Consider the following 288,358-nt stretch of genomic DNA (forward strand, 5'->3'; position numbering starts at 1 on the left):
TAGAGAGTAGCCCCCACTCACTGTAACTAGAGAAAGCCCGAATGCAGCAAGAACCCAGCGCAGCCAAAAATAATTTTTTTTAAAAGCTACTTAACAATGAAATACAGCTATCAAGAAACTCATCAAATTAGAGGATTAGTAATATGAAAGTTTGATTAAAGAGACTAGCAGTAACACTGAATCCAGAGAACTAAACCTCTGAAGAAATAAATAAATGCAAATCAGAAGGTAGGTATTATAAATCCAAACAAATTTAAAATAATAGAAGTATCAAAAATTGGGAGACAGGAAGAAATACGACAGCACCAAAACATCTAGTCACCTTATAGGAAGTCAATCAAAACTGCCCACCCAAACTTATTTTCATCATCGCTTTTTCTTACCCTTGTTGTTGTTCAGTCATTAAGTCATGTCTGACTCTCTGGACTCCATGGACAGCAGCAGGCCAGGCTTCCCTGTCCTTCACTCCCTCCTGAAGTTCACCCAAGGTCATGTCCCTCATGTCATTTCTTAACCTGGGAGTGATCTTTTAGGAATTAACATATCTTATCATTCAGGAACAGATACTTGAAGTTCATCCATTTCAACTAAGTGCTTTTCTTCTGTTAAGTTTGTAAAACCAAACCTAATGTTTTAAATTACTTTTAAAAGCATGCATAATATGATCCTATTACTACAAAATTATTGCTGCCCTCTCCCCTTATTCTTTCTCTCTCTTTAGAATATACTTACTATATGTTGTATATTCATTATTTTTGAATAGTAATAGTAGCAATAGGTAATTCTTATTATCTGTTTTCTTTGTTGTGTTGTTGTTGTGCCCGCCTCTTGGCAACCCTATGGACTGCAGCATGCCAGGCTCCTCTGTCCTCCACTATCTCCTGGAGTTCGCTCAGATTCATGTCCTTTGAGTCATCCAGTGATCTCATCCTCTGTTCCCCCTTCTCCTTTTACCACTTTCACGGTCTTTTCCAGTGAGTTGTCTCTTCACATCAGGTAGCCAAAGTATTGGAGCTTCAGCTTCAGCATCAGTCCTTCCAGTGAATATTTAGGGTTGATTTCCTTTAGGATTGACTGGTTTGATCTCCTTGCTGTCTAAGGGACTCTTAGGAGTCTTCTCTGGCAACACAATTCGAAAGCATCAATTCTTTGGCGCTCAGCCTTCTTTTTGGTCCAACTCTCACATCCATATATGACCGCTGGAAAAACCATAGCTTTGACTATATGTACCTTTGTTAGCAAAGTGATATCTCTGCTTTTTAATACACTATCTAGGTTTGTGATAGCTTTTCTTCCAAGGAGCAAGTGTCTTTTAATTTCATGGTTTCAGTCACCATCAGAAGTGATTTTGAAACCCAAGAGAAGAAAATCTGTCACTGCTTCCTCTGAGGCATTTTATTTGCATGTATGTATTACATCCCTAGAAAAAGAATCCAAGGATTTCCCTCCTGTGTGTTTTCACAGTCCATGATGACAGCTGAGGTTGTCAGTACAGTGAAACCAAACTGATGGGATGGGTACAGGTTATTCTGCCATTATTCTAGATCTTTGAGTTACACATCAAATCTGGGGCTGATCACTCCAGTTACTTAGCCTGCCTGTGAGGTTCACAGCAATTTTCCCAGCCCTGTGATCACTGATGATTTCAAATTCTCCAATGTAACCATGCTTCATCATCTCAGTTAGAAACCTGATAATGACTTTGGAGCATGGCCTAATAATCACCTGGCATTTGCTTCTCTTTTCAGCCTTGATGATACCCTTGAGAGCATCAGCCAGGACATTCATGCACACCATTATGGCAGCATGGAAAGATATCGGAAAGAGCATATTACCTTTACTACACTGTGTCAAGCACTATGTTAAGTGCTTTGTATGCATCTAGATACTTGATACTTATAAGATTATTAAAGGGTAGATACTATCATCACCCCCATTTTACAGATGAGGAAATAAACATAGAGATGCTTCCTATCATGGCACAGGTAGTAACTGGAGGAGCTAAGAGTCAGACTCAAGACTTCAGGCTCAAAAGTCCACGCTCTTAGCCATCACCCTATATTGCTTGTCCACAAGTAGGTAGGTAGGTCATTCTTTGTTGTCCCTGTACATTAAATTTTTAATTGATGATTATGTGTCATTTTTTTTTAATGTCATTACCTAACTATAAAAGAGCTCATACTTGGAAGACAGGATGAATACTCCAGGTATCATATAGGCCCACTGAGCAGAGCCTAAAATAGGCCCCCATACATCCTCCTCCTGACTACTCATCTAGGTGACTTCTGTGGGGGTGGGGAGCAGTGTTCAGAGGATCAACTCCTTCACAAACTAGCACAGGCTTTGAACAATAGGTGGTCTGAGACTTTAAAAATAATCATTGCACAAGAGTTGAATTGAAATTCAAAATAGTGTACCTGTGTTTTACTGGCTTTGGACAGATTAGCTGGAGGAAATATGCACCCTTAAGAGATTGCCTCAGTGAGAGAAGAAAATGTGTAATCAACAAAAGGTTGAAGAAGTCCCAGGTGTAGGCAGTCACGGGTCCGGGTTGCTGTATCTCTAAACCATTTGCTGGACTGACACAGAACCGTTTCAAATGATGTGACTTAACCAGTGCGATGCCGTTCAAGCACTATATGATAAGGGTGGTAAGGGGGGTGCTCCTAGGAGGGTGGAGGAACAGCTGTTTCTGTCACCTGGGAAGGGCACCCACATGCAAACCCCATCTCTTTGACAACGATGCTAAAGTCCACTGCCACTGTCACTCGCCTGCAAAACTCATGACTAAAGGGGAGAAGGAGAGGAAACGCCTAGCCCCTGCAACAGAAAAACTGGGAGAGGGACAGAGCAAGTTAATAAATAAAACAAGAGCCCGAAGGGAAGAGCTGCTTTGTCAGAATATAAATATTTCCCTTCCCCTTTTATCTTTAATGTAGTGTGAGAAGCTTATTAAAGGGAAACGCATCTCTGTCCCTGGAGCCCTCACACAAGCCTTGCGGGGAGCTGCCTGCCAAACGGGCTCGCCTAGCCCCACGCTTATAAACTCTTCCCTGCTGGAAGTGAGCATGCCGTGCAGAGCAATAAAGAAGGGCTGAGGGAAGAAAGGGAAGCCATTGTGGCCATTACGATCTTTATCTCGATGGGCCTGGTGTCATGTTATGTTAATCGCTGGGTGATGCTGAGAGACTGAGAATGCCTATCTGCTCAAAGGCTTGGCTTCAGATTCCAAGGAACGCTGGCACTGCTAGCCTTACTCCACTCCATTAAAGAGGTCAATATCCAAAATTTAGACAAAGGGGAATTTGTCTCCAAGAGTAAGACAGACATAAAAGCTGACAGGGGGAAGGGGCCAGGAGGTCCTGTAAGTACGCCTCCTCCAAGGAGCCCATCAGACCTCACACCTCCAAGAAGACAGCCAGCCTGGGCAGTCTCCATGTCCAACCTTCCTGCTTCCAGAAACATCATTATCCCAATAGCACAGAATTCCACTCTCCATGTCTTTTTCCCAAAAGCTCTAAAAAGAGGATGGAACCTTCACAGCCTGCAAAGCAACTCAGGCTAGTCCAGAGCCTTGCTCACAGCAGGTACCCAAGAAGCTTAAATGGCGTGACTCAGGGTCTGTGCTGGCCCTGTTTATCACTGTATGTGTAGATACATACAGTGTACGTATGCATACAAACACAAGCACCTAGCACAGCACCTAGTGCGCACGGTTTGGGATGGAAGAAGTGAACACACGCATCTGGGGGCAGTGAAGATGTCTTTTTGGTTGGCTATCTTCGTTGCCTCTTCAAAGGATCTCAGTTCTGATCAAGACTGGGGTTCCACAGCACTCTGGGACTATCACATCTTTGCTGACCATTTAGAGGTACTCAGCCATGTGATTACACAAGAAAAAGCCATCCATTCATCAGGCACAATAGGCTAGCCAAAGGCGGATGGGGGCATGGGTTGGAGACAGCTAGAAACAGCTGCCCAGAGGTGCTGGAGACTTCATTCCTCTGGATTGAGCTTGCCCAGGGGAGCTGGTCCCCACTGCTGTATACTATATACTACAAACACGCCTAGTATACACATGCGTTTTTATTTCTACAATGTAATTAATGGAGGGGACAGAATATTTTTTAATCAGCATTTCTGGCTCTCTCGCCAGGGTATTTGTATATCCTTTGCACTTAGCAAGGGTTTTCTGCCATTTCCAACCCACCAGGAATCACGTAATCATCCCTCCTGAGCAACCTTCTCTGTATCCCCGTTCAGGCCCCTCCCCAGTACAGTCTTTTTTGGTCTCGTCCTCACTAATTTTGTGTGTCTGGTTCCCTTTCCCACTGAACCCCATCTAGGCTGAAATAAAGACTCAACTACAAATCAGAGGGCTCAGTCATTGCTATTCCACTGAGCTCACCACTTTCGGTCCCAATTACATCTTATGGCAATGTCTGTGTTACAGGGAAGTGTATAATTCAAGGATGATGAGCCATCCTTAGCTGGTTCCTAGGGAATTCCCTGCCCACTTTTCTAAACATTGCCTAAGAGCTATTTACAATACCTGATTTCATATTCCGCCTCCTGCATAAGCCCTGTCCGGCCTCCCCTTGGCCTCAGCCACTCTGGGGGCCTGGAATCTTGAGAGGGTCTGCTTCCAATGTTCCCACCAACAGGCCAGAGGAGGAGGTGAGGGGGAAGGGCTGCATGCACATATCCAAGGGGCGGCTGTGTGGGAGAGGGATTAAATTTATACTGTGAAGATCAATGGAAGCCTTGGAGAGGCAGATTTTAGTTCAATATAATGAAGGACTTTCTAACAATTAAAGCTGTCAGAAAAATGGAAGGGAACCCTTTTAGAGACCCCTCTCTCCCTGGAGTTCAAGGAGGAGTGAGCTCTCTCCAGCCAGAACTGCCTGATGGCCAGCAACACACACACCTCCCATTTGTCAGTGTGATTAAGCAATGCCTCCATTTCTAGAGCCAGACTGCCCAGGTGCAAATCCTACCCTAAAACTCACTAGCTCTATGATCTTGGGCAAGTTATTTAGCCGCTCCAAACAATGCAGATAAAAACACATTAGACTTTCTGGCAATTGTGAGGGTTTGTGTGTGTGTGTGTATGTGTGTGTGTGTGTGTGTGTGTGTTAAGGCTTATCAAAAAAGTCTTTAAACAGTAAGATAGTGTTCTAAGCCTTTGAGTTCTCAAGGCTCTTACTGGTTTATAGAAGTCGTAAAAGAGAGGTCACCATTTTTCACTAGCTACAACATAAAACAGTATTTTGTAATTAATTGTTATTTTACATACCTACATATGTAACACAAACCTTAGTGTTTAAACTTTCGGAAATTGTGATGAGGAAAATTTTTTAAACCAACAAATTGAACTGCAGAGGGGAAAGAAAGGTAGAAAACAAAACTTATTTATTCAACCAATATTTATTAAGCACTCACCTCATGCAAAGCCTCTTGGGAAACACAAGTATGGCTGGGACGCAAATCTGCCTGCCTGGGGCTTGCCGTGTTAGCAAATAACTGCCTCTGACCCTTCCATTTGCAAAAACGGGCTGTGTTCCACAGGCTCTGTAAAATTAAATGCTCTGTAGGGCATTTTAGATTGGTTTATACTCTAAAATAAATGGGCAGGACAAGAATATAAAGTAGGGCAAAAAATGTACCACTTAAATTGTTTCTGCATTTTCCATTAAATTTAGCTTCTCTAAAGATTGTGATCATGTTGATAAACTATGTACATATTGCCTAGGAATGAAAAATAACTTTTTTTCCCTTTCACTTGTACTTAGCACAGTTCTTGGTTCTGAAAGCCCTCTGCCTAAAAAGGACATGGGTAGAAATAAACATGGGATGCCCAAAATATCTTTTTTCTATGGGTTGTAGGCATCCAGATTTGGAAAAGAAAACCTTCTCTTCGGTAGCGGCTGTGGTCTGCAGCACAACTTTCAAATATCCTTCTCGGCAGCTTATTAATTCACTGGAAATACTCAAAATACTCAATGGGAAACATGACTTTTCCTTGACCCTGTTGTTTCTACAGTATTCTCATTCTCAGTTGAGCATAGAGGATGCTGGTGGCCTTCTGAGAAACCAGAAACTTTAACCCCCATCTGCCTAGACCAGACCATCTCTTTAAAACCATTCAGTTCAGTTCAGTTCAGTTCAGTCGCTCAGTCATGTCCGACTCTTGGCGACCCCATGAATCGCAGCACACCAGGCCTCCCTGTCCATCACCAACTCCCAGAGTTCACTCAGACTCACGTCCATCGAGTCAGTGATGCCATCCAGCCATCTCATCCTCTGTCGTCCCCTTTTCCTCCTGCCCCCAATCCCTCCCAGCATCAGAGTCTTTTCCAGTGAGTCAACTCTTCACATGAGGTGGTCAAAGTACTGGAGTTTCAGCTTCAGCATCATTCCTTCCAAAGAAATCCCAGGGGCTGATCTCCTTCAGAATGGACTGGTTGGATCTCCTTGCAGTCCAAGGGACTCTCAAGAGTCTTCTCCAACACCACAGTTCAAAAGCATCAATTCTTTGGCACTCAGCCTTCTTCATTAAAGAACCATAATAATTACCCTTTATTGAACATTTACAACATGCCAGACACTAAAGTCACTGCATCATCTTATTTGATCTTCATAATCCTGTGAAGCAGGTGTTAGTATTATCACCATTTTACAGATGAGGAAACTGAAACCCACAGCAGTGAGCAGATTGTCCAAAGCCACAAAATAACAAACTGCTGAACATGCATTTTTAAAAATATTTATTTTATGTAGTTATTTGGCTGTGCCGGGTATTTGCTGCAGCACCTGGGATCTTCGATCTTTGTTGCCTCATGCAGAATCCTTGGTTGCAGCACGTGGGACCTAGTTCCCTGACCAGGGATCGAACCTTGGCCCCCTCCATAGGAAGCACAGAGTCTTAGCCAATGGACCACTAGGGATGTCCCTGAACAAGGATTTAAATCTACAAAACCCCTGCTCTCAACCGTTACTCTCAAACTGCATCTCCAAAGAAAGACAAGTCCCCACTACAACAAATATAAGAACTTCCAGAATAATTAATGGGAAAACTACTTCATCACTCCTCCTAGCAGAGTAAACAATGTGATATGGTCCCTGGGGGAGGCCCAGCATCCTACAGACCTTACAGTGACCCAGTATCCCAAGAATGTCCTGTTCTTGTGATGTCCTCTTGGACAGCTGGCTGCAAAGCGGGTATTTAGATAGAAACACATTCTCAAGGAAGCTTCCATAAAAAACATGTGCTCACCCTATCTGTTTGCTTTCTGGGGCTTTCTCCAGGCCAGACATACTTAGGTGCTTAGGCAGCTCACAGTCTCAGAAGCAGACTCAACTTCTTCCCTTTACTAGTTTCCTTCCCTTCCCACTAGTTTTTGTTTTTTTTCCCTTCCAAGTGAGAACTAGGTTCAAAGTCCTGTTCTTTTATCCACCAACTGTGTGATTTTGGACTTCTCTTTACGTTGGTTTCCCCATCTATAAAATGGGCCCAATAAATAGTTGCCATCTCAAAGGGCTGTTGTGAGGACAAAGATTCAAGGAGATGGTGCCAGTTAAGGGTTTATTGCAATGCCTGGCATGGTAAGCCCTTGATAAACATTAGCTGTTAATAAACATAGTAACGATACGACTAATACCAGACACTGGAGTCTGTCAGTTGGCTTTGTCTTAACCGTTCGGCTGGAATTTAAGCCAGGGTATCATCAACACTGGGTGCTAAGACACAGCAGGAGCAATATGGTCTTCAGAACTAAGGCTTTAAAACAATGAGTCATCTCTGGGAGCAGTGGACTAGCTTGATAAATTTTAGGCCAGGGGAAGAGGAGGAGTGAAGTTTCACAGGTAAGCCAAAGCCCCTTTTGCTAGAGTGAGAAGTCTGTCGCCTCTTTTGTTTATTTCTTCTCTAAATGTTTCCTCTCCCACCTCCTGGGCGGTTTTCAAAACTCCTCCATTTTGGTAGCAGCTCTTCACAAGTCTGCTGGAGGCCACAGGAATGGGCCAACACCCCTCTCCCCAGCTCAAAGAGCCAGCGGGAGCTGCCCCAAGCCCTTCCCCTGATTCTGGGGTCCAGCTGGCTCCACAGTGGTTTCTGCAGCCCCCTTTCCAACACCTTCCTGACACAGCACAGCTGTGGGGCTCCGCTCAGACTGTGGCCCATGAGCAGAGCAGGCGCGTCACCAGTACTCTGTGCATCTCTCAAGCCAGCCTGAGGCCCCTCGCTTCGCCAGTCACCTGTCACCTTTCACTCTGGAGCGCCCACACGTCATTTCCAATGTGAGGTGAGCATAAAGCAGAGATAAATAAATAAGTAGTTGATAAATAGATAGGTAAAGTCAGGTCATCATATGCAAAGTTCTTAGGTTAAATCACAGGGCCCAAGAGTCCAAACATGTGAATTCTACTTTTGTCATTCTCTGAACCCTTAGACAATTCAATCCACCATCTTGGGCTGCAGTTTTCTCATCTGTAAAATGAAAGAGAAAAATTACTGAACTCTGATGTCCTTTCTGAAAAATAAATCCCTCAAACCATTCTCTGGTTCAGTCTCTCCTTTTTAATCACAGGATGGGCTGGCTCCTAGTTCAGTGCCAGACTCCCTTATAATTTTGATACAAACTCAATGTCATCACAAAAAAACAATTCATTTGTTCATCAAGATTATTAATTCCAAAGAACTAAAAGACATTTATCTAAAGAAGGCATAGAGATGGCCAACAGGCACATGAAAAGATGTTCAATAATGCTAATTATTAGAGAAATGCAAGTCAAAACTAGAATGAGGTGCCACCTCACACCAGTCAGAACAACCATCATCAAAGAAGTCTACAAACAAGAAATGCTAGAGAAGGTGTGGAGAAAAGGGAATCCTCCTACATTATTGGTGGGAACATAAATTGGTGCAGCTATTAGGAAGAACAGTATAGAGGTTCCTTAAAAAATTAAAAATAGAGCTACCATATGATCCAGCAATACCACTCCTGGGCATATATCCAGACAAAACTATAGTTCAAAAGGATGCATGCCACCCCTATGTTCATTGTACACTATTCACAGTAGCCAAGACATGGAAACAATCTAAAGGTTCATCAACAAATGAATGGATAAAGATGTGGTATATATATATACAATGGAATACTATTCATCCACAAAAAAGAATGCAGCAATATGGGTGGAACTAGAGAGTATCATACTAAGTGAAGTAAGTCAGAAAGACAAAGATAAATACATTATAATATTTGGAATCTAAAATACAACAAAAATGAACTTATCTGAGAAAAAGAAATGGACTCACGGATATAGAGAACAGACTTGTTTCTGTAGGGGAGGGATGAAATGGGAGCTTGGAGTATATACAGAACAGATAACAAGGTCCTTGGGCATAGCAGAAGGAAATACAGTCAATATCCTATGATAAACCACAATGGAAAATAATATTTTAAAAAAGATTCTCTATATTATGGAATTAATAATCTTTTTAAAAATTGAAGTATAGCTGATTTACAATATTGTGTTAATTTCTGCTGTATAGCAAAGGAGGGTGGGGGAAGTTATATATAAATATGTATATACATAAAGACATATATATAGATAAACTGAGTCACATATATATATATATATACTATCATATATGTAACAACTATACTTCAGTTTTTAAAAAGATTATTAATTCCATGATGGCAGGGATACATTACCTTACCAGCAGTGCCTAGCACACTGTAATCTGTAAATATACATAAACACATATTTTTTAAAATAAATGAAGGCCATGGGATTTTATTTCATCTTTTAAGAGGTGCCTTACTTCCCTGGTGGCTCAGCTGGTAAAGAATCCACCTGCAATGCAGGAGACCTGGGTTCAATCCCTGGGTTGGGAAGATCCCCTGGAGAAGGGAAAGGCTAACCACTCCAGTATTCTATCCTGGAGAATTCCATGGACTATATAGTTTATGAGCTTGCAAACAGCCAGACACGACTGAGCAACTTTCTTTTTTTTTTTTCATTCATTCAATCATGTACTGAGCATCCGCCATGCGCCCAGCACCACATCCGACTGCAGTGTAACTACCCAGAACTTGAATAAACGTCTGTGACCACTTAGAAACAAAGTAACTGCTGACTGAGAAGGAGAATTAAAAGCAGGGAGAGATTCCTCAACACGTGAATGAGAGAGTTAGTTAAGAAATAAAGGGCTTCTCTGTTCCCCTCCCCCAAGATTTCTGATAGCCAGCATTCTAATAAAAGTTGCTTTTACCAGCTTCACACTTTCAAAGCCAAAATTAACACCATTTAACGGAAGGCCCCCAAAAAACTCAGAAGGTAAGACCCAAGCCAGCGAGGGACTTCGATTTACACACGGAAAGGAAACCTCAAAGCCTTTTCAAGCTCTTTCCAACCTCTCCTAACCACCTCTTCAACCTGCCACCCTCCCTTAGGGACCCTGCCAGGTTGCTCGGACCCAGCCACGCCTCGGCTCCTCCCTCAGGTGAAGCTGTTCTCAAATTAAATCACAAAGAGGGGCAGCCAGTCTGCAATGATCTGTGTTTATTTAGTAAATGGGTTGATTGCCCTCATTTGTGGCGATTAAGAGAATTTCTCAACGCAAAGAGGACCATTTCTCGAAGGGCTGCCCCAGATAATTAAGACAGGGGAAGAAACAAAATTCAAATACCTTCCCCCACCCCCCGGGCCCCTGACCAACGGGTTTTGGCCTTTCGTTGGCCCCTCCTGCAAGGGGGCACAGGCCCCGGCTGCAGTGAGTTTCTGACCCAGTAGAGAGAGGATTTGGTAAACAAAGGCTTAGGAATTCTTTAGGTGCCTTTAAACTGACATCTGGCAAATTCGAGATCCCGTCACAGTTTCTCCCCCGCGCCGCGGCCCGCCCCCACCCCCTGCCCCCCAGCTTTGAAAGGCAAATGTTTCGAGGTCTGTGTTCTCTTCCATTCACAGCGTTTTTAATCAAGTGGAGTCAAACCACTTTGTCTACACCTTAATTGAAGGGCCTGGCTCGAGAGCTTAAAGTACTATTTTACAATAGGAAGGAGGGGCAGGGAGAGGCGAAAGGGAGTAAGTGGAAATGTGAACTAGAGGAAAAGCGGTGGGTAAGTGGCCCTCAAGGGCTCTCTCAGACCGCGCGCTCGCCTTCAGGGCACACGTCGGGCACAGCGAAGGGGCTGCTCTGTGCCACTCTTCGTCAGGAGCTGAAAAGAGGCTGGCTTGGCTTCGAGGGTCACTTCCACAGGATATACGACAAAGCCCCTATTGTGAGAAGTCGTGGCCCAGGGGAAGAACCCCCGAAGAAGCCAAAGGCTCTCCTTGGGCCAGATCACAGAGCCCAGCTTCCTGGCCTTATCAAGGAAGACACGGGCCCACAGAGGTTAACCAATTCGCTCAAGGCCAAGGGGGTTAGTGGCTGCATCAAGACCCGGGGAACTCCTCTCATTTCCTTAGTTGTAACTGAAGGCTTTCTCCTCTGTTTGATCCTCTGGAAAGAGAAATCCTAAAACGAATGTCCCTAGACTCGGGAAGACAGTTAAATGACTTCCTGTATTTTTCCAAGTGAAACAACCAAACATTCTCACCTAGTCTTCTCCTCAACTATTTGGGATCCCAGCTGTACATTCCAGGGCACATGGGAGATTTTAAACAGATTCTCTGGGGGTAGGACTCAGGAGCTAGTTTTGTGGGGGTTTTTTAAGTAGATTTTTTAAATTATTAAATTTCTCCACCACTAACTACCCCCACCCCCCACGGGGACCTCCCCTTGGAGGATCTCCCTTTCAACTTGTTCTAATTACTACTGTTTCTGCTGCTGCCTTCATGTCACTTAATTTGGTTCATGTATCCCAAAGCACGTTCAATTTAAAACATTTCACTGTCGACCCATGTTTAGCTTGCGGTCTCTCATGATCCCCAGATCTGTCCTTAGCTAGTCTTTCACAATCCTATATTTCTGCAACTTAGAGGTTTAAAACTCTTTTTTTCACTTAACTTCATCTGACTCAATCCCACTCAATTTGATTCAATAAATGGAACCTTATGAAAGGCAAAGGAGAAAAATAAGACATCGTTTCTCTTCTCAAGGAACTTTGAGATGAATACGGGGCATAACATAGATAGGCCTTAAAAGAGAAGAGAGAATAAAAGCACCATCAAAAGAGCTATAGAACCTTCAGAGAAAGACGGTGAAGGAAACTGACATTTGATGAGTACCTACTATGTGCCAGGTCCCATGAGATATATTAGAATTAGGCTTGGCTGAGAGGCATAGTTCAGTTCAGTTCAGTCGCTCAGTTGTGTCTGACTCTTTGCGACCCCATGAATCACAGCACGCCAGGCCTCCCTGTTCATTACCATCTCCCGGAGTTCACTCAGACTCACGTCCATCAAGTCCATGATGCCATCCAGCCATCTTATCCTGGGTCGTCCGCTTCTCCTCCTGCACCCAATCCCTCCCAGCATCAGAGTCTTTTCCAATGAGTCAACTCTTCTCATGAGGTGGCCAAAGTACTGGAGTTTCAGCTTTAGCACCATTCCTTCCAAAGAAATCCCAGGGTTGATCTCCTTCACAATGGACTGGGTGGATCTCCTTGCAGTCCAAGGGACTCTCAAGAATCTCCTCCAACACCACAGTTCAGAAGCATCAATTCTTCAGTGCTCAGCTTTCTTCACAGTCCAACTCTCACATCCATGCATGACCACAGGAAAAACCATAGCCTTGACTAGCCAGACCTTAGTCGGCAAAGTAACGTCTCTGCTTTTGAATATACTGTCTAGGTTGATCATAACTTTTCGTCCAAGGAGTAAGCGTCTTTTAATTTCATGGCTGCAGTCACCATCTGCAGTGATTTTGGAGCCCAGAAAAATAAAGTCTGACACTGTTTCCCCTGTTTCCCCATCTATTTCCCAGGAAGTGATGGGACCGAATGCCATGATCTTCATTTTCTGAATGTTGAGCTTTAAACAGAATGCCTGATGAACTATGGACAAGGTTCGTGACATTGTACAGGTACAGGGATCAAGACCATCCCCATGGAAAAGAAATGCAAAAAAGCAAAATGTCTGTCTGGGGAGGCCTTACAAATAGCTGTGAAAAGAAGAGAGGCAAAAAGCAAAGGAGAAAAGGAAAGATATAAGCATCTGAATGCAGAGTTCCAAAGAATAGCAAGAAGAGATAAGAAAGACTTCTTCAGCGATCAATGCAAAGAAATAGAGGAAAACAACAGAATGGGAAAGACTAGAGATCTCTTCAAGAAAATGAGAGACACCAAGGGAACATTTCATGCAAAAATAGGCTCAATAAAGGACAAAAATGGTCTGGACCTAACAGAAGCAGAAGATATTAAGAAGAGGTGGCAAGAATACACAGAAGAACTGTACAAAAAGATCTTCACGACCCAGATAATCATGATGATGTGATCACGAATCTACAGCCAGACATCTTGGAATGTGAAGTCAAGTGGGCCTTAGAAAGCATCACTACGAAGAAAGCTAGTGGAGGTGATGGAATTCCAGTTGAGCTGTTTCAAATCCTGAAAGATGATGCTGTGAAAGTGCTACAATCAATATGCCAGCCAATTTGGAAAACTCAGCAGTGGCCACAGGACCGGAAAAGGTCAGTTTTCATCCCAATCCCAAAGAAAGGCAATGCCAAAGAATGCTCAAACTACCGCACAATTGCACTCATCTCACACGCTAGTAAAGTAATGCTCAAAATTCTCCAAGCCAGGCTTCAGCAATATGTGAACCGTGAACTCCCTGATGTTCATGCTGGATTTAGAAAAGGCAGAGGAACCTGAGATCAAATTGCCAACATCCGCTGGATCGTGGAAAAGCAAGAGAGTTCCAGAAAACATCTATTTCTGCTTTATTGACTATGCCAAAGCCTTTGACTGTGTGGATCACAAGAAACTGTGGAAAATTCTGAAAGAGATGGGAATACCAGACCATCTGACCTGCCTCTTGAGAAATCTGTATGCAGGTCAGGAAGCAACAGTTAGAACTGGACATGGAACAACAGACTGGTTCCAAATAAGAAAAGGAGTACATCAAGGCTGTATATTGTCACCCTGCTTATTTAACTTCTATGCAGAGTACATCATGAGAAACGCTGGACTGGAAGAAGCACAAGCTGGAATCAAGATTGCCAGGAGAAATATCAATAACCTCAAATATGCAGATGACACCACCATTATGGCAGAAAGTGAAGAGGAGCTAAAAAGCCTCTTGATGAAAGTGAAAGAGGAGAGTGAGAAAGTTGGCTTAAAGCTCAACATTCAGGAAACGAAGATCATGGCATCCGGTCCCATCACTTCATGACAAATAGATGGGGAAACAGTGGAAACAGTGTCAGACTTTATGTTGGGGGGCTCCAAAATCACTGCAGATGGTGACTGCAGCCATGAAATTAAAAGACACTTACTCCTTGGAAGAAAAGTTATGACCAACCTAGACAGTATATTCAAAAGCAGAGACATTACTTTGCCGACTAAGGTCTGGCTAGTCAAGGCTATGGTTTTTCCTGTGGTCATGTATGGATGTGAGAGTTGGACTGTGAAGAAGGCTGAGCGCCAAAGAATTGATGCGTTTGAACTGTGGTGTTGGAGAAGACTCTTGAGAGTCCCTTGGACTGCAAGGAGATCCAACCAGTCCATTCTGAAGGAGATCAACCCTGGGATTTCTTTGCAAGGAATGATGCTAAAGCTGAAATTCCTATACTTTGGCCACCTCGTGCGAAGAGTTGACTCATTGGAAAAGACTCTGATGCTGGGAGGGATTGGGGGCAGGAGGAGAAGGGGACGACCCAGGATGAGATGGCTGGATGGCATCATGGACTCAATGGATGTGAGTCTGAGTGAACTCCGGGAGTTGGTGATGGACAGGGAGGCCTGGCGTGCTGCGATTCATGGGGTAGCAAAGAGTTGGACACGACTGAGCGACTGAACTGAACTGAAGCCAGCTTTTTCGCTCTCCTCTTTCACTTCCATCAAGAGGCGTTTTAGCTCCTCTTCACTTTCTGCCATAAGGGTGGTGTCATCTGCATATCTGAGGTTATTGATATTTCTCCTGGCAATCTTGATTCCAGCTTATGTTTCTTCCAGTCCAGCATTTCTCATGATGTACTCTGCATAGAAGTTAAATAAGCAGGGTGACAATATACAGCCTTGATGTACTCCTTTTCTTATTTGGAACCAGTCTGTTGTTCCATGTCCAGTTCTAACTGTTGCTTCCTGACCTGCATACAGATTTCTCAAGAGGCAGGTCAGATGGTCTGGTATTCCCATCTCTTTCAGAATTTTCCACAGTTTCTTGTGATCCACACAGTCAAAGGCTTTGGCATAGTCAATAAAGCAGAAATAGATGTTTTTCTGGAACTCTCTTGCTTTTCCATGATCCAGCGGATGTTGACAATTTGATCTCAGGTTCCTCTGCCTTTTCTAAAACCAGCATGAACATCAGGGAGTTCACGGTTCACATATTGCTGAAACCTGGCTTGGAGAATTTTGAGCATTACTTTACTAGCGTGTGAGATGAGTGCAATTGTGCGGTAGTTTGAGCATTCTTTGGCATTGCCTTTCTTTGGGATTGGGATGAAAACTGACCTTTTCCGGTCCTGTGGCCACTGCTGAGTTTTCCAAATTGGCTGGCATATTGATTGTAGCACTTTCACAGCATCATCTTTCAGGATTTGAAACAGCTCAACTGGAATTCCATCACCTCCACTAGCTTTCTTCGTAGTGATGCTTTCTAAGGCCCACTTGACTTCACATTCCAGGATGTCTGGCTCTAGGTGAGTGATCACACCATCATGATTATCTGGGTTGTGAATATCTTTTTTGTACAGTTCTTCTGTGTATTCTTGCCACCTCTTCTTAATATCTTCTGCTTCTGTTAGGTCCAGACCATTTTTGTCCTTTATTGAGCCCATCTTTGCATGAAATGTTCCCTTGGTATCTCTCATTTTCTTGAAGAGATCTCTAGTCTTTCCCATTCTGTTGTTTTCCTCTATTTCTTTGCATTGGTCGCTGAAGAAGGCTTTCTTATCTCTTCTTGCTATTCTTTGGAACTCTGCATTCAGATGCTTATATCTTTCCTTTTCTCCTTTGCTTTTTGCCTCTCTTCTTTTCACAGCTATTTGTAAGGCCTCCCCAGACAGCCATTTTGCTTTTTTGCATATCTTTTCCACTGGGATGTTCTTTATCCCTGTCTCCTGTACAATGTCATAAGAAATCCTAAAATAACACTGGCTTAAACAAGACATAAGTTTATTTTGATCTCATATTGGAGAATCCAGAGGGAATTCATCATAGGCTGGTATAGTGCACCACAATGCTAGAGACCAGGGTCCTTCTATCTTTTTCTCCTTTCAAGGTCACTTCATGGTCTACAATAGCCTCCAGAGTTCCAGCCTTTGAGGGGAGGGGACACAGTTCCAGGTGTGTTGTTGCACACATGCAGCTGATATTCCACTGGCCAGAACTTAATGGAAGGACCCAAGGGAGGTTTTTTATGGAGTCTTTATTCCAAGTGGTCATATGTCTGGCTAAAGACTGGGGTCTCCACTATTGTGAAAGAAAGGAAAAGCATATATTGAGGAGCAACTAGCAGCCTCTGCACCATGCTAAGGACTTTATATTTTTTTCAGTTCAGTTCATTCAGTCACTCAGTCGTATCCAACTCTTTGTGACCCCATGGACTGCAGCACACCAGGCCTCCCTATCCATCACCAACTCCCAGAGTTTGCTCAAACTCATGTCTATAGAGTTGGTGATGCTATCCAACCATCTCATCCTCTGTCATCCCCTTCTCCTCCTGCCTTCAATCTTTCCCAGCATCAGGGTCTTTTCCAAAGAGTGAGTTCTTTGCATCACATGGCCAAAAGATTGGAGCTTCAGCGTCATCATCAGTCCTTCCAATGAATACTCAGGACTGATCTCCTTTAGGGTTGACTGGTTTGATCTCTTGCAGTACAAGGGACTCTGGAGAGTCTTTTCCAACACCAAAGTTCAAAACCATCAATTCTTTGGTGGTAACCTTTCTTTATGGTCCAACTCTCACATCCATACATGACTACTGGAAAAACCATAGCTTTGACTAGCCAGACTTTTGTTGGCAAAGTAATGTCTCTGCTTTTCAATATGCTGTCTAGGTTGGTCATAACTTTTCTTCCAAAGAGCAAGCGTCTTTTAATTTCACAGCTGCAGTCAGCATCTGCAATGATTTTGGAGCCCAAGAAAATAAAGTCTGTCACTGTTTCCATTGTTTCTCCATCTATTTGCCATGAAGTGATGGGACCAGATGCTACGATCTTTTTGAATGTTGAATTTTAAGCCAACTTTTTCACTCTCCTCTTTCACCTTCATCAACAGGCTTTTCAGTTCCTCTTCACTTTCTGCCATAAGGGTGGTGTCATCTGCATATCTGAGGTTATTGATATTTCTCCCGGCAACTTCGATTCCAGCATGTGCTTCATCTAACCCAGCATTTTGCATGAGGTACTCTGCATAGAAGTTAAATAAGCAGAGTGATAATACTACAGCCTTGACATACTCCTTTCCCAATTTTGAACCAGTCCATTGTTCTATTCTGGTTCTAACGGTTGCTTCTTGACCTGTATACAGATTTCTCAGGAGGCAGGTAAGGTGGTCTGGTATTCCCATCTCTTTCAGAATTTTCCACAGTTTATTGTGATCCACAGAGTCAAAGGCTTTGGCATAGTCAATAAAGCAGAAATAGATGTTTTTCTGGAATGCTCTTGCTTTTTCTATGATCCAACAGATGTCGGCAATTTGATCTGATTTTAGAGCATTTATTTCTCTTTCTTATAATAACTCAGAAGAAAGAGGTTTCCTGTGCCTTTACAGATAATTCCTATCTTAAAACTTTTGCAAGCATTCAGTTGAGTCTCAAATGCTTTACTCAGGCCATTGAGCAAGATGAAGGTGACTACAAGACTGAGCCTTGTTAGTCAAGCCTGAATGGATGCCTCTCCTGGGTTGGTGCTGATACTTGGAGGTCAGCCTTCCAAAAGCTATGGGCCCATGCCCCAGGAAAAAGCCAGAAGAGACCTGTGTTTTCACCCTTTTGCAGACCCTAGCACTATGGTTAGAAAGGGTCTCTCTAGTTGCTAGAGCAGACAGACAGGCAGGTGACTTCATTAATGGGGATAGTGGAAGTCCAAGGTAAGGAGCTAGGAACCAACTCTGTTTCCTGGTTTCTGCTTATTCCTTTCTCACTGAATGTTTCTCAGCTCTTTGCCTATATGTTTTACACTCAGATTCCCCAAATGAAAGGATCTGATTGGGTGGCCAGTGGGCATATTTGTTGGACAGAGGTCTCATGCCAGACAACCTCATGGCTAGGTCAGATGCTTGCTTATTCCTGGCTCAGTCATCTGAATTGAGGGTTCATGTGATATAAGGTACAAGGATGGCAACATCATCTGAGGAAATGCTATGAGTTAGCTGTTGGGAACCGAAGCTGTTACCTTTTAGAATAGCCACTGGGAACTCACTGAGCTTCATAAATGAAGTCTCAGACCCAACATCACACCCTGCAACCAATCAACCAGCAACACACACACCCCACCCCTGCCCCCGCGTTTTCTCTCTCTGTGCACAAACACACACACACACACACACACACACACACACACACACACCCCACATATCTCATCCTCATTATTTCATCCTTCAGTTCAAAACATCATCATGTAGAGGGAGGAGGACTCTATGCAATGCCAAAGACCTTCTATGAGCCATCAGCAACACAATACATTGCTTTGCAATATGAGTCTGGGTCAGAGGTTCTCACATCTGACTGATTCAAAAGATTCACTTGATGAGCTTTTAAAAATTAAACCCCAAGTCCAACGCCAGAGATTCTGACTCAACATGTTGGAGGTGGAGCCCAAACTTTTGAAAAAGACTCTTTAGGTGGTGCTGATGACCAGCCAGTTTTGAGATCTACTGCCCTAGCTCTCATCTTCACTTTTCTAGAAGGTACTGGGGCTTTTATTACTACTGTGAGCAATTGTTCTTGCAGCTTTTCCTAGCTCTCTGCTGACTGTCCTGGCCTGCCAAAATGGGAAGGCCTGGTACCCTGTCAAATTTTCCATCTGCCCTAGTGGGCTAGGGCAGAACACCAACATCTCCTAATCTAGAAACCCACTGGTGCAGTTTCAGTGATGGGAATTAAATTGCTCCTTGGAAAATTAGAAAAAATTAGTGGTCATTACCAAGCGGGTTTGAAACCTGTATAGGTATAATATTCAGGGGGTCATCACCAATCTGGGCTTGATAACCTAGAAACCTTGATAAGCCTAGAAATTCTGGCTAGCATCTCTAAATTTTGGGATGGCTTTTGATTAGATATACAAAAGGACCAATATTAGTGAAATTTGCCATGAAGACATCAAGTAGCAGTGCAATGTGAAGTGAAAAATGTTTTATAGATCAGGTTTTAGTCCAGGCTTTGATTCTATAAAAAGGAGCTTATACCTGGAACCATGAAGGATTGTTATAAAATTTGAGTTAGTGTACCTAAAGCAACTGGTACCTTATAAATGGTTGTCATTCTATTAAAAATATAACTATTTTTGATGCTTAAAATCATCTGAACAGAATAAGTCCTACAAATCCAGTGGTGTGACAGGATCAGCACTCAGGGACTTGTGAGAGCTGATTATGTATATCTTTTCCAAACTCCAAGTTCAGTGATATTATGTGACATGAAATCAGCCATGGTATCAGTATTTACACCATGGAAATTGGCAAATGTACATAGGTCAGGGCTTTTTTTCCCTAGAGGGCTAGTTGGTAGACACTTCCCAGCATACTACTGTAAAAAATCACAACCTCAACAAAGAGCCAGCACCAGAAAATATGCACCTGACTTGCTCTTTTATTTTATATCTATGATTTGCATCCATATAACTAAACCAGGATTCTGCCCTCATGATTTTTTGCCCATAGATTACAAGCATTTTGTAAATATTATCTCATTATTTCTCACAACACCCTGGAGAGCTAGGGATGTTAAGTGACGCCTGAGGCAGCACAGGAAATCAATGGTGAAAAGCAGAACTAACCTAGTCTGTACTAACCACCTCTGCCACCCTTCCCACACATCATTATTGTCCAAACTGACCTAAAGACATGGGTAAATTCTTGCCTGGAAAATCCCATGGAGAGAGGAACGTGGTGGGCTATATAGTCCATGGGGTTGCAAAGAGTCAGACACAATTTAGAGACTAATTCCCTGGTGGCCCAGAGGGTAAAGTGCCTGCCCGCAATGTGGGAGACCTGGGTTCGATCCCTGGGTCGGGAAGTTCCCCTGGAGAAGGATATGGCAACCCACTCCATTATCCTTGCCTGGAGAATCCCATGGATGGAAGAGCCTGGTGGGCTACAGTCCATGGGGTCGCAAAGAGTCGGACACGACTGAGCGAACTCACTTCACTTCACTTCAACAACAAAACAATTACCAGTGGTACTTTAACCTCACAACCCAGATAGCCAAAGTCTCTCTACAGATTTGGTCCAAGTCCTTGATATGTGTGTTGTGCTGCGCTTAGTCACTCAATGGTATGCAACTCTTTGCGACCCTGTGGACTGTAGCCCGCCAAGCTCCTCTGTCCTTGGGATTCTCCCGCAAGAGTACTGGAGTGGGTTGCCATGCCCTCCTCCAGGGGATCTTCTCAACCCAGGGCTCAACGCCAGGTCTCCCACATTGCAGGCAGATTCTTTACCATCTGGGCCACCAGGGAAGCCTTTGGTCCTTGAGTACCAATCTGACTTCCCAGAATGGCTACCTTCTGCACTTGGAGGTTTTTCCTCAGGGCTGCTGATAGCCTTGTATTAATCAACTGTCCCACATTCTTTCTCCTTCTAGTCCAAAGACATGTGTTTGAAAAAACAGTTGACCAGAATTAGGATTCTGTTCTGACTTCAGCAGATGCAAGTGGCATTATAATCAACCAACTCATGTTATCTGTGACCCTTTCTCTGAACATTCCAAAGGCAGAGACCCAAGAGTTGTTTTTCTCTGAGGCATTATCTCCATAATACTTTGGGAAGGAATAAATAACCCTAGTGGTGAACCATCTCTACAATGGCTCACCCTCTAATGGGTTTTCACATTCTAGAGTAATTTCCACTACCCTTTGATTGTGGATAGGCCTAGTTTCCTGCTTCCAATGCACAGAGTAAGGCAAAATTGAGAGGATGTCACTTCCAAGATTAGATTACAAAAAGACCATGACTTCCATCTCGGGCCAGGGAGGGAAGGCAGGAGTCAAAGTGGGCCACATGAGAGGCGAACACTGTAAGGGACCCACGTCTCAGGCTGACAACTAGAAAGAAGATGTGGTACACATGCATGATGGAATATTACTCAACCATTAAAAAGAATGAAATAATGCCACTTGCAGCAACATGGATGGACCTAGAGACTATCATACTAAGTTAAGTAAATCAGAGAAGAAGAAGCACTGTATGACATCCCTTATATGTGGAATCTTAAAAAAAAAATGATACAAATGAACATACAAAACAAAAAGAGACTCACAGGCTTAGAGAACAAAATTATGGTGCTGGGGGGAAGAAAGGGAGGAAGAGATATTTAGGGAGTTTGGGATGGACCTGTACATACTGCTATATTTAAAATGGGTAACCGACAAGGACTTACTGTATAGCATATGGAACTCCTCTCAGTGTTATGTGGCAGCCTGGATTGGAGGGGAGTTTGGAGGAGAATGGATGGATACATGCATAGGTATGGCTGAGTCCCTTTGCTGTTCATCTGAAACTATCACAACAGTGTTTGTTAATCAACTATACCCATACAAAATAAAAAGTTGTTTGTTTTTTTTTAAATAAAAAGAAGCTGAGGCCTGCCAGAAGCCTTGTTATGAGCTTAGAAATGGATCTCCCTCCAATCGAGCCTTGAAATAACTGCAGCCATGACCAACACCCTGATTGCAGTTTTGTGAGAGACCTCAAGCTAGAGAATCAAGCTCAGCATATCCAGATTCCTAACACACAGAAACTGTGAGATATTGAATATTTGCTGTTTTAACCTGTTGTGTTAGGGGGTGATGTGTTATACAACTACAGATAACTAATACAGTCCTCAGCCAACAAGGAAAATGGTGGAATAGACACAATCACTGAATCTGCCACACAAACCACCTCCACATGTAGGGTCTAGCATACCTGAGAGAATTTCAGCATGGCCCCCCTCTAATTCCCCTAATTCAATCTAGACATCTCTAACTTTCATTAATACTTGAAAGTCTGCCTTAGGGATCAAAATGTTCCCGTTTTTTGAATGATCCAACACTCCCAACTAAAGTGAAAAGAAGCCAAAGGCAACCTGGCCATTGGTAATCCCAAATCCTCAATGTTATAAAGTCACAAATTGTCTGGTAAAAGAGAGGCCAAAAAGTATATGCTTAAAGTTGCCCTTTCTGGTCTTGCGTGAGTAATTCCTGCAGCTGGAGCTTCACTACAACCACAGGATTGTGGCACTACGAAGGTGGCCATTTTCAAATCTGGCCTGACATCAGAATGAAATTCAACTAGATAAACCTGGGACTTGGCCAAGATAAGTAACATTTAAATAACTGGAGCCAATGAATAGCCATCACTTTTCTATGGAACCATATGACTATGATGTGAAGAAATAAAAGCCTTTGTTGTTTTAAAGGGCAGAGACAATTGGAAGTTTTGCAGCAGACGATTACAAAATTTTCCACCCTTAGCTTTCCAAGGAAGATACCAGTTAGTGGCTTTGGGAGTTGGGTGTGGAAGGTGTTACTTGGAAAAGATAATTAAATTGATTCTGAACAGATGTGAACAAATGTTACTCCATCCATCACAGAGCCTAAAACAGAATATTTAGCCCCCTACACGATGAGCTTACTTTTCTGAACTACTCCATGTTATTACTTAGCTCCTTGAAATCAGCATTCTATGTCAGATAAGGCACAGAAAGCTACCACACCTCTCTCATAAACAGTGAATTTTTATTTTCCAGATAATTTTGGAGTGGTTTTTTTTTTTTAATCCTCCTAAAAAACACAAAACACTCCCCCCAAAATTGGCCTTTGCTTCTGTTTTTTGCGCTTGTCTACCTGAGTCAGAGCAAGACTCTCATCTGTGATACAGTTCATCAAGATAAATGGGGATGGGTTTTCTGCATCTAATACACAGATTGTTTTAAAAAATATTTCATTTGTCCCTTGAATTTTTAAAAGGCTATTTTCCCCCCTCTTTAAAAAAAAATTATCCCTATTACCTCATCAGGCAGCTGTCTGAGGCTATGAGGAGAAGCTCATAACTAAATTGGTTTTAGCTGTATTTAAGACAGTATTTTATCCTGTCGGTTTTCATTTTATTACATGACAGTGCTTGCAATTTCTCCCTCAATAAGCAAAGATGACTTAGATCAGTGGCCTGATGAATAAGCATGAAAATTTGATTTAGAAAAGGAGAATATCCTGGAGCTCACAGAGAGAAAAAAGGATTTCCAACCCCCCACCACACACACATTTTAAATGACAAAGCAAAGAAGCTGCATTGTCTTTAAACAGCATCTTTCAATGCAATCAATATCAAGGCTCCCCAATGTTAAGTGATAAGAATAATAATTTAGAAAGAAAAAGAGGAGCCCTTGAAAAATACAAAGAGAGAAGAAAACATGTTTAAAGAAAATATTATTAATCTTTCATATTACCTTGAGGCAGACTGCCCAAAAGAAAAAAAAAAAAAAAAAGCCCTGGGTGTGAAGGGAAAACTGATCCTTTGGAAGAAAAAAGACGAGGATTCCTGTTGAGGACCAGATGGAGAATGTGAGCAGTCTGACACCCTACCTTGGCCTAAATGATTCAACCTTCCAGGCCCATTAACAAGAGTGGAGGACAAAGAACTGTGAAGTGGAAGAACAGATTCCCCATAAAGCAGTAATAGAAAAAAAGAAAAACAGAGGAGGCCAAAGTCTCCTATGGAAGGGAACCCAATTAATTGTCTTCGGTTTCAGGATCTGTCTTTTCTTGCTGGAGAAGAGGCTCACTCCGGGCAGCAGAGACAGCAACTTCTAACTTCTGCAAACTTGCATCCTGATCAGAATCCCTCAGGGCTCTAGCGCCTGGAACTGAGCTGGCAGGAGGAAGGGCTAGGCCAGGAGTAACGTTTTTTAAGGCAGAGGACTGGGGGGAGGGCGGAGAGGGAGTGTCACAGAGAAGATTTTTCCTTGCTTAGCATGTCACTTTGCTGCATGGGAATTCATGCTATTCCTCGCGGTCCGGTGAGAAGGTAGGAACATCCCCCACCTCCACCCGCTGTAACTTCTGATTTCGCTGTGAGTAACCAGAGAGCGCGCGCCAGGGCCCAGTGCCTTCAGCGGGGCGAAGATTTGATCGAGAACAAAAGAACGCTTGCCAATCAGAAAACGCTACCCGAGAACAAGGATAACTTCTCTTTGTGTTTTGGAAACTCTTTAATTAGCAAATGCCTTTGGTTTCTAATATGCATTAAAACTTTTCTACGCAGATTCCAAGAATCAAATCATTGCTTCCGCGACGAAGGTGGGACTCCCAAGGGCCACACGCCACGGAACTAAAGAAAATAGGCAATTAAATACTCGCTGTAAACCTGTACAGTGTTCTGGGCACTCGGCCGCAGGTTTTTTTTACAATAATTTCCCGCACTAGTTTTCTTACGATTTCACTAAAGCTATACCAAATCCCTAGACTCTGGGCCGTGCGTGCGGGCAGGGTGGCCTGAAGCCTGAGTCCCCCGCGCCCGCCGCTCGTCGGCCCTGTCCCCTTGGAGGGGTCGACACTTCCTCCTGCCTTAAGCCGGCCCCCTCTGCCCGACTCCTATTTCTCTTCAGCCTGGGCCCCTCCTCCTTTTTACAACCCGGAGAGGGGGTGAGCGGGGATTGTGGCCTCACGTGGTCTAAGTCTGCCGAGAGAAAAGCAATCCGCGAGGCGCACCCATTTCTTGCCCCATTCCGAACCCCGCATTTAGGATCCTGTCACCTAAAAGCCCCCCTCCAAATCCAGCATTTTCAGCCCAAGGAGTGCTAAACACAACTCCGGGTCGCGTTTCTCTCCGGGGAGGTGCTATTCTTATTCTCAACCTCTCCATGCAAAAGCCTTGCCCGGTGCGCCCTTCTGTTCAGGAATCTGTATTTTAGTGTACCCGGAACACTAAGGAACAAATATTTCAAGCAAATTCCCTTTCTGGTGCGCTTCTCTACCCCCTCCCCCCAGTGAATTCAGGGTAAAAGTTTTTCTTAACTTTTCCCTCCCAGCCCCCTGCCCCTCCCCTCAGGAATCCGCCCAGAGCTCCGCAGACCTAGCCTCTCTCGTTCCCTTGCCCGCCCCTTCCGACTTCCACCCAATCCGAAGACAGTCACACAGAAAACAAAGGCTGCTATTGGGCCTCCCTGGAGCTCGAGGGCCCGCCCCCGGAGTGGTTTGTGAATGGGGGGAGGGGAGGGGGCGGGGCGGTCCGGAACCCTGAGAGCCCGACGCTTCTTCTGTAGAGTTGCGCGGCTCCGAGGCGTTACTCTGCGCTCCCTCCCGGCGGGCAGCGCTCCCTCACCGCTCAGAGTTGCGCGGGGCTGGAGAGGCCAGGCCCAGGCCGCGGGCACCAGGACCTCGCAGCCTCGGACGCAGTGTGACTGGATTTCTTAAAAGAACTCGCCGAGCTCTTGGCTCCAAGACGCCGATCGGACTCAGAGCGAGAATTAGCCGTTTGGCTGAAAGTTGGAGCCAAGCTTCTGGGGCTGAAGAAGGAGCAAGGAGCGGAGAAGGAGGCGAAGGAGGAGGCGGCGGCGAGCGGAGCCTCGAGGAGAGGAGGCGGAGCAGCACCGTTGAGGCGGCGGCTTTGGCTAGCAAGCGGGGGCGCCGGGGTCTCGCCTGCCGGGGCCAGACTTAGTGTGGGGGTGCGGCGCGCGCCCTATTGAGCTCAGTGAGTCGGGAGACTTGGGCAAACTTTGAAGGGTAACCGGAGACGCTTGTTGCTCCTCGCCGCAGAAAAAGCCGCACCGTTACGTCGCATCAAGAGGAGAAGGCGGCCCCCCATCTGCGCCCCCAGCCCAGCGAGACGAGTTTGGACCCCCGGCGGCTGCGCCAGTGCTGGGCGGAGGCGGCGGCGCCCCCGTGGCGGGAGCACCCCAGCTGCAGCGCCCTCTGTTCCGCGCCGCCCACGGCCCAGCCCCGGCGCCGGGAGGACTCTCATGCGCCCGGCGCAGCGGCGCCTCCCCCGATCCCAGCCTCTCCCGGCTGCCTGGTCGCGTTTCTCGGGCTGAGAGTGCCGCTGCACCCGCGGCCGGCGATGCGGGGCTCCTGCGCGGCGGTGTCGCGCTTGCCTCTGGACCTTTGCACCCTGGCGCTGGCGCTGCTGGGCGCACTGCCCGCGGGCGCCGGGGCGCAGCCGTACCACGGAGAGAAGGGCATCTCAGTGCCAGACCACGGCTTCTGCCAGCCCATCTCCATCCCTCTGTGCACGGACATCGCCTACAACCAGACCATCTTGCCCAACCTGCTGGGTCACACGAACCAAGAGGAGGCGGGCCTCGAGGTGCACCAGTTCTACCCGCTGGTGAAGGTGCAGTGTTCTCCCGAGCTGCGGTTCTTCCTCTGCTCCATGTACGCACCCGTGTGTACGGTGCTCGACAAGGCCATCCCTCCGTGCCGCTCTCTCTGCGAGCGTGCCCGCCAGGGCTGTGAAGCACTCATGAACAAGTTCGGCTTCCAATGGCCTGAACGGCTGCGTTGCGAGAACTTCCCCGTGCACGGCGCTGGCGAGATCTGCGTGGGCCAAAACACGTCGGACGGCTCCGGGGGCGCGGGCGGCGGCCCCACCGCCTACCCTACCGCACCCTACCTGCCCGACCTGCCCTTCACCGCGCTGCCTCCGGGGGCCGCCGACGGCCGGGGCCGCTCCGCTTTCCCCTTCTCGTGCCCCCGCCAGCTCAAGGTGCCCCCCTACCTGGGCTACCGCTTCCTTGGCGAGCGCGACTGCGGCGCCCCTTGCGAGCCGGGCCGCGCTAATGGCCTTATGTACTTTAAGGAGGAGGAGAGGCGCTTCGCCCGCCTCTGGGTGGGCGTGTGGTCTGTGCTGTGCTGCGCCTCGACTCTCTTCACCGTGCTCACCTACCTAGTGGACATGCGGCGGTTCAGCTACCCGGAGCGGCCCATCATCTTCCTGTCAGGCTGCTACTTCATGGTGGCCGTGGCGCACGTGGCCGGCTTCCTGCTGGAGGACCGCGCGGTGTGCGTGGAGCGCTTCTCCGACGACGGCTACCGCACGGTGGCGCAGGGCACCAAGAAGGAGGGCTGCACCATCCTCTTCATGGTGCTCTACTTCTTCGGCATGGCCAGTTCCATCTGGTGGGTCATCTTGTCGCTCACTTGGTTCCTGGCGGCCGGCATGAAGTGGGGCCACGAGGCCATCGAGGCCAACTCGCAGTACTTCCACCTGGCCGCCTGGGCGGTGCCCGCTGTCAAGACCATCACCATCCTGGCTATGGGCCAGGTGGACGGGGACCTGCTCAGCGGGGTGTGCTACGTGGGCCTGTCCAGCGTGGACGCGCTGCGGGGCTTCGTGCTGGCGCCCCTGTTCGTCTACCTCTTCATCGGCACGTCCTTCCTGCTGGCGGGCTTCGTGTCTCTCTTCCGCATCCGCACCATCATGAAGCACGACGGCACCAAGACTGAGAAGCTGGAGAAGCTGATGGTGCGCATCGGCGTCTTCAGCGTGCTCTACACGGTGCCGGCCACCATCGTTCTGGCCTGCTACTTCTATGAGCAGGCCTTCCGCGAACACTGGGAACGCACCTGGCTCCTGCAGACTTGCAAGAGCTACGCGGTGCCCTGCCCGCCAGGCCACTTCCCGCCCATGAGCCCCGACTTTACCGTCTTCATGATCAAGTACCTGATGACCATGATCGTCGGCATCACCACTGGCTTCTGGATCTGGTCGGGCAAGACCCTGCAGTCGTGGCGCCGCTTCTACCACAGACTCAGCCACAGCAGCAAGGGGGAGACTGCGGTATGAACCCCGGCCCCTCCCCCACCCTTCCTTCCCGCCGCCGGGGGTGGGAAAGGGGCGGTAGGGAAAGAACTGCGGGGTGGGGGGACTTGTTTCTGGAACCTCCTTCCGCTCCAGTGAGAAGTCACCTGGAAATGAGAAGATATATGTAGATATATGTGGGTTGGGAAAAGAGGCCTGGGTGGAAATACGGTTTGGATGAAAAGACTTCTGGCAAAGACTTGCAGGATGATGCTGGTGATGGTAACAGTGATGTTAATCATGTGCGGTACGGGCCGCCTTGGGCCTGTCGGAAAAGATTGAGATCAGAAGGTTGCTGTGAGTTCTTCCCGGCTCTGGGCCGAACTGGGACTGTGAGCGATTTCCCTGCTGCAAGACAAGTGGCCTGTCCTCACTCCTGTGAGGCCCGGGTGAAAGGTACAGCTGTCTGAGGCCGCTGCTTTGTTAGGAAAAGGGAGGACACCCTGCAGTGTCCTTGTCAAGCGGTGGTCAAACCATAATCTCTTTTCACTGGGGCCAAACTGGAGTCCAGATGGGTTAATTTCCAGGGTCAGACATTACAGTCTCCACCTCTGCCTCCTCCCCGCCTGTTTTTCTTCCTCTACTCCTTTCAAGTCTTGTAAAATAACCATTTTGAAGTCTTGGGAGGCCAGCCTCCTAGAATCCTGATGTGAGGATGCAAAAGAAATGACAACATTTTGCAACAAGGAAAAGGAGGCAAGTAGTAGGTATTTCTACTACTTTTTTATTTTCTGGGGAAGCAGAAGGAAGAAAGAAGCCTGTTTTATTTGGTTTAATATCCTGAAAAGAAGTGATGACTTGTTGCTTTTCAAAATAGGAATGCATTTTTTTCCCTTGTCTTTGTTGTAAGAGACAAAAGAGGAAACAAGTGTCTCCCTGTGGAAAGGCACAACTGTGAAGACAGCAACTTTTATAGGCAAAGCAGCGCAAATCTGAGGTTTCCCTTTGGATGTTAATTTGGTTGTAATAAACATTCCTTTTTAAGGAAAAGTGAAGGGCGGTGTGCTTCCATACCCCTTTCTGTCAGAGGTACTGACTTGGCTAAAGGAAATGCAAGGGGTTTTGCTGTGTATAAGTAAATTTAATTCAGAACACATGATCCAACAGGCTCTGTTAAAACATTCAGGGAAATCTCTCCCTTCATTTTCTTTTTCTTCCCTTAAACCTGCATTTAGGTTTTGTTTCAATTTTTTTTTCCCTCCAATTTGAATCCTTCAAGATAAAAGGAGAAGCATAATGCCTTTAGCCTCATAATAAAGGAATGTTAAATTTTTTAAAAAGTCAAAGGAGCATTTTGTCCTGTTTTCTTTGTTCCATAAATCCGTTTATAAAATATCATGTGTATGCTGACCCTGTCTTTGTGTGGCTGGGTGGGGAGGTGACCTGCAGAAATGACAGTGAGTGAAGAGGACAGTTCAAACCATGGGCCCCATTTTTAAGGAAAGTCATTAAAAGAAGGTAAACTTCAAAGTAAGTCTGGAGTTCTTTGAAATGTGCTGGATGACTTAAATTTATTAATCTTAAATCATGTACCTTTTTTTCCTCTATAATAGGACTCCAATTCCTTTGCATAATGGTCTAAAGCTGAACAGAGAATCATGGGAGCTAACCTTTACTCCACCTTTGACATCACCCTCCAATCCAGCAACACTATCCTGTTTCTCAAAACGGTCTTTAAATGCTGTTTGAAACCGTTTTTAAATCATAGAGGGTACTACAAGAGTACAAGTTGCTTTCTACATGTAACGTTCAGTTGAGTGAAGCTGCTTTTTATATTAAAGTTTAACATTGACCTTATGTTTCTTAAACCTCCAAAACTGTCTCATTTGTCAGATTTTTAAAACTCCCACTACACAGTTTTTGGCATCTTTTGTGTTATATCTCTTGCATGTGAAATTTGTAAAATAGAGATGAGTGCAGTATGTATATTTTGTAAATCTCCCATTTTTGTAAGAAAATATATATTGTATTTATACATTTTTACTTTGAATTTTTGTTTTGTTTTGCCTTTTAAAGTCTACAAGGAAGCCCCACTTTATCACATGTACAGATCACAAATAAATTTTTTTTAAATACAAAGTGAACGTTTATTTAGTTTATAGTTCCTATATAAGCCAAAGAACAGAATTTTGTATTATGGAAAGATGGTATGGAGGGACATCCACTGAATATGTCCCTCATAAAAGAAGATGTTATATATATGAAGGTCTTTTTTCCTTGCCTTTTAAAATACAGAGTTTAATGAATGCCTTAACTGTCCTTTAATTTTTTTTTTCTGTTGTTGTTGCTTCCTGCCTCTCTTCCCACCACCCCAGTGCACACACACCCCTAAGCATTTTCACATCCTGCCCTGAATCATCTACTGAAGGTACAGAATAAGCATCTCTTTTAGAGAGGTGCTATCTGATCCATGTTTTTACTACACTTCAGGCATGGAGTCCATATCTGAAAGAGGACTAGACATTTTTGGTCCACTTTTCTGGAGATATTTTCCTTGGAGAGAATTCTGTGAATGTTTTTTTCACTGGTCAGTGTCTTTATATTCTAAGGCCCCTTACTTGAATTGTTAGGGCTTAAATCCTTTGGGTTCAGGTGACTGGACGGTCTGTAGTTGATTCCAGAGATTATAATGGGAGCATTGCTCTGGGAGCCTCCCCGGCTGTAGGCTTCACTCTCCCTTCTAGGTCAACTGAGCTGGAGGTCAAGTGATTCCCCGAGGTGGCAGTGACTCAGCAGCTCCAGCTGTAATAGACTCCACGCCTGACCCCTGCATGGCCTCAGAAGCCACTGAAACTATTCTTTCCTCTTGCCGGGGAGGCTAACTTTGGAATCAGATTAGACGAAGAAGCCTTCACTATCCAAGCACTTTGATATTCAACAGTCCCTCAGGGAAATGATAAAGGCATTCTAAATACTTCCATTTTCAAGCCTCACCAGATTCTTTTTTCCCCACTTTAATTCAGGTGTCTGTCTAGAGTCCACTCATTCTCCGCAGCCATCACAGCAATGGACAGGACGCTGCTGTTTCTCCTGCCCTCCCTCAGCTCTACATTTCTGCACTTCTAAAGCTCAACAGAAACAGTTCTGTTTTTGTTTTAATTAACAGGCTCACACACACATGGCTGGTGTGTTTTACAAACACAGGGAATAAAAACCAGTGACAGACAGTCCTCACCAGGAGGAGGAAGGCGTGCGGCTACACAGTGTGTGCTAAGCGGCTTTAAGATCCTCCTGGGTTTTGAACATCACAATGGGTGTGAGGTCATCTTAAACTGTGAAGATTTTGGCGTCTAGGGAAGAAAAAAAAAAGAAAAAAAAGACTTCAAGTCTCTTAAGGTTTATCTAGTTTTTGCTCATAAAATGACACCTTTTAGGTTAAAGCATGCCTCTTTTAACACCACACTAATACTGCCTGTTAAGAATGTTTGCTTTTAGAGTCGATGGAAGGCTCCCAATGGGGTTTTTGCTCTCAAATTAACTGCTAAAGGCACTTAGACCCTTCTGTGGGGAGAGCGAGGTGGTTGTTCCTGTAAATGTGTCCCCTTCCTCTAGTCAGCACGGCCTCGTCCTTCAGAGCTCTCGCAGATTGAAGAGCCCTGGTCTTTAGTGAGGGAACAAAGACTGCGTATGAATAAATTACTACCTGCTTTTTTGAAAGCAAAGATGAAAGTGTTCCGTTTCGTTCCTTTCACACTGTGGTGCGTCCTGAGGTAGCAGATTCTTACCTAAGAATTTTAGAGGCTCAAGGATCTTTCAGGAGGTGCATCTTCGCAGAAAATAGGTGAAAGAGAGAGTGTGTATGGAAGGGCATGTGTGGAGTTGAGGAGAGACACTGGTGGGAGTTTGGTGTTAATCCCTACGTGAGGAGCAGAAAGACTTGTGAAAATTGACTTCAGTTTATCAAACAAAATTAGTCTATACAATATGCAACACCTAATCTTTTAAAGTAGGTTTGTGAGAAATCTTGGTGAGAAACAAATAAAAGCCCTATTGACAACATCTTACCCATGAAAGGTAGGTTGTTTTTTTTTTTTAATGTGCTTGATAGAAAATAGTGATATTAGCAATAGTGATATTAGTTCTCTGGACAGAACTACAGGAGTCTAACAGCTGTAGGTTTGAACCCTGTAATTATACTGGGAAATTCTCTCCTAACTCTCCCATCTTTAATTTCACTGAAAAGGCAGGTGGCTATTTATAGATGGTATATTTTTATGTATGCATATGTGGACGGTGAATAACAGTCTACAGGGCTTCAGGAAACCCTACATGTGGGTCTGTTCTATTTTTCTCTTATTTCACTCTCAGTGACATTAATGTAAATTGATAAAACTTGGTTCTTCAACTCTTACTTTTCAACCTGTAACATTTCTTACCTCTGAATCTATATTCCTCACATTTCATACAAAAGTAAACTAGTTAAAAGGGTACCATTAAAATGTCAAGTCTTTGGTAAACACACATTGTGCCTCTTACTCTCTGGTTGAAAAAAAATGTTCTAATTGGAATTTTCTCAATTAGCACCACAGTGGTGGAAAAAAGGAATTTTGACCAAGACAATTGTTTATTATAAGTGATCCAGCCCAAGAAGTACTAACCAAGCAGCCACTATAGAAAAGGTGCTATACCAGGGGCTGGAGGGATTCAGGATTAAAAAAAAGACACTCCACCTGAAGTAACCTGGAGCCTAATTCAGGGTGAATGAGCACAGCCTCCCCAGTGGAGGAATAAGTAAATAATTATCTTTCTAGACAGAACGTGGTAAATCATCACAGAGGCTCAAATGTTATTTGGAGTAATATTACTTGACATTTGGTGGCATTTACTGTTTTAAAAGCTGCTTTCACACTCATTATTTGACTTTATCCTCAAAATTATTGTAACAATCTTATGACATGGAATAAATCCTATTATAAAAATGAAGAAGCTGAGGAGCTTAGTGTGTTGAAGTGACACGGGAAGAGAAAGGGATCACATCCCATCCTTAGATTCTGAGCTCAGCCCACTTTCTGTAACATGTCACATAACCCCTCTCTAAAGGTACTATGAGGGTGAGTCATGGGAAGGACGCTTCTAATGGCAGAGGGTGGGTATCCAGAAAGACTGCCTTTCCCAAGAACTCAGATTATGTGATTCTCCATAATTTTCATCCTCTTAGATCAGTTCCTTCATCTCTGGAGGCCTTTCTTTCATTAGCTGATGAAGATGACATCTGAGATGAAGACCTTCCTCCAGGGGCCTGTGATTCCATGCAGCCATTATGAAGGCCGAACTGACTCATCCATTTGTGGACTGTCCACAGCTATTTTGAAATCCCAGACTAGTTGTTTTACCCTCCTGTAGACCAGTGTGTCCCACCTCTCAGCCAGCCAAGCCAGTGTGTGCTCAGTGAAGGAAAATGAACTTCCCATTGGCCTTTTTAAGCCCAATTCAAAAAGTAAGATCATCACTGTATTACTGTACACTGAAGTAAAAATACAAGTTTGCTGCTGCTGCTGCTGCTGCTGCTGCGTCACTTCAGTCGTGTCCAACTCTGTGGGACCCCATAGGGGGTCAGCCCACCAGGCTCCCCTGTCCCTGAGATTCTCCAGGCAAGAACACTGGAGTGGGTTGCCATTTCCTTCTCCAGTGCATGAAAGTGAAAAGTGAAGGTGAAGTTGTTCAGTCGTGTCCGACTCTTAGCTGCCCCATGGACTGCAGCCCATCAGGCTCCTCCGTCTATGGGATTTTCCAGGCAAGAGTACTGGAGTGGGGTGCCAAGTTAGGGGGCTATCTAATCTCTTGAGCTAGCTACCGTGCCTTTCCTCATGCCTGTTTGTAGCAATTGCTTTCTGCCACTGGAAGCATGCCTTCCTCAACACCAAAGGGCTATGTTGAATCATATCTTCCTGGTTTCTTTCAAAGACCACATCCATATTTCCTGGTTGGCTGCAATCTTCTATCTTGGAATTCCCATTACTGGATATTTCACAGCCAAGTCAACATTCTATGTGGCTGAAATAATATGACAAAGTTTTTGATTCTGAACAGTTATACCAGCCAAAACCTTAAATGCTTCTCTAGGTCATTGTCCCTAAAGCCTCTTTCAGAAGTCTTCAAACTAACAAAATAAAACTGAAGCTACTGTGAGGGATTCTGTCGTGCCTTGGCTGGGGGTCTACCTCACTTTGGAATGGTCCTTTTGGGGAGCTCAAGTCCACCTCTTTTGCTATTGGCCTTCCTTTAAACTGCTTCCCACCTACAAATCTGTTTCTGTGGTATAACCCGGGCATCAGTTCAGCTTTGAGTTCAAGAAGTGGGTCTCCAAGAGATGGGCATATCAGAAGCAAGAGAGGGCATTTAGGAGGCAGAAACAAAGGGAGGAAGAGTAAGGAGATAAAGCGCCCTATACTCCATGAATGGAAACAAACTGCTCAACTAGTTTCAGCAAGACAACCTAATATTACTCACTCTTAGAAAAAGTGATCCTTCAACTTCAGCGTGGTCCTGCAGACTCTGGAGGACAATTCACTGAACGAGAAAAGCATCTTGGGGAGGGTATGGTGGGATAGCAAATAGGAAGTGTAGTAACCAATAATGAAACATGTGTGGCATAACCTAGCACCAGTTATATATTTTCATTTCCAAAGGAAAACAAATGGCATGTAGCATTTAGTTCCAGATTCCAAATCTGGGATAACTGGAAGGAGAGATGAGTGGCAGCTGGTCCCTGGGTTGCTTTTTGCAGCAGAAGTACAGAATAAACCCTCAAGTTAAAATCATGGATTATCTTCAATGTCAACAAATCATTTCTTGAGGACCTAGGACATGCCAGATGCTATGCCAGGCCCTGGGTATAGCAGACTGACTTCTGGAAATTGTTATCCTGAGTCTTAGCCAGAACTAAGCACACACTTCTTACCTCACATATTTCCCACCCCAGCCTCTAGAATAGGGAATAGGCCAGAAAAACCATTCTTAGTGTTTACAAATTCTTTCTCCTCACTGTACCAAAGTACAATAAGTCGTTAATGGTATCTTGATCTTGCTCTGAAGATGGAGAAACTGATGAGGCTAAAAGCAGCTTGAGTGTCACAAGTAAACAAAAGCCAGGCCATAGTGAAGGACACACTCATGATTCCCAAAGACCCTGAATGTGGCCATCTTTTCCACCAGAGCAGTGTGCTTCAAGATATGATGAGGCCAGAGGAAAGGGACCATAGGAGGTCAGGGGAGTGATGGGTGACTTCCCAGCTTTGGGAAAAGGAGCATGATTACCCAAACACATTGCTAAGGGCAGTGAAGGCTGGCTTTTTGTACTTTGTTGGTATCATCATTGTCTTTATCATTGCTAACATGTATTAAATATTGGCCATGTGCTAAGCTCTATGTACAATACAGCACAGTATAGCAGTTAAGATAATCCACACACAGCCCAGAACCACAGTACTTGACACCTAAGAAGTGATAGATAAATGTCAGCATTCCTATTATTAATATATAATTATTTCATTTATTCTTCACAATAACTCTGAGAGGTAGGTATCATCCCCACCACCACCACCACCCCCCCACCCCGCCCTCACTTTACAGGCTCTGAAAGGTAAGCCTCAAAGCAGAAAATTTATATAGCCGTGCCCCCAGTCACCCAGCTACAGATATTTACTGAGGTCTCAAAATCTTCTAAGCATCATTCTTTTTAATTTAAACCAGGATTGAAGTGAGGGTAAGCAATGAGAATAAGTTACATCAGGACAGAATGGAATCAAGCAGGACTTTTGCAGTGCTAGTCCCAGAAAGTGTTTGTTTGTTTTGGTTTTTTAGTGAGAGGCAGAAGACTCATAAGTGCTATTTAAATTCTGAGGGCTGGATGCCCCCTTGTTCTTGCCTGAGTTTCTAATTTGGGGTTCAAGGGCCTGGCAGCAAGAAGGAACCTGTGAAAGTGCTTCCCAAACCACTCCCCACCCCAGATGCAGCCCCTCAAAAGGCTGGTTTGAGTCCCTCCAGAGGCTTCCTCAACCTTCCGTGCCAGTTCCAGCCTGAGAGTTGGGACAAGGGCTTAGAGGGAAGACTCCTGCTCCTTGCTAACCAGGGGTCAGTGAGTGGGAGCATAAGGACAACAGCCCTCGTGTGGCAGAGACCCTCTAAAGCCCTATTGCAAGAATCACAGGAGCCTCCACAGTACTGTTATCATGGATATTATATCAGTGTTATCATATCAAAATGATAATATGGTAGCTTACTCTGTACAGGTTCTTTGTGAAGCACCTGCATTAACTCGATCTATACAACAACAGTATGAGTTGGAAACTATTCTTTTTCTCATTTTATAGACTCTCAGTATGGGATTCTGGAATCTCACTGAGCATCAGAATTGAATAAGAGAGCACGTGTGGAAGCATCCTACCCTAAATACCCTTGTACTGTCTCCAGGTTACAGAAGGGGCAACTGAGGCACAGAGAATTGATCTGGGCCTTAAGGATGTAGTGCATGTGTGCGTGTTAAGTCACTTTAGTCATGTCCAACTCTTTGAGACCCCATGGACTAGCCCTTCAGGCTCCTCTGTCCATGGGATTCTCCAGGCAAGAATACTGTTGTGGGTTGCCATGCCTTCCTCCAGAGGATTTTCCCAAACCAGGGCTCAAATCTGCATCTCTTATTATGTCTCCTGCATTGGCAGGTGGGTTCTTACCACTAGCACCACCTGGGAAGCCCTTAAGATGTTCAGTTCAGTTCAGTTCAGTCTCTCAGTCGTGTCCGACTCTTTGCGACCCCATGAATCGCAGCACGCCAGGCCTCCCTGTCCATCACCAACTCCCGGATTCACCCAAACACACGTGCATTGAGTCAGTGATGCCATCCAGCCGTCTCATCCTCTGTCGTCCCCTTCTCCTCCTGCCCCCAATCCCTGCCAGCATCAGGGTCTTTTCCAATGAGTCAACTCTTCATATGAGGCGGCCAAAGTACTGGAGTTTCAGCTTTAGCATAAGTCCCTCCAATGAACACCCAGGACTGATCTCCTTTAGAATGGACTGGCTGAATCTCCTTGCAGTCCAAGGGACTCTCAAGAGTCTTCTCCAACACCACAGTTCAAAAGCATCAATTATTCGGCGCTCAGCCTTCTTCACAGTCCAACTCTCACATCCATACACGACCACTGGAAAACCATAGCCTTGACTAGATGGACCTTTGTTGGCAAAGTAATGTCTCTGCTTTTGAATATGCTGTGTAGGCTGGTCATAATTTTTCTTCCAAGGAGTAAGCGTCTTTTAATTTCATGGCTGCAGTCACCATCTGCAGTGATTTTGGAGCCCCCAAAAATTGAGGCATATTTTAGGTCGTTTCCCCCTTGGAGTGCTCTTTAACAAAACGAGATTGAGTGGAAAGAATGAAAACAGTTCCAGGGACTGTAGTTCAATTCTTCTTCCTCCCACACCTTGCTCTGAAAAGTGTGAATTCTCAGGGAACACTCTGTTTGTTGTTGCTGTTCTGTAATAAAAAAATAAAACAGCAAAAATAAATCCAGTGCATTTGCAGAGAAAGAAGAGAGCAGTGCCTCTGCCCTACGGTGAACACCAGGAGCTCTGAGCCCACTGCACCTCCCCTGCCACATTTCTGCAGGCTTACGACATGCGCCTGTGAGATAACTGGATTTCCGACCGGGAGAAGAGTGTAGTCATAGGGGACTTCATAGCAGAAACTGGTAAATAAGAAACACAAACAGTTTTGCCCAGTGCAATTATCTGCCAATCTTCTCATCAAACCCTGATAGTTAGATATAAGGAGAATCCAGACCCTCTTCATTAGTTTATGGGACTAGATGAGCTTTAGATTGCTTAGAAATTAAAGAGTCTCACAGAAAATCAAGTCATGCATAAAAGAAATGAAAGGTAGGTGGTGGTGGTGGTGGTGGTGGTTGTGTGTGTGTGTGTGTGTGCACACGCAGACTATTGTAAATAAAAGGAAGCTTGCATGTGAGAGATAGTTCAAACTGAAATTTGATGCTCTAATGGGAGGCTGACTTGAGGGGAAAATCTAAATGTTAAGGTAAGATCTTTTTAAATGTAATATGTTATTTAAAATGTATCTTAAATGTATTCTACCCCCCACCTCCTCTTTTTTCCTTTCTCAGTCCTTCTTGATTAACACTGAATACTGTGGTAATAGCTGCATTTCTCATTGTTAACTTCTGGGTCTCATTCAGTGAGGGCTGACATGGATGTCAAGTGGCATCCATTTGACACCCTCGCACAAAGACACATACCAGCCTAGAAGGAAACTAATTTTTAGCAGAAAGGATTGTTGCCATTTTCATCACCATCTGCACTTAGCATTTCCAAGGAATAAAACTACTAAATAACATATTTTCTTTAGGAAAAAGTCAATGCCATATTAATTTGCCACCAGTACTTCCAGCTTCCAGCAGAGCACGCATTTGCCAGTGCTTCTAGCAGCTTTCTTAAAAAAGCCAAAAGGCTTGATAAAGTCAGAAGAGCCCCAGAAAATGAGAACAAATGTTCAAACCAAATCATCCTCTCAAGTCACAACGACGTTTCATTTTACTGCTAGAACCAGTGGCTGACAAAAAGGAAGGCTAAAAATTAAGCTTTCAAGTTCTCCGTTCGGGGTTTGGGGTTCACTTAGGGGAAATCCCTCCACAAAGGCAGATTCACAGTTCATCTAAGGTGGGAATCTATTTCACTCTAAGAGGTAAGTGAAACAGCAAGGAAATTCAGTTAATTCATCTCTGATGAGAGGAAGGCGACACACAGTTCCTCCGTTCACCAAGTGGTTTTTGGTCTACAGATTATACCAGTGTTTACTCCATATAACCAAGTTCCCTTTCAGTGCACACCACCGCTATTATGTATTTATAACTGCTCTCTGCTCGTCTCTCAGCATCGCCCAAATCTGTCTGATCCGTTGCAGTGGTGGCTGAAAAAAATCTAAATCGATCTCTGCTGTCCAATCAGAATCTACCTGAAATGCCTTTCTTATTTTGAAACCATAAAACACAATTTTTTTGCTAGTCAGACCACCAGCTTGGGAATCTGTTTATGAACAGAAATACTCAATGGGTTCCACTTCCAAGATAGATACAGCATGGGTAGGATAAACATTACGGTGTCTCTTAATCCTGGCTATTTGATTTTTAAAAATGAAAGAACTTAACCCAGGGTTAGCCTTCTGCATAGGACCAGGCTTTAAGAAAAAGGAGAATGGAGTTAGCCTCATTTTCCTCAGGGACACTTCTTTTAACCTAGAGATCCTTCTTACCTGTCACTCTGAACCAAGAAAAAGGAAACACAAAGATGGAATGAGTTTGAGGAAAAAAAAAAAAAAAAAAGATCAAAGGGAAAACCCAGAAAGGAGAGAGAGCGAGATAGTAAGAGAAAATTCTGAACACAGCCCTGCTTCTGAGCCACTGACACCTCAATTCAATCATTCCTTTGACAACTACAGTTGACTTCCCATCTGTAGTCTCATCCCCTGTGCCCCCAGAATTATGATAAGCAGTAACATTGAGGGTTTTGATGTACCAAGCACAAACTCAGAGTATACTAAGCACATCTTATCTCATTTGATTCTCTCAACAACTCTCTGAGATGGATACTATTATCCCAGTTTAAAGATAGGGAAAGCTGAGTCACCAAGAGGTTAAGTTACTTGCTCAAGACCTCTTGATTCCTGTGCAGTACTGCATTCCTCTTCCTGCTTTTTTTTTTTCCTACCCTGATACTGAATTATTGGTGTACATAGAATAGGCTCTGTTTCTTTGAAATATCTCTAAAACTGTGATTAGCTTTTCTCAGGATTGTGAAATATATTTATTCCAAGTCATGTGTTCCTAGTTAGCAGGGTATTAGACCCTGTTTTTTCCATGATCTATGTTTAATGACTTCACCCCACATGGCAGGGTATCACAGGAGAATCGTGGCCACCAGTGGGGGAGCTGATGACTGGTGGGGCCAGAGTGGATTTGGACTGAGTTCATCTCACTGTGTTCTTACTTTAAAGGGGTTGCAGTGGAGCCCAATAAGAGCCCCCCTTGGGCACAGTGATTCCAGAAGATCAAGATCCAAGTCCACATGACAACTGTGTGTGCTCCCCAAGTGTTCACTCTGAGTCCAGTCTCCAAACCCCTCCATGGAAATGAGTGATTTGAGAAATAATGACAGGTTCCCTAAGGAGTTTGGGGGTTGTTTGGGAAAATGAGTTAATGGCTCCCTCACAACATTAAAAAAAAAGAAGTCAGTGCTATTATTCCAGTCTGGGGGAGTAACTTGGGCTCAGCTGTTTAGGGCATGATGCTGAGATGGTCAAAGGACAAAAGGATGTCTCCAAGCCAACGAGGCTCTGCCATCTTCTACCCTGACATATCCTCTTTCTCTACCAGAAGCATCCTGAGTAAGAGAGCACTGCCGGAAGAATAAAGTCGAGCAGGCACCTCTCTAGAGAGATATAACTAGTCATCGTAACTCCTCTATGGGACTCTCCTCAGGGGAGAAGAGGTAGTTATAAGGGAAATTGTGCTCCCCTGTTGTTGTCAGGGCTGGCTGGCTCCACTGTCTTCCCCTGCCGTCCTGCAGGCTCTTAACATTTAAGAAGCACTGTGGCCTCCACAACACAGTCGGTATTTCGCTCTGCCAGCAGCTGCAACTTATCTTTGGCTCTATCCTCTCCCTTAACCTCGAGTCAGCCAACCAACCTGGATTCCAGTTCCCCTATGACCACCATCTCTTTCTTAGATACTGTAATGTCCCCCTAACTGGGCTCCCAGCCTTCACTGTGATCCCTCCTCCAAGTCATCTCACTCCATGCCAGAGGGAAACATGGTAAACGCAACTATGTCTCTTCCTTACTGAAAACCCTAAACTCAGCATACAAGTCCTCCGTGGTTTCTGTCTAACTCTCCCGCCTCAGCTCTCAGCATTTCAGCTCTGCGAAGAGTACACTGGTAGTGCTGATCTACCTACACCTGTCCCACACACTCATGATTCACACAATTCTATTTTTTTTTCACACAATTATTTTTTTACTATCACTATTAGAGTATGATTGATATACAATATTATGTTAGTTTCAAGTGTACAGCAAAGTGATTCAGTTATATTTTTTCAGGTTATATTCCATTATGGGTTATTATAAGATATTGAATATAATTCCCTCTGTGTGTGTGCGTGTGTGTGTGTGTGTGTGTGTGTGTATACTCAGTCCCTCAGTCATGTCTGACACTTTTGCAACCCATGGACCGTAAGTTGCCAGGCTCCTGTGTCCATGGGATTTTCCAGGCAAGAATACTGGAGTGGGTTGCCATTTCCTGTTCCAAAAGATCTTCCCAACCCAGGGGTCAAACCCGCATTTCTTGCATCTCCTGCATTGCAGGCAGATTCTTCACCATTGTGCCATGCATTCCCTGTGCCATAGGGAATCCTGTACAAGTAAACTTGTTAGGGAATTCTAACAAGTAAATCCTTGTTGATTTTCTATTACAAAATTATTTGTTGATGAAAGGGAGAATTAGTAGCTATTTCGACTGCTGAAAGTTTCATGCCCCTTATTGGATGCATTCCAGCTCTCTTCAAAAATAGACAGGAATATAGATTCAGAAGGAAATCAGAGTAGAGACCAAAATACCTCCACCATCACCCTGGGACTCCTACATCACTCCAGGACAACTAAAGGAATTCCAAGAAGAAATACTGGTGGACTTTAAGCAAGGTCATTATATATTATTAGTACCTAGGCAGTGATTTGCCTTATATTTAGTTTCTGGTGCCCAGTGTAATATCCAATATAGAGAGATGCTCAGTGTACTGGGTTGGATAGTGTCCCCCACCCAATCCATATCCTTTCCAGAACATCAGAATGTGACCTTATTTGGAAATAGGGTCACTGCAGATGCAGTTAATTGAGTTAAGATGAGATCATACTGGAGTAGGGTGAAACCTTAATCTGGTTTGAATATTGTCCTTGTAAGAAGAAGACAGACACACAAAGAGAACATCTTGTGATAACAAAAGCCAAAACTGGAGCGATGTATCTGCAAGACAGGAATGCCCAGGATTGCTGGCAACCACCAGCAGCCAGAAGAGGCAAGGACAGCTGTTCCTCTGGAACCTACAGAGAAAGCACGGTCTTGTTGACATCTTCTTTCAGACTCCTAACCTGCAGAACTGTTAGAGAATACATTTCTGTTGTCTTCACCCACCTAATTTATGTAACTTATTATGGCAGACCTAGGAAATTGGTATACTCAGTGAATGTCTGTTTTGATGAAACAATGAATGAATCACAGGTGGAAAATTATTTGGAGCCAAATGAAGTGCTAGTACCCTTAGAAATATGACTTACAGGTTATCAGGCAAAATCAATTTCTCCTGCTCCATGGCCCATGATCAGAGCTGAACACATAGCTGGAACTCTACTAGTTTTGCTGTAGACTGGCTACAATACCTCACTCCAGTAAGAGAACAAAACTAAGAACTTAGAGGTCCTTTGCAAGGAAGCATAGATCATTTTGAAAATCTGATGTAACTATGGGCTCAGTCTCCAAAAAGATGCATAATATGGTCATATATGCCCAAGATTGCAGATAATCTCCGCCTACCCAAAACCCATTGAATCAAGATTAAGAACCCCTGAATTAGAAGATACAGGTAGACTATTTAGGCTTTTTCACCAGTTCTTTGGACACACTGAAAACAGAGAAAAGCAAGAGTTGTTTTTCCATTTTCAAAGGCCTTGCCAAATCTGAAGGCCTCCATCATTTGCTTGGACTTCAGGGCCTCAACAAAGAGTGAAGACAGGCTATGGGCCAGCAACCCAGTCTGGAAATATAGAGACCTGAATTCTAAAGCTTTGCCATTTAATTATTTTGTTCTTTCTCTCTTCTGTTCACACTCAGCTTTAGTAAAATGTGGATGATTTTGGGGGTCAGAGGACAGGTTAATGAGATAATGCTGGTAAAGTACTTTGCCCCAGGGAAAGGTTCCTATGTAAACATGAGATATTATTAGACATTATCAAACTTCAGCCATGCCAGCATTGACCTAGCCAGTGGTGAGTCCTTTTTCTTATCTACTGTTTGGCCAAATTGGGCTCTTTCTCTAAGGCAGAAAGTATGGGAGGTCTCCTGCAGCTAGTGTTGGGGATTCTGATAAGTGGGCCCTATCACCTCCCCTTGAGCAGTGCAAACAGCTCATTTGACTACATTTGATTAAAGGCTCCATCCTTTACTAACAGTTAGCCCTAAATCTCTTTGTGCATATGAATTAAAGCAATAACCTTTAGGGAGTTCTTCCTTTGCTGTATTAACTTCGATGCAAATTATTCAAATACATCAACAGGAAAATAAATGTTATTTCATGTTTGGTGGTTGCAATTTTTTATCACCTAAAAGGAATGATTACATAGAATTTCCCCCCTTTATTTCTGGTGGTCTTGGGCAATTTGAAAAAACAGAGAAATGTGATGACCATTGGTTTCGGGGACATTGGTTTTAGAACTAATAAGCATAACAAAAAAAGAAGAGGAATTTCTACAATTAGTAAATTGTTGTTATACTCAAATGTTTCAAGCTAACATTTTTTTACGCTCCAAAAAAAGGTAAAAGAAAAAAAGGGCAATCGCTTGAGTTCTATGGGAATTTGTTTTAAAAAAAAAAAAACCTCAAGGGAGCTTTTTTCATCATCAGAATCGACAAGGACATGGTGAACTAAGAAACCTAAAATGACAGCAGTAATTTTCATCAATATGAAGATGACATGGAATTTTAACTCAGACCCTTAAGAAATCCCACTACAAAGGGAAAAGTGTTCACCCACAATTACCCACTCCTCATGCCACATACTAAGTGTATCTGACATATGATATTAGTCAGTGCTCTGCATTTGGTCAAAATACATATTACCAAAATTCACCAGTCATGCATTTCAACCAGAAGAATGGTCTTTCAAAGAGATTATTGAACCCTAACAACGCAGAGTTTGAGCAATCTTCTCTCCTTCCTTCCTCCCTCTCTCCCTGCCTCCTTTCCTCCATCTTTCCCTACTTCCCATTATGTATCAGGCACTGTGCTAAGCAAAGGGGATTGACATACTTCCTACTCCTGTAAGATTAGGAAGTTTTGGCAGTTATCTGAAATTTGGATAGACAAAGATGCACTTTGGGATGAGGAAACTGTCTTTGATGTGTGTGGGGGGGCGGGCAGGAAGTTGGAGGAGCAGAAGAAAGATAATTGCTAAGAATGATTGCCCTTGGGAGGTCCTATTTCAAGGTCCTATTTTAAGACAATTTTGAAAGGCATAGTCATGATCTACTGCTCATATTCCCACCGTGTTACTTCCTCACTTTCCCTCCAGTGGATCAAACATTTAACTCAGAACCTAAATGACTCCCCTCAAAAACCTATGATACATGTTTGTATCCAGGATACATGTGTTGATATCATAGGTTAAATTATGAAGGTATGGTGTTCTCTTTTCCTCTCTGAATAGTGTCATAGGAACATTCATGCCTCATCAAAAAGGAAAAAGGATGAATGAAAAGGACCCCAAAAAGGTTTTAGAAGAGGTATACATTGAAGTTGTTCAAATACATTTTTAGCATTTACTAAAAATAGCTCTGTTTGCAGGAGAAAATAAAGTAGATGAAAAGCTTCTAATCAGATTTATGCTATCTGATCATGTAATTACACTCGGCTTTTAGGCCATTCTAACAAGTTTATTTGAAAAGGAAGAGAGATCATTGTTTATTGGAATGGCAATAATTTGGGTTTCTTTAATTGACTCCTGGTGTGAATACGTTGATGCCTGCTGTTCTCTAAGAGGCAACATGGAAAGTTTCCAGGAAAAGTTCACATTCCAGGGACAGCTTTGGAATCTACTTTCCATTGCAACCCAAGTCTGCCACTGGGGCTTAAGTTCTTCCCGAGGAAACACCAGCTTTCAAAGGCAATCTCACCAGGTGGCAGTCACTGTGGCTGAACCAGGGGTTGGACAAGGAGCCCAGCATTAAGCAGGGCCATCAAGGCAATGGAGGGCATCTCTGAAACCTCACCTTCCCGGTGTCCAAAGCACGGAGGGTGCCAGAGGCTGTGACTTCAGGAGCCAACAGTGAGCATTTGGAGACCACATTAACAATTTGACACTGAGTCAGTCCAGAGGGGCTACAATGAAGTGGGGGAGGAGAGTGCAAAATCTTTCTCCTCCCAGGGCTCTCAAATGCCCAAAAGCAGTCTTGCCAGGTGCCTGCTAAAAATGAGTACATTCCAGAGGAATTTAATAAAGTACAAAATAAAACTAATCCATACCTACTTGAAAGCAGAGGCACGTTTTGAAGTCCCTCACTGCTCTAAGCTCTAGTAAACTGACATTTTCTTTATGGGAGTTTCAGGTAAGAAGGAAGGTAGCCAGCCACTGGGGACCTGAAAGAGGAAGTGGGGGGTTCAAAGCCTGGTTTGATCCTTAAGGCCTAAAAGGTGACCGGCTCTGGACACAGTTCTAACAGCTGCCATGTGCTTGGCACACCTGTGGTGAGTTCTGCCTCAGTTCAGTCTTACAATGACCTTGCAAGGTTCACGGTATTATTGCAATTCAGCAGATACGGAAAAAGAGGTTGAAGAAGGTTAAGTAACTGGTCCTGAATCTTCTGACCAGTATTTGAGTCTAATATCCCAGTTTCCTTTTTTTTTTTTTTTTTCTATTTGCTTTTACCTTTCCATTAAATGAAGAGTCATCAGCCAAAGGAGAAAAGAAAGCTTCCCCCATTTCTCCATCTGGCTCACATGGTTCTCTTGAAGGATGTGCTGAACCAGGATAGGACCAGAGCAACTTCTCTTTTCCTCCTCTATTTCTCTCAGCACCTGCCAAACAACTTTCAAAACACACACTCCTACCCACTTCCGTCAGACAGAAGATGGAACACTCCTAATAGTCAGAACCGTCTTTTAAAGCACAAATTGCAAGTCGTGCTGCTGCTTCAAAGCTTTCAATGACTTCCCATCCCAAACCCCTTAACACTAACTCACAAGACCCCACTTGACCTGGGTTTTACCTCCCCCACCCTCATCCTTTACTATCCTCCCTTCGCCAACTGCTCCCCCCACCGCACACCACACTGGCCTCCTCCCCTTTGTCAGACCCATCAAACACTCTTACACAAGGCTTTCAGCGAGGGAACGCCGTGCCCCTATGGCTTCCGCTTAGCCCAGCAGTCTCCTTTTCTCTAAGGGGCTCAGCTGAAACGTCCCCTTCAAGACGATCTCACCAACTCTACTATCTAATCAGGTGCCTCCCTACCCCCTCATTCTCCATCCACATTCCCTGTTTAATTCCTTTTTGAAACTTATTATAACCTATAATTATGTATTTTTTGTTTTCTGTGTACTGATGGTCTGTCACCCCATCTGGGATCCTAACACAGTGCCTGGCACATATTAGATATTCAAAAAATATTTGTTAAATGAACAAATGTGCTAGCTCCAAAAACTGTTTTATTATTCTTGACAGAATGGCAGTAAAAACCAGTCTCCTCCTGAGAGGTTATCGAGCTCTCCAGAGAAGAGCAAGGTCTGGGTGTTTATACATGGCTGAGCACTGGTGCAGGAACACACACTGCAAACATATTCTACAGTATAGAAACGATTTTATCCTCTCAGCAACCCTCCTTCCTTCTGAGAACTTCCACCTACATGGAGTGACCGTGAACCCCCCATGTTGGTATAACGTGGACCATCACAGTCTCTTCCCTGACCCAGTCTCCATGAACATGGCTGTTCGTGGTGAGGGTGCCCATCTGACCCAAGCTGGGCATGGCACCCCACTCCAGTAGTCTTGCCTGGAAAATCCCACGGACAGAGGAGCCTGGTGGGCTGCAGTCCATGGGGTCGCTAAGAGTCGGACACGACTGAGCGACTTCACTTTCACTTTTCACTTTCATGCATTGGAGAAGGAAATGGCAACCCACTCCAGTATTCTTGCCTGGAGAATCCCAGGGACGGGGGAGCCTGGTGGGCTGCCGTCTATGGGGTCGCACAGAGTTGGACACAGCTGAAGCGACTTAGCAGCAGTAGCAGCAGCAGGGCCAAGCTGAGCTTTCCCTTGGGACTCAGAATGGGAACTGAAAAAGGAAATCAGTCTCTTTTGGGGTCTCTGGGTTGCAGGATGTAAAAGGCCAGAAGCCATTAGTGGCCATCTGATGGTCCTCAGAAATGAGAGGCAGCAATAGCATCCGACTGCCATTCAGATTCTGCTTGTCCCTGAGATGCAGGAACTCAATATCATCAGCATCACGTGTGCTTAGTCTCTCAATCGTGTCTGACTCTTTGTGACCCTATAGACTGCAGCTCCTCTGTGCATGGGGATTTCCCAGGCAAGCATACTGGAGTGGGTAATCATTCCCTTCTCCAGGGGATCTTCCCAACCCAGGGATCAAATCTGGGTCCCTTACACTGCAGGAGGATTCTTTACCAGCTAAGCCACCAGGGAAGCTCCATCAGCATCATAGTTCACCCTTTTTTGTTTAATCTAGTTTGCCTTAGGTTTCTGTCATTTGTAACAAAAAGAGTCCCAACTAACAAAACAAACCTTTCTTTAAAAAAAAAAAAACTCTATTTAAATAAATAATTGGCACAATAAGAAAAAATTAGGATGCCTTTCTAATCATCCTCTAGGTCTGCTTCCTTTCCTCTGAGAGACTTTCCTATATGCACTTCTTACTGCCAAAAGTATCGCTCACTCTGGCAAATACCCAATGGCGCCAACTTCTAAAACACAGTGGTAATTGGAAAAGGGGTGAGAAATATAGAAGCAAATGCAGCAACAGATTTGGAACGCATTGAAGACACTCACCTGGCACCTCCACAAAGACTGGGTGTCTGTCCAGGTCCTCCAAGGAGCAGACACCACGAGGGCATTAGATGTGCAAGGGATTTATTATGAAAAACGCCTGTGAGGGAAAATGGGAAGGGAGCCAGGAGAACTACCAGGGACAGGCCTGACCACATGAAGAGGGGAGAAGAAAGTTTGCATTGGAAGCATCTTAGACTCGATGCAGTTCTGAAGAAGCAAGGCTGCCAGAAGTCCTGGAGCCAAAGTCACCCCCACCAGCAGAGCCTCCCAAGAGCTAGCCTGCCTGCCACACCAACTCTGCCATTCTCAGTCCTCCACAAGGAACGGTCTGTGGGAAGCTTGGCCTCGATGCCAACGTGATGATGGAGCTCAGAGTGCACAGGCCGGGTCCTCGATCAGTTATGCTCCGCACAGTCGGTGCTTCTTCATGGCCACACCAATTGGCCTGTTTTCTTCACAAGACCCCACCCAGTACCTATTTCTCCAACCTATTTCAAGAGCACTTGAATATCCTCTGCTTCTCTGCCCTGATCCATAGTAGCTGAGGTACCCTGTCCCTCTGAATTCACATAGCATCTCTCCACTCCTCTCTTATACAACTGAATACTTTCTATATTGTCTTACTTTCTTGTAATATTTTCCATTTTGTGTTGTGTGTGTTATATGCAGCACACCCAGATACAACTAATTCCTGGAAAACATGATTCTGTAAGGGGGAGGAGGCTACTTGTCCCTTTGCTAACCCTGAGCACCAGAATCCTAAAACGCATATTGCGAATTTGCTTCCCTCAGATATCCGCCGTATTCCCTTTATTCTCAGACTCTATTTGTTCACATCTTCACCTTTCTAAAATTGGGATGCTGCTTATATCACGGCAAAGAAATTTGCCACCTGCTGGCGGGAGAGTGAGTTGAGACAGAGTTGTCATTGTCTACCCATGGGAGAGCTTAGCGAGGCATATTTACAATAAGTGAAGCAAATGTTTATTGCTGAAGGCATGACTACACTTTCATGTTTTCTAGCAAAACAACAGCCAAGCATTTCAGAGGACACAGAAAGGGGATTTGCCAGTCTACACAATGGGCACTGTAATTACATACAATAAAAACCGACACATCTCTCAGGAGAAACAGAATTTTAAAAGTTAAAGGAGGTTGGAACGATCAATTCATTCATTGCAAAGTCACCCACAGGTGCCAAATATCTTTCTGAACCTTCTGGATGACTTTCAAGACAAGCTGTTTACCTTCCAGAAAGGAGTAATTTAATTAAGAGTAGGACAAAACTATGAGTTTAATTGAACAAGAAATACAAATGAATCCCTAGTAGTCATTTGTTGTTGTTGTTATTGTTGCTTATCTCTAAGACATGTCTGACTCTTTGGGGACCCCCATGGACTGTAACCTGCCAGGCCCCTGGTAGTCTGCAATATGACTAACAGTGAAAATGCCTCGCCTGCACTTGCTAAGGAAGTCAAGATCACTAGGCAAGGTGATAAAAAGCAGAGAATCCCCATAATGCTATGTACAACTGCCAGTGGTCAAAAATAATTCAGGAAGAATCATCAGGCTGAATTTAAAAAATGTTTATCCTCATAAGTTGAATGGAGTACTGAAAAAAAATGTTGAGATAAATGTTATTTTTAGTGTTTAGACTTACAGTAGTTTTTTTATCCTTAAAACCTGTTATTAAATCAGGAATATATCTTAAAATATATGACATGTTGGAATTGAGGAATTAGGTTTAACATACTAGTAAATGGAATGGTTAATTTTTGATTCTGTGTTAACACCCAAAGAATTTATTAAGAATAATGAAATCTACACCCTGTAATGAGAATCTGTACAGCTTACGATATTGAATTGGCAAAGCTCAGTATATGTATCACAATTTACTCTTTCTCCCTCACCTATGGAAGACATAAGTAAAATCAGCTATGGAACTCTTTTTTGCTAGGCTGGGGTCCTGTGGAATTATTTTCAATCAAGTGTTCTAGGGAGCCACTACCAACTGCTTCTGCTTAACATAACAGTTAACCTATATGCCATGCCTGTGATATACTCTTTTGTAGACTTAACTCCAAAGAATATGTAAGGAGTTTTAATCCCAGTCTCCTCTTTCTCCATCCTAAGGATTAATGAAAACTCACAACAGTGTGGCCAAAAGGACCATGTGGGGATCAGCGTGGAATCTTCTTGCAAGTTCTAGAATCTCTAGACCTCATGCCCTCGTGTTGCTGTGGCCACCCCACCTTGTTAGTAACCACAAAAAATTTGTTTACATATTTACTCCTATACAGCTTTTAAGTACCAAGCACCTTTCAATTGTGGAGTAGGAAATGGTAACCCACTCCAGTATTCTTGATTGAGAAATCCCACAGACAGACGAGCCTGGCAGGCTACAGTCCACGTGGTCACAAAAGAGTCAGACGTGACTGAGCGGCTAAACAACAACAAATCTTTCACTTGATGCCTATGAAAGATTTTCTTCCTTAAAATATGCCATACTAATGCTTGTTTACTACCTGGTCTGCTAACTAATGAAAATGGCGGTACAGTATGTCATAAAGCTGACTGCACTAACCAAGGGTTCTATGTCTTTATTCTCTTGGTCTTTAACCAGTGTGCACTATCCTTTGTTAGAAAGGATAAGAATTACTTCCTGCTTATAATCCAAGCAGAAAATGTGTTCCCACTTCAGAGTGTCTTGAAACTTCCTGTGTCACACCATTAAGATTCCCCCAGGCAAGAGCAGCTTGGAGTCTTAATACTTAATCATGCCCAGCCCAGTAATGTGTAGACTCACTGAAGCATGTCTTCTTTTCCATTGCTAGGATGTACGCTTCCTGAGCCCAGGAACTATATATTTGTCTATTTACCCATATCACACTATCTTTTATCAAAGCCTTCATGAAGATGCTCCATAATTTTTTCCTTGTTTTGAATGTAAAAACTATTTGGAAAAGGCTCAAAGACAGAGAACATTTCCACTGCACCAGACTACACCTCCATTCCAATCTGTTGTAAGTCCTGGATCTGAAGAAAGAGCTAAGGAATTTTGTTTCTCTTATTACATCCTCTTCATCTCCATCCCCAGTAATTCCTCAGTCTAAAAAATAAATAGCCATGGAGTCTCCTACCTGCTGCACGTGGTTCTCAATGCTGGCTGAACATTAGAATCACCTGAGGAGCTCCTGTGAATAAAAATGATCAGTGTCAGGACCCTACTTCAGAATGATTTAATCAGGATCAGTGGGGGTGGCACATCAATTCTCCTAGTCCTTGCACAGCCCCACGTGACAGATGCTGTCTCCCCATTTTCCAGATGAGGAAACTGAGGCTCAGAGATGGGAGGAATTTTTCCATTACACATCTAACAAGAGTTGGCACAAGCCTAGTCCCCAAATGACTCTCAAATATATGTTGTTCTTGTTAAGTGTCCTCAATAGCATCTTTTAACAACTTGTGAGGTAGCACCACCCAGAGCCCTCACTCGGCTAAGCTGCAGGCAGGCTGGTATCAAACACAGAGACCCATTCATCTGCACACACAGCTGCAGAGGAGGACTTTGACTTGCCAAGCAGAGCAGCCACAAACCCTAACTGTCTCTGAACTGTCAACTGTCCCATTACATCTTGGCACCATGACCAGGATGACAGTTTTCTCTTGAGAACCAGAAGGTTAGGGCAGCACAAATATTAGGATGGATGGCCAAGCCAAAAGTCAACATCTTTTCTAAAGATTACTGTGCATTTTGAACACTTTAATTCCTGAATGATGCTATGTGTTTAGATCAATAATTAATAATTATTTATATTTATAATTATTTAATAATATTGATAATTATTAATTATAATTAATTGATAATCATTAATGGTTAGTGTTTATTATTAATAATTAATAATAATTAATGTTATAATCTAAATAATTAATAATCCTTAATAAATCAATAAATAATAATTTAGATTAATAATAAATTAATAAAATAAACAATAATTTAGATTAATAATAATAAGAGTATAATAAGGACATGGGATGACATTTGATTAAAAAAATGAAAATGAATTAAATGGATTGGTATAGGTGAGCCAAAAGTGAGAACAGCTTGCCTTCTTCCTCATCTCTATTGATTTCATCTATCCATTCACTAGACAAAACAAGAAAACTCAAAAACGATTCTCTGTAAGATTAAAGGATTCCCCTATAAATGCCCATCTTTATCAGTTAGAGAATCTTGTCAACTTTCTTCCCCCTATATGCTGCATGAAGAGCTACTTTACCCTGTTCTTAGCAAATCTGAAGCTGCTAAGACATTTTGGGGTGGGTGAAGGAGACGCCAGGCTCCCTGGGTTCTATTGGAGGCAAACTTCTTTCCCCAGCTTGTGGCAGACTGGGGACAAGCCTTCTACAATATGGATTTCGTTGTCTGAACTCCCTCAATTCAACAACGCCCCTTGTCAAAGCACAGAGCCTGCAGTTATATCACAGATCAGCCCAGGAAACAGCGAGTCATGAATCACAGAGGCACATGGATTTCTGCCGAACAAAGAAAGCCAGCTCTGGGAAACTTTCTGGCCCTGGCTTTCCCTCTGTTCCAGTGGAAAAGCAGGTAATTTCCAACTGGTCCTGTAGAAAACCAGTGCAAGATCATGCAAGGCAGGTGTATCCAACCCAGTCCACTGCTTTATCTTCTCACATACACAAATACTATTTTTCATACCAGCTGCATCCTAAACCCCGAGTTAAGATGGTGATTAGTGGTGGTGGTGGGCGTCTCAGTAGGAGCTTTCTTAAGAAGAAAGGGCTTTGATTGAGCCAATGAAAGCTGTTGCCAGGGAACCAGATGCCATGAACAGGCCACTCCAGCAGCATAAGAATACAAGCCTGGAGTGCTGGACTGAGCATTAAGTGTACTTGGCAGCCGAGTCCTACGAGGCCAGTTAACCCTTTGTGCACCTAACCATGTCTAGACAGTGAATCAAGACGAGGATTTTGGTAAAATCTGAAAAGTTGCCCCTCCTCTCAGCCAATCCCGTTGGAATGTACTCTTTCAAAGAGGTTCTTCCTACCTAACAACTGCCCTGTGAAACCTGCTTTAAAAGGGGTTGGCATCAGAGGTGAGTGTGCGCAAGGACTGATTAAGGCCCAAGGTTCTGCAGAGGACATGCTCACATCTAACCACACTTTTTGTAACGCTAGTGGGTCCTCTCGACTCGCAGTAGGCCTGCATCCGGGCTTTGGACTCTGAGAAGGGACTTTGCTGCTCTAGGTGGGTCTGCTCTGTGAGATCAGAAGGAAATGTATCTTCCCTCCTTAAACACCTACTTACAGAGCTTCCTAGGGCCAGTCAGAGGTTGGTAACCTCTGCCCCACTTTAAGACTGTTGCATGAAGGAGTGTAGGAACAGGCTGGCTTTCTGGGAAAATGGGGAAACAGGCAAAGCCACTGAGGATGGGCCTCGTGAACCCACTTCCCAAGGGAGACTTACCCACCGTCTTGCCCCAACTCTTCCTCTCCCTCATTTCTCCCCCACCAGTCCCAAACCCAGGCATGTGCTCTGGGTCCCCTTCCTACACAGTATGGTTAATTCATCTCTGCAGAAGGACTTGCATCTGAACTCAGCTCTCCAGAAGATATGAATGCTTTTCCAAAGGAAACTATAAAGGTTGAGTCACAGGCAGTGGGCTTACCTGTGGTCCAGGGGCTCCTGGGTTTACAAAGTGAACACTAGCAGCAAGGGCCTTGAGGGGAAGTTCTCCCAGAACCCAGGCTCCCTGATGCCCCTTCCTCTTTCTCAGACTGTCATCTCCAGCTCCCTGGCAGCTCCCCTCCTGGACTAAGAGTGAGGACACTGATTGGTACATCAAAACCTCACTAATGTAGGCAAATAGGGGGGAGGTATTTGTGTACCTTGGGTTATACAATACATATGTCCCTGGAAAGATACAAATACTTTGTACATCAAATTAACATTTTGCTAAAATGATTAGCAGACAGCTCACAATTTTCACTCCATAGTTGTTAGAAAGTGTAAAAACCATTCCCATCACAGAGTTTGAAGAGTGAACTGGGAGCCAGGTGACAGAGAAGTATCTGGTTGTGCAGCCCAGTAACTTACTGTGAACAACACATGAGATTCCCTAGTGTGAGAAAATGGCTTTCAGGGCATCCTTTTGTAAAACAAAGCTTCACCACTGTGTGCTAACGGTGGGGAGAGAATTTCTGTGTATTCTCAATTGTGTGATGCCATTCAGTTCAGTTCAGTTCAGTCACTCAGTTGTGTCCAACTCTTTGTGACCCCATGAACTGGAACACGCCAGGCTACCTGTCCATCACAAACTCCTGGAGTCCACCCAAACCCATGTCCATTGAGTTGGTGATGCCATCCAACCATCTCATCCTCTGTCATCCCCTTCTCCTGCCCTCAATCTTTCCCAGCATCAGGGTCTTTTCCAATGAGTCAGCTCTTCACATCAGGTGGCCAAAGTATTGGAGTTTCATCTTCAACATCAGTCCTTCCAATGAACACCCAGGACTGATCTCTTCTAGGATGGACTGGTTGGATCTCCTTGCAGTCCAAGGGACTCTCAAGAGTCTTCTCCAACACCACAGTTCAAAAGCATCAATTCTTCGGTTCTTAGTATGGACCTAACAGAAGCAGAAGATATTAAGAAGAGGAGGAAAGAATACACAGAAGAACTGTACAAAAAAGATCTTCATGACCCAGATAATCATGATGATGTGATCACTAATCTAGAGCCAGACATCTTGGAATGTGAAGTCAAGTGGGCCTTAGAAAGCATCACTACAAACAATGCTAGTGGAGGTGATGGAATTCCAGTTGAGCTATTTCAAATCCTGAAAGATGATGCTGTGAAAGTGCTGCACTCAATATGCCAGCAAATTTGGAAAACTCAGCAGTGGCCACAGGACCGGAAAATGTCGGTTTTCATCCCAATTCCAAAGAAAGGCAATGCCAAAGAATGCTCAAACTACCGCACAATTGCACTCATCTCACATGCTAGTAAAGTAATGCTCAAAATTCTCCAAGCCAGGCTTCAGCAATACGTGAACTGTGAACTCCCTGATGTTCAAGCTGGTTTTAGAAAAGACAGAGGAACCAGAGATCAAATTGCCAACATCCGCTGGATCATGGAAAAAGCAAGAGAGTTCCAGAAAAACATCTATTTCTGCTTTATTGACTATGCCAAAGCCTTTGACTGTGTGGATCACAAGAAACTGTGGAAAATTCTGAAAGAGATGGGAAAAGCAGACCACCTGACCTGCCTCTTGAGAAATCTGTATGCAGGTCAGGAAGCAACAGTTAGAACTGGACATGGAACAACAGACTGGTTCCAAATAGGAAAAGGCTGTATATTGTCACCCTGCTTATTTAACTTCTATGCAGAGTACATCATGAGAAATGCTGGACTGGAAGAAACACAAGCTGGAATCAAGATTGCTGGGAGAAATATCAATCACCTCAGATATGCAGATGACACCACCCTTATGGCAGAAAGTGAAGAGGAACTAAAAGCCTCTTGATGAAAGTGAAAGAGGAGAGTGAAAAAGTTGGCTTAAAGCTCAACATTCAGAAAATGAAGATCATGGCATCCAGTCCCATCACTTCATGGGAAATAGATGGGGAAACAGTAGAAACAGTGTCAGACTTTATTTGGGGGGGCTCCAAAATCACTGCAGATGGTGACTGCAGCCATGAAATTAAAAGATGCTTACTCCTTGGAAGAAAAGTTATGACTAATCTAGATAGCATATTCAAAAGCAGAGACATTACTTTGTCGACTAAGGTCCATCTAGTCAAGGCTATGGTTTTTCCTGTGGTCATGTATGGATGTGAGAGTTGGACTGTGAAGAAGGCTGAGCACCGAAGAATTGATGCTTTTGAACTGTGGTATTGAAGACTCTTGAGAGTCCCTTGGACTGCAAGGAGACCCAACCAGTCCAATCTGAAGGAGATCAACCCTGGGATTTCTTTGGAAGGAATGATGCTAAAGCTGAAGCTCCAGTACTTTGGCCACCTCATGTGAAGAGTTGACTCATTGGAAAAGACCCTGATGCTGGGAGGGATTGGGGGCAGGAGGAGAAGGGGACAACCAAGGATTAGATGGCTGGATGGCATCAGGACTCGATGGACGTGAGTCTGAGTGAACTCCGGGAGAAGGTGATGGACAGGGAGGCCTGGCGTGCTGCAATTCATGGGGTTGCAAAGAGTCAGACACGACTGAGTGACTGAACTGAACTAGGTTGGTCATAACTTTCCTTTCAAGGAGTAAGCATCTTTTAATTTCATGGCTGCAATCACCATCTGCAGTGATTTTGGAGCCCCCCAAAATAAAGTCAGCCACTGTTTCCACTGTTTCCCCATCTATTTGCCATGAAGTGATGGGACTGGATGCCATGACCTTAGTTTTCTGAATGCTGAGCTTTAAGCCAACCTTTTCACTCTCCTCTTTCACTTTCATCAAGAGGCTCTTTAGTTCTTCTGCGCTTTCTGCCATATGGGTGGTGTCATCTGCATATCTGAGGTTATTGATATTTCTCTCAGAAATCTTGATTCCAGCTTGTCCTTCCTCCAGCCCAGTGTTTCTCATGATGTACTCTGCATATAAGTTAAATAAGCAGAGTGACAATATACAGCCTTGATGTAGTCCTTTTCCTATTTGAAACCAGTCTGTTGTTCCATGTCCATTATCTATTGAAAAAAAATTTTTTTCTATTTACTGAGCTGGTACTGCGTGCCAGGCACTACATCCAGTGTCTTGCATAAGTCATCTTATTTGTTAATTAAAGAAACATCACTGTGCCAATAATTAATGAAAATCAAAGGAAAAAATTTTTAAATTTTACCCACCACCATATAATGACATAAAGTATTTTACCTTCTTACTCTAATATTCAATGTTTCTAAATTATCAGAATCTGTGTACTTTTGATGAACAACATTTGCTCTGAGATTCTCCACTTAGAATTAAAATCACTGTTCTCATCACCCCTCATTGCCCCTGGTGACTGAGCCACTAGCCAGAATGATTGATTTTCCACATGCTATGAAAGAATCAAGAATGTGTGATTTTTATTTCTTCTCCAACCTTACTATCTCTCCATCGTAAATTTAAATGCTTGAAATTACTGTGACCACTCCTACTAATAAAATGAAGCCTTAAGCAAAAACAAAGCTAAATATTTTAGACTCTCAAAACAAACTGTTCAGAAAGACCTGAAGTAAATAGATCTCCAGCCCCCTAGCTCCTCAACTAGATGGACCGTGTGGTCATAATTTATCCATAAGAAAAGGAAGGGAGCAGGGAGTCATGGCTGATACTTTCTCCCTTGCTGTGATTCTAGAGTAGTCTTTATTGCCTTTTGCATTTAATTCTTTCAAACCTGATCTGGACCACATGAGAAATTAACCCTAGCCTCTGAACAAGCCAAGGAAGACATCTTCAGCAAGTCTGTGCTTCTTCCAACAAATTGAGAGCTCTGTATCTCCCGCATTAATTCTCTTGGTGCCCTGTCAGCCTCTAAATATCAAGGTTTTTGTTGGTCAGTGACTTTCACCTATGACCCTAAACTTTGTTTTTGTTGTTGTTCAGTCATTAAATCATGTCCGATTCTTTGCAACTCCATGGACTGCAGCACACCAAGCCTCCCTGTCCCTCACAGTCTCCAGGGATTTGCCCAAGTTCATGTTCATTGAACCAGTGATGTCATCGAACCATCTCATCCTCTGCCTCTCTCTTCTTTTGCCTTCAATGTTTCCCAGCACCTTCAATGTTTCCTAAGCTTTATAGTACAGGTGTATTACTAACTACTGAAACAGGCTTTAACCTAATTCTCTCCATATATCAGTCCTACTGGCTCAAAGATCATCACATATCTCTCTGTACATGTTAAAAAGCAAGTCACAAATGTTTATTCAACTGTTACTATATGTAAGGGGTGCTAGGGCAAGTACTGGTGGCCCAGACAGTAAAGAATCTACCTGCAATGCAGGATTCCTGGGTTCATTCCCCAGGTTAGGAAGATCTCTTGGAAAAGGGAATGGCAACCTACTCCAGTGTTCTTGCCTAGAGAATCCCAAGGACAGAGGAGCCTGACAGGCTACAGTCCATGGGGTCACAAAGAGTCAGACACGACTGAGCAACTTTCACCTTCAGAAACTATAAGACATGGTCTCTACCTTCCAAAGATTTCCAGTCTAGTCGGGAGTATAAAACACAAGCAAACAGAGCTTTTCATAATGCAAAGCCATGCTGATTGTGACATACACAGCCCACATTTTTAATATTCTTTGTTTGGACTTTCTTGGACAATTTATCTTTGGTGCTTGTGGCAGATGACCACGGATGGCTTTACCAACCTTCATTCCATGTCCCTTCAGTGCAGGATGCTGAAAAGCTAAAAATGTGATTGCTTGGACTCCACTGCAACTAGATTTGAAAGGTCAAGTGAAGAGAAGAAAGGCTGAAGAGATATGACTATTTTGAGGTTATCACAGCTGCTGGACACAAATCCAGTGTCCAGTCACCAGTTTGATGGTAGAATGGGGCCGTGTGATGGCCTCAGTTAGCAGCTTCCAGACTGGGGGATATTAGCCAGGATGTAATGTAGCTTCTTATGAATCATTGCTGCTACTCTGTTGCAGAAGCAGGATGACCAATAGGCTGGGATTAGGGCTTCCCAGGTGGTGCTAGTGGTAAAGAACCTGCCTGCCAATGCAGGAGACAGAAAAGCCAGAGTTCTATCCCTGGGTTGGGAAGATCCCCTGGAGGAGGGCATGGCAACCCACTCCAGTGTTCTTGTTTGGAGAATCCTATGGACAGAGGAGCCTGGAGGGCTACAGTCCATGGGGTCTCAAAGAGTCAGAGCCGGCTGACCGACTTAGCACTCAGGCAGGAAGGACCAAATTGGGACTAGGTCTTATGTCACCTCTGGTTTGTCTGTGGCTTCGTGCAAATCATTTATTTTATTTTTTTTTTTTTACATGTACACACTGCTTTTTTTTTTTTTTTTTTTAGCTGCACTGGGTCTTGGTTACTGTGCAGGCTTTTCTCGAATTGTGGCAAGTGAGGGCTACTTGGCCACAGTATGGCAAGCCTGGGATGCTCAGGCTTCTCACTGCAGTGGCTTCCCTTGTCGTGGAGCACAGGCTCGAGGCACATGGGCTTCGGTAGTTGCTGCACAGGGGCTCATCAGTTATGGCTCATGGGCCCTAGAGCATGCAGGCTTCAGTAGATGTGGCATATGGGCTCAGTTGCTCCACCGAATGTGGGATCTTCCCGGACCAGGGATCAAACCCCTGTCCCTGGCATAGGCAGATGGATTCTTATTCCTGCACCACCAGGGAAGTCTTGTGCAAACCATTTCATTTCTCTGTGCCCTAGTCTTGCCTTATGGAGTAACTAAGACAGCAGTGATGACTGCAGTCTTGTAGGCTGCCTGAGCAGGTAGCTAGAATTCTTGGAGCACATCCTTATACTGCCCTTTAAAGGGGGATGAGGACCTGCACCATCCCATAGGCTGCTTCACCCATGTGGCATCCATTTACTGCAAAACACTCTGGAGCAAGGGACAAATTCCTGGACTTGCTGGGGACATGGCCACTGAATAACATCTCTTTTCTTTGTTTCATGTGGTTTCTATTTATTTACAGAGCGCCATGGTTATTCGTGATGCTTTACAAACCATAAAAACAAGATCTCCACCCTATAGAATTTACAGTGTAATTTAAACAGACATGCTGCATGGGCTGACAGGTCAGGCATGCCAGGAGATGGTGTTGGTGTTATATAACATGGGTGTGGAGGGTTTCTTCTTGAGTTATAAATACTTTCCAGTTACAAGGGCCTTTCATCTGGGATCCCCTAGCACTTTAGAATAGCAATAACCTCGATTGCTTTCTAAATGCACTTTCCATAAACTGCTGTGGGGACTGAGTAAATGCTTTTAAATGTCTATTAATTGATCTGTACATCTGTTCATTGTCTGTATTAAACAGCATGGATGTAAACACGACAGTTCAAGAGAGGCCCTCTTTGGGCTATGGTTTGGCTGCTCCCAGACTACCATCCCAGCCTTGCTGCACAGCACTGGGAGAGCCAGATGGGCTCCCGGCTATTTTTCCAGGTGAGATGTTCACTCAACCTAGGCTCAGAAAGACCACTTCCTGGGGACTGGCTTCACCACCTATGCATGAGTTAACATTTCCAAGTCAGGTGAGCTCAGAGAAAGAATTGCCAATGGAAACCTTGAAGTTATTCCGTAGCCAACAACAATGGATCTCATCCAAGTTCCAGTCACTCCATCACTTTCCTCTTATGCTCCTTACTGTCTCCCTTGAGCAGCAGCATTTTCAAAATGCTGTTGTTCTTCTTCAGTCACTAAGTCATGCCCGACTTTTTGTGACCCCATGGACTGCAGCATACCAGTCTTCCCTGTCCATCACTATCTCCCAGAGCTTGCTCTAATTCATGTTCATTGAGTCAGGGATGCCATCTAACCATCTCATCCTCTGCTGTCCTCTTCTCCTTTTGCCCTCAGTCTTTCCCAGCATCAGGGTCTTTTCCAATGGGTTGGCTCTTCGCATGAGGTGGCCAAAGTATTGGAGCTTCAGCTTCAGCATCAGTCCTTCCAATAAATATTCAGGGTTGATTTCCTTTAAGATTGATTGGTTTGATCTCCTTGCTATCTGAGGGACTCTCAAGAATCTTCTTCAGCACCACAATTTGAGAGCATCAATTCTTTGACGCTCAGCTTTCTTTTTTGTTTAATTAATCTATTTTTAAATTGAAGGATAATTGCTTTACAGAATTTTGTTAGTTTCTGCCAAACATCAACATGAATCAGCCACAGCTACACATATGTCCCCTCCCTCTTGAACCTCCCTCCCATCTTCCTCCCCATCCCACTCCTCTAGGTTGTTACAGAGCCCCTGTTTGAGTTCCCTGAGTCATACAGCAAAGTTCCGTTGACTATCTATTTTATATGTGGTAATGTAAGTTTCCATGTTACTCTCTCCATACATCTCATCCTCTCCTTCCTCCCCACCCCCACGCCACGTCCATAAGTCTGTTTTCTATGTCTGCGTCTCCATTGCTGCCCTGCAAATAACTTCATCAGTACCATCTTTCTAGATTCCATATATGTGAGTTAGTATACAGTATTTTTCTTTCTCTTTCTGACTTACTTCCCTCTGTTTAATAGGCTCTAGGTTCATCCATCTTTGCATTCCTTTTTATGGCTAAGTAACATTCTCTTGTATATATGTACCACAGCTTCACTATTCAGTCATCTGTTGATGGACCGCTAGCTTCCATGTTCTAGCTATTATACATAGTTCTGCAATGAACATTGGGGCACATGTCTTTTTCAATTTTGGTTTCCTCAGAGTATATTCCTAGTAGTGGGATTGCTGGGTCATATGGTGGTTTTATTTCCAGTTTTTAAAGGAATCTCCATACTGTCTCTTCCATAGTGACTGTATAAATTTATATTTCCACCAACAATGCGAGTTCCCTTTCTCCACACCCTTTCCAGCATTTATTGTTTGTAAACATTTTGATGATGGCCATTCTGACAACTGTGAGGTGATAACTCATTGTAGTTTGATTTGCATTTCTCTAATAATGGGTGTTCAGCTTTCTTTATGGTCCATCTCTCATATCCATACATGACTACTGGAAAAACCATAACTTTGACTATATGGACTTTTGTCGGCAAAGTGATGTCTCTGCTTTTTGCTGTGTTGTCTAGGTTTGTCATAGCTTTCCTTCCAAGGAGCAAGTATCTTTTAATTTCATGGCTGCAGTCACTGTCCGCATTGATTTTTAAAATAAAATCTGGCACCATTTCCATTTTTTCCCCATCTATTTACCATGAAGTGATAGGACGAGGTGCATGATCTTAGTTTTATGAATGTTGAGTTTTAAGCCAGCTTATTCACTCTCCTCTTTCACTCTGATCAAGAGCCTTTTTAGTTCCTTTCACTTTCTGCCATTAGAGTGGTATCATCTGCATATCTGAGGTTGTTGATTTTTGGCAATCTTGATTCCAGCTTGTGATTCATCCAGCCTGGCATTTCACATGATATATTCTGCATGTAAGTTAAATAAGCAGGATGACAATATATAGCATTGATGCATACCTTTACCAATTTTGAACCAGTCCATTGTTCCATGTCTAGTTCTAACTTTTCCTTCTTGACTCGTATACAGGTTTCTCGGGAGGCAAGTGAGGTGGTCTGGTACTCCCATCTCATTAAGAATTTTCCTGTTTGTTGTGATCCACATGGTCAAAGGCTTTAGCGTAGTCAATGGAGAAGAAGTAGATGGTTTTCCAGAATTCCCTTGCTTTCTCCATGATCCAATGAATGTTGGCAATTTGATCTCTAGTTCCTCTGCCTTTTCTAAATCCAGCTTGTACATCTGAAAGCTCTTGGTTCACATATTGCTGAAGGCTAGGTTGAAGGATTCTGAGCATAACCTTGCTAGCATGTGAAATGGCAACATTATATTTCATTACACTTGGTATGGAATTTTCCCTTCTATGTCTCACTCAAAGGCTATTTAGCAAGTGACTATTCCTGGCCTATTTAACAAATTCATTCAAATCCAGGGGAAGTTTAGCATGGGATGCAAGGTCCTAAAAGTTCACCCAGAAGTTTATGATAAGCTAATATCCCTCATTCTATCCATCCTTTATACTGTTCTTAGAGTTATCATTCTAAGATCCAGGTAGAATCACAACAACCCCCTGTTTTCAAAATCCTACTTGAAGATTGAAGTCCAAGGTGCCTTCACAGGGACATGTTGCCTTCCTGGTCTTGGCTAGCTGGCCTGTCTTTCCAGCTTCATCTCTGTCCATGGGAGCCAAAGCTGTGGCTACAGCAAAGAAGCTAGCCCTCCTCTAGAGATCTCAGACTTTCCTGTCCACGGCTCCTGCCCCTCTCACCCTCCCTGCTCACCATCCGTGAATGTCCGTTAAAGCCCGTCTCTAGTACCCCTCCTCGTGGCCTTCTATAAGGCCCACCACCATGTATCACCCAGCCATCACCATGCATCACCCAGCCATCACCATGCATCACCCAGCCATCACCACCACGCATCACCCAGCTACCACCACGCATCACCCAGCCATCACCACGCATCACCCAGCTACCACCACGCATCACCCAGCCATCACCACGCATCACCCAGCTACCACCATGCATCACCCAGCCATCACCATGCATCACCCAGCTACCACCACGCATCACCCAGCCATCACCATGCATCACCCAGCCATCACCATGCATCACCCAGCTACCACCACGCATCACCCAGCCATCACCACGCATCACCCAGCCATCACCACGCATCACCCAGCCATCACCACGCATCACGCCACCACCACCCTTGCTTCTTTTCCTAGAGCACCTGCTCATTTCCACCTCCAAATCACTGTTGTCACATCATCTTTCAGATGCTGGTCCCCACACACCTGTCTTCTCACCCTGATGGGAGCTTCTTGAGGGCAGAGACCACATCTCACATGTAGAATCTTCTAGTTGAGTTTTGTTGAAAGGTCCTTTTGACCTTTCAGGGATGGAGAAGATGATGGGAGAGAACGTGCATGCACTTCAGTTGTGTCTGACTCTTTGTGACCCCATGGACTGTAGCCCACCTGGCTCCTCTGTCCATGGGATTCTACAGGCAAGAATTCTGGAGTGGGTTACCATGCCTTCCTTCAAGGGATCTTCCCAAACCAGGGATCCAACTCATGTCTCGGCAGGTGGGCTCTTTACTGCTAGCACCAACTGGGAAGCCCATGGGAAAGAACATCAGTAGCTTAAAAGCACTGGAAACTATTTGGAATCTTCACTTCGTAGAATTTTGCCTCATCTGTTGTAAGGAGTTCACTCTATAATAATGCTGACCAATGGCTTTCAGATTACAAAGTGCTAAATTCAGTCTTTTATTTTCTTTGCTCTACATTTTTTTAGATTTTAGCTCAAAATCTAAAGTGTGCATAACATAAACAGTATCATTTTAATAATTTTTAAATGTCCATTCATTGACATTAAGTACTTTCACATTATTGTACAGTTATCACCAACGAACCATTGCCAGAACTTTTTCATCTTCCAAAATTGAAACTCTGTACCCATTAAACACTAACTTTCCATTCCTTTTCACATATCCCCTGGGAAACATCATTCTAGTTTCTGTCCCTATGAATTCAACTATTCAAAGTATTTACTTCATACAGTTGGAGTCATGCAATGTCAATATTTGTTCCTTTGTGACTGTCTCATTTCATTCAGCATAATGTCTTCAAGGAAATCCAACCAGTCAGTCCTAAAGGAAATTAACCCTGAATATTCAGGACTGAATGCCTGAATATGGAAGGACTGATGCTGAAGCTCCAATACTTTGACCACCTGATGTAAAGAGCTGACTCTCTGGAAAAGATCCTGTGCTGGGTAAGGCTGAAGACAAAAGGCGAAAGGGGTAGCAGAAGATAAAGTGGTTAGATAGCATCATTGACTCAATGGACATGAATTTGAGCAAACTCTGGGAGATAGTGATAGACAGGGAAGACTGGTGTGCTGAAGTCCATGGGGTCACAAAGAGTCGGACACAGCTTAGCAACTGAACAACAACGTCTTCAAGGTTCATCTATATTGTAGCATATATCCAAGTTTATTTCCTTTTCAAGGCTGAATAATATTCTGTTTTATATATTTGTCACACTTTGGTTTTCCATTCATCTATCATCTGTCAAGTGAACAGCTGAATTTTTCCCACATTTCAACTATTGTGAATAACATTGCTATAAACATGGATGTTCAAATATCTAAGTCCTTGCTTTCACTTCTTTTGGGTCATATATCCAAAAGTAAAATTGTTGGATCATATGGTAATTTATGTTTAATTTTCTGAGTAACTGTCATACAGTTTTTTGTTTATGTATTACGCCAAATGGCTTGTAGATGTTAGCTCCAATACCAGGGATTGAATCCGATCTTTGGCAGTGAAAGCTCAGAGTCTCAGCTACTGAACCACCAAAGAATCCCTGACATACTGTTTTCCACACCTGTTGCACCATTTGATATTCCCACTAGTAATACATAGGGATCCCAATTTCTCCACATCTTCAGAACACTTGTTATTTTCTGGACTTTTTCTGTTTGATTTTATTTTTTTAATAGTCATTCTAAGATGGTGCTAGTGGTAAAGATCCTACCTGCCACTGCCAGTGCAGAAGACGTAACAGACCTGGGTTTGATCCCTGGGTCAGGAAGATCCCCTGGAAGAAGAAATGGCAACCCATTCCAGTACTCTTGCCTGGGGAATCCCGTGGACAGAGGAACCTGGTAGGCTATAGTCCACGGAGTCGCAAAGAATCAAACATGACTGAAGAGACTTAGCACATAGCACGCAAGGACTGTAGAAGTGGTATCCACGGTGGTTTTGACTAAATTCAGTTTTGAGCCTCTACATTCACTGCCTTGATTCCCCATGATAAATCCAATCTCATTATACACCATGACCTCTATTTCTTCCTTATGAGACTTGAGACTGCCTCCCAGAAAAGTGACAGCCACAGAGGGAGATGGAACAGTGCGTGGGCCTGGGTCCAGCTGTGCTTCTTCCTCCAGGTCAGCAGGGAGCACTCCCACAGGACTGCCCTGAAGACTCTGATGACAGATGACAGGACCAGTCACTCTTCCAGACTAAAGTAGAGTCCCAGATCACCTGCAAAAGGGTCTCTTTTTTCCCTGGCCACCTCCCCTCAGTCCTGTCCTCCTCATGGTGTCAGCATCAAGGAGAACAAGCATCCCAGGCCACAACAGTGTTTCTCAAAGCTTTGGCACTCAGAGTGAGACATTTCTTCATTAGGCAGGACAGCAGACAGTCGTTGTGACAACCAAAATGCCCACTACCCACATCTCCCAAGTACCCCCTCCCTCTAGAGATGAAAGGGAAAGTGTTAGCCACTCAGTCATGTCCAACTCTTTGTGACCCCACGGACCATAGCCCGCCTGGCTCCTCTCCTCTGTCCATGGGATTTCCAAGGCAAGAATACTGGAGTGGTTTGCCATTTCCTCCTGCAGGGGATCTTCCTGACCCAGGGATCAAACCCAGGTCTCCTGCATTGCAGGCAGATTCTTTACCACCTGAGCCACTACGGAAACCCCTGTAGAGATGGGAGTTGCCCAAGTGAGACCCAGGTGTGCAGAGGAATCGCAAGAGTCCAGGTGACTTGCACTCATTCCTGCAAAGCAGCAACTACCAGAAAAGGGGGCCTCATGTCCAGCTGAGAAGACGCTGGAGCTCAGCCAAGGAAAACGTCACAGGTCACTTTAGGTGACCTAAACGACTCCTCTGAGTCTGTTAATGCTTGGTTGACAGTGAAAGGCTCTATATCCGAAGAAGGGGGAGACACTCTCTACCAGCAGGACAAGTCCTGTAACAGAAAGAATATCCCAACATGCCCCCCATCCCTGAAATCTGAGCCTGGTCTCTTCAATGTCCATTTGACCCTCCGTCCCCACAGGGTGTGAACCCTGCCCTCAACAGTCCCTGCCTTGCCTACTCCGGCTTAAGCGACTTCACGTCCCTGTGCTACCATAGCAACCAGGAAACAACCTCCGGTCACAGTGAGAAGGAGGGTGCCTGTGGCCCAGATCTGCCATTGCACACGGGCGGTACCCGAGCAACAGGACCAGGCACAACAAGGGTGCAGGCGAAGAGGAGAGAGAGGGCTGCCCAGAGAGCAGACAATCCAGGGCTTGAGGAGTCTGGGTGTGTGGTTTATTTTTTCTCCCGACAAAGACACACACTGTCTAAACTGTGTGGCTAGTTGTTATTAAGAAGCTGCTGTATGAGTGAAAAAAAATGTATTTCATAAAAGGCCCAGTGTTTGTGGTCTTCTTGGGCTCACTGCTGAGCTCAGGAAACCCTGAGGTGTGACCAGTTTTCAGCCTTCAAAACCAAGATGAACTGCCCTTGAGAAGGGTGCTCAGAGGAAAACCATGTTCACCCTCTCCCTCCTGAGCCGGGGACATGGAAAGCTGGTCCAGGACAAACAGAAGCTAGAAGTCTATTTTGAACCGGAGGTGAGTCTTACCAACGAATAAAAGCATATCTGGGGGATGGGAGGGGAACGTTCTGTTTTTCCACTTGGGGCTGAGCCCTGTGTGTTTTGGTTGGTTTTGTTTCTGAGGTGGTGGGGGTCACCGAGAGATCATCCCTCCTCCTTGGTGAAACTCAAGAAAATAAGGTAGTTTGCTTGACCCACGGAAGTTGCCACCTGGGCCCTTGTCCTCCCCCTCCTTCACTGATTTATGGCCTCATTTGCTTTAGACTGGAAGAGATTCCACGTGGTCTAGAATTGGGGCAGTTTGGTACAAGACCAAAATTTCCACCTGGGTTCTAGGCAAGCTGATGGCTATTTGGGTTTTTAGACATCATGTTCTGTGGTTGAAATGCTGAGTGTGTTCGTGCCAATTCAATGGCTTCCTTGAACCTTCTGGAATTCAACCCACAAGGACTCATATTTAATATAAGAAAAAAAAATTTTTTTTTCATTTTAGAAGATTTTTAAAGAGGTGGCAAAATTCCTTTGTTGTACTGGAATTTTATTTCATTGAATCCTGCCAGGAATAAGAAATCCACTGGGGGTGCTTTGAAAATTTTTGGATCACACAGAGATTTCCATTGTCATGGTAGTTTGTCATGATATTCGACCTTCGCTGTATTAAAAGACATATAAAGTTTCAAAGGACCTCTGTGGCCAATGGCATTCACTTACTTACAAGATATGTAACTGGTTTATAGGCTCCTAAACAGCCAAATTAGGTAACATTACATAGCATCTGGAACGTATAGAAATTCTCCCTGCATACAGCTGAAGCGATGAGTTGGAATGGTTTTCTCCCATTTAAACTGCCAGCTACTCCAGGTCTAATTTCAAAGTTATCTACTGCCCTTGGTAATTCTTCCTACTTCCTTGCATACCAGGAAATTTTAACTGGCCTAGAAGCCACATTCTACCCTATGCAAGCCTCTAGGCATAAAAAGGCTCTCTTGAAAGTTATATGGGGTAAAAGAGAACTATGCCCGGGTTCTACTAACTCTGAGAGGTGGAGAAAAAAATCAGTTGCTAAGAGGAGTGTGGGGGTGTGGAAAAGAATGGATACATGTATATATATGGCTGAGTCCCTTCACTGTTCACCTGAAACTATCATAATATTGTTAACTGGCTATACCCCAATACAAAATGTTTTTGGTGTTAAAAAATAAATAAATGAAAAAATGAAAAAAAAAATACTGTGTTTGTGACACCATGTGAGCAATTCAGAGAAAACCAGTCACAGACAACATGTTAAACACTTGCCCAGACAGTATTTGCCTTGAAGGGGCCTTCCACAGTGGACCAATTTAAGGAGTTTTGTTTCCACTGCAGGATTACTTGAACTGGAAGTCCCCGGAAGATTACATCCTGGTCAGAAAACCACAGGATGAGGGCAACGCTGACCAGCACACATGGAGCCTCTTTCTTCCTAAAACATTCAGCACTAGAAAAGGCGCCCTGATCCTCTACTCGGAAGGTGTGGCTATTTCAGCATGGACCCCCGAAGAGAAGAGAAAAGGCCCCTACCGCCCCAAAGGCTGCAGGAAGAGGCCAGATCTTGAACTGCACACACTGCAGGACCTCAAAGAAGCCATCCTGGCATACGGAAGGAGACAGGTAAGCAGAGCAGGGTCCAAGGCTCAGAGAAGGCCCTGTTCTGTGTGTCTAGAAGTCCAGCTACAGACTTGGGTATAACTTCTGCACAGATCCTAGGAAGCTCTGAAACCCTCAGATTTCCATTTCTTCCTCTCCAGAATGGGATTGTACTCATGGCACGCCACTGTCATGAGGCTTACATGAAGTAATCAACATGAAAGGGCTCTGGAACACATGTGAATTGAAGTGAAAGTTGCTTAGTCATGTCTGACTCTTTTTGATCCCATGGGTGGTAGCCTATCAGGCTCCTCTGTCCATGGAATGGACCAGGCAAGATTTCTGGAGTGGGTTGCCATTTCCCCCTCCAGGGGATTTTTCTCACCCAGGGATGGAACCCCGGTAGCCTGCATTGCAGGCAGATTCTTTACTGTTTGACCCACCCGGACTATTTTATTATCGTTTTGTGTTTTCCTTTCCATTATATAACACAAGGTCCTTTTCAGAATTCAGACAGGTCCTGCCAGCAGACATTTCATCAGCATCCTTGAAATCCTGTCTCATAGCCGCAAGCATCATCTTCACACCTCTGATATTCTTGGCTTTGTGGAAAGGAGAATATTTTAAATATTTACCTTGAGCCCTTCAGCATCTGCAGGATAAGTAATGACTTTTTCCACCCTGAATTTAATATCAAGGGGAAACCCTTGTGCTCATTCTTCTGATTCATGCTTTCTAATCCCTTGTGAGATGTATATATATCCCCTGCTTTATACATCAGCATTGCATCAGCCCTTTGGTTGAGGCCATGAGAGAGACTGGGATGACGTGCCACTTCATGAAATTTTAGGTCATAGACGGTGGGAGACTCCCTAGTTTAAAAGTCTCTGCTGGCTTTTCTTTCTCCGTAGGATAAAGTCGTTAACTTCTATGCCAGGCCCTTCATGCACTGGCTTTCTCTTTCCTTTCTAGCCATATCTGCCCCTTGTTCTAACCACCACCATGACCATGGACCCCTCAAGGCCCCATCCATGTGAAGAGCTCACCATTCCACTAATATCTTGTGCCCTTTTGTAACTCTACATTTTCGCACATGCCTCTACATCTGGAAAACTCCCCTTCATCCTTCAAAACACAACTCCACTATCATCACCCACTGAAGCTTCTCCCACTTCCCTAGACAGAGCTATCCCATTGCTCCCTCCTCTGTGAGCATTCCCATACCATCGTATATCACAAGTCATCTCTGGTCCATCAGTTGCCATCTCCTTGAGGGCAGAAACCACATCTAAATCTTAGTTTCCAGAAAAAAAAATAGCGAGTACTCATAAATGTTTGTGAAATGAATGAATCAATCATGCATGATACCCTCAATGTGTTTTAAATCATCCCTCAGTATCATTATAGAGCAATTTATCATATCCTCCAATACAGAGCTTCCAAAAGGAAAATTTCTCTGCCCTTCTTTCAAAATATTTCAAAGAAGCTTAATGACCTTGACCAAATGCCCAGTTGACCTTGATATTAAAAATCATAAATTCTTGGATGAAAGAAAACCAATTGTTGTTGAATGCTTATTATTATATTACAACTATTATTGCATTAAATCTTCACAATGACCTGTGAGATGTGGTTTCTCTTGCCCTCGTTTGTAGATGAGGAAACTGAGGCTTGGAAGAGTTAACTGACTTGGCCAAATTCTCAGAGCTAGTAAATGACAGAGCCCAGATTCACACCAAGACTGCCTACCTCTCCATGCTTTGCACTTCACCCTGTTGTCTGTGGACTGGAGTGGGGGGGTGGGGGGCTTCCAGGAATCTGTGTCAGACCTTGGCCTGTTTGCACTCACATCCTCTCCTCACTCTTACCTTACTCCACTCTGTATCACAGTGGGATTGGCCACAGGCTGCATGTAATTCCACAGACATCTGTGTCAACTGGCTTCTAATTGAATTTGCCATTGGGTGACATTGGAAGGAGGTTGGAGAGGGAGAAGAGAAAAACCTGGGTATTTCTCTCCTCCCAGTCCACCCATGGTGGTGAGAAGTACCTCCATCACCTCTGTGATCCAGCTCCAGGAAGGCCCATTGTGGCTCCAGGTTCTTCCAGGTGACCTTGCCAGCTACTCCTTCTGTCCTTTAGCATAGGGGTCAGACTGGCTTCCTGGTGTTAGTAATCTCAGTGTTGCCTTAACATCTTTTTGGCTTCTGAGCTTTCTAGTCACTGGTGTAATCAACTCCCTGAATTAAATTCCTTCTTCGTTTAAATATTTAGAGTGGTTTCTGTTTTACTGGGTGGACACTGATATGTAGGCTGACTTACTGCCCAGAGCAAGAATACCTTCTACAGTTTTCAGATGCTCGTCCATATGGCTGAAATATTCCAGGCAACAGGAATCTTATTTCTTTATAAAGTAGATGAATCTCTGGGGGATGGATTCCTTTTTAGTTAGACCTGGGCTCAATGGAAAAAAGAAGTTCCCATCTTCCTGAGGTATCCATCTACCATATTAACCACATTCAGTTCAGTCCCTCAGTCGTGTCCGACCCTTTGCGACCCCATGGACCACAGCATGTCAGGCTTCCCTGTCCATCACAAACTCCCGGAGTTTACCCAGACTCATGTCCACTGAGTCAGTGATGCCATCCAGCCATCTCATCCTCTGCTGTCTCCTTTTCCTGCCTTCAATCTTTCCCAGCATCAGGGTCTTTTCCAAGGAGTCAGCTCTTTGCATCAGGTGGCCAAAGTATTGGAGTTACAGGTTCAACATCAGTCCTTCCAATGAACACTCAGGACTGATCTCCTTTAGGATGGACTGGTTGGATCTCCTTGCAGTTCAAGGGACTCTCAAGAGTCTTCTCCAATACCCCAGTTCAAAAGCATCAATTCTTTGGCACTCAGCTTTCTTTATAGTCCAGCTCTCACATCCATACATGACTACTGGAAAAACCATAGCCTTGATGAGACAGACCTTGCTGGCAAAGTAATGTCTCTGCTTTTTAATGTCTGCTTTTTAAATGTCTCTGCTGTCTAGGTTGGTCATAGCTTTTCTTCCAAGGAGTAAATGTCTTTTAATTTCATGACTGCAGTCATAAGCTGCAGTGATTTTGAAGCCCCAAAAATAAAGTCAGCCACTGTTTCCACTGTTTCCCCATCTATTTGCATGAGGTGATGGGACTGGATGCCATGATCTCAGTTCTCTGAATGTTGAGCTTTAAGCCAACTTTTTCACTCTCCTCTTTCACTTTCAAGAGGCTCTTTCTTCTTCTTTGCTTTGTGTTATAAGGGTGGTATCATCTGCATATCTGAGGTTATTGATATTTCTCCCAGCAATCTTGATTCCAGCTTGTGCTTCTTTCAGCCCAGCGTTTCTCATGATGTACTCTGCATAGATGTTAAATAAGCAGGGTGATAATATACAACCTTGACGTACTCCTTTTCCTATTTGGAACCAGTCTGTTGTTCCATGTCCAGTTCTAACTGTTGCTTCCTGACCTGCATACAGGTTTCTTAAGAGGCAGGTCAGGTGGTCTGGTATTCCCATCTCTTTCAGAATTTTCCACAGTTTCTTGTGATCCACACAGTCAAAGGCTTTGGCATAGTCAATAAAGCAGAAATAGATGTTTTTCTGGAACTCTTTTGCTTTTTCCATGATCCAGCGGATGTTGGCAATTTGATCTCTGGTTCCTCTGCCTTTTCTAAAACCAGCTTGAACATCTGGAAGTTCACGGTTCACGTATTGCTGAAGCCTGGCTTGGAGAATTTTGAGCATTACTTTACTAGCATGTGAGATGAGTGCAATCGTGCGGTAGTTTGAGCATTCTTTGGCATTGCCTTTCTTTGGGATTGGAATGAAATTGACCTTTTCCAGTCCTGTGGCCACTGCTGAGTTTTCCAAATTTGCTGGCATATTGAGTGCCACACGTTCACAACATTGTCTTTCAGGATTTGAAATAGCTCAACTGGAATTCCATCACCTCCATTAGCTTTGTTCATAGTGATGCTTCCTAAGGCCCACTTGACTTCTCATTCCAGGATGTCTGACTCTAGGTGAGTGATCACACCATTGTGATTATCTTGGTCATAAAGATCTTTTTTATACAGTTCTTCTGTGTACTTTTGCCACCTCTTCTCAACATCTTCTGCTTCTGTTAGGTCCATAACACTTCTGTCCTATATAGAGTCCATCTTCACATGAGATGTTCCCTTGGTATCACTAATTTTCTTGAAGAGATCTCTAGCCTTTCCCATTCTATGGTTTTCCTCTATTTTTCTTTGCACTGATCACTGAGGAAGGCTTTCTTATTTCTCCTTGCTATTCTTTGGAATTCTTCATTCAAATGAGTATATCTTTCCTTTTCTCCTTTGCTTTCACTTCCTTCTTTTCACAGCTATTTGTAAGGCCTCCTCAGATAGCCATTTTGCTTTTTTGCATTTCTTTTTCTTGGGGATGGTCTTGATCACTGTCTCCTGTACAATGTCATGAACCTCTGTTCACAGTTCATCAGGCACTCTGTCTATCAGATATAGTCCCTTAAATCTCTTTCTCACTTCCACTGTATAATCATAAGGGATATGATTTAGGTCATACCTGAATGGTCTAGTGGTTTTTCCCTACTTACAAATGTACAAACAGAACACTGTTGTCTAACTCCAGTGAACAGAAGGAAAATAGTGTGAGGAAATCAGAAAGGAAAGAAAATGTTTGGAATAGTAATAAGGCAGGAATTTAAGATTAGAGGACATGGTAGATTAAAATAGAAGAAAAATAACTCAAGAGTGAGTTGGTATTAAAAACAATGAACACAGTCAGAAGAGGAGAGCTCTGGAAACTACAGAGCATCATCTGATTACAAAAGCTACAGCCTGGCAAAAAACTTTTAAAATCATAATATCCACTACTGAGAAGGCCATGGGGAAATGAGCTGTCTCATACAGCAGAAGTACAAATTCACGTGACATTTCTAGAGGGCATTTTGGCAAAAACCTGAAAAGGGCTAATCACTCTTTGATTCAGCATTCTATTTTTATGACGTTGCCTTAGAGATGTGGCCAAAGATTCATGCACAAGAATGTTTGCTACAGGGTTATTTATCATGCAAAACACTGAAAATAATACATAGCCAACAATGAGACATTGATTAAACACAGTCATACAGTGATTTTGGGGTCAGGCAATAAAGTCATGTATTACTCATGAATAACACGTCATGAGTAAATAATAAAGTCACGAATAACATGAGAAAATAGTGTATTTTTTTAAAGCAGGTTAAAAAATAGTACTCAGTTAATAAAAATACCAATATGCATTAACATTTTTTAGTATTTAAAATGTTCCAGCCACTGTTCTAAGTACTTTCTATTATATAACTCAATATACCTTCTATCAATTGTAGGGGTAGGTACTATTACTATCTCATTTTAAAAGTAAGGAAATTAAACCATAGAGAATTCATGTAATTCACTCAAAGTTATACAGCCATGTAGATAATTACACCAGACTTCAAGACTAGACAGTATAGAAAACATCACCTCTCGACTATAATCCCAATTTTTTAAAATTAGTTATATAAACAGGAAGATACACATCAAAATTTAACCATGGTGGTGAGATTATGTCATACTTTTATTTTTACATATCCTTTCCAAAAAAAAATTTTTAAGTCATGGGATTTAAAAAATAAGAGCCTATGGCCTTGAAATGGTACTGACAAGTAGTCTCCAGGTTGACCGTAGAGAGCCAGGTAGGATTGGGCAGGGAACCGGAATAGAAACAGTGCTGTAAATTGAGCCCTGCGATCATCACACCATCTGTTCCCCGGGGCCAGCATTTCATCATCCAAATAATAGAGTACAAGAGTTAAAAACACCACACTCAAAGCAAAAGAGCCACAATGCGGAGGGGGTAAAAGTGAGGGTGGGCAATCTATAGAGCAGTGCTGCTCACAGAGAGAATTCTCCTGGCTGAGCTGTGAATCAGGAGAGCCACACAACACAGGCTCCACTCAGACCCGTGAGAATCAAGGCTGTCGCAGGAAGGTGAAATCAAATTTTAAAGCATCTCACACCATCTCCAGTGCTGTATATGTATCTAAAGACAAGCATGCAGCAATCCGTCTGAATTTTATAGCCCAACACACCTACTCTTTAACTTTCTTGACAGCCCAACTTCCTAATGAGCAAAGATAAATGCTAAGTCAAGACATTAGATGTCAGAGTTCTTACTCTTCTAGATACACACAGATACGTTGCTTTGGTTAAAAAAAAAAAGAAGAAGGAAATACTGTTCAAATATTCTCAAAGTTAAAACCATGAGGCTTCTAATTCATCCAGCTTCCCATCATGTATTTAAAAATCAAATAACTATGAAATCTAAATAACCATAATTTGAAGTAGTATCTAGATAACAATCAACATGATGCTTTTGAAGCCTAGCAGAAACCTCAAGTACCTCTCAAATCATCAGAAAATGTAACTAATTTTCATTGGTTTAGCATTTATTCTTCTTATATTTTTAGAATTTTATAAGTCCAGTAATATTTTAAATGTCTAACATGGTATTTGACTAAATAATGTATTAAAAATAATTTGTTAAAAAGTTCATTTCACAGAACATCTCATTTCTTTATCCCATTGAAGGATGAACAGGATTCAGTTTACTATAACTGGTTTCAACCAAGGTTGTATTGGGTCTGTCATCTCCCTTATAAATGTGGTTACACTCCCTGGAGGAGGGCACAGCAACCCACTCCAGTATTCTTGCCTGGAGAATCCACTGGACAGAGGAGCCTGGCAGGCTATAGTCCACAGGGTTGCAAAGAGTTGGACACGACTGAAATGACTTAGCACACACGCACACTTAAAAGCATTGTCAACCTTGCTCTGCTGATTCCACACTGCCTAATCTCTGTACTCAAGGCGCTTAACTATCCAAAGGGTATTTACAGTCAGTATGCCGCCCACAAAGGTAACTTCAGGCTTCTATTTTATCAAGTAATATTATGATAATGTTTTGTGAATGAAGTTTATTTTCCCATCCTAATCACAATGTTAGCTCGTTATATAAAATAGAAAGATACAGAAAAGTAGGAAGAATAATACATTATCCTTTCAGCCAGTGATCAGGAAAACAAAGTCCGTTTGCAAGTCCTGAATAATTACCTGCTGCTGGTTTGATGGTGTCCCTAAGAAATGCTCTGATGGCTGTTAACAAGGTGTCAAAGTGTAGTCACTTAACTCATGTCTGACTCTTTGCAACCCATGAACTAGCTTGCCGTGGAATTCTCCAGGCAAGAATACTGGAGTGGGTTGCTGCTCCCTTCTCCAGGGGATCTTCTGGACCTAGGGATCAAACCTGAGTCTCCCGCATTGCAGGCAGATTCTTCACCATCTGAGCCACTGGGGAAGCTAACAAGGTGTCAAGAGAGGCACCAAAGCAGCGAGGGGAGTATGACCTGACTTCACTTCTTCTTCTAAGTGTGCTCCATTTAGGCAGCTCCTGAGCAGCTGTACTTAGAGCTTTTAACAAACTAGAAGTAGGAAACATCAGAAGAGATGCACGGGTCATCCGTGATGAGGTCAAAGGTTTTATCAATAATAGCTAACATTTACCGAATGCTTGCTGTAGGTCAGCCATTTAATCTCTATAACTACACTCAATCTGCACAAGTTTATGAGTGGTGTGCCACCATTACCTCCATAGTGTAGCAGGAGAAATGGGGGCTTGAGCTTGACTAACTCTCCCAAAGTTATATTTCTAAGTGGTGGAGCTAGAATTAGAGCTTAGACAGCTGATCCAAAGCTCCACTCTTAATACCTAGAGGGCCTGATTTTGAAGATTCTACATGCTCCAAGGGAAAAAAACATCTCTCCTGCCTTAAACAGCATTTTTTTAAAAGGTCTCTGGTTCTTCCAATGCATCTTACAAAACCCTTTACTATCCTTCTAGGAACACGAATCAGATTTTTAATAAAACCAACCTGGGTTGCAGGTAACATGTTCAAGTAAGCCATACATATGACCCAGTAGGCTTGGCTGTATGTATTTCATCCATTGGCTCCCTAGTATAACCATCTGATGGACAGTATGTATAATAACAGCTAATACCTAAGTAATAGGCAAACACTTAAGTAACAGTATTGTACCCATCAGCATTCTAAGCACTTAATACTAATTATCTCATTTAATCCTCACAACAACTTTATGTGTACTTTTTATTGTTGTAAAGTATACATAAACATAACATTTACCATTTTAATCAATTTAAGTGTACAGCTGAGTGGCAGTAAGTACATTCACCTTGCTATATAACCATTACCACTATCCATTTCCAAAACTTTTTTATCTTGAAAAACTGACACTCTGTACACATTAAACAGTAATTCCCTATTTTCCATTGTTCTAATCTTTGTGTCTATGAATTTGACCATTGTATATACCTCATAAGAGTAAAATCATATGGTAGTTATCCTTTCAGTATTTTGTGATTGGTTTATTTCATTTAACATAATGTCTTCAAGGTTCGTTCATACTGTAGCAGGTATCAGAATTTCCTTTCTTTTGAAAGCTGAATAGCACTTCACTATGTGTTCAGTTCAGTTCAGTTCAGTCGCTCAGTCGTGTCTGACTCTTTGCGACCCCATGAATTACAGCACACCAGGCCTCCCTGTCCATCACCAACTCCCAGAGTTTACTCATGCCCATCGAGTCTGTGATGCCATCCAGCCATCTCATCCTCTGTCGTCCCCTTCTCCTCCTACCCTCAATCCCTCCCAGCATCAGAGTCTTTTCCAATGAGTCAACTCTTCGCATGAGGTGGCCAAAGTACTGGAGTTTCAGCTTTAGCATCATTGCTTCCAAAGAACACCCAGGACGGATCTCCTTTAGAATGGACTGGTTGGATCTCCTTGCAGTCCAAGGGACTCTCAAGTGTCTTCTCCAACACCACAGTTCAAAAGCATCAATTCTTCGGCGCTCAGCTTTCTTCACAGTCCAACTCTCACATCCATACATGACCACTGGAAAAACCATAGCCTTGACTAGACAGACGTTTGTTGGCAAAGTAATGTCTCTGCTTTTCAATATGCTATCTAGGTTGGCCATAACTTTCCTTCCAAGGAGTAAGCGTCTTTTAATTTCATGGCTGCAATTACCATCTGCAGTGATTTTGGAGCCCAAAAAAATAAAGTCTGACACTATTTCCACTGTTTCCCCATCTATTTCCCATGAAGTGATGGGACCAGATACCATGATCTTCGTTTTCTGAATGTTGAGCTTTAAGCCAACTTTTTCACTCTCCTCTTTCACTTTCATCAAGACGCTTTTTGGTTCCTCTTCACTTTCTGCCATAAGGGTGGTGTCATCTGCATATCTGAGGTTATTGATATTTCTCCTGGCAATCTTGATTCCAGCTTGTGCTTCTTCCAGCCCAGCATTTCTCATGATGTACTCTGCATAGAAGTTAAATAAGCAGGGTGACAACATACAGCCTTGATTGTACGCCTTTTCCTATTTGGAACCAGTCTGTTGTTCCATGTCCAGTTCTAACTGTTGCTTCCTGACCTGCATATAGGTTTCTCAAGAGTGTATATACCACAATTTGTTTATTCATTCATCAGTTGATGGACACTTAGCTTGCTTTCACATTTTGGCCATTATGAATAATGCTGCTATAAATATGGGTGTACAAATATCTGTCAATTTCCCTGCTTTTAATTCTTTTGAGCATATACCCAGAAGTAGAATTGCTGGATCATACATAATTCTATTTTTTCGTTTTTGGGGGAACCACAATACTGGTTTCCATAGCAGCCACTACATCATTTGACATTCCTATTAGCCTTGCCCAAGGGTTTCAATTTCTCCAAACCTTCAATAACCCTTGTTATTTTCTGTGTGTGGTTTTTTTTTTTTTAATAATAGCTCTTAATGAGTGTGAAGTGGTATCTCATTGTGGTTTTGACTTGCATTTCTTAGTAACAAGTAATATTGAACATCTTTTCATATGCTTATTGGTCATCTATATGTCTTCTTTGGGAAAATGTCTGTTCAAGTCTTTTGCCCACTTTAAAATCAGATTGATTTTTATTTTTGAGTTGTAAGTGTTCTTCATACATTCTGCATATTAATCCCTTATCAAATATATAATCTGAAAATAATTTCTCCCATTCTGTGGGTTGGCCTTTTCACTCCTGATAGTGTTCTTTGATGCAGAAGAGTCTTTCATTTTCTTTTCTTTTTTTGGCCACATGGCATGTGGGATCTTAGTTCCCTGTCCAGGGATCAAACTCGTGCCCCCTGCAAGAGAACCATGGAGACTTAACCACTGAACCACCAGGGAATTTCCAGATTTTACATTTTCATGAAGTCCAACTTATCTACTTTTTCTTCTGTTGCCTGTTCTTTTGGTGTCATATACAAGAAATCATCACCAAATCCAATGTCATGAAGCTTTTCCCCTAAGTTTTATCCTAAGAGTTTTATAGTTTTAGCTCTTATATTAACTATGAGTGAGTGAGTGAATTCACTCAGCCATATCCGACTCTTTGTGACCCCACGGACTGTAGCCTACCAGGCTCCTCCATCCACGGGATTTTCCAGGCAAGAATACTGGAGTGGGGTGCCATTTCCTTCTCCAGAAGATCTTCCCAACCCAGGGACTAAACCCAGGTCTCCTGCATTGTAGGCAGACGCTTTACCGTCTGAGCCACCGGGGAAGCCCTGTATATTACCTATATTTTGAGTTAATTTTTATATATGGTGCACGGTAAGGATTCAACTTCATTTTTTTTGCATGCAGAGCATGTACTTTCATCATCCTTATTTGACAGAAAGACTGAGGCACAGATGGGTCAAGTAATTTCCCCAAAGCCAGACAGCTAGTAAATGAACCAGACAGCTACAGGAACTGAAGCTTCATATTTTCTGATTTCAATTCCAGCTGTTTTGTCTTTGCTTTTGTGGCATATGACTAGTCAAATCTTTGATACTAAATGGTTTGGTCAGGAATCAAACCCTGTTACAACATTGCAGCTATGGGAAAATTCAAACCACTTTATGATTCTCTTCTTAACGGCCTGATATTCAGTAACACATGACCACCAAAGATATTTGGGAGAGATAGTATCATTTGCACAGACTCTCAGAAATTAAACCTGCAGAGAAAGAGCTGGCTGAAAGTGGCACTGTTTACACAAGACTGATGAAAGTCAGGCTGGGGTTGAGAAGTCTTTTCAGGCACAGCTTTAAGTGGACACACACCTCTCCCCTCCCCACCTTACCCTCACCTTGACTCTGGTTGCCCTCCCCTGGCAGCCCCAAGTCTGGCTACTACACATGTGCAACAACAATGATGGTCACTCTCTGTCCTAGGCCTTGGTCTTTGCCAGAGCACACAAACTCTACGTCTCAGAGCAGGAGACGACCGGCTTTGCTCCTCTGGATGGAAGGACTTCTGACTGGAGTGGGCAGCTTGAGGAGACAAGTTGTCAGCAGAAAAGTACAGGGATATTTGGGGGATTTCCATTCCTCTGAGTTAACATCTTGAATAGTTATTAAATAATGCCTCGAACATTGCCTGACACATGGCAAATTCTCAGCAAATAGTTGTTAGATGAATATAGTAGTTGCCAGGGTGTGGCGGGGGGAGGCCATGAACCCCTGCTGGCCCCACCCAGCAGGGGTTGGGGTACAATGTGATCAGGGAGGCAGATTTGTGCCCCCGTGACACTTGATACAAGGCAGCCTAGGAGAGGATCTAGACTACAATTTATTAATATGCACTTAACGTATAAAGATGGTAGAGACTGTGATTGCTTCTTGCTAGGAAAATCTAGAGTGACATCTTGGAGGAGGCAGAATTTGAGCTGAGTCTTGTGGTAAAAATAATTGGAGAGAGTCTCTCTGGGCATACGTCAGTGAAGGCCCAGAGAGGAGAGTGGCAGAGGAAAGTCAAGAGTAATTAGACAGGTGTGGCTCTTACCTGGAGACATGGGTAGGGTCAAGTTACAGTTGGTTTTGCCTGCCAGCCCTGGGATATCTGAACTTCCCTCTTCATCTCTCTGTGGACTCCTGCACACAAAGGCTGGCCACCCTCTGTGGTACGATGGCAGCTGGCAATCCGGGTGTTTCTTGTCTTCCTGGGGACACTGGCACCCTGCCACCCCATATCTGCAAGGCGGGAGCATTGCACATATGGGCTCCTTCCATCTTCTGAAAACCCTCGCCTGCCAGGAGTGGAATAATGTGGCCAGGACAGCCAGGGGGGTGCTGGGGCCAGATGCAAGGGAACCCCCTCACCCCTCTGCACAGGGGGGCCGGAGGACACCGAGGAGACGGCGGGCGGGAATAAGTTCCTCATTAGAGGATGCACTCCTAGTGGCGTGTGGATAAGAGAGCCCTCTGGGCTTCCCTGGTGGCTCAGTGGTAAAGAAGCCACCTGCCAGTGCAGGAGATGTGGGTTCCATCCCTGGTCTGGGAAGATCCCACGTGCCGCAGAGCATCTGAGCCCCTGCGCCACAACTACTGAGTCTGTGCTCTAGCGCCCTGCTCCACAAGAGAAGCATCACAGTAAGACGCCTGAGCACTGCAACGGAGAGCAGCCCCCACTTTCCACAACTAGAGGAAGCCCGCACAGTAAGGAAGACCCAGGACAGTAAGAAATGAGTGAGTGGATGAATTTTAAAAGAGCAAGAGAGCCCTCTGTACACACTAATCACTCATTTCAGGAGAAACTGAAAGCTGGGGTTGATCAGCAAAGCCAAGGCAAGCCTGAGAAGTCTGGAGCCATCGGCAGACACCCTCCTGCTGCTGTGTATTTTCCCGTTCCAGGAACTCCCTTCCTGGATCCCTTCTGCCTCCTTTCATGTTTTAGAGTCGTCTTTGGTAGTTAGAGGTCCAGGATCATGTTGGAGAAGGAAGAGAGAAGTATGCAGAAACTATATAAGGGCGGTGGGTGCAATAAAATATCAATACATCAATTTTTAACATGTTTTCCATTTATAATCTATTTTATGGAAATTTTGATTCTATAAAAATGAGAGAAGAAAAAGCTATCTGCAATCTTATGCCCAACACTCTAATACCACTGTTATTAAAATTCTAATGTATTTTCTTCCAGTGTTTCCACCATGATTATACATTTATAAAATAAACTTTTATGAGATTGCCAATATAGTAGACATTTACTCCACTTTTTGCCACTTTTTGCACATGTTGGAAATGAATGAACAGGTTTAACCCTGAGTGAGCTTTTCAGTAACCTAAGCAGGTCTTAGGCCTCTGGCAGTGCTTCAATTTATGCAATGAGATGTGAACTTTATCAACCAACTTCACAGGCATAATTTGAGAAATTACCAACCGGAACCAGAAAACTAGGGATAAAAAACTTAAAGGAGCTGTGGTAGGCAGAATAATGCCCCCCCCAAAGATGTCCACATCCTAATCCCTGGAATTTATGAATAAAGTAGGTTAGATGACAAAGAGAAGTTAAGGTCACTAACCAGATGAGCTTGAAACAGTGAGGTTATCCTGGATTATCTGGACAAATCCAGTATATTCACAGGGATCCTTAAACATGGAAGAAGGAATCAAAAGAAAGAACCAGAGGGATGCAGCATGAGAAAGACTCAGCCCACTGTTGCTGGCTTGGAAGATGCAGGAAAGGGTCACAAGCCAACGAATGCAGGCGGCCTCTAGAAACTGGGAAAAGCAAAGGAACAGCTTCCTCTCTACAGCCTCCGGAAAGCCCTGTAACACTTGATTTTATCCCAATGGGACCCATTTCAAACTTCTAATCTCCAGAACTGTAAAATAACAAATTTGTATTGCTTAAAGCCACTATAAGGGGAATTCCTTGGTGTCCAGTGGTTAGGACCCAGTGCTTTCACTCCACTACTCTAGGTTCAACCCCTGGTCAGGAAACTAAGTTGAGTGGCATGGCCAAAAAATAACAATAATTTAAAAATAAAGCCACTGAATGTGTGGTAATCTGTTACAGCAGCAACAGGAAATGAACACAGAGGCCAAGATCAGCATTCAAACTTGAAGCAAAAATGTACCAAGATGTGCCAAATTCCAGGATAAGGAATTTCCTAAATCTCTGCCCCATTGAGCAAGCAGCCCAGTAAAGCTCCAGAACCAAGCAGGAGCTTCAGAAATGCATACTGCTGAGAAACAAGGAGCTCTTGTCCACTTCAGACAGTGCATCGTGCAATCTGCTCAGGGCCACAGCATCTCAGAGGAGCTTTGGTCTTATCACATTTGGAGGAGAATCATTGAAAGCAAAGGTTTATGGGAGGAAATGAAGTTCCGGTTCATCCAGAAAAGGCCTTATTATGATGGCTCTATATTACAGGGTTTAACACAGTGCCTGGCACATAGAAGGTGCTCAACAAATTCTTGCTACATGACGAATGAAAAAAATGGAGTGAGTGAAAGAACTTAAGTCATTTTGTGTTCACTGACCTCCCTACAACTCACCCTCTCATGCTCTTCGGAAAAAGCCTCAAATGGGGCTGAATTTTTCAGGCTCTGCACTTGAAGTAAACTCTTTTTTTGCCATATAAACTGTCTAGACATCAAGGACCACTTGATGTTCTGTGCTTGGATTCCAAGCATTCATTTAATTAACAAATTCCAAGAAAATAGAGTTAATTGAATAATAAGCCATGTTTTCTTTTACCTTTAACTGCATTTATTTATTAGTTATCGATCTGCTTTTTTTGTTGCTTTTTCTCCAGTGCTTGGCATTAGAATTGCTTGATAAGTGAATGAATGAAAGAATGAAGGCCTTAGATACCTGTTTACCTCTTCCCAGCAGAGGAATTCCTTCATTTTATGGACTTTGGCATTCTAGCCCTCTCTTAAGCTAAAGAGAAGTCCCTGGTGGTCTTGAATCCTCAGCGATGGCTGTGGGCGTCCACTCTGTGGCATTTCCATTTCCTGAATTAATCAGAATGTGAGCAGATCACAGCTTTGTGTAGCAGGGCAAGCACCCAAACCCTAAAAACTTCCTCTTACCCATCAATCAGGTTTTAAATTGCCATATTTTTCTTGTTTCCTTTCTCTTTTTTTGTTAAACTATAAACCTTCACTGGTAAATTTGCCAGGATATAGCCAAGAAACTCAGGCCAGTATCTGACTAACCACACCTAAGAATGGTGATTACCTGGTACGTATGGAGACACTGACTAGAAAGTGGCATGAGGGAATTTTCTGGGCTGATGAAAGTGTTCTATATTTTATTTTGTGTGGTGGCTACAAAGGTGTATAATTGAATAGTCAGGTTGTATTAAATTGAATATTTAAGCTCTATGCATATTATTAAATATAAATCATGCCTTAGTTTTTAAAAGAGAAGGATGCTGAGATCAAAATCAATCACTTCATCAGTCAAGAGTGCTGATTGATTGGTGATGTCTGCCAGGCACCAGGGGGATGAAAAGAGCTATCAACACAAGTACCACATGTTTGCTATTCTTGTGCTTGAAGGAGTTCTGCCTCATCTTAGTGGTTATGATATTAACTCATCTACCATAAAGGATTATAACGAAGTAAAAGTTATTTGTATTTATATAAAGCCCTACCTAGCCAAATGTAAGATGTTATTATTCACAGTTATCTGCCATGACTTACAGTGGCTTTGGCAGGTAGGTGCCCAGAAACTTCTCCCTGGCTGAAATGAAATGCTGCAGAGCCAGATATTTTCAAAATGCAGTGCTCCCCTTGAACAAGGACAGAGCTTATCCGTCCCATTACTCATATGGCAAACATAGAATGCTAACACTGACTTGTCAAGCTCTTTCCCACCGCTGTACAGAGCTACTTTTAAGGTACTGATTTCCACAGGCTAAACTAAATACTCTGTTTTCCTTTGAGGCTCTTTATTCTTTTCTGATGCTCTGTCTCAAGATGGGGTCTGGTAGTTCTCATTTCTCCCTCTCCTTCCAACTGCAAATCCTCAGGGGACTTTCAGAGCTTTGCTCCTTGGGCTCTTGGTTTATGTCTGTTGGCCGTGGCGTCCGTTTCTGGTGTCTTGCAGCATCTATAAGGAGTCCTCGGATTACTGATGTGGATGGTTGTGCTAGCAAGCCTGTATCACTGGGGGGCTCCGGGCTCAGCAGCCCTGCTGTTTCCTGACTGGTGTCCCCACAGAGAGAGCAGGACAGAGCCTGGCAGCCGTACCTTCACTTCCGAAGCCAACCAGAGAGCCAGGGCCTGAGGCAGATCCAACCTGGGTACTCAGCCAAGAGATACCTCCGCGGCCTCTTGCGGACGTGGCCCCCTGGCACCATATACAAGCTCCAGTGTGCAGGTCAGTGGGGACGTGGGAGGAAGTGTGCCCTGAACTGCCCCGCCCCGCATTCTGGTGCAAGCGTGTGTTTTCCATGAGTGTCTGAAACATCAGAATTTCACACCCAATTCTGTGTTAAAAGTGCTCGATCTTGTTAGCTTGCAAGCAACCATCACACCTTTCGCCTCTCCTACATTTGCGGAGGGACGGCAGCCTGAAGTCTTGCCTTCCCTCTAGCGCCCCTCAGCAGCCTCAGGCTCCTCATCCGGAGCAAAACGCGCTTCCCAGGCCTGCCCACTCAGAGACTCCATGGCCTCCAGTTCAATCTCGATCTTTTACACGAGAAGGAAAAAGAGCCTCAGGGGGTAAAGTAATATGTCCAAGGTCATTCAGCCAAAAGCAGTGCTGAGACCGGAAGCCAGGTCCTGCCCACTCCTCCGACACCACAGTCTTCCCAACACCACTGCTTCCCCTTCGGGGAGGACCTCAGATCCGCTAGGACGGAGAAATGTTAGATTTTCTCCTCGAAGATGGTGGCTCTCCAGCACTACCCACCAGACAGGCACCCTGCTGCTGAACAGACACCCCAAATGCACTCTGTGAAGGCCTGAAAATAAAAGCAGGCAGTGGCTGGGAATTAGAATGGCCAGTTTAGCACCTACATATGTGCACATACACACCCACACAGGCACTAACCAAAAAAAGAAGAAAAGTTAAGCTTACAATATTTGTACATATTCCTACTTTTTAAAAATTGGTATTCGTTGTTTATCTGAAATCCAACTTAAACTGTACATCCCATATTGTATTTGGCAAACCTATTGGAGAAGACAAGGGTGAGCAGTAGGATCTGCCAAAGCCTGCCTGGCTAGTTGCCATCTCTTCAGCACCAACAAACAGAGAGGACCAGGGGAAGACTGACTCTCTTGCTTTATAGGTTTACTTTGGGAGAGAAGAGAAAACAACTCTCTCCCCAGTTAAGTGATGACTTGAAGGAAAATGGGAGTTGTGGGCTTGCCCAGTAATTGGTTTACCCTTCATGGCCGGCCCGCGGTTCCAGGCAGTTCCATTTATCTAAGGCTTGTGAGAAAGAGCCTTTTAACCAGAGATATGTTTATTGTTAGGTGCTGCAGAGGGCAAGACAGGCCACTGCCCCATAGCCCAGGCCCAAAATCTTCAAGGAGGAAAGCCCTTCTTGATATCAAAAGATATCTCAGACCCTTCTGTGAAAGTCATGTGGCTACAAGGTGTGGTTTAAGGAAAGGTCTGTGTGTCTGTGCATTCTTGGGCCTCTTGCCATAGGTCCTACCTAGCAGAAGGTGGGACCATTGGTAATCCATTCTATAAATACTTATAGAATGGATTGAGAATCACAGGGGTACAGAAGCAAGCCAGGTACATCCAGGAGAAACCTTGAGACTTCATCTAAGGCAGGAGGAGCCTTTTACCCAATCCCAAAGAAACAGCCATGTTCCTTCCACCAGGGGAACCCAATTCCTGGGAATGGTGAGGTGGAAGAAGCATATATATGGTACAGAACCTGAGGCACTGAAGACATTGGCTAGAGAACCCTTTATGGGTTCTATCTGATTTTTTAATCTCTTCCATCTTCTAATTGTCTTTCTTAATGGGCAATGTCCAAAGCTAAGACTAATGCAAGTGGGGAAACCTGTAGTTACCATCAAGACCTCTAGACTGACAACCATTGTTTCTACCAATAACTCCTGACCTACTCTTCAGGATACATCAAGGATTCTGTGCTGCTTCAGGACAGTCAACATAATGTACCAAAGAATCTCAGGCCACAACAGGACCTTTCAGGTGTACCGCCCAAATACCATCTCCTGCCTGTCTTCCCTCCATTTTGGATTCAACAGGGAAAATCTTTTGGACAAGGTACATGTTGATTTTATCAAACCAGATCTCAAATATTGGGATTTTTAACAGCATAAAATGAAGTTTTTCAAAATAAGATCTAGAGAGTCTTGGTTTCCTTGTCCTCATCTATAAACTGAGGGAGTTAGTCTAGACCAGCACCATCCAATAGTACTTTCTGCAATGATGGGATGTTCTGCATATATATATATATACATATGTGTGTTCAGTTCAGTTCAGTTGCTCAATCATGTCCGACTGTTTGCGACCCCATGAATCACAGCATGCCAGGCCTTCCTGTCCATCACCAACTCCCAGAGTTCACTCAGACTCACGTCCATTGAGTCAGTGATGCCATCCAGCCACCTAATCCTCTGTCGTCCCCTTCTCCTCCTGCCCCCAATCCCTGCCAGCATCAGAGTCTTTTCCAATGAGTCAACTCTTCCCATGAGGTATATATATATATATATATATATATATATATATATACATATATATATAGTGTCCAGTTCCAATATAGTAGTCACCTGCCACCTCTGGCTACTGAGCACTTGAAAAGTAGGTAGTATGACTATGAAAATGAGTTTTAAATTTTTATTTACTTTTAATTAATTTACATCTAAATAGCTACATGTAGTTAGTGGCTACTGTATTGGACAGTGCATGTCTAGAGTTTGGATTTTAGATTATTTCTTATGCCTTTTTCACTCTCAGAAGAAATATCAATAGCCTCAGATGCAGATTACACCACCCTTATGGCAGAAAGCAAAGAGGAACTAAAGAGCTTCTTGATGAAAGTGAAAGAGGAGAGTTAAAAAGAAGGCTTAAAATTCAACATTCTAAAAGCGAAGATCATGACATCAATCCCATCACTTCATGGCAAATAGATGGGAAAACAACGGAAACAGTGACAGACTTTATTTTCTTGGGTTCCAGAATCAGTGCAGATGGTGACTGCAGCCATGAAATTAAAAGACTCTTGATCTTTGGAAGAAAAGCTATGTATTCTTGCCTTAAGAACCCCGTGAACAATATGGGCCTCAATTTCTTCATTTATAAAATGAAGATGACCATACCCACCTTGGGACTCAAATGGGATATGCAGTATCTGGCATACAGCAAGTGCTCAATAAATGTTAGTTATAGACATCCCTACCTTGTGTTTTTTAAACATAATTGTAACACCCAATTGCCTATGATCACAAGGACCAAAAACCAACTTGTAAAGAAGGAAAAATAGCTCAGACTGTATCTCGAACCCTGACTGATGGTTTTATAGGTTTTAATTTTATCTCCCCTTGGCCTCATTCTCCTTGCCAGACACTGTACTGGAGAAAGTAGCAAAAGCCCTGGCCACAAATCTCAAATCCCCCAACAGTGTGATGTTGACTAAGTTACTTACGCTTCATGCAGCCTTAATTTGCTTATCTATAAAATGGGAGTAAGGCTATCTGCATTCCACCCTCTCTGGGTTGTTGTAAAAAAAATCATAGGAGAAGACATAGGTGCAAAGCTGTCTAAGAGCTCTAAATTATTACTCCCATTCACACTGTTTGAGTAAGCTGAACCCATATTTGAGATAGAGGACATGGCGTGGTCTCCTTTCAAAACTGAAACTTCCCATACCTTGCTTGCTAACCTGTTTCTTTTAAGCGTAAACAAATGAGCCAGAGCTGACATTTGCTGAGAAAAATCTTGGTTTCCCTCACATAGATTGAGTCATATATTCAATATCACCTGGGATACAGCCAAAAGGAAGAATCCCCCTCTGTATCCTCCTACACAAAACACCCTGCCCCAGGTTAAGCAGTCTGCCATGTAAGACCATTCAGCAGGTCGGCAGCCATTTGCCCAGAGTTTCACTTTCTAAGGGTATACCCTTAGAAATGCTGGTAGAGGCTACCAAGTGCATCTGACCATAAAGGATGGCCCTGAAGCCTGGATTGACCTCAAAGGATCATTCTAAACACATAAAAAGGTCTTTAGTGCTGCATCCTATATGCAGCTTGGTCTTCTTGGGGACAGGCAGATCGAGGGGCTCCCTGAGTCACTAAGCTGAGCAGAGCCCCCAAACCTAAGCGTGAGTCTGCATCTGCTCCACCAACACTCTCAGCATCAGCTCTGAGCCAAGGTCGCCTTCAGAAGCCAGTGGGCAGAGGAAGGGGAGCTGCAAGGAGGGAGTGCTCCATAGGTGGGCACTTGGCTGTTGACCCAGTGACACCAAGGATGAGGATGATGTAGGGAATGACAAAGGTTGGGGAATACAGGGGGACGGTGAGGCTGGCCGAGAGCCTCCAGAAGTCCAGTGCTCCAACATACACAGAGCCCCTGAGGGCTTCCAGAGCCCCTGGTTGAAATACAACCTTGCATCATGCCTCAGAGCCACAAGCAGAGATTTGAGGTGTTGCTACAGCAGCTCCAAACAAGGAAGGTTTGCCAGACTATTTCAGCAATAAATCTACCTTGAGTAAGTGATGAAAATAGCTGCAGGACCCTTTAAACCATTGATGAAAGATTTGTTCACTATGCTGGAGTCATCTGTTGACTCAGATCCTTCCTGGGGGTTGCACAGACAGGGTAAGTGCAGCTTGCTAAGCAGCCGTCGCACCACAGAGGATCGTCTGAGTTTCTCCACAAGGAAACGACCAGTAGACAGCCCCAGAAATCAAGTGCTTCAGACTGAGCATCTCAGTAACAACAGAGCAGAGCTTCAGGTCATCCCACCATCGTCACACCTTGGTTATCCCCTAGCCCCTCACAGTTGGCAAAGGGCTGTCACATGCATGATCTTATTTGAGCTCCAGACAACTCTGCAGGGAAGCAAGGGCAAGAAATCAGTATCCACAACTTACCGATGAGGAAACTGAGTCCAAGAAATGACTCAACCTTGAGCTCCTGACTCCCAGAACAGTCTGTTCCACTGAGCTGGCTGCCACTTCCATAGAGACACTAGCAGAAATACAGAAATCAGGAGGGCAGAGGAACAAGGGCCTTGATCAACACTGTTGCTCTGAAAAGCAGGAAGGGAGGTAGTTTGGAAGCAGCTAAGAGCGTCATACTCGTATTTGGGCTTGCAAAGTTGACCCACTGTTCACCTTTGCAGGTCAGCAGGACCTGGATGAAGGGGAAGCTGGGGCTGGTGGACAAGTGGACACAGGCTCTGTAGCCAAGGACAGTGGCAGCCAGGGGACTTGCTTGCCACCACTCAGGAAGCAGCCCTGGCAGGAAGATGAAACACAGACAGAGGTACCGTTTCTAATGGGGGGTCCCCTTTCCCTGATGGCTCAGAGGGTAAAGAGTCTGCCTGCAATGCGGGAGACCCAGGTTCATTCCCTGGGTCAGAAAGATCCCTTAAAGGAAGAAATGGCAACCCACTGCAGTACTCTTGTCTGGAGAATCCCCATGGACAGAGGAGCTTGGCAGGCTACAGTCCATGGGGTCACAAAGAGCCAGACATGACTGAGCGACTTCACTTTCACTTTCTGTTATTGTTCTTCTTGACTTTGGAGATGATACTCTCTCCTGTCACCATTTCTTGGGGTCCTCCAGAGAAGAGAAAAGTATTAATACTTTGAGCCTATTGATCCCTGTTTTTCAAGGTGCAACTGGTAGAACCCTAGCACTGCCAGATGCTCCATAGGAAAAAATAAATAAATTGGGAAATGCTGTGCACCACATTCTCCTCCCAGAGAGGCACAGTGCTCATTTAGCCATGGACCATTTGAGAAGTTCTATAGTAGAAGAGCTGATTTAACTTTAACTTGTGGTTTTCCAATCTCACTCAACCACAGATCCTCCCTACACTCTTCACTCCATCTAGGCATCTCTAGCCATCTCTAGAAAAAAAAGAGCTTTTGGTCTTAGAGTTGGAAAAGCCTTGTTTTGAGTCCTGTATCTTGCTAGCTGTGATGAGCACGTCCAAGAAACTTAACTTTGAGCCTGAATTACCTCTTATGTAAAATAGAGCTGTTATCACACACACCTCTCAAGTTTGCTGTGAGGATTAAGTCAGTAAAAATGTAAAAATGCTTTTTAGGGACTTCCTTAGTGCTCCAGTGGCTAAGAAACTGTGCTCCCAATGCAGGGGGCCCAGGTTCAACCACTGGTCAGGGAACTAAATCTCACATGCTGCAATTAAGAGTCCACACGGCACAGCTAAAACTCGGTGCAGCCAAAGGGAAAAAAAATAAACTTTTGAAACTCTAAGGCCTGTGTGTGTGTGTGTGTCTGTACAACAGAGAAACATAGATAACGTGTGCTCCTATCTTGAATAAACACACATGACTTACAAGAAGGTCATGTGCCAATGAGACAGGAAAGGGGGAGAAGAGAAGTACCACCTAGTGAGAGGGAAGAGACATTTTATGATGGATAAAAACAGTGATGCTAGCATGAATATACTTGATGCCACAGAACTATACACTTAAAAATGGTTAAAATGATACATTTATGTTATGTATATTTTACTGTGATAAAAGAAAGAAGTCTGCCAAAAAGAAAAGACAATGATACTAGAGCTCCATTTTGATTTTTAATTTTTTTCAAGAAAGCACTATACATCAGGCATAGCTAAATGTCATTCTTTCTATCACCAGCAATAAAACATTTTATGAATGTAATAAACAGCATTAGAGATCTGGCCACGATAACCATGTTTTTCTTCCCAGGCTGCTAAGAAGATTTCATCCTTGGAATCACAAGTCTAGCCACAAAGTCTGACTGTTAGAGGAACCGGCTCTGTTCCTTTGCAAAACCTGTTTTCAGGAATGCATATCTGTTGTTCCCTAGGACACGTCAAAAGACAATCACCGTTGTATCCACGCTTCAAAAGAAAGCCACCATGAAAAAGCACAGCAAACCTCCAGGAGGACCCTCGGGCATGCCCTCTTCGATCACTCTTGGCTCCTGCATGACAAATCCCACACGGCATTCTACTACGGAGGCATCTTCCCCAACAGGAAGGCAGACCTCAGCGGTAAGAAGCCGAATGCCTTGCTTGTTGATCTGGGTAAACGTGATCCTGCAGAGAACATTGAGCATGCTGGGTGTCTCTTCCTCATGCCACTCACCTTAGAAAATAACCACTGAAGTCCAGCCAGAGGTGGGAATGAGACTAGCCCTCAACCACACACGTTCCACAGTCAGACTGCCTGCGCTCAAATGACCCCCACTTACTAACTATGACCTTGGGCAAGTTATTTAATCTCACTGAGGCTCCATTTTCTCATATGTGGAATGGGAATAATAATACCTTCATAAGGCTATTATGGACTTCCCTGCGTAATAGCCTGCAAGGATCTGCCTGCAATGCAGGAAACCTGAGTTTTCCAGGAAAATCCCCTGGAGAAGGGAATGGAAACCACTCCAGTATTCTTGCCTGGAGAATTCCATGGACAGAGGAGCCTGGGAGGCTGCAGACCATGAGGTTGCAGAGAGTCGGACATGACTGAGTGACTAACATATTACTATTAACACTAAGGCTATTATGGGGATTCAGTTAATACATGTAAAATACTTTGCACAATTCTCATCCCACAGTCAGCACTTAACACGTGGTAACTATTAAGATCATTATTAGTCTCTCCATCACCTGACTCAGCCATCAAGAACCCAACCCAGATCATGAGATTAGGGCTCCCTGAAGCTGCCTCAGCCACTGTGGCTCTCCAGGTGTCTCAGCATCTCCTTGCCTCTCTTCCCATTAACCCAAAGGTGATTAAAGTTGAAAGTCAACTGTTCATCCCCATGCCTACAACTAATAAGCTCTTGTTGCCATCCTATCTCTACAGACAAACAAAGGACTATGAAGCTGCACCAGGGCAGAAGCAGCCACTTGTTCAAGGAGCCTCCTGCTGAAAGATGTCTTTTCCCTCCTGTAGCATCTGCTGCTGGCTCAGAAAAAAACATGCCTGGGGACATGAAGAAGAAAAAGGTGTGTGTGTGTGTGTGTGTGTGTGTGTGTGTGTGTGTGTGTGTGTGTGTGTGTGTGTGTGTGTGTGTACACGTGCATGCGCACACACATGCTTAAAAGATTCTAGGAACGAGTTGACGCAAAGAGACGTCTCCAAGAACTAGCCTTACTTGCTTCTGAGCTCACTGTGTGGAGTTGGGCTAAAGGGGTAGTAATTCACTAAATGTTGAAAACAGTGAATAAGAGGAATTTCAGCCACCCCCCATTAAAGCAGATGGTGTTACCACACTGATGGCAACAGAACCCTTTGCTCTGTTAAGGGGCTGAGGGTTATCTGTAAGCATGTAAGGACAGAATTTGAGTTTGTAAGCAGCTGACCCACTTCAAACTTAAAATGCTTGGAACCTGGCAATGGTTTTGCTTAACTGAGGGTCTGTCACCTCCGAAAATGTAGGATAAATTTTGCAGGTTTATCAACCCCTTCAGAAGTTTCAGGTGAGAGTGAAGGGGCTTTCCCCTTCAGAAGTTTCAGGTACATCTTCCTGAACTTGTGGTGAGTGAGACTGATCAGGGGCTCTGGAATGTCCAGCCATCGTGGCAGCTGTATGACTTGAGCGAGTGGTTCACCGCAGAGCTGCTCCTCCTCTGTGCACAGGGATAATAATACCAGCCTCACAGGGCTGATGGAAGGATGAAAGGAAATGAAGCACTTATGTGAAAGTACCTTGTGTCCGATAGGAACCAACAACGTTAGTGGGGATTCATGCCATCTGCAGTGGCCCTGAGTAGCCGTGGGCACGCCAGGTGGTCCCAGTGCCAGTGAAGAGGTTGTTTTCCATCTGTTCAGGATTTTCTCAGATTCTCTGTGTCTAAGGTGATCTAAATCTTTCCATTCACACCAGAAGGACCTCTGGCTTTTCAGGTTCCTTTGGGCCAGAAGTAAACAGCAGGCCTGACCTGCCAAGGTCACCCAGGCCCAAGGAAAGTCCTCAATCTCACACACAGATCATCCCAGAACTGAGCCAGGCTCAGAGGATAGGAATCCCTCCCATCAACCCATGTATACGATTTAGCAGAGGAAAGCAATATTTTCTACTATATTAAAACTCTGTAAATTTTTAATTACAATGGAGAAATTTAAGGCGTGGCTTGTCAGCCATATCTCACACAAACCATTTGAGTTTCCACATAGATTTCCCAATGCAAACCTTGTCAAACAAAATACAAAGGTCGGTATTCAGAAAAGGGCAGTTGGTGGGCAGCTGGCACCTGGAGAGTGGAGATCTCTAGGAACAGAAAGATCCTATGTGCATGCATTGGGTTAATCATTTTCTTAACGTCTCAAAACTATACATATTACCCTGAATGTTGCTGGGTGAATTTCCTCCTCATTCAACTCTAAACACGTAGGATGCTTGTGTGTGTGTCTGATCTTTTTTTCTTTTTGAACACTAAAAAGTGAGAAACGTTTTTATTTTTCCTCCTGTGAAATTGAACTCCCTGAAACCCAGCACACATATACATTTCATAGAGCCGAGTTCATATGTTAAAAGCTGCAAACTAAAAGGAAAAATTTTTAGCAACTTCTGAATAATTGGAAACAGGAAGCTCTAAGTACTACCCCTAGTGCCTCTCTCTCCCCCCACCCCCACCCCCACCGTGCATACACACACCTATGTTTTGGAGCTTTTTGGACATAAAGGAAACTGGGTTAAAGCTGTGGTTGATCCTGACACACAGTGATTTTCTTTTTCTAGATATCTTCATATTTCAGATGTGTGGAGACACCTAGGTATTCTGCTAGTGGCAAGATTCAGTATTAAACCCTAATGACAGAAGAGTCTTCTCTCAAAGAAATATTATAGAAATAAGCCTAGTTCCAAACACTATTGTAACTATGTATAATTAACTCATTTAATCCTCATGGCAATTTATGAGGTGGGCAGTATGATTACCCCCATTTTACAGAAGGAGAAATTGAGGCTTAGAGAGATTACACAAGGCCAGCAAGTATACAAATGTGTATTCCTATTTCTGCCCTTTCTTACCTGAAAGAAAAGTCTGAGCCTTGCCTTTTTCCCCATAATGACACAAGTTAAGATTTTTCCCTCTCCAGACATGGAAATCTCAGCTCCAACATGTCAGTCCGGCTGTTGCTGGGCTACAAGAGAAAGAAAGAGAAAGAAAGAGCCTTCCTCACAAAGGCTCTTGAATTTACCACATTTATACTTCTCAGAGCAGTTGGAGACTGGGTTAATGGGGACATAACCGAGTCCCCACCAAGCAAAGCAGCCCCACTCTAATGAGTTGACCGGCTTCCAGGTTGGTCAGTTTTCCTTTTCAGCCCTGGATACAGAAGCAATATCACACCCAGCAGCTTCTGATACTGGAGAGTCAATAAGATACCATATCATTTGTCCCTTGCAGGCAGCAGGATTTAGATACCTGCCATATTGGGGTCTGTTTGTTTTTACATTTTCTCCAGGCACCTAAAGCTTTGAAATTACCTCTTATCTCAGAAGAACCACCCAGAGTTCTGGACCCCCTGAGGAGTCAACTTAAAGCCAGTGAGCCCCCAGCAGAGCTCTTCATCTTCCCTGTGGAGATTCATTATCATAGCCAACACCCGCCAAAAGGCAAGGCACAAAGAAGAGGTGGGTCCCTGTGGATGGGTCTCCTGAGGGAATGAGACAGGCCAGGAAGGACTGGGGTGTGGGACCCGCCCATGCGGGTCCTAAATCACGGCTGACCCTCTCCAGGGTCACCCCCTTATGAGAACTCTTTTAAAAAGAAACAAAAAGGATAAATCTGCAAGTAGATCTCTACTGGTCATACTCAACTCAGTTTTTAAAATATGCATTGAGTCCTTCATTAAGCAGAGCATTTTGCTAAACTGTGGAAGAAAATGGCAGTCAGCCATACGCATAAATAAGTCCAGGGCACCATAGATGTTATAAAGGTGCAAGAATTTTCAGGCAGTTTACAATAATTAAGTGCCATATATAACTGAAATTGAAAAAATAAAAATCTGGTTAAAAAGAGTAGAGAAATAAATTTTATCAGACATCTGCAATGAATTCATTGCCTTTGATGAGCACTGGATTTAGATGAGCTACCTGGCAGCCAGGATATTTGGATCTTTGGATTTGGTTCTATGAAAGATCAAAGTTTGTCTGAAGAGCCACTTTCCTGATTTTTTGTAGTTTATTTTATTGAAGTATAGTTGATTTACAATGTTGTGTTAATTTCTACTGTACAGCAAAGTGATTCAGTTATACGTATATATATATATAGAGAGAGAGAGAGACATTCTTTTTCACATTCTTCTCCATTATGGTTTATCACAGGATATGGACTGCAGTTCCCTGTGCCTTACAGTAGGATCTTGTTATATATTCATTCTATATATTGCGGTTTGCATCTGCTAACTCCAGACTCCCACCCCATCCTTACCCAACCCCTTCTCCCCCTTGGCAACCATCAGTCTGTTCTGTATGTCTCTGAGCCTGTTCCATTTTCCTGATTGTGAATTAGGTAACATTATTATGTAACATTAGATGATTTCTACAATCCTTGTCAGGAAAGAGATTTTGAGCTTCTAAGCGAAGTGCTGAAAGAGTGCGGGTAAGGCAAGTCAATTCCAACCTACGACTTAGAAAGAGGCTTCTGAGTGACCACTCAGTTCACCCTGCACACAAGCAGAAATTCTTTCGGATCTTCCCAAGGCATTCCACAACACCCTGGCCAAAGACACATTATTGCCCCTGGGAATTTTCTGGGCAGCCTGAGGCAAAAGGCAACTCTCTAAACAGCTGACTTCAATTTTGAAAAGTCCTAGTTCTGAGCTTTCTAGAAACTTCAAGAAAAACTGCCACTGATTTCTCAGTTTTCACTCTCCAGCTGTTTGGAATTCTCACTATGAAGAATGTCATAACTGTTAAGCTTAAAAGACTGGTCAATGGGAGGATGCATAAAGAAACTTTCTGAGATGATGAAAATGTTCTAAATCTTAGTTGGTTGCCTGGATATATACATTTATCAAAACTCATTGAACTGTTTACTTAGAATCTGCTTGCTTTCACTGTATGTAGATTTTACCTTTCAAGAAAAAAAACTATGTAGCTCCTTAAAACACACACACACAGTATTACAGTATTTTTAAGTGCAGAGTTTATTAAATTATTATTCAGGTCTAATGAGGCCAATAGATCAGGAGACACTTGCCAGTGAAAAGATAGTCTGTTATTCACAGTTCCCAAGAGCAGAGGGCATGCCATGTCCCACAGGGCCACATGGAAAGAACCAGGGTCAGTTAGGAGGCAGAAGTGCTGGCGGGGGGTGCACAGTGTGTGTGTGTGTTGGCAGGGGGCAGGGGGCAGTACAGGGAATGAGCAAGAGTTTTTATTCCATTTTTGGCAGGAAGAAATGGGCGAGGCAGGGCAAGCAGGCTAAGCAAGTTTGGCATTGGCTAGTTGGAATAATTTGGGCAGTGCATCAGGGCTGTCCCTGGTTGTTGGATACCTGGCCCTGGGGTCATAAAGGCAGGGTGATAGTGGCCTGGCAGGGACAGGGAGGCCTGGCGTGCTGCAGTCCATGGGGCTGCAAAGAGTCAGACATGACTTGGCGACTAAACAAGGACAACATAGTGTCCTGGAAGTGTAAGAGCTGTTTAAAGGGGGTCATGCCTGGGGAGAGGGGGGAGGGGCTCTAGACGGGTTGGTTGCCATAGGAGATTTGCACTTGCCTTTACTGTCTCAAGGGCCTGGCTAGCCCTGGGAAAGACAGTCTCCCCAGGGTCAGTAAAGTCCCAGAAGTCAAAACACTAGAATAAAAAGACATGCTCACTGATTCACTCTGCTGTACACCTGAAACTAACACAGCACTGTAAACCAACTATACTCTAATTTTTAAGAGCACATGCTTAATGCACGTAAAGACAGGACTATCAGCAGGATTCAGCTGAACCCTGGTTATCTTCCATGATGACCCTGGAAGGAAGGTCACCAGGACATCATGCACCAGATTCTTAAAGCTATTAGATCCACTGAGCTTGCCAACACACTGCCAAATGAAAACCAGGAATAAAATACACAGAAAGTGAATCCATTGAGTTCTTCCTTCTTGTGTACGTCTGAGAGGGCTCTTTCAGTAACAAGTGTTAGAAGCCTAACTCAAACTCTCTTAAGCAAAAAAAAAGAAATGTATTCGCTCATGTAATTGGATAGTACAAGGATCAGCCAACTCCAGGCTGAACTGGATCCAGGTTTCAGAAAATGTCCTCTGGACACTATTTGTCTGAGTCTCTCAGCTCTGTTAGTCTTTCCTCTCAAGTAGGTTGTCCCCATGTAAAGATGGCCTCTTGCAAATCCATGATAGCTTGTTAATCCCAGTAGGATGGATATACCTCTTAAAAGCTCTTGAAAAAAGTACCAAAATTGCCTCTGATTGGCCAGGCTTGGGCTCTGTGTCCTCCCTGGACTCAATCACTGTGGCTAAGACAATGAGATGCTCTCATAGCCAGGCTTCAGTCACATGCCCATCCCTAGAGTCAGAGAACAGACCACCCAAAACCACATGGAGTGAGTGACAAAGAGATGGGTCCCCAAAAGAGAAGAGACAGGGACTTCCCTGGCAGACCAGTGGTTAAGACTCTATGCTTCCAGTGTAAGAGGTGTAGGCTTGATCCCTGGTCAGGGAACTAAGATCCCTCATGCTGTGGCCAAAAAAAAAATTTTTTTAAAGGCTGAATGTTTAAGAATTTCCTGGTGGGCCAGTGGTTAGGACTCTGTGCTTCCACTGCTGGGAGCATGGGTTCAATCCCTTCTTGGTGGATTAAGAAAAATAAAATAAAAAGCATTAAAAAAAAACAAAACAGATTTTTTTTAAAAAAGGAGAGACAGCTGGCAAAACCCACGGATGTCTGCACAACTTGGCCTTCTGTCTGTCTCCTAGGTGCTCCACACCCTGAGTCAGCACCAGAAGCAGAGGAAGAGTGCGGGCCGTTGTGGAGACCTCCCCTGAAGCAGGTGTCCCTAAGGAGGTCAAGGGCGTTAAGAGTGCATCTCCCAGTGGACACAGACAGGGACACACTCTCGCCTCAAGGTAGCTACTCCTTCCCTCCAGCGTCCCACAGGATCCTGCTCCAGAGGAGAACAAGGCAAGACATGTCAGGGTCCCCAGCCACGAAAAACGAAACTAGAAGGGACAAAGCTTCTCCCCAGCTACTCAAAGGTTCTTCTGCTCAGACAGCAGCTGCCGTAATCAAAGTGCCATAGTGAAAACAACGTCGTATCTAGCTCACTAGTAACTAATGAAGCCCCGCTAAGAATATATTCTATGGGCTCCCCAGGTGTCACTGGTGGTAAAGAACCTGCCTGCCAGTGCACGAGACATAAGAGACGTGAGTTTGACCCTCTGTCAGGAAGATCCCCTGGAGAAGGAAACAGTAACCCACTCCAGTATTCTTGCCTGGAGAATCCCATGGACAGAGGAGCCTGGAAGGCTACAGTCCATGGGGCTGCGAAGAGTCAGACACGACTGAAGAGACTTAGCACACAAGAATATAATCTGATCGCAGATGTAAAACAGCACCAAATTACTAAACATTCACTGCATGCTCTATAGCTTCTCCTATCTTTTTAACCTAATCTACTTAGGAATATGTGTTTATTCATTAAAAGTTCATAATATCAATAAATGTCTTCATTTTTTTCAAAACATCATATGAACCTGTGAACTTATGTATATATCAAAGTGTATATTTTTAGGTGTGGATAGGTTGGAAATAATGGGCCATATTTAGAAAGCTCTTCACTTTTAGAAAACAACCTCCTTCCCCAAGGGCAAGATGACTGGATCACAGATGCTAGGTGATCTCTGACTGGTGGTAATCAGAATAGAAGGAGGCACATTAATATTTAAGTTGCTCCTCAGTACCAGGCACACTCCTCAATTTTTAACACCTCTCATCTCATTTGCTCCTCACAATAGTCCTACCCTCGCTTCACAGATCAGAAATCTGAAGCCCTGGGAGATGAGGAACTTGTCTGAGGTCACGCAATTACAAGTGGCCTCGCTGGGCTCGGAGCTGCCTTCCAGGCTCAGCACCTGTGCTCTTGCTCATCACACTGCACTGCCTCTCGGAACAAACAAAGCAGTGAACCCAGGTCACAACATTCTTGACACACTTCAGTTTTGAGAATGGTCCTTCGGTTTTTCTAACTGTGTATTATTATATATATTATTTTATTTTGTCATTTTAAATATTAAGACAGTAATAGTATATAGGCAGTTTCTTTATTTTTAATGTTCAACTTCATTTTTTTAATGAAGTATAATTGCTTTACAATATTGTGTTAGTTTCTGCTGTACAAATGAAGTAAATCAACTGTATGCATACATACATCCCCTCCCTCTCGGACCTCCTTCCCATCCCCTCATCCTGCCCCTCTAGGTCATCACGGAGCACGGAGCTGAGCTTCCTGTACGTTAGCAGGTTCCCACTAGCTATTTCAGTTCATGGAACTCAAAATCAAAAAGGCAAACAACCCAATCAAAAACTGGACAGAAGGCTTAAATAGATATCTCCCCAAAGAAGATACACAGATGGTTAAGAGGCACATGAAAAGATGCTCAACATCACTAATTATTAGGGAAATGCAAATCCTTTGATTTTTGAGGCAGGGGCTTGTTTACCATATTTCTTAAATGAGAGTTAATCATCCTAAAGAATTTGAAATTTTTTGTAAAAAATCCCAACACGGCAAGCGTCACTCTGTGAGCAGACAGGTAAGAAAGCAGCTTCCCCTGTGCACCACAATGTTCAAGGCACAGCCTGAGCCACCAGGATGGATGGCAACACCAGGGAATTTTGTCTTCTGTGCTGCTCACCTCACCAGCCCTCCACTTGTTTTGAGCTGCTGTGTCCACTGGGGACAGAGGATCTAGAACTTGTCCATCCTCTAGATCTACGAGGATCTGCTACCCTGCCAGAAGGAAGTTGGCTAAGAAGTCCCTGATCTCTTGATTAGTTAATATGTTAGTTCAGTGTGTAACTCAACTGGGTAGCAGATGCATTTAAAAAAAAAAAGGATGCGGGGGTTCAAACAGGCAAGATTTCCATGGAAATCTTTCTCATCCAAGGGTCCCTGAGGCAAAGGTGTTTAAAGCTAGTAAGTGAGACTATTCCACTGTCCAGAGGTTGCACAGACCCGTTTACTTGCCTAGCCCTGGATTGTTTCACTTCTCATATCAAAAATGAAGCCAGATTTTATATATGCTCATACACACATACATATTTTATTTTATTGCTGAGCCATCTGAGACTTAACTGCAGACTTTGTACAATTCATTCCTTATCAGCATATGTCTCCCAAGAGCAAGGATTTCTCCTTCATAACCACAGTGCAATTATCACATTCAAGAAAATTAACATCGATGTCATACTATTTTCTAATATATAGTCCACATTCCAATTTCTCTAATTATACCAGTAACATTTCTTATAGCTGTTTTCTTCCCAATCAATCCAGGATTCAACTCAGAATCATGCGTTGTATTTAACTGTCACATCTCTTGAGCATCTTTTTCTTTAGAACACTTCCCCAGTCTCATTTTTCATGACACTGACATCTTTGAAAAGGATAGGCTAAGCTGCTTTACAGAATTATCCTCAATTTAGGTTTGTCTGTTTCCTCATAATTAGATTCAGATCAAACATTTTGGACAAGTATACTAAGTTGGTTATGTGTTCTTCCCAGTGCATTACATCAAGGGACATAAATATCCCTTTATATTTATCCCATTTGTTATAATTTGCTCCGTTATAGGTGATGTTAAACTTCTTTATTTGGTTAAAGATGTGTCTGCTAGATTTCTCCATTGTAAAGACACCTTGTAAAAAAGTGGCTTATGGTACTTTGAGACTGTGTGTGAAGCCAGCTTTTCAATATAAACAGCAAGAGTGCGTTGAGCATGAAATAAAGACCACTCTCTCTGAGATTAAGACAAGGTCTCAATCCCTTTTAGATTCCTGGGTTTCACCCTCCCTAGAGTAGTCCCTGCTGACTTTAAGAAAGAATAAAAGAGAGAGATGGAGGCCAGGATGTGCTTTGTGGAGTGTTATCGTCCCTGCTGTTACCCTCTACCATCTGGAAGGGGCTGCTGTGTGCTTTATGACCCAGAGGAGCCATGTGATCACTGGTCTGCTTAGGAAAATTGCTTTGTGGTTGAAACTCTGTAGCCAATAGTCCCATGAGCTTGGAGGCTGGGTCTCCCCAGTTAGGGAAGGACCTTGCAGCCTCCTTCGCCTTTCTTCTATCTCAGGAGTCCATCAGCAGAACAAGAATAAGAACCACTGTCCGGCTCCTCCCAGTTCTTAGAGGTTCCCCCCAAGGAAGGGACAAAAGTAATCCCCCCTTGGCTATGGGAGATACCTGGCCTCTGCTCCTTAGCAGGGCTGGAAAAAAGAGAGACCAATGTGAGAATGTGGGGAATAAGCAATTCTAGACACCAGGAGCCTTCACTCGGAGATTAGCAAAGAGGTTCCCTCTGCTTCTTGCTGATCCTGATTCTCACTCATGCTTCTTCTCCTTTTGCTTTTGAAGAGGATGTTGCTCCACCCCAGAAGGGGACCTCATCACCATCCCTGAGGAAAGGAAAGAAAAGTCCAAAGAGCCAGAGAGGCCCAGACAGCCCCAGGACATCAGGCCGCAGCAGCCCCACAGGCCCCCAACGTGAGAAACCAGCTGGGGGGCCACTTCCAGCAGCAGGACAAGGTACTCACTCCTGGGGTATACGGATGCGCCCCTTTGGCTTGTCTGTGACTCTGGGCTCGTTTTAATCACCTTCCAGGGCCACACATAAGCTGTCTGAAAGCCACCCCACTGAAGAAGGGAAATCAGCAGTTTCCGACCATGTCAGTGGGATTAACTCTCACCATGCTTATTCCTCAAGAGTCAGTACACATTTTTAAAAAGGGTTTTCTGCACCAGCTCGCACTGCCAAGCTGTTTTGTGTTCCCTCCCTCCTGGCAGCACCCGTGATGACGCGGTTCCCTGCACTCATCACAGAGACTCCCTACTGGGTTTACAGGGCATTCTCCACACTGAGCCATCACCCTGCCTGCCGGGGGACCTGGCTAAGAGGAAGAGTCCCCGGGAAGGAATCACCCTCCCCAACCCAGGGCAGGGCCTGAGGCCTGTGAACAGAGAGAGGACTCCAGATCTCTTCTGAAGGGTGAGGCAGGCAAGACCACACCCTCTGTGCTTTAGACTGACTTCTCATCCTTAAGAGCCGACAGCTCAGGAGGAGATAGTGCAGTGACAGCTTCTGTGGGGGCGGCGCACAGAGCAAAAACTGCTTAGAGTCCAAATCACCCCTGAAAATCCCTTAGGGAGGGTCCAGGCTCAAGACCTATGAACCGACAAACTTCTAGAAAGTGCAGCCCAACCAGCTGTTCCTCCCTCATCGGAGGATGGGCAACTTTCTCAGGTTGAGCAGCAGATGAAGGAGATGGAGTGTGTTTGGTGAAGAAAATGCCTCTGTTAACAGTAGAGCCTCACTCAGGGCTTCTAGAAGCTCACACTCAGAGAGGAACATGGCAACTGAGAGCCACCAAGAAACAACAGGCACCTCCACTTTCGTCCCATCCCACACTCACTCAGGGACAGACACCTCGCTGTTCAAACCCTGCTCGCTCTCGCTCTCCCTGCCTCAAACCCAGCATGTATATTTGAAGCCTTGTAAGCATAAATTCAATACATGGATCAATAACCCCATTATGTGCTTGCATCTTCTCTGTTTAAGGCTGAAATGGTCAAAATCAAATCCTGTCTCCCCCCCACCCCCCGACCTCTTTTCTTTCACCAAAGAGACTTCCAAACTGTTTCAAGGTGGAACATTTTCTTACAATTCCCTCCCTTTTATATTTGCAGGGCAATGATGCTGTCTTAATTTGGAGCTAATTACCTAAACTTTAGGTACCATAATGTCACCACCAAGGGTATTCCTAGGAGGTTTCGTTGCCCAGGACAAATCACACCAAACACACAGACAGACAGACACACACACACACCCCTAATCGGACACCCTTACAAAAGGAGAATCTGATTAGAATAAACAACAGGGCCGTGACTATGAGAGAGGTGTAGCCGGAAGCCTCAAGGGCATAGGTTGAGTGTGTGTAAATGAATGTGCGGACAAGGGCACATGTGTGTCTGAGGGCATGTGTGTGCTTATATAGTTATGTGAGTGTATGTATGTACTCGTGTGCTCACGTGTGTATGTGTGATTAAGCAGGCATGCATGTTTGCCTGTGCTTGTGTTGCTGTGCGTCCCTGTCCGTGCATACACACCTGCATGTGTGTGCTACGTGTATGTGTACACGTGCATGCAGACCTCGGTGTAAGTATGTGTGAGTGTGTGTTCCCATGTGTATCAGGCCTCAGTGTATGTGTATAAAAACACACTTGTAAGTGTCCACTGTGATTGATTGCCAGCTCTTCTCCTGACCTCTTTGCCTTAGAAATGGGGAAAGTCAAGTCATAGAAATATCTTCAATCTTTCTAAGCAACAGGGAGAAATACAGTTGTCTTCTCCTCCTTGGCCGGAGCCCCTGGAGTCACTAAGAGTGGCAGCATTTGACCGTCAGGGCACAGTTATGCTGCCGAGTAGGACACAAAGGCACATGGCAGAGCAGGAAGCAGAGGCTGGAATCTCTGATACCTGCACCGAGGGTCTGGGCTGCACAGATGCTTGAAGGATGGGGCTCCATTTCCTTCACAGAAGATGCCCCCACCAGCCTCACCTTGTCCCTGCAGTGATGCCTGAAACCAGAGGACCCCCTCTTTTCTAGACCTTCACGGTCTAGAAGTGAAGTGGCAGCCCCACCCCATTCATCCCACACTGACTTTAGACAATGGGGCCCAAACATGGCGCAGCTCTGGAGAACCCCAGGAGAGAGAGGGCGGCTCTGCACCCTGGCAAGCTCCTGAGCATACCCACCAGCAGCTCCCCGCTTGGGAGAGCAGGCCACATTCGACCTCCCTCCCCTGCTCTAGTGCTAACACTCACTGCCGGTGCCTGTGCTTATTTTCAAGAAAAATCCGGAGACCCTACGCCGGGACACTTCTTGCAAGGTCCAGGTGGAGAAAATATCTGTCTGTCCCTCCCAGGGCCCACCCACACCCAGGAGCTTCCTTCAGGGGAAGGTAAGATGAGACAGCCCAGGTCAGCCCTGTTTCCTTGGGGGAAGAGTCTACCTGCAGCTTCCAAAACTTCCCAGCAGCAGAGACATCATTAAAAACAGACGCAAGTCAGCCAGTTTCTCTCCTCTCGCTGACACAGAGGTGCTTCTGTAGTTCAGACACAATAACCCAATGTTTGCACAACAAGTTCTCTCTTGCATCAGGAGAGAGACGTTCCTGTGGAATGGCTCGGAGGAGGCCTAATGTGCTGTGCTGATGCCTGGATGAGGATGATAAAGCCCTCTTGGTATTTGCCCAAACTAAACACCATCTTTCCTCTTCTTTCCAACCACCCTCCAGAGGTGGAGGTGGCTAATTGGTAATCCAATCAGGTCTCCTTGTTATGAGCATTGGTTCACTGCTGCAAATCATCTGGCTCCTGACAGATACCAAGGCAGTTTCCAAAAACCCTTCTGGCAATGTTCACTTTTTGGAAAAGGGATGTTGGCTCTGAGCAATAACCATCTTGCAAAGGGAAAAAAAAAAAAAAATTGAAGTCAGAGGGTGATGAGTGTCAACCACCCAGGATCCCTGATGATGTGTATGCATGAGTCGTACAGCCATCAGGCCTCTTAATGAGGAAGATTAAAATCTGCACTTGTTTCCTGGGTGATGTCATGACTGCCTCAATAAAAAGAGCACGGGCTCAGAGGCAGGAGATTTGAGTAACCCTGGCTGGTCCTCTGTATTTTCAGACGACTTTGGGTCCAGTCCTTCCTTGTGTCCAAGGCCCCTCATCCCATTGAAATAAAGGGATGGACTCTGCCACCTGCAGCTCTTGATTATTACTTCATGTTATGTGTTGTGTCTGTTGCTGTGGAAGTAGCCACTTAGTATTAATACATGGATTTCTAGAAACAGGAATGCATTCGTTCCAAATTCAGCATTGAAGAACTTCCATCACGACTTAGTCTGTCCCATGATATAAGCATAAAAATAACTTGGTTCTGAACTAAAGGAAGCAGGAGTTAGACAGGTGGAGGCCAGCGTCAGTGCCACCCAGCTGGTACAACAGCTGGAACGCAAACGCGATTCTGTTCATCTGCTGCACATTTGTCCACTCTCTTCCAAGAGAAGTAGCCCTCCTTCGGGCAAAGCAAAAGCCAGAAGCAAAAGGGGACATCTTCAAGTTACATATTGAAGTGTGTTATCACATTGTCAATATCCTGTTTCAGTCATTTTGGTGTTCCTGGCACTTAGCGCAGTCCCTGACACCAGTGTCACAGGGTCACAGCAAATGTTTACTGAAAAAATCTTTCAATGATTACCACACAAAAGAAAGAAAGAACGAGAGAGAGAAATGAAATCTATGCTGAATAAATCGAGACTTGCTCTGAGCAATAACCGTCTCGCATAAGGAAAAAAAAAAAATCTACTAACTCGTCCTACTCCCATGAACAGTGTTATTTAATCCTACTTGCCTCTCAAACCTAGAGACATCCACTGTGAGCTAGCTAGCTAATGAACAAACGAACCTTCAGTCCGTCAGTCAGTCGCTGGCCTCTCTCTATCCCATCCTCCATATACTGCAGGCTGGTGGGCCTGCAGTCTTGATGGTGACTGGCTGGGGCCCAGGGTGGTGGACGAAACCCTTAAACCCACGTTTCCCACAAGCGCCCGTAGAACAGGTCCAGCTCTCTAAGAGTCTCTGCTAATGGGAAAGCCTTGTTGTTTTATTTTGAAAAGCAGTATACTGGAAAAAAAATTTCAATTCCTGCAAAGGATTTGCTCCAACCACACCAAATTCTTTGCAGCTGTTTATTCAAATTCATCTTGATCACCATCCCCATCCCGCTCTTCCAATCTCACCTCCCACTGCATTCAGGCCCACCCTTTTCTCATCTGTCCAATGACTCAAACATTCAGTCTCCCTTCTCTTATCTCCCAGCCTTGCCTAAACTGCCCTCAAATATTTAGAATTATTTTAAGTTCCAGAGGAAGGCTCATCATTTCTGGGATATTGTCCTAAATAAATCCTCCTCAACTCACTGAACTGCCCCAGTGTAGCCTCAGTCCATTTCTCTCTCTCAACCCCACTTTTTTGATTACTGCATTTATCTACATCTGTTTTTCCTTTGAGCTCCCAAATACATTAGAAGAGTCCTAGAGAACTTATCTTTATCATATGTCCAAGAAATGCATGTTGATTGACGCAATACCCCAGGTGCCACAAAGTTTTTGGAGATCGTAGTTGTTGTTTTTTAATTTAAAAAAAAAAAAAAAACCTTGGGTAAAAGTGGGAATATGATCTGTCTGATCTTTCTAAAACTTTCAGACTCTGTCAACATCTATTTGGAAATAAATTCTTAAGCAATTAGATCATGATATCTTGCTTTCAGATAGCATAGGGAAATGAGTATAAACCTTCAGAAGAAGGAAAAAAAAGATGTGAAGACTTGAGCTGGAATTTGACCCTCTTGGTCATGTTGAGATATTGCTACACTGAGAAAATTCAAAGGCTTAAGAAAGGAAATTTTAACTTGGAAGGATACAAGTCAAAACATTGGATATTCACTTCAAGTTGCTTATCCTTGATTCAAGTCCTTCATTTATTCCCGTAGTCACAATGGCAGCAATAGAAGTTTTCTTTCAGAAGATCTTTAATTGAGTTCTTTATTGCAAGAAGTTCAATGATCTCTGTGCCCATGATTCAGTATGGGACTCCAAGCCCCATGCAAATGTAAAATTCTTCATCTCTTTCAGAGTTTTCAGTTAACGCTTTCTTTTGTCCTAAATGGATTTTCACCCCCAAATCATGTCTTGGTTTTTGGCCATTTCATTAGCATCGTTCTCTCTTGCAGCTCTTTCTTGGTGTTGTGGTTTGAAAATATGTCTCCAAATTCTTTGACACTTGTTTCTTCAAAAAGGGGAGTCCAATTTTCCTCCCTTTGAGTGTGGGCTGGACATAGAGTCTCATTTCTGATAAACTGAAGTGATGGTGTGTGACTTCTGAGATATGAGCTACACATGAGAGGAGATGGTCATGCCCCAGTGAAACTTCCAGATGACTGTACCCCTGGTTGATACTATACTGAAGCCTCACAAGAGACTGTACCAGAATCACAGCCTAAGAGTTTCCTAGATTCTCATAGCAACTGTGTGAGATATAATAAAGGCTTACTATATCACTAAATATAGTAAGTCACTAGATTTGGGGATAATTTGTTTTCATAATAGATTATATACTGGTGCCATGTCCTGATGGTCTGCAATTTGGTAAACAGAAAGAAGAGTCCAAGAATATCCCAGTTTCTCTCAAAACACTGATTATTTGAGGCAAACATATGCAAAGTGGTTGACTTTCTCTGTGTTCTCCCCATTTGTCCTTTGTTATAAGGTTGGTTGTAGGGACTCATGGATAAAAGGATCCTTCCACATTGGTGGGATATTTGACAAAATGTTCTTTTCCCTGAGTAGCCTATCTCTTAGCAGCTATTGCTTTAGCAAAAATGCCTGGAGATTTGAAAGTGGAGAAGTCCATTAGATGAGACAGCATGAAGAAGAAGAAAGAACTCTGGACTAAATGTCCACAGTCTTGGGTTTTATCCACAGCTCTATCACCCTGATTTCTGTGATCATTGCAAATGAATTCACTGCTTTGGCACTCAGCTTCTCTGTATGGAAAAAGAGGAACTGGAATTCAATCCAGTTCTCCCAGTGTATGTCCCATAGAAATTCAAGTCCTCAGAAGGTTAGCAGGCATTCTGTTTTTTAAAAAAAATTCTGAGACTAAATAAGTTGGAAACCAGTGGGTCAAAGTGAAGCAGATTCCTCCCTGCAGGAGCCTCTACTATGTTAACATGGGTTATGGCTCCTCAAGATGAGAATATGCAGTGTTTCCCAAATTTATTTGACCATTGAATTCTTTCTTGTTTGAGTAAAGCGTCATGCACATCTAACTAGTTTTTGGAACACACTTTGGAAAATGCTAAACTGATGATTTCTAAGGTTCTTTCCAGGTATAATGCTATATGTTAGTAAATAACCCCATTTCCCAAGGAGACTCCCTCCATAAAGGAGTTCTGTTGTCTAAATCCTAAAGCAGGATATCAGCTATTCAGTAATTCATGATTGTTCTTGTTTTCATTTCCCAAACCTCAGTTCTGAATCCACAATCCTTCCATCTCCATGTAAAAAGGAAGGTGGAGGAAACCTGGGTGGTGATAAGGCCCTTTTGCCCAGTCAGTGTTTGTTAATAAGCAATCATGTTGGTGGATTTAGCAGATCTCAGATGTTGAAATAAAGGAAAACATGGTTGGATATGGTCATTTGGCACCCAACAGTTCCTTCCAGGGCACCTTCCTGTACTCCGGAGGCTAGCAGACTGAAAACCACGTTTCCCAGATAACCTTTGCAGTGAGGGAGGCTGAATGCAAATTGTGTGTGTGTGTGTTAGTCGCTCAGTCATGTCTGAATCTTTGCAGCTCCATGGAATGTAGCTCACCAGGTTCCTCTGTCCCTGGAATTCTCCAGGCAAGAATACTGGAGTGGGTTGCCATTCTCTTCTGCAGGGAATCTTCCTGACCCAGGGGTCACACAGGTCTCCCACATTTCAGGCTGATTCTTTACCATCTGAGCCACCAGGGAAGCCCTGAATGCAAATTGCTGCTGCTGCTGCTAAGTCGCTTCAGTCGTGTCCAACTCCGTGCAACCCCATAGATGGCAGCCCACCAGGCTCCCCCAGTCCCTGGGATTTTCCAGGCAAATTAGGTTCTGCCAGATAGATGCACTTGCATGAGGCTTGAAGGGCAGAAATGAGGCAGAGGCACTTTGGCTACTTACTGCCGGCAAGCCAGCTGGTGAAGACTTGGTATCAAGAGGCAGCTGCTGCAGCAACTTTGGAAACACCAAGTTTTCTGTAGCAGCTTCGTTTCCTCTTAAAATACCTGGTGGTTTCTGTTCTCTACTGAGTCCTGACCCATATACTCTCCTCCCCTTGCAGAAATCATGGGCAGTTCCCGGGAGGCCGGGTGTGAGGCTAATTTGGGTCTGTCCCATGGACCACAGGGCAGTGATCACTGGGTTTGTTAGGACTTCAGAGAGAAGCGGAGTTCCTTGCCTCACCGCAGTGAACCCAGTGCAGCCTCAGCAGCCCACGCTGGACGGTGCTCTGCTGGCCACCTGCAGAGAGCCACTGAAAACCGCTGGGCGGTCTCCTCTCCTTTGACAGAAACCTCTCATGCTTTCTCTAAGTACAAAGACTCCCCTCCCTTGTATTTGGCTGAAAATGTGATATTATCACCACTTTATGCCTTCCAGAGAAGAAAAATATTAAAAATAACAGTTCTTTCTGAATCTGCTGGAAATTCTCTTTTCTTAAGAAGAAATTCAATATGAAGTGTTGAAGAATACTTAATTCCTCTTTATTTTTTGCATATGTACTTATATGTTTCTTTCAGGGCCTGCGAGGCTGTAAATTCTACTCCCCTCCCAGTTTTTCATAGAACCTTAGGGTTGAGAGGGAATGTAGGCATTACGTTCATCAGCGTGTAAGTAGAGGATGCATTTTATCAAACAGATTTTTCTGGGGATACCTATAGAGAAAACAGGTAGAAGCAGGGCTGCCTGGTTAAAGTGAGGATGGCCTGACTGTGCGCCCACCCCCACAACTTCTCCAGAGCCCAGCTAATTCTTTCCCTCCTAAATGATTCCTGGCTGTGGGGTCTGTGCAGAGTCACTAGAACTATGAGACCACAGTTGAAAACTCATTTTATGGAAGGGAAACGGAGGCCCAGAGAGCTATGGCGACTCGCTCAAAGTCGCACAGATTCTATGTGACAAATCTAAGGTTCAAGCCAAGATCTTCCTGCAACAACTTAGGCCAAAGGTCTTCTCCTTAAAACTTATTGCCTCTAGTTTCTAGGCTTTAAGGACTAGCTGAAGTCCCGTCTTCATTACACCACCTCACCTGACCATCAAAGCCCACACCGACTGCTACTATCTTAGGTTCTGCTGATTCTCACTACCTGGGTCTCTCGCCAGGCATTCCCTCACTTTTTTATCTTTTTCACTCTTTTTCTTCATTCTCCTCTGAGATTTAAAATTCCTGTAGATATCTCCCCCACATCTACTTCTGAATACACCAGAGAAAACCGTAGGTACTCCCAGAACACTATCCATAAATATTGATTAAAACCATGAGTAGCAAAGATTTTACCTGTTCCCCAATATATATTTTTCCATTATTCCTATTATTTTTAGAATCTCCTACCATGAAGTTGGCTTCCCTGGTGGCTCAGATAGTAAAACATCTGCCTGCAATGTGGGAGACCCAGGTTCGATCCCTGGGTTGGGAAGATTCCCTGGAGAAGGAAATGGCAACCCACTCCAACACCCTTGCCTGGAAAATTCCATGGACAGAGGAGCCTGGTAGAGTTGGACACGACTGAGTGAATTCACTTCACTTTCACCATGAAGTTTAATTGAACACATGGCTGCCTAGTTAGAAATTACATTTCCCAGCCTCCTTTGCAGCCAGGTATGACAGGTGTGGCGATGAAATGTGAACAGAAGTAATGCGTACAATTCTGGGTCATCTCCTTAAAAAGAAACCACTGCCCTCCTCCTTCTCTCCCTCCTCTTCTTCCTCTTCTTTCCCCTTGGACTTGGTTGTAGTGGTGAAGGAACTTCAAACATGTGGAAAAGGGCAGTGCTCTAGGGGACGATGAAGCCAAAAGATATAAGGAACCACAATGCCCAGATAACTTCGTGGAACAGTGCCACCCCAGTCTACCCACCTGCCTCAGGACTCTTATCTGAAACAAAAAAAATGTTTATCTTGTTGAACCTCTTTGTTATAGCAGCTTGCGTGTGTGCTCAGTCATGTCCTAGTCTTTGCAACCCCATGGACTGTAGCCCGCCAGGCTCATCCATCCATGGAATTTCCCAGGCAAGCGTACTGGAGTGGGTTGCCATTTGCTCCTCCCAGGGATCTTCCCAACCAGGGATCGAACAAACATCTCTTGCATCTCCTGCATTGGCAGGCAGATTCTTTACCACTGTGCCACCTGGGGAGCCTACAGCAATTCACTACATTCCCTAATATAATGCAACTATGACAATACCCACCATCCTAGTTTGCTTTGCTTTGTGATAACCAAACCAGATCATACATACAGTACATCTTGTAAAATATTAAGTAAAATTTCAATATAAAATGTCATTGGACCTAAAACAGAAAAGACACATTACATTGTGCCTGACTCCTCTATCAATGGACAGGATGCCTACCATGTTCAAGGGATGGAAAAGGATGTTAATACCAAGAGCAGACATCCTCAGGCATCTATGTCATCTCATTCCATCATCCCAATAATCCGATGAAGGGAGTATTTTCATTCACATCACAGGTGAGGAAACTGAAAGACAAGGTTAACCCCCTTGTGCACATTAATCACCCCTGGGGAACAGCTCAGCATAATTGTTCCTAGGCCCATCTGCTCCAGAAACGGTGCTCTTCTCTTCCCACTGCCCAGGGCTCAGCACCAGGCCCTGTGGCTGCTGCCTTCAAAGACCTCACAGCCCACATGAAAACAGATTCACACGCAACTGACTCTCCCATAAGGCAGAATGAGGTGAGCATTGTAACAGAGGCCTAAACAACAGAATGCAGGGGCCTTGGTGGAAGGTGTGATGGATTCTAACCTGGGGAATGAGAAAGGATTTTTGCAGAGGAATTCCCATTTGCACTGACCTTTAAGAAACTGGTAGAAGTAGATAAACAAAGAAGAAAGACATGACCCAGCGAGGGACCAGCATGAACCAAAGAGATAGGAAAGCAGAGTCCATGCAGGAAATGATGAGTGGCCTGTAAGAAGGCTCTGTGGGGCAGGGGTAGGGGGTTCACACAGGGATATGAGGCTGAAAGGTAGGCCGAGACCAGGCCAGGGAAGGCCTTGTGCACCAGAAAAGAGCTGAAATGCTGCTTTTTAGGCAACAAAAAACTACAGATGCCTGAGGAGGGATGTCAGGAACAGGGGTGCCAGCAGCAGGCAGGAGAAAAAGCCAAGTGCTCAGACGACTACAGAGCCATCCAGACAGCAGCTGCCAGGGGCGTGGATGGCAGGCAATGGGCAGACATAGCAGACGTGGCAAGGCGACGGCCCTCAGGGCCACCAGCCGCATATGGGGAGGGTCACTGGCACATTGAATCTGAGCAGCCAGTGACAAGCCTGTGTGTAGAGTCTCTTCACAAAATTGGCTACAATTCTCATCTCCCAGGTGGCACTAGTGGTAAAATACCTGCCTGCTAATTCAGGAGACTTCAAAGACTTGGATTTGATCCCCAGGTTGGGAAGAGCCCCTGGAGGCGGGCATGGCAACCCACTCCAGTACTCTTGCCTGGAGAATCCCCTTGGACAGAGACACCTAGTGAGAGACAAGTCCATGGGGTTATAAAGAGTCAGACACGACCGAAGCGACTTAGCACATCCTCATCTCCAATTATCTACTCAAACTACCATGTTCTGTTTTCACTTTCAGTTAAAAGGATTACTTTGGGCTTGGGGGGGATGCACATGCATCTTGTGTGCTATAATTAAGGTAAAACAAAAATCAAGACCTTGGAGCCCGAGTCTCCCCACGGGGGCACACACAGGACCACAGTCCTTTCCCGTGTGGCCCTCAGTTCCCACAGCTTCCTTGATTTAAAGTCAAACTCCCACCAACACACATAAAAAATAAATTCCACAGTAAAAATAAACTGCCTCTCCACTTGTCATGCACCGTGGCTGTTTTGAGGCATGTGTGCTCTTGGGGAACTGGTTGAGCATCCCTACAGAAGACTGTGGTAAATAACAAGAGTTCTAAGGAAAGCCCTGATCGCAGATTCCCTGGAGCTGTGAGTGAGGAAGGGGCAAGCCGTGATGGAGAGTGTTTGTATAACCCTCCTGCACCCTCTCACCCTGACACACATTGAGCTTTCTCTTTCATGATTGTTTTAGCCTCTTTTTCCCTTCCAACCACCGACCACTCAATTCTTTGAGGGAAAATTAACATTCATTATGCAATTTATCTCTCTCCTTTTAATCCAGCGTGCCTGTCTCCAAGGTCCCTACTCAATAATTAATGTTTGTTCTCATTTCCCATTCTCCAGAGCATCTATTCTTGAACTGTAGGGTCAACAATTAACACTAATTATGGCTTTTTCTCTCTCCAGTGTTGCCTCTCAGAATCCCAAGTTGCCCTGCTCAGCCTAGGATATGTGCATGCTTGTGGCTGCATGCGTGCAATGACGGGGTGGGAAAGCGCCAAGGAGCAGGCTTTTCCAAGCCCCACCATGGTTTAGCAAATCAGCAAAACCAAACATTCTCTTCTGGCAGTGTCTCTGGTATATGTATTATCAGTAATGAGATGATGAAGCATATAAATACAAATATGTATAGGGAAATGAGTGGGGGCGGGGGAGTTAGATAGGTCTCAAAATCTCTTTCAGATGTGTTTGATTCTCTATGACCTTCTTCCTCCCTGTTTCTATCTTTCTGTTATCTCACACCTTTGTCTCTCTGACAAAGAGACACACACACACACTTCTCATTAAAAGACCCGTTTCCGATCCACTCAGCTGATCTCCTTGCTATCCGTTACCTCTGCCCTAACTGCCTTTCTCTGGCCAGTTATCCTAACCCTCTTCAGCCATTGTTTTAACTAGCTTTCATTTTGACTGACAAGGGCAGCTAGGAGAATATTTCTCATCCAGAGTGACTCTGAAGAGATTGCAAAAAAAAATTCATCAGGGCTGTACAAAAGCCTGTCTTGTCTTTCTGGCTGGGATCAGATGGGCTAGAAGCCCTCCTGTCTCCCTGGTCCAACCCTTGAATTTGGCTACAGCTGGAGGCGGGGGCTCCTCACGCCTGTCTGTCATGCCCCCATCGCTGTCTGCACTGGGGCCCCCACGGCACATCTGCTGTTCAGATCTGGGCATCTCCTCACAGCGTGTGTCAGGAGTTAACTGTTTCATGTTCTTGTTCTGTCGCAGGTTCGCCTCTCCGAATTTACACGTCACAGTACCTACAGCGTTTCACCCCCAACACCTCAAATAAAAATATTATTATTTCTTCCATGCTTTTTAAATCCTAGATCAGCCTTCCCTCAGTGATGGCATCTAAGGGTTTTCAAAACTATTTAATTCATTAGGAGACCTAGACATCAAGCCATCCCACTGTATTTTCCCCTGTCTTGGGGTAAGGAAAATAGCTTTTTTGCAAGATTTTTTTCATAGACTTAGGTAAAACCCTTATTGTTTTTCAGCCTATGAATCTGTCAGTTCAAATGCCGGCCACAGAGAGGAGGAATCTAGTATTCAACATCTACTAAAAGGTAAGATTTTCCCCTAAAGAGTCACTTCTACTCCTCTGTGTTATTGCACTCATATACATTTTATTTCATACCCAGGCCTCCAGAAGCACACAGTTTCTCCTCAAATATAGCAGTAAGTAGGAAATAATATTCCTTTCATAGAAAGTCTGAGAAATACAGCATCCTCTAGAGTTACTCATGGGCAGTCTTGGTGCTGTGGTCTGAGTGTAAATATTAGGGGAGAAGAAAAGTCAGACCAAATGCCTGTGCTGAGCTGGCTCCCAAAGGAGAATTTGCACACATGTCCTGTAGGTTTCGCAGACCAAACGCTGCATAGTTCACGTTATAACAAGGTGAGTATAGCCTCCCAGGGTTGAGCACGGTTCAAATTTCACATCCACAAACTAAAAAACTATCCGGAAAAGGTTCTCCGGCTTGTGTTCTAAATGCAGGAGTGAGGTCAGTTCTGCCTCTTCCATGCTTCCTTTTCGATTTCGTTTCCCCCATGGAGAAATAAGCAAAAACTGGGGGTGTAGGTCTGACTTTGAAGCTCATCTTCCAGCTGCTGCGACTGCTGCTTCTGCTTCAAACCAGGGGAAAGGATGATTATGTAAAGATTTTTCTCTCACTCCTAAAAATAGTCTTTGATTAATAGAGAAATGTGTGTGGTCTTCCTAACTGCTTATTTTGGGACAGGCAGGGATGAATCCTGCATGAGAGACCTGCTATAGCAACAGGAAGCGAGGCCACAGACAGAGGGCTGGAGCCAGATGGGTGGAGGGCACTGGTTTTGCTAGAGACGGCAAAATTTGAAGGAGAAAAGCACTGTCACATGCTTGCCAATGTCAAAATAAGTAAGCAGAGGAACACCAGAGAGCCCGGCATTAGTCCTCTCGCCATTCTCCTTGGGGGGACATCCTGATCATGGTGGGAAGAGTGCCAGGGCCAGTTCTGTTCATTCTCACTTGCTGGGCTGGAATTGGGCCAAAGCAGCTCTTCAGGAGCCCTCCAGGGCAAGATGAGGACGATGAAGATGATAACTACCATGGCTGTCTATCTTCCACACGCCGAACACTGTGATGAATGTTTCACATTCATTAGACCACTTCATCCTCAGAGCAATGATAAGAGGTAAATTCTAACATTGTCCTCACTTTTCATCTAAGACAAGGTGGCTCAGAGAGGTGAAGTGACTAGCCCAAGGTCATACACCTAACTGGTGAAGCTGGAATCTGAACCATAGGAACCTGTATTTTTAAGACTATGCATGGTTAGTGGTGACGTCAATCTAAACAGGCATGTTTCCCAGACTTACAGGTACAGAAAACAGACTTGTGCTTGCCAAGGGGGAGCAGGGGTGGGGAAGAAGGATTGGGAGTTTGGGATCAGCAGAGGGAAGCTATTGTATAGAGAGTGAATAAACAACAAGGTCCTACTGTATAGCACAGGGAGAAACCCTGTATAATCTATGAGAAACCGCAATACAAAAGAATATTGTGTATGTATATATATATAAACACACATATACAATCACTTTATTGTAAGGTGGAAATTAACACAACATTGTAAATCAACTATACTTAAATAAAATGTAAAATAGAATAGACAGGTATGTTTCCACCTAACATACAAGAGTTTAGGAAGTTCCCGACTTAATAATGACTCACACTAATAAATGATTTCTGTTGCACATCCTTTTCACCTTTCATTGACCGTTACTCAGCATCAGACACTTTTTTGTGGATAACACCAAAAATGATTTACAACTTTTAGAGATATGGAAAGAAGTTGAAACAAAGTCAGAACAGTTTGGAAGAACCAAACTCCCAAGATAGATTATCAAGCCAGATAAGCCTGTTTACAGGGTAGCTCTCCAGATCAAAAATATTCTTCCTAAAAAGGCTGAAAATGGTACAGTTTCACTTCATACTACTGTTAAAATCTCACTAATAATAGATTCACTTCGAATTCTGAAGTAGTCTCTTGAAAGGTTGATACTTCTGAGAAGCTAACAGTCATTCACACTTTAGTAAAAATGTGTTTAATCAGGTAACTGTCCTCTCACAACCTGGTAAGAACAGCTGCCCTGAGGGACTAAAAATTCTGATGAGATGGAAACAAGGTTGGAGAATTTGGGAATAAGTGGAGCTTTAAGAGTTGAAACATTCCTGGTAGTTGTGGTACATTGGAGGGCTTGGATGAATAGGAAAATATTAGCTAAATGGAAGAAGAGATTCAAAAAGAAAAGTATAGGAAGGGAAATGGTAAAGTGCCAAAGACAAACCTGAGCTATTTCAGAACAGCCCCATGGCAAGCTTTGTATCCAGGGGAAGGAAAGAAAACTTTTAATTCCTTCTCTTCTCTATTGCTAGTAACTGAAAGACCTTAGGCTAATGCAAATCTCTTTCTCATTTCCAAGCTTTTGAACACACCGTTCCCTTTGCCTGGAGCATAATTCCTCATCTCCTTCTGTCCCCTGACATTTGTTTAACTGTGGCAAAATACACATGAAATAAAATTTGCCATCTTAACAATTTTTAAGTGTACAGTTCAGTAGTGTTCAGTAGATTCACATTGCTGTGTAACCAGTCTCCAGAACGCTTTTTATCTTGCAAAACTGAAAGTCTATCCCTATTAAATGACAACTCCCATTCCGATGGGCCTACCCATAGAAGCACAGAGTACCTGCTTTGGGGCTTAGAATAGAGGCAACTTATTTGTTCCCTCGATTTGCTCAAAGACCTTAACAAAAAATTCTTACATCTCTTTAAGCCTAACACTGCCCATTTGTTTTTAAGGAAATGGATGTAACGCTACTCTGAATATACCAGATACCCGCTGGGATTGAGTTTAAAGAGCAATTTAAAACATCTATTTATTGGAATCTATAGAGCTTTAACAACTTTTTGTTTTCTTGGCCATTTGGTTTTAAGGAATAGTTTTTATGATAATTGTTCCACATATAGATGTAGTTTTGATGTGTTTGTGGGAGAAGGTAAGCTCCATGTCCTTCTTTTCTGCCATCTAGATCTCCGCCCCAAGGAATATTTTCAGATAAAAATGATAAGATTTTTAAAAATTATATAGATGACAGACTTCAGGTATTTGTGTACTTGAAGGACAGTTTTGACTATTTGCAAATGACTTCAGAAGTCAAGGACACATACAATCTATCATTTTACAGAGGTAAGAAGTCTAATTATAGATATGGCCAGGCTAGGAGACAGAAGCTAGTGAGTACTCTAAAGCAATCTCAGCCTTGTGGTCTATATTCATTGTAACATCTGCAGGAGCTCTTGGAAAGTTAATTTTTTTTTTTTAAAGAAGAACATTGTTTGCTTGTATGGGGCTGTATTGGGTCTTCGTTGCTGCCCACAGGCTTTCTCTAGTTGCGATGAGCTGGGGTTACTCTTCACGGTGGTACACAGGCTTCTCACTGAGTGGCTTCTTTTGTTGCCAAGCACATATTCTAGGCTTCAGTAGTTGTAGCACGTAGGCTTTAGTTGGGGTTCTCAGGCTCTAGAGCACAGGCTCAGTAATTGTGGCACATGGGCTTAGTTGCTCCAGGGCATATGAAATCTTCTGAGACAAAGAATCGAACCTGTGTGCCCTACATTGGCAGGTGAATTCTTTTATCCACTATACCACCAGGAAGTAAGTTCTTGATTTTTTTTAACGGCCCTAAAAAGTATACCAGCTGCTGTGACTGGTAATGGGATTAAGAGAAAGTGAAGTGGTCTAACAATTTGATGATTCTCTGCCAAATAATAGTTTTGTAAATCATTCAAATCCTATATATCTATCAACTCATTAAGAGTCTGAAGAGCTCCCCCTCTTTCTTCATTTTTAGTTTAGTTTTACTGGGGATGTGATATACACTAGGAGCATTCACAAATCTAAGGATTCTTGGAATACTCAGGAAGTGTCCTTTCTATAGGAGCAGGATCCACTGTCCATTAAGTGTATGACATGCATGAGGGATCAGGGGCTTGCTCAAGCAGTGAAGTCATGCTTAGCACAATGCACTTTAAGGCTGGTATGGATTTCAAGATGTCTGTGTGTATGTGTGTGTGTGTGTGTGTGTGTGTGTGTGTGTGTGTGTGTGTGTATCGGCTATAATAAAGTTAAGAATATTAAGTTTTGTCCTGTCAGAGTGATAAAAAAAGATAACTTTTATTAACTAGTAATCCATAAATACTGTTTTCTATTTCATCACTCTCCAGACATTTGTGTTACCTTCTCATTAAAAAGATGATAAAGAAGCATGAGGTTTTCTTAAGGATTTTTTTCCTCCTGGTTTCTCTCTTGCTTCTTTCACACATCTCCCTATGGCCTGAGGATTTACATTTGCGGTCATCTTCATTCCTAGAAATCCCTCATTTGAAAATTAATGAAGACACCAGCATCAGAATATGTCCAATGGAAAGAATTAGTGCATCTATTTTACAGGACACATAAAGATTGCTCATTCATTCATCCAACAAACACTAATAGACCCTCTACTAATGCCAAATAATGTGCTGGGCATAAGAGTTGAGAGATAAAGTCCATGCCTTAAAGTCATCCAGACTAGTGGAGTGTGCTGAGAGCACATGAGGGAGTACATGCTAGCTCCGCCTGGGGGTTAAGAAGGCTGAGTTTCTAAGGATATAGATAGGAACTAGCCATATCAAAGATGAAAGAATGCTCCAGGAAAAGGGACCACAAGAAGGTGAGAAAGCATGGTGGCATGGGAGAAACGTAAGTAGCTTGTAGTGCCTGGACCTCAGGGTACATTTAAGAGAGGAAGTGGTGAGAAATGCAGCTGGTGGGATAGACAGGAGCAGATCAGGAAGGCTCATAGGTAGCAACTGAGAAATTTATCCTAAAGGCTGTGAGATCCTGTTTACACACAAAGTGACATAACCAGGTTTTTATTTTAGAGAAATGGCTCTCCCAACTATGCAGACAATGGATTGAGCAGGGTAAGACCAGACATCTACACTTGCTTGACAGCAAGTGTCCAAGGACAGTATTTTCTGCAGAATATTGAACAGAACTGATTGGCCGCTCTGTGTGTAGCTCCACCTTCAGCCTCTTCTCTGAATTCCCTTCTTGCATGCCATCTTCTACCACAAGTATCCTTATTAGTCATATGATGTATGTCAATTGGAGGATTTCTAGTGCAGTTGATATTTTATTGCTACACAACTTGAATTTCAATTTGCCTTCCATCTGGGGCTTGGTAAACTGCCACGCACCTTTGGACCTCTCCATAAAAAGTAATTTATGAACTTTTGAGAGAAGTTAGTATTCCCAAAGCTAGACTCTTGAGACTGAGTTAGCCTTGGTCTAAGAAGATATAAGTAAGTAAAAGAAGTTATTTCAAATTGGAAGAAAAATAATGTCCTTGCATTTAACTAGACATTTCCATATTTAAACCCAGACTGACTCATATCTTCTAGATCTGTCTACTTGGCTCCTTTAATAGAGCTCCCTGGGGTATGTCTTTAGGCTGGAGACTTTAACAGGTCTTAAACAACTGTTTGATATGCCCATCTCATCCTCCTCCTCATCCAGGAAGATTTAAAGTGAAAATGTGTAGCGTAAACAAGACCTTAAATCTTGTTCCAAGAATTTGATAATGACAATACCAAAAGGCCATCTTGGGTCTTGATCTCCTGCATTAAACAAACAGGTTCAAGATTTATTATAACACAACAAAAGCTCTACAGGTCATAGGCATCTTGAGTCATATCATATAAAATAAAGTATTTTTAGATACTATTCTTAAGGAAAGGTCAGCAGGGCTATGTAAAGGGGCCAGTATTATCCTTCCTTTTATGGTTTCGTTTCTACTGGAAAGAATGTTTTTTAACAATCTGGAATTTGCCTTTGCATTTTCCATTTTTGACCAAAAACACAAAACCATGAAGGTACGAAGGCTGACTTTTAAGCCTCCTCCCACTGGTTTCTGCTGCAAGTCCACATGCAAAGCTGTGGGAAGGCAAAAGTACTTTCTGAGATCTGTTTGGCATTGGATACATCCCCTCAACGACGAACCACTGCAAGTTATAGGGGCAGTTCCATGAGTGAACATTAGCGGTCAAAGGGTACTCACGCCTCAGGAACAGCATGGTGGAAAAAGACGCTATGCATAATTTAAAAGGCTCCCGCCAGCACTTTTGATAGCTCCTGCCCTTGTACCCACCAAGCGTTTGACCCCTTTGGAGCCTGCAGGTCTGACATTCTCTCACAAGAACTGACACACAACTGGGAAGGAATCAGGTGGCCCACTCTGCCTGATAAGGTGACTTTCAGTCTCTTGATATCAGATGAGCATCCTATACCAAGAGAAATAAGTATTCTGAAACAATCAGAATAAATATAGCCATGTTTCATTTTTATTTAAAACAATAAACAACAACTTGGGAATTAAACATGGCCAACATAGGTTGAGAAGGCAGTGGCAACTCACTCCAGTGTTCTTGCCTGGAAAATCCCAGGGACGGAGGAGCCTGGTGGGCTGCCGTCTATGGGGTCACACAGAGTCGGACACAACTGAAGCAACTTAGCAGCAGCAACATAGATTGAACAGCAACAACAATAACATAGGTTGAAATTGAAGGAAATTTTTAATATATTTTTATTTGTAATTGAAGGATACTTGCTTTACAATATGATGTTGGTTTCTGCCATACATCAACATGAATCAGGCATAGGTATGCACATGTCCAGGGCTTCCCAGTAAAGAACCCACCTTCCAATACAGTAAACATAAGAGACGTGAGTTGGATCCCTGGGTTGGGAGGATCCCCTGGAGGAGGGCACGGCAACCCACTCCAGTATGCTTTCATAGACCATCCCCACAGAGAAGCCTGGCAGGCTATCGTTGATAAGGTTGCAAAGAGTCGGACATAACTGAGCAACTAAAACTTTCACTCACTTTCATCTGTTTTACCTATGGTAGCGTACAGTATATATTTCCATTCTACTCTCGAAATTGAGGGAAATTTTAAGCCACCTATACTGCATGCTAGTATCAGATGCTCTTTGCTGCTTTTCAAGTTTTGAGTGCTTGCTGAAGGATCCCATGATTTGAAGAAAGCAGAAGAGGTTTAGCATGAGACCCCACCTAGTAAGGGTCATCTCTGAAATTGCCTGATTATCTGGCAGGAATGCTATCTCCTTGCTAAAAGCCTGCCGCTAGATTAATGCTAGCATTTGAAAATCTACTTGGGCCCAATGGTGGGCAGCAGGCGAAGGAATGTGTTTTTTGTTTCTCTCTTTAGTGGCAGGAATGGTCACCACAAAAAGACTCTGGGCTCCCAGTTTCAGGCAGGTCTGGAAGTTGTGTAGTCTGTGGTCTGTGAATGTACACACCAGCTCAGGAATAATGGGATAGAACTGTGCCTGTATTCACAGCCAGTTGCCTGCGATGGTTGATGGGTTAGTCAGTTTCTTCAGGTTGATAAGATCCCGCAGATCCCACAGGTCCCGCCACATGGTTCAGAGAGGAAGTGTTACCACCCCCATTGCTCTATCTCCCAGGAATGCAATTTGAGTTGTGTCTCCTCGACAGCTTGGACCTCAGTAAATTACCAGGGTCTTGACCCAAGAGATGGAGAAGTCTTAAGCAATTTTTCAGTCTCCTATCTAAAAACGTGTTTACATTTCTTGAACTCTGGCTGACTGATTCATTCTCCTGGTGTTGCAAGAACTTTCCTTATGCATTAGTATTTATAAGTTTCTTTTCTAAGAGACTCATGGTTCCTTCCAAGCCACGGTCAAGTGAACCTCATCGCAACGCAATTTTGTTGGGCTGGATTTGTCCAGAGGATGGATCAGGGCCAAACAGCTGTGATGTGGCAAGATCAAGTGAGGCTAACAGGAGGAGGCATGAGGTGGAGGGGAAAAGTAGGAGATACTAAGTCAGGAGGTCTGGGTTCAAGTTCTGGTCCCGCGCTCTTTCAAGGTATGGCCTTGAGCCAATCACATGAAATCACTCCCTGGGCCTCAGTTTCCCTAGTTATCTCAAATAACAAATGTTTTCAGTCTGTGCAGAAGCCATTTTCCAGCAAGATAGAACAGCTGAGAAACAACAGAAAAGGGAAACGGAGTCAGCCCACAAAGAAAGAGTAGAGGCTTCAGGTCAAAGAAGCAAAGATGCAGAATTGCATGTGGCCAGACTCGTCACAGAACTACTTAGGACTAGCAAGTATGTAAAGAAGCTTGTGCTGGACGCTAGTCCAGTACCAGAGACTAAAATCCTTTTCAGAGGAGCCATGCACTTAGCTGAATCTGTTCCTCAAATAAACATTCCTTTACAGACATGAAATTTACTTTCTTAGGGGAAAAAAGGAAAAACAAAATAAATCCTATCCTCTAGCAGCATGAAGTTTGAGTCTGGCAGTCTTGGACTCAAATCCTTACTCAAAACCTCACTAGTTGCACACCCTTGGGTGGATTACTTTATCTTTTGAGCCTCAGCGTCCACACCTACAGAGAGTATGACAGCACAACCATGGAGGAGAGTCGTGGTTGTCCGTATGTGCCTGCTTCTGGGTGAGCGGCAAGATTTCTGTTAGTCCCTTCCCACCAGCCCCGTTTTGACCTTTGCCTTTGTTTGCTTGTGTTTCCACCTCTCCTATTGCCCCTCCACATAATGAGGAAAAGGGAAGGCTCTGATCTCTCTATCTGGAAGGTTGCAGAAGCATTTTCCTACTTCAGTGAAGTAGGATCATACAAAATTTATATTCAACAGTATCAGCAGATTTTTTCCATCAATATTTCCTTTTTAATTTCAGCTTTATCTGAATTTTAGTAGCACAAAGAATTTACTTTTGTTCTTTTAAAGAGCAACCAAAACAAGAAAAATAGAAATTTGAATATAAGGTCTATAACACTTTATTAAATGGAGCGTTTAGACTGTGCCTATAGAGGTTACATGTGTTATTTGGTAAGTAAATACGAATGCCATAAGCATGTGTGTGTTTATAGTCTTACACATATGAACTAGGTGTGTAGGTGTATGTTATATATAAAATTTCATGAGACCTATATCTGACAACCTTGACCCTTTTCCCTCTGATTTTCATCATAGTAAACACTGAGTCCAGAACAGATCTTCATATGAATCTTAATGAGACCTCACCTTTGACTCAAAAGCCCGAGAATCAGGTACAGTATTGATTCTTCATGAGCAAGTGAGTGGGAGTCGGGACTTTGAGCTTCTTGTCCCTGCTTGCTGTGTGACCCTGGGTGAGATTCTTCACCTCTCTGGGCCTCATTTGCTTCATCAGTTAAATGAGACAAGTAGACTATAAAATCACAGAGGTTCCTTAACTCATAGACTTGGAATGTCTTAACTCAACTTGGACTGTTTTGTCTGGCTCTTCATAAGCGCGAATAGCTGAATAGGCCTTTCCCTGACTTCTGCAAAGTCAAAAGGGAACAGGAAAACACAGAAAGGCATCCTCCATGGAGGCAGTGGGGACTAAGACTTGGTGCCAATGGGCCCGTTTTTTTCCTACTCTAATTCTCATTCCTGAGAATGAGAAAAAAATAGCAACCAAGAAAAAAATGCAAGGAGACTGTGAAGAAAGGAGAAAAATGCTTTATCTGGGTGGATTAAGAATACTTATTAGTGATTCGAGGACATATGTTCACAAATATTTATAAATTGGTTCCTTAAAATTAAAGATTTGAAGCTGGCACTGCCTTGAGATTCACTCTAGAGAGACAACTCAGGGTATTTCCTAGAGCTCTGTGGGTCTCAGCAGATGCAGCACAGCCCAGGGCTCTCCCTGCTGAGTGACAGCAGCTGGGGAGGAGGGGGCGGTGGGGGAGAGGCGGTGGGGGGGAGGGGCGGGGGAGGGGCGGGGGGAGGGGACGGTTGGGGGGGGCGGTGCTGGTGGTTGAGAGATGAACCAACATGGCCTCTATTTCTCCCTTATCTCCAACTTCCTGGCTTTCTCCTCCCTCACACTCATTAAAAAACAGTAAAAATAAAAGTAGCTTTGTTTCCCTGTGTGTGCCTAGTTGGTTCTGAGGAAGGACCTGAACTCTCACTGTTAGGACCCCAGGCCTGGGTCAGGCCTCCCCTGAGCTGAAACACAACCGAGTCAACCCTTCCTGCTACTGAGGAGCCACACAACCAACATTTGCATTTTTTTTAATATGCCTGTTTTGAAGCTACCCTTTATATGGAATGTGAAAGGTTTTCTTCTTCAAGAGAGGCTGTGACTGAGGAAAATATGCTGTATTTCAATAATTCCACAACTCCAGAGGCCTTGCAAACACCTCATGTACTCCAAATTCACACAGCCCCATCGTTATATTCCAGGAGACCTCATATCACCTGCAATAAGAGTGGCTCAGCTATGTCAAATTAAATCCTAGACTGAATTATTAACCTTGCATCCAGAAAGAGGAACACCAGACCCAGGGTCTTCAACTCTAATCCTGGGTTTCCCCTGTGAGGCTCTGGCAAACCCACTCACTCTGAGACCTGCCCGCATCCCTGCTTTGTGAAAGGATGGGAATTGTTCCCACCAGAACCTGTTGGATTGTTCAAGTTGCAGTAGTCTTGCTTCCTTGAGAAGTAATACCAGAAAGGAAAGCCATCAAGGAAATGTCTAGGCAGTCTCAGTTCAGTTCAGTTCAGTCGCTCAGTCGTGTCCGGCTCTTTGTGACCCCATGAACTGCAGCACGCCAGGCCTCCCTGTCCATCACCATCTCCCGGAGTTCACTCAAACTCACGTCCATCAAGTTGATGATGCCATCCAGCCATCTCATCCTCTGTCATCCCCTTCTCCTCCTGCCCCCAATCCCTCCCAGCATCAGAGGCTTTTCCAATGAGTCAACTCCTCTCATGAGGTGGCCAAAGTACTGGAGTTTCAGCTTCAGCATCATTCCTTCCAAAGAAATCCCAGGGCTGATCTCCTTCAGTGTGTACTGGTTGGATCTCCTTGCGGTTCAAGGGACTCCCAAGAGTCTTCTCCAACACCACAGTTCAAAAGCATCAATTCTTCGGTGCTCAGCCTAGGTAGTCTCACCAGCCTCCAAATCCGGAGAAAATGGGGGTAAGGTCTGAGAGGGGGAGGTGCCTTCCATGCCTTCCTCACCCCCTTACTTCTTGAGGCTAATGGCTCTTTATTAGATTAATCACTGACTTCAACTTTAACTACTTCCTCAACCTACTCCATGTAAATGGCTAATTTCATGTTTACTATAAAGCATCTGGAAAGGATTTAGAAACAAATTTCTGCCCAGCGGATTTCAGTTATGAACCTTGATGGGCCACTGACAAACATGGTAGATTCCTTCCACTGTCGCCTTCCCTCTCTGAAGCAGGCTAGGATATCACACAAAATTGATCTTTATCAGCGCCAGCCGTTTGTGCTCTTCTTTCCTCTCCATGAATCCCCACTCCCACCCCCGACTCCCGCCCCCTACCCCGCCCCCTCCCACCACTGGGATCTGACCATATTAGGAGTTCAGTCACATAAGATACTTTTACTTTTTTATCAGTGTGCTGAGAGGAGGAGGGAAAAACCCAAAGGTGGAATCTTTTGGCATCACCGTGCTTTAAATGAGAAGTCACACACCTCGATTTGGAAAAAAATTTCTGACGGGTGGGTGAGAAAGACAGACAGACAGCGCTTTGCAGGACATGCCTGGGTTCCTGGATTTACCCAGTTCTGGATGCTGCCTCTGGTACCCCCTAGTGGTTGGATTTTAAAACCTCCGCTGTGCGTTTCCGAAGAGGCGGTGGACGCTATGAGGATAAGAAAGAGGCAGAGAGCTCTTGCCTCTAGCACACAGGATGGCAGACCGTGGGCTCGCTCCTGAGGCACCTCTTTCGCACCTGGCCTAGGCGGTAAATCCATAAATAGAGAAGAGTAGCAACCGACATCAACAACTTCCTAGGAGCTGAACGAGGGGGTTTAGTGGGGAAGAAACAAACCTACAAGAGGAAATTGGGAGATGAGAAATGAAGAAAAGAAAAAGGAGACAAGCAGGCCTGTTTCAACTCCAAGCTCCTATTTCCTCTTTCAAATGAGCTGCTTCCCCACTGTGAACAGAATCAAGTATTTATGAAGGCATTTTTTGCATATTAATAGCTGCATGTGGAACATTTCCAGTTCTGAAGTCCTAAAGGTATGGTGCCCTTTTTTTTAATGCAGGTCCTTCAAACTCCTCACAGAATTTGGTATTCGTCTTCCCATGTATTTTCCTTTCTGCCTTGTGGCTCCTCCTAAGGCATTTCATTTGATTAAGGGAAATTAGTTCCTGGGATACCATCAGAAACGAAGCACTGCTCTTACCTCGGTGGCTCACCTCAATCACTAGAGATTTTCCTCTTCCCCAGGGCCTCTCTATGTAAGAGGCCAAAGGTTGAGTGAGGTGAGCAGAACCTAAAAAGATTATTAAACGTGTAACTTGAAACTCTATAAGGAAGGGTTAACATATCTATCTTGAGAGGGGAGAAAGTAAAACTTTCTTTAAAAAGTAAGAAAAATACTTAAAATTGCAGTAACTACAACAGTATTACTATCTATGCTTGGTAAAGATCACATTCAATTTTAAAAGAAAAACATTGGGCTTCTCTGGGAGTCTGTTGGTTAAGAATCTGCCTGCCAATGCAGGGGACACAGTTTCAATCCCTGGTCCCAGAAGATCCCGCATGCCACAGAGCATATAAGCCTGTGAGCCCCGGCTACTGAAGCCTGAATGTCCTAGGGCCTGCGCTCCGGACAAGAGACGCTGCCGCAATAAGAGAAGCCCGAGAGAGAACCGCAACTAGAGAGTAGCTCCGGAAAGTCTGTGTGCAGCAACAGAGACTCAAAGCAGCCAAAAAAAAATAAGTAAGGCTTTTTTAAAAATAAGAAAACAAAACCAATTAGAAAAATAAGCAAAAGACATAAATAATTCATATCAAAAATGATAGTAATAGAAAACATATATGGAAACAATATTCATTTCTGAGTAGCAATTTAAATTCGAATTGAGGCAAACTGGAGGTGCAATTTTATATCGGAGATATGTGCCTCCTCTCACCTTTTTTTAATGATAACATTCGGTACTGTTGAGTTTTTGGCAAAATTGGTACACTTATACACTTCTGGTGGGTTGTAATTTGATTCAAACCATTTGTAAAGAAAAATGGCAGTATAACTTGTATAACATGAAAAATATTCATACCCATTGATTCAGTATTTCTGGCTTTTGGGGATTTATCCTAAGGAAATAATTCAGCGGGGTTGGTGGGGGGGGGGGGGAGGGAATCGAGTGAGGATGTCCTAGAGAAAAACTGGAAACAATCAGAGAAACGATTCAATTAATTGTAAGGGGTTTAATTCGACATTAAAAAAAATGATGCTTGTTCATCCTAGAAATGTGATTTAGTACAAAAGGTTTAACACAGGGTTTCTCAACTTCAGCACTTTGAGCCGGATAGTCTTTGTTGTGGGGCACTTTCCTGAGCATCGTAGGACGTTGAGCAACACCACTAGCCTCCACCCACTAGGTGTCAGTAGGACAACCCATCATCAGTGACAGTATCTCCAGTCTTTGCCAAATGGCCCCATGTAAGGTGAAAATTACACCACAGCCCCGACTCCACGTTGAGAACTACCAATTTCATTTTAAAAGTGGAAATCAAAGTGATGTCAACTATGACTGCAACTATATTTTAAAAATTACCATATCTATAAAGACTTGCAAATAACACATGCAAAAGAGCACAGTCATACTTGTTTGAAATTAGGAATATGTTGGGTTTTTTAATTTTTATTTTATCTTCTTGGTTTTTTTTTTCTCTTTCTTTTCTATTTTTTCAAAATTCTTGCTATAAGGAGGAAAGGTGCGACTATGAGCAGAGCTGGTTTTTTTCAAGCCTAGCTTAAAATGATCAGGAGTCACAGTAAACAGCAAATATACAGCAAGTGAAACAAGGGTCAACACTGTAGTGCCATTATTAACTACTGTTAGTTGTAGTTATTTAACATTAATTAGGTTTTCATTAGATTATTAGATAGGACCATCAAAATTCTCCTCTTAAGAATCTCAAGCTCTTGTCAGCATTTTATCCCTCTGATCCTAGACTTTGGGGAGGCAACGAAATTCACCTGTTTTTCTGAAAGGTCTGGATCTCAAAGTATCAAACTCTAATCATCCAGATCCATCTTTTTAAGCTGGGATCTAGACAGGCCCTGAGCCCACTGATTTATGGAGTTGTCAGGGCAGAAAGGTTGTCAGTAAAAGAGTATCAGAGTACAAGCTCAAACTTTATTAGATTCTCCAAGAATCACTGTGTCTCTGTTTAAAATAAGAAAGAAACCATCCCACCAGTTTTGACATTGTCTGTTCTCTCCCTTTGTTAGGGAGAGCAAACATCCTTTCTCACTTGCTTTATCTTGGGTTTTGTTGTGTTGCTTTGTGGGGATTAGAACTTTGGTAGTATCCTAAAAATCCTGTTAAACAAGAATTATGTCTCTTTTTCCCATTTCACAAAGCCACTTCTATTTCCACCTATACTGTATTCTTGAGTTCGGATTTCACGAACGTACGACAGTATAAATTCATATTTGATCTTGTGTGTCCTAAATTTACCTCTTTCTGATTTCAAAGAGCAGCCTGTAATTCTAGTGCACTAAAGGATTTAGGTTGAATAAACCTATGTTTACCCCATCTGCTTCCTTGGTGGTTTCACAGATGGTGTTCATATCCCCTTTCAGCCTTCCTCTTTCAGGAGAAAAAAAGAACACCTGTAGACACACTAAGTTTTTGTGCAAGGGTACAAAGGTAACCTTTTGTTTCAGTGTCCTTCTGAACCATAGCCTGCCTTTTGTTGAGCTTTTTAGCTGTCGTCTTAGAGAACAAGCTACTACTCTTTAAAGACAGACTTTTATTTTTGTATTCTGCTCTACTCACCATAGCATCTCACATGTTTAGGACAGTTCTTGGCATATGCTACCACCTCAAAAAAAGAAAAATTGACAAATAAATCTCTTACTGACATTAAGGTCCATGTCCTAGATGGGAAAAGCCTCTAAATAGGATTCAGAGATTGCAGGGTTTTTAATACTTATTGATGTATTTTATTTGGCTTTGGCTGTACCAGGTCTTAGTTGCAGCATTCAGGATCTTCCATCTTTCATTGTGGCATGCAGGATCTTTAGTGACAGCATGCAAATTCTTTTAGTTGTAGTGTGTGGGATCTAGTTCCCCAACCAGGGATCAAACCCAGGCCCCTACCACTGGAGGCACTGAGTCTTAGCCACTGGACCACCAGGGAAGTCCCAGGTTGCACTTGTTTTATTTCCAAGGAAATGATATGGAAGTTCAGCTCCCATTTCTCTAATAACTCACACCATCTCAGAATACTTCCTGCTGTTGGTTGCCATGATTTGGCATTTCATGCTCTGAAAACTTTTGGTCCTGTGCACATTGGAGATGTCACTAGGCATACTTCTTAGAGTCTTTTTGAGGCTGAGAAGTGAGATTGGACCTAGCAGGAATGCCTGGGAGAATTAACCATCTGTATCTCCCCATCCAGAAAAGCACACTTTACTGCTCACCTTCTGTTTCTCATTTCTGATGGCATGGCACAGCATTTCCGGAGCTCCGTGCTCTTCCTCCCCACCCCAGCCAGCCCCTCTCTTTTTCTTCCTGCTTTCGTTCTCCCTGGCTTTGTAAATGGCTTTGGTTAGGAAACTTGATTCAAAGGGTTTTGTGTTTTTTGTTTTTTTAAATCTAAGCGAACTTCATCTTCTAGTTCAGTCTTACTCACAGGATTACTTTGTCAGCCCAAAAACTCTGTTGACAATGTAAGGATAATTTACTGAGAGGGATTTGTTTTTAATTACCAAACTGAGGCTTTTGTTTGTTGAATTATCACTGCAGCTATTATTTATTCCAGTAATTCTGTATTTATTGATATGTTGGCTACTAGCCTGACCAGACTCAATATGCGTCTGATTTTCTTTTTTATTTTTATTATGGAAAATTTCAAATGCAGGGAAAAGTAGAGAACAGTATAACAAACCTCCATTTACCTATCATGCCTGCATTCATTCATGCTTAGTCATATCCAGCTCTTTGCAACCCCATGGACTGTAGCCCACCCAGCTCTGCTGTGCATGGAGTTTTCCAGACAAGAATACTAGAGTGGGTTGCCATTTCCCAGTGGTCATGTATGGATGTGAGAGTTGGACTGTGAAGAAAGCTGAGTGCCAAAGAATTGATGCTTTTGAACTGTAGAGTTGGAGAAGACTCTTGAGAGTCCCTTGGACTGCAAGGAGATCCAACCAGTCCATTCTGAAGGAGATCAGCCCTGGGATTTCTTTGGAAGGAATGATGCTAAAGCTGAAACTCCAGTACTTTGGCCACCTCATGCGAAGAGCTGACTCATTGGAAAAGACTCTGATGCTGGGAGGGATTGGAGACAGGAGGAGAAGGGGATGACAGAGGATGAGATGGCTGGATGGCATAACTGACTCGATGGACGTGAGTCTGAGTGAACTCCGGGAGTTGGGGAGGGAGGCCTGGTGTGCTGTGATTCATGGGGTCGCAAAGAGTCAGACATGACTGAGCGACTGAACTGAACTGAACTGAACTACAACTGTACCTGTCATAACCTTCAACAATTATCTCTCCGTTATCAAGAGGGTCTTTTGAAATGGTCATAGCAGCCAGCGTTTTTGAGGTTTACTATGTGCAGGATTTAGGATTATCTCCCTTAATCCTTACAACAGCCCTATGAGATAGGTGCAGTTATTGTCCCCATTTTACAGATGAGGAAACAGATGTCATGCCAGACACGGCCCCATTTAACACGCAACCTGCAGTTGCCAAAAGGCCTACTGGTTTGGGAATCCCTAAAAGCTGCTTTTGATGCTTGGACAGCAAGGAGATCCAACCAGTCAATCTTAAAGGAAATCAAGCCTGAATACTCATTGGAGGGACTAATACTGAAGCTGAAGCTCCAATACTCTGGCCACCTGTTTCGAAGATTGGAAAAGACCCTGATGCTGGGAAAGATTGAAGGTGGGAGGAGAAGGGGACGACAGAAGATGAGATGGTTGGATGGCATCACCGACTCAATGGACATGAGTTTGAGCAAACTCTGGGAGATGGGGAAGGACAGGGAAGCCTGGCATGCTGAAGTCCGTGGAGTCACAAAGAGTTGGACACAATTTATTGACTCAACAACAACAAAGCTGATTTTAGATCCCAGCTTCTTCTATACTGTCTGTGACTTCAGGGGGGTTATTTAACCTCTCTGAGGCTCGATTTCCTCATCTATAAAGGAAAATGACAGATCTTCCTGATGACCGGGTGGTTAAGACTGTGTTTCCAATGCAGGGGGCACGGGTTTGCTCCCTGATTCCATATTCTGCACAGTGTGGCAAAAAAAAAAAAAATTAAAGGACAGTGGTAGTTCCCTCATGGGGTCATGGCAAGGATTAGATGAAACAACATATGGAAAAGGATTAGCACAATGTTGTCACTAGGCAATCCTGATAAATTACAATAGTAATTATTACTCTAGGCCCTTGTTCTCTGCTTGAAAACTGCTATACAGCTGAATTTGGAGCTTGTAAGCAATCTAAGTGTTCACGTGTGGAAAAAGAGAAGTTTGAATGGCAGAAATAACCTAAAGGACTATGAGTCAATCTAACTATGGCTTACCCACTCCACGCACCTTCAACCCCCAAGGCCAGACACCCCCAACCCTGCAAGTATCCTCCATGCTGTCTGGAATTTTTTGTTTCATTCCTTTATGTAATCCCAGCTGTTGCACATCCCTTTGGGTGTCTCCTATCCCACTGTGGATTACTATTTATTTGTTCTCCCCCCTGCACCTAAGGGAGCACAGCAGAATGCCAGGGGGAAGGGGAAGCAGAGATTTTGTAGGGGGGGTGAGGGATCCTGTATCCAGCAGGGCCCCAGATCCCTCAGAAGGTGGCTGCCCAGAAACATTGAGAGGTCAGAGGTCAGGAGGGCAGTGGAGGGGAAGGGGGCAGGAAAGAAAAGGAAGGATGCCTTTCTCTTCTCCCAGCCCCGGGCTGTACCAGCATTACTAGACTAGTTCAGCTCCTCAGCCCAGCTAAATTATGGGTTAAATAAGTTTTTATTGGATCCACGTGGGAATCAAAGCACCACAGGTAACATTTCTTTTTTAGTGAAAGTTTCAGTTTTTACAATGAAATCAGTTTGCAAGGTGAGATCCCCTGTCTCCCAGCTGCCAGGTTGGAAAAGACACACCACAGTCAACATAAGACAGAAGGCACACAGTCGGGGGTTAAAGTTTGGGGTTAGAAGGAGCTCGGAACTTCTTCAGATTGCCTGCCCCACAACCCACCACCTCCCATCTTCCCATCTAAGTCTAAAATAGAATGTGTCATGTCTCAAATACAGGCAGAGTTCCAGCCTGAATGTGGCCAGACATCCCCTCACAGAAAAAGCTAGTTTCCATCTCCCTTGGGGCAGAAGAGATCACTATTTTGGCTTAAATTTTTTCTCCTCCAACCCCTGCTAAGCCAGATAAACAATGATTCTGTTGTGTCAACAAAGCACTTAATTAAACTGAGGACAATATCAATTAGAACTCCCGGATAAGATTTTCTTCCAGATAGTTGAAGCCTTGGAATTCAAGGGTCCTGTGTTTCATTATTCCAAAGCTCCTTGAGAACTGAGGTAGGGAATCTGAGGCACAGAAAGCTTAACGAGTTGACCAAAGTCACCACCAGTCTCTCCCAGAAACTGAACTAGACATTGCTGTATTCTCTTCCTGGTCTGCTGTTTACCAGCTCTCAGGCTAATTTGTAAATGCGTGTGCTCAGTTGTGTCCAATTCTTCGAGACCCCATGGACCCTGCCAGGCTCCTCTGTCCATGAAATTTTCCAGGCAAAAATACTGGAGCAGGTTGCCATTTCCTACTCTAGGGGATCTTCCCAACCCAAGGATCGAACCGCAGTCTCATGTGTTTCCTGCATGGGCAGGTGGATTTTTTTTTTTACCACTGTACCACCTGGGAAGCCCTATAAATGCTTCAGTTCAGTTCAGTCGCTCAGTCATGTCCAACTCTTTGCAACCGCATGAATTGCAGCCTCCCTGTCCATCACCAACTCCAGAGTTCATCCAGACTCAAACCCATCGAGTCAGTGATGCCATCCAGCCATCTCATCCTCTGTCATCCCCTTCTCCTCCTGCCCCCAATCCCTCCGAGCATCAGAGGCTTTTCCAATGAGTCAATTTTTCAGATGAGGTGGCCAAAGTACTAGTGTTTCAGCTTTAGCATCATTTCTTCCAAAGAAATCCCAGGGCTGATCTCCTTCAGAATGGACTGGTTGGATCTCCTTGCAGTCCAAGGGACTCTCAAGAGTCTTCTCCAACACTACAGTTCAAAAGCATTCTTTGGCACTCAGCTTTCTTCACAGTCCAACTCTCACATCCATACATGACCACAGGAAAAACTATAGCCTTGACTAGGCGGACCTTGTTGGCAAAGTAATGTTTCTGCTTTTCAATATGCTATATTGATCATGCTATATATGACCATGCTATGCTATGGTCATAACTTTTCTTCCAAGGAGTAAGCGTCTTTTAATTTCATGGCTGCAGTCACAATTTGCAGTGATTTTGGAGCCCCCAAAAATAAAGTCTGACACTGTTTCCACTGTTTTCCCATCTATCTCCCATGAAGTGATGGGACCAGATGCCATGATCTTCGTTTTCTGAATGTTGAGCTTTAAGCCAACTTTTTCACTCTCCTCTTTCACTTTCATCAAGAGGCTTTTTAGTTCCTCTTCACTTTCTGCCATAAGGGTGGTGTCATCTGCATATCTGAGGTGATTGATATTTCTCCCGGAAATCTTGATTCATCTTCTGCTTCTTCCAGCCCAGCATTTCTCATGATGTACTCTGCATAGAAGTTAAATAAGCAGGGTGACAATATACAGCCCTGACGTACTCCTTTTCCTATTTGGAACCAATCTGTTGTTCCATGTCCAGTTCTAACTGTTGTCTCCTGGCCTGCATACAGGTTTCTCAAGAGGCAGGTCAGCTGGTCTGTTATTCCCATCTCTTTCAGAATTTTCCACAGTTTATTGTGATCCACACAGTCAAAGGCTTTGGCCTAGTCAATACAGCAGAAATAGATGTTTTTCTGGAACTCTCTTGCTTTTACCATAATCTAGCGGATGTTGCCAATTTGATCTCTGGTTCCTCTGTCTTTTCTAAAACCAGCTTGAACGTATTGCTGAAGCCTGGCTTGGAGAATTTTGAGCATTACTTTACTAGCATGTGAGATGAGTGCAATCGTACGGTAGTTTGAGCATTCTTTGGCATTGCCTTTGTTTGGGATTGGAATGAAAACTGACCTTTTCCATTCCTGTGGCCACTGCTGAGTTTTTCATATTTGCTGGCATAATGAGTGCCACACTTTCACAGCATTCTCTTTTAGGATTTGAAATAGCTCAACTGGAATTCCATCACCTCCACTAGCTTTGTTTGTAGTGATGCTTTCTAAGGCCCACTTGACTTCACATTCCAGGATGTCTGGCTCTAGGTGAGTGATCACACCATCGTGATTATCTGGGTCCTGAAGATCTTTTTTGTACAGTTCTTCTGTGTATTCTTGCCACCTCTTGTTAATATCTTCTGCTTCTGTTAGGTCCATACCATTTCTGTCCTTTATCGAGCCCATCTTTGCATGAAATGTTCCCTTGGTATCTCTAATTTTCTTGAAGAGATCTCTAGTCTTTCCCATTCTGTTGTTTTCCTCTATTTCTTTGCATTGATCACTGAGGAAGGCTTTCTTATCTCTTCTTGCTATTCTTTGGAACTCTGCATTCAGATGCTTATATCTTTCCTTTTCTCCTTTGCTTTTACATACTGTACTAACAGTATGAACAGTATGTAAATGCTTAGGAAGATGTAAAATCTCCTTCCACAGGAGTGAGGATAAAATGAATGAAGACAGGCAGGGAACAAGAAAGCTCTTCTCTGGCCTCCAACAAAACTGTACCTCCACCATGCCTCCTTGTGGAGAACTAGTAAAATACCATCCACTTGGCCCGTTTCCCCAGCACAAATTGCCTTGAGAATGTAAAAAGAGGGCCAGGATGTCAAGTGGCCCAGCTGGGCAGGATGACCACAGGTCACGGGCACGCGGACCACTGAGCAGACTTGTGGTGGGTGGAACCACGCTGCCATTTGGGGCCCCATGTGTTCCTCAGAAAGAGGCTGTGCAGGCAGACAGGGTTGTTCAGGGGCTTTGGGGGCAGGGGTCTGGCCACACACCATGTGGGCTCTTTGTTCCCCAACCAGGAATCAAACCCTCACCTCCTGCAGTGGAAATGCAGAGTCTTAACCACTGGACCACTACCAGGGATGTCTCACAGCCCGGGTTGTTGAATTGAGATCCTGGTGTTTCCTCTGGCCTCCTGAAGATCGAAGGTCTCCCCATCCTCCAGGCCAGGGAAACCTAGACAGACAAGGTCTCAGAGTGGGACTTGGGGAGGCCGAGTGGCTGGCCTTACACGGCTGGGTCCCTCTGCGTCACCCTGAGTTGACAGTGTATACAGGGCTCAGATCCCTCCCCAGGCAGTCCAGCCATGGGGGGCCCCATTCAGCCCCACCTGTGTCCCCATTCCTACTGCCTGCTTTTATAATAGCTCCACAGGCTGCCAAGGGCAAGAAAGAGCCTGAGAAGGCCAAATGCAGGGGAACTCGCCAGGCCCTTCAGCTCATAACTCCAGGCAGGAGTGACCTTTTCCAGGATTTGGTCCCCATCCCCAGTGACTTACCCATCCCCACTGGGATTCAGAGCCACCCCCCACCCCCACCTTCCAGGGAAGCGGAGGGACAGATTCTCGGCCAAGGAGGGGGCCTGGTGGTCCAAAGGAGCCTCTGACTCTTTTCCTTTTGTTTGCTCACAGGAGGGGGACAAACGCCCAGTGTGCAGAGAGGTTTGATGTGACAACTTGATAGACCACATGAGGGTTTCAGCAAAGGCCTCCCGACCCCGCTCTCCATGCACTAAGATAATGCTGGGGTGTGTAGCATATTTCAGATCTTGCCTACAAAGGCCCTCCTTCCTTCTGTTTTCCTTCTCCAGCCCAGCTGGCCCACAGGTTCCCAGAGACTCTTGGCAGCTTGCTCTCAGGCAGAACTGAAGTTGTGAACTGCGTGGGAGGCGGTGAGACAGCCAGAGTGTTGCAGCCTCCTTAATGAGGGACAATAGCTCCTCTTGGAGCCACGAAGCTGCAGCTACAGAGATGGGGGACCCCAGTTAGGTAGGAGTGGGAGAAGTGAAGAGACGCCCCCAACAGACCCGAATCTGTGTGGCTCTGTGGGACCTATAGAGGGCGGGACAGTCTAGCTGGCTGTGTTAGAATCTCCTTCCCTTCTTAACATAAGACGTTCCTGTGGCTGCAGCCCATGGTAGTGAACCCTCGAAAAACAACTTGAAAGGAGGAAGGAAATTATCTAAGAGAGGGTTTCACCTTGAGTTTGTGGCTCAGATATTATAATCCCAGAGTAAGAAAGGAAATGATATTTGTTTTATTTGATGGACGTCCTTTGTTGGTTTTCCTACTTTATATGTGTGTGCAAATGGATATTTGTACACAGCCAATAGCTGTCTTTTGTTCTGGCTTTCCAGTGACTCCCATTATGTTTACAGCATGATAATAATCCTGGATTTTCTATGGCTCAGTCTGTCAGAGCATAAGATTAGCTCTTGAATTCATTAACAGTCATCTCCTTTTAAATGTCAGATAAATTCTTAAATGCCAAGCACTTCACACAATGGCTTCTGTGCAATTCAAATCAGCTTTACCAAATTAGCTCATTAATCTTTATTATTTCATTTCCTGAAGAGAAAGGCTTCCTGGGGTTTTCAGCAGAACATAATAATATTAAGTATTTACAGTACAATACAGGTGAAGGAATGGGTTTTGATTTTCTGCTAAACATTTCACCCTTGCCTCAGTTTTGTAATCATTCTCACTGAAGCAGACACATTAAAAAAAAAAAAAAAAGCTTCAGGCACCTCTGCTTTCTTCTGCTTACCCTGTTTTCCTTCTCTCAATTTGTGTTTTCTCCTCCCCTCTACTCCCTGAGACCTTGATTCCCTGTGACTATTTATTCTGTGATCTTTAAGAGCCTAGCGTGTGACTCTACCACCCAGAAAACAGAGCGGTGCCTCACAGGGTCCGGATGGAGTCAGAAGGCTGGGCCAAACAGGCCTGGATATCAGGAACTCTCCTTTCCAAAGAACCCTTCTGAATAATCAGATACAGGCTATGCTGACTGCCAAAGATAGATCCTTCCAGGACTGGCTTCTTCCTGTCACCCAGCTCTCTGCTCAAATGTCATTTCCCCAGAAAGGTCATCCCTGCTCACCCAGAGGAAAACCCCACTCCTCCCCCACCAACCTCCATCCTATCACCATTTCATTGTCTTCATAGATTTATCACCATCTAAAATCACTCTGCTTGTTTATGTGTTTTTCTGGCACACACAGTATCACTCAATAAATAACAGTTAAATGAATAAAGCTTTCAAACTGTGGTACTAGAGAAGACTCTCTAGAGTCCCTTGGACAGCAAGGAGATCAAACCAATCAATCCTAAAGGAAATCAACCCTGAATATTTATTGGAAGGACTGATGCTGAAGCTGAAGTTCCAATACATTGGCCATCTGATGCAAAGAGCCAACCCATTGGAAAAGACCCTGATGCTGGGAAAGATTGAGGGCAGGAAGAGGAGAAGTTGGCAACAGAGGATGAAATGGTTGGATGGCATCACTGACTCACTTGATATGAGTTTGAGCAAGCTCTGGGAGACGGTGAAGGACAGGGAAGCAAAGCCTGTTGTGCTGCAGTCCATGGGGTCACAAAGCATCAGACATGATTTAGCAACTGAAAAATAGCAAATGAATAAAGTGAAATGAAAAACCACCCCAATGTATAGCTTTCCTTTTCCTCTTATCACTACTTTCCAGAATCCTATTTATGTATTTAATCTTCTTTCCTCTCATCTCCCAAACGCCCTTTCTCTATCATGTATTTGTTAGAATACCTGAACGTAATAAGCAAAAACAGTACTGCGTGGACTTCCCTGGTGGCACAGTGGATAAGAGTCATCTTCCAAAGTAAAGAACACAGGTTTGATCTCTGGTCCAGGAAGATTCCACATGCCGTGAAGCAACTAAGCCCGTGTGCCACAATTCCTGAGGCCCACGCACCTAGAGCCTGTGCTCCACAGCAAGAGAAGCCCTCACACCCCAGCTGGAGAGGAGCCCCCGCTCTCCGAAACTAGAGAAGGCCTGCGTGCAGCAGCTGAGGCCCCGTGCAGCCAAAAAACAAATAAATTTTAAAAACCAGTACTGCACATTCCAGTGACTGCAGAGTCTCACTGGAAACATTCCATCAAGCTAGAATTGATGGCCCCTGAACCTTAGGGAGATGAGCCATACAGTCAAGAAACTTGTTTTATCAAATGATTTATAAGCTAAGTGATTTGGAGACACTTCTCAAAGTCTCTCAGCTCCCTGCTCTTTAATCTGAGCACCGCATAAGGAGTTAAAATAGTTCCAGCCATTGGATCGAGTCTTGGCTGTGTCTTTTGTCCTCCAACCTAACACAAAATCTCTTGAAGATCATGAAGAAACTTCCCTCAAAATCAGTGTTGTCTGATTTCTGTTATTCCACCCAGTGACTCATGTATGGTTTTGGAAGCTAGAAAGCTTCAAATGCTTTGTTTGATTCTTGTTTGTACCAAATGCTTTCATTTGATCTAGAAACGGGGAGGGGAGGTCTCACTTGGAGAAGCTAATCAGATATATAACTGAAATGACACGCACACACACACGAAGCGTATATATTTGTCCAAAAAAATCTTTATCTCTAGCCCCATTTCAAAACAAAGGAAAAGGGTGTGGATGTTCATCGGAATGATGGCTGCTTATGGGGGTTCACTGACTGTTAATTCATCATTAACACTTAAAAGTAATACAAATGTGATGGGAGGGAGAGCTATGCCCAGAGACAGCCTTCCGAGAGTTAGTCTCTTAGAAAATATGGAAATGATCAAATCCACGCCCAGGGTGATCTCATAGCACACTAATGTATGTGACCCCAGGAAATCAGCCCTGAAAAATAACACGTCACTTTCCTCTGGGAATGAGGAAGCCAGTGCTACACAGAGGACAGTCCTCGAGGTCAGCACATGCTTCCTGGATGTCTCTCTTGCCCTCCCCAAGCAAGTTGGGCCATAACATGTAGCTTGTGCACAATGTTATCCTTACTTTTTTTTTTTCCCATGCTTTTTTATGGTGGTAAAAGTCATATAATATAAAATATACTTATTTTAACTGTATTTAATTGTACAGTTCAGTGGCACTAAGAACTTTCACATTGTTGTGGAGGTCTCACCATCATCCATCTCCCAAATTTTTCACCTCTCCCAAACTGAAACTCTGAGCCATTAAACACTAACTCCCTATCCCCCACCCCACGCCTCTACTCCCCAGCCCCTGGCATCTACCAATGTACTTTCTGACTCAATGAATTTGTCTATTCTAGGTACCTCGTATGAGTGGAATCAAACCATATTTGTGTGCACCTAATGTTTATTGGAATGCATTTTAAGGTTAATTTATGTCCTACAGATTGTACCTTCTTTTTCTGTGGTAGGTTCTCATTAGTTACCTATTTTATACATGAAGTAAAGTGAAAGTCGCTCAGTCATGTCCGACTCTTTGCAACCCCATGTACACAGTCCATGGAATTCTCCAGGCCAGAATACTGGAGTGGGTAGCTTTTCCCTTCTCCAGGGGATCTTCCCAATCCAGGGATCAAACCCAGGTCTCCCACATTGCAGGCGGATTCTTTACCAGCTGAGCCACAAGAGAAGCCCTATGTATGTATTTTATATATAGTGTATATGTGAATATATATATATAAATCTTAATATCCCAATTTATCTCACCACTCTCTCTCCTCCCTTGGTGTCTATACGGTCGTTCTCTTTGTCTGTGTCTCTCTTTCTGCTTTGCAAAAATGTTCTTCTGTACTATTTTTCTAGATTCCACATATACGTGCTAATATATTTGTTTTGTTTGGCCAGTATGTAGCAAGTGTGTATTCATTTCCTGACCCTGTGCAGGGCACAGCAGACACCTGGGAACAGGACAGCCATGGTTTCCGGCCCTCGTGGAGCTTACAGTCAGTCTGGCGGGGAGGAAAAGGTGGCTGCACATGCATGAGCATCTCTCTGGGCAGTGGTGGGAAGAGCTGTGTTCTTTAAGATGTCACGGGAGGCACAGATGAGCCAGACCCAAAGGATGGGGAGGAGTTAAAAGGGAGGGGTGTGTTCCCCAGAGATGGGGGGCATGTGGGCAGCCTTGCTCCCAGAACTGAAAGGTCAGAGCTAATGGCAGCCCTCTGAACTTGCTTTTCCCACAGTGAGGTCAAAGCTTCCTATAGAGAGCCCCACCAAAATTCCCCTCACCTCCTTCAGAGTTTTGCTCAAACACTGCTTTCTTTAGGGGTTATGGGGGTTGGTGGGGGGGGGCAGTCCTTGACTACTTAAAATTGCAACCTCCGTCACCTTGCCCAGCTGCGCCTCACTCCCCTCTCTGCTTTATTTTTCTCCATATCACAAGTAACCTTCAGATGTAACTGATGTTCCACCTATTTTCTTGTTATCTCATTTCTCTCAGTGGAATGTATGTGCAGTTTTCCTGAGAGTGAAGCCTCTGTCTGCTTCTTACACTGCCCTATGCTTTCTCCTGGGCATAGAACAAGCACACAATAAGTATTTGTTGAATGACTGAATGAGATAGGAAAGATAGTCCAGGGCCAGGCAAGAAGAGTCATGTAAACCTTTTAAGTGGGTTGGCCTGCATCCTGAAGGGAAGGCCTTTGAAGGTCTTAAGCAGAAGAATGATATGGTCCAGTTTGCACCCGGGAAAAGCACCTAGGTTGCAGCACAGAGCATGGGCTGGCAAGCAAGTTCAGGCTATACTTTGTCATGCTCTGTGGGGTGACAGCATTTGCATGTTGTAGCCACAGGAGATCAGAAAAGCCCCCGGACACCTCCACCAGCCCATTCTTCCTTCCCTCTCTGCTAGATTTGTTCAAATCACTCTTTCTAACACATCAAATACATTTTAAATTTGGAGATAAACTGAAGTTTTTATATAACTGTGTTTGCTGAAAGGCAGATTTAATAATTGTTTATGGAAGCTGTAGAAGTAGCAAAAAAAATCTCATCAAAAAAACGAGTTTGAAAAAAAAAGGAATTCAGGGCAGTCCATGATTTCGGCTCTGTATTTACCTGCTGTGTGACTTTGGGCAAGTTACTTAACCTCCAAGAGCCTCCAGTTCCTCATCTGCAAAATGGAACTAGCAATACATGCCTTACAGAGCCGTTGGGAGGATTATATAAAGTGACTCCTACCCAGCAATACAGTAGGGTGCCTTTTCCCAATTTCCCATCATGCCGACTCCAGGTGTGAATTCATAACCAGCCTCAAGTTAGCCTCCACACATATGAGCCCCCTGTCTCTTCCATGGTAAAAATAGGTGTTACTATTAGTGTTCCAACGATGAAGAATTGCTTTCTATAAATATTTGGGAATTCGGACGAGCTCTTGTCGCACTGTATATCATTCCTATGAACGCTGGGCTTTCTGCTTCTCTTCACAGGGAGCCCAGCAGTCCTTGGAGGCAGCAGCTCAGAAGACAGGAGAGCCTCAAAGTTGTATAAATAAAGGGCTGATATGTTCAAACAGAAAAGAATTTTACACGCGCAAGCTGCACCTCGACATGACGCCGTTCCTGAAGGTGATCTCACACTGAGAAGACGAGGGGTTTTATAGACACATACACAGGAATTCCAGTTAATACACTTCTGCATGGTACAAAAAAACAGCTTCAGAAGTCCCTCAGAGTTCCTGCTTTATCAGAAAGGACAGAAAATAGGCAGCTTGTAGCAGAGGAAGATAGAACAAATTAGGACAGTAATCACAGGCAGCCATCGGGGACAAATCAGTTGGGTGTCTGGTTTGGTTGGTGGAGGACAGGGAAGAGAGAGGAGAAAGGATAACCTTGAACCACTCATAAAACAGGTAAATATAACTCATTTTATCTTGATAGTCGTTACAATAGTTGTTACTGTTTTACCACTGCAAGTGGGTAGAGCTGATAATCCTACCATAGAGAAGGCTAACTCTTGAGTTAACTATTTAGAAGGCAGCAGCCAATCCTCTTCTGGATGTCTGACCCTGTTTTCCGCTCACTAGGAGTTCATTACTTTCCCAAGCTCAGCTTCAATTCAGCTAAGGGTACTGAGAGTTCCTGTGGTGGGGATGGCACTTGTCCATCTTTGCAATACACCCTCCTGCCCTGGGATCTAACAGCAACTGGCTTATGGAAGATGCTTCCTAAATGCTCCATAAGTGGATCCCTTTTTAATCCCACAATCCTCTGGCTTAAGAGCCTCTTTCTCCCCATTATTTGCCCCCCTCAGAGGTGAATGAACAAGAAATAAATGACCTAGGAGTGAAAGAAACTGATCAGGAACAAAGCAAGTCTTGGCCTGGAAGGATTTCAGATCCTTCATACTGCCCTCAAAAAATAAGATCCCGGGTCCTTGATAAGAAGTGGTGACTAAGAAAGACAGAAACAAAGGTGAAGATGTCAAACATCATGGGGCTCGTGATGGGAGCACTTCCCCGTGCTGTAGACTGGCAGGGACTTCCAGGTTCACGTGGGTCACCCTCCTAACCTCACTGGTCCAGAGTTCTTAGGTTCCAACTGCTTTGAGTGGTCCCAGTCCCAGCTCTGCCAGGTGGGGCTTTGATTCAGAGTCAGGCATTTGCCCCAAATCTGTCTCTCTCCATGGCTGGGCTCTTCTTTCCTATTTCCTCTTAGATAGGCTCTTTCCCCATGGTTTCAAGATAGCCATGAGCTTCTGTTTTCTAAATCGCTGGCCCAGCTTGAGTCACATGGCCATGCACAGACGAATCACTGTGGCCAGAGGAACGGAAGACACTGACTTTCCCAGCCTGGAGCCACAGGAACGCAGAGTGGGGAGGAGAGGAGTGTTTCCAAAAGGAAAACTTGAAAGTAGAAGAAGAGAATGGTTCTGGGAAGCAAAACTAAAGATTTTCCTAGAAGTATTCAAAATGATTACTTTCACTCATTACTCATCGTATGCCACCAAAACAATGTACCACAGTCTGGGTGGTTTAAACAACAGAAATTTATTTTCTCACAATTCTGGAAGCCAAAAGTCCAAACTCAAGGTGTCAGCAGAGGTGATTTATTCTGAGGTCTTCTCATTGCTCCAGAGAGCCATCTTCTCTATGTGTCTTTACGTGATCTTTCCTCTACACATGTCAGTGTCCTAATCTCTTGTTTAAAGACACCAGTCATATTGGCTTATAGACCATCCACACAACTTCATTTTACCTCTTTAAATATCCTATCTCCAAACACAGTCACATTCTAGGGTACTGAGGGTGGACTTCAACATACGAATTTCAGAGAAACACAATTCATCCCCAAACACTTATATTAATGAAACTATGTTTTTCTTTTCCTTAGCAATGCTTTAGTTTCCCTTAGGGCTTGATGAATTATGGTTGATGCTTCCTGGGAGGTGATATTGTCATTAGCACTATTCATTCATTCAACTCATAATGAGCATCCACTACCTACTATGTGTCTGGCATTTTCTGGGCCTTTGAGATATATCTACAAACAAAACAGATAAAGCCTTGTCCAGGCAACATATACAGTACATTAATAACTGCTATGTAAATAAGAGAAGAACACATTTATGGAGCCTCCAGAAGCTGCAAGTGAGGGATTTTACAATATTTTTGTATTTAGTGTCCACAGTGCTTTCCTGTTACATGTTTTCATTCAGCAATTTTGGCACCATGTAATAGAAGGAAAGGCATTGTCATCCCCAAGGCCCACTTTCTAGTCTATCCTTTTCAGGACTCACAGAAATTATAACTCAGTCTGCTTCTGCATGAGACTGATGGGGACACTCTAGACTTTCTGACTCCCAGACCAGTCCTTGCCCCTCATACGACATCTTTCCTTGCAAATGTTCAGTGTTACCAGCTCTCCCTAGATAGACCTTCTGCTTGCTGGTGTGGCAGCTGCCAGACTCTTAGGGGCTGCCTCATGGAAAGACTCAAATCTCAGGATGGTACATCAAAGGATGGAAAGCTCAAATCAAGAAAGGCACACAGGCTGTTCAACTCAGTCTATACTTTTCATCTCTGCACTTCCTGCCTAGTCACAAGGCATTTCATTCATTTTTGGCTGGTGCATGTAGGAAGCAGTATACATTTCAGGGGATGAGGGTAAGAAATAAAAATATTGGAGCAGAAAAAGGAAATGGAAAGGGATATAAATAATCACAATCGCTAACATGAATGAACAATTATTCTGTGCTAGGCTCTGTTATAAGTTTTACATGCAAGAACTCATTTAACTCACAAAGCGAATCTAAGAATGAGGTAGCATTCTCCCATTTTACAGATGAGAAAAGTAAGGTCTTGAGAGGTGAAGTGAGTTCTCAAATGTCATACAGTTGGTCAGGCAGCCCTGCTCCAGAGTCCATGTTTTGTTTGTTTGTTTGTTTCTTGGGCACACACATGGCCTGAGTAAACTAGCACCCTCTGTAGTGAAAGTGTGGTCTTAACCACTGGGCCACCAGGGAAATCCTGGGACCCATGTTTTCAACCACTTCGCCATGAAACTTCCCTGCACACCTCAGCTGAGTCCTATCCAATCAAAATCAGTGCCTACCAAAGTAGATAAGCATCCAACACAGCTCCTTCTAGAAAATTCCATCCCTAAGCACTCATCCAGTCTTTTGCAGGAAGATTTTCTGATTCTGCGGGACTCGGCCATTCCCCTCCGTTTCACCTGCATTCCGTGGAGTCAGCGTAAAGCTTTCTCTCCCCCATGATCGCTCATTTCCCTTCAGACAGGATACACTGAGCGTCCACTGTGTATCAGACACTGTTAGGCACTAAATGTACAGAGATGAATCATCGCCATCCCTGGCCTTCCAAGGAGTCTGTAATCTAAGAGGCAGATAAACAACTAAGTGGAGAGTATCCGCACAGTTTTGTGCAGAGGTCGGCCCAGGTTGCTACAGGAGAGACTCCTTCATTTATGACATGTGGAATCCTTTAACACTGAAGGCAATGCTGTCAGCCCATTTTATAGGATAATCTGTATCAGGCTTAGATTTGGGGAAACATGATCAATCTAGAGTACATCTGGGTTCACATAAAAATTGACCCATGTTTTTTCTTTTTAAATCTATTTTTTGTAAAAGAAATGGTAATTGATGAATAAATTGAGATAGAGATTTTTTTCCCCTGGGAATTTTAATAAATTACAGGGTTAGGTCATGGTTGTGGGGAAGAAAATAGCAATAATGGCAATTAATGATAGAGACAGAATTGAATATGCTTAAACTTGACACTGACATCAAAGGGTATGTACGTTATGCCCAGAAGATATGAAGAATGAGAAATAAGCCTTCGCCTCACAGCCATCACACAGGCAGTCATTGCTTGGTGCCTTTGAATCCCGACAGAGGGACCTGCCTGAAATGGGGTACCCTGAGTTGTCGCCTGTCCTCGGTTGGGAGTCAGGTGCCACCTGGATGTGACTTACGCAGGCAGGTGTGGGTCCATCCCACCAAGATGCATCTGGCTGTCACTACCCTGCACCCTGTGGCCACGTGGGGAAGAGACAACGTGGATTTCAGTGAGGAGAAGTAACGGCAAAACAATCCTGGGCTCGGGACGCTGTCCAGAGGTGGAGTGGGCCCCTGAGGAGGGAAGTGCCGGTGCCCAGAGTCATTGAAACCTGCTTTGTTGACCACCAGCAGGCAAGCTGCAGATGAATCCCAAGCTGGTTTCCAGATGCGATGACCCCAGGACACTTGAAAATGATTTTGCCAGCAAGAATATTCAGGGCATTGAGTCTGTGACAGTTCCCCCAAAAAAACAAGCCCGAATTAAGTGGACTCTTATCAACATTAAAGTATCTGACCAGCAGTTGGGAAGCCCTGGGTGTTCTTGGACTCTGAGCAACCTTGCCACGCCTGTGGGACTCCTCTTCAGCTGCCTCTTCAGTAAGATGGAAATAATAATACTGGAACCTCCCTACCTACCTCTCAATGGTGAGGTGAGAATTAGATAAAATAATAATTTTCAAAGAGTGTTCACATCTATAAAGGATTCAATTCACAAAGAAGAAAGAACTATTCACTGATCCCTGCTAAGAGCAGGCCTCCCACATATTAAACCTTATTTAATTTCCCCCACCCCCTTCCTGGGGGTGGTAGAGTTCACCACTGTGCAGATGAGGAAACTGAGGATTGGTGAGGTGAGCAAACCAAAGGGTGATGTAACTGGCGGGAGAGGGAGCTAGTTTTCAAAGCCACCAAACGCACAATTCCTCTTATTGATGAGGTTTACCTGTGCTGTTCCTGAGAAGAATTTAATTGTAAATCTTTGTGCAGGCTTTCAGTACCTGGAAGAGGAACAGAGATTTAACACTTTCATCTTAATAATGCAAGATACCTTATGATTTTCATAAATCCATTCAGGTTATTGAAGAATGAATATGAGATCTTTTTAATACATGAGAAAAGTTGAACAACCTTGCAGTTGAAACTCACAAATGAGACCTTGATTTCCTTCCAGCATCAATAAGACATTGAAATTGGGTCATGTAGATGCATGTGTTAAATGATATGTTACAAAGAATTTCCAAATACGTTTTCCTAATTTAGCTTTTCAAGAACTCTCTACAAAATGTATCATTACTCCCACTTCACAGATGGAGAGGCTGTGACCGTTCATTCAGCGCGAGGCCAGCTGGAGCCCCACCTCTGGCTCCTGCTCCCCAATTCGCCCTGTAGTTCTTTCCTGGAGCCTGCCATGGGCCTAGAAGTAACATGCTCAGATAGTGGGCTGGGTGTGAGGGGAGAGGGCAGGGCCCGTAGAAGTTTCTCCAAGAATAGCTGAGACCTTCAGGACACCTGGCCCAGCCCCTGTCTGCTGCAGAAACTGAGGCTCAGGAAGTAAGTACCTCCATGATCTGTAAGGCCTGAGATGTAGGATCCGAGCTTCAGCGCACAAGGTCTGAGTGCAGGGCCTGCATCCCAACCCCTCAGGCAACTGTCTCTCTTGTCTGGTTTTAGCGCTGCAGTTGTGCTTACCAGGTGTCTGTTACCATCCTCTCACCCACACCCCTCCTCAACCCTAGAATGCCACGCTGTTGCCAGCACTCTTTCTAAATACAGCTCAGTCATGCCACTGGTTTGCTTGAAATTTCCTACCATGTCCCCATTGACCTTCCAGTTAAATCCTGGCATCAAAAAATGTATTTCTTTTATAAATAGAAAAATAGAGCAAACGAAAAATTTTTTTTAAAACTCCATACTGCAATATGCAAGATCTGGCTGGCCAGAGTCTGATCCCCACTGTCTGGGCACTGAAGCCATGCCGACCATCCCTGGCGCCAGCACAGCCTCCTTGCTCCGCGGGAACTGCCTGCCTCCCCTTCCCCGCAGGACTTAGCACCACGTCCACTGGTAAACAAACCTCCCCAGCCTAATTTAGCTTCACCTCCCCTGAGGTCCTGCAGAAATCTGTCATATCACTACATTTATCATACTGCATGGCAACGGTGAGATTTCTTGTTTCTCTACTGAGAAACAAGCTACTGAGCTTCTCACAGATTTTTTCAGCTCGGTGCCCCCAGTGCCCAGCACAGTCCCTTGCACACAACAGACACTCAATATATAGTCGTAAGCTGAATGAACAGATGAAGAGTGAATGACTTGGCCAGAATAACTGAGCTGGGATCTGAATTTTCTTTCGGTTTGTTTGCTCACTTAACGAGTACTATTGCCTGTGTTTCAATCATTGCCTTTGTAACTCATTAAAAGCAACGGCATTTTATTTAGTTTTAGTTTTTTCAGTTCAAATCTTGAATTCAAAATATATTCAGGAGGTTTAAAATATTTAACTATTAAAGGGCATGTCTCCCAGCTGGGCTCCCTCCCCATCAGACACCACTATGGCCTAGTTTCCTGTGTACCCTTCCTGGGGTAAAGACATATTTTATATATGTTTTCACATATTGTACTGGAGGAGGAAATGGCAACCCACTCCAGTATTCTTGTCAGGAGAATCCCATGGACAAAAGGAGCCTGATCCATAGGATCAAAAAGAGTCGGTCAATACTGAAGTGACTTGGCAGGTTACGTATTATACACATTGCTTAGGGTCTTACTTTTTTGTTTTACTTAATATATCTTAGAGTTCTACTTAAATTCATTAAGAGATCCTCTTTAATGGTTGCATTGTATCCCATCATGTAAATTACCATGATTTACTTAATACCTCCCCAATTGATGAGGCATGTAAGTTGTTTCCAATAGGCTGCAATGAATGATCTCAGATGTCTTTTCACATGTGTGTTCATATATGTAAAAAATGATAGGTTTTTGACACCTTTCTAAGCAACAGGCAGAATTTTTTTTCTTAAGGCCATACCACATGGCTTGTGGGGTCTTAGTTCCCAGACCAAGGATTGAGCCCACACTCTTGGCAGTGGAAGCAGGAAGTCCTAACCACTGGACCACCAGGGGACCACCACCCCGCCCCCCCCCCCAACAGAATTTCAAATTAAAACTATTTTTCTAACAGGGACTCATCAGAAAATTCTTTCCAAATCCCCAATTCTGTCTCCATCTCTCCATCTGTGAAAGGAGAAGAGTATTTCTCGCCCCTGAAAGCTCATAGCTGCTTGCTATTAAGACTGAAGGTTTATTCTTCTGGGTTTTGAAATTCTTCCAAAAGAGGAAGCTTGTTTTTCCCTTTTAATCCAATTTCCTGTTAGACTAAAAGGATTTATAAACAGGATTTTTTAAAAATTTATCTCTTTTCTAGTCTTCTAACTTAGCAGTTTACTAGACTGAGGCAGGTTTTTCCTGCAATCTTTTTTTAAAAAAACCTTTCCATTTACTCAGGGATGAATTTTTCTTTTTGTCTTTTTTTTTTTTTTTTCACTGCATCAGGCCAAATCTGCTTTGTCTCCAAAAGGACACATACAAAAGAAGGAAAGTTACTTACCTTCTGTAGGTTTTCTTAGTCAGAATAGCTTAGCAGCCACAAACACTAAGGTAACAGGTGAGAAGCACACAGGGTGAAAAGCCACCAAACAAGCAGAGAATGTCCAAACAAATTAGCAGATAACTGCCTCTTCTCAAAGCAGCTTAGGTATTTGATAATAAAGTGGAAAACTGACTGTCAGCTAAAGGGTGAGGAACTTGAGTCCCAGGGGAGGCTTCTAGGCCCTTCAGATTCCTTCTCCATGGCTGAAGTGAAGCTGTGTATTAAGCAGATTCAGGTGACAAAGGCCAAGAGCTGGCCTTATAGGACACTGGAGGCTTTATTTGAGTCATTGACTCTACCAGCCACACTTCCTTGGCAACTCAAGGACTGCTCTTCCTGCCCTCTAGAGAAGACCCATGGTTCTCAATCCTGGCTGCATATTGGAATCAGCCAAGAAGCCTTAAAAATGCTCTAGCTCCAGAAAGTCTGATTTTAATGTTTGAGGTTAGGGCCTAGGAATCTTCAATCCTAAAGGAAATGAGTCCTGAATATTCATTGGAAGGACTGATGCTGAAGCTGAAACTCCAATACTTTGGCCACCTGCTGGGAAGAGCCAACTCATTGAAAAAGACCTTGATGCCGGGACAGATTAAAGGCAACAGAGAAGAGGGTGGCAGAGGATGAGATGGTTAGATGGCATCACCAATTCAATAGACATGAATTTGGGCAAACTCCGGGAGATGGTAAGGGACAGGGAAGCCTGGCATGTTGCAGTCCATGGGGTTGCAGAGTCAGACATGACTTGGAGACTGAACAACAACAACTGCCTAAGAATTTTTTTGTATAAGTTCCACAGATAATTCTCAGATGCAGCCAGTGTTGCTGCTGCTGCTGCTACTGCTAAGTCGCTTCAGTCATGTCCGACTCAGTGTGACCCCACAGACGGCAGCCCACCAGGCTCCTCTGTCTCTGGGATTCTCCAGGCAAGAACACAGGAGTGGGTTGCCATTTCCTTTTCCAGTGCATGAAAGTGAAAAGTGAAAGTGAAGTCGCTCAGTCGTGCCCGACTCTTTGCGACCCCATGGACTGCAGCCTACCAGGCTCCTCCGTCCATGGGATTCTCCAGGCAAGAGAATTGGAGCGGGGTGCCATTGCCTTCTCCGCAGCCAGTGTTGAGGACCATCATTATAGAGATTTCTGGGTTGTGGGACTGCAAGCAGCTTGTATCAGTCAGAGAAAGAAGAAAGGGTTTCATGTGATAAGAAATTCAATCCATAGTTATCCTGGAAACCCTACAAGCCTGACCCTTTCACTCCCTCACTTCAATCCCTCAGTACCTTCCATCTGTTTTCAAGGTAAGGACTAAGGTACTGAGAGTCGGACTTGTCCCCAGCCTTTCCACTTTGCCCCATCTCTGCAGTGGTCACACTGGAACCCCCTGGAGTCTCTGCGGGTACCTCGCTGCCTTCTGTCAGTCAATCTTTGCCAGCAACATTCTTTTCCCCAGGTATGCCAGGCATGGAGCACAGCTTGGACACATAGACAAGCCTTCCCCAGAGAATGACAGATGAAGACAGTGCTCAAGGTCACTGCTAAGCCCACCTGGCTCTTCAGGGCCATTCACCCTGGCAGCAGACTTCTTGGACACTTAAGTTAAAATAAACTGGCAAAGGAGGAGAAGAGACCACTAAGAAAGCTGGATTTGTTGTAGCAAAGGGCATGGACCCTAGGGACACTTGCATTTATTGGATCTTATGTGTCTTTTGTTGTTGTTACCTAACAGGCAAGTAGAGAAGAGATGGACGATCATGAGGAAGGCGGAGAACTCAGAGAAAATCATCCAGACGCTCCAGGTAGAGACAGTTGGGTTGGGTTTTATCATAACTGATTACGATAATTGTGGGATGAACTGTGCATCTGTGCATTGTTCAAAGATGTCAATGAGGAATGACCGTTCCATTTCCTGTCAGGCCATGGGCTGGAAGTCAGAGTATAGACTCTGATGCACTCTTAATGCATCCCAAGCCAACTGATAATGACATGCTTTTATGTCCTTGGACTTGAGAGATTTATTGCCTGCCAGCGGCTGCAGATTGATGGAAGGCAGTGGAGACTTTGGGGCCTTACAAAAAGACCCCACATGCACGTCTGTCTCTGGCTTCCCCTGCTTTCCCCAGCACCTGGGTATACAGGTGAGGGACCTGAGATTCCCTGTCTGGAGGGATGACCTTACAACAAAGGTAGACCAGCATCTTTGGAAACCCAGCCCCTGACACCCACGGCTCTGGGTGACCAGAGCTGTTTGAATGTGGCTTCCTCCAAAAACGATGCTGCATTTGATAATGATGATGACTCTGGGAAAGACTGGGCCCAGAACTAGGCTTTGGGGCATAGCTCATATTCTGATACCCTGAACTGGAAGCTCTTCCCTGCGGGGGAGCACCTGGGCTTGCTACAGGATGCTTCAGTTAGCTAGGCCCAGGTCCACAGAGGTGGTATTTATCTTGCAGGAGTGGAAACAGTTGTGTGAGAAACACTTGTATTCTCAAGGAGTGGATGCAGGGTCCGCCAGAATTGCTTTCGTGGATTGCTGTATAAAAGCGTCCAGCAGAGGGAGCGAGAAGGTGAAAGTGAAGTCGCTCAGTCGGGTCCGACTCTTTGCGACCCCACGGACTGTAGCCCACCAGTCTCCTCCATCCGTGGAATTTTCTAGGCAAGAGTACTGGAGTGGGTTGCCATTTCCTTCTCCAGGGGATCTTCCCAACTCAGGGATCGAACCCAGGTCTCCCGCATTGCAGGCAGACACTTTACTGTCTAAGCCACCAGGGAATCCCTAGGGGGAGCCAGGGGGGGCTGAAATCCCGCCTCTGCTCTGTTCCCAGGCGCTCCACCCCTGGGTGCATCCACCCAGGGGAGGCTCCTTTCCCTACTTGGTCCTTCTACTGGGACACCTTTCTGTAAGTCACATAAGGTTCTCTGGATAGCCGGTCAGCAGCAGATCTGAGCAGATGAGTGGAGAGCCTGGACTCTGGAGATGGACTACCTATTTCTTAACCTCCGCACCTCAGTATCCTCAGTATCCTGTTTTCAGAGATGAATAAGGGACTGCCCTTGGACTTCCCTGGTGGTGCAGTGGGTAAGACTCCTAGCTCCCGCTGCAGGGGCTGCGGGTTTGATCTCTGGTCGGGGAACTAAGATCCCACATGCTGCATGGCTTGCCCAGAAAATTGTCAGAAAAAAAAAAAAAAAGAAATAAAGTACTGCCCTGCCCTCATAAGTGTGTATGAGGGATAAATGAAGTAATTCATGTACCATAGCCCTTTAAGGAATATGAATCTCAACTTGGATATCTCAGTGAGTAACGATGTACGTTCTCACAGCCACATTTTCAGTTCAGTTCAGTCGCTCAGTCGTGTCTGACTCTTTGCGACCCCATGAGTTGCAGCACGCCAGGCCTCCCTGTCTATCACCATCTCCCAGAGTTCACTCAGACTCACGTCCATCGAGTCGGTGATGCCTTCCAGCCATCTCATCCTCTGTCGTCCCCTTCTCCTCCTGCCCCCAATCCCTCCCAGCATCAGAGTCTTTTCCAATGAGTCATCTCTTCACATGAGGTGGCCAAAGTACTGGAGTTTCAGCTTTAGCATCATTCCTTCCAAAGAAATCCCAGGGCTGATCTCCTTCAGAATGGACTGGTTGGATCTCCTTGCAGTACAAGGGACTCTCAAGAGTCTTCTCCAACACCACAGTTCAAAAGCATCAACTCTTCGGCGCTCAGCCTTCTTCACAGTCCAACTCTCACATCCATACATGACCACTGGAAAAACCACAGCCTTGACTAGATGGACCTTAGTCGGCACAGTAATGTCTCTGCTTTTGAATATGCTATCTAGGTTGGTCATAACTTTCCTTCCAAGGAGTAAGCATCTTTTAATTTCATGGCTGCAGTCACCATCTGCAGTGATATTGGAGCCCCAGAAAACAAAGTCTGACACTGTTTCCACTGTTTCCCCATCTATTTCCCATGAAGTGATGGGACCAGATGCCATGATCTTTGTTTTCTGAATGTTGAGCTTTAAGCCAACTTTTTCACTCTGCTCTTTCACTTTCATCAAGAGGCTTTTTAGTTCCTCTTCACTTTCTGCCATAAGGGTGGTGTCATCTGCATATCTGAGGTGATTGATATTTCTCCCGGCAATCTTGATTCCAGCTTGTGTTTCTTCCAGTCTAGCATTTCTCATGATGTACTCTGCATAGAAGTTAAATAAGCAAGGTGACAATATACAGCCTTGATGCACTCCTTTTCCTATTTGGAACCAGTCTGTTGTTCCATGTCCAGTTCTAACTGTTGCTTCCTGACCTGCATACAGATTTCTCAAGAGGCAGGTCAGGTGGTCTGTATTCCCATCTCTTTCAGAATTTTCCACAGTTGATTGTGATCCACACAGTCAAAGGCTTTGGCATAGTCAATAAAGCAGAAATGGATGTTTTTTCTGGAACTCTCTTGCTTTTTCCATGATCCAGCAGATGCTGGCAATTTGATCTCTGGTTCCTCTGCCTTTTCTAAAACCAGCTTGAACATCTGGAAGTTCACGGTTCATGTATTGTTGAAGCCTGGCTTGGAGAATGAAATAACGGCACAATTCTTTCTATCCTGTCTGGACCCTCCTAGGGTGAGAGACACCATAGAGCTCACTGGAGATAAAAGTGCAAGTCATGGATTTGGGGGTTGCACCCTAACTTGATCTTTTTCTAGTTTACATCTTTTGCTATTTTTTTCAAATGACACTCCACTCCTCAAATTAATTTTAATATTCATTATAATTTTATACTCATTTTAAAAATTTTCATTGCTTCTGAATATCAGACAATAAAATATTACAGTAGCCTGATCCCTGTGTTCAGTCAAACTTTTAAGCAAGGTTTCTGCTGACCTACATCTCCTGCCACCTCCATTTTAAAAGCTGAGTAACAATAGCCAGGGAAATGTATTCCGGTCTTCAGATCTTCCATATCGTAAATCGCATGTCCAGATTGTGAACACTGATGAGGCTCCAAGGTCTTGGCCAAGTGCAGTGGAGGTTTTACGCAGTGCAGAACATGGCCAAATCTAAGCAATGACCAAGTCAGTCAAAACAGATTTCCTGGGAGGGACAGGCCCCGGCTCAGTTCCATAAAGATTACTCAGACAGTCTTTAACCCAATGAAATATCACCACAGAAAATTAAAGAAAGCATTTGCCTGTCCCAAATGATAAATGCTGATGTTCAAAAAGGATTTCAAATCTTTGAAGGGAAATAAAGGAGGGAATGCCAAGGAATTTTTTTAAACTATTTAAGGATCAGTTTTCCCCTCATAGGTCTTATAACTAATTGTCAGGACTTTTTTCCTCCTCTAAATTAAGTAGTGAGCTGCAAGATTAACTATAAGCAATGAGCCAGGGCCATATCCAGTGAGAATACCCTGAGTCTTGGACTTGCTGAGAACACAGCATGCAAGTTTTCACAAGACAGGTCAAATCAGCAACCCCCAAATCAGAGAGGGCTTGGGAAACAGCTCTTATTTTAAATACGAAACTTTTCTTTCTGCCTCTCTTTCTCACCCCCAAAGTCCAAGGAAGGAATGAAATTTCCATTCTTTTGTTTTCTTTGTGGCTGCACTGGGTCTTCTCCCCTGTGCACAGGCTTCTCATTGTGATGGCTTTTCTTATAGCAAAGCAAGACCTTCAGTAGCTGTAGCCCAGGGTCTCAATAGTTGTGACTCTCGGGCCCTAGAGCATGCAGGCTTCAGTGATTGCGGCAGGTGGGCTCAGAGGTTGCGGCACTTGAGCTTAGTCGCTCTTCTGCATGTGGAATCTTCCCAGACCAGGGATCAAACCTGTGTCCCCTGCATAGGCAGGAAGATCCTTATCCACTGGACCACCAGCGAAGTCCAAAATTTCCATTCTTCTTTCAATTCTTGTTTATTTCCTAGGCCAACTGCTCTCAAACTTCAGTGTGCCTCAGAACCATGTGGAAGACTTGTAAAAATAAAGATGTCTGGGCCTCCAGAGTTTCTGACTCACTAGATCTGGGCTGAGGTCATAGCATTTACAATTTTATTAAGTTCCTCAGTGACTCTGAGGCTAGTGGTCCAGGGACCACACTTTGAGAACCACAATCTTGGGCCTTGCTTCGAGGATTTATCTCTCTGAATTTTGACAGTGATTCCGTTTAATCTGTTCTTTTGGACATGATAGGAGTATAAACATTGGAGGGCTCTGTTTAGGAAGCATCACAATGATCAAGAGCATCTATTATTGGGAATTCCATGGTGGTCTAGCAGTTGGGACCGTGGGCCGTGGGCCGTGGGCCTGGGTTTAATTCCTGGCCAGGGAACTAGGATCCTGCAAGTCTCACAGTACGCCCAAAAGAAAAAAGAGCACCAATTATCAAATCTGAGTCCCAGCGTTCAAATCCTGGCTCCACCATTTACTAACTGTGCAGCTTTGAGTAAGTTACTAAACTTCTCTGGGTATCTTTTCTCTTCATCTGTAAAACGGGGATACTATAGTACTTCTCTTGTGGGGTGGTTGTGACATACAGGAGTTAATACATATAGTGTGCTTGCAAGAATGCTCAGCCCACAGTGAGTACTCACTGAAGGTTAGATACCAGGCTACTTCTTAAATACCTTATTTTAGTAGCCCTATCAGGAAAGACTTGTTCTCGGTTTAATGTGATGTAACACAATGATTTACTTACTTTCCAAATCCATCTCATTTGCAGGGAGGCAGGGTGGGGTTGCTGGCTCTCAGGGGCTGACTGAGTCCTCTTTGAGAGTCCTTCTTCTGCTGAGGTCCAGGGCTAGGTAGCAGACCCAGTCTGAATGAGGTCATGTTGCAGTCGTGACAGAACCCCTCGGAATGTGGCAGACCTTAAAATAGTCTCAGGAGCTTTGAAAGATCTGGGGAGCCCCTGCATGAGTGCAGGGGCTCCCCAGTGACTAGCCTGAAACAATATAGGGTGGAAGACAAAAGGCAGATCTGGCAGAAAGCCTTAGAGACCAACCATTTCTATTCTACCAGGAAAAAAGGCCCAGAGCATCATTGTTCTGTCATGCAAGAGATAGACGCGCAGTAGTTAGGATGTTGGTTCTAACAAAGACCAAACAAGAGGGAAGGTTTATTTCTCTCTCAGGGAAGAATCCGAGCTGGCAGGCAGGGGGTGGGACAGCTCCGCTCCACAGGGCTGTCCAGGGACCCAGGCTCTTTCTTATCATCTCTCTGGCACTCCATTTGCTGTCACCCCTGTCTGCCTGGTCAGAGCTGGCTCAGCTTCCCCCTCACCCTGCAAGACACGGGAGGGAAAGGCTCAGCTGCCTTGTAAGAGCCTAATTCAGGAATTGCACCTCTTCCACCTCTGCTCATATCCCGCTGGCTTACCTGGCTACAAGTGAGGTTGGGGAATGAAATGTCTTGCTGTGTGTTCATGTGTCGAGCTAAAATGTGAGGGGGTCTGCCACCCAAACACAGGGCAGAATCGACATTAGGTGGGACTTAGCATCTCTGCCAAGGTGGGTAGATGGCTCTGTCTGGCAGATGCTACCACTTCCCCTACCTCACAGACTCAGAGTCACCATGGTGGGCCATTTCTCTCTTCCTTTTTTTTTTTTTTGGCTGTGCCACACGGCATGCGAAATCCTAGTTCCCTGACCAGGGATTGAACCCATGCCCCCTGCTTTAGAATCTCAGAGTCCCAGTCCCTGGACCGCCAGGGAAGTTCCATTTCTCTCTCTGCTGCAGACACCATACATGTTTTAGCCACCTCCTCTGTGACTGGCCTGAGAAGAGGAGCTTGTGTATCCCTGTTTCCCATTGGTCTTTACAGCGTCAAAGGGAAAACTAAAAATTACGATGCATTTGAGAATTTGCCTGATAACTTTCAAGTGCAGAGACTTCAGTAAGGCTTCAGTGCTCTCATTTCCAGCAACCCCAGTAGGAACTGCCAAAGGAGCCAGACCTCCTTCTTTGAAAATAAGCCCCTTATTAGGGAGCGGCCAACACCAGCTGCTCTCCTTCGCCCTCTCTATCATTTGATGACGCTGCCACTTCCCCCAGAGCACTGAAGTCTAATCCAGTTTCACACATACTTATTGCTGCTGCTGCTGCTGCTAAGTCGCTCCAGTCGTGTCCAACTCTGTGCAACTCCATAGACGGCAGCCCACCAGGCTCCTCTGTCCCTGGGATTCTCCAGGCAAGAATACTGGAGTGGGTTGCCATTTCCTTCTCCAACATACTTATTGAGCAACCTCTAAGTACCACATTATAGCCCACATGTTAGGTATATTTCTTGAAGGCAAGGATGTGCATTATTTAGCCAGGCCTGAAGCGACTTAGCAGCAGCAGCAGCAGCAGCAGCAGCAGTTCCATAGATGCATCAGTCCAGTAAATGGAGGAATGAGTGCCTGAGCATTCAGGAGATTCAAAGAAGACAAACCAAGCTCCTACCCTTAAGAGCTTACAAGGAAGACTCAACTTTGGGCTTGGCATACTTGCTGTGAAGAAACAGTGCCTGCAGGGGCTAGTAAGGTCCAAGTCCTCCAGAAGGACTGCACTTACATACCCACAGCCACCAGTCAGGACCTGCATCTGCACAGAAGACACAGAAGCAGCCAATAGGGGTGACCAATAAGGACGAGCCAGTGAGGAGGACCTGGCCCCACTGGCTTCTGTGTGAAGGGCCCTATAGCTGGCATGCTTTCATTAACCCAACAGTCTGGTCTAACTAATGGCTAATGCACTGAGTAGTTATATCATAGTAGAGCTGGCCTTTCTAGCCCTGGTTTTTGTGAGAATCACTGGCCTAGACCCTTTCTAGCTAGAACCTGGGACTTGTTTGAAATCTGGGCAGAATTTGGGGTCTCCTCCCAGACCTTGCTGTTGTTCAGTTGCTCAGTCCTGTCCAACTCTTTGCGACCCCATGGACGGCCAGGCTTCCCTGTCCTTCACCATCTCCCAGAGCTTGCTCAAATTCATGTCCATTGAGTCGGTGATGCCATCCAACCATCTCATCTTCTGTTGTCCCCTTCTCCTCCTGCCTTCAATCTTTCCCAGCATCAGGGTCTTTTCCAAGGAGTTAGCTCTTCACATCATGTGGCCAAAGTATTGGAGCTTCAGCTTCAGCATCAGTCCTTCCAATGAATATTCAGGGTTGATTTCCTTTAGGATTAAAATCCACCTGGGACTTATTAGAAATCTGGGCAGAATCTGGGGTCTCCTCCCAGGCCTACCTGTGCCTTAACAAGATCTTCAAGTGCTTCGTGTGTCCATTATTATTTCAAAAACCCTGGAATAGCCTCATTGAGGAGACTGAGTTTCAGATTAGAAAGATATGGATTCAGTTACCAGTTCTGCCTTTGATGAGGCCCCAGAGCCTAGAGAACATCAATTCTCTGGGCGGTAGATTCCTTTCCCTTAAACCAAGGAGGAGGGCTGGATAATCTCTGAGTCCATGTCCCACCGTCACTCTCTCTGCATCTGTGAGTCACCAGGCTTGGTGATAAGTGATAAGGAGCTCTTCTTGGGAAGAGCTCCTTCCCAAGCTCTTTCCACCACACCCACTCCCAGGGAAAGCCAACCACCATTCAACACATAAAGCTCTGCCGCCCAGTCAACCTTGGGTGGGCCCTGACCCAGAGAGTCTGGGAGGAGACCAGCAGCTCCCGTGCTGCACAAGGAGCCCAGGCTCAGCCACAGCAGCTGGTGAGTGAGAGCCCAGCAGGTCAAGAATGAGAGTACTGGCTTCACCATGGTCCTCCTGTACCAGCATGAGGCAGCCAGGAACCTGCTGGCTTCTAGGCTTTGACTTCCTCCCTCATCAGGAAATACCAGGGCTCACCTTTCAATCTCTACTGCTCATTTCCTGTGATTCAGTGATCTTGGGATTGTTTCTATTAAAGTGAAGAGCGGAAGTCTCAGTGTTACCACCAAGAAGCTCCAGGGTTCAGACCCCAGATTTGGGCCTTCTTGAGTCTTCAAGCACTCACTACACAAATGGGGATTTCCTTCATTTACTTAGCAACTATTTGCTGATTAGCAGGGTGCTAACTGCCAGGCCCTCCATGACTGGATAAGACACACTCTTTATGGAACACCTACTCTGATAGAGGACCCAGACAGGTGCAGGCATGGTTTAAACCATCTGTGTCTTCAATGTATTTAGCACTCCAAGAGAGCTGGTGCAGACCAACATGGCAGAGATGGGGAAAAGTCAGGGAGGGCTGCCTGGAGGAGGTGATGCCAGATGCTGGAAGGAGTTTACTGAACCCAGAGTGCATTCACCCATTTGCAATGAAGCCAGTGAGACAGGGGCAGCAGTTTACTCTCACTGTGTGCCAGGCATCAGACTAAGCATTTTCTGCAAATTGCTTCATTTAATTGTTATAACAATCTTGTAAAGAAGGAGCTCTTATTATTTTCATTTTGCCAAATGGGAAAACTGAGGCACAGCGAAATTAGGGAATATGTCCTTGCTCGCAGGTCATGGTGGAGAGATCTGACAGAATGTGGTCCACTGGAGAAGGGAATGGCAAACCGCTTCAGTATTCTTGCCTTGAGAACCCCATGAACAGTATGAAAAGGCAAAATGATAGGATACTGAAAGAGGAACTCCCCAGGTCAGTAGGTGCCCAACACGCTACTGGAGATCAGTAGAGAAATAACTCCAGAAAGAATGAAGGAATGGAGCCAAGCAAAAACAATACCCAGCTTTGGATGTGACTGGTGATAGAAGCAAGTTCTGATGCTGTAAAGAGCAATATTGCATAGGAACCTGGAATGTCAGGTCCATGAATCAGGGCAAATGGGAAGTGGTCAGACAAGAGATGGCAAGAGTGAATGTTGACATTCTAGGAATCAGTGAACTAAAATGGACTGGAATGGGTGAATTTAACTCAGATGACCATTATATCTACTACTGCGGGCAGGAATCCCTCAGAAGAAATGGAGTAGCCATCATGGTCAACAAAAGACTACAAAATGCAGTACTTGGATGCAATCTCAAAACGACAGAATGATCTCTGTTTGTTTCCAAGGCAAACCATTCAATATAACAGTAATCCAAGTCTATGCCCCAACCAGTAATGCTGAAGAAGCTGAAGTTGAACGGTTCTATGAAGACCTACAAGGCCTTTTAGAACTAACACCCAAAAAAGATGTCCTTTTCAATATAGGGGACTGGAATGCAAAAGTAGGAAGTCAAGAAACACCTGGAGTAACAGGCAAATTTGGCCTTGGAATGCAGAATGAAGCAGGGCAAAGACTAACAGTTTTGCCAAGAAACTGCACTGGTCATAGCAAACACGCTCTTCTAACAACACAAGAGAAGACTCTACACATGGACATCACCAGATGGTCAACACTGAAATCAGATTGATTATATTCTTTGCAGCCAAAGATGGAGAAGCTCTATACAGTCAGCAAAAACAAGACCGGGAGCTGACTTTGGCTCAGATCATGAACTACTTATTACTAAATTCAGACTTAAATTGAAGAAAGTAACCACTAGACCATTCAGGTATGACCTAAATCAAATCCCTTATGATTATACAGTGGAAGTGAGAAATAGATTTAAGGGACTAGATCTGATAGACAGAGTGCCTGATGAACTATGGAATGAGGTTCGTGACATTGTACAGGAGACAGGGATCAAGATGATCCCTATGGAAAAGAAATGCAAAAAAGCAAAATGGTGGTCTGGGGAGGCCTTACAAATAGCTGTGAAAAGAAGAGAGGCAAAAAGCAAAGGAGAAAAGGAAAGATATCAGCATCTGAATGCAGAGCTCCAAAGAATAGCAAGAAGAGATAAGAAAGCCTTCTTCAGCGATCAGTGCAAAGAAATAGATTAAAAGAACAGAATGGGAAAGGCTAGAGATCTCTTCAAGAAAATTAGAGATACCAAGGGAACATTTCATGCAAAGATGGGCTTGATAAAGGACAGAAATGGTATGGACCTAACAGAAGCAGAAGATATTAAGAAGAGGTGGCAAGAATACACAGAAGAACTGTACAAAAAAGATCTTCACAACCCAGATAATCACGATAGTGTGATCACTCACCTAGAGCCAGACATCCTGGAATGTGAAGTCAAGTGGGCCTTAGAAAGCATCACTACGAAGAAAGCTAGTGGAGGTGATGGAATTCCAGTGGAGCTGTTTCAAATCCTGAAAGATGATTCTGTGAAAGTGCTGCACTCAATATGCCAGCCGATTTGGAAAACTCAGCAGCGGCCACAGGACTGGAAAAGGTCAGTTTTCATTCAAATCCCAAAGAAAGGCAATGCCAAAGAATGCTCAAACTACCGCACAAGTGCACTCATCTCACACGCTAGTAAAGTAATGCTCAAAATCCTCCAAGCCAGGCTTCAGCAATACGTGAACCATGAACTTCCAGATGTTCAAGCTGGTTTTAGAAAAGGCAGAGGAACCAGAGATCAAATTGCCAACATCCGCTGGATCATGGAAAAAGCAAGAGAGTTCCAGAAAAACATCTATTTCTGCTTTATTGACTATGCCAAAGCCTTTGACTGTGTGGATCACAATCAACTGTGGAAAATTCTGAAAGAGATGGGAATACCAGACCACCTGACCTGCCTCTTGAGAAATCTGTATGCAGGTCAGGAAGCAACAGTTAGAACTGGACATGGAACAACAGACTGGTTCCAAATAGGAAAAGGAGTACATCAAGGCTGTATATTGTCACCCTGCTTATTTAACTTCTATGCAGAGTACATCATGAGAAATGCTAGACTGGAAGAAACACAAGCTGGAATCAAGATTGTCGGGAGAAATATCAATCACCTCAGATATGCAGATGACACCACCCTTATGGCAGAAAGTGAAGAGGAACTAAAAAGCCTCTTGATGAAAGTGAAGGAAGAGAGCAAAAAAGTTGGCTTAAAGCTCAACATTCAGAAAACGAAGATCATGGCATCTGGTCCCATCACTTCATGGGAAATAGATGGGGAAACAGTGGAAACAGTGTCAGACTTTATTTTTGGGGGCTCCAAAATCACTGCAGATGGTGACTGCAGCCATGAAATTAAAAGACGCTTACTCCTTGGAAGGAAAGTTATGACCAACCTAGATAGCATATTCAAAAGCAGAGACATTACTTTGCCAACTAAGGTTCGCCTAGTCAAGGCTATGGTTTTTCCTGTGGTCACGTATGGATGTGAGAGTTGGACTGTGAAGAAGGCTGAGCACCGAAGAATTGATGCTTTTGAACTGTGGTGTTAGAGAAGATTCTTGAGAGTCCCTTGGACTGCAAGGAGATCCAACCAGTCCATTGTGAAGGAGATCAGCCCCAGGATCACTTTGGAAGGAATGATGCTAAAGCTGAAACTCCAGTACTTTGGCCACCTCAGGTGAACAGTTGACTCATTGGAAAAGCCTCTGATGTTGGGAGGGATTGGGGGCAGGAGGAGAAGGGGATGACAGAGGATGAGATGGCTAGATGGCATCACTGACTCGATGGACGTGAGTATGAGTGAACTCCGGGAGCTGGTGATGGACAGGGAGGCCTGGCATGCTGCGTGCGATTCTTGGGGTCGCAAAGAGTTGGACACGACTGAGCTACTGAACTGAACCGAACTGTCCTTTCTCACAGAACTGGGCAGAGGCAAGGCTGCAGACTCCATCTGTAGAGATCAATTCTCCTGGTTGTTAACAGTTACCAAAAGGAACGTTTGCAGACCCTGGAGTGCTGGCAGGTAGAAGGGGAGAAAGCAGAAAGGTCAAGGGGAAACGGAGAAGAAATGCTTCACACACAAACCCAGGAGAAATTGGAATGAAGAGAGTCTTCAGGCCGGGGAGAGGGAGGAGAGGCCAGAAGGACCCAGCAGCAGCTGTCTCTGCCTCCCAGGGTGTGGCGGCTTCTCTGGTTCCCGCCCCGTGCGCCCACCAGAGGCTCCCGGACCTGCAGTGCCGCCAGCATCAGGCCTTCCCCACCTGTCCTTCCTGACCTCCTTGCAGCGAGGCCGGGACTGCAGGCTTGGTTGGCCCCTGAGGGTCTGTGCTCCAGGCCTCCTGTGTCGGTTCTGTCCTCTCCCAGCTGTGGTGTGTGATGTCTCTCCCTGCCAAGACCTCCTGCAGATCCCAGGCCTGGGTGAACACCCTCAGAGCCAGACGGTCTCAAAATCTGCCCAACAGGCCGACTCAGACTCTAGGAAGAAGGTGGAAGGCAGGCAAATGGGCAACACTCTGAAGTGCCAGCCACAGTAAAAACTTTGCCATTTATAAAGTTTATCTTTTGGCTAGCTTTCGGGACATCGTCACTTGGGTAGAGAAAAGGGAAGGAATGTTTGACACTTACTCTGAAGCCGATCACTTTACAAGGTGCTTTTTTTTTTTCTTTTGGTACTTTTATCTCATTTTATCCTCACCATAACCGTATAAGATAAGGTGCTTTATCCCTGTTTCACAGAGGAGGCAAATGAGGCTGAGAGGTTAGGTAACTAACCCATGGTCACACAGCCCTAAGTGAAGGAGCTGAGCCATGAACCCAGGTTTCTATACTCCAAGCCCCTGGCTCTTTAAAAGTGGTAAAAGCCGTCCATGTGTTTCTGATTAGGAAATAATTACAAGGTCGGAGAAACACCACAAAATTATGGAAGCATTTTTTCTTTTTTAAGCCAGCATGAAACTTGGAGATTATTTAGAATCTCTATTGAAGGTAAAGGAACTTGAGGTCTAAAAGCCAAGAGAATCATGCAAAACCGTGGCTAATAATGAAAACCCAGGTAACCCAAGTCTGTCTCAACTCAGTGTCCCTAGGTGTTTCATTTAGTTTAGATCAATTTAGTTTGGTTTTGAAGGCGTTTCCTCAGGAGCAGTTCCCAACTCCAGGAATAAACAGCTCCGAAAGGAACAAGAATAACGACTACCTAATCTGTGCCAAGAAGTGAAGCAGCCATTGATGAAAAGTTTCTCTTACAGCTGGGGATAAAATAGGGAGACCAGAAGGATGTACCCAGGAGAGGAGGCACTGCTCCTGCACCAGCATCCATAGCCTGGAAGGTGCTTCCCACTGCAAAAGGGCCGCCTCGCAAGGTGGGTCTCGGCTCCTCACTTCCAGAACTGCTCTGCCTTGGTCTGCACAGTCTCCCTACACTGCCAGGCTCTGCTGCCTGGAGCCCTGGCACCAGGTTCAGCGTAGTCTGCTAGCTCTTAGCAGCCTAGATGACCTGCACACTCTATCACTCCTTTATTTTTCCTTCTGGAAAGGATTTCAAAGTTCTCTTCTATAGTGAGAAGTGGCTCACTATAAAAGACCGTTTCTGGCTCACTCCACTCAGCCCAGGATGGAAACCCTCCAGAATCCCAGAATATAGCTGTTGCCCCTTGATCCTGAAAATCCTCTTCACCTCCCAGGAAGTAAAGCTTATTTCTAACTTGACACTCAAATTCATCAAAACCAAAAAGAAGTTGAAACTAGAGACAAGAACAGCATAAGAAAGAAAATTTATAGACCAGTCTCACTCATATACGTGTATCCAAACCTACCACAACTGAATTCAGTTTACCCCACAAACTGAAAATGGTCTAACACTCAAAAATCTGTATCTGTACTTAGGATCATCTCAATAGATGCAAAAGGAAAAATCAATTTATAAAATTCACCCATTTGACTGAAAATGATCAAACTAGGAATGAAAGAGGAATACCTGACTTTGTTAAAGAGTAGTTTACATCACACTTGAATGCCTCATTAGAGGCAAGACTAGGATAAGGACGCCCTCTATCACTGCTTCTCTTTCACCATCATTCCAGTACAGTAGAGAAAGCAAAAGAAGGGAAACAGAAGAGAATACAAAGGAGGAAATGACACTGTCATTATTCTCAGACAATAGTACTACTTAGGTAAAAAGTCTGAAGGCCTCTAAAGACAAGCTATTAAAAGACAAACAAAATTCAGCAAGATTACTAAACGTAGTTGTTCAGTCTTGTGTCTGACTCCTTGCAGCCCCATGGCCTGCAGCACACCAAGCTTCCCTGCCCTTCAATATCTCTCTGAGTTTGCTCAAACTTATGTCCAGTGAGTCGATGATGCCATCCAATCATCTCATCCTCTGTCACCCCCTTCTCCTCCTGCCCTCAATCTTTCCCTAACTATAGATCAATATACAAAAATCAATTGTGGAAAACATTAGTGTTTGCAAAATAAAGTACAATTTATAATGCAATTTTAAAATAATTCTTATTATAAAAAACGTCAAACATGCACAAAGATGGACAGGACAGTGAGTCTCATGTACCCATCTCCTGGCCAATACTGTTCACCCATATTCCCAATCCCTTCTTCTCTTCCATAGTATTTGAAACCAGTTCCAGGCTCATACCCTTTTACTCATATACATGTGAGTACATATCTCTAAAAGACAAGAAAAGACTCTTTTGACATAACCATAATACCACTGTTGTTCTAAAAATTAGAACTATTCTTTAATATAATTGGATATCCAATCAGTTTTTTCAACATCCTAATTATCTCAAAATTATTATAATTGTTTTTTATTTTGTTTGTGGTTGGTTAATATGACTTTTTTTGGTTGACATATGGCTTTATCAGTTTTCCTCATTTATTTTTCTCCCTCATTTAGTTTATTTTTAGGAAATTGGGTCACTTGCCCTATAGAGTTTCCCACAATCTAGACTTTGCTGATTGTGTTCTCATGGCACAGTTTTCCATGCTTCTCTGTCTTCTGTATTTTCCGTAAATTAGTACTTAGCTCTAGAGACTTGATCAGAGTCAAGTTTGGTTTTTCCATCTGACAAGACGACTTTACGGAGGAGGGCACTGTGTTCTTGTTCTTCCCTGGGGAGGCATGGTGTTTACTGGTCTCTTCATGATGCTAGCAGCTGCAGATCCCTTAATTCATTAGAGGTTATGAAATAGTAATATTGAAATCCTATCATACTTTCTTCTTTTATTACTTGGGAAACTCCTGCCAAAATTTTTTTTCCTTCTACTGTTTAGTTATCTAGTGGTATCAATTATAAGGGAAGGCAGAATAAATGTAATTTTAAGACATATATAGTATGTATGTATTTTATATTAATATACATATATAATAATTATTATAATATAAAATATTGTATATATCCTATGTATATAAAATACACACATATATATATCCTAGTAATAAATCAATAAATCTAAAAAAGTATTAGACTTTCATGAAGAAATTATAAATTTTATTAAATTAACTAAAAATAGGCCTGAATAAATATAATATTCTGTATAATGCTACATATAATATTCATAGATTTGAAGGTGACAGTTCTCCCTAAATGTATCTATTAATTAAGTGAAACTCCATTTAAAAAAATCCCCAATAGGGTTTTTGGTGGAAGCTGATCCCAAAATTCATAAAGAAGGGCCAAAAATAGCCAATACAATTTTGAAGAAAAGCAAAGAGGAAGAGTTTTCCTAGTCAAATATCAAAAATTACTTTAAGGTTGTATGATGTTGACTTAGGGACAGACAGAATAAAAAATCTAGAAATAAATGCACCCCTATATATTGGAGAAGGAAATGGCAGCCCACTCCACTGTTCTTGCCTGGAGAATCCCAGGGACGGGGGAGACTGGTGGGCTGCCGTGTCTGGGGTTGCACAGAGTCAGACACGACTGAAGCAACTTAGCAGCAGCAGCAGCAGCATATAGAAATGATATGTGGAAAAGTATTATAAAACAGTGGGGAAAGCAAAAACTATTATTCACTATATAATTTTGAGATAACTGGTTATCCAATTTTTAATCCTTACTTCACAAAGTATCAGACATATTCAGGATCTAAGTGTGAAAAGCAAAATTCTTAAGCTTTTAGAAGAAAATATACAAGAATATATTTATGAATTCAAGAAGGGAAAATTTTCTTACACGTGATTCAAAATACAAACCAGAAAGAAAATTATTGACAAGCCCAATTATATTAGAATTAAAGTTTTTGACATGTTACAGTTGAAAAAAGAAATACAGAAGACAATTTCTGTAGTGCATTTAACCAACAAAGTATTAGCACCCCAAATGCACCAAAAACTGCTACTAATAAAGAATGATAAAGACAATGAACTCAAATGAAAAATGGGTTGTTGTGGGGTTTTTTTGTTTTTGTTTTCTTTAGGGGGGAAACTAAATAAATAACCATTTATTTATTAGTCAAGCTTGCTAATCAGGAAAATTCAAATTAAAACAAAAAGATATCATTTCATAAAGATCAGATTAGCAAAAAAATTTTAAGTCTCTAAACACTCATTATTTATAAAGGTATGGAGTTTTAGAAACTCAGAGCAATTTGGAAATACCCAATAATACCCAATAAATTGAATGGATGGACAGAGGATGAGATGGTTGGATGGCATCACCAACTCGATGGACATGAGTTTGAGCAAGCTCCAGGAGTTGGTGATGGACAGGGAAGCCTGGTGTGCTTCAGTCCATGGGATCACAAAGAGTCAGACACAACTGAGCAACTGAACTGAACTGAACTGAATAAATTGAAGATGCATGTACTCTGCAACCCAGCAAGTCCATTCCTAGATATACCTTAGAGAAACTCACATGTAAACAGTTACTCACTCAAGAAGGTACCTTGCAGCATTGTTTGTAATCACCAAAAAAAAAAAAAAAAAAACCGAAATAAAACAGCCATCAACACCAAAATGGATAAATAAATTGTGGTAGGTTTATACAACGGAATGGGCTTCTGTGTGGCTCAGACAGTAAAGAATCTGCCTGCAATGCAGGAGACCGATCTTCTATCCCTGGGTCAGAAAGATCCCCTGGAAAAGGGAATGGCAACCCACACCAGTATTCTTCCCTGGAAAATTCCATGGACAGAGGAGCCTGGGTCACAAAGAGTTGGACACAACTGAGCAAGTAACACCATACAATGAAATATGGCTTCCAAAGTGACACTAATGATAAAGAACCCACCTACCAATGCAGGAGACATAAGAGACATGGGTTTAATCCCTGGGTTGGGAAAATCCCCTGGAGAAGAACATGGCAACCACTCCAGTAATCTTTCCCTGGAGAATCCCATGGGCAGAGGAGCCTGGTGGGCTACAGTCCACAAGGTCACACAGAATCAGACGCAACTGAAGTGACTTAGCACGCACATATACAATGGAATAAGGTACAGCAGCTTAAAATAAATGAATGGAAACTACGTGTATTAACAGGGATTAATCTCAAAAACATGGACTTCTCAGGTAGCTCAGAAGTACAGAATCCACCTGCCAAGCAGAAGACACGGCTTCAATCCCTGGGTTGGGAAGATCTCCTGGAGGAGGGCATGGCAACCCACTCCAGTATTCTTGCCTGGGAAATTCCATGGACAGTGGAGCCTGGCAGCTACAGCCCATGGGGTCACAAAACAGCAGAACATGACTGAGTGACTAAACAACAATAACAATCTCAAAGACAAAATGATAAGCAAAATAAAGCAGGTTTCATAAGTAATATAACACTATTGATACAAAGTTTTAATATGCAAAATAACATCATCTGTTGTTTATAGGTGCATTTATATGTGGTAAAGATATAAAAATAAACATAAGGCCTGTGTCAATCAGTCCCCTGGTCTCACTTGCAGTCAATACAACAGTACTATCCAGTGTAGCTCTGCTGCTGCTGCTGCTAAGTCGCTTCAATCATGTCCGACTCTGTGCAACCCCATAGACGGCAGCCCACCAGACTCCCCCATCCCTGGGATTCTCCAGGCAAAAACACTGGAGTGGGTTCAGTGTAGCTCTCAGTTCAGTTCAGTTCAGTTCAGTCGCTCAGTCGTATCCAACTCTTTGCGACACCATGAATCGCAGCACGCCAGGCCTCCCTGTCCACACCAACTCTCAGAGTTTACCCAAACTCATCAAGACAGTCTGTCCCCTTTTCCTCCTGCCCCCAACCCCTCCCAGCATCAAAGTCTTTTCCAATGAGTCAACTCTTCGCATGAGGTGGCCAAAGTATTGGAGTTTCAGCTTCAGCATCAGTCCTTCCAATGAACATCCAGGACTGACCTCCTATAGGATGGACTAGTTGGATCTCCTTGCAGTACAAGGGACTCTCAAGAGTCTTCTCCAACACCACAGTTCAAAAGCATCAATTCTTCGTCACTCAGCTTTCTTCATAGTCCAACTCTCACATCCACACATGACCACTGGAAAAACCATAGCCTTGACTAGACAAACCTTTGTTGGCAAAGTAATATCTCTGCTTTTTAATATACTATCTAGGTTGGTCATAACTTTCCTTCCAAGGAGTAAGCGTCTTTTAATTTCATGGCTGCAGTCACCATCTGCAGTGATATTGGAGCCCCCCAAAATAAAGTCTGACACTGTTTCCACTGTTTCCCCATCTATTTCCCATGAAGTAATGGGACCAGATGCCATGATCTTCATTTTCTGAATGTTGAGCTTTACGCCAACTTTTTCACTCTCCTCTTTCACTTTCATCAAGAGGCCTTTTAGTTCCTCTTCACTTTCTGCCTTAAGAGTGGTATTATCTGCATATCTGAGGTTATTGATATTTCTCCCGGCAATCTTGATTCCAGCTTGTGTTTCTTCCAGTCCAGCGTTTCTCATGATGTACTCTGCATATAAGTGAAATAAGCAGGGTGACAATATACAGCCTTGACATACTCCTTTTCATATTTGGAACCAGTCTGTTGTTCCATGTCCAGTTCTAACTGTTGCTTCCTGACCTGCATATAGGTTTCTCAAGAGGAAGGTCAGGTGGTCTGGTATTCCCATCTCTTTCAGAATTTTCCACAGTTTATTGTGATCCACACAGTCAAAGGCTTTGGCATAGTCAATAAAGCAGAAATAGATGTTTTTTCTGGAACTCTCTTGCTTTTTCCATGATCCAGCGGATGTTGGCAATTTGATCTCTGGTTCCTCTGCCTTTTCTAAAACGAGCTTGAACATCTGGAAGTTCACGGTTCACATATTGTCGAAGCCTGGCGTGGAGAATTTTGAGCATTACTTTACTAGCATGTGAGATGAGTGCAATTGTGTGGTAGTTTGAGCATTCTTTGGCATTGCCTTTCTTTGGGATTGGAATGAAAACTGACCTTTTCCATTCCTGTGGCCATTGCTGAGTTTTCCAAATTTGCTGGCATATTGAGTGCAGCACTTTCACAGAATCATCTTTCAGGATTTGAAACAGCTCTACTGGAATTCCATCACCTCCACTAGCTTTGTTCATAGTGATGCTTTCTAAGGCCCACTTGACTTCACATTCCAGGAAGTCTGGCTCTAGGTGAGTGATCACACCATCGTGATTATCTGGGTTGTGAACATCTTTTTTGTACAGTTCTTCTGTGTATTCTTGCCATCTCTTCTTAATATCTTCTGCTTCTGTTAGGTCCATACCATTTCTGTCCTTTATCGAGCCCATCTTTGCATGAAATGTTCCCTTGGTATCTCTAATTTTCTTGAAGAGATCTCTAGCCTTTCCCATTCTGTTCTTTCCTCTATTTCTTTGCATTGATCACTGAGGAAGTCTTTCTTATCTCTCCTTGCTATTCTTTGGAACTCTGCATTCAGATGCTGATATCTTTCCTTTCCTCCATTGCCTTTTGCTTCCCTTCTTTTCACAGCTATTTGTAAGTCCTCATCAGACAGCCATTTTGCTTTTTTGCATTTCTTTTCCATGGGGATGGTATTGATCCCTGTCTCCTGTACAATGTCATGAACCACCATCCATAGTTCATCAGGCACTCTGTCTATCAGATCTAGTCCCTTAAATCTATTTCTCACTTCCACTGTGTAGCCATGAGGGATTTGGTTTAGGTCATACCTGAATGGTCTAGTGGTTTCCCCTACTTTCTTCAATTTAAGTCTGAATTTGGTAATAAGGAGTTCATGATCTGGGCCACAGTCAGCTCCCGGTCTTGTTTTTTGCTGACTGTATAGAGCTTCTCCATCTTTGGCTGCATAGAATATAATCAATCTGATTTCGGTGTTGACCATCTGGTGATGTCCATGTGTAGAGTCTTCTCTTGTGTTGTTGGAAGAGGGTGTTTGCTATGACCAATGCGTTCTCCTGGCAGAACTCTATTAGCCTTTGCCCTGCTTCATTCTGCATTCCAAGGCCCAATTTGCCTGTTACTCCGGGTGTTTCTTGACTTCCTACTTTTGCATTCCAGTCCCCTATGTTGAAAAGGACATCTCTTTTGGGTGTTAGTTCTAAAAGGCCTTGCAGGTCTTCATAGAACCGTTCAACTTCAGCTTCTTCAGCATTACTGGTTGGGGCATAGACTTGGATTACTGTGATATTGACTGGTTTCCTTGGAAATGAACAGAGATCATTCTGTCATTTTTGAGATTGCATCCAAGTACTGCATTTCGGGCTCTTTTGTTGACCATGATGGCTACTCCATTTCTTCTGAGGGATTTCTGCCCACAGTAGTAGATATAATGGTCGTCTGAGTTAAATTCACCCATTCCAGTCCATTTTAGTTTGCTGATTCCTAGAATGTTGATGTTCTCTCTTGCCATCTCCTGTTTGACCACTTCCAGCTTGCCTTGATTCATGGACCTGACATTCCAGGTTCCTATGCAATATTGCTCTTTACAGCATCAGAACTTGCTTCTATCACCAGTCACATCCACAACTGGGTATTGTTTTTGCTTTGGCTCCATCCCTTCATTCTTTCTGGACTTATTTCTCCAGTGATCTCCAGTAGTGTGTTGGGCAGCTAATGACCTGGGGAGTTCCTCTTTCAGTATCCTATCATTTTGCCTTTTCATACTGTTCATGGGGTTCTCAAGGCAAGAATACTGAAGCGGTTTGCCATTCCCTTCTCCAGTGGACCACATTCTGTCAGACCTCTCCACCATGACCCGTCCGTCTTGGGTGGCCCCACATGGCATGGCTTAGTTTCATTGAGTTAGACAAGGCTGTGGTCCCTGTGATCAGATTGACTAGTTTTCTGTGATTATGGTTTCAGTGTGTCTGCCCTCTGATGCCGTCTCGCAACACATACCATCTTACTTGGGTTTCTCTTACCTTGGACGTGGGGTATCTCTTCATGGCTGCTCCAGCAAAGTGCAGCTGCTGTTGCTTACCTTGGACGAGTGCCCCTCCTGACCTTGAACGTGGAGTAGCTCCTCTCGGCCCTCCTGCGCCCACACCGCCGCCGCTCCTTGGACGTGGGTTAGCTCCTCTCGGCCGCCGCCCCGACCTCGGATTTGGGGTAGCGCCTCTCCACCGTCCTGCGCCATCGCAGCCTGGTAGCTCTACTGGTTGTTAGAATCTGGAAGTTCTGTTAGTGTGTGCAATCAGTGTGTCCAACTCTTTGCCACCCCATGGACTGGGGCCCGCCAGGCTCCGCTGTCCATGGGATTCTCTAGGCAGGAATACTGGAGTGGGTTGCCATTTCGTCCTCCAGGGGATCTTCCCAACCCGGGGATCGAACCCACGTCTCCTATGTCTCCTGCATTGGCAGGCAGACTGTTTACCACTGAGCCACCTGGGAGAGACCTGTGTAGGAGAGGAAAAACTTTTCTTCTACTCTCTTTGAGGCCCTCGCTGGGCCTGAAAAATTAAAATGACAAAGACAGACTAATAAGAGAAAAGCACACAAATTTATTTGATACAAGCTTTATGTCACAAGGGAGGTTTTATTAAGAAATAAGGACCCGAAGAAGTGGTTAAGCCTAAGCATTTTTTTAAGTAGGTTTGATGAAGAGTGGAAAGTTGTGGGAAAATGTGATAGGAGAAAGGGGTAAGTACAAAGGGTAACCAAGTGGAGGAAAGAGAGCAAGGCTTGTTTGTCTGCTTTCCTCTCAGAGTCCCTCTGTCTTCAGAGATAAGGGTGCTCCCTTCCTCCAGATATTGAGTTGGCCAAAAAGTTTGTTTGAGTTTTTCCATAACATCTTACAGAAAAACCCAAACAAATTTTTCAGCCAACCAATAGAACCTACCTCTTACATGAGTAGCAGGTCTGATAATTTGCACTCCCCTTTCTCAGATTCCTTCAGCTTAAAGTAGTCAATATGCCAAGGTGCAGTGTTTAGGGGGTAGCATATTCTGAACTCAGTTGATAAATCCCAAATTTAAGGGCTTCCATGGTGGTTTAGTGGTAAAGAATCTGCCTATATTGCAGGAGATGGGGGTTCAATCCCCGGGTCGGGAAGACCCCCTGGAGAAGGAAATGGCAACCGACTACAGTATTCCTGCCAGGATAATCCCACGGACAGAGAAGCCTGGCGGACTATAGTCTATGGGGTCACAAAGAGTTGGACATGACTTAGTGACTCCCCTCTGGGGAGAGAGTGAGAGAAATAGGATTTTATGTGATACAATAAAGTCTTAGGTGATATCTGAATTGTTTTATCTCTTCAGAAAAAATGTGCATCGAATACGGCAAAACGTTAAGATTTCACAAAGGTAGGTGGTAAGTACATGGGTAATCATTATACAGCAGTTTTTCTATGCTCTGCTGTTCTAGATTTTTTTTTTTTAAAAAAAAACAGTTAAAATTGTACGTTATTAGTCAAAGTGCTGACTTGGTTTATTCCAATACTTCCTAAAGATAAGGTTGTTTTACTAGAGAAGCAAAACAAAACACCCTTCTATGGTCCACACCCCAGTGACAGGATATCAATTCTAATCAAAACCGTGAAATCACACCAGTTGTAAACCCTCAGCTTTTGGTCAATACAAAAGCGCCCTCTGCTGGTCATATAGTGCTTTGTCCCAAATTTCAAAACAGTGGTGAAGAGCAGTGAAATACGTTCCATGAGACAGATTTTACTGAGCCAGCAAGTTAGGGAAATAAACCCTCACAGACTTCCTCTTAATCACAAAAATACTTAAATCAGTTCCCACTCTCTATTAATATTTACATGTTATCCAAGACCAAATAAATTCTGGGTACCAAGCCAATCAACCTTTCCAGCTTCCTCAACAACCTCATACATTGACAATTTTGTCCCCACTCCAAAGTCTGGAGGTTGATGTATGAGACAGTAGATGCCATCCTTAACATTTGGCAATAGCAGAAAGGAACCCAAGTGCCTCTGCATGGCAGTGCGGACACCACTGAACACTGAAAAATGAGTAAACTATTACTAGTATTAAGGGAATAATGCTGGTGGGATAACAGGTACATTTTTTCTTTTCAAATCCTTTTTTGAAGTTACCAGTTCAGTTGCTCAGTTGTGTCCGACTCTTTGCAGCCCCATGGACTGCAGCACACCAAGCTTCCCTGTCCATCACCAGCTCTTGGAGCTTACTCAAACTCATATCCATTGAGTCAGTGATGCCATCCAACCATCTTATCCTCTGCCGTCCCCTTTTCCTCCTGCCTTCAATCTTTCCCAGCATCAGCGTCTTTTCCAATAAGTCAGCTCTTCTTATCAAGTAGCCAAACTATTGGAGTTTCAGCTTCAGCATCAGTCCTTCCAATGAGTATTCAGGACTGATTTCCTTTAGGATGGACTGATTGGATCTCCTTGCAGTCCGAGGGACTCTCAAGAGTCTTCTCCAACACCACAATTCAAAAGCATCAATTCTTCGGCGCTCAGCTTTCTTTATGGTCCAACTCTCACATTCATACATGACTACTGAAAAAAACCATAGCTTTGACTACATGGACCTTTGTTGGCAAAGTAATAATGTCTCTGCTTTTTAATATGCTGTCTATGTTGATATAGCTTTTCTTCCAAGGAGCAAGGAACTTCTAATCTAATGGCTGCAGTCACCATCTGCAGTGATTTTGGAGCCCAAAACAATAAAGTCTCTCACTGTTTCCATTGTTTCCCCACCTATTTGCCATGAAGTGATGGGACCAGATACCATGATCTTAGTTTTCTGAATGTTGAGTTTTAAACCAACTTTTTCACTCTCCGCTTTCACTTTCATCAAGAGGTTCTTTGAAGTTATGATATCTTTAAATAAACAAAGTTGAGGAAAAATCAATTAATTCATGCAAGAATCTACTGCTCAAAGAGAGAGGGGATTGAATAGTAGAGTCTTCCTTTCAAAAAGTTTTTTTTTTAACTTTTTAAATTATTTCATTTTTCTTTGCTTTACTTTGTGCTGGTATCCATCTTCCCCACTAAAATTTAAGCTTCCTGAGACCAGGGTGTGTATCCATCCTACTCACCACTATATTCCCAGCACCTAATATAATGACCATCATGTAGCAGGTATTTAATAAACATGGGATAAATGAAGGGGTGAATGACCATTTCTTTGGCATGTAAATTGGTACAAATTTTCTGGGAAGAAATTCAGCAACAGACATTTTACCCTTAAGCCTGTACACTCTTCAATAGTAATAGATGTGGACAAAGAATTAAGTCCTCTGGTAAGCAGAAACATTCCTGATAAGTATATGCTATATAAAGTACATTTTAGTTATAAAAATTCAAAACAACTTGAATTTTAAAAGCTACATGTTTGGTTAAGTCAATTAAGGTATCCATAGGATGAAATGCCATACTGGTATTAAAATCATTTTTAGAATATTTAATGATATGGGAGATTCTAATAACATAAAAGTTGATTTGAATTATATGTATTATTTCATTAACTTATTAAAATATGAGTGTATATTTACTATATATGCATGAAAGTATATACACCAAAATATTTGCTGCAGTTGTATGTAAGTAGAGGGATCATGAGTCAAGGTTTTGTGGGGTTTTGGGGGTCTTGTTGTTGTAGTGGTTGGGTCTTTTTTTTTTTGATTCTTGTTTTTAGCAGGTGCCAGCACTGTTTTAAACACTTTATTTGTATTAATATGTCTTCAGTTCAGTTCAGTCGCTCAGTCGTGTCCAACTCTTTGCGACCCCATAAATTGCAGCACGCCAGGCCTCCCTGTCCATCACCACCTCCCAGAGTTCACCCAAACTCATGTCCATCGAGTCGGTGATGCCATCCAGCCATCTCCTCCTCTGTCTTCCCCTTCTCCTCCTGCCCCCAATCCCTCCCAGCATCAGAGTCTTTTCCAATGAGTCAACTCTTCGCATGAGGTGGCCATAAAACTTCACTTTGTTAAGCTTTTTAAACAGCCTTATAATAAATTACACCTATTTAAATTGTACAATTAGATAAATTATCTTTAAGTGTTAAATATTGCTATTTTTCTATAAAGATTTTAATGCAATCAACTTCACTTTTCCTTAGATTTTAATTATATATAATTATTTAGCAGAATATAAAATTATTCAACCATCAGTTTTCTTCTATAGAAACATTAAATACTGCTATGATTTGAAGGGGCAGCTTCTAGTTTTCTGGAGATATAATTGACATATAACATTGCAATTAGTTTAAGAGGTACCACATAATGATGTGATATATATTGCAAAGTGGTTACCACAGTTAACATCAGTCAGCACACATAGTTACTTTTTTTCCTTGTGATGAGAACTCAAGGTCTACTAGGTAAGTTCTGATACATGTCTGTACTCATGAAACTCACCACAGTCAAGACAAAATATTTCATCTTTTCCAAATGATTCTTCTGCCTCTAGTCTCTAACACCAGTCTCTCTCATTTCCAAACCAATCTGCTTTCTGGCACTGTAGACTGGTTTTCACTTTCTAGAATTTATATAAATGGAAGCATACCATATATACCATTCTTTGGTTGCTTTCACTCCACATAATTCTTTTGAGATTCATCCATATCGCTGAGTGTATCAATATTTCCTTTCTATTTGCTACTGAGTAGTATTGCATTGTATGTATATACTAGCATTTTATCCATTCACCTGTTGATGGGTATGTCGGTTGTTACAAGTTTTTGACTATTGCAAATAAAGTTGCTATGACCATTTGTGTATAAGTACTTATGTGGACATATGCTTTTATCCTTTTTGAGTAAAATACCTAGGAGTATAATGGTTGGATGATATGGTATATTTAATATTTAATTTTTCAAGAAATGGTCAAACTGTTTTCCTAAGTGGTTGTACCATTTTACATTCTAACCAACAGTGAATTTGCATTCCGGTTCCTCTGGATCTTTGTTAATTCTCAGTATAGTCAGTCTTTTTAGTCATTCTAATAATTACATGTTGATGGGGAGGGTTCTTATTTATACTTGTGTTTTCCTATATTCTTCAATGAAATATATCTTTCATAATTAAAAATTGTTTAAAGTAACTGAAATTAAAAGTATCCTAGTCTAATATGAAGTCAGTCTGGAGACTCTTCTCATTCTAAAACCTATCCAGTATGGTCTTCAGAGAACCCAGCAATAGCTGTGTAGCCTGCATAAACCTTCCTCAAAATATAAGAATTTTTTAATCAATTTTCCTTTCAAGGTTATAACAATGCTGGGGTTTTAAGAAAAAATTTAAATACCCATAAACCCCTTTAACATATTATTTCCTCTTTCTGTTTTCTCTTCCAGCTCTTATCCATCTACACACATATTTTATAGAGCTTTAACACACAATTCTATAGTCTACTATTTTTCACTTGTCGTTATATCATATTTTCCATACTGCTGATTTATCTTTTCAACCATAATTTTAAATGTCAAAATAATGCATTGCAAATTTCCCATTGTTTGGCTGTTTCTAATTTTTTATTATTGGTGATGTTGTAATGAACAACTTTGTACAAAAAGCTTGTTTCTTCTTTTAAATTATTTCCTTATGATAATACCCAGGAGTGAGATTCCTGATCAAAGACAAGAACGTTTTTCTAGATCTTGGTATGTACTGTCATATCGCTTTCCCAATGGGGCTTACTGATTTTAATATCACTTGCCATGTGTCAGCTCTAGTTTCTGCAGTATTTGTGAATTTCCTAGGTATAACATACCCTATTGTTCTAATGGGCATGCTGTTGACTGCTCACCAGGTAGATGTATTCTCGTGTCTGGGATCACAGCCTGCTGTCCTTTGCTGATTCAGGATGCTCTTTGTCTTTGCAGACCCAGTGCCGAGGAATATGACCCTTGACCCTCTTTGTGCTTCCCTGGCTGAGCACATGCAGACCCCTGAGGCAGATACTGTCCAAAAGGCGTAAGTATTCAAAGGCGTCCTAACATGGACTTCTCAACTTTTGGTTTTCTTTGCTTTTAATGAACCTCATTTCTGTTTTTTCCTAAGCGACATGAAGATTCTCAGCTAACCAACCACAGGCTCTGGCAGCCAGAATCAAATTACTGGCTAAGAAACAAAGATTTGGGGGAAGGATTATATCGTGATGTGTTTCCTACTTTTAAACCTGTTCTTTGGCTGGGTGGGTGAGAAGCAAAGTTGAACTCTAAACCGTGTGGAAGCTGCTTTCTCCATTTCTCCACGTCTGAGCTCTGCGGCCATGCCCAGAAAACATGGGCAACTCAACCTTGGTTTCTCCTCTCAGCATTCACCCAGCCCTGGGTAAAATCAATAATACCATTAATACTAATAAATTGCTAACATGTATTAAGTGCTTCCTACGTGCTGACTATGTGCTAACTATGAGCTCCTCAGCCAGCAGCTCAGCCAGTCAGGCTTAGTCACTTGACCTAAGCCTTGTTTGGCAGAAGCAGCTGGAACGACAGCCTCTTGTGACCTCCCATGAGCCTCAGTGATATGCGAATCTGCCCTCACCTGCCTTGTGGTATAAGGATTCCCTCCTGGGTCAAAAAAAGGCTGGGTGTTCCCTAGGAATAAAGAAGGATGAGCACTTGGGTGGTGAGGCAGCTATCTGAAGAATTCCACTTTTTAACTTTTGTATTTCATCTTCTCCAAAATGGATTTAAACTGCTTATAATAACACACACCCCCAGCCTATCCACACACACAAAAAAAGACTAGATAATACCCCCCCCCAAAATTTTTTTAATCTGGAGGAAAAGAAAAAAGGACATCAACAATCTTCAATAAGTGACTAAAGTTCAGACTTTCAAAAAAAAGAGAAAACTGAAAAATTGAAAACTTCAGACTTTCAGACTGAATGTGAACGCAAAAAAAGCCAAAAAGGAGCAACTCAGTCAGGTTTTGTGGTTTTCATTTGCAGCATGCTTATTCCTCAGGGGAAATAAAGGTTTTCCTACCGCTAAATTCTAAAGGATACTTCTATGGGTTTTTATAGAGTGACACTGAATGATTTAAAGACTCATATATTTATAGGAAATTCCATTTACCTCATTTGACAAGTATTTCTCAAGTTTCTATAGTAAGGCTCTGTACTAGCCCAGCACCGTAAATATAATACTGATTTAACTAAAAAATAAAATATTCAGGACCAGGCCTGACACAACTGTAGCTGCTGCAGCAGCTGTTACTGAATCCATGCGGCTCTGTCGTAGTGACATTTTTACCTGGAGAACATAAGTCAGCTGCCCTCCAGGCACATGGTCTATGACAGTGGTTCTACACAGGATCATACTCAAACAGCAATGACCTTTGGTGGCTGAATTTGATCAAGAATAAAATTCAGAGGGTGTAAAAAGTGGATATATAGGTAGGTTCATGTTCTGATGACACTTTCTTAAAGGTCACTTTTTCTTCAACTAAGCCACTGATAAAGATGGTAAAGCATCTGCCTACAATGCGGGAGACCTGGGTTCAATCCCTGGGTTGGGAAGATCTCCTGGAGAAGGAAATGGCAACCCACTCCAGTATTCTTGCCTGGAAAATCCCATGGATGGAGGAACCTGGTAGGCTACAGTCCATGGGGTCGCAAAGAGTCGGACAGGACTGAGCGACATTTACTTTACTTTACTAAGCCACTGATAAAAGAAACTTGAGCCTGAGAGAACCCCAAAAGTGAAGGCTAAACTTTCTAATCTCCTTTATTCAGGGATGTGTTGAGAAAAAGAGGGCTGATCAAGTGTGTAAAATGCCCGCCACAGTGCAGTGCCTGGCAGAACACAGTTGTTCAATCAGTGTTTGTTCATTTTCCTTCTTCCTGCTCACTAGAGTTTTTCTTTTTCTTTTTAATTGAAGTATAGTTGATTTATGATGATTTTGAATGGTTTGCTTAGAAATGACCCGAGCTCATTCTGTCACTTTTGAGGTTGTACCCAAGTACTGCATTTTAAACTCATTTGTTGTCTATGAAGGCTATTTCTTCTAAGGCATTTTTGCCCACAGTAGTAGATATAATGGCCATCTGAATTAAATAAACCCATTCTCGTCCATTTTAGTTCACTGAGTCCTAAGATGTCGACGTTCAATCTTACCATCTGCTGCTTGACCACGTCCAGTTTACCTTGATTCACAGACCTAACATTCCAGGTTCCTATGCAATATTGCTCTTTACAACACTGGACACATCCACAACTGAGGATTGTTTCTGCTTTGGCCCGGCTGCTTCATTCTTTCTGGAGCTATTTGTAATTGCCCTCTGCTATCCCCCATAGCATATTGGACACCTTCCAAACTGGAGGTCTTATCTTGGCGTCACATCTTTTGCGTTTTCACTGTTCGTGAGGTTCTCTAGGCACGTATACTGGAGTGGGTTACCATTTCCTCCTCCTGTGGACCACGTTTTGTTAAAACCTCCACTCTGACCCCCCTGTCTTGGGTGGCCCTGCACGGCATGGCTCACAGCTTCATGGGGTTATGCAAGCCCCTTCGCCAAGACAAGGCTGTGGTACAGTTGCAGGTGAACAGCAAAGTGATTCAATTGTACATAGCTCTTTTTTTCTGCTTCTTTTCCGTCGTAGGCTGTAACAAGGTATCGTCTAGAGTTCCCTGTGCTATACAGCAAATTCTCTTGTTTATTTTACATATAGTGGTGTGTACATCAGAGTTTTTCTTTAGTTTGGTCCTGTTTTACTTTTTTTCACAGGGGCAAAGATTATAATGTACACCATCGGCACAGAGGACTTCCAGGACATGGGCCTCACTCACCAGAAGGGCTGGATCCTATAGACACATCTTTTCTTCCAAGAGGAAAAGAAGGGAAGACTGAGCCAAGGCTGTTCAACCAGCAGACATCAAACGACGTCAGTAACGTGAGTGCAAACACCTCGGTACATGCTTGGTCCAAAACCCCACCTGGAAGGTGCTCCCAGCAGGGTTGCCATGTCCAGTTGTATAGACTGCTTACTAGACAAGGGCACCTGCAAAGGGGGCAGTGAGACCTCAAATCCACTCTGTGGTTCACTCACCATGCCCTGCATCCCAGTAATGGGTTGCATCTTTCTGAAGCATGGGGTACCCTTTTCTAATTTCTGCAAAGGTACTAGAAGAACGTTTAGTTTTCCTACACTTTCATATCACTTCTGACATGAAATGTGTGAAGGGTTTTCCCACATCAACCAATTCTGCAGCTCTCTGGACACCAACCAGGGGTCCTACAACTCTACTCTGACGCTGACTACCAGGAATTAGCACAGGCCCCACAGGTGAAGGGTTCAGTCCCACATGCCTGTTCCACTTCAGCCATCAAGTCCCAGGTTGTCACCTATACTTCTGATCAAAAAGCTATACATAGGGGGTTCCTACAACCCATCCTCAGGTTCAGTAATTTGCTAGAACAGCTCAGGAAACATTTACTTACTACTACTGATTTATTACAAAAGATATTTTAAAGGATACAGTAAGTCCCCTACATACGAATGAGTTCAAGAGCGTGTTCATAAGTTCAGTTTGTTCATTAAGTCCAACAAAGTTAGCCTAGGTACGCAGCTAACACAGTCAGCTATATAGTACTATACTGTAATAGGTTTGTAATACTTTTCACACAAATAAAGTAAAGTGAAGTCGCTCAGTCATGTCCGACTCTTTGCGACCCCATGGACTGTAGCCTACTAGGCTCCTCAGTCCATGGAATTTTCCAGGCAAGAGTACTGGAGTGGGTTGCCATTTCCTTCTCCAGGAGATCTCCCCAACCCAGGGATCGAACCCAGGTCTCCCACACTGCAGGCAGACGCTTTACCATCTAAGCCACTAGGGAAGCCCTTTCACACAAATAATACATAATACAGAAACAAATACAGAAACAAAACATTTTTAATCTTCCCTAAAATTGGCCTGCAGTCCTGTAGACGTGGGTTCGATCCCTGGGTCGGAAAGATCCTCTGGAGAAGGGAATGACAACCCACTCCAGTATTCTTCCCTGGAGAATCCCAAGGACAGGGAGGAGCCAGGTGGCTATAGTCCATGGTGTCCCAAAGAGTCAGACACAACTGAGCGACTAACACTTGAAAAGTAGACTAGTACAGTGCTGGCATACAAGGGCTGGCACTGGGTGAACATCCTGGTCTTGAAGTAAAGATACTGTACTACTCTATCAAATTGTCAAGTACACCAAAGCACAACCACTTGTAGAGGATACACGCATGTGACAATGTACACCGGACACGTGAACTACCTTATGTGATTGGACATGCAAAGGCATGTCCACATCTTTGGAAGTTCACAACTTGAAGGTTCATGTGTAGGGGACTCACCGTCCAAGTGAACAGCGAGGAAGAGACACACAGGGCAAGGCCCTGACGGGTCCCAAACACAGGTGTTCCCGTCCCCTTGGAGTTTGGGATGTGCTACCCTCCTACCACACAGATGTGTTCACCAGCCCTGGAGCAGTCTGAACATGTTTGGTTAAGAGCTTTTATAGGGGCTTTGTTACAAAAGCACGATTGATTAAGTCACTGGCAAATGGTGATTAATGCAACTTCTAACACTTCTCCCCTCCTCTAAGGTAGTGGGAGGGGCAGCGGCTGAAAGGTCCAACGTTCTGATCATGTGATTGGTTCTCCTGGTAACCAGTGCCCCTTTTTAGGGGCTTTCCAAAATAATGGTATGAACATAATCTCAGGTGTTGTTGAAAGGGGCTTCTTAATGAATAACAAAAGACAATCCTTTCATGCTTATGCTCCAGAAGTTACAGGCAGGTCTCTCATTTTATTGTGCTTCACTTTATTGTCTTCACAGATAATGTGATTTTACAGATTGAAAGTTCAAGCAAGTCTATCAGCACCATTTTTTCGAACAGCATTTGCTCATTTCATTCAGTGTCACATTTTGATAATTCTCGAAACATTTCAAGCTTTTTCATTATTATTGTATTTGTTTTGGTGATATATGATCAGTTCAGTTCAGTCGTGTCCAACTCTTTGCAACCCCATGGACTGCATGCAGCACGCCAGGCTTCCCTGTCCATCACCAGCTCTTGGAGCTTGCTCATACTCATGTACATCGAGTCAGTGATGCCATCCAACTATTTCATCCTCTGTCGTCCCCTTCTCCTCCTGCCTTCAATCTTTCCCAGCATCAGGGTCTTTTCCAAGGAGTCCGTTCTTTGCATCAGGTAAAAAAGTATTGGGGCTTCAGCTTCAGTATCAGTCCTTCCAATGAATATTCAGGACTGATTTCCTTTAGGATGGACTGGTTGGATCCCCTTGCAGTCCAAGGGACTCTCAAGAGTCTTCTCGAACACCACAGTTCAAAAGCATCAATCCTTTGGCACTCAGCTTTCTTTATAGTCCAACTTTCACATCCATATATAACTACTGGAAAAACCATAGCTTTGACTAAACAGACCTTTGTTGGCAAAGCAGTGTCTCTGCTTTTCAATATGCTGTCTAGGTTGGTCATAGCTTTTCTTCCAAGGAGCAAGTGTCTGTTAATTTCATGGCTGCAGTCACCATCTGCAGTGATTCTGGAGCCCAGAAAAATAAAGTCAGCCACCATCTCCACTGTTTCCCCATCTATTTGCCATGAAGTGATGGGACTGGATGCCATGATCTTAATTTTCTGAATGTTGAGTTTTAAGCCAAATTTTTCACTCTCCTCTTTCACTTTCATCAAGAAATTCTTTAGTTCTTCTCTTTCTGCCATAAGGGTGGTGTCATCTGTGTATCTGAAGTTATTGATAATGATACTGAAGTGTGATCAGTGAGTGATATTTGATGTTACCATTGTAATTGTTTTGGGGTATCATGAACCATACCCATATGAGATGGTGAATTTAATCAATAAATGTGTGTGTTCTGACTGCTCCACCAACCAGCCGTTCCCTCTGTTCCTTTCCTCAAGCCTCTCCCCCACCCCCATTCCCTGAGACACGACAACACTGAAATCAGGCCAGTTGATAACCCTGCAGGGGCCTCTAGTTAAGTTAATTTAAGTGGCTCAGTCGTGTCTGACTCTTTGAGACCCCATGGACTGTAGCCCACCAGGCTCCTCCGTCCATGGGATTTTCCAGGCAAGAATACTGGAGTGGGTTGCCATTTTCTTCTCCAGGGGATCTTCCCAACCTAAGGATCGAACCCAGATCTCCCACATTAGAGGCAGACGCTTTAACCTCTGAGCCACCAGGGAAGCCCATAGGGGCCTCTAAGTGTTCAAGTAAAAGGAAACGTCTCACGTGTCTCACAACAGCCAACAACAACTCATGTTTCCCAATTTATATCAAAAGCTAGAAATGGTTAATGAGGAAAGCTGAGAGTGGCCAAAAAGCTTGGCCTCTTGCACCAAACGGTTAGCCAAGTTGTGACTGGAAAAGAAAAGTTCTTGAAGGAAATTTAAAGTGCTACTCCAGTGAACGCATGAATGGTAAGAAAACAAAATGGGCTTATTGCTGATATGGAGAAGGTTTAAGTGGTCTGGATGGAAGATCAAAACAACCACAACGTTCCCATAAGCCAAAGCCTAATCCAGAGCAAGGTCTTAACTTTCTTCAAGTCTATGAAGACTCAGAGAGGTGAAGAAGCTGGAAAAGAAGAATTTGAAGTGAGCAAATGTTGGTTCATAAGGTTTAAGGCATGAAGGTGAAGCAGCAAGTTATCTAGAAGCTCTAGCTAAGATAATTAATCTTCAATGTTGATGAACAGCCTCACATTGAAAGAAGATGCCATCTTGGACTCTCAGAGCTGCAGAGACATCAATGCCTGGCATCAAATCTTCAGAGGACAGGCTGACATCATGTTAGGGGCTATACAGCTGGTGACTTGAAGTTGAAGCCCATGCTTACCATTCCAAAAACCCTAGGGCCCTTAAGATTTATGCTAAATCTATTCCACCTGTGTTCTGTACGTAGCCCAACAAAGCCTGGATGACAGCTTATCTGTTAGCAATGTGTTTTACTGAGTATTTTAAGCCCACTGTTGAGACCTACTGCTCAGAAAAAAAAAAGATCCATTTCAAAATATTACTGCTCGTTGGCAATCAACTAGCCAGCCAAGAGCTCTAATGGAGATGGACAAGATTAGGGTTGTTTTCATGCCTTCTAACACAACATTGTGCAGCCCACATATCAAGGAGTCATTTTGACTTTCAGTTCTTATTTTTTAACAAATACACTTCTTAAGACTATAGCTGCCACACTTGGTGATTCCTTGGATGGATCTGGGTAAAGTCAATTGAGAACCTTCTGAAAAGTATTCAGCATCCTAGATACCATGAAGAACATTTGTGGGGAATTCTCTGGTTGTCCAGTGGCTAGGACTCAGCACTTTTACTACTGCGGCCCAGGTTCAGTCCCTGGTAGGGGACCTAAGATCCCACATGCCTTGTGACACAGCAAAAAAAGAAAAAAAGAGATTACAATTTGTTGAAGGCTCAGATGATAGTTAACAGTTTTTTTGCAATATAGCATTTTCAAATTCAGGTATGCACACTATTTTTTTAGACATAATGCTACTGCACACTTTAATAGACTACACAAGTAAACATAATTTTCATATGCCCTGGGAAACAAAATATTCATGTGACATGCTTTATTTCCAGTATTCACACTGTTGGGGTGGTCTACAACCAAACCCACACTATCTCTGAGGTATGTTTGTGCAAGGGTTTTAGGAGCTCTGTGTCAGAGGCTAGGTTCAAAGACCAAACATATATTTCTTATTTTGTCACAATATTACAGGTACTGAGGGGGTAGTCATGGCCTGACTGTGCCATCCCCTGTTAGGAAGAAACACTATATTGTCCCAATCCTTGGAGAAAGGCGAAAACTGACATAGCCATGGTCATATGCTTGAAGTTTCCCAAAAGCTAGCAAATGATGCAACAGGGAATAAAGCTGGCTTTGATTTAAACCAGTTAATCATTAATTGTGGCAACAGCAATCTGTCAAAGGTGAAAACTGCTTCACTTTGATCCAGCTCTGTAGATGATGGTTTAGCATCAAAAAAGGGAGCAGGTCTTCCCTGGTGATCCAGTGGTTAAGAATCCTCCTGCCAATGCAGGGGACATGGATTGGATCCCAGTCCAGGAAGATCCCACATGTCACAGGGCAACTAAGCCTAAATACTGCAACTACCGAAGCCTGCACTCTGAAGCCCAGCTCTGCAACCAGAGGGGCCACCCATGAGGAGCCCGCTCTCTGCAACTAGAGAAACGCCTTTGCGGCAATGAAGACCCAGCACAGCCAAAAAGATATAACTAAATAAAATTATCCTTTTATAATTATTTAAAAAGGGGGGGGTGCAGATCATCAAGTACGTTCTATTTCTCTTTTCTTCTATGAAATTATACCTGAAATTATATCAAAGGATGAATCTTAGGATCGCCCCTCCAGCTCCACACTCTCTGTCTCATCCATTTGCTTCATCTGGAACCCATATAAATTCCATTCTAAGCCATTCTGTCTTGTTCAACATAATCTCCCTTTTCTTCTGTTTTCTATTTCTGTTTGTTGGCAATTGGGATCTTAGTTCCCTTACCAGGTATTGAAAGTGCTGAGTCCTAACCACTGGACTGCCAGGGAATTCCCAAAATAATCTCCTTTTGATTTTTTTTTTCCTTTGCTTTCTACTTTAAAATGTTCCCTTTCCTTAATTTTTCCCCTTTAGGAGATGGAGTTGATTGAAAAAGCCAAGAGCAGGAAAAGGGCCAAGACAGATAAGTCCAAGGCACCCAAGAGGGAGAAAGAAGGAAAACTCCATGAGGAAGCAGAGGCTGCTGTTGGTAAGGGTCCATCTGGGAGAAGACACCTAATGGGAGCTGGAAGGTGTTACGGTGAATCAGCATGGATCCTATCGGACAAACTGTCTGTGCTGAGTCTCCTTGACGACCACAGCTAAGATGGTGTTGAGGCCTTACTTCCTGTCAGTATCTTGGGAGACAGGGATAGAGGAAACAGCCTGTAATTAACAAGAAAGGAAATTACAATAATAATACCAACACCTACTAAATGAACTCGCATTGTATTAGTGATAGCTTACGGTGAACGGTGTCGGATTCTTGATCTCCAAAGAACACTTAGCTTCAGGACCAGGGACCAGGCTTGATCACTCAAAGAAACAAAGAAAGCTTCTGACATAGACATCAGAAGGGGGATGGAGAGTGCCCCACTCACTAGTCTTAGGAAGGGAATTATATACTTTTAAATTAGTTATTACAATAAATCAAACGAATATCTCATGGTTGTAAAGATCTTACTAGACCCACTCCCATAGTATACATTTTAAGATAACAGGATTAGTCAGAAGGTTTTCAGGAAGGAGAAACATGTCCTCAAGCAGGATACATTATTGTTATATAGTCTTTACTAAGGAATGTAGAAAAAAAGTTGTCCTTTCCTCCTCCTTGAGAATTCCAGGCCCCTGTCTCCTCCTTGAGAGCCCCAGACCCCTTTCTCCTCCTCAGGGACCCCAGACTTCTTATCAACCTGCCTAGGAATTGACTCTCTCATTAGGAGCTCTGCATTTATGATGTCATGAAATTCCCACACATCCTTAATCACCATTATTATATCATGTGGAGAGGCTGGCTGATTTGAGTAACATCGAACAGTAAAAAGTGGTGGACCCAGGGTCTGAACCTGCCATTTGATTCCAAATTCATGCCTTTCAAACCCTGCCTCTATGAATAATAAATAAGTCATAAGCTGAGAATTGGGCCATGAGAGCATTTGGGAAGGAGAAGTTTGCAGCATGCTCTGAATGGTTACCGGAGAAGGCAATGGCACCCCACTCCAGTACTCTTGCCTGGAAAATCCCATGGACGCAGGAGCCTGGTGGGCTGCAGTCCATGAGGTCGCTAAGAGTCGGACACGACTGAGCGACTTCACTTTCACTTTTCACTTTCATGCACTGGAGAAGGAAATGGCAACCCACTCCAGTGTTCTTGCCTGGAGAATCCCAAGGATGGGGGAGCCTGGTGGGCTGCCGTGTATGGGGTCGCACAGAGTCGGACACGACTGAAGCGACTTAGCAGCAGCAGCAGCTGAATGGTTACTCCAGCTACCATTTTTCCTCTTGGTTCATTGTGTTGCACCTCACTAGGAATTCAGGTGCCTATGCTTCTGAGGACCTTCTTTCCTTTTAATTTTTATTGAAGTGTAATTGATTTATAATGTTGTATTCTGAGGACTTTCTTTAACCTGAAACCTACACTCATTCTTTCCTGGCCATATAAAGACCTTCTGAACAAATCAAAGGCCGTAGCAAGAAATGACACTGGATAGCCAGACTCCTGGGACAGATTTTTTTTTAACTGAAGTGTAGTTGACTTACAATGTTGTACCAATCTCTGCTCTACAGCAAAGTGACCCATTTATACAATATAGACATTTTTAATATTCTTTTCCATTATGGTTTATCACAGGATATTGAATATAGTCCCCTGTGCTATACAGTAGGACTCTGTTGCTTATCCAGATCTATTTTTGAGGTCTGCTTTTTAAAGTCTTGCTGAGTTTACATTGCTGTAGCCTGTAACTTGGGTAGCACTGGCAGGACTGGAAAAAGAAATACTTGTGGCCCCGAGCAGTGAATTGAGAAAGAAGCCCTAGAGTATGGAAGACTCAAACTGTGCCAGGTTACAAAGTTGCAACCTCAAGCCAGACTCTTGAGGCATGATTTTCCAGCTGTGTCTATAGGTCTTCTTCCTTCCAGAGAGTCTTGTCCCCACCACAGGTCAGGGTGAGTCAAAAGTCTTTTTAGTAGCAAGACTGCTGATCACAGTTGAGGCAGGTTCTCAAAGGGTGGTCTATGGGCTGTGCTGTGCTAAGTGGCTATAGTCATATCTGACTCTTTGTGACCCTATGGACTGTAGCTGGACAGACACCACTGTCCATGGGATTTGGGTTGCCATGCCCTCCTCCAAGGGATCTTTCTGACCCAGGGATTCAACCCACGTCTCTTATGTCTCCTGCATTGGCAGGCGGGTTCTTTACCACTAGCACCACCTGGGTCTATGGACTACCCTTCTCAAAATCTTTGGAGTGATAGCTAAAATGCAGATTCCTACAAAATCAGACTCTAAGGGCAGGGCTCAGGTATCTGCACACAGATGATTCCATTGCACATGGGAGTTTTAAAGTCACTGAAAAGGATACAGAGATCATGTTTATTAGCTATGTCTCTATCCCCAATTGTTCTCTCCTAGGAAAGTCAAAGGAATCAAAAGCTGAAAAGAAATCACAGCTAATTCCCAAAGGAAAAAAAACAGGAGCCAAAGGGAAAAGGACACGGAAGGAAGGGAATCTGGAAACAGCTGTGGAGCTGAGTGGGCCTGCTGTCATTAACTCTAAGGAAACCAAAGACCGCTCAGGTGGAGGTTTCTTCCGCTCAGGCTCTGGGGTAGAGGACCCTTGGCTCTCTTCCAAAGTTGAGGCTCCTGAGAGCCAAGTTTCTATAGATGGAAGGTCATCACCCACCCCGACTGCAACTGTCCCTGGAAACATGGAACCTGAAGAAGAGAGAAGCCACGAGGACCCTTCCAAGGTAGGCTTCAATATTCTCACCCTGGCCAAAGGATCTCTGTCCTCACTGGTACAACTGCAGAGGTGGGGAAAACTGCCCTGGATTATATTAAACTGCCTAATGATTTTATTTATTCTACTTTGTTTTTTTCTGACCCTTTAAGATGCCAGATCTGATAAAAGACACTAGGGTGGCAAAGTCCCTCTGAAATGAGGCATTCTGTGAGGCTCCCGAACTGCCAGGGCATGTACCCACCCCCATGAGCAGAAAGGCGGCACAGCACTCATCTGTGAGAAGTACAGGCCTCACAGTTAAAAGGAAAGGTGAATTCAGGCCTCAGAGCCAAGCACATATTCTTGACACAGCCAGGAGTTTATGCATGGCTTGCCTACCCAACACTGTAGAAATTCCTCCATTCCTAATCTGCTTTACTGCGGCACAAAGCTGGGCCACAGGCAACTTACACACACACATCTATCTGCCTTTTTTTGAACACTGCAAACATACCCACAGCTAAACCACTATGGTTAAACTCACAGAAGTTACATGCAAATAGGAACAATTCTGCTGATTTTCATTTAATCTCTACAGCCACACTCGTGACCCAGGTATGATGCACCCCGTTTCATACACCTACAAGCTAAGATTAAAAGGGTTAGATGTTTGCTGCCAGAAGTTGGGCAACCATCAAGTGGCAGCGTCAAGACTTAGATCTTTTAACTCCAAAAGAGCTCCAGAGCTCTTGCACTATTTTTAATTATTATGTATGTATTTTATAGCCCCTGGTCTTCCAAAAAGGACTTCAGGAAGCTTTTTCCTTTCTGGTTCTCAGTCTTCCCAGCTGCCAAGGCTACAGCATTCTACTCCATATAGCAGATGAAAATTTTAAGCTGTGGGCAGAACTTCTCTGAGCCTGCTCTAGACTCACAATTTCTAGATTTATTATCAATATACAGTACTGCATTGCCTCTGCAAAGGCTAAATAAGATAAGGAAGTACCCACCCCCATACTGGATACACAGAGCTCCCACGGGACAGCGGCCATCCAGTGTTCCCCTCAGAGGCATGCTTCTGACTGAGGAGGAGGCATCAGGAAGAACAAGAAATCTAAGACACTCTTCACAGAAACTGAGAGAACGTTTCATTAGAAAAGTAGATTTGCAGAGGATTAAATAGGAGTCTGCCACATCTACACCTAAGACTGCTCCTAGAGGAGCCTTTAGCTAGAGCCTGTGGTTATGCGCCCTGGCTTCACATTAGCATCACTGAAGATGTTTTTTAAAACCACCAAGAAAAATAATATATTTTTAAGTAGGTGGTTGGGGTGGAGGAGAAGTTTCCTGGCAGTCCAGTGGTTAGGACTCTGTGCTTCTACTGCCAGCCATGCTCAATCCCGGGTCAGGGAACTAAGATCCCACAAGCCTTGCTGAGTAGCCAAAAAAAAAAAACTTAATTAAATTTTAAAAACCTGCCAAGGCCTCCCACCTGAGTATTATTAAATTGGTCCAGGTGGGGCTTTGGCCTCAAGTAATCTTTAAAAGCTCCTTGGGTGATTACTAGACACATGTAGCAGACATGGTCAGAGAAGGCAATGGCACCCCACTCCAGTACTCTTGCCTGGAACATCCCATGGACGGAGGAGCCTGGTAGGCTGCAGTCCATGGGGTCGCTAGGAGTTGGACCCGACTGAAGCGACTTAGCAGCAGCAGCAGCAGACATGGTAGCTCAGCTGGTAAAGAATCTCCTGGGTCAGAAAGATCTCCTGGAGAATGGATAGGCTACCCACTCGTTTTCTTGGGCTTCCCTGGAGGCTCAGATGGTAAAAAATCCGCCTGCAATGTGGGAGATCTGGGTTTGATCCCTGGGTTGGGAAGATCCCTTGGAGGAGGGCATGGCAACCCACTCCACTATTCTTGCCTGGAGAATTCCATGGCCAGAGGAGCCTGGCAGGCTACAGTCCATGGGGTCGCAGAGTCTGACAACTAAGCGACTAAGCACAGCACAGCAGGCATTATGTTGGCACTTTCACTGTTTGAGTTAATTCTGGTAATAGCCAGCCAAGAGGAAGACAGTTCAGAGAAATTAAGTTGTTACCCTTGAATTCTGAAGCAAGTAAGAGAGAGACTTGGATCCAGGTCAGTCAGAGCCCAGAGCCCGGGCCAGTGGTAGCAGAGTTTGTACGACTGTGGTCAGAGTGTGGAAACCACCTTACCTCTGATTAGAGGCCATGTGGTGGGGGTGGAGGAGGGTGCGCTGCCAAGATGAGGTCACCCGCGATCACTGCTCGCTGACAACACTCTGGCTCCTCAGGCCTTCCTCATCACGAGGGAACAAGAGAAGGCTTCCCGGGACAGGCTGCGAGCAGAGCGGGCTGAGATGAGACGGCTGGAGGTGGAGAGGAAGAGAAGGGAGCAGGAGGAGCAGAGGCGGCTCCAGCAGGAGCAGCTGGAGAGGGCAGAGAGGATGAAGGAGGAACTGGAGCTGGAGCAGCAACGCCGCATGGAGGAAATCCGGTGGGTGGAAAGGTTGTGGCCACGGCTGTGATGGGACGCAGAAGACAAGTGGGGCTGACCTTCTCTGGGGGTACATTGGCTCTGAGGCTCATTGTTGTTGTCGTTCAGTCGTTTAGTCACGTCCAACTCTGCGACCCCATGGACTGCACCACTGCCAGGCTTTCCTTCACCACCTCCCTGAGCTTGCTCAAACTCATGTCCATTGAGCCTGTGATACCATCCAACCATCTCGTCCTCTGAGGTTCCCTTCTCCTTCTGCCTTCAATCTTTCCCAGCATCAGGGTCTTTTCCAATGAGTCCACTCTTTGCATCACATGGCCAAAGTATTGGAGCTTCAGCTTCGGCATCAGTCTTTCCAATGATATTCAGGGTTGATTTCCTTTAGGATTGACTAGTTTGATCTCCTTGCTGTTCAAGGGACTCTTTAAAAGAATCTTCTCCAGAGGCTCATGCCCGGACAGTCTGGACCAAAGATAAGATAAGGTGTCTTAAACCGTTAGGATTACTCCAGACAGATGTTTGTGGATCTTCCCGGGAAGGCTTTGAGATCCGTTCCAGCAAACATTTGTTATGCCTCTTGCCACACTGTCTGCATTGCGCAAGGCCCTTCCATAAGCTTCTGGGCTCATTTAATCTTCCCAACAACCCAGTGAAACAGGAACTTCAAAATCCATTTGATAAGAATGGAAAATGAGGATCTGGGAACTGAAGGCCGGGCCCCAGAGCACAGAGCTGTCGAAACTTTCAGGCTTCTAGTTTGTCCTGTTGTGTTCTGGCTTCTGCTGTTCAGTCAGGCTTCCCTTGGAAAAGGAGTCTCTGCATGAGATGCTGTTTGTGAACTACAGCCTGCAAACCCTTCACCAGAGGCACAGCTTGTCCTGTAAGGACACTGCAGTGTTTCTGCCATCTCCCTTACCTGTTTATGGGTTTTCTCAGCTTGAGGAAACAGAGACGTGAGGAAGAACGACAGCAGCAGGAGGAGGAGGAGAGAAGGCAGTGGCTCCAGTTGCAAATGGCCCAGGAGAGAGCTCGGCAGCAACAGGAGGAGTTCCGGAGGAAATGTCAGGAGCTGCAGAGAAAGAAGCAGCAGGAGGAAGCTGAGAGGGCTGGTGAGAGGTGCTCCGCTCTCTGCAACTCCCTCTATCTGGGACAGAAATATTTTTATCCCCCTGTGGGTGTTCAATTGATTCTCCCCAGTTATTCCTATCCTAGGTCTCAGTGTGAAGCACTCTAAATGGGTAAGCTGATTTTTTTTTTCAAAGTGATCAGTAGGTGTGACTCTAGTGAGCTGAGATAGAAGATCAAAATAAGAAAGACTTGTTTGTAGCAATGACTCTTGTGGTCCCAGTGATCTCCTGGAGTGGGACCCAGCCCCTTGCGCTGCCCTTCCAGCATTGCTCAGAAGCTGCCTAAATTTCAGACACAGCTCTCCTTGCCTGCTTCCCTAGAAGATGGAAACAAACACCTGGATGGCTGCTGGGCAGCCTTTCAGGTGATGTATGGATTTTCTGTAGCCTCATATTTGAGGAATAGGAAAGTGCTTCAGCAGATGATGCCGCTGTAGAGTGGTCAGACCAGCTGAGCAAGCACCAAGGTTCTCCAGACCCTGCCCTGACACCTGTCTCCAACCCATCTGCATGCCAGATTCTGGAAGATTCTTCCCCAAAGTTTTGTGTTCATTGCACAGTGCACTGCACACAGTAGGTATCTGATAAAGGATTCAAGTTAGTAAATGAACACAGGGTAATACCCACAGAAGATCTGGCAACCAGCTCTCAGGTAAGCCATAGAACATCTCATTGGGAGTCCCTAGGAATTAGACTTGAGAGTCAGATCAGAGAGTTGTTTTCTTGAATAATGAGACCCCTGCTGAGCCTACCTGTTCTTCTGTTCTGCAGAGGCAGAAAAGCAAAGGCTGAAGGAGCTGGAAATGCAGTTGGCAGAAGAGCAAAAGCACCTGATGGAAATGGCTGAAGAAGAACGGCTGGAGTACCAGCGGCGGAAACAGGAAGCAGAAGAGAAGACTCGGCGGGAAGCAGAGGACAGATGGCAGAAGGAAAAGGAAGCGGCAAGGCTGGCTCAGGAGGAAGCCATGAAACAAGCCCAGGATCAAGCCAGGTATTTGACATTTGAACAACAGTTGCAAAAGTGGGATTGTTCAAGGACTTGACTGCCTGCTTCTAGTACTAGCTTTGAGCTGCTTTTGGACACGTGTTTTCCCACTTCCCATAGTATGTTTGGAAGAACTGAAAAATAGAGATTCTCCTGCTGCAAAGGTGATAGAATTTTTTGATAACTTAAAGAACTGGTATTGAAGCTAGACAGGGTTTAGAGAGTATCTAGCTCAGCCCTTTGCTTCACAGATGAGAAAAGCAAGTCCGAGAGAGAAGGACCCTGATCAGGGCTATCAGTGAACTAGGAGCAGTACCAAGACTAGACCAAAGACTCCACCCCTACCCCTGATTCTGAACCACTGCCTTTCTCAGTATGTATTTACTGGGTACCTGTTATGTGCCAAACATTGTTCTGGACACTGGGAACTCAGGATGCAGACAGACAGACATCTCTTCTCCCATGGCATTTACATTCTAGGGATGGGAGTGGGGAGACAGACTCTAAACAAAGGTTAAGTTGGCAATAAATGTTATTCAAAAATTTTTTAAAGAGATGTAATAGGATTGCGGGAGGTTTGGTTTAGACAGGTTGGCCAGGGCAAAACCTTAGCAGAGGCGATATATAAGGGTGGGACCTGAATGACAATGAGTTAGTCACATAAACATCTGGAAGAAAAATATCCCAGGAGGTAAACACCAAGTGCAAAAGTTCAAAGAAAAGAATCAGGCTGGGATGGCGAAAGAATAAAAGAAAAGTTAGCATGGCTGGAACCAAGTGAACAAGGCACAAAGAGTACTTGTAGATGAGGTCAGAGAGGTAGGCCTTTTTAGTAGAAATAGCTCAGAATCAGCCATTACAATAATGATTATTACATCTTTATGATAATAGAATCTCTTTAGTAATGTGCTTTCAACTGACTCCTTAAAAACCAGGTCCTCCATAGTGGCTATTATCATAAATTTCCCCTCCTTAGTGAAAGCAACAAAGTCATCCTTGTTTAGAACCATCACAACTGAAGCATAAAGAAGTCCGACAAAGAAAACCATGTGATTCCAATCTTAACTGTAAACAATTTACCCCCTTGAAATTTATTTTCTACAACTTAAGCTGAATCTAAGCTAATAAATACTCTTCAGGGGACAAGAAAAAAAAAGAAGGAAACCAGAATAACTCTATTTCAGGGGTTTCCACCTTACCTTGAGTTGTTCTCCTGGATGTTCCTCAGCTGTTATGGGAATTACAAAATAGATTAAGGGAAGTCTTGATTCAGTTTCAAAATTATGTGTTCACGTATCACAACAGTAGGACTGGTTCGTAAGTATGGAAACCAAAAGCAAAGCTGAGTTGCAATTTTCCTCAAAGAAAACTGGCTAGAAATACAAGGGGGAAGTTGAGCTACTGTGCAACGCTAATCCAAGTTGCTTTGAAGAAACATCTTCATCTCCACCAAGAATAAGTAAGTAAAGGGGTATATGAAGGGTGTGAAAGAGCCTCATTCCAGGAAGTGTTAGAACTTAATGCCAGCTGGCTTGATTTCATGTTCACTTGTGTGACATTGGCCCAGGTATACTTTCTCTGGCCTATTTCTTCATCCCTAAGACAAGAGAGTCCCTTCATGAATACAAATTTAAGAACTGTTACACCCTTCAACATTTCTAGTAGGAAGATCATGATCCTTGAAACCTCATATCTAAAGTTACTGTATGAAGACAGTATGACCTTCCACTAAAATGCAAGTCAGTAGCCCCAAATCTAATGATGATTACTGAAATTCTTAGTGAAAATTATTCAACTATCTTATAAAGACAGTTTTCTAGGATGGTTTATCAGTGCTGTGATCATGGGTGTGAATTGTTTCTTAGGCAAAAAGATGCTTTGAAGAAACATCTTCATTTCCACCAAGAACTCCATAAGGAAGCCAGTGGCCTACAGTGGACACACAACATTTCCAGACCATGGGTCTACTCTTACTTCCACTTCCTACAAATTCCAAGACCTTAAAGAAGAAAACTTAAAAGTTGAAAGACAGTGTTGGAAAAAGAGAACCTTCCTTCTATAATGAAGTTCCATACTGAGCTCAATTAGTTCCATTTCATCTGGTTCACCCCACTGTACAGCTAACTTCACTCTAGGACTTCCATCCACACCACTGTCCAGTAAGCAGCCACATGTAGCTATATAAATGTAAAACATTCAGTTCTCCAGTCAGACTAGTCACATTCCAAGTAATCAATAACTGAATGTAGCCACTGGCTACAATACTGGACAGCAGATACAGACCATTTTTATCACAGAAAGTTATATTGGACAACACTGTATTCTTGAGCCCTGAAAATTAACCAGCCTTGAGGTTCTGCTCCTAACTGTGCCTTGAAAAACCAGCCACTCACATGATTTCCCCATTTTAAAAATCACACTGACTCTATCAAGAGTCTTGATAATTTATCTTTAACATCTCTTTAATAAGTATCTACTACAGATCTATCATTAAAGGGGATGAAGAACCTTTAAGATACATAAAGCAAGCAGTATCTGAAGCAAAATTTTCCCACAAATTTCCTTTAGCCCTACTCTATACTTCAGTCTGCATTTAAAAACTTAATACTTGCAGATGATTCCCTGGAAATCTCACACTAATGCTTGTAAGGTGCTTTCTACAGGAGCTGCCACTTCCACAAACCAGAAGTCAAGCTCTGTGTTTGTCCTGCTGTGTTACTGGACTTGCTTAAATTTGATATTCAACTCCTTGCTTTATGTAACATAGAAATAAAATGGCCAAAATACTGGCTATCATAGTGAATATGTCACAGTCTTCCTCAAACTTGTTGACCCTACTCGTACATTCATTCACTATTCAACTGATTCAATAATCCTTAGATGAGAAACAAGCATCTCAAATAATTCAACCAAGAGAAGAAAGAACACTCAAGGGAAACATCCTTGCGGGGAAAATTACCATTCCTGATTTTATTTTCTCTGTTTTACAAATTTCAGAAGTTGCAGTCAAGCACCAGGTAAAGTAGCTACACTGTTATTCGAGGTGCCTTCCAAATCCGATATTCTATTAAACTGTTGCTGTTAAAGGCCTATTTTATCAGCACTACTAACCAGATAAGCACATTTTTCAGTTAACCATAGCAGAATGCACAGCATTTTAGAAGAATCCAATAAACTAAAATCAAGTATCCCCCATAGCTAAGCTCCACCACCTAAATGCCAAGTCTTCAGAGATGCAAACAAAGCTAAGATCCCAAACTACATACACACGCATTCTGGATAGCTCAAAGAGCCTATCAGCTTTCTCAGGCCTGACAAACATGTAACTCAATGAGGACTTTCTGGAAATGGGCCTTATTTCTATTTACTATTCAATACAATGGTCTAAAAGTTCTAATTTACCTAGACTATATATATATATATGTACAATACAAATAATTTTTCAGGTATGGTCAAACTAAGAATTTATATGACAAGCCAATTATTTTTCAACAGGAAATTTGAGAAGGTATTCAAACTATAACAGTTTCCATTAGAGATAGGTTTTATTTGCTCTTCTAAGGAAGCTTAGATGACATTCTATTTGGAATAATATGAAATTGGATTACATATGTGCATATATATTCTGAATTCTGTGATTCATTAAGGAGTTAAAAGAAAAAGTTAAGCCCTCTAATTTAGGAACTAATTTAGTATTTTAATTTTACAGTTGAAAAGATGATATAAAGAAAGAAAATATAAACAACCTTAACTACAGAGAACATTCTGAAATTTGTTAAGGGAAAAACTGAAATTATCAATATCAATTAAGAATTTTTGGTGTGCCCATTTATTCAACATATTGGGTAACTGTATCATACAAATGCACCATACAGGAATATCAAGTTTTTTTAAAAAACAACAGTGGGTATTTAAGAAGGTATTGTGACCTTAATTAAATCCTTAATTCTGAAGGCACTTCAGTAACTTTCAGTGCTTCAAAGTCATGATCATCACCGCACAATCCGGAAAAAAATCTGTACCATGTATGAACAATAATTGCCAGTATGATGCACAAAAACCTTATGTTTTAAGCATTTTCTTTTTTCCTTCTGTACAATTAAAAATAAAATAAACATGGGTACAGTTTTTACAAATATTTTGTTTATTTTAATGAAGCTGGTACAGACACTGTCCATTTAAAACCCATATCCCAGGCCAAAAAGTACAAATAAAGTCAAAAAGAGCAGTGTTCTGTTGTATACACTTCTGCATGAATGACTTTAACTGCTAATGAAAATTAGATCTTTTCTGGGATCTTCTGACAAGACTTTTCTTTCACCTTAAAATGCTTCTCTTCAGTGAAGCCATCTTTGGAGTTAGTCATTATTCTCTGTCATTTTGACTCCAACTGGATATTCCTCTTCTTTTGGTCCAGACCCTCAGATTTTAAAAGTAGCTTCAAGTTAAGGAAAGGTCATTTTCCACAGTTCTGTTTTCCGAAAAACTTCCATCTCCCACTGAAAGTCATAGTCCAGGAGTGAAGCAATCACATGCTAGAACTTCAGGGCCAATTGGAAAGTCATTAAGAACACTTGCATTAGTTGATCTTATTTATCACAAGCCTGCAAATGCACAGTCCTGGAAAAGGCGGGCTCTCTATGCACACATGTAATTTTTAAAAAGGAGAGAGTGATATGAAGGGGGCTGAGGTTTGATCACCAAAAATCAGCACAATGAAAAGAAACAATAATGAATAATGGGCACTAGAATTCAAATTACCAGATGTTTTAAAGAGATGGGGTGCCAGTTTTCAATTATGTTTTGAACACCACATTACAAAAGAACTATTTTTAAAAATAAAAAAGGATTAAGGGGAAAGAAAAAAAATAAAAAGAATATCTAAACCGTTGAATGACCCCCTGTTTGTTCCTGATAAACTTCAATCACATCTTCTTCCTCCATTCCCAGCTGTAAGAGGAAAGAAAAGTGTTAGTAGTAGAATAAAAAGTACTATTTTTTTAACTGGCTGCAATTACGTGGCAACTGTGCAAAAAAGATACAAAAATAATCCATAGTTATCCTGTTCTGAAACTAACAATCTTGTTTCCTTTAATCCAAAGAACAGAAAGGTATATTCTTTTCTTCTGATACTATGTGGATATGAAATCATTCATGTTACTTTGCTGAGCCAACTTCACTTCCCAGTTTATTCACCATGTAAAACTTAAAGTGTTTCTGAAAAGTACCTTAAAGGAGTTTTAAATGTACTGAAACATGTATAGAATAGTTTTTAAGTAATAGTTTGATGCCATATTTTCTAAAAATCATTTTACTTCCAGATGTAATTACTCGATAGAATCTCTTTCTTCTCTTTCAAAAAACCTGACTTCAGTTGAAATATATGTAGGTTTTGGCTAGAAAAATACTGTCTAAGGGTTCATTTCTATTATTTTCTTTGATAGTGACCACTCTCAATGAAGAGTTATTATACATCTACTTTTGACACTTCAATTCTATAGGCTTCATTTTTCAGGCCAATTCTCAATTCTTATAGAAAAGGGGGAAAAAAAAAAAGACCCTTTAAAATGCCCTTTACAGAACATTAAGCAAAATATATGCAATTTTTTTTTATATGCGTGAAGTATTCTGGAATGTTTTCTTAAAGACATTATTAATAATGGTTGCCTCTGAGAAATGGGAATGCAGAGATATCTAGAGTGTATTTCCCATTTTATATACTTTGGTAGTTTGGTTTTTTAATACTTTCATTTTTAACTACAAGTGTTCTTTATTTAAAAAATAAAAGTGTACAGAAGGAGGCTGGTGTTGCATAGAAACCCATAGACCCCTCAATGAGGCTTGTAAAGAATTGCAAATCTATTGATTCTGGTGTGCAGCCAGGTTAAAGAACACTGAAACAGGCAGACTGAAAACAAAACTCAGCATTGTTTCCAATGAACTACAGTGAATCACAAAAGCAAATGAAGAATAACAGTTCAAAGGAAAGTTCAAGTAATCTCTAATGAGACAAGTTCTATATTTTATACAGGACAATTTTATGCAGAATACAAAATATGAAAATTAAAATATGCTAAGAAATCAAAAAATAAATGAATTCAGAATTTTTTAAAGTGATTAACTGGTTCTGGTGTCACAGATATCTTGACTGTGATAAAACATATGAATGTTAAAATAGTTATTAATTAAAGGTGCTATTAAAATTTAATTTTAATTGCACACATAGCCTGGTAAACACTGCAAGGACTAGAATTCCAAATATTACAAGGAACCCTTGAATTGGGAAGGTAGCATATGTCCTTAAACTATGGTGAATATGAAGCCATCAGCTTTAAGTACATTGGCGGATAAGAGTAAATAAACAACAGTACAAAGAGGTCACTCCCTAAATACCTACTCTCTCCACTGCCCCATTATTCTTCTAAAAAGATAAATCTTTTAATGACAGTAAGGGAGGTGTCACTAAAATGTATTAAATAACCTTCTGTGTTGCTGAGATTATGGCAAGCTTTTGTTGTTCAGTCACTAAGTCTGACTCTGCAACCCCGTGGACTGCAACATGCCAGGCCTCCCTATCCCTGTGCCTTAGCCAAGTTAAGACAGGGAAAATATAAAATGAGTTTGGAATATCTTGTGCCAGACAGTAAGGAAGTACTCAAGAAAGTAGGTGGATACTAAACCAACAGGGGAAAGTTTGATGAGAAAAAGGATAGTCACATAGTTTCAAAGTATGTGCCCACATATTACTCAATTACAACAGGAAAAATGGTTTAACTACACAGGGGAAAAAAAAAACAAAAACGTAACTGTTAAATCCAGTGATAAAGGACTTCAGATACTCCAGATATTACAGCCTGAGAAAGACACATCACCATTTACATAATCATCCAGCCAAACACACGTGATCCAAATCTAGTCATAAGTTAACAGAACAGCCCAAACTGAGAGTCTTTCTGGAAAATAACTGGTTTGTACTCTTCAAAAATGTAAATGTCTGGCAGTGATGAGCCACTTGCCCTCTCTGAGAACAGAGTTCGGTAATGAGAATCTTTACTCTGGACTCAAGTTCTGAGCCAGACGAGGCACCCACCACCTCCAGTTCAAAACAAAACACCATGCTGGTGTTGACAATGGCAGTTGAAGGCTGGGGAGTCAAGTCCTTAAGCTGTGAGACTCAGATGGGCCTGTCAAAATACTGGTGAGGGCAGAGGGAATGTTGAAGACTCACAGCAGGTTGGGAGTGCCCAGCGCAGGAGGTACAGAGGTAAGAAGAGGATGTTCTGTGTACGTGATCAGAAGCAGGGGTGAGGCTACTAGTTTGTTTTCTCCTAATGTTCAGATCGTTATCAGCTTTAATTTTCCCTGGGATGTTCCAGGATGAAAATGTGATAACTGAATCTTTCCTTGTTAATTTTCTTGTTTCTTTTGAACATGGAACTTTTTCCCCTCTCTTGATCATAATGCCCGCTTACTGAAATCAAGCAGGAAATTTTGATTTCCCAGGTATTTTCCACATCTTTGCTCTCTCCCACGAACATGACACATTGTTGATTTTTATATTTTACTATATTTTTGTGTTTGTTTTCTGATCCAGTGGCTACATTGTAGTAGTTTTTTTCTCCCTTCTCTTCCCTGCTCTCTACCCCCCGCCATTGTTCTTTCTACCCTATATATTCCTGAGTACCTTCTCCTGATCTGGTTTCTCTGGGATTCCTGTTCTGGGTCTAAACTACCTTTCCCAGTACAAATAACTTAGTGTTTTCCACATGTAAGTGTATTTTAGGTGAAATAAATTGATCTCCAATCAAGCCGGGGGGGGGGGGGGGATGTAAATGTCACGAAGACAAAGACAGTCTGAAGAACTGTTCCAAGTTAAAGATAATTAAAGTGCAAATGAAAGTCACTCAGTCATGTCCGACTCTTTGCGACCCCATGGACGATAGCCCACCAGGCTCCTTCCTGTCCACGGGATTCTCCAGGCAAGAATACTGGAGTAGGTTGCCATTCCCTTCTCCAGAGGATCTTCCCAACCCAGAGATCGAACCCAGGTCTCCCACACTGCAGGCGGATTCTTTACCAGCTGAGTCACCATGTGTTCATACTGACCTGGATCCTACAATGAGGGAGAAAAAGGGAAAACTGGGACAAATGACAGAACAGTATTCTAACAGTATTAAGTGTCCTGAATTTTAACAACAGTACTTTGGTTATGTAAAAGAAAATACTTGTTCTCAAGAAATACACACTAAAATATTTAGTAAATGGCCATGGTGTATGCAACCTACTCCCAAATGGTTCAGACGATACACATACACACACATATGGCGGGGGGGTGGGGTGGGGGAGGCGAATAATAAAGTACAGGTAGCAAAATGTTAAAAACTGGTAAATCTAGGTAGAAGAGAGTACAATGTTTTGCACTATTCTTGCCACTTTTCTATAATTTGAAAATCACAAAATAAAAACTTTTTAAAAAGATGAAGGGATGTCTAAAAGAACAGATGTGCCAACTTGAAGGGTTTCCCACTGGCTAATATCTAAAGAACATCACTCATACAAAGTATCTCCCCACAAATTACTTATTAATTACAAAATAACTTGGATAAATTGATACAATGCTACAGTGGATAAAATGATACAATGGATAAAATATCTGGCAGTTACCATCTTAACTAAGTGATCAAAATTAGTATTACCCATAGTAAGACATGGAAGTGAAGTGAAGTCGCTCAGTCGTGTCCGACTCTTTGCGACCCCATGGACAGTAGCCTACCTGGCTCCACCGTCCATGGGATTTTCCAGGCAAGAATACTGGAGTGGGCTGCCATTTCCTTCTCCAGGGAGTAAGACATGGACATCATATAATTCCTGACATGATGCACTTGGATTTTCACAGCTTCACTCGGTGCTGCTCCTACCAAATGTTCAAACCTGAATCTAATCATGAGGAAACAACAGACAAACCCCAACTGAAGGACATTATTTTTAATTAATTTATTTATTTTAATTGGAGGCTAATTACTTTACATGAAGGACAATCTAAAACACAGTTGGCCTGAATTCTTTTTTAAAATGTCAGTGTAATGAATCAGTCAGTCCTAAAGAAATCAACCCTGAATATTCATTGGAAGAACTGATGTTGACGCTGAAGCTCTGACACTTTGGCCACCTAATGCGAATAGCTGTTCACTGGAAAAGACCCTGATTCTGGGAAAGACTGAAGGCAGGAGAAGAAGGGGACCCCATAGTTGGATGGCATCATCAACCCAATGGACATGAGTTTGAGCAAACTCCGGGAGACGGTGACAGGCTGGGAAGACTGGCATGCTGCAAGACTGTTGTGTGCATGGGGAAACAAAGAGTTGGACGCAACTTAGCGACTGAACAACAACAGTATAATGAAAAACGAAGGCTGAGGAACTGTTTCATATGAAAAGGAAGCTAAGAGGCATGATAACCAGTTAGAATGCATATCCTGATGAGATCCCAGGTTAAGTTAAAAAAAAAAAGGCAGGTGAGCTATAAAGGACCTTACTGAGACAAACTGCAAAATCAGATTATTTTGATTGTATATTCAATTACAGTATTGTATCAAGGTAAATCACCTAGATAATTTAACTGTGACTCTGAGGAGAACAATAACACTGAAATATTGAGGGGTAAAGAGCCATATCACCTGCAAATTAATATCAAACAGTCCACCAGTAGTGAGAATCTGTACATACAGAGAGAATGATAAATCAAACACAGCACAACGTTAATAAATGAACAATCTACAAAAAAGGTTATACAGGAGAATATTGCACTAGTCTCATTATTCAATAAGTTTGAAATGTTTTTAAATAAAAAGCTAATAATAACCATATATCGTTCCCACTATCAGAAATACCAGAAATGTTATTTTGTATGTGGAGGAGGGGAATCTGTATAATTGTAAATACACACATGCTCTTTCTCTCACATTTTATTACTTTCAGATATCTGGGGGTGGGAGTGAGAATAAGGGTAGAGAGGGTGAAATATATAAACAGGAAATTAAAACAATATATTCAATAAAACAAATGAAGGCATAGAAGCATTAAAAACCATAACCCAAAAGGACAAAGCCAAAAACATATATTAAGCTTCTATATTAAGTTCTCAAAATGGGCCAAAAGTCAAAATCGAACGCTAAAGATCACTATCACCATGAAAATGTACCCGAAATCTGCCAAATTTGAGAACCATCTGTCCATCCTTAAAAAGGCATAGTATGTGCCTTATAACAATTTAAGCACTCAGTCCCTACTTTTCACCTCTTTTTACTGGCATATTTGAAGGCACTAAAAGGGAAATTCAACCCAAAAGACTGTGTTTCTCTCTGACAAATAATATATCACTTAACTCAGAGAATATTCAAGAAAAGGGCAGTTTAATGGTACCAGCGAACCACATCATTCAATGCAAAATTCAAAATATGTCTTGAATTCAGAGAAGAAATTATACTCACTTCTTTTGGAGTGTGATTATCAGCAATTCTCTGACCTTCAAAGAGAAACCTGAGTGAATTCATGGGAACTCCCTAAAAAGACAGAAAATGTACAAATACAAACCTTACAAGAGATAAACTTTGATGCACAAAAAGCAAACATGAAAGCTTCAACAGAATGTGTAGAACATAAAACTAGACAGCTAATTCTATTATTATTACCTTTAACTGAGTAAAAACTATTTGCTAGGTACTCCTGATACCAAATATTTTATATACAGAATCATAAATTTTTCATCACAGCAGCCCTAAAAGGTAATCATTATCACCTTATCTTCATTTACAGCTAGAAAATCCAAGGTATAGAGAGGACACACAAGCTCGTCAGCAATTGAAGGCCAAATCTGTTCCCAACCCTGCGTATTCTTAACCACTATTCTATACAGTTTCCTCTCAAATCTATAAGCTAACATAAAAATAAAATCAGATATTGGATGAGCACCAGCTACCAACTGTACAAGCAAAATTGGTTATAAACAGACTAAATCACAGAAATTTGGCAAAGCACAGTAGCAAGCCAGATAAACTACAGAAAACCTGTGATGGCATTTATAGCACTGTAAGTATCACAAAAGGTATTAAAATATATGTTTCTAATCACTTATTCCACAAAAATGGCTAAAAGAGAACAGATGGCTCATTTAAAGAGAAGTAACTTCACTAACAAGTATAAATCAAGAATCATTTATTTAGTCCACAAGTATCAGAAAGTTCTGCTCAATAACTAATGTGTTAAGATTTCCGCCATGTTTAAGTACTATCCCAAAAACATCATAAAAAACTCAAACTATCTTCCCAATATGTACTACACTTATATATACAAGACCGTGCAAACTTACCCTGGAAGTGGTTTTAAACTTTTTCTTAGTTCCCTGACCAGGGATTGAACCTGGGCCCCAGCAGTCAAACTGCAAAGTCCTAAGCACTGAACCACCAGAAAATTCTCTACTTTTAAATTATTTCCAGGGTTATACTAACTAATAAACATAACTGACAAGGAAAAAATATTCTTTGATTTTAAATACAGGATCTTTCAAAAAGTAAGTATCTTATATTGGAGTTATAAAAGTTTCTACAGAAGCAAGTCTATAATATCAAAATGGAAAGATGATTCAATCTCTCTTGTTGGGTAAGAATTCCATACTTCAGATAAATTAAGTGTCCCACGGCGTGTATATCAGCAAACATAAGAAAAAAAATTATCAAGCCTTTGTGAACTGAGTATAGAAACTTCTTCTAAAGACTATAAACTCTGAAGCATAAAAAATTATTCCAACTTGATGTTATATTATCTCCCCTGGCACCTTAGGGTTTCCCTGGTGGCTCAGCTGGTAAAGAATTCACCTGCAATGCAGGAAACCTGGGTTTGATCCCTGGGTTGGGAAGATCCCCTGGAGGAAGGCATGGCAACCCACTCCAGTATTCTTGCCTGGAGAATTTCGTGGACAGAGGAGCCTGGTGGGCTAAAGTCCATGGGGTCACAAAGAGTCAGACACAACTGAGTGACTAGGCACAGCACAGCAATTTCAATTCTGAATCAGTTTAGTTTCCACTTTTGCACTTTCTCCTCAATAATCAACTCCATTATCTACAGATGAGGTAAAAGATTACATATTTTCTTTGGAGTTATTGTGAAGAGTAAATGACAATGTATCTAAGTACCCATTAGCACAGTGCAGTTAATACATGTTCATTTCCAGTTTTAGTTCCCATCAATATTATTGCAAACGTGAGCTAGTTGAGCCCCAATTAATAAGACTTTACTGAGCTTAACAATTAACATCAAAAACAGAAACAGGAAATTCCCTGGCAGCTCAGTGGTGAGGACTGAACTTTTACTGCCAAGGGCATAGGTTCGATCCTTGGTCCAGGAATTAGGATCCCACAGGCCATGCAGCACAGCAAAAAAAAAAAAAAATGTTTATTGGCTCACTTATCCTAACACTGGAGTGGGTAGCCAGTCCCTTCTCCAAGGGATTTTCCTGACTCTGCAGGGATAGAATTTAGGTCTCCTGCCTTAGAGGCAGATACTCTAATGTCTGAGCCACCCAGGAAGCCCACTGTTTTCCTTATCCCAACACCTAAATGATCTCTTTTTCTTCTTGCAAAGTCCTAAATACTAGACTACCAGAGAATTCCCAAAAGATTACTTTTCTTTTGACAAGCTTTCTTAAAAGAAAAATTAATGATATATAAAGCACTGAATTTAATACTACAACATACAGACCTGTCTTTGACAGTATGATTCTTTGAGTTTCTTGAGATGTGTCGTCATTTTCACTTTGAAGTGAATCTCACTGCTATCCTAAGGAGATAAGAGGAAAAGGATTATCTCTCTTTGTGTAAGTTACTTGCTTTGCCTGAAACAAATTATTTAATTATACATATACTACATACAAAAACATACAACTTGTCACCTATATTTTCCCTCCAAAATATTCTTTTTAGCATTCCTAACAGGTTTTATTAAAATAATCATCCTCAAAGTTGCTTTATACTCATTTCAAAGCAAGTTTCAGTTCAGTTCAGTTGCTCAGTCATGTCCGACTCTTTGCGACCCCATGAATCGCAGCATGCCAGGCCTCCCTGTCCATCACCAACTGCCAGAGTCTACCGAAACCCATGTCCATTGATTTGGTGATGCCATCCAACCATCTCATCCTCTGTCATCTCCTTCTCCTCCCGCCCTCAATCTTTCCCAGCATCAGGGTCTTTTCAAATGAGTCAGCTCTTCACATCAGGTGGCCAAAGTATTGGAGTTCCAGCTTCAGCATCAGTCTCTCCAATGAACACCCAGGACTGATCTCCTTTAGGATGGACTGGTTGGGTCTCCTTGCAGTTCAAGGGACTCTCAAGAGTCTTCTCCAACACAATGGTTCAAAAGCATCAATTCTTCGGTGCTCAGCTTTCTTTATAGTTCAACTCTCACATCCATACATGACTACTGGAAAAACCATAGCCTTGACTAGATGGACCTTTGTTGACAGAGTAATGTCTCTGCTTTTTAATATACAGTTTAGGTTGGTCATAACTTTCCTTCCAAGGAGTAAGTGTCAAAACATAATCTATTTTAGGTATTAAAATCAGCAGTATAAGTAAAAGTATGTATGTCAAAAATGCATTCCTTCACAATTGCATACCTATTCTATTTTCAAAATAAAAACCTAAACTATCACAAATTCCCAAAGGCAACTCAGAATAAAAAGTGCCCCCTATAACTGAAGTGCCATTAAAGACGGTCAAAGCTATGAGAGATGTATACCATAAAACAGCAGACTGAACAATTCTTCCTGCCGTAAAAAGTCACCATACAGAGTCTGGTTTCTCTTGCATGAGTAAAATGAATAATCTAAGTCATTCAAATTGAAATATGGGGCCACAGATAATTTTCTTCTACCTAGACTGTCAAGTAAACTATCAGGCAACCATCAGAAAAAAATATTGGCACTTGCACGCTGTAAAAATTTCAAAGCCAATTCTAATGATTACATAACACATTCACAGATATATATTAGCGGAAGTTGCATGTTTTGTTTATAATTATTTTCTTAAAAAAAGGAATTCCCTGGCAGTCAGTCCAATGGTTAGGACTTGGTGCATTCACTGCCAGGACTCAGTCTGATCCTGGTTGGGGAACTAAGATCCTGCATGCTGTGTGGTATAGCCAAATTTTCTTTAAAAATAGTAATAAATAAATTCTTATCCTGTGGATAATTTCAGGAACAGACAAAATTTCTAGAGCAATACCTTACTCCATCAGCTAAAATCATTTCCAGATGAATTAAAGAGCTTAATTAATGTTTAATAATTAATTAAAATATTTTTAAAAAATTTAGTTATCTTCTCCTCTTCTTTGGGAAAGACATTTTCCCTAATCTTGACATTAGTAAATCCTTACTTTAAAGCAAGATTTTAACTCAGAAAACATTAAAAAAAAAAAAAAAAAAGGAGACTGATAAAGCCAAGTTAATAAAAACATAAACCACCTATAAGTAAGTTAAGAGACTCTGAAGAAAATATTCACAACATATATAGCAGACAAGAAAAAATAAGTAAACATGAAGAATTCCTACAAATTAGTAGTTGTCAAAAAGGTAATCCATGGCATAGGACAAACGTACACAGCACAGGGGCTTTACTACACTCTGCATTTTCTTACTTGGCTATGCCAGATCTGTTGTGGTGCACAGAATCTTCAGTTGCAGCACATGGATTCACAGTTCCCTGACCAAGAACCGAATCTGTGCCCGCTGCACTGGGAGCACAGAGTCTTAGCCATTGGACCACCAAGGAAGCCCCTGTGCTCTCGTTATTGAATTTTGCAGGTACTGTGTTTTTTACAAATTGAAAGTATGTAACAAACTTGCATTCAGCAAGTCTACCCACACCATTTTTCCAGTGGTGTTTGCTCATTTCAGGTCTGTGTGTCACAGTTTGCTAATCGGTACTTTAGTAATTCTCTCAGTAATTCAAATCCTACCCCAACAGAAAAAGCTCACGGAAGGCTCAGATGATGGTTAGTAATTTTTGGCAATAAAGTATTTTTAAATTAATGTGTGTACATTGTTTTTTTTTCCAGACATAACACTATTATACACTTAAACCACATTATAGTGTAAATATAACTTTCATATGCACTGGGAAACAAAAGATCCATGTGATTCACTTTATTGCAATGGTCTGGAACCAAATTCTCAATATTTCTGAAGTATGCCTATAAATCAACGGAATAAAATTGAGAGTCCAGAAATAAAGTCATATATATTTACGGTCAACTGATTTTGACAAAGATGCCATGCAATTCAATGGGAAAAGAACAGAACTTTCAATTAGTGTTCTAGGAAAAACAGATAGCCATATGCAAAAGAAGTTAGACTCTCCTTCAAACCCGTACTAAAAGCATGCAAAGAGCACTCAAAATGATCAAAAACTTAATGTAAGAGTTAAAACCATAAAAACTTTAAAAGAATCTATAGCTGTGAATTTTTGTGACCCTGATTGAGGTAATAGTTTCTTATATATGACACTAAAATCACAGCAAAAAGAGAAAAAAATAGGGATTTCCTTGGCGATCCAGTGGTTAACAACCTGTCTGCCAATGCAGGAGACACAGGTTTGATCTCTGGTCTGGGGAGATTCCACATGCCAAGGAGCAACCAAGCCCGTGTGCCACAACTACTGAGCCTGTGCTCTAGAGTCCGGGAACTACTGAGCCCCAGTGCCCAGAGCCCATGCTCCACAACAAGAGAAGCCACTGCAATGAGAAGCCCACGCAGCACACAGAGAGGTCCCCACTCACTGCAACTAGAGACAGCCTGTGCAAAGAACAAACAAACACCCAGCACAGCCAAAAAGTTTTTAAAAAGATAAATTCAATTCACTGAAATCAAAAACTGTTTGTGCAAAGGACACAACCCAGAAAGTGAAAAGACAACCCAAAGACGGGAGAAAACATCTGCAAACCATCTAACTGGTAAGGATCTAATAACCAAAATACATGTGAAAAGTTATTACAACTCAAAAATAAAGACAAATAATCCAATCTAAAAATGGACAAAAGATCTGAATAGACACATTTCTCCAAAGATGTGCAAATGGCCAATAAGAACAGGAAAAGATATCCTTCATTAACCATCAGGAAAATACAAATCAAAAACACAATGAGATACCACTTCACACTCACTAGGATGACTGCTGCTGCTGCTGCTAAGTCGCTTCAGCCGTGTCCGACTCTGTGCGACCCCATAGACGGAAGCCCACCAGGCTCCCCCGTCCCTGGGATTCTCCAGGCAAGAACACTGGAGTGGGTTGCCATTTCCTGCTCCAATGCATGAAACTGAAAAGTGAAAGTGTAGTCCCTCAGTCGTGTCCAACTCTTCCAGACCCCATGGACTAGCTCACCAGGCTCCTCTGTCCATGGGATTTTCCAGGCAAGAGTACTGGAGTGGGGTGCCATTGCCTTCTCCGCACTAGGATGACTATATATATTTAAAAAACAACAACAACAACAAATCCTGGGTAAAATGTAAAATAACAAACCTTCATTTATTGTCAGTGAGAATAATGTATAAAATGGTGCAGCCACTGCTAAAAGCTGTTTGAAGGCTCCTCAAAACGTTAAACAAAGTTACTACTATATTAAACCCATAAATTGCACTCCTACATTCTCTATAGAGAACTGAAAACATATCCACACAAAAATTATAATGAATATTCAAAGCAATATTATCACACTGGCCCAAAACTGAAAGATTGGTATAATAATATCCCATGTTTCAGAGAATGTGGGAAAATGGTACTCTCACACTTCCATGGTGAGAGTGTACTAGTTCTTCTGTCCCTTAAAAAAAACAACAATGACGATTCATTCCTCCACTAATCTCCAGCTAACCTTTATTATCTATTAGCATCTCACACGGAGAAGGAAATAGCAACCCAAATCCCAGGGATGGGGGAGCCTGGTGGGCTACCGTCTATGGGATCACACAGAGTCGGACGCGACTGAAGCGGCTTAGCAGCAACAGCAGCAGCATCTCAAAAAGGGTCAATAAGATAAAGATCAGAGTCTGGAGAAACAAGGTGCCAACAGAGAGAAAGGGATCAGGAAAAGGCCTGAGAGGCCCTTTTGTGTAAGGCCTCTAGCGTTATCACTTAATAGTAGTCACTGTATTTGCCACTGAAGCATGCTAAACAAGAAAAAGTTCTACTAGAAGAAATTAAAGTGATAAGTTGCCTAGTGGAGCAATTTAAAAAGACAGTATCACCCTCTCCTACCTCTACCAGATGCACATACAGTAAACGAAACTCCACTTTTCAATAACTTGCCTTAGTTGAATCATTTTTTCTGTTTCAGAAATCATTCACACATTCCAGAGTCAAAGGAGAAAAATAATGAAACTCACCTGTCCAATGACTTTGAGTTTAATATATTCTCCTTCCTTCTTATCCCCCAAGTCCTCGGTTGAAGGTTTTGCTTCCTGAAAGTACATATAAATATAAAAGTTTCCATTGCTATTTTAATTACTCATCCATTACTTTGACTTAGGGTACAAAATTTGCAACTAAAAATACAGCAAGCATTTATTTTCTCTGCCAGTCAATCAAGCAAAAAAGGTTCTAAGTCAATTACTCTCTCAAACAGTTCACTGAAAATCAAGAAAGAAGTCTCTTTTATTACAATCCTACAGTAAAGGTTCTAAAATTTCACGGTGCTTCAGAATCATTGGAAGGACTTGTTAAAAAGGTGGCTGGGTCTCACACCCAGCTTTTTATTCAGGAGGTCTCAGGTAGGGCTGTAATATGCACTTCTGACTAATTACCAGGCAATACTAATGCTTCTGGGCAAAGGAACAACCTGGAAGCCATTATCTTACAGTCAACTGCTATCAGTCAGAGGAAGCTCATCCTCCAGGAATCCTTGACCAAACATTTTGAATCCAAGATTATTTTCTTACAACCCAGTGGGAGAAGTTAAATACTCCAATTACAAAACTGAACTAAGAAACATAAATTAATCACATTAACACAAGCAAAGGTCTTTTTAGGAAGGAGAATCAAACAGCAAAGTATTGGCTTAATGTACTTGAGTCAAAACAAATCATTTTATATCAGTTATTATTTTAGACTATCTGAAGCAATATATGCAATTTCAAAAGATTAGGCTTGGGTGAAAAAAAAAATTAGGAGAATTAAACTGGAACAAGAAAAAAGCCCAAGCAGGGTAAGTACTAACAGCAAAGAGCAAACAAAATTGGAAGACAGAAGGAAAGAGTATAACCCTCTCACAAATTATACCATAAGAAAATGAAGTTAGAATAAACTAGTTGAAACAACTTTGCCATGAAGTATTAAGAAAGGTAAGCCATTTTTAGTAAAAGGGTAGCTTGGTAAATTTCACTCAATGGTATGATAAAAGTAGCTCTCCCATGCATTTTACCTTAGTTTGGCAACCATATTATTCACTTATTTAAATATATACTTCTTTATTATTCACAGTAATTTCAAGCTGTTAATCTACTCTCGGTAAGAACCGTTGCTGTTCAGCCACTAAGTCATGTCTGACTCTTTGCAAACCCATGGACTGTGGCCCTCTGGGTTCCTCTTCCTGTGGGATTTTCCAGACAAGAATACTGGGGTGGGTTGCCATTTCCTTCTCCAGATCTTCCTCGTCCAGGGATCAAACCCGAGTCTCCTGCATTGGCAGGTGGATTCTTTACCACTAAGCCCCAGGGAAGCCCTTTGGTAAGAATACAACCAGCTTACTTAAGAATATAGAATAAGAATCTTGTATACTTAATAACATACGATCAGAATATTGTGTATTCTTAACAATTTAATATATAATACTTCTGTAATTCAGAAGTAACAGGGGCTTTACCTGTTTATTTCATGCTAGTAACTAAAAACTAACAAACTCTTTAACATTCAAAATTTAACGAAATATATTAAACTAGAAGTAGCTTTCAAATTTAAGATACAGGCTAGAGTCCAGGGAAATGCTTAGATAACAGAACTGACTTCATTAGTATGAATTCTTGCCTGTTTATCATTCTGCACTACTTTCAACATTTGCTGACTACTATATTTTATGGCAGCTGGCAAAATTAACCTTCTTAAATGAGACAGTATTTCACCTGAAAACTAGAAGACTGTCTTCAAACAGTCCCACAACCACATTTCTCTGAATTTATATTCAAAGTAAACAATTCCTTCTTCCTTTAAGTACTGAGAGAGGACAAGGACAATTTATTCCATGCAGTGAAAGGCAATAAAGAGCAAAGAAGCCCTGCTGCTGCTGCTGCTGCTGCTGCTGCTGCTGCTGCTGCTGCTGCTGCTGCTGCTGCTGCTGCTGCTGCTGCTGCTGCTGCGTCGCTTCAGTCGTGTCCAACTCTGCAACCCCATAGACGGCAGCCCACCAGGCTCCCCCGTCCCTGGGATTCTCCAGGCAAGAACACTGGAGCGGGTTGCCATTTCCTTCTCCAATGCATGAAAGTGAAAAGTGAAAGTGAAGTCACTCAGTCATGTCCAACTCTTAGCGACCCCAAGGACTGCAGCCTACCAGGCTCCTCCGTCCATGGGATTTTCCAGGCAAGTGCTGGAGTGGGGTGAAAGAAACCCTGAGTCCTCTTTAACTGAGAGAAGGTGTGTTAAGCTTTATCTGAGTCTGCACAAGGAAGAAAACATCCCCCTCCAAGAGGATCAGCAATACATCAGCACAATGGGACTAACTGTGCTCCAGTGTTTCCTAGACAGAGGATACTCAGAACAAAAGAGTTCTTCCCTCTTCTCCAATCCATCCTCCACATTGCTTCAAAACTCTTTCCAAAGCATAGCTTCTCGGACTGTATGTTTGTTTGCGTGCGCTCAGTCGTGTCCAGCTCTTTATGACCCCTTGGATTGTATGTAGTCTGCCAGGCTCCTCTATCCATGGGATTCTCCAGGCAAGAATACTGGAGTAGGTTGCCATTCCCTTCTCCAGGGGATCTTCCTGACCCAGGAATTGAACCCGCGTCTCTTGTGTCTCCTATATTGTCAGGCAGGTTCTTTACCATTAGCGCCACCTGGGAAGCTCCCCTCTGACTATATAACTACCCCTATCAGGAAGCATTAATAGCTCCCAGCACTTTAAGGCCTAGAAACAAAGTCCACAACACGGCATTCAGTTCTGCCAGTACCAACCTTAACTCCCATTTTTCTCTCACCACTTTCTTTACAACCCAAGGATTTTGTTAAATTGGATTTGTGCTGTTCCCTGAACATGTCTATAAACTTCCTTCCATCTTCAGCCCTCTACTGTCCTCGTTTCCTTTACCTGTAATACACATCCTCCCTTTACCATAACCTCTCTTGAAATCATCTCACAGAAGTCCATCATCTGAAGTCCAGTATGTAAACAACTCTTCTGGGAACCACATCTCCCCTCAACTTTCCAACTGGGATTAATATTTTCCTTTAATGCTCCTACTGACAGTGTATTCATATCCTTTAAAAGGCATTTATTCTCAATTTAAAAACATTCTCCCTTTACTGTCATCTCAAGTTGTCCTCATATTTTTCTTCAGATTTCTTGTAAGTTCAGTTCAGTCGCTCAGTCGTGTCCGACTCTTTGCAACCCCATGAACCGCAGCACATCAGGCCTCCCCGTAAATCACCAACTCCCAGAGTCCACCCAAACCCATGTCCATTGAGTCGGTGATGCCATCCAACCATCTCATCCTCTGTCATCCCCTTCTCCTCCTGCCCTCAATCTTTCCCAGCATCAGGGTCTTTTCCAAGGAGTCAGCCCTTCTCATCAGGCGGCCAAAGTACTGGAGTTTCAGCTTCAGCATCAGTCCCTCCAATGAACACCCAGGACTGATCTTCTTCAGGATGGACTGGTTGGATCTCCTTACAGTCCAAGGGACTCTCAAGAGTCTTCTCCAACACCATAGTTCAAAAGCATCAATTCTTCGGTGCTCAGCTTTCTTTATAGTTCAACTCTCACATCCATACATGACTACTGGAAAAACCATAGCCTTGACTAGACGGACCTTTGTTGGCAAAGTAATGTCTCTGCTTTTTAATGTGCTGTCTAGGTTGGTCATAACTTTCATTCCAAGGAGCAAGCATCTTTTAATTTCATGGCTGCAATCACCACCCGCAGTGACTTTGGAGCCCAGAAAAATAAACTCAGCTACTGTTTCCACTGTTTTCCCATCGGCATTTGCTATTTCCACTTTTACTCTGAACTCACTGCCATCAGGTTTATACAGTACCCCACCATTCCACTTGACACTTCTTTCACCAAGGTTACCAGTTCAACTTCTTACTGCTAAACCCAAAGGACAATCTAAAGTCTCATCTTTAAACAACAGACACTGATGACTCCTTCAAACTCTCTACCTTTGGCCTCTAAGATTCTATGTCCCCTCATCTTGAACACTTCTTTAAATGCTGGTGCGCCTCTGGGTCCTAAGTCTTTAAGCTTCTTTTTCTTCGTCTTCCTGGGTGACCTACAATTCCAACTCTCTCTCAGATACTAACCATTCTCAAAAACCTGACCACTTTCCTGAGTTTCACTCAATTTATCCAAGAGCTTGAACATTTATCTCCACCCTGGATGTCTCCATGGGTAGCTCAACTTAAGTGTCCAAAACTGAGTGCATTACTTCTAGCTCCTCTTCCTGAAAACCAAAACCCAAAAAAGACTACAACTCCTTCTGGATTCCCAATTACAATAAATGTTTAACACACACTCAACTGCACAGAACAGAAATTTAGTAGTCATCTTTGGCTATCTTCCTCTCCTAAATCTCACACTTAATAATTCACCATTCTGACAACTATATCTCTTGGTGACTCCCATTCTCTATCCCATTGCCTTATTTCAGGCAGTCACTGTTGCTCATTAGCAATACCAAAATGGCATAACAGATGCCCCAAGTTTAGCTCCCTCAATTTAATTCTTCCCAACTACAACCAGAGCCGTTTCTCTAAAACGCAATCTGATCTGCCCAGAATCTTCAGGATTAAGTTCAAACTCCTTAGCTGACACATACTGGTCCTCCATGTGCTGGTCCCTGCCTAGCAATCAAGCCTTATTCTCCTACCTATCTTGCTAATAATATTCTTTGCTCCAGCCAAACTGAACTATCTACAGCTCCTTAAACATGGCACTCTCTACCTTATCTCCACTATCCCTGTACATATTACTCACCTCTGCTTGGTATGCCCGTTCTTACTCTATTCCCCTTTTAAACCACTCAAGCATCACTTGCCACAGAATCATCTCCCTGATCACCCTCTTAAATGTTCTCATACTGCTTACTTTAATTTTATTATAACCACATGTCTGCATATCTGTGTTTCCCACAAGACTGAGTTCCTTATTGACACGTCTTATTCTTTGTATTTCTGGTCAAGTACAGTGTCTAGTATTTTAAAGATACTCAATATGCTTGTTAAATTAACATTTTCTGTGACAGTTTTGTATGTCTTGACTTTCCTACAAGTTTACAAGGAGGAGGTCCACATTTTTCATCTTTATAGTCTCTATACTGACAGATACCAGGCAATTATTTAATGTTGGCTGAATTAAGTTGATAGCACTATCATCTGTATCATACCACAAAATCTTACTAATGTTTCATACTTCTACCGTACACAGCAGTCAATACAAACAAAATCCTTTCAGCATTTTATATTCACAGTTGGGAAGAAGAGGTAATTCACTTCAATTTCACAAGAACATGTGAACACTAAAATTTGAAATTTCCAAAACTACTGCCACTTTCCTTAGTCACTTCATTTTGGCAATCTCTTCCCAACTCTGAAGCACAAGAGCAATGCCATCTGTACCCACGTGTTTAATAGCCTCATGCTTGTCCGATGCAGTCATCTAACTTTTCATGTGTTTTTTTCCCTTCAACAAACTAGTCTGGAAAATGAGAAGATCTTATACAGAGAAAGGCCAAAGTTTGTCTCTAGCTATCTCAGTGTCTTTCGTATGCCTTCTTTCCTTCTTCTTTCCTTCTCTCCTCTGTTTAAAAAAAAAAAAGCAGCTGCCAATACAGAATGGTATGGCACACTAGTCACAAAACACTAAAAGCATTCAGCACTGGACCCAGAACAGTAGGTCATCAGAGGAAAGATAATCCCAGAGAGCCTGGCCGATTAGGCTGGGAAGGTTACATAGCCCCAGAGCAGAAGAAACTGGCAATGTAAAGAAAAGTAAAGGAAGGTACAAGATCAAAGGCAAGAACTGGAAACCTCTAAATTTCCAGGTGTGTGTCATCTGGAGATTGAATCATGGTAACTAGAATGGTAGAAAAGAATTTATCAGACACCAGGCACTATCAACTCTTCTTACCAAGATATAAGTGTAACAGCCTAGAAATAGAAGATGGCTGGATCTGAAAAGAAGAACAAGACAGGAAAGGACACAAAACTCAACAATCCTCATTTACAAATGCACAGAATTCAAGAAAATAATTTTATTGTGCCATTTCAAAGTCAAAAGAACAAAAATTTTGCTAAGAATCTCTATCACAATCTGTATGTTGACAATTCAATCACAGGGAAAGAGCACCACACTTAACTACTCCCAGCCTGAAACTGACCCTTCCAGTTAGTTGTACAAGGATTGTTCATTCTTCTGAAAGAGGGGGGATTCTGGGGAAAACCAAAAATAAAGACTGCATTTACTCTTATTTGATGACATTAGCAAATCTGTTCAATTTTAAAGGTGCAACAACAGTATTCTGTTTATGTTAAAAGAAAAAAAGTCACATACTGAGTGACTTCCCTGGCAGTCCAGTGGTTAAGAATCCAAGCTCCCAATGCAGGGGGCTCAGGTTTGATCACTGGTCCAGAAACTAAAATCTCACATGGCATGGCCAAAAAAATAAAGTAAATCTCTGTTAGAGATACATATTGAAATATCTGTGGATGAAATAATACAATGTCTGGGACTAGTTTCAAAATAATATTATGAAGTGGTGTGGGGTCATGTAGATGAAATAAGATATGGGTATAATTATATATACACTAAATTTGTCCATAATAAATCACTTAAATGCCTTCAAAGTTTCCAAAATTTCTGTAACTGTAGTTCTTACTATATGTCCATTTATTTCATTTTATTTCCTAATAAAGAAAGCTCAACAAAGGATTACACTGGATGATTCTAACAATTGTATCCATTGTTAAATGATACAAAAACCCAAATTACAATACTTCAGTAGATTTACCACAATTCTAAAAGCACACACTCATATAGTTTCAGTTCATGCTACCTATGTGCAAACTTAAGGAGACACTACTAGACATTTGGAATAAAACTGACCAGACTTAGCTCTATAACTTGGAGGTTTATGTCAACCTGTCGAGACACTGGGACTTGTGTAAATTTACATTCAACCCTACAATTGCAGTTTAACACCAGACAAACACAGACAACTTCTCAAGAACTGAAAATTATAACTGAAAATCCCACTGGTTGTATAAGCCCTACTCTCTGCAGCCATACTGTGGACCTATGCAAAGCCTAGAGCAAACTGGGTCCACTGTATCCAGAAGTATAGCATGCAAATGTAGACAGGTATGGCAGACATTGTTAATTACCTATCCAATATCCATGTCCCCCTTCTTCCTAAATTTGCCAGCGGGGGGTGGGTGGAGGGAATTCTAAGCTTCTCGCATGGCCACGTGATGAGGTGATGGCCATGGAGATATAAAGTGACATACTTTTTCCTGGTATATACTTTTTGACATACTTTTTCCCTTTTCTCCATTCCTTTCTCCTGCCTGGCATAAAGAAACAAAGTAATCTCACCCAAAAGGAGACTATCTTTTCAGCGAAGACATCTGCTAAGGAGACAGGAGTAAGAAGGCATAGTGGAACTGTCTTACCATCCCTGAACTACTTATGTCTGGACTTGTTTCATTAGAAAAACAACCTGCATACTTGTTTAACCTACTCTCTATCAGATTTTCTGTTATTTAGTCCAGAAGCAATCCAAATTGACATAGGAGGTGGTCTAAATAGGAAGCATTTGGCTTATGTTAAAAAACAGCTAGAAAACCACCCCTGTGTGTATCGAATTGCAGAAGAGTTAAGTAAATTGTGGTATATAGTCACACAGTGGAATGCAACATAGTAATGAGATTTAACAACAAACTACACACAATAATCCAAAAAATTTCCAAACAATGCTGAGCAAAAGAAGCCATACACAGAAGCACTTAGGGGAGGAAATGGCAACTCACTCCATTATTCTTGCCTGTGAAATCTCATAGATAGAGAAGCCTGGTGGGCCACAGTCCATAGGGTCACAAACAGTTGGACATGACAGAGAAACACACATACACACACTCAGACACACACACACACTCAGGACAGTCATTCTTAATCTGGGTGTTGGCTGCATGGACGTGATCAGTTTGTGAAAATTTAGCAAACTGCACATTTATGTACATTTTTTTATATATGCATTAATCTTCAGTAAAACCTTTCAAAATATCTGGCCTTAGCTATTGAGCACAGTGGGTCTAGCAAATAGAACTCCACCCTAGCTTCCTTCAAGTCTTTTTCTTCAGATTCTCACTAGCTCAGTAAAGGCAATCAAATATAAAAAGAATGGTCAAAATATTAAAGTATAACAAATACAACACATCTTTAAATAAACTTAAATCATGTTGCAGGAATTTCAAAATAATTTAAATTGTAAGACTAAGTATTCAATAATAGGATCTGTGCCACTTTACCCACATGACTTCTCTAAAGTAGAGTATCAGAGAATTAATTACCAAAAAGAAAAAAACACAATTTCAATAAATTCCAAAATGAGATACCAAACATAACACTGAGAAAATTATCCGTGGGGAATTCCCTGGTGGTCCAGTGGTTAGGACCTGACGTTTCCACTATCCTGGGCCCGGGCTCAATCCCCTACTGCCTTACTCAGGGAACTAAGATCCTGCAAACCACGTGGGATTATTATTATCCATAACAATCCCAATGTCCTGGAAGAAGCAAATGATTCAACTTTAGAGATAAAGTTACTAGTTCTATTGCTAATAGAAGTAAAGACCAAGAAGGTAAGCAAACATCATAAAAGGAAAACTACTGCATGACAATCAATCCTTCATCAATAACAAAACATAAAGGGAATTAAAAGAGGAGGAGGAAAATACCTGCTGGTTCACATTTTTGAGACAACCTTCCAGTTCTGGGGCTTAGAATGGTGCCTGGAACATATTGACATTCAATAAATACTTGTTAAATGAATGACTCTTAACCACTCATTCCTTTAAAAACTTTTACTAAGTATTCAGTCACTGCTGGAACTTCAGGAAAAAAGGGTGAGTAAAGCCTGATTTCTGACCCTGGAAAGCAAACAGTGTAATGGAGAAAGGTACTTAAATAATTGTAACACTGTATATAAAAGCTATAATATATAATATTATTCTAATTGGTATGGGGGGAGGCTAATGAGTATCAAGAGATATCTGACAACTGCTTTAGTTTTGAAATCTGAACTACTCCGCTAACACTCATAAATACTCTAATCATAATAATCATACTCAGTTTTAAAAATACTATTAAATATATTCACATTTTATTTGAAATGTTTTATTATAATCAATATGTTTGCAACATCTACTAGCAGCACTTCATGTATCTATCTGTCAGACAGAAACAGAATATAACATTCCTCTCCTGGGGCAGGGAATACTTAGTATCAGTTCAGTTCAGTTGCTCAGTGGAGCCCAATTCTTTGTGACCCCATGAATTGCAGCACACCAGGCCTCCCTGTCCATCACCAACTCTCAGAGTTCACTCAAACTCACGTCCATCAAGTCGGTGATGCATACGTATCAGCAACCAAATGCTCAAATCATAGCATCAGTATAACATATTTATTCTACGAGGTAAGTAGTACACATAATTATGAAATTCAATACACACCTAGTTTATCATATTCTTCTGCCATCTCAGGCTATCAGGGAGATCAGCAAACACCAAAAACAGGGAGATATAAATAATGCTGCAGGGAATAATGCTATCCTAACAAAAGAAATACAACTAGTGTGGTAGATTAAAGATAACTGCAAATTCTTTGTTACTCTTCCCATTAAGAAATGGAATCTAGATGTCTTTTCCTTGGTGACTATAGCTAATAATACTGTATTGTATATTTGAAAGTTGCTGAGAATAGCTTTTAACACAAGAAAAATTTGTAACTGTGTGTGTTGATGGATGTTAACTTGACTTATCCTGGGGACCATATCACAATATACACAAATCGTTACATTGTATAACCTGAAACTAATATGTCAATTATATCTCCACTGAAGTAAATAAATGTCTTTCGCTTGAATTTGAGTTGAACTTAGTGATTTGCCTGACAAACAGAATGCAAAAGTGACTTCCAAAGTTAGGTTCTAGGAGGCTTGGGGTTTCTACCCAAGTAGAAACCCAGTGTTCACAAGAACACTGTCTTGTGAGCCCTGAGCTGCCATAAGTCTGAATATCCTGGGGTCCCTGTGCTGAAGAGAATACATGACAAGACCACTCAGAGAGGCCTTGAGACTATATGAAGAACCCATCCATTACAGCCCACAGTCATGGGAGTAATCCCAGCAGAGGCCCCACGCGTCAAGGAGCAGTGATGAGCCCAAACATTTATGAGCAAAACAAGACTGTTGTTTTAAGCCATTACGTTTTGAAGTAGTTTGTTAGGTACCAACAGATAGCCAAAATTACAAACGGTTTCCAAATCCTTGACTAAAGATAAAAGGAGCTCAATCAATCAGTATCTGTCTCCCTCTCCACCCCTCCTTTCTCTGAGGTTGGGATGGAGAGAGTAAATCTGCTACAACAGATTCAGTTAGCATTTGAATCAAACCAGTCATCCAACTATTACAAATTAACAGACCTAAACTGAAGAGCTGAAGTCCATGCTGTCTTTCAGGATTTGAGTATGGAAAAGAAACACTATAAATGTGAATACAGAGAAGAAAGAAGGAAAAATATTTGTACAAATTATCCTTACCAGTTTGACACTGGCATCTGGGTCTATATATTGTGCTCAGTTTTGCTGCAAGGTGAAATCAGGCTAAAAGTAAGCACACCATCGGATCTCTATTATTGGTTAAAGGCTAGGCCTTAACCTTTTTGAGTGATCAGGTACCCCTAATGAAACCTATGGATCCTTTCTCCCTAAACAAATACACAAGCAAAAAAACCACAGACTGCCATAAAATTTCAGTGGATTTTCAGCCCTGAGGATTCATGATCCTCAAGTTCAGAATCTGTATTAGAGGATTATTCAAAAATGGTCCACTGGACAATGCTAGCATTGTTAGAATTATGAGAAATTATTTCACTCAAATTCCAAAAATAATCATTTTCCATTAATCAGTGCAGAACCCAGCAACTGAAGTCTTGCATGACTTTAACATCCACCTATTTTAACTTGAAATTATTGCTCAATTCCAGTATCTTCAGCACAGACAAAAAACTCTCGGAGAGGTGCCTCAGAATATACGTCATTCTAAAACAACTTGGTTGATGTTAAGACTGTCTTCTCAGGACTGTGGTCCAGTCTCACGCTACTGGTATGGTGCAGGAGTAACTCGGGATTCTCACTCATAAGCTTCATCAGGGTAAGAGTTCCGCTTCTTATCTCTTTAAATCCTTAGCACTACAACACTAAAATTGTAATGGCTCCTGATTATTAATAATGATATTGGTTGATCAGCATAGAGCAACAGTTCTTAAACTTTATAGTCTCAGGATTCCTCTTAAAAATAATTTAGTACTCCATAAAGCTTTTGTTAGGTTGGTTGTATCTACTGCAGTTTATCTGAAATATGTTTTATAAACATATAATTCATTTTAGGATAATAAATCACACTGCTACTTATGAAAAGTATTTTAATAGTAACAATATGAAACACCTGTAAGGATATGATGATACCCTCATTAAATGGTACTGTGTATATAAAATACAATTTCTTAAAAGTAGCAATAAAGCATCAATCTTAAAAAAACATTTTTTTAAAACAAAATTAATAAGAAAAGTTGTAGTGTTTTGCATTTTTTGCAAATCTCTTCAATGTCTGGCTTAATAGAAAGCAGCTGGATTTTCACATCTGCCTCTATGTTTCAATCTGTTGTGATATCCCAGGTCATGTCAATCTTTAGAAAACCCCATGAAAGAATGAGAGTGAAAAAGACAATGTCCCAGCATTATTGTGAAAATATTTTGGGCCACCTGTTAGTGTCCTAGGTCCTTTATTTCTTCAAGTTTCTCTTAAATAGCTGGAATTGAAACTGGAGCAATAAATTCTACAATTCATTTTATAATCCCTTCTGTACACTGCTCTTTCCTCAGACTACATGGTAAATCTCAACATACTTCCTGGCCACTTCTGAGCATCAAAATAAAAGGCTGATGAAATAAAGCATTTACACCTTTCTTTCCTCCCTGGAAATCAAGTAAACAACTACCTAGGGAGATAGTTATAACTCCGTTCCCATTTCAATTTGGGAGTTAATCTAGACTGTTAGTAAGAAGATCCACTCAAAACTAATCTAGATTATGATTTAGCCTTATAAATGTACGTTTTGTGCAACAGTACAAACCCACAAAAGCCTCACTTTCTCTCACCAAGTGGCACAAAACTGAACTGGGTTAAAAGCCAAGGGAATAGTGTGTTAAATTTAAAACTTCAAGTACATTGTGGAGTTGAGTGATAAACAGTTTTCTAAATAACTATCACTAAACAAGCAAAAGGTTCAATAATACTTTAAAAAGTCAAAGTCATCTAAGCAAACAAAACGAAGGCCAGACAAAAACCCTATTAAAAAAAAAAAAAAACCTATAAAGTAAAAACTAGCCATAAACATTTTGTTGTTGTTTAGTCGCTTAGTCGTGTAGGACTTTACAACCCCATGGACTGTAGCCCTCCAGGCTCCTCTGTCCATGGGATTTTTCCAGGCAAGAATACTGGAGTGGGTTGCCATTTCCTCCTTCAGGGGATCTTCCCGAGCCAGGGCTCAAACCCGCATCTCCTGCATTGGCAGGCTGATTCTTTACTCTGAGCCAACAACGAAGCCCACCAGCCACAAACAAGGTTAACTAGAAACGAATGAGGAAGAAAAACTCACCACAGAAAATCGAACACTCCTGATTGAATGCAAATCCCAAGTAAATTCCCGCTAATAACACTGAGATGAAGCACTCTGCTATAACACGAAGCTTTCTGCAAATGTTCTGCAACTGCTTCACCGCACACGAAGTTTTCCTATCCTTCTCCTCAAAGGTTATCAGTCATCTTCAGGTTAACTCACAGATGAAATGCTTTCTGTAGCTCTAGCAGTTTAGTTCTACTTTGTTTCTTGGTTATTCTGAGTGCTCTCTTCCAACTGGAGAGCTACTGAACCAATCCCGAGTGAGAAATGGGAAAGTACAAGGAAAGAGGCGACAGCTCTGCACCCCCACACGGAGAAACACTCAGAGCAGAGCAGCGGCGGCCTAGCTGCAATCCAAATGGAAAGCGGAGCTTTCGAGGTTCTCAGCAACACGAGACAATGTCTCCCTCCCTCCGTCCCCACGTCCCACTTCGCGACTATCTAAAGACCAAGAATCAAGGAGTGGAGTCCACCCGCTTTTCAGGGCCACAGAGCCTCCGGGGCAGGGATTCTCTCCCGTTACATAACTGGGGCCTAGGGCCCTGCTTCTGCAGTGAGTCCTCCGGAGAGGCAGGCGGGCGGGATCCTCAGGGACCCTCTTGGGAAAGTGGAAGCTGGGCTCTGCACCTGGTCCGCCTCGGAGAAAAGACAGGGACGACTAGAGGGAGGCCGCGACCAGAGGCGCTGGGGCACAGGGGGTGATGAGCCAGCCCGGAGAGGGGCAGGGTGGCTCCTAGAGGCCCGCGGCAGGCCCAGGCGTCTCCTGCCCTAGTCTACTCCCCTCCCTCTTCAGCCCAGTCCCCACCGGCCGCCCCCTCCCCCATTCCGCGCTCCCCTCCCCCGCGCCTCCATCCCCGGCCCCAGCCGATCAGCAGGCGGACCTGCAGAGTAAGGCCTCGGCCACCGCCATCGGTTGGCTCCCAGCCCGGTACCTGGTCAGACATGGTGACGGTGGTTTCCCCCGGGGTCTCCGCACACCAGGGGCCTCGGGTAGGTAGAACCTCGCTCCGGGGTTTACAAATCCGTCTCTCTACCCGACAGCACAACACCGCGGCTGGAGGGACTTCCGCTACGCCTTGCGTCACTTCCGCTACGCGCAGTGAGGACAGAGAGGGGAAAGAGGAAAGGCGACGCGGGAAAACTAGTGGGGGGCGGCGAGGGGCGGCGGATGTCGGGGGCGCTCCCCGAGGAGGGCTCACCGCAGGCTGGAGAACTGAGGGCGGGGTTTAGTTGCGGTCGCACAGATGAATTAATGACCGCAGCACCGAGATAGGCCTTGTGCCTCGGGCCCGAGCCCATCCTCTGAAAAGTTTCCAGTGCCCAGTCTCTGTTTGGAACCGTACTGACAGGCCAGCCTCCTCCCGCCGACACCTTGCGCGTTTCTGAAGGCTGAGCCAAAGTACTTCTATTGTCTGCTTCTGGCCTTGCTCATCTACCTCCCTAAATAAACTGGACTGAATACCAGTGATTCTTAGCCTGGAGGTAACATTTTCGGTTGACCAACCCTGGCCAAACACACCTTAATTTAAACAAAACAAAACATAATCGCATTGGGCGGGATTTTGATGGCTGCTGATGAAAAAGATGCTCCTGAAACTTTAGGAGCATCTTTAGCTCCTAAACTGGTAGTGCGAAGAAGCTGATTCCCACCCTTGACTTCGTTGTTTTGAGTTAATGAAGGGTCTTTCCATGAGTTAGTTTAAAAAAACAAACAAGCAAACGAAACTAGTGGCCCTACTGGCAAAAGCATAGAGCATAAGGATATGGATAAGCGGAATTGAATTGAGATTCCAGAATAAATGGATAGGCTTAAAGAGAAGTTACTTGGACAACTGGATAACTAACTCATAACATTTGAAAAGTTAAAATGAATCAAAGGCCTAAATGTAAGAGCTTAAACTTTAAAATGCTTTGGAGAAAACATAGGTATAAATCTTCTTGACTTTGGATCAGCCACAAGCAACCAAAGAAAAATAAATAATATGGACCTCATCAAAAGACAGTCTAAGGGATAGGAGAAAATATGTGCAAATGATGTATGTATCTCATAAAGGTCTAATATTTAGAATACATAGAGTGAAGTCACTCAGTCGTGTCCGACTCTTTGTGACCCTGTGGACTGTAGCCCACCAGGCTTCTCTGTCCATGGGATTCTCCAGGCAAGAGTACTGGAGTGGGTTGCCATTTCCTTCTCCAGGGGATCTTCCTGACCCAGGGATCAAACCCAGGTCTCCTGCATTGCAGGCAGATGCTTTAACATCTGAGCCACCAGAGAAGCCCTAAAGAATACATAAAGAACTATTATAATTCAACAATTAAAAGACAGTCCAATTAAAAAATGGACAAACTATCTGAATAGAAATTTCTGTAAAGAAGATAGACGAATGGACATGAAAAGATGCTCAACATCATTTGCCGTCATGGAAATGCAAATTAGAACCACAATGAGATAACGTTTCAGATCCTTTAGGATATATGTCTATAACTGAAAAGAAAAATAAGTTCTGAAGAAATTGGAACTGTTGTACTGTACTTAATGGGAGTATAAAATGCTCTGGAAAACACTTCATTTGAAAAACATTCCTGCCTTCCTCAAACTATTATGTATAAAATTACCATGACCCAGTAATTCTAATAGATATACACCCAAGGAATTGAGGACATATGTTCACACAAAAACGTACACAAATATGCACAGCAGCCATATTCATAGTAGAAAAAGACTAATGGATAACCAAAAGTGGTATAGCTATACAAAGAAAAGTTATTAGGCACAAAAGGAAAGGAATGAAGTGCTCATACAAGGTGGATGAAACTTGAAAACATTATGCTAAGTGAAAGAAGCCAGTTCCAAAGTATGATTCTGTTTATATGACGTATCCAGAACAGGTAAGTCTATAGATACAGAAAATAGATTAGTAGGCTACTGCTTCAGTGAATTCTACTAGGGCTGGAGAATTGAAGGGAAATGGGGAGTGAGTATTAAAGGGCAAAGTTTTTTTTGCAGGGGGTGATCAAAGTGCTTTAAAATTGAGTGATGATTGTATAGCTCTGTAAATATACTGAAAAACTACCAATTGTATAAATAGGTGAGCTGTATGATATGTTAATTGTATTTCTCAAACTATTATATAAAGCAAAAAATACAATGCTAATAAATGAAGTATAGTGTATCATTAAAGGAGTATATAGGATTTTCACATCCAATAACGATTGTCATGAAGAGCTTCCCCCCAAAATTTTTTTATTTGAAAAAAAAATTTTTCTATTTGAAAAAAAAAGATTTTTAATAAAACTTTAAAATCTAAATTAAAATCCAGAGGGGAAGTTGAAATAGGCTAGAGCATTGGTCTTAAAACGTTTTGATCATAGGACTTCTTTAAACTTTGAAATTGATTGAAGACTCTAAAGAGTTTTCTTTGTGTGTTATATCTATTGATATTTACCATATTAAAAATTAAAACAAAATTTTAAACTATGTATTAACTCATTGAAAGATAATAATAAATCCTTTATATATTAGCATAAATAACATATTTGTATGAAAAATGACCATATTTTCCAAAAACAAAAAATAACTAGTGAGTAGAGTCACAATGTATTTCATTTTTGCAAGTATCTTTAATTTCCTTAATGCCTGATTTGTAGGAGACAGCAGGATAGTTATATATACTATTTCATTCAATTGTTACCATACTGGTTGTGGTTGGTCGAAATATGTAACAAAAAAAATCCAACCTCATACAGGCATGTATGTAATTGGGGGAAGGGAGAAGACTATATTAGTAGCTAAATGTAATATTTTCTTCAGTAGCACACCAAACTTGACATAGTTTCTTAATTGAAATGTAGAATTTGAAACTGTATCAATGAACTTTTTGTACTCTGTTACAGTAAAAATCCATTGGTTTGTCTTACACTTCAGGAAGGTCTTTTTTCCATGAATAATTTTGTAACATGGTGGGTTGGTCATTTAGAAAAACATTGATTTGCTGAGTTATACAGGTTTCCTAAATGTTGACACACTTCATTATACAATATATAAAGATCATATTATTTTCAGACATCAGAAAAAGTCTTTAAATACTGAGAAACTGTCAAATTCACAGTGATGAATACAATTTTTCTAAAATGCTAATTTTTGTGTGAAAGGTCAAATTTTGTCATTGTCAGTTGTTTTCTTTAAGTGTTAGGCTCATCTGTTCAGTTTTTGAGAAAATGTCTGCTATATTTCCATTGGTTATTCCAATAATGAATAACCATTATTGACCTGTCATTCATTCTGACAAAAAAAATACTGTTCCTTTTTTTAAAACAGCTGAATAAGCTTATAACTCAATCTCTTGTGAGCTTTTTTTTCCCTACATATAGCCACCTTATGGAACAGAAAAGACTGCTTTTCTTCACATAGTATATTTTTTAAACAGTACTCCAGCATTCAGTTCAGTTCAGTCTCTCAGTCGTGTCCAACTCTTTGTGACCCCATGGACTGCAGCATGCCAGACCTCCCTGTCCATCACCAACTCCCGGAGTTTACCCAAACTCAAGTCCATTGAGTCGGTGATGCCATCCAACCATCTCATCCTCTGTTGTTCACTTCTCCTCCTGCCTTCAATCTTTCCCAACATCAGGGTCTTTTCAAATGAGTCAGCTCTTCGCATCAGGTGGCCAAAGTATTGGAGTTTCAGCTTCAGCATCAATCCTTCCAATGAATATTCATGACTGATTTCCTTTAGGATGGACTGGTTGGCTCTCCTTGCAGTCCGAGGGACTCTCAAGAGTCTTTTCCAACACCACAGTTCAAAAGCATCAATTCTTCGGCACTCAGCTTTCTTTATAGTCCAACTCTCACATCCATACATGACTACTGGAAAAACCATTGCCTTGACTAGACAAAGCTTTTTTGGCAAAGTAATGTTTCTGCTTTTTAATATGCTGTCTAGGTTGGTCATAACTTTTCTTCCAAGGAGTAAGCGTCTGTTTATTTCATGGCTGCAGTCACCATCTCAAGTATTAAAACTTAGCAAAATTAATGTTTGTTTCCTATTGCTGCTGTAAGAAATTCCCACAAACTTCATGGCTTACAACAATATAGGTTTATTTATCTTATAGTTCTGAAAGTCAGAAATCCTAAACTCAGGGTGTTGCTGAGTCAATATCTTCTGGAGGCTCTCGAGGAGAATTGTGAGGTGTTTTGTTTTGGCCATGATGAGGGATCTTAGTTCCCCTACTAGGGACTGAACCCATGCCTCATACAGTGGAAATGTGGAATCCTAGCCCTGAACCACCAGGGAAGTCCCGGGGAGAATTTATTTTCTTCTCCAACTCCTAGAGACCGCCTGCATTCTTTAGTTCATGGCCCCTTCCTCCATCTTCAGGGCCTAGCTGGATCTTTCACAACTCCCTTCCTCTCTCCCCTTCTCCCTCTCTCTCTCTCCTTAGCTTCTGTGATCACATCTCCTCTAACTTTGACCCTTTTGTCTCCCTCTTTAAACAACTCTTAGGATTACATTGAACTACCCAGATAATCCAGGGTAGCCACCCTATCTCAAGATCCTTAATTTAAATCACATCAGCAAAATATTTCTTTGCCAAGTGAAATAACATATTCACAGGTTTCAGGGATTAGGAAGTAGACATCTTTGGGATGCCATTAATTAGCCTACTATAATTAATTTACTGTTTCATCAATGACATTCTCAAGTGAAACTTTAAGTGCATCACAGTGAGGAATACAATGGATAATAGTACAGTTGGTGTCACTGTCTTGATTCATGCTAAAATGCCAGAAGTTTTACAAACCATTGGTTTTGCACTATTAGTGCCTGTGTCCACACAATGGAAAAAGGAAATAATATCTTAATATTATGAAAACCATCTTGACCTTGCAGACCTCCGTAAAAGTCCCAGGTCCTCCAGTAGTCCAAAGACTATATTTTGATCTAGAAGAAGGGAAGTAAAGGTTTTCCCTAGCCTAGACAAATGACAGGACATAAAGAAGCAAGCATTACAAGTTCTCTATAGTAGGAGCATGGTTTGGAAAGAAGGAGTTAGAAGAAAACACCAAAAAAGAAAGTAAGGGCCCATAAATCTAGTAAAGTAAGCCTGATGCTGCTGCTGCTGCTAAGTCACTTCAGTCGCGTCCAACTCTGTGAGACCCCATAGACGGCAGCCCACCAGCCTCCCCCATCCCTGGGATTCTCCAGGCAAGAACAGTGGAGTGGGTTACCATTTCCTTCTCCAAAAAGTAAGCCTAGTAAACCGTTTTAAGAAATTTGGACTTAAACCTGAAAGGCATAATGTTGACAGTGAAGGGGTGTGGGAGGCATAAAGTGTTTCTAATCAGTGGAAGCAATAGGCTTGCAGTGTGAAAAATAGACAAAATAAGAGGGAAACAAGGAAACTGCAGCAGTAGTCAAGAAGAAAAAAAAGAATGACAGAAAATCAGATCAGTGGTAGTAGAGCGGGAAATGGATATGATACAACCAACAGGTTTTGGAAATTGATTAGATTCTTTTTTTTTAATTGGAGTATGTGTGCTAAGTCACTTTAATCATGTCCAGTTCTTTGTGACCCCATGGACTGTAGGCTGCCAGCCTCCTCTGTCCATGGGATTTTCCAGGCAGGAATGCTAGAGTGGGTTGCCATGCCCTTCTCCAGAGTGGAGAAGTTGCTTTCCAATGTTGTGATAGTTTCTGCTGTACAGCAAAGTAAATCAACTCTATATATACATATATCCCCCCTTTTTTGGACTTCCTTCCCATTTAGGTCACCACAGAGCATTTTTTTTTTTAACCACAGAGCATTGAGTAGAGTTTTCTGTGCTATAAAGTTGGTTTTCATTAGTCATCTGTTTTATACATGGTAGTGTATATGTGTCAATCCCAGACTCCCAATCCATTCCACCACCACCCCTTTTTCCCTGGTATCAAATGTTTGATCTCTACATCTGTGTCTCTTTCTGCTTTATAAATAAGTTCATCTATACTATTTTTCTTTATTAGATTCTGACGGGTAATTTGATGTGATGATGCATTTTGAGATTTGATAGAAAACCTTTGAGGAGAGGAACAGATTTAAAAAGAAAAAAAAATGATAAGATTTAAATGTAAATGTGAAGTGCACAGAGTCACTCAGGAAAACATGTCCAGCAGGCAACTGATACAGTTTGAAGCACTGAGAGAAACCCATGCTGAAGATAACAGATTTAGAAATCACTGACATATAAATGTTGATAATGATGATCATTCTTAACATTTATTTACCGGCAGACCCTCTTTCAAGTACTATATGTTTGTTATTTTACTTAATCCTATAAGGTAAATGATAATACTATCCTCATCTTATATTAATAGATGCAAAAACAGAGGCAAGAGAGATTGAATTCACACAAATAAGTGACATGTCAGTATTTAAACACAGGAGACATTTACTCCAGTTCCTTCAGTGATTTATATCAGCTAGAGAGGGCAGGATAAATGCTACCTGTAGGATGCCCATCAAAGTCATCTGTGGAGGTTTTCAAATTAAGCAAACCTCCTAGATTCAGATGAATGCACTTAGGAGTTAGTTCCTTTCTTCTTCACTCCTCAGCTTGAGAATCACAGACAAGGTAATCCACAGTTATTGCCAGGAGGCCTGACATTCCTCAGGTGTGTTATGGCAATAATAGAGTGTCTTAAGATTTCAGAGGTGAGAAATTCTTGGTTATAACAAGGAGTAGGGTGTGGTCTTGGAAGTGAGTGGCTAAAGTGTTCTGAGAAATGAAGGGATAGAGGAATATAAGATTAGGGTGTTATAAAATGAATTATAACATAAAAATTAAAGCCACTCTAGAGGACAGTGGGTTTCCTAGGTGGCGCTAGGGGTAAAGAACACGCCTGTCGGGAAGATCTCCTGGAGTAGGAAATGGCATCCAACTCCAATATTCTTGCCTGGAGAAACCCTTGGACAGAGAAACCTAGGAGTCTGCTGTCCATAGGGTCGCAAAGAGTCAGACACGACTGAAGCAACTTAGCCCTAGAAGACAGCAGGGCTTGGGGAAGCCAGTGAACCAGTGACCAAGTTTAGTGTAAAGAGGAAGAACAAGTGTTTAAACTAAACTAAAGAATGCTTGTCTGAAAGTACTATTGGAAAGACTGGGAAGTAGGAAGAACTTTGACCAATCTTTTAGTGTTTCTCAAACAAAATTCTTGAAGAAATTAAAATGAAACATTACCTGCAAATCTATTCTGTACCCATGCCCCGGGCCATTCTTTTTTGTCACCAGCTCTCCTTCCCTTCTCCAGAAAAGAATGACAACAGTGGTTTTCCTACACTAGCAGGATACTCTGGATGAAGCAGAATTCCACAGCTATGTTAATTGATGGACAAACCAGCCAAGAATAAATTCCTGAGGTGAGGGATAAACAACTTCTTTGCCATTTGAGGGAATTAAGCCCTATCTGTGGAAGCCATTGCTAGTTGGAACATTTTTAAGGGCTGGAAAAGGCATAAAAAGTAAAAGTAAGAAATGGTGGGAAAATGGCCTTTGTTAAAATGTGGTACCTTTTGCCTCAGGTGCAAGAGCAAAGTAACACAAAGTGGAAGGATTTCCCATCCATTGGCAGATCAACAGGCTTATAACTTCAACTATTCCTGTTTTTCTAATAATTCCCCTATTATCTCTGAAGATGAGGCTTTTCAATAAAACTATATGTTTGATGTGAATAAAAAGTGCCTAAAATTAGAAACTGGTGAAATCTGTAATTGCCACACTGGGGAAAGAAGTCAGAAGATAGAGAATTTTCTTTTTTCTTTTAAGAAAAGGAAGAGAAAAAAATTGAGTCAAAGGGGAAAAAAACATAGAATGACAAATTTGACTTATTTTCCACTTGCTTTTTAGTGTAAAAATATGACTTAAGTGCTCTTTGGAGTGATTTTTGGACCTAGCCTATTTTCTGTTTCTGATTTCAAAATTTTAAGTATATTGTATTTATTGCAACAAATCCATTTTTAAAAACCTGTTAAATATTGACTAATGTCAGAGTAAATTTTTTTTGGAAATCAAAAGGAAAATAGCCTACTCAGATAAAAACAGATGAACTTAACAAGGGGAAGCATTTCTAAACAAAATATTTTACTTAAGTCACTATATCTCATAAAAATTACAAAGTTGGGACATAGTATCAGTAACATGTCTTATATTTTCCTCTTTAAAAAATCAGTTCACCCTAAACTGTGTGAAATTAATGACCTAACAATTAGTAAAGAATTATTTAAAGGACAATAATTTGATTGTACCCAGCAAATGGGCCATATTCTAGAGACAAAAAACACAAATCTTAAATGAATTTAGTATTAACAACAGTGTTACCAATGTTATTCTGAAACAGTGCTGTGCTTAGTCACTCAGTCGAGTCCAGCTCTTTGCAACCTCATGGACTGTAGCCTGCCAAGCTCCTCTGTCCATCGGGATTCTCCAGGGAAGAATACTGGAGTGGGTTGCCATGAATCTCCCCAACCCAGGGATCAACCCAGATCTTCTGCTTTGCAGGCAGATTTTTTTTACCATCTGAGCCACCATGGGAAGCCCAAGAATACTGGAGTGGGTAGCCTATCCCTTCTCTAGGGAAACTTCCCAACCCAGGAATCAAACCAGCGTCTCCTGCATTGCAGGTGGATTCTTTACCAGCTGAGCTACCAGGGAAGCCTTATTCTGAGACTATTATGTATCAGATGTAAAGTATATAACTATTTTGTTATCTTTTTAATATCTGTAAAATCAGTTAGATGCCCGCCTTTTTATTCCTAATATTGTTTGTTTATACTTTCTCTATTTTTCTTAAACAGTCTCATCAGAGTTGTATTAATTTTATCAATCATTTCAAAAACCAACTTTTTAATTTCTTGATTCTCTATGTTGTATGTTTCTTGCTATTTTATTTCTGCTTTTATCCTACTTCCTTCCTTCTGCTTTCTTTGGGTTTGAAGTGAAGTCGCTCAGTTGTATCCAACTCTTTGCAACCCCATAGACTGCAGCCTGCCAGGCTCCTCTATCCATGGGATTTTCCAGGCAATAGTACTGGAGTGGATTGCCATTTTCTTCTCCAGGGGATCTTCCCAACCCAGGGCTCAAACCCGGGTCTCCCACATTGTAGACAGACGCTTTACCGTCTGAGCCGCCATCTGTTCTTTTTCTAGCTTCTTGAAGTTAATACTGAGATCACTGATTTTTAACTTTATATTCGTCATCTATAAAAGGTTTCACTGTATATGTAGCTTCAGCTTCCTCCCACAAAATTTGACATATAATTTTCATATTTCCATTATTATTTAACTAAAAATATTTTATGTTCACTGGGATTTCTTCTTTAACTCATGGATTATTTAGTTTATTCCTTAATTTCAAAATGTGTGGTAATTTTCTACTTATCTTTTTGTTATTAATATCTATCTCAAATAATATCTCTATTAATGTCAGAGAATATTCTGTACACAACTTCTGTGCTTTGGAGTTTGTTGAGACTTGCTTTAAGGCCTAGCATATGGTTAGCTTTGATAAGTGATACCCTGGAGAAGGAAATGGCAACCCATTCCAGTATTCTTGCCTGGAGAATCCCATAGACAGAGAAGCCTGGAAGGCTACAGTCCTTGGGGTCACAAGAGTTGGACACAACTTAGCGACTAAATCACCACCACCACACATATCCTTGGAAAAAAACGTTTTCTTCAATTGAACTCTAGTTTTTGACCCCTCACCCCCAGAGCTCTGTTTAGCTTCCCTATCTCTCAGCCACTGCTTTATGTTTACTTTCTCATTCCCATAGTCATCACCTTTGGGTTAACAAATTCTACAAAGTGAGAAATGACACCAAAGTAGGGGCTCACTTCTCTGGACTTCCCTCTTCTCTGGCAGCTTCTCCCTGAAAATCCTCACTGCCTAGGTAAGCCTCAGACACCTTTTTTTTTTTTTTTTTTGCTTTGGTGTCTTTGCTGAAAAGTAAGTTAACTGATACATGTCAGACTTTATGATATCTTGAAAGCAGATAAGTCCTTGAACTTTGTTCTTCATTTTATTTTATTATTTTTTTAAAGTTTTATTGGAGTATAGTTGACTTACAGTGTTGTGTTAGTTTCTGCTATACAGCGAAGTCAATCAGTTACACATATATGTGTGTGTGTGTGTGTGTGTGTGTATCCACCCTCTTTTTAGATTCTTTTCCCATATAGGTCATTAAAAAGTATTGAATAGAGTTCCCTGTGCTATACAGCAGGTCCTTATTAGTTATCTAGTTGATATATATAGTAGTACGTATATGTCAATCCCAATCTCCCAGTTGATCCCTCTGCCCCTAGGGTCTTAACCTTGGGGCCCCAACATTTTATGAGCAGAAAATAGGTTGACAAAGCAGAGCAAACTACCCCAAAATACATGAAATGTCCACTTCACATATGACCAAGAAGAATAACCAAAAAACCTCCCAGAATGGATCGACAAGAAGCCTGGAGAACAATGGACAAGGGAGTTCCTCCCAAGGACTAGAATTAGACCTAAACAGGACCATATTCCCCACCACAAGGATCTGGGGTCCTTGGACAAATGACTACTGTGTATTTCCCATCCTTCCCCACTTGCCAAATAGGAACTTTATTATATTATGTATACCCAGTCCCAGTACCCAGTCCTTGCTACACCTTGGCATTCTGAGTATGTGGGTACAGATACCTTGCCCCTTTAGTTCATAAGTCTCTAGATCAAAAGAGACCTATGTCAATCAATGAGGGATAAGATTAAAAACAATTATGCCACATCCTTAGATTTACATGCCATCATTTTTAAAAATAAGATTAATCTGTAGAGACTGACGTAGGAAAAATGTCCAAGCTATACTTAGTGTTAAAAAAAAATTGTATGCTTATTAAGATTTCCATTTCTATGAAGAAAAAAAAAACTGCTATACCACTGCTAACTGTAGTACTATTGCTAATAACAGCAAACACCATTTATAAGACAATGCCCTATGTGAAATATAAATTATTTCATTTAATCTTCAGAACAACCCTATGAGATAACACTATTTGAAGATAAGCAAAATGGGGGACAAATAGGTAATGTAAGTTACCCAAGAATTCATAGACAAAAAGCTGGAATTTGAACCCTGGCAGTCTGGCTAAGCCACTATGCCAGGCCACGTAATGTTTGTATGTAAGCTTATACACACACAGTTTACAATGATATACATCAAACTCTAAACAATAGTTCTTTATCAAGGAGGGATTACAGTGACTTTCAAATTCTGTCACTTTTGGGGGGTAATATTTAGATTGTTTTTTACACTATGGATATACTACTTTTGTAAACAAAATTATTTAGTTCCTGCCATGAGCCAGGAAATGGCATGAGCCAAGAAATGGCAACCCACTCCAGTATTCTTGCCTGGAAAATCCCATGGATGGAGGAGCCTGGCGGGCTACAGTGCATGGGGTCGCAAAGAGTCAAACATGACTGAGCTGCTAACACTATGAGCCAGGTACCAGGGAGAGCAGTATTTTAGTAATAAGGTAGTTAACTACTAACAAATAACTCAAAGATCTCAATGTCTTAACAAAATTAAGCTTTCTTTTTCACTCATATCACAGCCTGAATTGGGTGCTCAGCAGGCAGCTTTTTATATTTTGATTCAGAATTCTGCCTCCAATCAACATGTGATGGCACCATCTTCTCAAGCAGAGACCTGCAAATATTTTCTGTAAAGGGACAGATAGCAAATATTTTAGGCTTTGTGGGGCATATTGTCATAACTACTCAATGATCCCATTGTGTCATGAAAGCGACTATAGACAATATGTAAATAAATGGGCATGTTCCAGTGGGGCTTCCCTGGTGGCTCAGTGGTAAAGAATCAATGCAGAATATTCGAGTTTGATCCCTATATCAGAAAGATCCGCTGGAGAAGGAAATGGCAACCCAATCCAGTATTCTTGCCTGGGAAATCCCATGGACAGAGGTGCCTGGTGGGCTGCAGTCCATGGGGTCGCAAAAGAGTCAGACACAACTTAGCAACTAAACAACAATGTTCCAATAAACCTTTATTAGCAAAAATGTATAGTAGGCTAGATTTGACCTATGGGCCATAGTTTACCAACCCTGTTCCAAAGTCTTCTCAGAGTCCTGAATTGAATCCTCTCTGCTTTCAAATGGTCAAGAGAAAGAATGAGGAAGGCCTAGAAATGGGACATGATTTCAACCCATATCCTGTTGGCCAGAATCCACTCACATGGCCTCAGCCAAATGAGTCTAGGGTATGTAGTTTTCTATGACTCAATGCAAGGAAAAGCCATCGCTCATCTGCTAGCAAGGCTGTGGCACTGTCAGCTCTTTTTGTCACCATATATTGTTTACTATTTTTTCTTTGTACAGATAATGCTTTCTGCAAGAGGACAGCTGAAAGTCCCCCTCCATGCCCTCCTCCCGCCCCCGCCCTCCCCAGTAAATACATCCAGCTCAAAGTCCAAGCTCTCCAGGTGGTGTTCAGTTTTCTTCATCAGGCTCAGATATGACTCTTTATGGTCCAATGACCTATGAACTAAAAAGATAAGTCATCTTCCCAGACACACCCACTGGTAACTCAAGGAAGACTGAAGACTGTGAAAAACATTTTTAATCAGAACAAGGAAAAACTGAAGACACACAGTATTCACTGGGCCACAGCAATTCTGAAATCCCACTGGGTAAACACATGAAGGTCTCCTTCTCTGGGGGTAGGTCAACCCCTCATGTGGTTCTGATACCTCACAACAGCCTGCTACCCTACAAGGATGCCCTCATGCCCCTCAAGCTCTAATATCCTGCACTGGGTAGTCATCCACAGGGAAGTCTCCCTCCCAAGTTCTGACATCTTTTTTTTAAAGTATTTATTTGACTGGGCCAGGTCTTAGTTGCAGCATGTCGGAAATACTTCGCTGACCAAGGATCGAACCTGAGACCCCTGCATTGGGAGTGTGGAGTCTTAGCCACTGGACCACCAGGGAAGTCCCAAGTTCTGGCATCCCTTTCTAACCCTCCCCTCTATAGGACACCCTTCTCACCCCAGGCTCTTCACTCCTATTCAAGTAACACCAGGACATTAGTTAATGACTCTACCTAATGACATAGTTCCAGAAGGAAAAGAGAGAAAAAAGAAGAGAAAGTGAAGGGAAGAGAGGAAGAGGAAAAGAAAAAGCTCAAAGACTTCTTATCTCTTGCTATGGAAGTCTAGAAGTAGCCACAGCTTTTACTTGCAAGGCTCTAAATTTTTGCCTTGGTTTTCTTCTATTTCCTACAATCCCATGAAAGAATTCTTTCCTGATCTCATCTCTTTCTTATAATATCTTGCACACACCACTAAAAATAACCTCTATTAAATTTCTGTTTTCTCTTTTGGTCACCCAGGACTGGGTAGACACATGGTCTACTGCTCAAGTAACCTCAGGCAACAATGTTGCAAAATGTGCTGCTGCTGCATCTCCTGGCTAACCATCTTTTCAGCCACTAATACTAAGTTTGTTGCAACCCACCTACTCTGTAAATGCCACATAGGTTTTTGGAGTTTTTTTGTTTGTTCCCCAGTAGTGTTCCACTTCAAGCAGAGAACAAAACAAAGTCCACCCAGTACTTCCCTGGCGCTCCAGCAGTTAAGACTCTGCACTTCCACTGCAGGGGATGTGGTTCCCACCCCTGGTCAGGAGACAGTGAGTTCCTGCATGCCACATGGCATGGCAAGGAAACAAAACCATAAAGTGTCTTCTCTCCCTGAGCTTACACTCTATGGTATGTTTTTGTTTTAATTTTATTTACTTACTTATTTTTGGCTTTGCTGGGTCTTTGTTGCTGCATAGGCTTTTCTTTACTTGTGGCAAGTGGGGGCTAATCTCTTGTGGAGCACTGGCTCTAGGGCACAAGGGTTTAGTAGTTGCAGATCCCAGGTTCTAGAGAACAGGTTCAGTGCTTGTGGCGCTTGGGCTTAGTCACTCCACAGCATGTGAGATCTATCATGATTTAGGGACTGAACCCGTGCCTCCTGCATTGGCAGGTGGATTCTTTACCACTGAGCCACCAGAGAAGCAGGGGTTTAGTCGCAAAGTCATGTCTGGCACCCCACTGACTATAGCCTAGCCTACCAGGCTCCTTCCCAGGCAAGAATAAAGTATGGTTTTATTTTGGGAAGGACATGCTTGTTTTAAAATATGCTCCAGATTTGTTTCTTTTGTGTCTTTTTTTTGTTTTAGGATTAGTTTTAATCAGGTATAGCAAGATGTTGTTCAGTCGCTCAGTCCTGTCTGACTTTTTGCAACATGCAGACGAAAATGACTGTCATAAAGGAAAAAGTTTGTATACTCATAGATCCCTAGAAGCAGGAGACATGGCACACCACACAGGACCACATGCGGAAGCACCGTGAGGCACGGGAGTGAGGGGAAAGCATGGGCAAAAGACCTTATTGTGGTTTTCACAGGAAGGAAAGGGTGAGGCAGGGTAAGCAAGCTGAGCAGGTTTAGGATTGGACAGTTTGATTTTGGTAGAGAACTGCAGGGGTGGTCCCTAGGTGTTGGTGTCCCATATCTGGCCTGGGAGTGATTTAAGGCAGGATGGTAGCATCCTGAACTGCAACAGCCTGATGAAAGGAGATGGGTGGGGCTGTGGACTCAGGATTGACTGGCTTGTCTGTTCCCAAGCAAGTCCTTTACTATCTCTAGGAATTAAACAGAGAGGGGCAGCCCTCCCTTGGTCCTTAAGGTCACCATAAAATTTGGACTATTTAAAAAAGTGATTAATGCAATCACTGACTAGAAGAGAATCCTATCTCCGTCCTAGTTCATTTCACTTGGAACATTTCTATTTCAGTTCAGTTCAGTTCAGTCGCTCAGTCGTGTCCGACTCTTTGCGACCCCATGAATTGCAGCACACCAGGCCTCCGTGTCCAATACCAACTCCCGGAGTTCACTCAAACTCACGTCCATTGAGTCAGTGATGCCATCCAGCCATCTCGTCCTCTGTCGTCCCCTTCTCCTCCTGCCCCCAATCCCTCCCAGCATCAGAATATTTTCCAATGAGTCAACTCTTTGCATGAAGTGGCCAAAGTACTGGAGTTTCAGCTTTAGCATCATTCCTTCCAAAGAGCACCCAGGGCTAATCTCCTTTAGAATGGACTGGTTGGATCTCCTTGCAGTCCAAGGGACTCTCAAGAGTCTTCTCCAACACCACAGTTCAAAAGCATCAATTCTTCGGCGCTCAGCTTTCTTCACAGTCCAACTCTCACACCCATACGTGACCACTGGAAAAACCATAGCCTTGACTAGACAGACCTGTGTTGGCAAAGTAATGTCTCTGCTTTTCAATATGCTATCTAGGTTGGTCATAACTTTTCTTCCAAGGAGCAAGTGTCTCTTAATTTCCTGGCTGCAATCACCATCTACAGTGATTCTGGAGCCCCCCAAAATAAAGTCTGACATTGTTTCCACTGTTTCCCCATCTATTTCCCATGAAACTCAAATAGTATCTCAGTCAGCCACCTCATCCCTAGCCCAAATATCCAGATTCAAAAATCATTAAGATTTTGCACAGTTCTTCCCTCTCTGTCTCACTATCCCTTCTCCAGGGGATTGTTCTGAACCAGGAATCAGACTGGAGTCTCCTGTGTTGCAGGTGGATTCTTTTCCAGCTGAGCTACCAGGGAAGCCCACTACTGCTATCTAGGAAACTTCAAGTAAGGCTTAGGTATAAAAGTCATCTGAACAGTTTTATCATTTTGAATTTGGGATTTGAATTGGAGAAGGACCATAATTAAAAACTTATCAGAGGAGACAATATGAATGTAAGTCATATAAGTAACTATTAATCTCTGTAAGCCAAATAAAACAGTGAAAGTGAAGTTTCTCAGTTGTGTCTGACTCTTTGCAACCCCATGGGACTGTACAGCCTACCAGGCTCCTCTGTCCATGGGATTTTCAAGGCAAGAGTACTGGAATGGGTTGCCATTTCCTTCTCCAGGGGGTCTTCCCGACCCAGGGATCAAACCCAGGTCTCCTGAGTTGTAGGCAGATGCTTTTTCCGTCTGAAACAGAGGCCCTGTTAAATTTAAGATGATTTTTAATACTTTTATTCTGGAGCTAGGCAAGAGTATACTAACATCTTTACTCAGAAAATATTTCACACACACACAAATTAGTAGAATCTTACTGAAATCTTGGGCAAGCAAGGGGTTTCTGAAGAATATTCTCACTGGATCTCTCCCCAAGTCATGCACTGTGTTTTGTAATATTTGTTTGGATTAATCTAGGTTATGGATTAATCCAGGGGCATAACTATAGGATTTATTAATACTTTGTTTATACCTGTAGCTCTCCCTCACAACTTGACTTAGTTCATTTGTATATTTATATGGGAGTTTCCTGACTTCCCTGGTGGCTCAGATGGTAAAGAATCTGTCTACAATGCGAGAGACCCGGGTTCAAGCCATGGGTTGGGAAGATTCCCTGGAGAAGGAAATGGCAATCCACTCCAGTACTATTGCCTGGAAAATCCCATGGACAGAAGAGCCTGGTAGGCTACAGTCTATAGGGTCGCAAAGAGTCGCTCACTACTGAGTGACTTCACTCACTTATGGGAGTTTCCTATTTACTTTCAAGAAAGGGGAGAGAAAAAGTCATGCCTCCAGAACCCTTTAGATTCCTCAGGAGATGGTGAAATTCCAGACAAGCCTTAAACAGTAAGTCCTCTATTTAGATTTCCATTCTATCACACATTCATATACTTATTCATTCCTATACTTGTGAATCCATTTTAAACTGATTCTTTTCTTTATTCTAAATCTATATGCCTGAAGTTAGCCAAACTGAAGAGTTTAGAGTCATCTGTCCCGTTTAGAGAGTACTCTGTCCTCCACAAGACTGCCCTCACTTCAGACACTAGCTGCAAGTTGAGAGGGTTCCCAAAACCACCCTCAGATAATTCACTAGAAGGACTCACAGAATTTACTGACAGCTGTTATACTCATGCTTACAATTTATTAAAGCCAAAGTATATGGGCCAAACTAAGATCATGGCATCAGGTCCCATCACTTCATGACAAATAGATGGGGAAACAGTGGAAACAGTGGCTTAGTTTATTTTTCTGGGCTCCAAAATCACTGCAGATGGTGATGGCAGCCATGAAATTAAAAGACACTTACTCCTTGGAAGGAAAGTTATGACCAACCTAGACAGCATATTAAAAAGCAGAGACATTACTTTGCCAGCAAAGGTCCATCTAGTCAAAGCTAAGGTTTTTCCAGTGGTCATGTATGGATGTAAGAGTTGGACTCTAAAGAAAGCTGAGTGTCAAAGAATGGATGCTTTTGAACTGTGCTGTTGGAGAAGACTCTTGAGAGTCCCTTGGACTACAAGGAGATCCAACCAGTACATCCTAAAGGAGATCAGTCCTGGGTGTTCATTGGAAGGACTGATATTGAAGCTGAACCTCCAGTACTTTGGCCACCTGATGGGAAGAGCTGACTCATTTGAAAAGACTCTGATGCTGGGAAGGATTGAGGGCTGGAGGAGAAAGGGACGACAGAGGATGAGATAGTTGGATGACATCACTGACTCAATGGACATGGGTTTGAGTAAACTCTGGGAGTTGGTGATGGACAGGGAGGCCTGGTGTGCTGCAATTCGTGGGGTTGCAATCTCCCTTTGTTCCTCAACCAGGGATTAAACCCACACCCTCAGCAGTAAAAGCACAGAGTCCTAACCACTGGACCACCAGGGAAGGGAATTCACCCAGTTTTTCTTTCATTGTATACATTTTCTCCCCTTTGATGGTGATTTTCCTGATTGCATACTAATGACAGATTTTTACCACCAATTAATCTGTAATAGTTTTCAGAGAAAGGGTAGACAGCTATAGATACAGAAATACAAATTAACCACCATAAAAGCTATCTAAACTTTTTGCAGGGAAGGAAAAGGCTTTTTTTCATTCATACAGAAAAGTAAACCAGTAGTCATAGTTCAACCTTAGCCACGGGTTGAAAGGAAACACAGAACACAGTACTCACCAGTTGGTTATAGCAGTTCCAAACCTCAAAAAAACTTTCTGTTCACAGACAGATACATTAATTTCAGTTCTGTAATTCATAATGACCTACAAACAAGAAAAACAATACAGAGTGCCAAACCAAACAAATAGAAAAAACAACAAGAACTTAAAAAAAAAAAAAACTCAACATAAAAAGCAAGATACTTTGACCAGATTCCCTCTGGCTGTCTGCCATCTGGCGTAGACTGGTTATATCATAAACAACTAAATGCCAGATTTAATGTTTCTGCTACCAGTTGTACGCAAATCAAAACCAGAACTACATCCAGACTTTACCACTAACTAGAAACACAGAACCAGAAACCCAGAGATTTAGTCCAAGTAAACTCTGTTCTCACATGAGAGTGAACTCAGGAGTCAGCAAGATTATGTCTAGTGAAAATAGCCCACTGGTTCCCTTCTCTGGCAATGCAGTGTACTCAGATCTTATAGGTAAAATGCACCTGGAATTCTCAGTGGAATCTGAAACTGCCAAAAGAAGACTAGGGAGAAAGTAATTTAGAAAAAAAAAAAAAATGTTACTTGCCAAGAAGTTATTAAGGGGGCCAGTATTTAAAAGGCTGGCTCACCACAAAACAAACCAGAATAAATGAACAAACATGTATTAAAAGGAAAATACTCAAAAAGTTGCCAAGTTTATCAAGTTAACAATCTGTAAATAGAGGAAAAATAACAATTTTCTCACACGATTATCTGTAAAGCTTCCCCTCATATCTTCAGATAGTTTCACTGCAAAAGTCAAAAACAGAATTGTTTTTGTTTGAGAATCAGGAAGTTATAGGACAGCTCAAGGTTTCATTTAATTTGGGATCCAGAGCTGGATCCTGGCTTTGTCCCGTTTTGTTTTTGTTTTTCCAGTGTGCAAAGTGGTGTATGTGCTGAAAGGTAGTCATGGGGGGTCCAGCTGCTTGCTGCTTCAAAGACAGTAAACAGGTCAGATTGTGGAAAGGAAAGTTTGCTTTATTTCAGATGCCAGCAACTGGAGGGGCAGGTGGAGGATGACAGACATCTTTCCAAAGGCAGACTCTGCCCTGCACCACCCCCCCACCCGCCCACAAGAAGAGGGTGAGAACTTTTATAGACAGAGTGTGGGGAGATGGTTACATGAAGAAACAGCACAGTCATCTCTAACAGTCATCTTCAAATTGGTCATCACTGGTCTGACTACCATCATCTTGGTTGCTTTAGGTACAGTTAATCTTTAGTTCCTGGGTGCACTTGTTCCCATTTCTTTGCAGTCAATTCTCAGAATTGTGGCAGCTCAGGTCCTGGGTACAGTCTGGTCATCAGGTAATTAACTTCTCCACCTGAGGTTTTAGTATCCATAAGACAGCTCACAGGATATGGCTCAGAATATTATCTACAGCCCTTGAGAAAGAACTGAAGATCCATGACCATGCTTAATGACTACATTATTATTTAGTCTTCTTTGCTGGTTTTCCTGTGTTTCAGCATTTCTTACTTCTCTGATTAAACTTATTCTTTGACTAAAGTTTTCCACGGGCCAAAGGCAGGCAGAGGACACGGTGGGGGGCAAGCACCATATGGTTCTGCTCCGTTTCATGTGTGTATGTTTATTTCCTATCAGGGGGATGCAGTATGTCCACTTATCCTTAGTAGAAGCAGTCAGTGTCAATTTAGTTTCACATTTCTTTAGTTTCCTTCTTGACATCTCCCTCCACTAGTCTATCTGAATTATTATTTTAACTTAACTGAATTGCATGGTAACAAAGGCCATTTACTGAGCATTTATGTCAAACAAAAATATTATCTTATTTAACAGTCACAAAAACTCTGTAAGGTAAATGTTATTCTTATTTTATACACACACAAAAAAAGTACCAAAGAAGTTAAATCATTTACTCAAGGACCCAAAGACCTATAAGTAGTAAGAAGCAAGACTGAGCTTTAGACTCTTGCTTACTTCTGTTGTATCATTTTTATATTGTATTAATTGTCTTTCTCCACCAATCATAGGCTCCTTCACAGCAAGGATTATGTACTTCATGTCTTTGAATGACCAAAACAAAATATATGATCTAGTATGTAGTAGGTATATCAAAAATTATTTATCTTTTAGAATTTTATAATTGTTTAACACACATAGGTCTTATTTTTGAAAAAATAGTAAGCTCCCTGCAGGCAAGGAATGTAGAAATTAAAACAGAAATGGTAATGTCAAAGGTAAATGCCAGCTGATGGTCTGCCTGGGCCCATATTAAGATGTGGTTTAGGATTTGGACCTTAGCTTTACAAGTCAGTTCAGTTCAGTCACTCAGTAGTGTCCGGTTCTTTGCAACCCCATAGACTGCAGCACTCCAGGCCTCCCTGTCCATCACCAACTCCCAGAGTTTACTCAAACTCATGTCCATTGAGTCGGTGATGCCACCCAACCATCTCATCCTCTGTCGTCCCCTTCTCCACCCACCTTCAATCTTTCCCAGCATCAGGATCTTTTCAAATGAGTCAGCTCTTCGCATCAGGTGGCCAAAGTATTGGAGTCTCAGCTTCAGCATCAGTCCTTCCAATGAAAACTTAGGACTGATATCCATCAGGATGGACTTGTTGTATCTCCTTGCAGTCCAAGGGACTCTCAAGAGTCTTCTCCAACACCACAGTTCAAAAGCATCAGTTCTTCGGCGCTCAGGTTTTTTTATGGTCCAACTCTCACATCCGTATGTGACTACTGGAAAAACCATAGTCTTGACTAGATGGACCTTTGTTGGCAAAGTAATGTCTCAGGTTTTTAATATGCTGTCTAGGTTGGTCACAGCTTTTCTTCTAAGGAGCAAACATCTTTTAATTTCAGAAACTCAATTCTGGCCATGTATTCAGAGCTGATTAGTTACAGGGAATGCTCATCCTTAGACTGGTTTGTCACCAGAATACAGATCACCTTTGTGTTCTCTGGAGAGAGTAGTCCCCAGAGTTTGTGTCTCAATGTTCACGAAACCCTAGAATGGACCTAGACAGGAACTCAATTGAAACAGATGCATTTGATTTACATAAGGCCCATGGGTATGATAAGGGAAAAACTTGGGTTGGGTTACTTAACTTTTCTGAGAAGGAAAATGATGCTTACAATAAGAGTATCTACTGCCCAAGTTTCTTATGAAGACTATATCATATGACCAGCACTGAAAACCAACAAATATACTCGTTGTTACATTGATAAGAATTCTAATTCATTAGGTCATTTGGAGTCACTCCAATACTGGTCCTACAGTTTTGAGAATGTACCAAGGGAAGGCACCCTCTCGCCTTGGTGACTTTGAATATGCTGTTCTGTTTGCCTCTTTTCCTCTATGTGTCCTCATTTATTCAAATGTAATCTTCTTAATGAAGCCTTTCCTGACTACCCTAAAACATCTACTTCTCTCCTGCTTTTCCTCTGTACTATCTATATCATCTACTACACTAGATATTTATGTATTTTCTGTTTCTTCTTACTAGAATGAGCTTCCCTGATAGCTCAGTTGGTAAAGAATCCACCTGCAATTTAGGAGACCCTGGTTCGATTCCTGGATCAGTAAGATCTTCCTAATGAATATTCAGAACTGATCTCTTTTAGGATGGTCTTGTTGGATCTCTTGCAGTCCAAGGGACTCTCAAGAGTCTTCTCCAACACCACAGTTCAAATGCATCAATTTTTCGGCGCTCAGCTTTCTTTATAGTCCAACTCTGACATCCAAACATGACTACTGGAAAACCTTTCAACATGTTGCCAACTGAACATTTATAAGCAATCTGCCTACAGGGCCTGGGAAGTGGGAAGGAAATTTTATTCCTATTGGAAGCCACACTGGTGGAATAACTGAGATACTGAAACTGAAAAGACCCAGAAAAGCAAATTATACTAAAACAGGGACATAAAGTCTAAGCATACTAGAGTCCTTGCAGCAAAAATGGGAATGGCCCACATATATTTGAACATCTAGTTTATAAAAATCAGTTTGGCCAGAGAAGATTACGGTTATGAGCGTTTCCAGATAAACTGAGAGTCATGGCACTCTGAGGACTTCACATCAAGGCACGCGATCGGGGAGTAAAGTCTAGTGGCTAGCATTTCCCAAATTCCAATTGCTTAAGGCAAACACAGGAGACAGCTCCGCATTTCTCTCAAGGTAAAATACATCATATATGGGAGTTCAAAAATCAGTAATCAGAAGCGAAGTTTTTCACTTTCAGAGTTCCCCGAGTCTAACTGTAAATGGAGAGGGCAATGGCACCCCACTCCAGTACTCTTGCCTGGAAAATCCCATGGACGGAGGAGCCTGGTGGGCTGCAGTCCTTGCGGTCGCTAAGAGTCGGACACGACTAAGCGACTTCACTTTCACTTTTCACTTTCATACATTGGAAAAGGAAATGGCAACCCACTCCAGTGTTCTTGCCTGGAGAATCCCAGGGACGGGGAAGCCTGGTGGGCTGCCGTCTATGGGGTCGCAAAGACTCGGACACAACTGAAAACTTAGCAGCAGCAGCAAGCAGCAGCAGCAGCAGCAGCAGCAGCAGCAAGCAGCAGCAGCAGCAGCAAGCAGCAGCAAGCAGCAGCAGCAAGCAGCAGCAGCAAGCAGCAGCAAGCAGCAAGCAGCAGGCAGCAGCAGCAAGCAGCAAGCAGCAGCAGCGTAAAAGCTCGTTTTGTTCGGAAGAAATCTCGCGATATTTTTGTGATTCTCTGTGGCGGGAACATACCGGAAGTCAGGGCGTTCTATGTGGTACGTAATCTGGCGGAAGTGAGGTCATGTCCCAGAAGCCTTAGCGAGGAACTCTCCTGTTCGAGCGTTCTGCTTGTAGTGTGGTGTGGAACGTTTAGGCAACGTGGTTTGCTTCTTTGCGGGAAGGCTGGTCTTTGGCCGGCTACGGCCTTACGGGCCTTTGGGGACCGTAGATTTGGTCTTTTTTCACTGGTAGGAGAGCTCGCGGCGAGCCGCGCAGCGCCCTGACCCGTCCTCACCATGCTGGTGCTGTTCGAAACGTCCGTCGGCTACGCCATCTTTAAGGTCGGTGGGAGATTGAGCTCTTGGAGAGGGAAGGCGGATTTTGGGCAGGAGATGAGAGGGAAAGCTGTAGGAGAGGACGACAGTGTTAAGAATCGCGTGGGTGCCTTTTCTGTCTCCCTGCTCTGAAAGGAAGGGGAAGACTTTGGGCCTGGGAGGCGCATGTTTCACTGAACACGTGGCTGCGCTGTTGGGGGCGTCGGGTTCGGTAAAAGGTTTTGGGCCAGATAGGTGAGCAAGAGCCGTGTTAGAATTTTACCGGTTCTGAGAGTTTTGAGGAATGATTGGAAGGTTTTAACAGAGAAATGACCTCATCTAACTTTGTTAATGAAGTTTCTTTGCGGAGGATAGGAGGTAGAATTGACAGGATTGGCTGACGGATTTTGAAGTATGCGAGATTTGCGTTTAAAAAGTTGAGTGTGTGGAGGTAGGGAAGGGAAGAAAAGTTTTAGGGATTTGGGGGCTGGGAGAGGGGAGGATAATAGAGTTCCAGTTAGGGCTATGTGAAGCTTTCGCTGTCTGTTAAACTTGGAAATACAATGGTCCTTTCAAGTTTGAAGCCCAGAGAAGAAATCTGAGCTGGAGGTAACCAATTTGAGTTCGCTGTTTTAATAAGGAAGGTTAACTTTCAGTTCATCAGCAAGAAAATAGTTGAACAGTGGGACGTGCATATAGTACGATGCTGTTGAGATGTTAGGAAGAATGAGGTAAATTAGGTGCCACCCAAGTGCCTGGCACTCGAGCTCTAGGAATATAGCAAAGCAAAAAATTTTCGTATGTACTGACAAGGCAAAAGAAGTGCTAGATAAAATATGTGGTATGGTTATGAATTTTAAAACTATATGGTGTGGTTGCAGAGAGTCTGGAAGGGTATATACCAAAATACTTGGGGACATTTTTCATTTTATTTTTCCAAGATTCTTTTGACATTTGAAAATATACCTCTGTTTGCATGTTAAAGTAAATGTTTGTTATTTTTAAGAAAACCAATAAGATAATTAACCCAAAGCTGATTTTGCTTATTTTACCTCTCACTATTGTTGTCTGAGATTGTAATATTAGCAATTTTAAGAGACTAAAGTGCCTTAGAGCCTGTCAACAGCTCTATTAAGCTTTTTCCCAGCTTCCTGCAGTCTTTTCTAAATTCTTAGAGTTTCTGCACATGCCCCCAAATTCTCTTAGCCAACACAGTCTATTGTATTTTGAGTCAGTGTCTGTGGATGAATTTCATCTAAAGTGATGTTAATGTGTACTGTCCTGATCTGGATGCTAAGAGGGGAGGGTAACTTTGCACTGTTAGTTGCCTCTAATGGTGGGGTGGAATTGACTTAGCAGTTGTATGGTTTCTAGATCTGGGTCATAAAGTATAAAGTCATATGATGAATTGTTATTTCTGTTAATAAAGAGAACTCTCCATAAAACTAAGTCTTGAGTATTCTATTGCAGTTTTTAATGTTTACGTGCAAGTTGTTTTGTTCAAAATTGTTAAATTTTCTTTTCTGTAATGTAACCCAATATTAGAAATAACTAAAGGCTTGAATATATTGAAATGTGCTTCATTTATAAATATTCAGTATTAGTAGCAGTTACTGATTCTGAATAAAATAGACTTCCAGAATATTCTGGATAAGTGACGGTTGCACAATTTTGTGAAAATTCCTAGAAAGTAAATTGTACACCTTAAAGGGGTGAATCTCACTGTATATGAAATATCTATGTGTAAATATGCAATACAAAGTTGTTAGCTCCCTTTCCTATCTTTCAAAATGCTGGAGTATAAAATTATTAATATATTGGTTGCCTAAAATTCATCCTTGAATGAGAATCCTTTATGAACATTTTTTCAGACTTTTTTTTTTAAGGAATACATTTTATATCATGACCCAGTAAATGCATATCCATATATACAGAGTGATTCAAAAAGAATTTAAAACTTTAAAAAATTGTTACTCCTTAATAAAGTTATATATAAATGCAGAGACAGTACCTAAAAGAATTAGTATTTGTAGATAATTGCAAAAACTCAAGCCTGTGTTCCTTATGTCACATGGCACACAGAATAAGACTCAACATTCTCAAGCCTTACTATCCCAATCCTTTACTATCCCAGATCTTTCCTAGCTGTGCTTCCCAGTGTGGTAGCGCGAGCTTGCTTAGTTGCTTCAGTCGTGTCCGACTCTCTGCGACCCTGTGGACCATGGCCTGCCAGGCTCCTCTGTCTATGGGATTCTCCAGGCAAGAATACTGGAGTGGGTTACCATTCCTCCTTCGATTCAGCTATGTAGCACTTGAAATGTGACTGGTAAAGCTGGGGAAATGGAATTTTTAATTTTAATTCATCAGTCACATTGTACAGTGCTGCTGTGTAGCATAATGTTGTGTATTCCTTTATTTTTTGAGGAGCTCAAAATTTTTTTTTATGTGAATACCAAAGTTCCTATATAACATGATTACTAAGCAATGTATTTTTCCAGCTTTATTGACTATAATTACATACTATGTAACTCACTTTCATAAATGTAAATAAGTACATATAGTGCTTTTTATAGTAAAATAATATAACAGCAGTGCTAAAGATTTTAGTGGTAACAATAGCTAAGCTATTCATTCCATCTTAATTCAAAATGATAAACTCTAAATGAATTTTGCATACTAATGTTTCAGATTTCCTTGTCTGGAAATGAATGATTAAAAATTTGAGACAGATGTGTAACAGAAAATGTCGCCTAATTTTACTTTTGTTCAGACTTCATGTTTGTGTCAATATGTTGCCCGCAAATGGGAACATAACTGTAACCAAGGTTTAGTTTGAAGACCTTTCAGTGGTCATCAATTAACATGATTTCATTACATTTCCTTTGGTGCTTTAACTTAGTGAGTACTGATAATATCTCTTAAATATGTCAGTTTTGTTATCCAAATATTATCTTCAAATATACTTGCTTTTTAACTAGAAAAAATATCAGTTTTACTCATGAGTCATATTCCCTATTTGGTGGTACATATCCTCTCAGCAGTCATTGGACTTTGGGTATAGTAGATCACGTTCTGAGTGAACTATTTTCAAAAACCACAACTATTCTGTGAATTATTTCAAAAAAGTAACTTTGAATTACAAGTTTCAGTGCTTTCTTGAGATTTGATGAAATGTCTTTGGGTTTTAAAGTTTTCATGACAAAAATAGAACAGTTCACAGCTCGTAATTTTTTAATACAAAGTGTGCTTTGCATTTACTGCTTCATTACTCTGATTCCTGTTTTTCCAGTTCTGTAAATGTATTTGGTTCGACTCTGTTGGGGGTTAAATTTAAACAATGCAGATCCTTAAAATCATCTTGCCACTCTGACGGAAAATTTCTTGATGTTTTATCATGAAATATGTATTAGGCTATAACTGGGAAATAAGTCTTACTCTATAAATTTTCTGTGATGTTAAGGATTTGATGAAATGTAGTTTAGCAGTAAAGCATAATTTTTCATTGATCAGCTTACTTTCCATAAAACAACATGTGCAATATATATATATCTATAATACTGTATCTCATCAAATATAATATGCCATTATTTTACACTGCTGATTAATCTGACCTTCTATCAGTTGTAAGACATCCCAGTTTCAAGGTGTTAAATATGGGGGAACTGCATTTTAGGACTGATACTACCTTAGCTTATATTTGAACAATTGACTTCTCACCTCGTATTGGTGAGGAAAATAAGAACTTACATTCATCCTTGATTTAAGTGAAACTGTTAGAAGCTCTTGAAGGCATTTTGACAATATGTCTGTCAACATGTATTTCTTATATGATCGTTTAACTCCACTTTCAGTAATTTGTCCTATAGAAATACATGTATACATATACAAATACATAAAGGGTATAAATGATGTTATAGTCATACAGTGCAATTCTTGTTAAAACCTAGAATTACGTCCATGATATGTTAAGTGTATAGCACGATTCCCAAAAGTACACGTTAATAAAATGTAGCATAGACAGTCAAAAAATCTTAAAGAATATATACCTAAATGTTAGTGACTATGTTTCATAGGCAAAAGTGCCCCTTTTTCCCCTTCCCATGTTAAAATTTCTTATGTCAGAATGTGTCTTAGAACTAATGGTATCTAAGTTTTAGAGAAATCCTTAATAATTTCATATTAGGGAGATCATAGCAATAAATAACAAATTTTCTGTAGAAAGTAGGCAAATTTTTTATTTTTTTGATTTGTGAATATGATAGGCTTTGTGAAGGGGTCAAGGGACTCTCTAAAAATAGAAAGTTTTTAACAAATATCCAAATTGATTTAAATTCCATCCATTTATTTGCAGGTTTTAAATGAAAAGAAACTTCAAGAAGTTGATAGTTTATGGAAAGAATTTGAAACTCCAGAGAAAGCAAATAAAATGTAAGTCTTCATGAAACTAAGAACTTACCAGTTAACATTTAGAGGTGTTTGTTTTTGTTTTTGCCTTGTTCTGCGAGTTTGTGTGTCCCCCTCATTCATATAATATATCCATAACTTTTTGAACTCAGCTTCAGGAGTAACAGTGGTATGAGCCTAATTATTAGATTGTTTATCTGGAACATAGGCTGTCTCAATTAATTTGTGTTAATTGCAGATGAGATTGGAAGCACCCCAAAATCACTATTTTATAAGGTGTTTTAAACTGTAAGTTGATTGTGAATTAAGTATAAAGTTTAAAGTAATAATTGTTAAAAGCGTGGGCTGTGGGAATTTCCTGGTAGTTCAATGGTTAGGATTCAGCACTCACTGCCAAGGGCCCAGGTTCAGTCCCTGATTGCGGAACTAAGATCCCACAGGCCACAAGGTATGGCCAAAAAGGAAAAAAGCATGGACTGCTAATAGACTTAACTTACAGATTCTCTTAGTGATATTCAGATGTTTTTGAACTTAGTGTATTTACTCTTCTTGGCTAATATTTTCTAACTCACCCTGAAGTGGTTAAATAACTAGCTTATAAATCCTAGAAAGACAGGCTTGTGTTCCACAAGGTCTCTGGACAAGAAAATAGAGTATGATAATCTTCATACCCAGATAAAGCAATGAGTGGTGGGGGAGAAAGCTGGCTTTTCCTCAAGGTAGAGTCAAGAAGGCTGTTTCAACACCTTGTAAAATAGCCCATTTGGTGAACGTCGTCCTTAGTAAGGACCTAACTAATCTCTTGATTGTGTCCTTGAATGCCAAAGCATATTTGATAATTCATCTGCTAATGCTAATAAAAACTCACTAGAATTGAAGGAAACTACTTAAGCTTGCTAAAGAGTATTGAACCCAAAGAGGTCATACTAAACTATTACAGAAACATGGTGTACTGGAAAACTATGCTTCAGAGTAATACATATAACATGATTGCATTTTTGTACAGCTATATATGTGTTTATGCAGATATAGAGATATGAATAGATGCCACTTCAGATGAGTGAAATTGGTGGTGAGTTGAGGTAGAATAAGGTGAAATAACCGCTTTCTTCCTAAAATCTTTGTATTGTTAAGTGTGCATTTGAGGTGCCACTAGGATGTTCCCCAACTAGGTAAGGGAACAGTATTGCTGAAGATAATACTGCTTTAGACTCAGTGGAAGACTGGTTTTGGTTTTCCCTTTTAAAGGGCTATATGGTTTAGTTGTTTGAGTAGCCTGATTCATTGTTGTCGATGATGTATCCTTGTTGAACCTGAATTTGCATGATCTAACTCAAATATTCGTCACTACCACTGAGACAACAATGGGTTAACAATGTATTTGTTTTGATATAAAACAATGTTGCCTTGCACATAAGTGAATAGGGAGGAGGAGGGAAAGTGAGGTTAGCAAAATTTAGATCTAACAGTTATTTTTTCATGGCACTTATACTAAATGGACAAATCAGTGTCATGAGATTCTCAAATTAAGAGGGACCCTTACACTTTTTCTATCCTGTATAGTAAAAGGCATCTGTGTCTAGCTTTAAGCAACAGAAGTTATGTTGAAGCTTCAACATCTTTCCTGTTTAGATACGGTGGGATATTTTTTTGCTATTGTTCTAAAGGAAAGGAAAGTGAAGTCGCCCAGTCGTGTCCAACTCTTTGCTACACCATGGACTGTAGCCTACCAGGCTCTTCTCCAGAGTACTGGAGTAGGTTGCCATTTCCAAAGCCTGTAATATCTGTAATAGTTCTCTGAATGTTACTAGCCTAGCATTTAGAGAAATTGGTTATTTTATGAAGTGTCTACCTTTACAGCAATATGCAGTGGCAGGAAAGTTTCTTTTATTGGTGTATACCTTGGAAGCAGTCTACTACCTCTTCTCCTAAATGTGTGGCATTTGCAAAATCAGTGTGCCCTCATAACATATTTTTTTTTCCCTTAATTCTAGAGTAAAGCTGAAACATTTTGAGAAATTTCAGGATACAGCAGAGGCATTGGCAGGTAAAATCAAAGACTAGCTTTTTTGTTTTTTAAATACTGGTAATTTGTTATTCTTATTAAGAAATTGTTTGCTTTAGTTGCTTAAGTTAACCTTATTCAATGTTGTCAATGATGCATTCTTTTTGAAACTGAATTTAAGTGATCTAACTCAAATTCGTCACTACCACTGAGACAACATTGAGTTAGCTTTTTTTACTATAGGGCTGGTTTTTCCCCCACATGTGATGAGAGGTGAGAAGTGGTTAAGTTGATCTCCCTGTGGAAACCCAACAGCGTAATGCTGAAGCACAATTCAGTAAAAGCTGTTCTACAAGGGATCAAGGTAATGTCAAGTACATGAGTTTTTGATTTTTTAAATTCAGTGATAAAGTTGGGAATAGCTAGGATTTGGAGTTGAAATAATAAGGCAGCTCTCCAGGTATATACATTTTTAAAGTTCAAAAAAAAGGCACAATATTATTAAAAGATTTAAGAAAACTAATACAGGTGGGGGGTCGTTGTGGGTTTTTGTTTTTTAAAACAAAAACTGGAGAAGCATACATAAGAGTTTCCCTAAAAGAGCATGATTTTTTTTAATGATTTAGAAGAATGGGTGATGACTGTTACAGCTTTCAACTAGTCCTAGTGATGAGACAGCAGATATAGAGTAGAGCCTACTTAAGTAGGCTTGGCAGTAGGCACTTGCTTTTCTTTTTTCTTTTTGGCCATGTTGGGTGTTTGTTGCTGCACTGCAGTGAGTAGGGGCTATTCTTTGTTGTGCTTATTTAAGAACACAGTCTCTAGGGCACATGGGCTTCAGTAGTTGTGGTGAAGAGACTTAGATGCCATCGGCACATAGGATCTTCCCAGACCAAGTATCGAACCTTTGTCTCCTGCATTTGGCAGGAGGATTCTTTACCGCTGAACCACCAGGGAAACCCAGCACTTGGTTTTCTAATGTTCTTTTAATGCTAGGGAAAACAGGAAGATTGAATATAAAACTAATCATGAATTTTTCAGTTGCTTGAATTCCGTATCTCAAGTCAGCTGACTACTTGGTGCTATATTTTGAAAATGAAGGATTGTAAGGAAGAATATGACTTAACAGTTAAGCCGTAAAATTCATTTGACTGACCAAATAATTTTTGTTCACCCCACAAGAGAAGGGTAGTTCCCTTATGTAGTGAAAATTAGGAATCTAATGAAATATGTTGGCATATCAATGGACTACCCCAACCTTGGCAGAGGGGTAAGCGGAAGGAGGGCCAATTTTTAAAATAGTTCTAGGGCTGCATAGATCAATTCATTAAAGCCTCAGAGAGTCATAGAGCATAAATATAGTCATTTTGGCCTGGGGAAAAATGTAAAAAAATTTAAAAAAAAAATTTAAGATAGTTCTGTTCATCACAGTTTTAAAAATAAGTAGAATTTTGGTAATGTCCCAAGTGAAATTGTGTTAGCTTTTCTCCAAATCTAGGGAGTATTATTCGTATAGACTGATTTGAATAACTCCTCCTGGAGTTGTAAAGGGCTGTACCTCTGATCTCAAGTGCCCTTGGTGAGGAGGAGCACCGCACAATTGTGGGATCTTAGTTCCCCAACCAGGGATTGAGAGGTTATCTCATACTGACTCATTTGAGAAGACCCTGATGCTGGGAAAGATTGAGGGCGGGAGGAGAAGGGGACGACAGAGGATGAGATGGTTGGATGGCATCACCGAATCAATAGACATGGGTTTGGGTAGGCTCCAGCATGTTGGTGATGGATAGGGAGGCATGATGTGCTGCGGTTCATGGGATTGCAAAGAGTTGGACATGACTGAGTGACTGAACTGAACTCTGACTGAGCTTTTGGTATTCCTTAAAATAATGTCAGATAAATGGAGAAAATGCCATGCTGGATGAGAATTTAAAGTCAGTCCCAGACTCTCTCACTCTAAATTCCATGAGGGTAAAGGCTGTGTTGTTCACTGTCAAATCCATAGCGCATAAATATTTTTGGGTAAATGAATGAAAGTAGTGAGCTCCGCCAGGAATCTGGTCTTAGAAACCTACAGTGCCTTTTCCCATCTATTTTTACCAGAAAGTTGAACTTGATCACCTTATTATTAGAACAATCCTTCCTAGGAATTAACTTCCCACTCCTTGTTAAAAGGCAGTTTTGATATTACAGAACTGAAACTGAGTGATTGTAGGTGTCAGGATATACATTTAAAACTTGTAGCCTAAGAAAGAGTCTGGGGTGTGATGTCAGTTTTATACTGGTCTCAGAAGCTAAAATGTGCTATTTGCATGGCAAGGTTTATTTTTAGTCTTGGTCGCACTTTGAAGTCTCATGTCTTAGAAACAGCCACAGTAAAATTTGGGGCCAGCCTAAATTTGGATGAAGGGAAAGATGCTGAGGGATGCTGAAGAGTGCCTAATAGAGAAAGGGAAAGATTCGGCTTCTCCTTATCCCTGTCACGATCTTTGTATACCATCTTTTTAAAATACATATTATGAAGAGTGATTAACAGGGTTTTTGATACACGGAAGATAATCGTGAATGTTAGAATAGGATCTAAAGTAGAAATTTTACTTTTAAGAAATCTTAAAAGAGAGCACTAGGTTAGGTTAAAGTGTGAAAGTAAATGATAGGAAAGATTGAGAGCTAGAGGGAGGACATTGAATACAAATTTTAAATTATAAAAGAAACACTTCTAAGGAAAGATTTCAGTTATTAGAGAAATGTAAATTAGAAAGGAATCAGGGTTTCACGATATGTAAATTGTTAGAACTCAACAGGAGTAGTTTGAATCTTAGCTTATTTGTAAAGACCTCTCTGTGAGATGTGTGTGCTGGCTAGATTACTTTTGTCCTCGCCTTTCATCTTCCAGATACGAGATGAAATGGATTTGAAATTCAAATGAATGGAAATTTGGTCAGGAGGAAAGAACAAGTACCTGGCTGATTGAGCACAAACTGCCTGACCTTTTAGAAATTGTGACAGACTTTCTGTCAGGCATACTTTAAATTTGGCTAAAACCCAGACAGATAACAGAAGAGATGTGGGTCCAGAGAATCTCAGTGCAGTTCTAAGAAAGGGTGAGAGTTAAAAGTAGCACATTTAGAGCTTGCTAAAAATGAAAACACTCTCCAAATCAAATTGGCTGCCCTCAGTAGTAATTCCCCAATCACTGGACATTGATTAGTAGTAGAGGCCTGTTGGGACATCTGGATCAAGGACTGGCAAAGATAAGACCTCCACTCAGGTCTTAAAATGTGGCAGAACCTTCAAAATGAATAAACTCCTTTTTACCAGTCGTGACAGGATTTTTATGGTATTTCACAATCTAGAACATCAGATCAGTTGATGCATAGTAGCATAGGGGAGTGAATCTATTTGCTATCACAGAACAGATTGTTTCTAACATGTAATTCTGAGCTCAGAGGGATTGAGTGAAGGGAAGGAATGTTGGATCTGGTTTAACTCCTGGTTCTGGAGTGCAAATGAGGGTGGGAAGATCAGATGAGATTGTGAAGTTTGTAATGTTTATCATTTCATTTCAGAAGTAATGTTATTCAGCTTTTTTTTTTTTTTTTTTGTTATTCAGCTTTTGAAGTGCGTTGTCTTTTTGGCTTTATTTATAGAATTTAAATAAGATCATGAGCTTTGAAGATAAAGTTTCGAGTTAGCTCTTTTGTTTTTCTTCCTAACAAGCATTCACAGCTCTAATGGAAGGCAAAATCAATAAGCAGTTGAAGAAAGTTCTGAAGAAAATAGTTAAAGAAGCCCATGAACCCTTAGCTGTGGCTGATGCTAAACTAGGAGGGGTTATAAAGGTAAAGTTACAGTTTTCTTTAGCCTTTGTAGTGAATGAAAAGGCCTGACCTTTGTGATGAATTGTTTTCTTATAAGTTCTCAGGATTGAATTCTTGATCTTTTCCCCCATGCTATGTAATAATTGGTTTTCAATGTGATTGTCAAAACTAAGGATATATAAGTAATACCTCAGATAAAACACTCTATATACCCTGCCATGTTTTTGTTTAGGGACTTTTTTCCTTTCAATATAAATGAGATCATATCTTTTTTAGTGTATATGTTTGTTAGAACACTTTACTGGAGGTAGAGTTGTTAAAAATTAAATATAAAGTAAGAATAGAAAGAAAGAGTGGATAGGTAGGCCCCAAAACATGAAAATCAAGACATTTTAGGAGCCAGTTGTGATGGTTTGATTTTCAGTAGTTACAATAGGTCTTACAGTGCAAGCACGTGAACATACCTCTCATTTTTTTCTTATTTTAATTGAAGTATAGTTGATTTATAGTCCCCTCATTCTTGAAGTTCAGAGAAGGCAATGGCAACCCACTCCAGTACTCTTGCCTGGGAAATCCCATGGGCAGAGGAGCCTGGTAGGCTGCAGTCCATGGGGTCGCGAAGAGTCAGACATGACTGAGCGACTTCACTTTCACTTTTCACTTTCATGCATTGAAGAAGGAAATGGCAACCCACTCCAGTGTTCTTGCCTGGAGAATCCCAGGGACAGGGGAGCCTGGTGGGCTGCCGTCTCTGGGGTCACACAGAGTCGGACACGACTGAAGCGAGTTAGCAGCAGTAGCAGCAGCAGGAAATACCCTACAAAGTGAAAAAAATGAAGGCTTGCAGGACAGATTCATTCTGTTTGTATGAGGTATATAAAGATTTATGTATATTTGTACATTAGTGCATATTTTGAAAGTACCTCAGGGACCCTGACAGTAGGGAAAGGACCTGAGACCAGATCTAATTATGGCTTCGGATTCATGTACATAGGCTGCCTCCCTAGAAGCTTAGGCCATCTTTGACCTCCACCAACAGTATGTTCAAATGGTCTTCCCACACACATACCCAAAACTGCTTTTATGAAACTGAGAAATGTATATGTTTAACTCAGTGCTGTTTTAATATTTAGGAGAAGTTTCTGTATTTAATACAAATGTTCTTGTTCATATAGGAAAAACTGAATCTCAGTTGTATCCACAGTCCTGTTGTTAATGAACTTATGAGAGGAATCCGTTCACAGATGGATGGATTAATCCCTGGGGTAGAACCACGTGAAATGACAGCTATGTGTCTTGGGTTGGCACACAGGTGAGATTTACTGGAAGATAGTCGTCTTATTTTTACTTAATAATTCTATAGCACTGTTCTAGGTATGTTACAAAAACTAATGTAATCCTCAAGAATCTAAAGAGGAACATAACAGATGAGGATCTCCTCTAACGGATGGACTCACTCTAACCTCTCTAGCATTAGATGCTGCAATTCTTGGGCTTTTTCCCTCTCTGTTTTACCTCTTCTAATCATTTGCTACTCCATTTACTTGGCATCTCCCTGAACTTTCTCGTCTGCTAATGATCTTTCTCTCCTGCTTTGTGTGTGTGTGTTGTTTTACTGTGATTTTTATTCAACTTTTTCTTGAGGCAAAGAGAAACATCTTAACCTATCATGTTAAACAAGAGGTCCCACTAGAACAGGCATTTCTGCTATGCTGTGATATATGTATTCATGGCATTCAGTGAAATTCAGTGGCATTCAGTGAAATTCATGGCATCCAGTGAAATTTCACTACAATACTAGGGTTTGTGAAATAAAAAGATTGTGGGTAAAAGACTGAAATCCTATGTAACTTTGTAATCCGAAAGAAATGTTAACAGTTAAAAAGACGTGTTGGAACTTCCCTCCATGCTTCACTCCACAGGGCATAGGTTTGATTCCTGGTCAAGAAAGTAAATTCCCACATGCTGCCAAAAGAGAAAAAATGACAAGTTTATATTAAATAAATAGTAAAGGGACTTTCTTGGTGGTCCTGTGGCTAAGACTGTGCTCCCAATGCAGGGGCCCTGGTTTGATCCCAAGTGAGAAGTAGATCCTACATGCCACAACTAAGACCTAGAGCAGCCAAATAAAAATACTTTAAATAAAAAGAAATACTACATAAATGAAGGTCTATACCTTTGAATAAATAAAATATGAGCATAGATTAATGAAAGGATTAAAGTGAGTTTTATAAATGAGCAGAATGCACAAGAGTCAGGAAAGATTTTTTAATAAACATTCCTAAGAGAGAACAAATAACTAAATTGAGTTAGGATCCAAATTAAGATTAATTGGCATTGTGCACAGTAGTCGCTCTTATCTAAGGCAGTCAGATACCCCTCAGAAGACAGGTGGCAGTTGGGTTGAGGCTGGGGATGTTGTTGCACATCAGACAGTGCCCAGAATAGCCCCCACAACAGTAATCAGGCCTCTGTGTTAATAGTGCCAGGATTAAGAAAACCCATATTTATGATATTGTTCCATGGCTTTCTTCTCTTTGGGTGTTTATGAAGAGAAGACACTGCTGTAGTTTTTCTTACTGGTGGCATAAAACATTAAGAATGCTGCAGAAGTCATGTCATATGAACCAGTATGACTTGGACTATTTGTCATTCATTAATGAATTCATGTCACAGAAATGTAGGTTATAACAGGACAGATCTATTATTTTCTTTCTAAATGTGTGCTTTGGAATCTTGAATGTTATATTCTTGGTTAGCTGATTTTTCCCATGTAGAAAAAATAATGTAACTCCAAGAGATGGGTTTGGGTAAAAGGTTTTTTTTTTTTTTAAGATGTTAATTAAATGCTTTTCCTAAATACTATTTTAGTAATTCATATTTTTTTCCCTTCTCCCCAGCTTGTCCCGATACAGATTGAAATTTAGTGCTGATAAAGTGGACACCATGATTGTTCAGGCAATTTGTGAGTATAGGACATGTGAGGTCTAACCTGTCTCTTCATTGTGGTTTTTTCCTACAATTAAAATTGTATCTTTTATGATTGTTGAGGAAGAAAAAGACCAGCTAGAAGTTTAGTAAGTAAATTGGGAAATGCAGAATCAAAAATTGGAAAACTAATTATAATTTGACTACTTGGGGATAATAGGAATTACGCTACACTATTAATGTAAGCTGATTGATCTTTTTCCATGAAAAATGATAAAACCTTAAGATACGGGTGTGGGGTTTTTTTTGCTTTATGTATGTAATAAATCATTCGGTGATTTTTGGACATCAAAGTCTCAACAGTTTCCAGTTTTAAACATTTCTTTAAATAGCAATTGTATTTCTAGGTGTGTATGCCCCCCCAAACTGAAAGGAGTTAGTCAGTTACTTAAGCAGCTATGTTCATAGCATCATGATTCAGCTAAAGGGCAGAAACAATCCAGATACCTATTAACAGATGAAGGGATAAACAAAGTGGTATACAATGGAATATTATTTATCCTTACAAGTTCTAATATATGGTACAACATAGATGAATTTTGAAAACACTGTGCTATGGTGAAATAGACTACTTTCAAGAAGACAAATACAGTGTGATTCCCCTTATGAGGTACTTAGAATAGGCAAATTCATAGAGGGGATAAAAGAGAGGCTGGAGTGGTGAGAATGAGGAGTAATTATTTCATGGGTACAGAGTTTCTGTTTGGGATGATGGACTATTTCATCACAAGTGTTTTTTAAAACCCTTTTAAGTTCTTGTTTTCTTTTTTGTTTTAATCTGCTGCAGCCCTGTTAGATGACTTAGATAAAGAACTAAACAACTACATTATGCGGTGTAGAGAATGGTATGGCTGGCATTTCCCTGAGTTAGGAAAAATTATTTCGGATAATTTGACATACTGCAAGTGTTTACAGAAAGTTGGTGAGTAACTTTATCCTTTAAGGTATTGAAAATAGTGATTTATTTAAATCCTAAAACATGAGTTACTGGTTTTTTTATTCTCTTCCCAGAGTTTTTAGTCTTGTGTGTTTGAGGAGTATATCCATATTAACATCTGCTAGATTTCAGAAACAGAATTTTATTTCAGTGGCCTGTACAGTAGAGGACATCGTTCTCTAATTTGGTTTTCCTTGGGCTTCTTTTTTTAAAAAAAATTTGGAGTATAGGTGGCTTAGTGGTGAAGAATCTGTCTGCCAGTGCAAGAAACACAGGAGACCTGGTTTGAATCCCTGGGCAAGGAAGATACCCTGGAGGAGGAAATGGCAACCCAATCTAGTATTCTTGCCTTGGAAATTCCATGGACAGAGGAGCCTGGCAGGCTATAGTCCATAGGGTCACAAAGGATGTGACTAAGCACACACACTCATTGTGTTACTTTTTTCTGTACAGCACAGTGAATCAGTTGTGTATACATCTCCACTCTTTAGACTTTTTCCATGTAGGTCATTCCAGAGTATTGAGTAGTTTTCTGTCCTATGTAGCAGGTTCTTACTAGTAATCTGTTTTATATATCATAGTGTGTATATGTTGGTCCCAATTTATCTGCTCCCCACTCCCCTGAACTGGCTTCTTACAATGATTGTGTCTCACTGAAGTTGCCGTTAATAAGGACAACTGTGTGACTGGGAAGTATCCTGAAATACATTAATAGTGGTTAATATTAAAAATAGTATTGCTATCTATACTCAATATTAAATTGTATACTATTACTATAATAATAATATAGTAGAGGAACCTGAGGACTGTTCATAAAATGAGTTAATCTCTAAAATCAAGCCCTTACATGAGTAAAGTTACTTGGTCAAACTTGTTTACTTTTTGTTTTGTTCAGGCATCCCTTTCATTGGCTTATCTCTACTTTTTCTTTTGACTGTTTGGTGGATTTTATATAATTTACTGAAGAGTGATTCTCCCTCATCCTTTGCAAACATTCCATAGGCGACAGGAAGAATTATGCCTCAGCTCAACTTTCTGAATTACTGCCAGAGGAGGTTGAAGCTGAAGTGAAAGCGGCAGCAGAGATATCTATGGGAACCGAAGTTTCGGAAGAAGATATTTGCAACATTCTGCACCTTTGCACTCAGGTACACTATGCACATAGGGAAATTCGTGGTGGTGGTACCAGCTCTGTAATTTCTGATGGCAGTGATGATTTTTAAATGTATTGTTCACCTGATAAATATGAGGGTGTTCAGTCACTACCTCATCTGATGCCGTCTTGACTTACAAACTTGCAGGGAGAAAAATATCTTAAAATGAGGTTAAAGGAGTACTGTCTAGTTAATTTCTATTGTTAGCAGTATCTGAATGTGTATAGCCTGTAATTTTTACCCCTCATTTGAAGATAGCTATATGACAATCACAGAGGATGACACAAATGTCTAGTCTTTAGAGTTTTTTTAAACAAATGTTGATTAACATTTTTAAGCAGTGTATTAGGTTTACATATATTGCTTAATTTTTAAATATTAAAATTTCACAACAGCCGTTTTATAGAAAACTGAGGTAAAGGATGGCTAATTTTCCTGGGATTGTACAACTAACTGCTCTGTGATAATTTGGGGCTCTGATGTTTTAGACATGTGAATTTTACACTGCTTTTACTCTTAAACTATTTATGATTTACTCATTTTGTTTCTTAAACTAGGTGATTGAAATCTCTGAATATAGAACCCAGCTTTATGAATATCTGCAAAATCGAATGATGGCCATTGCACCCAATGTTACAGTCATGGTTGGGGAATTAGTTGGAGCACGACTTATTGCTCATGCAGGTGATGATTTTAATATAATTTGTAAACATGGGTATTGAGAGTTGTTTTCTAGGTAGGATCTTATTTTCTTTTAAACTGGAGTTTAAAGATAAATCTGGGTAATAAAAAGAAGTGAATGTTTATGTGCGAGGACTAAGGACCAAGTGTTCAATGATGATTTTTATTTGTATGCCTGATTTCCTTTCGGATAGTGAAGGCATCTTTAGTCACTACCTCTTCTGAGACACTGGTGGTCCATTGTCAGAAGTTTGTTTTGGTTAATTAGAGTAATTGGATGAATACAGGAGGATGAAATCAGGTTTACCTCATTTTACTGTGCTTCACAGATACTTCGTTTTTTAAATTCATAGTTTGTGTCAGCCCTGTGTAGAACAAGTCCATTGACATCATTTTTCCAACACCACAGTCTGTCGCATTTTGGTGATTCCCACAATATTTCTAACTTTTCCATTCTTATATTTGTAATGTTGGTCTTTGGTCAGTGATCTTTGATGTTACTACTACAACTTCCTGAAGGTTCAGATGATGTTTAACATGTTTTTAAAAGTAAAGCATTTATAAATTGAGGTATGTACATTGTTTTTCCAGACAATGCTATTTCATACTAAGTAGATTACCCATAAGAATATAACTTAAAAAAAAAAAAAAGAATATAACTTCAATAAGCACTGGGAAACAAGAATTCGTATACTTAGTTTATTGCAACACTTGCTTTATTGTGGTAATTGGGAATGAAATCCACTATATCTTGATTGTGCAGGTATATACTATTGATTGAGAATTTATTTTATTTACATGAAAGTGTTTAAACTAGAGTACTTCTTTTACCTGCATCATTAATCAGAAAAATAGGACATTCACATCTCCTCACCTTCTAGGTTGCTCATCTGGGCTGGTTTTGTTGTCTACATCTGAAATTTCATAGATGTAGCTAAATGTGGAGCAGGAAGAGATGCAGGGATTAATATAAATATATGTTTCTTGAATTTCTTGAGCGACTATTGATATTCTCTGACAGAAAATCTGTGCAGCATATCGGACAAAGCAGCAGCTTTTGATGCCTGATTATTGAGTGTGTTTATATCTCCTCAGCCTGAATTTATCACATCATTTTACTGAGATACCTTAATAATAAGTTTTTCATTTACCTATTATTTTAATATTTAAAGGAGTAGAATATTTCATGTCTAAAATAAGTCTCAGAAAAATAAGGGCTATATTGGATGATGTCTGTGAATACATATACTTTTAACCCTCCCATGATATGCTACTGAAATGTGAGGTAGTAATACCATCTCTTCAGGCAAATAGGTATGATTAAACTAATAAGCTCCAGTTTGCCATAGACATTCATCACATACCTCTGCTTGTGATGCTGATGGATGAATGATAAATGCTGAAGTATCAGGAATTTGGGCTAATTCCTAACTATAAAATCCTATATTATATCTGATTTTTATATACTCTGTGGCTATAATACTTAGACTGTAGATCTTTTGTATAATACATAGAACTTTCAAATATTTGGAAGTACTTTCCTCAAAGTTACTACTTTTCTTTTGAAGGTTCTCTTTTGAATTTGGCCAAACATGCAGCTTCTACAGTTCAGATTCTTGGAGCAGAAAAGGCACTCTTCAGAGCCCTCAAGTCTAGACGAGATACCCCTAAGTATGGTCTCATTTATCATGCTTCACTTGTAGGCCAGACGAGCCCCAAACACAAAGGAAAGGTGAGTTACAATTTTCTTGGCGTAGGCCTTTTTTTCCTCCAAATGATTTTGATCTTATTCTACAGTGGTCAGTAAATCTGTTGTTGCTTTTTCATCATATAGAGAATTGTGAATTCTTTAAACTCTAGTGTTCACTGAAAGAAAAGGTTAGAAGATAAAGTGTTTGCTGTTTTAGTACTTTTCCAGACTCCCATTCATTGGTGGGCGGGGGTGGGGTATGGCCCATCTGTTTTCTGTGCAGTGGGAAATCAATTTAACATCAACGTTCATGACCCATTTTAAAATGATATCACATACACTGTGCTAAACACTGGGTAGGCCTTTGGTGGATGCTTTTAATAGCCCTATAAGTTGTTAGTGTCTGTTTTATAGAGGAGGAATCTGACGCTTAAAAGTACTTTCAAGATTTTATACATACCTAGTTTAACAGAAATTTTATAAAATTTAGAGCAGAGTGATGAAAGAAATAAATGGAAATTCAGTAAAATGAAATGTTATTTAGCTTAAAAGGGGGCAATACTTACTGTGGATGACCTCATAATGTAGGTCTAATATCACATAGTAAAAACGAAAAGATGGGAAAATGGCTTGAGCTAGTTTTAGACATGAACTACTGGCAAGATCTTTTCAGTTAGCCATCATACAGTGGCAGAGGTTCTGATAGAAGGTAAACGGCTTAAATATGGTTTACAGTAAATATATTTGTAATTCCTGACTTAAAAAAAAATCCTAGAGTGACTCGTAAAGTCAGTGCTTGAGCTGTAGTGTTCTCATGAATAAACACTTGAGTGATTTTTTTTACATCTCAACTTGGAGTATAGTCTGAATGCATCTAACTTCAAGTTCTTTGTTAGATTTCTCGGATGCTGGCAGCCAAGACTGTTTTGGCTATCCGGTATGATGCTTTTGGTGAGGATTCCAGTTCTGCAATGGGAGTTGAAAACAGAGCGAAACTAGAAGCCAGGTTGAGAACGTTGGAAGATAGAGGGGTAAGAATCATGTTCTGCATATTGTAGAAATGTTACCTGTCAAAAATTAATAAACCGTAGCTTATGTACATTTTCATTTCATCTGCAAATCAGTTTTACTTTATGATACATTTTAGTATGTCTGTTATTGATATATTCTATTTCTGCTTACTGTTAAGAGTTTCCCTAGTGGTTAATTAAGGTCCACCTGCCAGTGCAGGGGACATGGATTTGATCCCTGCTTCGGGACAGTCCACATGCCATGAGGTTAACTACCCCATGCACTGCAGAGCCACAGCAAAAGAAGCCACTGCAATGAGTAGCCCACACTGCAACTAGAGAGTAGCCTATATACAGCAACAAAGACCCAGAGCAGCCCCCAAAATAAATTATTGACATATTAGTTATATTTTATAAAGAGATTATGCCTTAGAAAACATTAATAATTTTTCTTTTCTTAGATAAGGAAAATAAGTGGGACAGGAAAAGCATTAGCAAAAGCAGAAAAATATGAACATAAAAGGTAAGTTGAGTGTATTTGGGGGAAGCATGTATGATTAATTTTTGCTTAAAAAGAGTCAGAAGGCAAAAGTCTAAAAGCAGCTAAGAAGCATATCAGACCTCACTATGAAATTATAAAAAATTGTTTTTGTTCTTATTTGAAAAGTTCCATACTGATGAAGTAGGTGGTGATGATGCAAATAGAACATGGGTAACAATTTGAAAACGTGTGTCAAGAGCCTTAAGAATGTTTGTTTCTCGTTTTTTGTTGTTGTTTTTTTTTTTTAAAAAAAAAACAGTGACAAAATTTAGTAACAGGTTTGTTTACCTGGGATAGACCCTGGAGAACCTAGTCACTACTTTGTTTCATGTTTTTAACCTGTAAAAGTTAACAGCCATGAGCCTACAAGACAGATTAATAAAGCATGCCTTAGCTTGTTTTAATGTTCTCCTGCCATTTTGCTTATGACTTAAAACGCCAATTATGAGATTTAGTTCACATTTTTGACACTGAATATTTTAATTATTTCTTTCTACCTTGTTAGAACAAAAGCAGGTATCTTGGTTTTAGGGACTCTCTATCCATATGTATCCCTTCTTATTCCTCTGCCTCTTTGGAATCGTGTGAATGGAGTATTCTGTATTAAACTTGATTCAGGGCTTTTTTTTTGTTTTCATTGAATTGCCCAGTGTCCTAAAACTTGAATTGGTTCAGTTTCTACTTTCTAGTATAATCATTTGGTTTAAAGACATTTCTTCTATTTTTCTCCTTTTTTAATTGACTATTTCTTCTGTGCTATAGTTACTACATTGATTGCTAAAATCAGAATTCATTTAGTTCAGTTCTCTTGAAGTGTGATTGACTTCCCTAGAAAATAGGTAGACATCTCTTTACCTTTTGGAGACTTGACTTTGATAAACTTCCCTAAAGTCACTAAAATGAAAGTGTGGTATGCTCATGTATTACCTAATGACCATTTCCTTTAAATCTCTTTAGAATTAATTTGATTATAAGCATTTGTAAAGATTTTCTAAGATTCTGTGGCTCTTTCAGTGAAGTGAAGACTTACGATCCTTCTGGTGACTCTACACTACCAACCTATTCTAAAAAACGCAAGATTGAAGAAGTAGACAAAGAGGATGAAGTTACTGAAAAGAAGGCCAAAAAGGCCAAGGTTAAAATTAAGGGTTAGTTTGAATTTTGTTAATGTCATTTATATTCCTGTTGGATAAGAAGTATGGAGTTCTGTATGACTCAGGGAACTCAAACTGGGGCTCTGTAACAACCTAGAGGGGCAGGAGGTGGGAGGAGGTATATGTACACTTAATGGCTAATTCATGTTGATGTGTGGCAGAAATCAAACCAGTATTGTAAAGCAATTATCCTTCAATTAAAAATATATTAAGAAAAATGGGGAAAGTGCATACAATAGAACTTTATTATGAAACCACCATATTGAAAGCTAATTCTATTAATAACCATCTTCTCTAGGGAGTTAGAATATTGTTAAATTTATCATATTTCATAAGAGAAAGGGGAAAAGCATCTCTTTGAATATATAGGGTTATATTAAGTGTATCAAAACTTTAATTTCTAACGTGAACTATTTTGAGAATCAGCTTAAAAGAGAAGAAAACAAGGTATGTGGTTTCTAAGTTAGTAGCTGAAATATTTTGGTTGAGCATAGAAGTGATGCAGCAGTGCTTCATTATTTCTGTTACATGAAAAGAACTAGAGTAATGACCCGGTAGCTACCATCAGAGTGATCGTTAACAGGTGCTCCCCAGTGAACTAGGCTCTCTTAAGTTGATAAGTAAATTCCTCCATTTGTTAGCTGTACTTGTGTTGAGTGATTAGCATTAAAGAAATTACCATTTAACTTTGTTTCTAAATAGCTTAGAGGTCAAAAAGCACTATCAGCAAATGTGGATTCTGCCCTGGGTGAAGAAAACATAAGCAAGTTATTTAACCCCTGTGTTTCATTTTCCCTGTTGAACAAAAAGAACTGTAAACCCATTAGTAGATTTGAATCTTGACTTGTAATATTCATTAAGCTTTTCAAACTTAACCTTCCTGGATCTTTGCCACTCCCAGTCCATTTCTACATGATATTCTCCATCTTATAAATGGGAATCCTAGTTGCTTTGGCCTTTAACATTGACTTGTCTTATCATTCTGGTAGCACATCCTCTTAATTCTACGTGGAAAGTATTTCTAGCACCTAACCATTTATCATACCAATCACTGCCGTTCTTAGTGTAGCAGCTGCAAGGGCACTCCCATTGCCTTCTCATCTAATTCTATTCCATTGGTCACTGCTCCAGCCGCATTAGCCGCCTTGCTACTCCATGAACCTGCCAACTTCCCTTCTTTCCTGAAATAATCTTAGTATTTGCTCTTCTCTTGATGTGAGATATTTTCCCTCAATATAGATGAATTGTTCACTTCCTTTTCTTTTTTAGGTGTTTGCCTAACTACCCTGTATAAAATGTCCACAGGAATTGCCTTCATTTGTGCTCCTTTCTTTGTTTGCTTTTATCCTTTGGACTGTTTACTATGTAAAATATTTTATGGTGTACTTTTTTTCTGGTTTTTGGTCTGTTTCCTAGTAAAATAAAGGGTTTGTAAGGGCAAGAATTTTTATCTGTGCTATTCCTTGCTGTATCTCCAGTTGTCTAGAACAAGCCCTAGCATATAGTAGGTACTAAATAAGTGTTTGGTCAATGAATTTCTAATGATAGCTACCCATTATTGAGTCCTTATTTTAGTGTGCTAAGCATTTATGCTAACCATTTTGCATAAATTTTCATGTGTTAAATCAGCAAACCCTAAAAATAGTCAAAAGAGATAGACGTTACTAAATTTTAAAAGAATGAAGAGGTTGGGTTTACAGAGGTATTAAATTGCTTACTATCATTTATTGTTAGTACTATTATACTAGGTAAATATTTGAAGGACCTTTACAGCTATTAAATTACATGTAACAAACATTGGAGAGTTGACCAGAATGTTGGGAAAAAAGACTCAAAGGGGGTTGAAGGGAGAGAAGCCTGATACAATGTTAATTGTAGTATTTTTACACTTGTTCAGTTGAAGAAGAAGTAGTAGAAGATGCAGAAGACACAGAAGAAGAAGTAGTACAAGTTGTAGAAGAACAGGAAACATCTGTGAAGAAGAAGAAGAAAAAGGACAAAAAGAAACACGTTAAGGAAGAACCACTTTCTGAAGAAGAGCCATGCACCAGCACAGCAGTTGCTGTATGTTTGTTTTTAATTATTAATATTTTGTTGACATGGGCAGAGATTCCATATTTTATTCTACTCTGTATGTTAGAAATTAACAGGTAGTTTTTTAAAAACCATTTTTTAAAATGGTTTCATTTAAGAGAAACAATTAGAAAACTCACTGTTTGGAACTCCCATGTTACAAAAAGCCGCTTCCCAAACCTAGAATCTTACTACAAAATGGGTTTGGTCTGAAATGGAAGAGAGTATCATTTGCTACAAGTCACAAAGGTGATCTTTAGATTTTAGTCTTTCTTCCAATCTTGTTTTCAAGAGAAATAAAATAGACTGCTTTTTATAAAGAAAAGTTATTTTTAGTCACTTGTACATTTCCAGCTCTTTCAAAAGCATTCTTGTTGATTATTTTCAGAGTCCAGAGAAAAAGAAGAAAAAGAAAAAAAAGAAAGTTAATGAGGACTAATGGAAGGAACCATTCTTTCAAAGAGTTCATAATTGAATCACCTGGATACATCATGCTTACGATTCAGTCAGAAATGTACGCAAGATACTCTGTAAAATAATTGATGGGAGGTTTGGTGAGAAAGAAAGATTAATCATTAATAGCATTTCATACCTATTTGTGTCTTGACATACTTTAACTATGTTAATTTTATTATGTCATCATTTCTTAGGATATTTGTTATACAAATAAAAATATTTTCTTTGTATTTTAAGGCAGTTCTGTGATTTCTCTACTTTAGGTCGAGAATTTGGGGCTCCTTATGTTATGTAGCATTGATAATTAGTATTTTGATAATTATACCTGAAAAGTGAGAGCTGTGAACCATTAATTTGAAATTTAGCCTTTCGGAAGACAATAATTAGATGGACCAGTTTAAGAATCCCACTTAATGTGTTTCTCTTGCCTTTTTGGACTGTCTTCTGTTTTTCTCCTACCTTTCTGTTTTTGTTATTTAAGTAAAGCTGTCTATTGTGTTCGAAGCTTTAAAATTAGGTGAACAAACTTTGTTTCTGTCTCTTTAGGAAGAAAAAAACTGTCCCTAACTTAATTTGCATTTCTAGAATGTGGAAGAAAATCATTATTAATCTAGACCCTGATTTGTTTTTAAAGTAATCTAAAGTGGTGTTTTAAAAAGATAATACAAAATAAGTGAAGAATGGGGGTGTATAAAGGAAAAACAAGAGGAGAAAAAATAAAATGTCAGTAGGAGTGAAGTATAAACCAGGACATAGAACACCGAAGATGCTGCTGCTGAGCCCACATGCTGCAACCACTGCAGACCTTGTGCCTAGAGCCCGTGCTCCACAGCGAGAGAAGTGACTGCAATGAGAAGACAGTGCACTGCACCTCGAGAAAGCCCACACAGCATCAAAGACCCGGCGCAACCAGACAAGAGAAATCTTTGTTTCACAAGACAGTATTTAGTAAGTGAATGTCAGCCTTACAGTCATGACAGCTACAAGTTTCATGGGCTTTTGTTTTGCATCTTTGTGTATGCCAGAGGCATGGTGCTAATAAGTAGCCCAGTTTTATGAAAGGGTTCAGCAGTGAAGAAGCTATATTGATTGTAAGCTTTTGATTTCCACCTCTGCTTTTCCTGTAACATTGAGCAAGTCAGTAGCTCTTTAGTTCCTCATGCAAATCAGAGGTAATGGTCAATGTTACTCCTAACAGTGGTTTGCAGGAAATGAAACTATATAAATTTTCAAAGATGAAAATGAATTTTTCATACAGACATTTTAATTGAAGTAAATGCTACGTGAAGTACATGTAGCCATCTCTAGAAAATTTGGCCTTGTGGAGAATATTGCCATTTTATGTCACACCACAGTACTCCAGACACATACTTGATTCAGACCGTAACAGACGTGTTTTTAATGAATTTTGGTGAAAGGGGTTTGCCAACCAACAAGGGCTATATTGTAAATCCAGAAAGGCTATGTCTGAAATGATAGACCTTAAGAATACTAGTTACTAACCTTCTAGTCGTTTTGAGTGGTCTCCAACAAGCCTGGGTAAAACCTAGATGAATCACAGCTATGTGCTAACTGTTTAATATACTAACCAAGTTAATTTCCTGGCAATGCAGTGGTTAGGGCTCAGGTTCAATCTTTGATCAGTTAACAGATTCTGCAAGCCACTCGCTGCGACCGAAAAAAAGAAGAAAAATCTTGGATACTTAGGCTGAAATCGAAAGCTCAGATGAATTGTATGTACCTAAGTTTGATTATCAGATCTAAAGAACTTCTTTGATAAGAGCACGTGAAATATTCCATGCTTAAAAAATTTTGATTCTCCATTGTACTCCTTTTCCATTCAGAAATGCAAATTTCTATTTTCTGGTTTAAAGGACTGTTGCCTGCTGAGTCCTCAGTGTGCTTACTTAACAAAACCTTGGCTGAGCTCTGCCCTCTCCAGGGCTCCAACCTCAACACTCTGCGTTCTTGAATTCTGTTCAATCCATTTGTTGCCTTTTTAAGGTCATCTTTTAGAATGTGGCTCTGGCTCATCCCCTATGCCAGCTCTACTGCTGGGAAGCTATGCATCAGGGCCAAATATCTCAAGCTTTAACATGCTTAGGAATCACCTGAGGCTCTTGGTAAATTGCAGATCTGAGTAAATAGGTCTGGGATGAGGTCCAGACCTCCAGCAAGCTCTCCGATGATGTGTGGAGGTAACATTTAGGGTAAAGTATTCAGAGTCTGTATACTTACCTGAAACTGGATTTCTCTGAGAATTAAATGAGAGAATGTAAAGGGGTTTTTAAAAGCCATTAATTTCCTTCTACATTCCTTGAACATTCCCTTTCCAGTTGAAGACCTTTCTGTGTGTTCTGTCACTAATGCCAGTAGTAGTAGGGACTTAGTATTTGTTTAGTGATGAATGAATGGCTTGTGGAGGAATTAACTAGGCTTATGTGTTACTCAGATGAAAGTAAAATTAATGCTACTTCTGATTTTATGAATGTTTTAAGTGATAGATCCAAGTTTTGGAACACTGAACATAGTTTTGTGTCTATTTTGTCCTATGGCCATTAACTGTGAGCTCTATTACCAAAAGTCAAAGACAACTTTGTAGATTATTCTCAATAGTTTTTTGTTAAAAAATGTTTTTGGCAGCAAGTGTAAAATAGTAATTCTTCTGGAGCATTTTATACTGAGTTTGGTTTCAAGGAGAAATTAGAAGTACAGTTGTCCCTTAAACAACATGGGTTTGAAGTGCACAGCTCCAGTTACATAGAAACTTTTTTCAGTAGTACATATTACAGTACACAGATGTGGAAACGCAGGTATGGTGGGCCAACTGTAAAGTTACATGCAAGTTTTCAACTATGGGGGTCAGTGCTTCTAACCCTTGCTATTGATCAAGGATCAACTAATTTGAACAGTGAATATTATTACTAATTTGTGGGAATTACAATCACCTGGGGCTTCCCTGATGGCTCTGACAGTAAAGAATCTGCCTGCAATGCAGGAGACCTCTGTTTGATCCCTGGATTGGGAAGATCCCATGGAGAAGAAAGAAAATGGTAACCCACTCCAGTACTCTTGCCTGGAGAATTCCATGGACAAAGGATCCTGGCAGGTGACAGTCAGGGGTCACAAAGGGTCAAACACGACTGAGCGACTAACACTTTATAATCACCTGGAGAACGCTAAAAGGTAAATTACTTGGGTAGATCTAGGACATAGTGCTCAAGAATAGTGCATTTTCACAAGTTCGCAACTGATGATGGGTACAACTTGACTTCTGGGTGGACTGCCTTCTGTTATTTTGCTGTCCCTGTGGTACTCCAACTAGAACCTAAATTGATAGCCAAGAAGTCAGGCCTGTGTACTTTATTAAAATAAGGACCAAGGACTTTGCTAGCAGTCCAGTGGTTAAGACTCCCCACTTCTGGAGAGAGCGCTGGTTCAGTTCCTGGTTGGGGAACTAGGATCCTGCATCTTGTGCAGCATCACCAAAAAATAAAAATTTCTAAAAATGAGGACCACCAGGATATCAGCATCAGACAGTGGCTATATTGTTGCAGTGTAAGTAGAGGAGGCCCTGGGGCTGGGCATTTAATCAGGTCAGTGCTCTTGCCACACAAATAAGGCAAGGTTTGAATAGGTACAAGAAATACAATTATCACAATTGTCCCCTGTCCAGAAGAATTTGCATTCAAAGAAATGAATTTAGATGCTGATTCTGCAAGTGTTCTGTGCCTATTTGGTATATGGAAAAGTGAAAAAAATTTTCCTGTTTTAAGTTTGTGAGACCAAAACACCAGATACAAAGCAGTACGCAACATATTGCAAAATGCATAGAAAAGCATCTTTTGAAAGAAACATCAATGAGATAAATTTATGAACTAGTCCCAGACATGCAAATGGCTGCATATTTCTCAGTCTTCCTTCGGCTATCAGCATACTAAACCAATGCTCATACCGGCGTCACCATTTTTGTCTATTTAGTATTTTTCTTTGGCATACGTAGAGTTTCTGTTCTTGCTGGTTTGTTTTGCTGTTTTATTACAAAGCTGCAGTGAATGTTTTTTGCACGTTTATCTTCATGTACTTATGTTTCTGTAGGATAAGTTTCTAGGTGTAAAATTACTGTATCAAAGGGATTAAGTGTAAAATAGTGCCAGTTTGCTTCCAAAATATTGTAGTAATTTATACTCCAGTAGTGTTAAGGCTGCTGTTTTAGGAACAGTCTCATAATTGTCTTTTTGTTATCATCTATCCCAGTCTCTTTCTTGCTAACACAATTTTGCATACGGTTTTTTAAAATATGAATTTAAGTGGCATTAAATTAGATAATTTTCCCTTTCTACCTTTTGAAATTCAGTAGTCTAGATGTACAAGAGAATTCCATTTTATCAGAATAGAACTGACTCATACACACTTGCATCCAACCCTCCAAAAGGAGAATTTGAGTAGAAAAAGGTAAATTTTCTTCAACAACTATACCACTAGGTGCCAGAAAATACAAATTAATGACTCCCACCCCAGGTTTGTGCAGAGAACAGCTTGCACAGTTAGAAGCACAGCCCTGCATCTCTGGTTCTTTATAGTCGACTATCATTTATTGGAAAATATGGACAGGGAGGCCTGGTGTGCTGAGGTTTATGGGGTCACAGAGTTGGACACGACTGAGTGACTGAACTGACCTGAAGCCTAAAATGATAATTATTTATTGAACACTTATTGTAATGTGTTACGTGCTGTTAAATTTTAGTCAAGCAATTTCTAACAAATACTCTTATGCCCCCTTTACATGTGAGAATGCACAGAGAGGTTTAGGGATTTAGTCAATACTGTTGCAATCATTATGAATGCTTCTTGTTGAAAAAAATGAACAATGTGAAAGTTTCAAGTTTTATTTTGGGCAATATGAGTACTGCAGCATGAGAGACGGGTTTCAGATAGCTCTGAGAAGCTGCTCTGAGTGGGGAGCTAGGATTTATAGGGGTTTTGCAACAAATGGCAGGTAGTCAGAAACATCAAAAGGTTGTTAATTAAAACTAGATAGAAATTTAGCACTTTACTATGTATGGAAATATGCAAGAGTCTCTGGTTACTGCAGTTATTCCCTTGATAGGCACCTCAGCTATCTGGGGCCAGTATCCTGTGTTTTGATATCCTGAGTTTTCCTCAGGGCTCACCATAAGGAATGGCTGCAGTCTGGTGCCTGCTTAATAGCAGGTATTTTCTTTCCTGCGCTTCCTCAGGACTCACCAGCTCAGATTGGAAGGCTGTTATAATTGCTGACTCTGATGACTGTGACATCCTTGTTTACTGATAGAGCAGGACATGTTCCATTTCTCACTCTAATGCTACTGCTATGATTCTGAAAAGTGGATGCTGAAACATCTTCTTAGTAGCCTCAAGATAATTGGAATCCTGTTGAAATATGTGCTGGTGAGTATATGGACATTATTTTTTTCCCCTGTGTGCTTGAAAATAATTGTAATTAAAAGTTTTAATTTTGTAAAAGCAATAGCATGCTCTTTTTTTTTTGCTTTAATTCTGTGTTCTTTATCACTGAAAACTTTTAAGATTGCTACAGCATTGATGGTCAACAAGCAATTGGGGAAACCCACTACAGTCCAGGCACTTAGATGGCCAGAATCAAGGAAACAGATTCAGCAGTGGCTACCCTCAAGGAGTTTATAAAGTTAGCTTCAAGCCTCACACCTCTTCAGATGAAGGTCATGTTCTCTTTTAAAATCTTTTCTGTTCTAAGGAAGAGGAAATTCAGGGAATCAACAAGCAGAGATCTCAGTAGAAGAGGAGAAATACAGAAATTAAGATAGAAGCTGGAAAATGGAATTTGCCTTTATGGAAATTCTGAAGAAAGTAAAGCACAGCAGAAATAACAGCAGCAGAGACCTACCCTTTGGCAGGTAATAGAGTTTTTAGTGGGTTTCCCTGGTGGCTCAGATGGTAAAGAATCTGGCTGTAATGCAGGAGACCTGGGTTCGATCCTTCAGTTGGTAAGATCCCCTGAAGGAGGGCATGGCAACCCACTCCAGTATTCTTGCCTGGAGAATCCCCATGGGCAGAGGAGCCTGGCGGGCTACAGTCCGTGGGGTTGCAAAGAGTCGGACACAACTGAGGGACTAAGCGCACAGAGTTGTTAGTACAACTGCATCCTCACCGTAGAGCTGCTCTCCAGCAGCATTTGAGCCTTGGCGATTTGGTACTCACTTGGAGCCATGCTATGACACACAACTGTGGAGAAGCCATCCTGTGAGTTCCTGGGACCTCAAAACTCCTGCCTTCTTAACCTGAACCAAGAAGCAAGTATGTGTGTGCATGTGTGCTCACTTGCTCACCTGTGTCCAACTCTTTGTAACCCCATGGACTACAGTCAGCCTGGCTCTTCTGTCTGTGGTAAACATTAAATGTACCTGACTTCAGGAAAAAAAATTGGTCAGACAACAAATCCATCTATTTATATCCTATAATCTGCTAGGCCAGCAACATGCTAATAACCAGCTGGGCATGATAGGCCACAAGCCAGCTGTCAGAATTGGAATATCCCTAAACTAGTGGTCAGACAAAGTAATTCACGTGAAAGTGCTGCTTAAGCCAAAAAAAATACTGTATTAATATCCTTCCTTTTAGTATGAGCTGTTCAGTTGCTCAGTCATGTCCGACTCTTTGCAACCCCATGGACTGCGTACAACAGGCTTCCCTGTCCATCACTAGTTCATCTCCTTGGACAAGTCGACCTATGCCCTCTTGGAGCCTCAATTTCTGCATCTATAAAATGGAAATAATAGTTAACTATTTATACCATTTGTGTAAAATTTTTGAGAGGATATGTATGTAATTTTTTTTCTCCAATGGACCCATATATAAGAAACAATTATTAACATTTGACACCTTTTGAGAGAGTGATTGGAAATTTGAGGATCAGAGGATAAGGAGAAAGATTTTTGCTTTCCATTCCTTCCTGTATGGCTTCATTTTATAAAAATCATGCCCTTGTGTTGTTTTTCACATGTATTATTTTTATATTTTTTAATATAAAATAAATGAAGGCATAGTCCAAAGCTACCGCAATATATGTTGTATCTAAAGCCATGATTAGGGCTATTTATTTTGTTGTTTATTGGTTTAGTTTTTTCCCTGCAGAGAGCCGGAGACCTATATATTTTTTTGTTAGCTTTGTGGTTTCACCAGTGTAATCACCAAGCCTTTTCAAATAAAGAACAGAGTGGGGAGCATAAAGTATGAAAGAACAAATTATTTTAAATGCATCAGTTGCCTGTACATGTTCTCCCTAAGCCCCCAATTACTAGTTTTTACACTTTATGCTGAGAAATCACCCTATGATTTTGAAGATATTAGGGTCTCACCCCATTTTATAGCAGAACTAGAATCACAGAAGGGTCACCTGTTCAATATAATGGGAAAAACCAATCTTTATGAAATGCTAGTCTCTGAACCAAAGGGTTGTAGTAAATTAAGGCAGATAATCTGATTTGATCTTAAACGATCGGTCATACTTTGGAAGAAAGCTTTTGTTATCCAGCCTCTTCTTGTTCTTGTGCTTTTCTTTCTCATGCTCTTACTTAGTGCTTTCTCCCATCTCTCTCATCAGTTCTTAGCGCTGGATTTTCTTTCCTCTTCCCAAATCACAGATGTTTTCCCACCCTGTGAAATGTAGTGACTGGCTGGCCAGAGCATTACCACAATTGTGTTCTTCTGAAGGAAATCCTTTTTTTAACTGCCAGGAATTTCAGGCTCCAAACTGGGAGGTGGAAGGAGGATGGAAGGGGGAATTTTGGCATACCGCCAGGTAACTGCCTTCTTTTCCCTTCAGCCATCTGAAGGCGACTGGCTGGAGCCCAAGGATAAAACCACAGCCTAGCAGGGCTGGAAGGGACAGACTTTCAGGAATCCTGGGAGGTTGAGACCAGTCACTTCCCTCCTTACAGACAGGACCTCTTTAAACCACAGCCTGCTAACCCCAGTGCTTTCCAAAAAGAAAAGTCATATAAATTCTGTTGATCACATATTCCAGTGTTGAAAAACAATATAATAAAACCTTTCTTTCATCTAAATCAGAGTTTGGCAAACTTTCTGCAAAGGATCAGTAAATATTTTGGACTTCACAGACCATGTGCTCTCTATTGCAACCATTTAACTCTACTCCTGTAGAGCAAAAATAGCCATGGACAATATCTAAACAAGTGAGATTGGCTATACTCCAATGAAACTTTATAGACATTGAAATTTGAATTTCTTCTAATTTTTACATGGCATGTAAAAGAATCCTTTTCTTCCTCCAGCCATTTAAAACTGAAAAAACCGCTCTTGTGGTAAACTGGAAAAATCATTCTTAACTCATAGTCCATACCAAAATAGGCAGCCAAGTAAGGTTTATTGACCCCTGATTTAAGCCACTAGTTTTCCAGTTGCTTTGGCAAGTCCTCTGAGGGGTGAAAGAGCTGGTGTGCTAGGCTGTCCCCACTCAGGCTTCCATTAGTCATTCTCCTTTTCTCTGTTTTATGATGGATTCTTAGGTTTTGTTTTTTTAATTTATTTTTTAAATATAAATTTATTTATTTTAATTGGAGGCTAATTATTTTAGAATATTGTATTGGTTTTGCCATACATCAACATGAATCCGCCATGGGTATACACGTGTTCCCCATCCTGAACCCCCCTCCCACTTCCCTCCTCATACCATCCCTCTGGGTCATACCAGTGCACCAGCCCTGAGCATCCTGTATCATGCATCAAACCTGGATTGGCGATTCATTTCGCATATGATAATATACATGTTTCAGTGCCAGTCTCCCAAATCATCCCACCCTCGCCCTCTTGCACAGAGTCCAAAAGACTGTTCTGTACATCTGTGTCTCTTTTGCTGTCTCGCATACAGGGTTATCATTATCTTTCTAAATTCCATGTATATGCATTAATATACTGTATTGGTGTTTTTCTTTCTGGCTTACTTCACTCTGTATAATAGGCTCCAGTTTCATCCACCTCATTAGAACTGATTCAAATGCATTCTTTTTAATGGCTGAGTAATACTCCATTGTGTTAATGTACCACAGTTTTCTTATCCATTTGTCTGCTGATGGACATCTAGGTTGCTTCCCTGTCCTGGCTATTATAAACAGTGCTAGGTTTTGTTTTTTTTAAAGAAAGTGTTCTATTGCCAAGTAACTGATCTAACCAGAATCTCCCCTTTTCAGCTTAAGCCCATTTTCTTTTTCTCTTCCCTCAGTGGAGACAAAGAATAGTTTGCTATCTAACTCATTTTAAGAGCCTCTCAAGAAATAATCTACCATTCAGTCTTAAATAAGCCTTGTCTTTTCATCTACTCCTTAAGTCTATCCTATTTTGCCAACCGTTTATTTTGTATATGTGATCTTTTTGTCCAAGTTCTCAAAGTCCTATAGAATTCTAAAATATGAAATAATACTTCACAGGGAAAAGCACCTTGCTGTACCCCAGCCTCTTTTCTCTATCATTCAGGGTGGCCAGCAGCACCATGGCCTATGGGAGAGTCCAAACTGTGCCAGAAGGAAGAACCAAGTGGCAAGGCCAAAGAGACTGTGCTTGGAGTTCAGTCTGAGGACAGAGAGAGCCCTTACATGGGGGAAAAAAGAGTTCCTGATGTCATAATCTAGAAGTCTTTTCTTTTTAAAAGAAAAGTTATTTATTTTTAAATGAAACAAAGATGAATATTTTTAATGATAAAAAGTAGGATTCACAAAGAAGATAGACATCATAAACCATTAGACACCTAACAACAAGAGAACAAAGATACACATAAAGCAAAAATCAGAAGACATATAAGGGAAAGAAAAAATATATAATCATAGTGAGACATATTAACATTTCTCTGAGAATATTTTAAAAAATACAGAAAAAAAGAATACTAATATCTTGAATAATGTCTTCAAGAAAATTAGAGATACCAAGGGAACATTTAATGCAAAGATAGGCACAATAAAGGACAGAAATGGTATGGACCTTCCAGATGTTCAAGCTGTTTTTAGAAAAGGCAGAAGAACCAGAGATCAAATTGCCAACATCTACTGGATCATGGAAAAAGCAAGAGAGTTCCAGAAAAACATCCTTTTCTGCTTTATTGACTATGCCAAAGCCTTTGACTGTGTGGATCACAGTAAACTATGGAAAATTCTTCAAGAGATGGGAATACCAGACCACCTGACCTGCCTCTTGAGAAACCTGTATGCAAGTCAGGAAGCAACAGTTAGAACTGGACATGGAACAGCAGACTGGTTCCAAATAGGAAAAGAAGTATGTCAAGGCTGTATATTGTCACCCTGCTTATTTCACTTATATGCAGAGTACATCATGAGAAATGCTGGACTGGAAGAAACACAAGCTGGAATCAAGATTGCCCCGAGAAATATCAATAACCTCAGATATGCTGATGACACCACCATTATGGCAGAAAGTGAAGAAGAACTAAAATGCCTCTTGATGAAAGTGGAAGAGGAGAGTAAAAAAGTTGGCTTAAAACTCAACATTCAGAAAACTAAAATCATGGCATCCTGTCCCATCACTTCATGACAAATAGATGGGGAAATGATGGAAACAGTGACAGACTTTATTTTGGGGGCTCCAAAATCACTGCAGATGGTGACTGCAGCCATGAAAGTAACAGATGCTTGCTCCTTGGAAGAAAAGCTATGACCAAACTAAATAGCATATTAAAAAGCAGAGATGTTACTTTGCCAGCAAAGGTCCATCTAGTCAAGGCTATGGTTTTTCCAGTGGTCGTGTATGCATGTGAGAGTTGGACTATAAAGAAAGCTGAGTGCTGAAGAATTGATGCTTTTGAACTGTGCTGTTGGAGAAGACTCTTGAGAGTTCCCTGGACTGCAAGGAGATCCAACCAGCCCATCCTAAAGGAAATCAGTCCTGAATATTCACTGGAAGGATGATGTTGAAGCTGAAACTCCAATATTTTGGCCACCTGATGTGAAGAACTGACTCATTTGAAAAGACCCTGATGTTGGGAAAGATTGAAGGCAGGAAGAGAAGGGGACAACATAGGATGAGCTGGTTGGATGGCATCACTGACTCAATGGATGTGAGTTCAAGTGAACTCCAGGAGTTGGTGATGGACAGGGAGGCCTGTTGTGCTGCAGTCCATGAGGTTGCAAAAAGTTGGACATGACTGAGTGATGGAACTGAACTGAATGATGTCATTAATAACAAATATAATATTTATATCCATATTAATCATATCCTACACAAATAAATTTAAAATTTTGTATCTTATACATTGTTATGAGATGTCCATAGAACATTTAGAAAAACTGGCAAAAAGATAAACATTACTAAATTTCAAAAAGTAGAATTCCTTTTTGTGTATGTGACTCAGTTATACATACACACATATATTATTTTTGAAGTTATTTTCCATCAGAATCTAAAAAATCTTGAATGGACAAGAAACAAAGTGGAAAGTAGATTAAGAGCAAAGAATTGAGAAGGAAATGGCAACCCACTCCAGTATTGTTGCCTGGAAAATCCCATGGACGGAGGAGCCTGGTGGGCTGCAGTCCATGGGGTCACATGACTGAGCATGTGTGCATGAGGGTGGAGGGAGACAGGTTGGTAGCAATAAACTGGTAGAACTAAAACAAAAAAAAAAGAGCAAGGAATTTAGGATGCGTGCCCTGAGCAACACAGGGATGCCTCATGATCCTCTCCTATGCCTCCTTGATACACAGATAATACATGTTCATCACAGCACATATACAATAAAAAGAATTAAAATCACCCATAATCCTGCCACTCAGACATAATAACTTAAAACTTAGGAGTGTGGCTTTCCAGAATATTTTCTATGAACATACATATGTATAAATTTTATATACTCATCATTGCTACTTAGATGTCTCAAGGGCAATTCAAATTCACCGTGTGCCAAAAAAAGTTCTTCATCTTTAAACCTGCTTTACTCACACCCACTGCCCATTTCAAAACCTAGGAAGGCATAACTGACCCTGTGTCTACCTCAGCACCAATTCATGGCTCACCAGCTTTCCTTGTTAGCTCTTTTCTTCCTAGTGTCAGAATACTCATACTCTGACCCATTCTTTTAAAACCAATATCTGATTCTTAAGCAAATAGAAAACATGTTTGTTTCAAAGAGAGTCTTCATTTGCATAACTAAAAACCAGGCATAGATTGGGCAGTGTCTCTGTCAGATAATATTCTGCTGTACGTCTGAAAGTTGTCTTTGTCAGGGAAACCAATAAAGACTGATGCAAAGCTTTTTTCGAGACATTCCCTAGTGACTCGGATGGGAAAGAATCTGCCTGCAATACAGGAGACCAGGGTTCGATCCTGGCTTGGGAAGATCCCCTGGAGAAGGGAATAGCTACCCCCTCCAGTATTCTGGTAGAATTCCAGGGAGAGGAGGAGCCTGGCAGGCTATAGTCCATGGGTTGCAGAGTCAGACACAACCATGCGACTTTCACTTCACAACAGAATGAGCCAGTCTGGGCTGTTGAAGAGACTCCTAGTGCGGAGTTAGCTGCCCTGGACATTAAGGCCAGAAATCTGCCAAGTATCCAGTCTCCTTTGTCAACTACTCTGCAAGTTCATCAGCTGATGCTCATCTCCTAATTTAACAATCCATATGCAGAGTTAACGGAAACCTTTAGGATTACAGAAACACTGTCAGGAATCCCCTGGTGGTCCAGTGGCTAAGACTCTGCACTCCCAATACAGGGGAGCTGGGTTTGATCCCTGGTCAGGGAAGTAGATCCCACGTGCCACAACTAAGACTCTATGCAGCCAAATAAATAAAAATAAATATTAAAAACAAAAATACTGTCATCACATATAGCACTCACTTCAATAAAAATTGCCCTTGCAAGCCACCAAATGCCTGAAGTCAGTTATATACTCATTCAGCAACTATGTATTGAGCACTGTGTTTCAGGCATTGTGTCAGATGCTGGGTACACAGTGAAAAAGAAAACTAAACTCTCTCTTTTCACAGAGCATAGGAGAGCTTCCCAGCTGGCTCAGTGGTAAAGAATCCACCTACAAATGCAGGAGACACAGGTTTGATCCCTGAGTTGGGAAGACCCCCTGGAAAAGGAAATGGCAACCCACTCCAGTATTCTTGCCTGAAGAATCCCATGGACAGAACAGCCTGGCGGGCTACAGTCCATAGGGTCGCAAAGAGTTGGAGGCAACTGAGCATGCATGCAAGGGGGTAAATCACTCGGTAGAGGAACGCTGTGATGGGAAAGTACAGGACTCCAAGAAAACACAGGAGGTCAGGGAAAGTCTCCTTGAGGAAGTAACTTTTAAGTTCAACCCTGAAGAAATAAATATCGGCCACATGAAAGAGGAGGTAATAAAAGGTAAGCAATCTAGGCAGAGGAAAGCCTAATGGCAAGGATGCGGAAAAGCTGCCAGAGAAGAGGAGAATAAGAATGGAAGGGAAAGTGAGATCCAGGGAGAGGTCATTGTTTTTCTTATTTGATTGTGCTGGGTCTTAGTTGCAACACACAGATAGATCTTCAGTCTTCGTTTTGGCATTTGGGATCTTTAGTTTCAACATGTGGAATTTAGTTCCCTGACCAGGGATTGAACCCAGGACCCCTGCTTTGGGAACACAGAGTTTTAGCCACTGGACCACTAAAGAAATCCCAGGGACAGGTTTTTGCTGTTGGTATATTTGTTTACAAGATGGGAGAGGTTTTATAAGATGCGACAAAAACAAATAAGGATAAAATATAAATAATTGGTTAGGGACTTCCAAATGTATAAATATTAAAAAAAAAAACAGTTGGTGAATTTGAGTAAAGGTATATGGAAAAGGGGGCTTCCCTGATAGCTCAGTTGTAAAGAATCTGCCTGCAGTGCAGGAGATCCAGGTTCAATTCCTGGTCGGGACGATCTGCTGGAGAAGAGATAGGGTACCCACTGCAGTGTTCTTGGGCTTCCCTTGTGGCTCAACTGGTAAAGAATCCGCCTGCAATGCAGAAGACCTGGGTTTGATTCCTGGGTTGGAAAGATCCTCTGTCAAAGGGAAAGGCGACCCACTCCAGTATTCTGGCCTGGAGAATTCCATGGACTGCATAGTCCTTGGGGTCGCAAAGAGTTGGACACGACTGAGTGACTTTCACTCACACACTCACTCATATGGAAAAGGATATATTCTCTCCAAAGAAAACTGATCATGTTGGTCCCCTGGTAGTAACTCTCTGATGGCTTCCCAAGACGTGAAAATGAAGACTCATTAGGACATACAAAGTCCCTGAGAAGTGGAACCTGCTTATCTTCCAGGCCTTATCGCCTGCTGTTCTTTTAACACAGCCTTCCAGCCGCATAGCTCCCTGAGTACTTTACGCTCATTCCTGCCTCAGGGTCCTATGATTTCTGGTTCCCTCAGTCTGAAAAATTCTTTCTGCAACTCACCAGGCTGATTCTTCATTCAGATTGCAGTACACGCGTTACCTTCTTAAAGAGCTTTCTCCAACCACGTTTCTTAGATTAGTCTCACCCCTCCACCCCAAACTTTTCAGAACCTCAGTTCTTTATCGATGTTACTTGTCTAAGCTTGTGTCCTTTGGTACACTGTAAATTCCCCAAGAGCAGGATCTGTTTCATCTTGTCCATCACCGTATCTCTTGCACTTAATTCAGTATAAGAGGATGTGCTCAATAAATAGTTTTTTAATAAATAAATGAACAAACAAGGGAGGAGATTGTGGCCAAAGAGCACATTAGTGAAGGAAGTAGAGCAGTCCTGATGATAAGGTCCGGATATAAAAGTGGGTCTGAGTCCCTGAAGTGCAGGGGAGGCTCTTCAAGTGCTCTTTGAATGAGTGAAGAGAGCAGATGTCTATGAAGTAAGGAACAATGATTTTGCGTAGAAAAAGACAGTTTCTATTGTTTCCCCATTTATCTCCCTTCCTTGGAAGCTGGGAAAGAGCTGCCAGGGATTAAGGCATTTGCTTCTACTCACTGTTAAAGCTTCATCTGAATCTTTGCAGCACTCCTAAAATGTAGAAGCTGGAAAACAGCCCAATAGAGTCAAAATCCTGACTTTGATTCATACACATGTTTTAAAAGGGTGGAGTGAGGGGGGATGGAGAAAGAAAAGAAAAAGAGAAATTATAGATATGACCTAACTGTAGTCAAGAAATCTCTTTGACTTCCATTGGTTTGGTGTTAATGGAAGCCTTTTATCTTCAGAACTTTGTACTTGTGCTGCCAAGCGGAGAAAGAGAAAATGCAGAAAGCTTAGTCTGCATAATCACCCCCCTACTGGCCCTCCCCAGATTCAGAGCTCCACATGAAGGCTCACCCCCTGGTTCTCAGAGGCCCCAGGCTAGCATGAGAAATCAGTGGGAAAATGTTCCTTTAGATGTCAAATCCGTACTTTCTACCAGAGAACGAGGACAGATGAATAGGCCTCAGGCAAGGACAGGCAGGCCCTT

General features: G+C 42.2%; 4 protein-coding genes, 1 long non-coding RNA gene and 5 other non-coding genes across 22 annotated transcripts; 8 read left to right on the forward strand and 2 right to left on the reverse strand.

The window, feature by feature from the left end:
• Nucleotides 1-25,591: 25,591 nt before the first annotated feature.
• On the forward strand, nucleotides 25,592-30,360 carry FZD7 (frizzled class receptor 7). The gene has a single exon (XM_015093488.3). It carries the CDS (start codon nucleotides 26,367-26,369, stop codon nucleotides 28,089-28,091), a length of 1,725 nt encoding a protein of 574 aa, XP_014948974.2. The 5' UTR covers nucleotides 25,592-26,366; the 3' UTR covers nucleotides 28,092-30,360.
• Nucleotides 30,361-66,654: 36,294 nt separating this feature from the next.
• KIAA2012 (KIAA2012 ortholog) lies at nucleotides 66,655-199,820 on the forward strand. 7 transcript variants are annotated; one of them, XM_012142767.5, is made up of 23 exons: nucleotides 66,655-67,059; nucleotides 68,409-68,693; nucleotides 84,822-84,981; nucleotides 86,701-86,856; nucleotides 89,939-90,081; nucleotides 91,624-91,810; nucleotides 92,625-92,767; nucleotides 95,232-95,400; nucleotides 98,699-98,848; nucleotides 102,352-102,522; nucleotides 104,845-104,955; nucleotides 115,240-115,308; nucleotides 124,370-124,446; nucleotides 142,995-143,132; nucleotides 152,241-152,310; nucleotides 179,399-179,489; nucleotides 182,251-182,416; nucleotides 188,204-188,318; nucleotides 190,743-191,080; nucleotides 193,370-193,572; nucleotides 194,509-194,681; nucleotides 195,471-195,690; nucleotides 197,550-199,820. In XM_012142767.5, the coding sequence occupies exons 1-23, from the start codon at nucleotides 66,976-66,978 to the stop codon at nucleotides 197,686-197,688; spliced, it is 3,558 nt and encodes a 1,185-aa protein (XP_011998157.3). In that variant the 5' UTR covers nucleotides 66,655-66,975; the 3' UTR covers nucleotides 197,689-199,820. The 7 variants fall into 7 exon arrangements, with proteins under 7 accessions (XP_011998157.3, XP_027820900.2, XP_004004883.3 ...); XM_027965099.3 differs by having other exon boundaries at nucleotides 194,509-194,688; nucleotides 195,471-199,820; XM_004004834.6 differs by lacking the exon at nucleotides 104,845-104,955.
• SUMO1 (small ubiquitin like modifier 1) lies at nucleotides 199,806-226,946 on the reverse strand. Of its 4 annotated transcripts, none has more exons than XM_015093491.3 (5): nucleotides 226,823-226,946; nucleotides 213,115-213,189; nucleotides 208,440-208,517; nucleotides 206,174-206,245; nucleotides 199,806-200,634 (listed from the first exon to the last, which is right to left on the reverse strand). In XM_015093491.3, the coding sequence occupies exons 1-5, from the start codon at nucleotides 226,832-226,834 to the stop codon at nucleotides 200,566-200,568; spliced, it is 306 nt and encodes a 101-aa protein (XP_014948977.1). In that variant the 5' UTR covers nucleotides 226,835-226,946; the 3' UTR covers nucleotides 199,806-200,565. The 4 variants fall into 4 exon arrangements, with proteins under 4 accessions (XP_014948977.1, XP_060266247.1, XP_042099998.1 ...); XM_060410264.1 differs by having other exon boundaries at nucleotides 208,440-208,512; nucleotides 226,772-226,946; XM_042244064.1 differs by having other exon boundaries at nucleotides 226,772-226,946.
• Nucleotides 202,678-202,762, forward strand: LOC114113383 (small nucleolar RNA SNORD103/SNORD85). Its single transcript, XR_003588420.1, has one exon. It is a non-coding gene; the product is annotated as a small nucleolar RNA SNORD103/SNORD85 (small nucleolar RNA).
• Nucleotides 226,947-238,946: 12,000 nt separating the features above from the next.
• On the reverse strand, nucleotides 238,947-249,707 carry LOC121818735 (uncharacterized). 2 transcript variants are annotated; one of them, XR_009599387.1, is made up of 4 exons: nucleotides 247,419-249,707; nucleotides 244,950-245,035; nucleotides 242,835-242,979; nucleotides 239,516-242,185 (listed from the first exon to the last, which is right to left on the reverse strand). It is a non-coding gene; the product is annotated as an uncharacterized LOC121818735 (long non-coding RNA). The 2 variants fall into 2 exon arrangements; XR_006058812.2 differs by having other exon boundaries at nucleotides 238,947-242,979.
• Nucleotides 249,708-249,738: 31 nt separating this feature from the next.
• On the forward strand, nucleotides 249,739-273,113 carry NOP58 (NOP58 ribonucleoprotein). 3 transcript variants are annotated; one of them, XM_012142812.4, is made up of 15 exons: nucleotides 249,739-249,990; nucleotides 254,315-254,391; nucleotides 256,362-256,414; nucleotides 260,093-260,214; nucleotides 261,369-261,505; nucleotides 263,094-263,158; nucleotides 263,969-264,103; nucleotides 265,121-265,266; nucleotides 265,830-265,956; nucleotides 267,522-267,685; nucleotides 268,540-268,674; nucleotides 269,115-269,176; nucleotides 270,209-270,342; nucleotides 272,246-272,412; nucleotides 272,810-273,113. In XM_012142812.4, exons 1-15 carry the CDS (start codon nucleotides 249,946-249,948, stop codon nucleotides 272,858-272,860), a joined length of 1,620 nt encoding a protein of 539 aa, XP_011998202.1. In that variant the 5' UTR covers nucleotides 249,739-249,945; the 3' UTR covers nucleotides 272,861-273,113. The 3 variants fall into 3 exon arrangements, with proteins under 3 accessions (XP_011998202.1, XP_060266246.1, XP_027820901.1); XM_027965100.3 differs by lacking the exon at nucleotides 249,739-249,990 and adding an exon at nucleotides 256,616-256,736 and having other exon boundaries at nucleotides 254,351-254,391; XM_060410263.1 differs by lacking the exons at nucleotides 249,739-249,990; nucleotides 256,362-256,414.
• Nucleotides 255,648-255,736, forward strand: LOC114113416 (small nucleolar RNA SNORD70). The gene has a single exon (XR_003588452.1). It is a non-coding gene; the product is annotated as a small nucleolar RNA SNORD70 (small nucleolar RNA).
• LOC114113415 (small nucleolar RNA SNORD70) lies at nucleotides 256,510-256,596 on the forward strand. The gene has a single exon (XR_003588451.1). It is a non-coding gene; the product is annotated as a small nucleolar RNA SNORD70 (small nucleolar RNA).
• LOC114113434 (small nucleolar RNA SNORD11B) lies at nucleotides 265,320-265,401 on the forward strand. Its single transcript, XR_003588468.1, has one exon. It is a non-coding gene; the product is annotated as a small nucleolar RNA SNORD11B (small nucleolar RNA).
• Nucleotides 266,100-266,183, forward strand: LOC114113430 (small nucleolar RNA SNORD11). The gene has a single exon (XR_003588464.1). It is a non-coding gene; the product is annotated as a small nucleolar RNA SNORD11 (small nucleolar RNA).
• Nucleotides 273,114-288,358: the final 15,245 nt, after the last annotated feature.

The sequence above is a fragment of the Ovis aries genome, chromosome 2, assembly GCF_016772045.2.
Source record: "Ovis aries strain OAR_USU_Benz2616 breed Rambouillet chromosome 2, ARS-UI_Ramb_v3.0, whole genome shotgun sequence".
NCBI lineage: Eukaryota > Metazoa > Chordata > Mammalia > Artiodactyla > Bovidae > Ovis > Ovis aries.

Excerpts from the sequence above, each read along its gene's own strand:
- FZD7 (XM_015093488.3), top strand. The coding sequence starts at position 26,367 with ATGCGGGGCTCCTGCGCGGCGGTGTCGCGCTTGCCTCTGGACCTTTGC.
- KIAA2012 (XM_012142767.5), top strand. The coding sequence starts at position 66,976 with ATGTTCACCCTCTCCCTCCTGAGCCGGGGACATGGAAAGCTGGTCCAG. Across the intron at positions 92,768-95,231 it reads GGGACATGAAGAAGAAAAAG|GCACCTAAAGCTTTGAAATT; the intron begins GTGTGTGTGTGT and ends CATTTTCTCCAG. Across the intron at positions 179,490-182,250 it reads GCAGATACTGTCCAAAAGGC|GGGCAAAGATTATAATGTAC; the intron begins GTAAGTATTCAA and ends TTTTTTTCACAG.
- NOP58 (XM_012142812.4), top strand. The coding sequence starts at position 249,946 with ATGCTGGTGCTGTTCGAAACGTCCGTCGGCTACGCCATCTTTAAG. Across the intron at positions 261,506-263,093 it reads TGTCTTGGGTTGGCACACAG|CTTGTCCCGATACAGATTGA; the intron begins GTGAGATTTACT and ends CCTTCTCCCCAG. Across the intron at positions 263,159-263,968 it reads CATGATTGTTCAGGCAATTT|CCCTGTTAGATGACTTAGAT; the intron begins GTGAGTATAGGA and ends AATCTGCTGCAG.
- SUMO1 (XM_042244064.1), bottom strand. The coding sequence starts at position 226,834 with ATGTCTGACCAGGTACCGGGCTGGGAGCCAACCGATGGCGGTGGCCGA. Across the intron at positions 213,190-226,771 it reads GCCGAGGCCTTACTCTGCAG|GAAGCAAAACCTTCAACCGA; the intron begins GTCCGCCTGCTG and ends ATGTACTTTCAG. Across the intron at positions 206,246-208,439 it reads AATCATACTGTCAAAGACAG|GGAGTTCCCATGAATTCACT; the intron begins GTCTGTATGTTG and ends CTGTCTTTTTAG.